At 37.2% G+C, this 288358-nt stretch overlaps 1 protein-coding gene and 1 long non-coding RNA gene across 14 annotated transcripts; one reads left to right on the top strand and one right to left on the bottom strand.

Moving 5' to 3' along the window:
• Positions 1-89721: 89721 nt before the first annotated feature.
• On the top strand, positions 89722-268068 carry ARHGAP28 (Rho GTPase activating protein 28). Of its 13 annotated transcripts, XM_074340328.2 has the most exons (21): positions 145467-145680; positions 154197-154288; positions 163248-163389; positions 193960-194162; positions 196794-197011; positions 202500-202592; positions 207899-207991; positions 214517-214606; positions 225061-225145; positions 225900-226042; positions 228608-228773; positions 228880-228971; positions 231291-231368; positions 240736-240898; positions 246702-246784; positions 249233-249430; positions 249785-249898; positions 255642-255698; positions 257351-257475; positions 261940-262004; positions 264456-268068. In XM_074340328.2, the coding sequence occupies exons 3-21, from the start codon at positions 163289-163291 to the stop codon at positions 264548-264550; spliced, it is 2262 nt and encodes a 753-aa protein (XP_074196429.2). In that variant the 5' UTR covers positions 145467-145680; positions 154197-154288; positions 163248-163288; the 3' UTR covers positions 264551-268068. The 13 variants fall into 13 exon arrangements, with proteins under 13 accessions (XP_088654032.1, XP_019611351.2, XP_088654034.1 ...); XM_074340334.2 differs by lacking the exons at positions 145467-145680; positions 163248-163389 and adding an exon at positions 89876-90008; XM_074340333.2 differs by lacking the exon at positions 163248-163389.
• Positions 115719-127383, bottom strand: LOC141573072 (uncharacterized). The gene is made up of 3 exons (XR_012498641.2): positions 126477-127383; positions 121924-122112; positions 115719-116359 (listed from the first exon to the last, which is right to left on the bottom strand). It is a non-coding gene; the product is annotated as an uncharacterized LOC141573072 (long non-coding RNA).
• Positions 268069-288358: the final 20290 nt, after the last annotated feature.

Here is a 288358-nt window from a genome sequence, read left to right as displayed (position 1 = left end):
TTTCAACAGATGGGCATATGATCCAAGCTGCTCTTCTGTGCCACTGGGCAAGGAATAGGTCAGGGGAAATGGCTTTTGTAGACCTGCTACAAACAGAAGTTCCTTGTTATAAGGAAAAGCCTGGAGCTGCCAATGGCCACCAACAGGAAAGTTCTATTGAAAGTGAAGTTAACACAGAAGAAAGCAAAGCCAAAAGACAGAGAAAACAATGTCACTGGATGCTGGTTGATTGCCTGGATCTAATCATGCCTGAGACTGAGCCTGCCCTTGACTTTTTTATTACACAAATCTAGGGTTATCTTTCTTTCTTCTCTGTTTTTCTTTAACTTCAAGGAGTTTGAATGGTCACCGAGAATTATCTCCTTTTTGTGATTACTTTTTTTAAAGAAAAAAAGATTATTTAACTTACAGTCAACTAGTAGATGTGTATCACTAAATATGTACAGTTAATAACACTGATTCCAGTCAGCGTCTCTGAAATGTTTTTACTGAAGCCGTCTACCAGAAGACAGTCAGTGCTTCTGTGTTTTGCAACACCCCTAAATGTTATAAGTTTTGTAGCCTTGTGTTCTATTACATAAAGTGGGAATTTTGCATTCCGTTTGAAAATATAACCAGTGTTTCTTATTATAAAACATTTTAAGTTATAAGTTGTATTGCTTTAACTTCTTCTCCACCCTCTCTCATTTCTGAGGAAAATTGATGCTGTTTATCCTCTGGATTGCTTCATATCCCAGAGATACATGTAACTAAATTTGAAAAAGCACACACTAAAAGAAAGCAAAGCAGGACAATAGGCAGTGATCTCAGCCCTGGGCATGTCAGCCATTACAGAATTCTGTCCTGCTGCAATGTAGCAGTCTATTTAAATTGTGTCAATTTACTTTAAAAGGGACCCATTTAAAGGGACAACCTATAGACTCAGCATGTGCCATGACATCAGTAGAGAGATGCAGGTCCTGCAGTCAGCATCCTGTTGTGTGACAGTGATGGCAGAGGGAGCGAGTAGAGCCCATACTCCATGAGAAAACACTGGGGAATATCACCAGAAGTACAGAATTGCACAAGAAAATACTTCATGTCATCTCTCTGTCTTAACTTCTTCAGTGCTAAAAACGAACACTGAGCAATATAGAAATGAGGACAAGGAATGATTAATTCTAAAACTTAGAGTTCCTCCTTTTTCTAACACTTATCTCATATCCTGGATAGTTGCCTATTTGGCCTCTATCCCTCTCTTTTTGTTTTTCAGTCTTCCTCCCTAATCTGCCCCTTCTCTGTGCGGAGTTCATGCTGTGACAAGCCAAACACATGGAAAAGGAGTTGGAGCTGGAGATGGTTACATCCTTCTAGAAAGATCCATGAATTTAACCTCCTTTTGCATTTTAAAAACTGCAAGTGGACTTGCAAACCTTTTCAAGGTTGTGAAGTTTCCTACCGGCAATCATATTTGATACTCATGTGGTAAACACACACCAGTAGCAAATGTTAACCGAATGGATTTCTACTGACTGTGGTATTTCAAAAAAATGAATTAAAAACTGAGGGAAGGTAAAGTTAGGAAAAGTCCTTTGAGGTCAATCAGTACATGATAAGCTTAATACAAGGCTTGCTTCCATTTAGGAGTCATTCAAGAGAGAGCTATATTTTTGGCCAGAAGATATAAAGATAGGAAAAAATATATAAACTAGAAATCCTTTACTTAAAATGGAATAAACTGTACTTGACATTTGGAAACTGCTGCTCTGGTAAAAAGAAAGGTACTAAGGTTTCCAAATGTAAGGTTGAGATAAAATGGGGAGGCTTCTTGAGATTTTGAAGCATAATTTAGAAACTTGGAGCAAAAATTCAGTTTCTTGGAAGATGCTTGGTAAAGAAAACATTTCTCTTGGCATGATATACTTCATTTTTTCTTAGGGAAAAATTAGAAAAAAATTAAAGGTTGAGAGGGGTCAGTTTGCATAAATGAGGCAGAGGCTGAAATAAAAAATAATAAACAGTCCAAACTCACTCCTTTTTCTCTTCAACAAAGTAGGAGGGAGCAAGCAAAGAAAAATAAAAAAATAATTTGATCAGAAATTATTTTTTTAAAGCAAAAGCTCTATGAATTCTAATCAAAGGGATTGTGGGAAGGCTTCATATTGTAGAGTAAGTGATACTGAACACTGTAATGATATCTAAATGCTAATCTGCCAAAACCTTGAACTGAGGAACATATCTGAATCAGCAAAAGGGCTCTGAGAGGCACATCAGCCTAAATTCCTTAATTCCTGGTTTATAGAATAATCTTCTCCACAGTTTCTCCGAAGGGTCTTGGGAGGTGGGAATCCTATATGAGTCACGTGTCTACCAGCCTATGTGCAAATACGAATATCCCAGTATTCCTAAATAAAAACAAAGAAACCACAAAGTATATATAAAATCATGGCTGGCTGTTTCCTCTTCAGATTTTCCATTTACACAGAAGCCAGAACCTGTTTGTCAGGTTTGGGCCATAGCATGTTTCTAGAATAAAACTGTAAACCTAACAAATGGAAGTTAATAACAGAAGCTCAGTCAGAGTTTGGAACCGACAGTTCTGGTAAAGCTCACAGATAGTTTCAGGATATAGTCTTGTTTTTAACATTTTTTTAACTGACTTGACACTGAATGTCCATCCATTCCTTATTAAATTGAAACATAAAATGATACCAAAAGCAGGATTACAGATATCATAGGGTACTAAATTTTCTCAGACACATCTCTCTCTTCAGCTTTAACTTGCATCCCAACATGCTTATTACTTTAATTTGGGGAGTCTCCAAAGTCTAGTGATTTTCTTAGTTCCACTTATACTACCACACCCTTCTGAAGAGCTGGGAACAGCGATGTCTGACCACAACATCCATCTAGTCCGTAGCATGTTTCAAAACATGTTTTTGATGTTCCTAAACACACAGCTATCAAATAAAACAGCATGCAGTAGTGAACATAATGTCTGCCTTTCCAGACAGATATGTAAAACTTTAATTATCTAGAGTCTAAGTAACAAGAAACTGCAGTAACTGAACATTTTTGTATACAGAGTGAAAAGACAAGGGCAAGGAAACACAAGAATTTGAGATTTTAGTCAAGAGACCATTTCTAGTTCATGTTTCGGACTTGGCAAACATCCGGGTCATCTTCCAGGTTTTCCATTTAGATACAGGTTTTAATCCTTGCTCACCTCTTTTTACTCACAGAGGTCAGGCCCTGCATTGCGCATTTTCACAAATGTTGTCTCAGTTATTGCTCTCTAACAACTCTGCAAACTAGGTACCATCATCGTGGGGTCCAAACTCCGGTTTGATTTGCAGGTCAGGGCTGCTACCTACTTCTCAGGTAACTTGCTCTGTAAGCCACCATTAAAATGAGGATATGGAGTACATCAACGTTTCTCTTTTTTTTTTTTTAAACTTTTTTTTTGACAAATATAACAAATTTTTTTGACAAATATAACAACACTGTCTTCAGTGTATCTCCCATCTATCAAGAAAATTTTTGAGTTGCATTTTCTGAAATTTATATGAAAATAATATTAAATTACAACATCAAATTTGCATTCAATAATTAAAAAGAAAAAATATTCAACATAAAGCAAATTCAATATTATAATTTTATATCCCAAAATGATAAGCATTGTGACCATGCTCTAAAACTCAGTAAAACAAAAGAAATAAGCAGTCTTCACCAACCAACAAAAGAAGCAAATAAATAAAACAGAAAAGAAAGGGAAAAGAAATTTGCTCTAAAGTAGAATGATTTTACAGAGCTCCTCTTGCCAAAACATTCAAGTACAGCAGGTCCTCAAATAATGTCATATTGTTCAAAGGTTCTTTCTTTATAAAGTTGATGAGATGTGTAGGAACTTAACTTTTTTTATATCAATTACATTTAGCTTATGGTAGAATTGGTTTTGTTATATATCATTTCATTTAAAATTGGAGAACCCATTGATGATGTTAAGTGGGGACTTATTGTATTCATGTCTTCAGGAATACATTATCTGTTAATCCCCCCAGTTCCCGTAGAGCTCATTGTGGAGTATTTGGGTAAATCAAATGTTGACATGAGAATTTAAAAGCACACTGCCCTGTCTAAGATTTTCTGCCCTGACTCATTGATTGGAGGTTTGAGAATCTCATAATAATAGACACAATGTCAGTGGATAGTCCACCTGGCCTCAGCATATCCCTTCCAGAAGCTTCTAAGTGCCAGAAGATATGCATGCAGAGATGTCTAAAGAAATCAGATGTTTTTAATGTGATAGTTAACATGGATAAAAATAGACGGAAAGGTGTCAGGGTAAGTCATTTGAAACCTTGTTAGAGTTTCTCTGTGACTAGGGGCTTTTCACAGCATTGGTTCTGAACCCCATCTGCCACAGTTCAGCAGTTTGAAATGAAACATCGCTCAGCTTTGAACATTCCATCAAAATGCCGTGATGAGGTGGGTCCCTTTGGAGGTTTAGGCTACATCCTATGGTTCTCTCAGTTGTTAGGATGCCCTGGTTTTATCCTTGTGTACCATTGTATTAAAGATCATGCAAAGAAAATCCTTTCTTTAAAACATTATACATATATATTTTATATATATATATATATATATATATATATATATATATATATATATGTGTGTGTGTGTGTATATATATATATATATATATATATATATTTTTTTTTTTTTTTTTTTTAATTAGCATTGAGAACTGACCTTGAGAGCAGTTTTTCCTCCCTGGCATGTTGGAAAGAATACACAAGTGTTGTCATTCTGGCAGGCTTTGGATGTTCTGTGCTAGCCAGCACGTTGTGGCATGCTGTGGAGAGCCATGGGACGTGCTATTTATTTGACCTGTTGTAGAATGTAAAATAGGGGTTAAGGGGTCTCAGTGTGAGAGCAAGCTTTTAACTATGGTAATTCAAATAAGCCAACTTTTAAAAATTATTTTTGTCTTAAGGTCAAATTCAATTTGCTATATTGTTGTTCCTTTCAAAAATGCTTGAAAAATCTGACCTGAAGTAGACTGTGCTGTGCTGTAAGTTGTCTTAGTTTTTGGAATTCCTGACAAATAAGCTACTAAGAACACTGTTCATATATCAAATTTTCTCAAAATACTTCAATAGATTTAACCGACTTAATATTTACTTTAGCAGGATGACCCTGTAACCAAAATCACTCTAGTTATACGAAGCCATGAGGAAGATTTGATTCCTTTTTGTCTTTAGTGCCACTAAATTCCCTCTTAAGCTGCTTCCATTTTCTCTGTTTTGGGGCAGTTTTGATACTGCTCCAAAGAAGAAGGTCTCATAACAGAGTTCATGAGTCCCTGTAAAAAGAGTATCTTTTCTATCAGCAACTCTGAACACTGTCAATCAAAGTATTCATCTAGTGTGACCTAATTCCCAATTTTGTTTTGCACGACCTTCAGTTTTTCCCTATAAAATGTCTTCATCAAAAGGTAGAAAAACATTTGAGTGCCTTCTCTGCACCAAATATTTTATTTTCATTATCTCTGTAAACTTCCCACAAAACCTATAAGTTATCATTACTGTAAATTTACACATTCTGAAAATGAGAAAAGGTTATAATGCCAGCTTTTTGTAATCCAGTTTTCTGGCATATTATCCTTTTTAAGTAATAAAATATGGTATTTGGGGGACACCATTATTATTGTGAATCAATCTGGGTTTACAATCATTTATATTTTAAGATAAAATTGATTTAATTTTATATATAAAAAAGAATGTGTGGTCTGCAAGTTCAGACAGGACAGAGCCTGTGTGAGTCCCATTTAGCCTGGCATCGTGGTGTAGCAAATCTTCTATCACAAGTTCACTCTAGTTCAAAAACTTCCAAAGAATTGACTCACTATGTGACAGTGTTGAAAATGCTACAGGTAATGCTGCATTGGAAATTCTTTTTCTAAAAAAATTGAGATATATTGACATGTAACATTATATTAGTTTCAGGCATACAACACAATGATTAGATATTTATATACATTGTGAAATAATCACCACTATAAGTCTACTTAACATCTGTCATATTACAGACTTCCTTTTTTTTTTTCTTGTGTGGTAACTTTTAAGATTTACTCTCTTAACAACTTTATAATGTGCAACACAGAATTATTAATTGTTGCCACCATGATGTACATTGTATCCCCATGACTTATTTATTTTATAACTGGAAGTTTATACCTTTTAAACTCCTTCACCCATTCCTCTTCCCACCCCAACCACCAACCCCTGCCTTTGACAATCACCTATCTGTTCTCTGTATCCATGAGCCTTTCCTTCTTTCCTTTCCTTTCCTTTCCTTTCCTTTCCTTTCCTTTCCTTTCCTTTCCTTTCCTTTCCTTTCCTTTCCTTTCCTTTCCTTTCCTTTCCTTTCCTTTCCTTTCCTTTTTCCTTTCCTTTCCTTTCCTTTCCTTTCCTTTCCTTTCCTTTCCTTTCCTTTCCTTTCCTTTCCTTTCCTTTCCTTTCCTTTCCTTTCCTTTCCTTTCCTTTCCTTTCCTTTCCTTTCCTTCTCTGTGTGTATGTAGGTGTGCATTTTAGATTTCACATGTAAATGAAATCATATGGTATTTTTCTTTCTATGTCTGACTTATTTCTCTTAGTATAATGCCCTTGAGGTTCATCCAGGTTGTTGCAAATGGCCAGATTTTGTTCTTGTTTGATGGCATGATAATGTTTATATATATATATATATATATATATATATATATATATATATATATATATATGTGTGTGTGTGTATGTATATCACAATTTCTTTATCCGTTCATCCATTGATGGACGTTTAGCTTGTTTCTATATATCTTGGCTACTAAAAATAATGCTTCACTGAACATGGGGCTGTATATATCTTTCTGAGTTAGTGTTATTTTTTTTTTCTGACAAATACCTAGAGGTGGGGTGCTAGATCATATGGTAGTTTTATTTTTAATTTTGGGGGCAACCTTCTTACTGTTTTCTATAGTGGTTACACCAATTTATTTTTCCACCAAAAGTGCACAAGCATTCTCTTTTCTTTAAAATAGTTCGCCCTTATTTTATCAATAAGACAAGTAATAATAAGTGTTAGAGAGGTTTTGGAGAAAAAGGAAACCTCATACACTGCTGGTGGGAATGTAAATTGGTACAGCCACTATGGAAAACAGTAAGAAGTTTCTTCAAAAAATTAAGAATAGAATTACCATATGACCCAGCAATCCTTCTGGGTATCTGCCCAAAAAAATCTGAAAATTTATTCATAAAGATATATGTATCCCTATGTTCATTGCAGTGTTGTTCATGGTGGCCAAGGCATGAAAACAACTGAAGTGTCTTTCAATAGAAGATTGAATAAAGATGTGGTACATATAAACAATGGACTATTACTCAGCCATACGAAAAGATGAAATACTGCCATTTGTGACAACAGGGATGAATCTTGAGATTATCATGCAAGCTAAATAAGTCAGACAGAAAAAGTTGGCAACCATATGACTTCACTCATATATGTGGGATATAAAATTGAAAGCAACAAATGAACAAGACAAACAAACAAAAACTCATAGACATAGAGAATAGTGTAGTGGTTACCAGAGGGTAAGTGGGGAGAAGGGTGGTAGAAGATGGTAAAAGGGGACAAATATATGGTGATGGAAGGAGAACTGACTCTGGGTGGTGAACACAATGCAATATATCGGTGATATATTACAGAATTGTACACTTGCAACCTATATAATTTTATTATCCAATGTCACCCAATAAATTTAATAAAAATAAATATTAAAAACAAATAAAATAAAATAATGGACATTGGTTTTCAATTAAAATAAACAAATAAACAAAACAGTTTACCCTTAATATTACTACCAAGGAGTGACCCATCTGAGGTCTTAACTAAATGTTTTGAGTGATCAGTGAGTACTCTCCACTCTCGCTATTCAGATCGAGAACTGCTATTCAACTTGTGTGAGATCTGGAATTGTTCAGTTTGCCTATTTTGTTTTGTTTTGTTTTGTTTTTTGCCCACTTTTGTAGAGCATCACTCTATGCTGGCATGGCCCAGTACTCAGCAAGGAATCTGGAGCATGCCTATGCAGATTTCTGAAACTGTTTCTGTGTAGCTCTGACCTTTAACCTCTAGATGTCTCAACCTTTTTAACTCTGATTTCCATCTCATCATCTCACTGGTGCACTGGACCCTCTTTGGAGTTCCCCTACGTATGCTTGTGTTTGGAAATTGATTCTAGGCAGAAATACGGGCAATCGTAGGGCTTACTATGTTTATTTCCCCACTCTCAGGAATCATAGTCCTGAGCTGGCTGTTCACCAATGTCTGAAAACAATTGTTTCAAATATCTTGTGTAGTTTTTCCATTGTTCACAAAGGGAAGTTAAGTTTGGTCCTTGTCTTGTTTGGCTGTGGAAGTTTAAGCTATTTTTATAATGTTGAGATTTCAATTTGTAATGAGAATTAGATTTTCCCCACTTTGAAGGTTGAATCTGAAAAAAAAACAAAAACCCACAAATAAACCAGATCAGTACTATTTACAGTGTCATATTAAAAAGTTATATAAACTTTATTCACTATAGAATTACAATACGGTTACATCCAACAGTCACATAGAATGAAATGTAAATGTAATGACATGCAACTTAAACTTTGGAGGTCAGAGGAGAATCTTCTAAGCACCTCATAGTAATTCCATTTGAGTTTCTTTCTAGAGTTTCTATATAAGTATGTTCCATATTGTTCTCTTTCTTGGATTCTTTCTTTATCCTTCTATAATACTGTTGGGGGACAATTTTCCATGGCATTTGTACATGTCTTATGACAGCCTTTGACCAAGACTTTTTTTTTTTCAAGGACATTTGTAGAGCAAGATATGTGTCTTCCTCTGGGGCAAAGGGCAGATTTGTTTCCGAACTAGGATAATAAAGATGATATCTTCCTCCAAGGGAACGTTGGTTAGATTTACTATCAGCCCCTTACATGATTAGAGGTTTCCTAAGATCAGGGTCCCCTGACTGTGATGCAAACTCACTGTGTACACGGCACTTACCTGGGCTGCTCCACATCACTCCCATGGAACTCGGGGGACAAAGAGTATCAGTTTAAACAGGAAGCTCATGCTGCCTGCTGTACCATGAATAAAGTCATTTGTCTCTCACTTGGGAATTTTGTATCTTTTGTCAGCATCTATGAAACTGGAGGTTAACTTATTAGGTCACAAGCAGAGTAAAATCCCACACCCTTCCCAGTTCTTGATGTTTCTTTTCATGTGGGTCATAGTGATGATAAGATTCATGCCTGAACATATATTGTTTTGTCTTTACATTTTATTGTTATTTTGGTTGGGTAAAGAACTCTAGAATCAAAATATTTCTTCTTCAGAACTTTGAACGAATTGTTTCATTTATGTCTAACATATAGTGTTTCCAATTGAAAAAGACTGATGCTAGTTTGTTCTCATTTCTTTTTAGACACTTGACTTTCTCTCTAGAGTTCTCAATGCTTTTAGTTGTTATTTTCATTAGCTTTGCTTGGTATGTACTGATTTCAACCTGAAGATTCCTGTCCCTTTTTTTTTTTTTTAATCTCCAAGAATTTCCCTTCTGTTACTTCTTTATTTCTTCACCTCAGTTTTTGCTATTCTTCCTAGCTGGACGGATACATTTTGGATCCCCTGCATCTATTCCTCATGGCTTTCAACTTTAATTTCTAATCTTTGTTTTCCGGTCAATATTATAGGATATTACCTTTGCTTTTCAGATTAAAATTTTAATTTTCAGTTTTGTCCAATTTTTAAATTCAGCACACCCATAGATGTATTTTAGGCAATCATATTTTTATTTCCAAACACACTTTATTCAAACCTCTACCTAATCAGAATCCAATTATTTCTAATCAACTTTACTTGTAATGTCCAGCACTAAGCCTCCATCATCCCTCAACTAGACTGTTAAAATAAACTTCTAACTTGAATCCCTTGTCTTCCCTCTCTCCAGATTCTGTTCTCCATTGAGGCCTGAGTGATTTCTTTAAAATGTAATCACATCATTTCATGCTTCTGCTTAAAATATTCCAATGGCTTTCCATCTCATTCAGAATAAAATACAGACTCTTTACCATAATCTGCAAAGCCTTATTTGATCTGGACTTCTATTACTTCTTTAATCACCTCCTTTGTGTTGCCCTTTTCCTCTTTCAACTCTAACCACACTGTCACCCCAGGGCATTTGCACATGTTCTTTCTTATGCCTGGGAAACTCTTCCCCCAGATGTCTGTGTGACTTGCTCCCTGAATTCATTCAGATCTCAGCAAAGTTTTTCTGGTCCCTCAGCTATGGATTAAATGTTTGTGCTTCCTCCCAAATTTATATGTTGAAACCCAATTCCCAATTGGACGGTATTTGAAGCTGAGACATTTGGGAGGTGATCAGGTAATGCGGGTGGAGCCCTCATGAATGGAATTAGTGCCCAAATATAAGAGGGTCTAGAGAACTCCTTTCTCCTTCTACCATGGGAGATAGCCACCTGTGAATCAAGAAGCAGGTCTCATCAGACACCTGATCTTCCAGCATCTTGATCTTGGACTTCTCAGCCTCCAGAACTATGAGAAATAAATATTTGTTGTTGACAAGCCACACAGTCTAAAGTATTTTGTTATAGCAGCCTGAACAAACTAAGACACTTTCTATTTAAGATTCCAACCCTAATGTTCACTCACTCCATTCTCTGCTTTATTTTTCTCCATATTATTTCATTTACTTATGTTATCTGATTGATTGATTGCCTGTGTGTCCTTGTGTAAGTTCAAATAGGGCAGGGGATTTCGTCTGGTGTGGATACTGCTCTATCCCCAGCACCTAGAATAGTGCCTGGCATGTGGTAGGCACAAATATATATTTGTCAAATTGGTGAATTAATGAATAAGTGAATAATTTCTTCTCAAATTTTTACCCTGATAGATCTAGATTAAAACTTCTCTGAGACTCTGGTGACAATTTTTAAGGTTTTATTGCGTTTATTAAGCCAACACAATTTTCTCTTACATCAGTTATTAGGATTGGTCATCTTAGTGTATTACTTGTTATGAGTTTTCCTCAAACATCTGATTCTTCTTGGTAGTGTGTTATATCTTCATCTATGTTTTCCTTCTCCATTGATTTTATTCCATTCATTTATATCTTCCATATATTCCTCAATATTTCTGGGCTGTGTAGTTTAAAAACTACCCATTTAGTAATTTCAGAAGAACGTTGAGTAGGCACAAATGTAAACACTCTGTCTGCCAACTTGAATGGGAAGCCTCTGTTGTCATCCTCAAGTCTGATCAATTTCTTCTTAATGCTTCTGCTTTGTCTACTTGGCTCTTTATTCAAGGATAGCTTAATGTAATAAATGCTGTTGAGGGATTGTTGGTAGACTCTGTTTCCCATCATAAATATTCTTCTCTTCTTTCCTGAGATTTCAAGCTGAACCAGAACCAAAAAAACCAAACAACAAAGGAAAACTTGTTAACTGAACATCTGCCTTTGTGTCTTGAGGCACGTGTTTTTAAACTGTCACATCAGCATTCTATGAATGCATCTTCCACTTTTAAACATCATTAAAACCTTTTAATTTTAACTACTTGAGTGTGTTTTCTGCATTTGGCTTATCGTTTTATCTTAAAATATGAGAAAAATACCAACTGACATGTGAAGAAAACCATGACCATATAGGAGGAAAGTATGGCATCATTTTATGTTCACTTATTTTCTATTTCTTTGTGTTTATCTTATTTTTATGTTCTTTGAAGCTGGATTAATGGTATCCTCTGAACTCTGGGATTTCTACCAGATGAGCTATTTAATTAACCCACAATCCTTCATAGAACATTTTGAATGAATAAATCATCCCAGAAGTTAAACTGGCAAATTAAAAGAGATTTTTGGTATCAAGAATTTTTGGCCAAAATTATTTTCAGTTGATAAATAACATTCCAAAATAGTTAAACCTGCAGTTGGTTTATCTTAGCCTTTATCGTCTCCCAAAGTAGCAAATGCGATCCAAAAAGGAAGGCAGAAACTGGAGAAATGACTCAAGCTTGATAAACAATATTTGGAATAACTCTGTACTCTTTTAAGTGATTCAAAGGCAATGTTGAACTCACTCTCCAAATTTATTTGAACATTTGTTTAAAGAATACATTTTATTTCCAATACTCATGTTTTTGAGATCTCTATAGATCTAAATGTACATTGTGAATTAGAATGAACAATTTTGGATTACCATAAAATACAGAGGGTGCCAAAAAAATGTATATACATTTTAAGAATGGAAAACTGTATTAATATTGTAATACCCAGTATATACCAATAACAAAAGATGAATACAAGTCACGTTTGACTTCTGCAATTACAGGAGGTGCTCAAAGTGGTTACCATCAGTGTCCAGATCCTTCTGATTACGGTGAACTACTGCTTGAGCAGCGTTGACCAAAGTGTCCACTTGTATAAATATTATTGGCACTCCCAATATGTGGAGACACCAAAACTTCATAACTCTAAGTGATGGCATAGGGCAGAATTCCACTACAGAGCTATCATACTTAAGGAATCATTTTTGTTTCTCTCTCTTTTTTTTTTTTCATCTTTGTGAATTCTTTTTTTCTGCATGAACAGATTATTCCCTAATGAGGACATTACCATTTTTCTCTTTCCTTACCTAAAGGCTGTTAAAATCAACTGATTACATAATTATTTAGATAAGAGAAAGCACCCTAATTGGAAAGCATCCTCTTTCTGCAGCCAATTTTAAAATTTATAGTTTCATAGCTGCGGCTTAGGAGAACTTTAGCAAAAGAACCTCAAGGTGCTAATTATAAGGCTATATAATTTACATACGCATTTCAATTTCTTGAAAGTTGATCTAGTGTAAACTAATGAGGGTAATTACGAGGGTATTTTAGGATGTTCCCCCTTGTGATTAACCCAAGCATATCATTTATTTTAAAAATGTGTATAAGTTTGATCTAATGAAATGTACCTTAAATAGACATAAATATTATTATTTAGCATTCATGAGACTACATGGAATATCCTTTAATGGTGAGAATTGTAGTCCAGTGGTTCTACATTCATGTGGGCAGAGAATCACCTAGAGGAATCTTTAGAGAACACGGAGGCCTGAGCCTATGCTCCAAGACTGAGGTTTCGTTATTCTCAAGGGGGGCCTAGGCCTTTGTGTTCTTTCAAAGCCTGCTGGGTCAGTCTACGGGTCAGGCAGAGTCAACAATAGGGCACTGATGTGACACATATCACAATATTTTAAAATCCACTGCAACTACAAAATAGTAATTGAGCTATTATAAAGAAATTTCAGCAAGGGAAATATTATAAGCATTTTTAAAATTAATGAGTCCCTTGGAAAATCCTTATTATAACTAGCGTGAAATCCAAATCGCCACCATTTTCTTCCTTCCTTCCTTCCTTCCTTCCTTCCTTCCTTCCTTCCTTCCTTCCTTCCTTCCTTCCTTCCTGTCATTCTTTGATAGCATTCAAAATGATATGGTCTTCCTAACTATCCTAAGTGATTAGGAAGAAATGTCCACAGTTTTTAATACTGTTTTTATGTCTGATACGTCTTTATGGAAAATCTAAGTGAATCCCTCTACATTCCCACTAAGTGGGTACAATGTTATTTCTATACACAAAGAATAAAGTGTATAATCCTTGATATAGAGCTAAGGAAACCCTGGAACACTAAGGGCTTCCTAACTCTGTATCTTTTAAGATTTTTCTCATTAAATTGACTATTTCTGATTAGAGTGGTGTGAGATCTATAGTAATGTCTGGTATTAGTCACAACCACATAGCCCATTTTTTCAACAGTAATGTTTCTAATCATTAATCAATAAACTCTATCAAATACCAGTTTATACCTGGCTCAGTCCCAGGATAGCTGGCAGTTCTCAGTGCCACCAGGGCACTGTTGCCTGTAACTCCGGAGAGCAAATTTTGGCCATTTTTATTTTGGTTATATAAATATAGATATATCCAAATCTAATAAAGAAAAAAGTACTAAGAAGTTTTTACATTTGAGCTTATATTAAATATTCATATTCAGGTGATTGCAGCATAGTTCCCATATTGACCTGACGTGTATGTATGTTCCAAAGCCACTGGTATGAGTCAACTGATAATTCTAATAAACTGATCTTCCTGTTAAAGACACACACACAAAAGAAATCATGAAATTAGATTTAAGTTCCTCTTGACAAGACTAAATATCTAGCCCGTTCAGGTAAATAAGGAGAACTATATTCTTCTGATTGAGAAAACCAAAATTATAGAACAAACACATACAGTGAATGTGTTATTTGTACTTTTGTAAGTTTTTAAAATGTTTTAAGTAAAAACAAGTTTCTGCCGGTCATTAAGAAATTGTTCTAGAATAATAACTTTCTGAGAGAGTTTAGATGTTTCTAATTTTTCCCTTAAAATTATGCCTAAAAAAAATTGCCTCCACAAATGACATCAAGGAAGAAACATAGTGAAATAATTCTAGCCTCCACTTATAAGCAAGCAGTTAGTCCACTGTGTCTATTAAATGCCAGGTGGCTAATTGTACCCAGAGTAGTTTATTTTGCCAGCCTCAGACTGTTTTTCTACATGGGCATTTTGGTACCAAATCTTGCATCTGCAAATGGACAGATTATGAATATAAATTGGAAATTTATACTGTTTAAAATTAAGACTAAGTGTAGAAACTAATTTTTTTATTTGGATGTGCATCTATATCTTACTCTCGTACATATAAAATTATTGAATTAAGACAAAATGTGTACATAAAGGTTATGTCAGCATGTCATCATTTCATACGTGTCACACCAATACACCAGTGGCCTTTGAAGAGTGCATCTGTAACAATTAAATCAACTTTTCAGTTAATGTAACATTTCCTGAAGTATGTTCCATGGAATTTTCCCATCCTTTGTTTTTTTTTTTTTGTTTGTTTGTTTTTAATTGGGGAACATCAGCTTTTCTGGGACCCATCAGCTCCAAGCCAAGTCGTTGTTTTTCAGTCTAGTTGTGGAGGGCACAGCTCAGCTCCAAGTCAAGTCGTTGTCTTCAGTGTAGTTGTGGAGGGCGCAGCTCACTGGCCCATGTGGGAAACAAACCGGCGACATTGGTGTTATGAGCTCTGTGCTCTAACCAACTGAGCCGCTCACTCAGGTGCCCACCTGTTCCATGGAATTTTAAAACTTCCTGTGTGGGAAACAAAGGTAAGGGAGAAAAGGAGGGTCTTTCCATGTAACATTGGGAAATAGTGCCTCAGAGTCTTACAATACAGTGCTTTTTAACTCCTTTAATGGGCAAATATTATTTGTGAATTTCCAAGAGGGCATCAGAATAGGTAGCATTTCCCAAATGTATTTGACCATGTAGGACCTACAAAAATGCTGATTAATGAATAAACTACACATTTGTTTAGATGATTTTCATTCTCATCTCCACGTTATCATAATTATGGTTTTTAACTTATAACACAAGCTTACCTGTATTCCAATAGTGATATAGATTTTACTTATCTCCTAAGTATATATGCAAAGACTGACTCAGTGATTTAAAGCAGACAGCTAATTTCTCCAGAGATTTTTCTGAAAGCTGGTACAACCCCAATTGGGTACATTGCCCAGGAGTGAGCAGGTTATACAAGGTGGGTCTCATTAAGTCCAGAGAGCCATCATGGCTACAGAGTTGAGCTCATTTATGTACCTTGCTTCAAGCAGTCACTTCTATGCCCAACATTTTATAATCTTGCTATTAATAACTCTTAGTAGATACGGTTTAAGGAAGCAGTTATAACCATGCACATAGGTCTTTGGATAGGGCTTACTCTGAAATTATTTTTCAGGCAAATATAATTTTCCATTGTGTCAAAGGATTTTTCTTTTTTTTCCTGGATTTTTCTGTCCCATTAACCACTCTCAAATACACACGTACCAAATTCAGGTTTTACCTCTACTGCTTCCAGCTTCTGTTGAAGACGCGCTTCTCCTCCCCCTTAGCAGTCCAGGACCCGTGGCCTGACAGGGTTTGGGTGGCCCCAGGGGTGGATGCAGGGAGGCTTCCTCATGCCAGGCTACCTGGAGATAAACGTGGAACTGTTCCAAGCCACATCCTGATGAGCTTTTTACAATCAATTTTATTGAGATACAGTTTAAATACAATAAATGCACCCATGATCACCACCACAATTAAGATCTAGAACATTTCTATCATCAGTCTCCTCAACCCTGGTCCATTCATTGTAACAATTGAACTGTTTTCTCTCCCTATATTTTTGCCTTTTTCAGACTATCCTTTAAGTAGAATAACACAGTATATACTCCTTTGTATCTGGTTTCTTTTTCTTAGCACATTAAAAAATTTTTGAGGCTCACCGATGCTGTTGCATATCTCAGCCGCTCATTCCTGTTTAATGCTGGGTAGTATTCCATCGCATGGATAGGCTACAGTTTGGTTATCCACTTACGTGTTCATGGACGTTGGAGTTGCTTCCAGTATAGAGCTATTAACAATGCTACTACTATGAATATTAGTGTTCAAACCTTTGTGTGGCCATATGTTTTCAGTTCTTGGGAGTAAATGCATAGGAGTAGAATTGCAAGGTTGTATGGTTAAGAGTGGGCTTAACCTTTTAAAAATCACCATTTTACCAAAATTACTGTACCCCTTTACATTTCTTTTAGCAATGTATATGACCCCACTGGAGCAAGTATTAATAAATAATCATTATTAATACTTACTATTGTCAATAGTTTTCATTTTAGCTTGCATTTCCTGATGACCAGTTTGGCATTTTTCATTGCCTTAAGTAATATTATTCTTATTTCAGATTAATTGAAATTCACTTTTAAATGTTCAGAGCAAAACAAATTGCATGGGGATAAAACCATCTCATAAGCGCAAATGTATTTTAGTTTTAAAAAATATATGATCCCTTTAAATATATAGAACTATGAAGAAGGTCTGTTGCCATCTTTTGTCAAATATTTTAGCCCTGTCACTAGATAGAATGTCTGATCTCCTGCTACAAAGCACAGGGCTCTTCCCCAATCAGGAGGAGGAAAAAAAATGTTGTTTTGAGGAGAAATAACATTTTATTTCACCAAAGCCAGGCTGTCTCCAGTGGGCGAGTGTGGGAGATTGACAGGTGCCTGCCCACTCACTATTCAGGCTCTTCTTGCTTTATAGGAGTACTCAGCTTTTATTCAGGCTGGGGATGTGTCCAGTAAAAAGACTATGTTTCCCAGACCTCCTTGTAGCAAGATGCAGCCTTGTGGTAATAATAAGAAATAAGAAGACATATTGGATGGGGCATCTAGGAGGCTGCTGAGAGGAAGCTGTTCTTTTTGCCTTCCTTGCTTCTGCCTTCTCATCGCTTGGATGGCAGATGTGTTGGCTGAAGCTTCAGAAGCCTTGTGATGCTGTTGGAGATAAAATTGATAAGCTAAAGATGCAGACAAACAGAAAGAAAAAACCTCTGTCTCTAAGGAATTTGTGGAGCTGCCTTCCTGGCCCCATTTGCCTAACTCAGCTTCCATGATGTGAGAACAGTGTTATGATAGAATGATGCTTACATGCTGCTATTGGGGTTTTCTCTCTTATTGAGTCTGAACTAAATCTAAACGCTTCTGCCAGCAGTGTAGAAGCATGAGCACTGCTGCCAGCTGCAATGTCCCTATACCTCCCCATGAATTACAGCCAACAGTAAAGGGGGAGGGACGAAAGCCATCTAGGATGCTGGAAGCAGCAAGTAGCGATAGGCACTTAGATCATAGTGAGTAGGTTCTGGTCTATTGGCTGATCTAGTGTATTCTAGGAGACAGCTCTGTTTCAGACAGAATATGTTCATGAGTACTCTGGCCATCTGGAAAATAATTAAATCATAGACTTATTTCATAAAAAGCATTCTAGGCAATCAGCATGATGTAGAGTAGGGAATCAAAAAATCAAGAAATTGGGGTTCTAGTGCTATTTCCACATCTAACTAACTTTGGGAAAATTGTTTATGTTTTCTGAGTGTGAAGTGAATAATTCCACTGCTAGCAGGAATTATACATGTTAAACTTTAATTGGATCCTTCTTTTCTCATCAATGATAGTCCATCTGTCACTCTAGGTGAAGGTGACTGGAAAGATAGTGGTAAATGAAAGTCGTAGGAAGATGGCAAAACAAGTTAAAATATTATTTTTATATAATATTCTATACTTACTATATGTAACTTTATATAATATTATTTGTTAAAAAGACTTGAGGTTAGTGGGAAAAACACACAAATAAGCTTATTTTGGAATTTATTCTGTTCCCATAGAACAGTGATAAGAAGTAGCCATAATGCCAAGATTTCTGTCTTCTTTTCCACCTTTGATATTTTTACTTTTGTTTTATACAGGCACAGCATAGTATCTGCATTAGACTGTACAAAATGGGCACAACCCCCCCCCCCTTTATATAATGCCCTGGATATCCTGCTGTTGCCTCTATTGTCCCCAGCCAGCCCCTAGAAGTTAGTTGCCTATCTTGCAGCTGACCTCACACATATAAGTGAGCCCAGTCAAGACCAGAAGAACCATCCAAATGAGCCCAAATTTCTGGCTCACAGAATCATGAGCTACATAATTGGCAATTGTTTTAAGTCACTGATTTCTGGGGTTGTTAGTTATTCGGCAAAGCTAACACTTATTCCTGTGACTATTTGGAATCAAATTCCCTATGTGTCTTTTCTCCTTCTGCAAATCTAAAAGAAAAAGAAAAAAAAGAAATAAGGAAGCTTTGCAGTACAAAGTTTCTTCCCAGTAAAGCATATGTCTGGGACCACAAAACAATAGGAAGAAAGAAGGGTCTCTTCTGTCTTCACCTTAAGGCCATCAGACTAAATGCATTTTTATTTTGTTGTGCTGAAGCAAATGTGTGAACATCCCTGTATTTCTCCTTTTTTTATAAATGAGGTTTTATTATTTTTTAATGCCCTGGTAGGCTTTACCATGAGCACACTAATCCAAAGTGCTTTAGGCACCTGAGTTATGAGGCCTCAGAGTAAATCATTCATTACTTCCCATCACCACCCTGTGAAAACTGATTATCTCCAGCTGCCCATTCAACAGCCGTGGGCTCAGATGTGGGCTCACCCCCAATGCAGGAAAATAGCAGACTGCTTTTATTTTCAAGCTTCAAAGTTTATTTTTGAACTAGGTTTTTCTTCCCATGAAATTCTTGAGGTTTTTGTGGGTAAATGCAGGTATAGGCGAATTAGTTTGTTTTTGATGTCTCACCTCGTCATGTAGAGAATTGACAGTGGCTGTGGAGGGCTTATTACAAGTAGACAGATTAGGAGGCCTCTACGGGAGGTAAACTTAATGGTGCCACGAAAACTCCTCTCTTAAGTAGCTGTCTCGTGCTTGTCACCATGCCTGGATTCACTCCATTAGCTCATTATTTCTTCTGATCTTAAAGGTTTTTTAATGTTTAAGAGTTCCTCATTAGAGTTTAATCTCCCTCTATTATAATTTAGCGCATCAGCAGGAATTAGCTGATAGCTAGTTAGGAGGAAGACCCTTTAAGAGTAGGATGTAGGATGGGTCCTGAGAGAGGGAGATGATGCCATTTTATGTATTTCACTATGTGTTTTGGGTACTCCCATTTCAAACTTTAGAACTATTCTTTGGAAGTTTCTGCCATCTACTAACTACTGCCTCAAAGTCTCTTTCACATTCAGCAGATGACAGTTTGCATTTGTTCCCTCATTATTACTTTGTAAGCAGCTTTATTTCACTGTTGAGTTTATGTTCAAACCGTAGAATTCATAATTCTTAGAAGTTATGTCTTTTGATCCTCCCCCATCCTGATTTTATAAACCAGGAAGTGAGGATCAAAGAGTAGAATTGACATTGCCGAGCTCTGAACCTCCCCAACTGCCTTACTCCTCTCCTTACACACACACACACACACACACACACACACACACACACACACTCCTAAGAATCCTGGGATTTGGAGGAGTCTAGTTTGGGATTTAGGGGAAAAGAAAAAGAAAGAGCAGAGAGACAAAAACAGAGGGAGGGAAGGAAAGAAGAAATGAAAAAACAGAAAATGGAAGGAAGGAAAGAAAGAAAGAAAGAAAGAAAGAAGGAAGGAAGGAAGGAAGGAAGGAAGGAAGGAAGGAAGGAAGGAAGGAAGGAAGAAAATTCAATGCAGGGAAAGGCCTTAGGAATACAGATATTTGCCAACTCTTTGGATCCTCAAATCTGATGGAGGCCACTACTCTGGGTAATCACAACAGCGTGCCAAGAGGTCAGTGTTGTGCGGGGCGGCCTGCGGGGTCTCAGCTCCCGCTCCCCACATAAGAACGCAGGATACGGCTAGGCCAAAAAGGAACACCCACGGAGCCATAGGTAGGGGAGTCATACCACTATAGTCTCACTGGAGGCTGGATTCACACTACGTGTGACCTGCTGTCTGCTTTTCTGCCAACCGACTGACTCCCCTCACTAGCTGCAATCCGCCGTGCTAACTGCAATCTGCTCTTGCTAGCTCAGCCACCATCTTCTTGCTAGCCCCCCATTTTCTGCTAGCGTAGCCACAGCAGTTATATTAGTGGCCAATGGCTCACTGGTTACAGCTGATGGCCATCCAATCACAGTTGATGGCCATTTACTACCCGAGTGAGCACCTTTCCACGTGAGGCCGAGAGCCTGGAAACTGCTCTCCTGGCTCTGTCTCCACAGTCAGGATGGGGTGGGGTTTGTATTCTAGCTACAGACTTGTCAGGTTATGACAAATGGAGTAACATTATTCATTTCCTTTCCCTTATTTTAGAGATAAAAGGGTCAGGGCAGAAATTTATGGAAGCACATCAGTGATTCTCCCCACTGATACCTGTAAACCACCAAAAGTTTTTCCTTCCTTTGTTTAAAGACAACATCATTTTCTTTTTTTAAGTCAGTAACACCTTAGACTCTTGTCATTGGCTATTGTGGTAGTCTGAGAAGCTGTGGCCGGTAACGAAGAAACTCTAAAAGGAGGAGACTGAATGGGATATGAAGAAATTGTCTTAGATTGGGTCTCCTAAAAGCATGGCCTGAGATAAGAGTTGGAGGCAGGTGGGTTATGGAGAGGTGATCGGCAAGGAGGAGAGTAAGGGAGCTGGAGAGCATGTCAGTGCAGCCAGGCTCAGTCTCTCTAGGACTCCAGAAGCACTCCAAAAGCACGTCAGAATTCCTCACCTGAAGGCCCTGAAGCAGGGCACTAATACAGCCGTTCCTGCCACCCCTCTCTATACACACACACACTGCTAGGCCACACCTCAGGCTGAAGGAGCAGTCTTGGGAAAAAGCCTAGAGGCCAAAACGTCATGAGGCAGAGAGGCAGTTTTACAGTGAGCAGCTGAGGTGGAAACTTCCATCTGCCACAGAGTATGAGAGTTCAGCCACATGGAGGGGCTCCAGGTGTGGACTGAGGCCTGGAAGCTGATTGAGTTTCTGCCACCAGGATGAGCGCAGACACTTCCCTGTAACTAGGCCACTGGGTCACAGACAACGCCTTAACTCTCTGATCCCTTCCTTCTATGCGGAAGGTATAAATAAGCTTTACTTTGGTATGGTACAAGAAAGATAGCAATTAGGACCTTGACTACTTACAAAAATCAAGTTAGCAAGTGATTGTTCCCAGAAAAGTTCTTTGGGTTTCACTGTGTTCACAGATGCTGAATCTAGACTCTAGAGTCTAAGCCCAGCCTGGAATGCCCCTCTGGCCCCGCATGCGCACTAGTACCCATCATCCTTCATGGTGCCTGGGCCTCCAGACTCTGTGTGTGGCCTCTGCCTATGTGCCTGCAGAGTTCCCACTCATTGAATAAGCCTCACCTCACAGGTCTCTACTGTCTCACTCTATGAGCCTCGTATCAAATTCAGTTGTTCCTTAAGAGACATAATAGTGAAGTTGTTAAACATTCAGGCTTGACTGCCAACTTCAGATCCCACCTCTGCTGCCTATGAGACCTGCTAACTGGTAACTCAAGCTCTGTTTTGGTTTCAGTGTCCATAGTAATACAAAAGAACCTACCTCCTGTGGTCGTTGGGAGGTTCAATGCATACATGTGTATATATAGTTCCCAGCACTTACAAAAAATCTACTAAGTAGAAGTTGTGATGATTCCCTTATTTTTCAGGTAGACTTAGACTTGTCTCCCCAGTTCCCCAATATTCCCACTTCTGTCTTAGCATTTAACATCGTGTTGGGATTGTTTGCCATCCTTTCTCCCTGCTAGACTGTGTGCCCTTTGAGAGGACACTGTCCTTTTTCTTTTAATCTTCAGAAGCTAGCACAATACTCAGCACATAGTAGGTCCTCTAAAACACTGTTTGAATGAATGATTCAATGATGTCATAATGCTTAGAGTAAAGCCCAAATTTCTTAACATGTTTTCAGACTCCTTCAGAATACAACTGTAATGTCACTTTTTAATCCCCTCTGCCACCTTCCCACTTCCACGTCTTATATTCCATCCATAAAATTGCCATGTACTATTTGCTGCCATAATTTGCACATGCTGTTCCCACTTTCATATAAAATGTCTTTCCCTTCTTGCTCTGCTGGGTGAATTTCTTTACTTCCTAAGCCCTTCCGTGAATATCACCACTTCTGTGAGTTCTTCCAGATGACTTCAAGTCCCCAGTCAGAATATATTGCTTTTTTTGATGTGTTCTCCTACTTCTTTGTTCTTTAGCACACTGCTTGTAAAAATAAATTGTGGTGGGTCACATGTGTGTCTCTTTTTCTCCCTCTTTTAGTTTGTCAGCTCCTCCTGGAATGAGAGCATCTAGGCTGCCAGCTATTCAATAAATATTTGTTGAAGGTTAATGCCTATGACTTTGCTGCTTTGGGTGATGTTTAGATTTCTGTCTGCCACATCCACTCGGGGTCCAGAAGGTTATTTCTCTGGCCAAGCTAATCAAAGGCATTCAATGGTACTAACTAGGTGGTCTGTGCCTGGTGGAATCATAGATCATTAAACTTTACCCTAGTATGCAGTGAGCTGTTTAACAGGCCAGGCCTTGTCAGGGAGTTTCTTTGTTGTTCTTCTCCATACTGTCCCCTTCAAACTGGAGCCAATGGATCTGAAATATACTTATGGGGTTGATATATGCTGGAAACCAACATGTTTAACATCCTTATTGAAGTTTTCCTTAACTTAATCCAACTAATTTTTATTTAGTTATTTGGGGGTGGGAAAAATTATAACTTTATTTTCACTGACCTCAAATTAAAATTTATAATTTTATTCAAATTTGAATGCAGATGACAAACCACTGTAATAGTAGAAGGTTAGGAGGTCCTGTGATATTACCAAAATAAACACAGATATTTTCATGTTACATTACACATCTGGCAGATGTATGCTTATCACTACCCCAAAATTATAGGTGATAGTTAACTGGCCCAATTTATTTGCATATGTTGGAGTTTTTCCTTATTTTCTTCATAAAAGAGGAGATTTTGACATTTGTTAAAAAACTGTAGGTTCTTGTAGATACTTCCTTTCTGATTTCTGGATGGATCCTAACACTGCCTTGTAAAAATAAATAGTTTAGTAGTCTTAGGTTGACATTAATCTGAGAGTTTTTGTCTTTGTGTGTACATGGGCACTGGTATTTAGAGTCAGGTTTGGGGGTAGAGACAGAGGAGGGACAATGAGTAAATATTCCCTCTTACAGGGCACTGGAACACCAAATATGACCATTGAACTCTTAGCCATCTATTCTACTCAGTCATCAAGGGTCAGAGACCAGAATACTGACAGGTCCCAACAACAATTTAATACTATTTCTTAAAGAAAGAAAAAAAAAATCTAGAGATGGACTTAAATGGGTAAATTCAAGATATATATATTGCCAAGATGTATTACTAAACCCTTCTGTCCTCATGCTTGGACTATTACCATAATGTCCTAATTGATTCCTATGTCTCCATCACCTAATTGTTGGTCTTTTTTGTATTCTGCCTTCAGGTACATCTTCACAAAGCATGATGCTCTTCTCTTCAAAAACCCATGGTTTAAAATTCATAGTTCAGATCTCTATCCCTTTGAGTAACTAGAATATGTTGTTTATAATACTCATGTGATACTTAGCTTATACCTTATGATTTAGCAATATGTACACAATTTATATTTATTTACATAATATAAGAACTTTAAAGGTTGAGCCTTTATATGTGTAGCCAAAGTAAACACTTCATAAATAATCATCAAATCTGAAATTTTCCACTAGGCAGCAGAAAATGCAGATTTTTTGTTCTGTGGCTTGCTCTTCAAATGGCCTCTGCTCAGCCATGCTGTGCATTCCTGAATACCTCATAACCTGTCATCATCTCATCTTGGTTATTTACCCAGATCTCCCTCTCTCTCTCATTTCAACCCCCTATTCCTGGGGCTCTTCTTCCACAACCCTTGGCTCTGTAATCCAGCCACTAAATCCTACCTCTGGCCTTGCTAGATTTGATGCCATACTTGACCTCCAATTATGATTCTCCAGCTCAGATTCCTGGCAGCCTGTCTTGGAGACAGTCACGATCAACTGTCTCGTAACTTGTGCTAATAATTGTATGTATTCCTTCCATCACAGTCTAGCCCGTGGAACTAAAACCACCTGAGCTAGCCCACCCAACTCCCTGCCAGGAACACGGATCAAACATATTGTCCAAAACACACAAAGTACTTAGAATTCATTATCCACTGATTAGTGGGTAGGTTAATAGAAAGGAAAGCACTGGGCTTCTTTGACAGCAAAGTGTGGACTGATTAGAATGCCTGAGAAAGCCATGCCTCCTTGAGCTGAAAAGGGATGCAAGAAAAACTGGATGTGAAATTTAATAGAAAAATCCTTAGCTTTGCATTCCAGATGCAGAGATTCCATTTCTAGTATTGTCGGTTCCAGATAAGACTATCTAACATGAAAGCTGTGGAAAGGGTCAAATGAAATGATAAGTGTGAAAGTTCTTTGCCAACTGTAAATACTATAAGCTATAACTAAAAGACCTAGGCCCTTCTCTGTAACTGTTTCTTGAGTGGAAAATGAGGATGTTAGACCAGAGCATCATTGATCTTCCAGCACTACAAGAGATAAGCTTATCTCTCTCCAAGTCTGAGGGACATTCCAACCCTGTTTCTTCCCACATGGACAGTCTTGAGGTTATTCCTTTTCCTCTTCTGAGGATTCACAGATGCCATAATTGAGGTACAAAGGTGTTATCTGACCTGCCCAAAGTCACATAGCCAGAAGAGAGGGATCGGAAATACCTATTTCCTCTGCTCCTGTGTCAGACCATACTTATGCCCCTCCTCAGATCTGCTCAGTCCCACTGTCCTCGCCCGCCTCCAGGGGAAGGATTATATAGCTTCCGCAGCAGCTTGTGTTGTTCCCACAGTCTAAAGCACTGGGTGCCACCCCCTCATTGCCTCATCTTCTGACACTAGTGATGCTTCTAGGCACTCTTGGGACACTCAGGCCAGGCTGTGGCACCTCTGTCATGGGAGCCACCCCAGCTCCAGCACCCCATCTGCCTTGCTTGGACCCCTGGAATTGTTGGTCTCCAGCAGCTCCTGGAGAGGATGAGCCCCCAAACCCAGCAGTACAGGGGACATAAGCCCTCACTGGGGCAGTCGAGAGTTGGGGAAAAGCCTGGCAATAAAATGTTACGCCTTCTCATCCCCAGTGGACACAAATGCTTCAAAGAGCATCTTGTCTGTGTCCTATGCAACAGAGCGAGCAGCTGTGCTTCCTTGAGAATGATTAGACATGTGTCAGATATTGTTTGATATAACCAAACTTACCACAATAAGTTTAGTTCACATCCATCACCACACAGAGCTACATTTTTTTCCCCCTTGTGATGAAAACTTTCAAGAGCTAGTCTCTTAGCGACTGTGAAGCATGCAATAGAGTATTGTTAGCCATGATCACCATGTTGTCCATTACATCTCAGGACTTATTTACCTCATACATGAAAGTTTGTACCTTTGGACCACATTCACCCATTTACTCAGAAAATGTTAAGACCAAAGAGTTTTACAGTAGAATCCCACCTGAAGGAAGAGCATCTATCCTTGGATAAAACACAGCTCCTGCTAATATTTTGCTGAGAGTAATTTGTTGGCTATAAATGCAATTAAGGTTGAGATCTGTGTAATCGCTTGTAGAGTCTTAGATAGCTAAAAGTATATGAATAAGCAATGAAGTGCCTGTATTTCAAATCTGAACACTGAAAAATTGCAGCATGAGAGAGACAAAGAATCCCCAGCGTCATTCTATGGGCCCAAGGCCTGTGCTTATCAGCAGGGAGAAGGAACCGGGCAGGGCAAAGTCATGAACACAGAGGAAATTCTGGCTAAAACTTGGAGGCCCAATTTCCTTTGGCACACTTAATACGGGTCTTTAGCTAAGAGACAATACCAGACCCACAGCATAAAACATTTGTAGTTTTTGTTTGGAAGTGTGTATTTGAACTGTATCTGCTTTATCCTACAAGGTTATTTTAGTCATTTTCATTTCTTAATTAACCCTTCCGGTCAGTTTTATAGAATTCCTAGACAAAGATCTTCTTTTTGGAGTACTCTGAATGATGGTCATCTGAAATTGGAGGACATAGCTAGCAATTACATTCTTCCTGCTCTGAGCTGAGGAGGAGGGCAGGCCTGAGTGGAGGCCAAGAGTTGTCTTTGGCCTAGATGGGCTTTGGCGGAAAGGGGCGAAGAGTTGTTGGCATAAGCATGCTGTTTTCCTAGCCAAAGACACCAAGCAGGAGAGTAGTCAGAAAAATGTTGTTTGTAGATGAAGAAAAAGGGAGAAACATTCAGTACACAAAGAGGTCAGATGACCAAAAGTGGATAGATGGTGAGCAAATTGTCCAAGTGGGAAAACTGCCAGAAGGAGCCAGTCAGGATCAAGCCATTGAGCACCTTTATTTTGTAGACATATAATCCAGAAGATGCTGTGTAGCAGAAAGCCCAGACTCATTCGATGAGGATGGTAGAGGTTTGCAAGGGGGGAAGGTGTCCAACTGTACATTATCTGACAAGGTACTTTTGTGACATCTCACATTTTCCCATCTTTATCGATCTATCTTCATCCTTTAAAGAACAACTGATGTGGAATCTGGCACCCAGTTTTCAATTAGTGTCTCTTACTGAATGGCACTTCAGTAAGAGTATATAAGGCTGCGTAGATTTGAAGTGCCTCTAATTACATGTATCTAATCAGGTTCCTTATTTATCTGTTAACAAATCCACATATCCTTCAAACTTTACATCCTGAGACTTGGAATGGTAAAACGAACTTCTGTTCTTTAAGTTAGGTGGTGCTGTTGCTCGGGAAGCTAGCTTTCCAGGGTATGGCCTCTCTGAAGGGCTCATTCAGCAGCAGTTTCTGAACTGACTGCCTGTGAGAGACTTCTGATGGGGTTTCCTATGTGATGGGTTTCCCCCCAGCTAGGGGGAGAAAAGAGCTAAAATTCAGGGATAGGATTATAGCTGGGAAAGGAAGAAATTCCTGGTCATCTACCCTGGAACTCAGGCTGCACTGGGCCATGAGAGAGGGTGAGAGCATGAGGTCTGGGTGAGGACAGACTGGAGTGGGGACTTCTTCAGAGCTTGTGCCCAGAGGTCAATGACATGACATCCTGGCCACCCTCTGCCCCACAAGACAAATCCCAAAGTCATCAATGGTTTATCTCTACAATATGTTTGCTTGCAAAAGTGGTAACAATCTCAAACAATAAAAACACTAGTCTATTAAAAATAAAGGGAAAGTGGCAATTGCAAATTGCAGACAGAAACACATTATGCCCTCTTCACTCTCTTGGAGGTGTTCATTTTTAGACCAAAAATTGGAAACGTTTGACATATGAGGTCTGACAATTATTTTCACAAACTCATCCAAGAAAAAGTGCTACATGACTCATTGCTGAATATCACTACGGTGACCTTCCAAGTACTCCCCTTGGTAAGTTATGCACTGATGCCAGTGCCTAGTCCACCCTTCAAAGCAATTTTGGAACTCTTTTTCTGTAATGGCCATGAGAGCTGTCGTAATAGTACCCTTGATGTCCTGAATGTCATCAAAATGTCTTCCTTTCAATATTTCCTTTATCTTCGGGTAAAGAAAGAAGTCACTAGGGGACAGATCAGGTGAGGAGGGAAGGTGTTCCAATACAGTTATTTGTTTACTGGCTAAAAACTCCCTCACAGACAGTGCTGTGTGAGCTGGTGCATTGTCATCATGCAAGAGCCATGAACTGTTGGTGAAAAGTTCAGGTCGTTTTCGTCTAGGTTTTTCATGCAGCCTTTTCAGCACTTCCAAATAGTAAACCTGGTTAACTGTTTGTCCAGTCAGTACAAATTCATAATGCATACTCCCTCTAATATCAAAAAAGGTTAGCAACATCGTTTTGACTCTTGATTTGGACTGACAGAACTTTTTTGGTCATGGAGAATTTGCTGACTTCCGTTGTGCATTTTGACGCTTTGTTTCAGGGTCATATTGGTACATCCATGTTTCATCACCAGTGATAACACGGCCCAAAACATGGTCTTGCCTCTTCAAAAGGTCTTGGCAAACTTCGACTCTCCTTTGCTTTTGTTCATCAGTGAGCAGCTTTGGGACCATTTTTTGTACACACTCATGCCAAGATTTTCAGTTAAGATTTTCCTGTTTCTCTATCAATGTTGACTTGGTCTGCTATGCTTCTCACAGTCAGCTGATGAGATGATTTGGACACATAAGTCGATGAATTTTTGCACTGTTTTCATCAGTTCTGCTCGTTATTGGCCACCTTGACCTCTTTTCATTAGTGACGTGTTCTCTCCCATCAGGAAAATATTTAATCTATTTGTACACTGCCGTTTTCTTCATAGCATTATCCCCATAAACTTGGACTAACATATCCCTGATTTCATTTCCACTCTTGCCAAGTTTAACAGGAAATTGAATGTTTGTTTGTTGCTGTAATTCAAGCTCAGACATTCTTGTGACAACACACAAAACAGCAACAACATTAATGAACGCTACTCAGCAAGACATCACCACATGTTGACAAGAACACAGCTGTGAGACACTGATATACCAAGGTTATGAAACCTTATCGAGCTGTTTGTACAGTGCTGCCATTGTAAGCGCACGGTGGCAAGTTCGCAAACTTGTCAGATCTCATATATATGAATCTTGAATATATCTTATGAGTGGCTTAGTAGCAGCTGTTAATAAGGTTTTTGCATCACTCTCCATGATGCGAAATGCAGTGCTTCTCCTTTGTCATGTTTGTTTCCATCGGAAGTCGGCAAGGGTCTGGTGGTCCACACACGCACCAATTACCTTCCTAATGGATGATCTCGGGAAGCATTTCTGTCTGCCCTCTTTAGCTGTACTTTGTGAGAATCTATATTGCTTTTTCCATCTCCGCCCCCCCCCCCCACACACACACACACAATAATGAGGTTCCACAGATCTAGTCATTCAAATTAATAAGCACCTCAGCTCTTTCTGGACAAGTCCTTCCCCAAACCATGCATTTTCATGATGAGAAGGATTAAGAATAAGAGGGTAAAGAATCAGATTTCTTAATGTGAATTTATTTTGCCTAGTTTGGGTGAAATACCAAAAATACCTGGTACCAACAGTGTAGATTATTTGCTTTATCTGATTTTGATAAACCTAATTTTAGAAGTGTGCATTTCTCCTATAACAATATGCATAATTCTTTGAAAGCAGATGAGAAATTTAAGAATATAAAAGGAAATGTTTTAATCAATTCTATTCCTAAAGAGTGAGAGACCAAAAGGAAAACTGAAACACAGTATCAAAGAATCATAATCCTGGAAAAGAATGTAAATTTAGTGATCTGTCTGAATTGGAAATTCACTAGGATATATACAAATCACCTGCTATCAAGATGGAATCTATACTGGAACAGCATTCTTAGGAGGTGATCTACCGACAGGCAGGTGATTTTCACATCTTTACTTTCTGAGCAGCAGGTATGCATATTTACCTGTCTGTTGGACAACACCATCTGGCAGTAACATGTGCAGGCAGAACTCAGCACGCCTTACATGTACAGCCTCGACTCTGCCTTCTCATTTGTTCCATGCGTGGCATTTAGTCACCAAGTTCTAAGCCTGGAGCAGTTTATTTCTTTACAAGCACATTTCCAGCCTCAAAATGATGAAAAACTATTTAATAAGGGAGGTATTACAAGGAGTGGATTACATCCTCTGAATTTGGTCTTGACCTGCCCTTCAGTTTGTTGGAAGCTAGTCTCATCTTTCATCTGTCCATCTCCAGCCCTCCCCAGTTCATCAGCTCTGCAAGGAAACATTTGCCCTGTCTTTGGGCTCTCTGTCGTATCGCATGATGTTGGGACTGCATCTTTCCCCACAGAGAGCCGCCACAGACTGGCACACTGGCAATCAAATGCTCTTTGCTTTGAGCCACAGCATCAGCCCCCACTGTGCCCTTGTAAGCGCACATTTCTCCCTCAGCTATGCTTAGGCTTGTGCCTAGGGACCTGGGCCTATAGAACTAGCTCATAAATCATTGCTTTTTCCTTCCTTCTCACTCACAAGGTACTTCCAGTTCACTGGGTCACACAGCATATTCTCAGCATAGCCTTTGATGAACAAAAAAAATGAATGATCAAGTATCTTAATGAAAGATAAGCCAGGGAGAAAAAAATTTACAGGTAACAATACATTCTGCAATTCATACTGGTTAATTCAGCTAATTGACTACAACCTGAGATAACCAGAAAGCATGGTTTCACAGAAAATGAAAACCTTACTTAAAAAATGTGAAGCTATGTTTGCAGGAGACATAGAAAAGTTGTAGGCTCTCAGCTGCTCATTCACATATCTACAGACTAACAGGAAAGGCTTTTAAATTGTTCCACATGTAGTACAGTCAAATCGTAGCTTGAAGATTTATTTTATAAACAAAGGTCTTAGAAGCTTCAGCTCATTCCAGTCTCCTTCTAAGGCCAAGGAGAATTGTAATTCTTAGGACACCCAGAATCCTGGCCTCAGTGCCTACCCCAACATAAGCCCACCTGCTGTTTGAAACCAGGGGAACAGAATTCACTGGTGTTTTCCTACCTTGCTTTGCTTCTGACCCTTCCTGATTCTTCTTCCTTTCTTCCCTCTTAACTTTTTCATATTCAGAACTATGAATGCTACTCTGAGCCAATTACGTGTAGGCATCTATGTTAAACTACATTTATTTTCTTACAGCTTAAGACTATTTTGGCAGGGAGACAGTATAATATAGGTCTTCAAAGCATGGGCTCAGGAGTCAGACTGGGTTGAAATTGTAAGGCAGCTACTCTCTGACTGACCTTGGGCTTGTTATTTAACATCTCAATACCTCAGTTTCCTCATCTGCTCCTTTGCTGTTATAACCTTTGGACAAGATCCTTTCTAAGTCCCAGAATTCTCATTGATTTAAAGATGCTAATAATATTGAACTCATAGGGTTGTTAACAGCATTCTGTGAAATGCTATGTGAAAAATACTTGGAACCTGGCTCATAGTAAGAGCTCAACAAACGGTAGCATTTTTATTGTTTTCTATGCCTCAGAATATGGGAAATAGCTGCTCAGTCTCCAAGAAATCTATATATGCTTTGAACCTTTGAACTAAAAAGTTGCAACACCTCTTCCTTCACCATGTCCAGGGACCTGTGTGCTCCTTGACATATGCTTTACACAGATGAAGAAGGCATGGATACCTGTAATGTCACACACCACAGAGCTGCCTGAATCCAGTGGGATTTTGCCAGATAAGTTAAGTGGTAAATGCTTTGAAATACAGACTTGAAATATCAGTGAGTCTCTGTTTATTTCTCTTTAGACAGTGTCTAAACAATGAATAGACTTCACAAACACTTGGAATTACATGAGTATCCTTGGAAACTTTAAAAATGTATTTATCATGTTCTAGTAAGCAGCTCTTTAAATGTTTAACTCTGCTTCAGATAACATTAAAAAAAAAAGCAGGGGATATAATTTCAAAATGTATTTTAGTGAGTTTCTCTTAGGAAAAGTCTTAGATGGTGGAAGCACCAGAATATTTCCTTCCCAAATTCCTTCATTCAGATGCAGTTATGTTACATTTCTTGACAAATTCTGTCTTTTTTAAAAAATGTATTTAAGATTGTCATGTTACCCAATAATGCCCACGTGAAGTTCCAGATTCACATTTTTCTTTTAGAATTTGAGGACAGTGAAGACTCAGTCTCCATTGATCGGGAGCACGATTTTATAGCATGCCATGTCTTCTTTGTTTTTACTGCCAGACGCTCAGAGCCAAATTTGATTCAACTATAGAAACCATTATGAAGCAATTACACTAACTGGATGCAAAACCTCTTCCTTTGGCCTTGATTATATAACTTTCTTATATATGTCTTTGTTTAGATCTTCCTCATTGTATTCAAAGAGGCAGAGTACACATATTAAAATAAATTCCCCAAAGGACTTCCGTCAAACACATTGAGGTCTATACTCCTCCATGACTTGTGCCATGGGTTGGAATTAGACACTGAGTTTTTGTCACCCTGTAATGCATTCTGCCTTTAAGATCAAAACTAACCATGCTTATAAGGCTCAATTCCGTACCATGTCAAGTCTCATTTTGTGAGCTGGAACCACTTAGGAAACAACTTTCTCATTTGGTGCAAGTCCCCAGGAAATAAAATCATTAACATTAAAATGTTCTATATTAAATTGCTATATTACAAACCACCCACAACAAGCAGAGCAAAAAAATTTAAAAAGTTCAAAGTAACAAGCTAGTTAGTATGCCATCTCTTCCCTTATTCCTAATTATCTCAACAAATTGCTGAATCCTTAGAAACCCTCGCTGTAGTTGTCTCCACATGAACAGGAGAGAGAAAATTTGTTGTTAGAACAATGTATCTCTAGTTTAAGACTCATGTGGACCAGAAGTTTAAAACTCTTATCATTTCAACAGTACTAAACTAATAAAGAGTTCTAACTTGGAGCTGTGTATCCCTCTAGGAGGCCGTGGATTTCAGATGCTGTTCTAAAGCTGAATTAGATCTCATCATGATAGTCTCTCTACTCCTCTTTTCAGATATGTGTTACCTAGCAGCCTAGAGGCACATTAATGCTCCCCAAACAGATGGGCTTTCCTTTTATGTGTTCCTTGCCTCTTGGGCAGGAAAACCACAAATGCATTGAGCAAATTTGTGTAAAAGAGTTTTTAAATACATCCACAGCTTTTCATCTGCTCTTCAGCAGGAAGCTGGAACCTGGAAGAAATGGGCTTCTAGCACATTAAGGACTAAACGTTCTTTTCAGATCCTTATCCCTTCTGTGGTGCAGACATGCTTATTAGCAATCATTGCTGTATTCAGGAACATTTCACTCCATGCATTTCCAGTTGGCTTTCAGAAGCCTTCTGCATTAACCAGGAGTAGGCCAACTATTGTAACAAACTTCCCCTCAAAATCTCAGCATCTCAATGGAATACAAATATTTATTTCCCACTCAAATCACAGGTCAATGCAGAGGGATTTGCGGGATGGAATGGGCCTGGGTGTGTTTCCCATACTCCTTCCATCTTCCACCCATTTCTAGGTCCTTTGTGTCTTCTCCTTTAGGTTGGAGTTTGGAGACTAAGACAGAGCATGGAAACTTGCGTGAGAAGTTTTCAGGTCAGGCCTGTAGGTGTCACCCATTATTCTGCCCAGGTTCTCAGTCATGTGGACACATCCATGGGTCCATGGGCAGGTAAGGCTGAGATAGGCAGTCTGGTTGAGTGCCCTGAAGGGAAAGGAACTGGGAATTGAGGAGCACACAGCAGTCCCCTCCTCTCATTTTGTTGCCCACAATTTTCTATCTTCATTACATTAGCCATTTGTGGCAAATAGGCTATTTGCTAGGAATTTACCCCAGTAAGGAACAATATGTTCAGTTTGTTCTTTGATTCTATTTTACCCATGTTTCCAAAGTTTCTACCTTCACCATCAATACCTACCATGACCTGTGATTCACATAAGTTTTGTTTGTTGTTCCTCTCAAATCAGTTTCTCTCAACCAGGTTCAAAGTGTCTCCCTTGGAGGAAAAACTGACATGCCTGTATGGGGCAAGGAAAGAGAATGCAGTGGGATAAATGTTAAGAAAAAGTAAATTGCTGAGGCTGCGAAAAACGGAGAGTGCGCTGCAGTGCAGTTCCTGTCGTTGTTCCCAGGAAGGGACATGGTCCAAGCTTGTAAGAGCTTTTACTTGTTTAAGAGACCTGATAGTCTGCACTGATAAGTAAAATGTCTTCATTTGCAAATGTTGGCCACTAATTAAACTATCTTTAAACCTCCAAGCAAGCCAGTCAAAACATACCTGAGGGCTGGACTTAGCTGGTAGGCTACCATTTTGCAACCTCTCTTTTAACTTTTTTGCCCTGGTGAATAAAGACAAGTGTTCAGGATATCAGCGCACCGAACCCCAGCCCTTTCCAGTGGAGATGAAGGATGCCTTCTACTTTCTCACAGGCCTGGTATTAGGAATTTAAGGACTTTCATCTCCACAAGGGTAACTAAGACTCAGAACTCTATATGTTGAACACCCTTGCTATTTCTTTGCAAGTGTTAAAAATACAAGATGTATGTGAAAAAGTCAAAGTCCTTTTTCAATTAAAAAAGGAAAGGGTTGGTGGATCAAACTTTGATGCTACGTAGTGGAAAACTGATATTTGGGTACGTGTACATAAGTGTAGTCTGGTGTGTGTGTGTTGTGTGTGTGTGGTATGGTGTGTGTGCATATGTGATATGGTGTGCATGTTAATAGTGTGTTTGGTGTATGGTACGTGTGGTGTGGGTGTGCGCATGCTGTGTGCTCACATAGTCAGTGGAGGTTGTCTATACTTAAAGTGGCATATACTTTTAGCCAAATTAGTAAGAGTGCCTGATAGATATACATAATTTTATAATGTTTTGTTTTCAAAATCATGTTAAGGAGTGGTAAAAATTGGAAGGGAAGAAGAGAGGAGAAAGAAAGGAGCATGGTCCTTTGAAAAACGTTGCCTTAAAAACCACTTAGTAGCCACAAAAAGACTAATACCAATAGAAACGAAAATGGGAGAGGTGGACAGACATCCTGAGGACTATCCAGCAGTGATTCGGGTAGGCCAGCAGGGAGTCAGTTCCTATTTCGCTAAGCAACAAAGCAATCCCAACATCCTTCTTTAGGGATAAAACGTGCCAGGAATCCCTCACTGAGTACAAAGTTGACATTAGATGACTTTAACGGTCCCTTGCAACACTGAGATTCTGAGACCACCAGGATCGCATTTGCAAAGAGAGAAAAATTACAACGTAAAACAAGTACCAAATTAAAAGGACATAGAAAAATACTCAAACAAATACATAAGCCCTTATAGGAAAGGATATGAATTAAGAGAGGGATAACAGATAGTAATTAACAGAAATTTGAGGTTAAAGGACACCAAATACTATAAAATCATAAAAGGAAATAAAAAAAAGTGTGTGTGTGTGTGTGTGTGTGTGTGTGTGTGTGTGTGTGTGTAGGATTGCTTCTAGAAACCTGTGCTATATACAACAAGACTTCGTTGGAGGTCTGACCTTTGTGCGCTTTCCAGCCATATCCTTTCTTGCTTAGGAGCCACATCTGTTCTCCCTACATATTGTCCAAGAGCTCAGGTTTCCAGCCTAAGACACACTGTCTACATTCAGTAACAGATGCAGTACAATTTCAATGAATTTGCTTAAAGTTATTTTGTTTTTATTCATTCACTAACATTTCCTTTTAAACATCATTTCTCATAAACAGAAATATTGCACATATCTTATGTACCATGGGCAGGTTTCATTCTATAAATCTCTTCCCCACAATATAGCTCAAATTTTAGAACTCATTCCTTTTCTAAGAGACTGGTCTGCTGTTACCAATAGAACAACAAAACTTTGCATTTTGTAACTAGTCACTTTCTAGAGAAAGCCTTTGAGATAGTGTTTATAATTTCTTGAACTTTATTGTTCATTATATACTTAATTTTTTAATGTATGTTGTGAAACTTGGCAAAGTCCTGGCCCATAGTGATACGAACCCTCAATAATTAAATGTAAATTATTCGTTGTTGTTTACTTAATTAATGTAAGTTTAACCAAGTTTTCTATAAATAAAGAGCTAAATATTTTAAATCTGTATATATTTGTGGAGACTTTGGAAATTGCTTAACTTTCATTAGTTAATGATACAGATTTCTGGAATATAAGTATATAAGAACCTTATAATGACATAGATATTTACTCTAAAACCCTCTGATAGTAAAAGATAGTAACTTACATGAACCCCAAAAATTTGAGACTCAATCCCACTGACCTTTTCGCTTTTATTTGAGAAAAAATAAGTTCTATTACCTTCATTTTTTTCAAACCACCCCAAAAAATCAGAGAAACTGAAATTTAAGGTAAATCTTACATTCCTTTAGTTATATACAAAATTTTGTTAAGACAAGTGAATTCAAGGATTACATCATAAAAATAGTAGCGTGAGGTGAGCCTCTTGAAATTTCCCCTGGAATTTACAACAAATTGAATAACTATAATTCCACAAAGGACTCCCTGTGCAGAAGGCAAGACTAAGAGACATGCAACTGAAATCCTCTAAAGGTGGGCAAATTGGGCAAGTGGCACAGGAGAGAAGTGGGAAGGGGGGGATGTGGGCCGACCAGGCGCAGGACGCAGACCGAGCTCGGTTCTCCGAGCTCCCTGCATTCTGGAGCTACTGCAGCTGTGGGAGAGGGAAGAACTCAGACTGCTAGGGCTCCATTTATGGCCCACAATCCCACCTGAGGGATCAGCATATAATACAGCTGAACTCAACGCTCACAGCAGAGACCTCAGAGAAAAGACTGAGGGAAGAAGGATGAAAAAAGAGGTTTAAGCCTACACTGCCAAGCAGAGGACAGAAGGCTTAGGCACTGAACCTAGCCACCCCCTCCCACCCTTCCAGACTTACCCCAACCCACCTTCCTAGTGCAAGAAGCAGAACGATAGCAGTGTCAGATCAAAAGAACAGAATATTTGAAGTTCTAAGAATGGCAGCCAGCAGCCACGGACTCACAGCCTAACTAGTTTCAACGAAGGGGAAGGAGCCTTGAGTGCAGGACAGGCTATGCTGTTGGTCTCCACCATTCCTCTGGGCTACCTCTCACAACCCACGCTGCCCCTATCCCCACTTATCTGGGTGGAACCCTGCAGGGGTAAACAAGACGCTGAGACACACAGGTTCCAAAACTGGTGCAGGAAGAACTTTGGAACTTCAGAAGCTCTCCACATTCCCCCACGGAAAGGGTGCCCTGTGACCCAGGCGAACTGTTCACAGAGGAGAAGGATGCCTTCTAGGGAATCCACCCATTGTGTGAGAAGCCAGACGAGAGCAGAGAAAATATAACACTACAGTGTGAGGGAGAATAAAAGGCTGCAGTTGGAAAGAAACTAAAGCATTCTACCAACACCTACTGGAAAGCAAAGAAAAGACCTCTTCTCACCAACCTGTTGCAGAACCCACTCCTGTAGATGCCTAGGAAGAAAAATAATAATTCACTAATTGCCAGGGTAACAAGACAGCTAAGAAAGAAAATGAAAAATCTCCAAAAAATGAACTTAAAGACATGGAAATATGTGACTTAAATGACAGGGAATTCAAGATTGCAGTTCTGAAAAAAACTCAACAAAATGCAAGAAAACACAGACAGGCAGTTTAATGAACTCAGAAACACAATCAAAGAACAAAATGAACATTTTATCAAAGAGATTGAAATTTTAAAACAGAACCAAATGGAATTTCTGGAGATTAAGAACTCAACAAAAGAAATGAAGAATGAAATAGCCAGCTTAGGTAGTAGAGTTGACCAGATGGAGGAAAGAATCAGTGACATCGAAGATAGAAATATGGAAATGACACAAATGGAAGAAGAGAGAGACTTGAGACTTAAAAGACATGAAAGAACTCTACAAGAACTTTCTGACTCCATCTGAAACAGCAATGTAAAAATAATAAGCATACCAGAAGGAGAAGAAAGGGAGAAGAGAACAGAGAGTTCAAACAAAGAGTTGATAAGAATATCTCAAACTTGTGGACAGAACTGGATCCTCGAATCCAAGAAGCAAATAGAACACCTAATTACCTCAGTCCAAACAAGCCTTCTCCAAGGCACATTTTATTGAAGTGTCAAGAATTAACGACAAAGAAAGAATCCTCAAGGCAGCCAGGGCAAAGAACAGGGTAACCTACAAAGGAAAACCCATTAGGTTATCATCAGATTTTTCAGCAGAAACTCTACAAACCAGGAGGGAGTGGAATCAAATATTCAAACTACTGAAAGAAACAAATTATGAGCCAAGAGTAATATGTCCAGCAAAGCTATCCTTTTTAGATATGAAGGAGGAATAAAGACATTTCCAGACATACAGAGCTAAGGGAATTTTCTAACACATGACCAGCACTACAAGAAATACTGAAGGTTATTCAACCTGAAACAAACAAACAAACAAAAAGCAAAAGAATTCAAAATCATGAGCAGTATTACAAACAGACAGAAGCAGGAAATCACAACCTCTTAAAAAAAAACTTGAAAAAGAAAGAAGACAACTTGCTATTGCAGCATAGGAACCAACTCACAATAGGGATAATGTGTGACAACAAAAACATAAAAGGGGAGAGAGTAAAGGTCTGAACCGGCACAAGGGAATGGAAAAAGTAAGCATACTAAAGAAAATGGAATACTCTAAATATGAAATTTCTTTTACATAAACTTAACAGTAACCACGCAAACAAAATCCAGAACTGAAATATGTAACATAATAAAAGAAGAAACAGAGGGAAAAATCATAGAATACCACCACACTGAAATAATAGACAGCAACAAAAAGGCAAAAAAAAAAAAAAAAAAAAAAAAAAAAACAATTCAGACACAGTCGTACCAGAACACCAAAGATACAAGGGTAGGAAATTCTCCTATATCAATAATCACCCTAAATGTAAATGGACTGAACTCACCGATAAAAAGGCACAGAGGAGCAGATTGGATCAAAAAACTAAACCCAACAATATGCTGCCTCTAAGAGACACATCTCAGCTACAAGAACAAATACAGACTCAAAGTGAAAGGGTGGAAATAGACACTCCAAGCAAATTGTATCCAGGGAAAAGCAGGTGTATCCATACTGGTATCAGATGAAACAGACTTCAGGATAAAAAAGGAACAAGAGACAAAGATGGACATTTCATAATGATACAGGGGACTATACAACAAGAAGATGTAACAGTCATCAATATTTATGCCCCCAATCAAGAAACACCAAAAAATACCAAGCAACTACTAACAGAACTAAAGGGAGAAATTGACCAAAATACAATAATAGTAGAGGACTTAAATACATCGTTGACAGCTATGGATAGATCATCCCAACAGAAAATAAATAAAGAAATGTCAGCCCTAAATGACACATTAGGTGAAATGGACATAATTGACATTTACAGAGCACTTTATCCTAGACCATCTTTATCCTATACATTTTTTTTCTAGTGTATGTGGAACATTCTCAAGGATAGACCATATATTGGGACATAAAACTAGCCTAAGGAAATTTAAGAAGATTGAAATCACCCCAAGCATATTCTCTGAACACAAGGCTTTGAAATTAAATATCAACTGCAAAAAGAAAGCAGGAAAAACCACAAATATGTGGAGATTAAAAAACATACTTTTAAAGAATAACTGGGCCAAAGAAGAAATAAGAGGAGAGATCAAAAGATACATAGAAACAAATGACAATGAAAATACTTCCTACCAAAATTTTTGGGATGCAGCAAAAGTAGTTTTAAGAGGGAAATTTATATCATTACAGGACTATCCCAAGAAAGAAAAATCACAGATAAATAGCCTCACGTTACACGTCAAAGAACTAGAAAAAGAAGAACAAATGAAACCCAAGGTCAGCAGAAAGAAGGAAATAATAAAAATTAGAGCAGAACTCAATGAAATAGAGAACAAAAAACAATAGAAAAAATTAATGTGACAAAGAGTTGGTTCTTTGAAAAGATCAATAAAATTGACAAACCCTTGGCTAGATTCACTAAGATAAAAAGAGAAAAGACACAAATAAAAAAAAATCAGAAATGAAAGAGGGGAAGTTACCACGGTTAACACAGAAAAACAAGGATAATCCAAGAATACTATGAAGGATTACGTACCACCAAATTCAATAACCTAGAAGAAATGGACAAGTTCTTAGAAACATATAGCCTTCCTAGGCTGAATCACAAAGAATTAGAAAATCTAAATAGACTGATCGACAGTAAGGAAATTGAATCAGTCATCCAAAACGTTCCCCAAAGCAAAAGTCTGGGACGAGATGGCTTCACTAGTGAGTTCTACCAAACCTTCAAAAGGATCTAATACCTGTCCTACTCAAACTTTACCAAAAAATTGAAGAAGAGACAATACTCCCTAACTCATTTTATGAGGCCAACATTACCCTGATACCCAAACCTGGTAAGGATAACACAAAAACAGAAAATTACAGACCAATATCACTGATGAATACAGATGCGAAAATCCTAAACAAAATTCTAGCAAATCGATGCAACAATGCATGAAAAAGATTATATATCACGACCAAGTGGGGTTCATCCCAGGGGCACAAGGATGGTCCAACATACACAAATCTATCAATGTATACACCACATAAACAAAAGAAAGAACAAAAATCATATGATTATATCAATAGATACAGCAAAAGCGTTTTACAAGATAAAACATCCATTTATGATTAAAACACTTAATAAAAAGGGTATAGAAGAAAAATACCTTAACATAATAAAGGCCATATATGACAAACCTTCAGCTGTTATCATAATTAATGGTGAAAAACTGAAGCCCTTTGCTCTATGTTTAGGAGCACTACAGGGCTGCCCCCTATCACCTCTGCTTTTCAAGCTTTTCAACATAGTATTGCAAGTCCTAGCTAAAGCAATCAGGCAAGAGAAAGAAACAAAAGGCATCAAAATTGGGAATGAAGAAGTTAAACTGCCACTTTTTTCAGATGACATGATGCTATATATAGAAAACCCTAGAGACTATTAGAAACAATAAATGAATACAGTAAAGTTGCCAGCTACAAAATCAACATACAAAAGTCCATTGCATTCCTATATACTAACAATGAAATCTCAGAAAATGAAATAAAAAAAATAATTTTGCAATTGCAACAAAAAGAATAAAATACCCAGGAATAAACTTAACCAAGGATGTGAAAGACCTATATACTGAAAACTATAGGATATATTTAAAAAGAAATTGAAGAAGACACAAAGAAATGGACAGATATTCCCTGTTCATGGATTGGAAGAATCAACATAGTTAAAATGGCCATATTACCCAATGCAATGTACAGATTTAATGCAATTCCCATCAAAATCCCAATGGCACTTTTTAAAGAAATAGAACAAAAAAATCATCAGATTTGTATGGAACCACAAAAGACCCTGACTAGCCAAAGCAATCCTAAGAAAAAATAACAATGCTGGAGGTAACACACTCCCTGACTTTAGCTTGTAGTACAGGACAACAGTAATCAAAACAGCATGGTATTAGTAGAAAAATAGACACACAGACCAATGGAATAGAACTGAGAACTCAGAAATGAACCCACAAATATATGGACAGATAATTTTCGACAAAAAAGTCAAAGATATACAATAGAAAAAAGACAGCCTCTTCAATAAATGGTGCTGGCAGAATTGGAAAGCCACGTGCAAAAGAATGAAACTAGATCGCTGTCACTGTGTACCAAAATTAACTCAAAATGGATCAAAGACCTAAACATAAACCTGAAACAATAAAATGCATAGAAGAAAACATAGTTACTAAACTTATGGACCTTGGGTTCAAAGAGTGTCTTATGAATTTGACCCCAAAGTCAAGAGAAGTAAAAGCTAAAATAAATTAATAGGAATATATGAAACTAAAAATCTTCTGCACAGCGAAAGAAGCCATCAACAAAATAAAGAGGCAATCAACCGAATAGGAGATTTTCGCAAACTACACCTCCGATAAGGGGCTAATATCCAAAATATATAAGGAACTCATACAACTCAACAACCACAGAAAAACAAACAATCCAATTAAAAAATGGGCAGAGGACCTGAACGGACATTTCTCCAAAGAAGACATACAAATGGCCAATAGACATGAAAAAGTGTTCAACATCGCTAATCATCAAAGAAATGCAAATATAACCCACAATGAGATATCACCTTACACCAGCTAGAATGGCCATCATCAACAAGAAAAATCAGAAGAAGTGTTGGAGAATCTGTGGAGAAAAAAGAACACTCATACACTGTTGGTGGGAATGAAGATTGGTGCACCCACTATGGAAGGCAGTGTGGACTTTCCTCAAAAAATTACGAATAGAATTACCATATGACCCAGCAATCCCTCTCCTCGGTATCTGCCCCAAAAATCTGAAAACATTTTTCCATAAAGATATTTCTAATGTTCATTGCAGTTATATTTACGGTGGCCAAGTCATGGAAACAACCAAAGTGTCCTTCGATAGATGATTGGATAAAGAAATTGTGGTATATATACACAATGGAATAGTATTCTGCCATAAAAAAGATGAAATAGTAGCATTTGCGACAACATGGATGGGTCTTGAGATTATTATGCTAAGCAAAATAAGTCAGACAGAAAAAGTAGAGAACCATATGATTTCACTGATATGTGGTATATAAAACTGAAAACAACAAAAGAACAAGACAAACAAATGAAGAAACAAAAGCTCATAGACACAGACAATAGTTTAGCGGTTACCAGAGGGTAAGGATGGATGGGAGGTGGTAAATGAGGGTAGAGGGGATCAAATATATGGTGATGGAAAGAGAACTGACTCTGGGTGGTGAACACACAATGTGATACATAGATGATGTATTGCAAAATTGCACACCTGAAATCTATGCAACTTTACCAACCATTGTCACCCCAATGAACTTCAATTACAAGAAAAAAAGAAAAGAAAAAAAGGAAAAGATATTTTGAAAAAAAAAAAAAGGCAAGTGAACTCTTCTGAAAGGAATGGACAATTATAAAATGCCAAAGAATTGAATTGAAACAGAGTATTGACAATTTTTTTGTTGCCCCGTTAACACTACAATATGCTTAGTGCCTAAGGAGGATATATCCACCTATGGTTCTGAATGTTCCACTTGGTCAATGAAAACAATCTGGAGAAGAACTCTCCTAAAACACCCATGCTACCCACACAAATTTGGATTCCTTTTTAGTTGCCATTTAGGATTAAGAATCCAAAGGAGAAAGCCAGGAACTGCATATTCCCCCAAAACAAACCAGCACCACCAGCCACAACCAAAGAACCGTAGAACCATACCAAAAAGAGGGGAAACAAGGGGAACTAGAGACAAGGAGGAGTTGGCAAAACCCCAGTTGAGAACAACCAGGTTGGCTAGACGCCCCATGTTCTCTCCAGGTGCTGCTTCTGCTCACCTCTGTATCAGGCCTTATTTCCAGCTTACAAGGGAAACACAAGCACAGATAGAATGACAAAAAAATCATATCTATTGATTATAGAATGAAACAAGTTTTGTGAATTCCCTTTGGAACAGGAGAAACATACAGCAGGGTAATTCCCACTTTATCGAAAATCCTTCCTATATAAGAATTCTTCATAAAAACTAATCCTAGAAAAGAAAATGTAGAAGAACTTGCCAGGAAGGTGAAGACCTGAGGTTTTATCATTTTTCTTCACTATTTGCATGGAATGCCTGAACTGTAACTGGTGTTGGTTTCTAGCTAATGTTTTATCTTTGGGTGCATTAAGCAAAAATGTCTGCTAGTCATGGTTCGCTCAGTAAAACCTGGCAGCTTAGAAATGTAATACTATTTTGGAGTTATGAAGTCCAAAAGAATGTGTGTGAATTTAAGCAATTATCACAATAACTATTTTCACCATTATTGCAATTAATGTTTAGTAACATAATATAATAGTGATGGCCTTGCACGATGCTTACATTAACTTAATTTAGCAAAATTTTTATGTATCCGTAGTATTAATTTAATGTAAATTCTTGAGATTGTTTGAAAACCTTTGGAACATTTACTAATTTAGAATTCAAGGCTAAATAGTACTTCTTGGTATTACAGATATTTTTTAAGCTCTTGCAAATGGACCTTGAGCAGGACAGCCAGGGTACTCATCCACTTTTAACCAAGGTACAAATTTTTCAGTCTAGGAAGGTTCTGCTCTTCAGCTGAGTATGCTGCTGTGAGGGGAAGAGGTACAACTGCCTGACAGGTCAGCCTCATCCAGGGTTGCGGGTGTCACAGCCAGTTCATCCTCAGTATGTGAAGAGGAAAATATATGGCTAAGACACTTAGAAAACTGATGCAAATTGGTTTCAAAGAAAATTTTCCTGCTATTTTATTCATTCATTCACTTAAGCATTCTTTTATTCCTTAAGTCATGAAATATCTATTGATGTCCATCCTCTGCTCAGAGCTGCAGACATAATTCTGAAGAGTAAGGAGAAGCAAAAGAAAGGAAGAGGAGAATAATAAGAATGAGGCTAAAATGACAGCAGACATAATTACTGAGCATTTGTTATGTGTCAAATACTACGCTGAGTGCATTATCTACTGTATACTAGATGCAGTATCTCATTGACTCCTCTCACCTCCTTCAACTAAATACTGTTATTTGTGTCCACTTTTCAGATGAGAAAACTGAGGTTCACTCAGGGTAAGTAATTATCCAGGTCAAATGGCTAGTAAGTGCCTGACTTTGTTTTAGAACCCAAGACTGATTTAAGAAGCAATACCTTATTATGCTAAAGACTGTGGTTTCTGGAAACAACAACCAGGGTTCAAATTCTGCATCAGCCTCTTACTGGCTGTGTAACATTGGGAAAGACAACTAGCCTCTGACCCAGTTACTTCCGGAGTTGTTATGAAGATTAGATGAGTTAGTATATGTAAAACACTCAGTATTCTGGCACATAGTATGCACTACAAAGTATTTTTTATTATTCCAAAGCCCATACTCGTAACTATCACTCTCCTGTCCTCATGGAGCATAGAGTCTCGCCGAGGATCAAGATCCATGGATAAACCATTACAATGCAGTGTGTTAAGGGCTCGGAGAGGACAAGTGTAGGGCACTAATGGAATGTGCTGGCAGTCTGGAATCCAGACTTGGAGCTTCAGGGAATGCTTCCTAGAGCAAGTGACGTCTAAGTAAAAGAACTGAAGAAGTAGGAGATGAGAGCTAACTGAGGGTTCGGGGACTTGGGACCTCTGTTCAGGGAAGGCTAATTGTTTCTGCGAAACATAAGATTTAAAAATTAATTCAGGGAATTATTGCAAGTCTTTACTAGTGTTGTCCTGACTACTGAAGCAGAAAATAACACGCTTGACAAATATAGTATAAATAATAACCTAACTATTGCATCCGGAATTAGCATTTCAAACATCGAGAATTTTAAAAGTACTGTTGATAACTATTGATTGATATTAAACACCATTATTATTGACACTGTGTATTTACAATACACAAAAATATCAACTTTCTCATTGTTTTCCTCTTGCCTACTAGTCCTTTTTTGTCCTTCCTTGCCTCTGTCCCCTCTGCTACCCACTGACATTCCCCAGTGACAGTATTCATATTAGGTTTAAGTGCCTGCTATAAAACTCAGGGGATGTGAAGTACAGCATAGGGAATAGAGTCAATGAATTGTAAAAGCTATATACGATGTCAGAGGGGTAGCAGACTGCGGGTGGAGTATTGTCGCTTTGTGAGGGGTGTGGATGTCTGACTATTGCGTTGTTTTGTGCACCTGAAACTAACAAAAAAACCGCTTTGTCATTTCGGTGTGTCTAATGGCCTCAGTCATGCCCCAGTGGGGAAAAATGACAGCTTAAGTAATGGAAAGCAATAGGGAAGAAGATACTCATAAAAACATACCACTGTCTAGTTTTTCTCTGGCACATTGTGAAGCATGTAAGACTTAGCATTCCTGTCTGCTCTGTACTCATCATTTTCTTCCTTTCTATAAAAACATCTCAATATTTAAAATGTAGTATTTTCATCCAAAACAAAATTAATAACATAATATGATTCCAATCAAGGCTATTATGAGCTCTAGCCTGATCCTAGATGTAGAAACCCAGGTATGTGAAGCCCATATTTCCTTACCTCTTCGCAAGAGAAAGCATTGTACCTCATCGCTCAATCCAGGATGAGGCAATCTACACAAAAGCAAAGGGAGAAAGATATTGCTTTTGTTAGCACTGAGTATCAATTTCCAACTGCTATAAAAAGAAAAATGGAGCGTCCCTCTCCCCTGCAACAGAAGAAAAGCAAATGCTAAACATTTCCATTACAAAATTTCAATTACACAAAATAAATTTTTAAGTGAAATTTCACTTTTTTTCTGTGGGAAAAAAAAAAAAAAAAGACTTGTGCTTTTTAAAAATTCCTCAAGGAGAGAGTACTCCTTGTGAATACTGCCTGATTTTCTGTAAATTGTATTTTACGTGTTCCTGCTTTGTTGTTTGTGGCAAGGCGGCAAGGCCAGAGGTACACAACGTCCTATTTGAGGGGACACACCTGCTCTCTGTGAGGAACTTAAAGTGTGATGGTGGTTATGACAGTTTATCTCTCCTTTCTGTGTTTGCAACGAAAGGCTTGTGTGCAAAGTCCAGAGAGTCCTCTTTCTTTTTCATGATCTTTCTATTTTCTATCCTTTTGCTCATTAGAACACAAACTCATTCAAATCTCTTTTCTTCTAACGGAATCTAATGGTACACTTGCAAAATCACAGTGTAAGTTTGTTGAGTTATATTTAAAAGCTGATTACCTCCTACTTGACCAGTATTTTTTCCATGAGAAAACCTAGGAATGTCTCACAATATAAATATGAAAATACTCCAGGCCAATGTGTACCACAGTTTTAGCCATATTTTCACTTATAAAGCACTGTGCACTGAAATTGTGTTTTTGATATTTCCATCCTATTAATTTATAAAAATACATGCGATGAGGATACAACCAGGATAACTGAGGAGGGCAGATACTTGCATGATCCCTCCCTGCTCTGAACACGTTGGCTGTGGTATTTCAGTCAATCCATGTAAGCACTGAGAGCCATAGGTGGCCCAGCCCACCTATGGAACATGTGTATTTGGGGAGTGAATAATCACTATCATTAAAATATCCATTATTGTGCTTTGCAATCCACACTGCTGCTCTTAAAGAGTGCGCTGATCCTACATGAAATGACCCAGACTTCAATTTTCTGATCACGATGCCTGATGTACAGCTTTACTATTTCCTCTTGGGCTATTTTAATGTCAACAGTCACTACTTTGTACTATTTCCAGTTTGATTATTAAGAGTCTTTCTGAGTTTGAGGTTCTTAATCTATTGGAGACTTCTAAGAGAAGGGCTGATGGCTGAAGATTTGTGACTTCTATTTTGATGCTCAGAAGCCTTTTTCTGTTTTGTTCCTGATTCTCAGCGGTGATCTGGATAGTTGGGGTTTTCAGATAAATGAGGGATTTGCTGTAAGAGGCTGTAGTGTTTGAAATGGGAACTTTGTGCCTGAGAGTAAGCAATTCTGAATATGAAAGTATGTTTCCTATTAAAATAATCTGGCTGTCTGTATCTTAGACATACCAAGGTTAAAATTAATTCTAATTCTACTTTGACATGAATTTGACCAAAATCAAATGTTTTTATTATGAAAACATATCCCCAAAATAGCTTTCTTTTCACTTGATGCCAAATGATTATTATTACCTTATTTCTAAAATCTTTTACAGATCTCATGTTACTAGAATATGGCTATGGAAATATACAACTCTTTATTTATTTTTCAACACATATGAACTTGATTTTAACTAAAAAAAAAAGCACATATTTGAAGCAAATGAGCAAAACATTGAAGCATATGAACAAAAGAACACTTGAATTATCGTGGTTATTCAATCAGTTTATGATTATGGCAAACATTTCCAGTAAAAAACATTTGTTGAACACATGCTTGGCAGTCATCCAAAATAGTTTCATAGAAAAATCAAGAGGATAAAAACTCAAAGTGCCTTTCACATAAGTTTCTGTTAAGCCTACAATGTAGAAATAATATAGTTGTAGAAATATCAAGTAATAATTAGTTATTTCATCTTTTTATATTTAATACAAATTTTTAAATTATTGGTAGAAACATCCAAATCAAAATCTACTGTAAAATATTCCTGGGCAAACTAAAGTACAGAAACATCTCTGACACATTGTACATAGTCCACACTGAAGGTGATTTTTTTACTAAATCTCTCACTTTCTAGGCAATTTGGTATCATTGAACAAAATGAAGAACTAAATCAATTAGCCAGATAATTCTGGTCTGAAATAAAGGTAAATTACTTCTTTTCCTGATTTCAATTATAATATAGACTCATGGAGAAAATTCAAGTAATATAGGTGATCTTCTATGGATTAAAATTTTGATGAAATCCATGTCATAAAACAGTCAGCTGATTATAAACTTGAGGAAGTTTAAAAGAGTGTGAAGAAAGTAAACATTACTCCTAATCGCTCCACTCAGAGTTAGGCCTCCTGACATTTAGAACATCTTTCTAATCATCTCGCTACACACGTACATGCATGGATAGAATCGCCCAAACAATTTCAAATAAATGGAATTATAAGTATTATTACATAATCTTCTTTTAAATCAAGGTGTCATATAGCCCTTTCCCTGGTTATAAATATAGATGTATGTCTTCTCTTAGAGTTACATAGTATTCTAATACATGGCTTGGCCATAGTTTATTTAACCAATTCTGTATTAATGGATTTTTAGGTAGCTTCCAGGACTGATTATTTTAAAAAATAAATACTGTGGTGAACATCCTTGTACCTCTTGCAAATCTGACTACTTATCTTATGGGAAATGCTCAGAAAATTTCTTTTATGTGTTGGAAACCCATGGACATACCCAAGCAATGATTTTTCGTTTCTCATGGAAAGTGGAATTGACATTGCCCATTGCCTATGATCTTATGCAACTAGTGCAAGGATCTGTGCAGCCCTTTCCAGAGCAGAAAAAATATTTTTACTACAAGAAACAGAGCATTTAATGTTTCAAATGTCCCTCTGAAAAGCCTGTTTTTAGTCTTCATAGATATAGTTTTGCTTTTGTGTATGGTAGTATACTGATCTTGGAGAGAAGAAAAAAGATGAATTTCACCCAACATAGATCAGCTAAATAATGATGGCTTTGATTGCACTTGTCTCTTTAGAAAGGACAGTCTTATATTTTAAGGAATTATGTTTGAAGCAGTAATGTTATTTTCAGATAAACCTTTACCTCTCAGGAAAAGGTTTTTGTTTGTTTGTTTTTTTCTGGGTCTTCTTGTTAATAAAAATAAATCAAATATTTGGATTGTTTGCCTTTACTTGCTTTAAAAATAAAGAGTCAAGAAAAATGTGAAGAAAACATTTCTAAGATCACTGAGTGGTTTTAAAGAATAGAATGAAGGCTTTATGCTAAAGCAGTAAGTAGACACAATTATGCTGATTTGTTTTAAGAAGCTCCAAAGGGGAAAGAAAGACATTACTCTGAGACTGATGTAAAGAAGCCAAGAATCATTTAGAGCTTCCAGAAAACTGGGATAAAATCAATAGGAAAAAGGGGTCTTTGTTTACAATGGAATTTGAAATTCAGATGTAAAGGTTAGTAAGTCTCTGGAGCTCCCTGAAGAATTGCTGAGTGAGTGAGTGAGTGAATGAGTGAGTGAGTGAGTGAGATTTGGGGAGGCAGAGGAGAACAGAGGGAGGAAGGAGGTGTAATAAATCTCAGACAGTTTCAATGAAAGAGGAAGCCATGGGTAAATCCTTCAAGCAACTAGAATTTATCATGAGAGATATTCATGAATATTATATAAGGATTTTTCAAGTTTTTTTCTCTTCCTTCAGGTCAGCTGAGTTTTTCTTAGTGGAAATCCTTGGTCTTTGATTTACTGTAGCTTTGTTATTACAGTAGCGATCTATACAGAGGTATATTCATATTGACCTCTTCTTTTGATCTCGTTACTGAATGGTAAGATTAAGAGGGATCTCTAAAATTCACCCAGACCTTCCATTCCTGGAATGGCCAGCTAAATTATTTAGATCAACCCTCTTGCTAGAAACAATGAAAATGGGGCTAGTAGTTTTTTCCAGGGGAAAATAAAAGGGTTTTATGTTGGGATGGTACATATGGAGCCTTCTGGGGTTCTGGCAATGTTCTCTTTCTTGATCTGAGGTTTCCCAGGTAATAATTACATCTCTTGATTGATCTGGGTGGTGGTTACTTGTTTTTGCATTGTTCTGTATGTAATTTATATGTCACAAAAATTTTTTTAGTTACCTAATTCGGCCCTCAACCTTCAGGCAGGTAGGTTTTGCCCACTCAAGTTATACTTTCATTGTCCATGAATAAAAGTATTGTCTTCCTTTAGGATCCAAACAGCACTCTCAAATCCCACTGCCTAGCAGCTTTAGTAACCTTATCTATCAAATTGAAAACTACAGAACTCAAGCTGAAATATTGAAAATATTTCCATGAAAATTTTTATCTAGTGCATTAAAGTTTATGAGGTGGCCAATTAGAATCATTTGTGATATGTGTAGGCTCCATTGTTTCTACTACCACAATATTATTTTAGCAAAAATTCCTATTCCTCTCATACAATTGTTTTAAATCCTCATACAACTGCACGAGGAAGTTTTAATTTCTGAAAATTTTCCACAAATCAAAAAGTAATGACATGGGTTTTCTCTTGTTGTTGCTGCCGTTGTTTTTGTTTGGTTTTGGGTTTTTGTTGTTGTTTTTTGGTTATTTGTTTGTTTTAGAATTGTAATCAAAAGTTTGAGTCTCTGCATTTAACCAAAAGATATTTGGAGTAGAAACTCTGAACCTATTATGGAAAATCATTATATCATTATCATCATAAGAATAGTTTCATCAACCACAGCTGAACTTTGTTGAACACTTGCTATGTACAGGTATTATGCTATTTACAGTATTTACAGTTATCTGTAACTGTATTTACAGTTATCTCACTTAATATACAAATCCTGTGAGGCATGTAATACAATTAGTCAGCACCATTTTTTTAGACTAGAAAACTGGAAGCCATAAAATTTAAGTATCTTGCTCAATATCAGACCTCTACTAAATAGTAGGGTTGGGATTTCAATTCAGGTCTATCTAACCCCAAAGTCATAGTTCATAATCATTGTTCTGTGTCCTAGACAAATCATAAGCAAATTGATATTGGATCATTAGAGATCACATTAGAGATCCCAAAACATAAAATTGAAAGTAAGATAAGAAAAATTGAAATCTGATGGGCCATTTTCTCTTTGTATTTCTTATATCCCTGCATTCTCTGAGTCCATATTTTCTTGAAGAATTGGTTACTCCTACTATTTTCCTTTTTGTATTTATAATATTATCTGGTTAGTCAGCTGCTCCTAGAATGTAAATTAAAGTTTCATCTCCAAGTGAAATTGGAAATAACCACCCTGAAGAAATGAGAAATTTATTTTTTTAAGGTGAAGGCAGAGCAGATTGCAGTAAAATTGCCTGATAACTCTATTTTCCTAGTTGATATGGCGATATGATATCAAATTTGATTCCAGTGAGACAAAGTTCCTCAATTTCTGTCTAGTCTTAAACTCAATGGTACATCAACCAGAATTTAGTTAACAATAATTTATGTAGAGAATATATGGTAGTGATATTTGGCCTATAAAAAAGGAGGTAAAGTCAACATTACATAAACTGAAGTGATAAGGTTATTTACAAAGTTGCTTTATTCTGTTAACAGGATTCATTTGAATTGCTCAAAGTGATGAAATGGAGAAGTGATCGGCTACTCCTATATACTTAAAGTCTTTAAGCGTGGCACTAATCCCTGCTTTTTCTGTGAAGTGTGATACTGTTTTGGCCAGTGTGTGTGCGTGTGTGTGTGTGTGTGTGTGTGTGTGTGTGTGTGTGTGTGTGTGTGATGGTGGTAGATGGGGAGCAGAGATTGTTCCAGAGGCATCTACTTTTCCTTGCTCACTATGATAGCTTTTAGTCCACAAGCTAAGGAGCTAATGTGAGTTTCTTGTCATCTATCAAATATGTCCATTCCAATTAAACAACTGGAAACTGGGGAAATTGTCCCTGGTTATGTCTGTGGACTAACCTACTGTGAGCTAGACCTTGACCAAGAATCCATTTGTTACCCAGCTCTCTTATACTCCACTCTAACAGAGAGACTATGAGGAGTCTTCATATGTCAATGGCGTCTCAAACTCTGTGTCCAACAACCCTTGAAATATTTAGCATTCCCCTTTTAACACATATACGACTAGTTACTTAAGTACCTATAGAATGGTACTATTTATATTTATATTTCTGTTAAAAATGCACAAATCAAATAATTGTGTTCTCCACTGTATGCACAAAAAAGAAATCAGAAAAAAAATACAGTTTTTAAAAAGTTGTTAACTCTGGACAGTGAAAATATGGGTAGTTAATTTAATTGTATTTTTTATTATACTTTTCAGTAATTTCCAAATTGTCTATAACAAGGATGTCTTTTTAAAGTATTTTTTTCTGATTACAAAAGCAATACATGAACATTGTAAAGAAATTGGAAAATGCAAATAAGTGTACAGAAGAAGTAAAAGATCATATTACCACCCCATCACCTAGAGAAAACAAGAATTAACATTTTGGTATATTTCACTTCCATTTTTTCTGTGCACACATTTTTACATGTGTTACAATTGAGTTGATACTGATTGTTTAGTCATGTATTCTGCTTTTATTGTTGTTTGTTTTTTCACTTAACATTATATGGTGACCTTTTTAACTTACCCTTAATTTTTAAAACACCGTGTTTAATGAAGACAGGATATTATAGCACATTTCTCTCCTGCTAGACATTACGATTATCTCCAGTTTTTTTAATATTAAATAATGATGTGATGAATAAACTTGTATGTAACAATACGAGATCAATTAAGTTTGCAAACTCATCCTAGAAAAGGTACTACATACCTCACTGCTGAATATCACTATGATCACCTTCAAAGTACTCCCTTTAGGAAGCTATGCATTGACACCAGCACCAAGTCCACCCTTCAAAGCTATTTTGGAACTCTTTTTGTAGAATGGCCATCAGAGCTGTCATCATATTACCCTTGATGTCCTGAATGTCATCAAAGTGTCTTCCTTTCAATATTTTCTTTATTTTCAGGTAAAGAAAGAAGACATCGGGGGCCAGATCAGGTGAGTAGGGAGGGTGTTCCAGTATAATTATTTGTGTACTGGCTAAAAACTCCCTCACAGACAGTACCGTGTGAGCGGGTGCATTGTCATGATGCAAGAACCATGAATTGTTGGTGAAAAGTTCAGGTCGTTTACATCTAACTTTTTCACACAGCCTTTTCAGCACTTCCAAATAGTAAACTTGGTTAGCTGTTTGTCCAGTTGGTACAAACTTATAATGAATAATCCTTCTGATATCAAAAAAGTTTCACAATATCATTGCAACAAGTTCGCGAACTTAATTGTCAGACCTCATATAACCACATATAGAGTCTTTTCCTGGGATAGATTACTGGAAGTGGTCTATGTATTATTTTCAAAATCAGAAAAAAATAAGTTACATTAAAAAGTATCAATTCATGATAGGGCAAAAAAATACCTGAAAAATATTGGGTATCGCAAAAAGGTTTTTGGGAGTAAGCCATCTTCCCATTTTACCAGACATCACAGGCCAGGCACAAGTGGGCCTGTTTAAGGAAAGAAGCCAATGTCTCTGGCACATGGCTCTCTAAGCTGTTTTCCTTTTCCTAGGACCAGGAAGGCGATAAGCTGAGAAAATCTTTCTCGGTAGCACAGGAAAGAAACACGTGCAATGGTTATTTCTAACATGGGGAGATTTCCAGGGGAATGTCTAGGGAGAGGTATTCCCCTCTCCCCAGAGGGATAGAATGGCACAGTAGATAAGGCATCCTTGAGAAGAGAAGCTGTTTCATAATAGGTGTAACCTCAAAACAAAGCATCAGCGAGTAGGGTGAGTGCGGCTGAGCTGCTGGAATCGCCTGGCTGAGCCTAGAGGGAATGATCCCAGGTACCCCACACCGAGGGACCTTATCACGCGCCCACATACACACCTGCCACCCCCCTTATCCAGCACAGGGGATACACGGGATACATGAATGGCAAGAAGAATTTCTTTGACTCTGATAAGATGCTGTGCTTCACATCATTCACACCAGTTTGCCAAAATATGCAGAGAAAATAATTGGCTCAGACACTGAGAGAGCACATTGCAGTGGGTAATGATGAGCCAAGGCAGCAAAACGTCCAAATTTCTCTCCGGATATTCATCTCAAATTCATTTCATCCTTTGTATAATGATATGTTTCACGTTTGAGAAAACAGTTCAGACCACATATAAATAAAAGCAGAGACAGAAATAGTGAAATTTTCATATTTTAAACTTTAGAAAAATATCTGAACAATTCTAAGGAATGATTTACAATATTTGAGATTAGCTTCAAACTTTCTCTCTGCAGTATGATAGAAAGCAACTACTATAATATAAGACTGGGTCTACATAATATAATACAATACAATATAATATAATACCGGGTCATATATTAATATTTGCTCCAAAAGATGCTTTAGAGCTGATGGTCCGGCTAGGTCTTATTTTCGGGAAAACAGGGTATATAAAAATATTTTCACAAAAAGTTGGAAATCACGATCATTTTTTAAAACCCCTGAAATAAAACACTAATTAATCTTTAAGGAGTACTATATTCTATAAATGTATGTATGTGTGTGTGTGTGTGGATAATTTTCCTTTAATAAGCAGTTACAAAAATATATGAAATAAGTGCGTTCTAGTTTAGAGAAACTTTGCTCCCTGCAGAAACAGCAACAGTAAACTTTAGCGTTAGACCATGATATCAATTATAATAGACATGATAGGTCTGATTTAAAAAATGGCTTTTCTTTGAGGATAATGACAGATATGCCAAATCACTGCAGTTTCTCTCTGCACAGGTAAATTAAGAGACTCTGTTATCAATCATATTGAATTTGTTCAAATTCTTTTTATATCAGGTTCGTACAGCACTAGCCTATTATAGTTACTGTCAGGATCCTCATTTTTTTTTTTTTTTAATCAGATGTTCTCAGCAAGTAGGACTTAACGTGAAAAGAATGCGTTTATCAGGCGACTTGTGACAAATGAACCACATTTAAAGATATAAAATTTGGTAGGTGGTGAAGCTTAAAATATCTCCAGGAAGAGGAAAACGAGATACAAATAATGAGCACCAAAAGGGAAGGAAAATTATTCACTTTAATATCCCAGGGAAGAATATTATTCAGCCTTAAAAAGGAAGACAATTCTGACACAGGCTACAATATGGTTGAAACTTGAGAACATTATACTAAGTGAAATAAGCCAGTCATGAAAAGACAAATACTGTATGATTCTACTTATATGAGGAATCTAGAGTAGTCAAATTCATAGAGACAGTGAGTAGAATTGTGGTTGCCAGGAACTGAGTTGAGATGAGGATAAGCAGTTGTTATTTAATGGGTACGAAATTTCAGTTTTGCAAAATATTCTGAAGATTGGTTGTGCAACAGTGTGAATGTACTTAACACTGCAGAACTGTACATTTAGAAATAACTGAGATGGTAAATTTTATGTCATGTGTATTTTACCACAATTAAAAATTTTAAAATATCCTACTAATTACTAACATTGTATTTTTAGAGGAAATCATAAACTGTTCATCCATGTATATTTGATTTTCAAAATAATTCTGTGAGTTAGGAATTTTTTACCTGTGTTCTTCAGCTGAAAACCAAAGAGAAGAAAGGGTTAATTGATTTGTTTAAAGTCACAGAGCTAGTTAGTGTCAGAATTGGGACTGGACTCCCACAACACCAGCTTCCAAATCTGTAGCTCTGGTTGCATAAATGTATATATGTTCTACTTATATATGTGTATGTCATGCACATCTATCAATTATTACCACAGTGAATCATTCCGTTTAATTCAAAGAATATTTATTGATCTCTTAATAAAATTTAGAATTATACTTCTGTTCCTATCTCTCTTAAACTCACCCCCACGCCACCAAAATGTTTGTAAATCATTATCTATATTCTTGACAAAATGAACTAAGCAAGTATTCAAAATTCTATTACCTTCATTTATTGGTTGAGGATGTAGACAGATTCAATGACATGCCTAAAAGCAAATGAGCTAAAAAATGGCAGGGAGCTGAGAAGAGTTTAGTTCTCCTGATTCTGTCATAAGTTCTGTCAGTATGCCCCTGGAAATCGGAGTGGTTAAGGCTGCGAAAATAATGTAAAGCCAAAATTCTTTTTCTCACAGAGTACAAATAACCTATGACAATTTGTAACTTGGACTTGTGTTTGAGTCTGTGTTTGAGTGAATCCTCCAATAGTGTCTCATGCTCACGTCTTTGTGATCTCGTCATTTCTGTTTCCATTACAATGACAGTCTGTCTGTGTTCCTTTTTTGTGTGGCCCATCATGGGTCTGAGATGAGCATAGTTCAATATCTGTAGATGGGCTAAGTATAGAACTTCACTCTTGGTGGCCTTGTCCAGCCACTCTGTGCCAAATACCTCTTGAGCATGTAATGTGTGCCAGGCACTGCTAAATGCTTTGTATGCATTTCCTCATTTAATTCTTTATGATACTATCATTATAATCCTTAATAAATAAGTTGAAATTCACATGCCCAACTTGTAAAGTTGGGATGTAACAAGGCTAGGATCCCATCCCAGGCAGTTTGACTCCTGAGTCCTGATACTTAACCATCATGCTGCTTGCATTAAATTTCTACCTGGAAGACATGATTGTCACATTTTGTCAATCACTAAATAATGAGAATGCTGCTTTCTCTTCTTGTGCACACCTCTCTCACTTTTCTGATTCCCTCTCAATTCAGTTGTCTCCTTCTACTGATAGTCAATCATTACTGGATAACATTTAACCTAAGAAGCAGAACCCAGTGACCGTTTTCATTTTCTAAGAAACCTCATGGACTTGCTACACTATTTCCCTTGTGTAAACTGGTGTTTAATTTCAGACTTCTCAAGGCTCACTGTCAGCCCCCAATGCTGTGCTGACGGCAAAGCAGTGAGTGATAAATTGCCTGCTTTTTTGGCTCCTATGCTTTAAAAATAGAGTCATCCGTCTACATCCCACAATTTTTGTGTCATTGGCAATGATGTCTGATAACATTTGTAATCTGGTAAGGTGAAAGAGTCTCCCAGGTGTGAAAATATGTATGTGACATAGCTTTCTAAGTCCCTTATTATGTTCTCCAACACAACAGCGTAGAAAAAGTTAAACAGGACTCAATATGACACAATCTCTGACTTCACTCAATTCTTGATGGGCATTGAGTATTGGTAAACTTTTAAGAGTCGTGTTTTCAGTCTGAATGTTATTATTTGAAATAGCTAATGCTTTGTTTAATGTAAGATACTCAGTATTGATTGTACCACAAGTGGCCATGAAAATTTGGTACACGAAAATTTGAATTTCTACCAGGGTGCCTGCTTCTAAATCTGTAGCTCTGGTATACATACGTATAGCACTCTGGGTAGGCAGGAACTAAATACATATATATATATATATATATATATATATATATATATATATATATATATATATATATATATCAAATAGCCCTGTTTACACAAAAGCCATTAGACTTAACAACAGAAGGATTAGAACTATAATTTGTTGGTTTGCTAATTGTTCTGAGTTTATTTAATACAGTTTGCTAAGGTCACCCTACATTGGCATCAAAAGTTATGTAAAAAATGATAATGGTTAGACAATCAAGACTGAACAATGGAAAGCCAAATGATAGATTTCTTTTGTAATTGGAAGGTCCAGACATATATAGAAAATATCTACTAGAGAGTGTCAAGGGTGGAGACAGAGAGGCTGATATGGCAGAGTTGCTTGGAGTTTGTGAGATACAGCACATTTGCTCTGAGAGTTATTGAAAGTTTCCACTGTCTTTTTTCAATTCTCTCTCTCTTTCTTTTTTAAGGAAGGCACAGCTCACAGTGGCTCATGCAGGAATCGAACCGGCAATCTTGATGCTACCAGCACCACGTTCTAACCAACTGAGCTAACTGGCCACCCCTCTACTGCCTTTTAAACTCAAGTTCTTGGAGCCTATTACTCAGACTAGCTCCTTTTAACTTAAATGTCTTTCCTTGACCTGTGATCAAGTCCTCTCTGTCATGATCTTCTGGGTTCAAGTCCCTTTCCCTGAAATGGAGGGGTTTTCACCACTCCTCTAGTTTGGGCTTAGGGATGGAGAGGTATATAAATCTTGAGCTGGGTCTTTTAATTCCCAACTATGTGTAGGTTGTAGGGACTTTTCACCGCTGCCTCTTTCTTGGGTGTCCCCTGTTCCAACCATGGTGGTCCAAGGACTGAGGAATCTCTAAGTACATAGAGAAATCTTTCGTGTTGGACCACACACTGCTTTGACTTCTCAGACAGGAGAGAGGGTTGCTCACTCAGATGCTGACGGACAGTGGGCTGCAGGTGGCCCCAGGCAGTTCCCAGAACTTGCTTAGCAGAGGCTGAAGGAAGTGTTCATATTGGTTTGGCTCCTCTGCACTGGGTCCTCCCTCCTTACAATCCTTCTTAGGTGGGGTAGTCTGACTCTATTCCCTTTATAGCTATTGTTTATATACACATGCTATGTTCTGCTCCTTAGAGTATGTTTTTAATTTATAAAACACATTTCCACCATCTAAAACAGAAGCAAATAAAAATATACTCCCAGTTCCTACCCTGTTTCCTTGAAAATAACACCTAGCCAGACAATCAGCTCTAATGCATCTTCTGGAACAAAAATTAATATAAGATCCAGTCTTATATTGTATTATATTACATAAGACCCAGTCTTATAATAAAATAAGTAGTAATCAAATCTTAGCGCTAAACAGAACCCAGCTTGCTGACCCCGCCCTGTTTTGGGGCCGCCCTGCCCTCTCTTGAAGAGGCCCCTCCCCTACTCAAGGCAGTTGCACATGCAGTCACACTTGGGGTGGCTATTGGGGGAAGACCCTGCACTGCCTCTACTGCGCAGACTCAGAGGCTGCTTTTAACTGCCTCTTCAGTCAGGCTGACACTATGCTTCCTGCACCTCTGCGCGGAGTCCGCGACTGACCATGTCAACATAGATGACATGGCTTTGAAGAGCTTTAGTGCGTGTTTTCCCCACTTGTCTGTTTGAGGAGAAATAATAGACTGAGAGAACCACGAAACTGGTGAACCCAGTGGAGCCGAATATTCTTTCCCGAGTCCACGAAAGCCTACCGGACCGCTCCCCCAAAGAATTAGCTGACTTGTGTGACTCCTGAGACCCAGTATCCAAGTGAGAAGGCAGACCAGTTAGATGGGCCTGGATCTGGCCGCAGGAGGGCCTGACGCACCACTGGGCTGGAGGTGAGTCCTTAAAGTCAGCTGGGCCAGACGTCTGCCATAGTTGCCCTTCCCTACCCCCATTTATTTCTACCATTTCCCCCAAGGGTCAACTGATACCCACGTGCTCCCATAAGGGTGACTGGGAATCATGTCCAGAGATCCAGGCAGGGCTCAAAATGTACTGTCTATATGATATCTCCATTTTTACGTCTTGGGGACAGCTCAAATTTAATAGCTGAAATTGAAGTCCCTACTTTCCCCCAGTGTAGGCCTCTTCCTTCTTGTTTTCCCATCTTAGAAATTGGCATTATAGTCTTCTAAGTTGCTCAAATGATAAATCTGGAAGTTATTTTTGAGATTTACTTATTTGGACCCCGTATATCCCAATCTGTTACCTAGTCCCGCTGATTTTACTTCCAAATTATATTTCTAATACACTAGCTGTTTCACTGCTACTACCCTAGTCCAAGGTTACCATCATTTTTTGCCTGGACTACCCAACAGCATCCTTCTTATCTATTTTTCTTACATCCACATATGCCATGTCCCTGCTCCAGCATGTTTTCAAATAATATTTTAAAGTAACAAGTTTGAATGTATCACTCCCCTGCCTACACTTTTTCCATGGCTTCTTAATATTAAGTTAAAGCTCAGGCAGCTTTATCTTAACAAGGGCTCTAAAATACCATGTGATCTGTCCCTGTCTATTTCTGCCTCTTCTCACACCCCTCTTTCCATTATTCTTTATGCTCCACCCATAGTGCGTTTCATTCATTCAGTGGTCAGCATTTATGTTTAAGCACCCACCTTGTGTCAGATACTCTTCAGGCACTGAGGATACCGTGGTGAACAATCTCAGGGATCTTACTCTCACAGAAATTATATTCTAGAGTAGGGAATTAGACTATAAGCAACCATACCAGTAAACGGCAAAGGTAATTTCAGATAGTAAAAGTACTACAAAGAAAATAAAACATAATGTGATAGAAAGAATGTAGTGACAAGCTAGTTTGAACTGGGCAGTCAGGGAAGACCTCTCTATGAGGTTGAGCTCAGAATGATAAGACGGAGCCAGGTAAGCCATGGTAATATGTGGGAACAGAGCATTCCAGGTAGTGATGACAACAAAGATAAAAGCTTTGAGGCAGAAATAAGTTGTTCATGAAATAGATTAGTGTGTCTGGTCCATAGTGCATTAGCATATAAGTTTTCTATTATTGCTGAAACAAATTACCATATATTCATACTTAGTGGCTTGAAAAACACAAATTTACTATCTTATAGTTCTGGAAGTTAGAAGTCTGAAATGGGTCTGGGCTAAAATCAAGGTGTTGGCAGAACTGTATTCCTGTCTTTAAGGTAGAATACATTTCCTTGCCTTTTCCAGCTTCTAAAGGCTGCCTGTGCTCCTTGGGTCATGGCCATCATCCTCCATCTTCAAAGCAACATGTGTTGTTTTTCTCACATTGCCTCATGTTAATGACCATGCTTCTATCGCCACATTCCAGTCTCTGACTCTGATTCTTCTGCCTTCTTATTCTACTTGAAGAACACTTCTGATTACACTGGGCCACCCAGATAATCCAGAATGATCTGCCCATTTTAAGGTTAGTTGATTAGTAACCTTAATGTTATCTGCAACCTCAATTCCACTTCGCCACATGAGGTAACATATTCACAGGTTCCAGGGATTAGGATGTGGATATCTTGAGGAGAAAGGCATGATTTTGTCTGCTACAGGTGGAATAGTGTGGAAGGAGATGAGGTCAAAGAGGTGGGCTTAGGAGCAGCCAGATGGCTCAGTTAGTTAGAGAGCGAGCTCTGAGCATCAAGGTTGCCTGTTTGATTCCCACATGGGCCAGTAGGCTGCACCCTCCACAACTAGATTGAAGACAACAAGCTGCCACTGAGCTTCCAGAGGGGTGGCCAGATGGCTCAGTTGGTTAGAGCACGAGCTCTCAACAACAAAGTTGCCAGTTTAATTCCCGCATGGGATGGCGGGCTGTGCCCCCTGCAACTAAAGATTGAAAATGGCGACTGGACTTGGAGCTGAGCAGCACCCTCCACAACTACATTGAAGGACAACAACTTGGAGCTGATGAGCCCTGAAGAACACTGTTCCCCAATATTCCCCAACTGAAAAAATATATATAGAGAGAGGTGGGCTTATGCCAGATTATGAAAGGTTTGTAGGCTAGGTTAAGGAATTTGGATTTTATTCCAAGTAAAAAGGAAAGGCCCTAGAGGTGTACAAGCAGGGCATTGAAATTATCTGAATTGTATTTTAAAAGGAATGTTCTGTTTGCCATGTGGAATTGGATTTAAAGAGGGAAAGAGTGACAGCAGGGAGACTAGTTAGGGAATTCGTGAATTTGTCTGGGCTTGGTTAGTTGAATTACGGTGATAGTAATAAAGATGGAGAGAAGTGAATCATTATGGGATGTATTTCAGAGACAGAAACATGCTAATATATTTATATGAAGGTAAAGGACAGAGAAGAATGAAAAATGAGTCACTGTTTACTAAGATGGAGAAGGCTAGAGGATGAGCATGTTTGAAGGGATGGAAATTCATTTTTCTCCATATTAACTTTGAGAGGCCCATTTGGTATTCAAGTGGAGATGTCAAGAAGGCAATTATGCGTATATATGAGTCTTAATCTCAATAAAAAAAGTCAGGTCTAGAGGAACATATTTAAGAGTCACAACATAAGTGGAATTTAAATCCCATGGGACTGGATGACATCTCTTAAAGATGTAGATACAGGAAAGTAAAGGGCCTAAGATCAAATCCAAGTACTCCAATATTAAGAAGTCAAGCAAAAGAAGAAAAGCCAGCAAGGAAGACTGAGCAGGTGAGCCAAGAGATTGTTTCCAGTTTTTTGAAGAGGAAGGGGAGACAATTAGCGATTTGAATGCTAGTGAGAAATTTAATGACACAACAGCATAGTGCCTTTTGAATTTATAATATGGTAGTTATTGCTGACTTGAACAATTTGAGTGAAGTGGTGGAAATGGAAACCTAACTGAAGAATGTTCAAGAGAGAAACAGAGGTGAGAAAACGTAGAGGTGGTTAACATATAGACAATTTTTCCATGTTCTAAGATGTGCTATGCACCATCCCAATTTGAGGCCATTGCATACTCCATTTCTTCTGCCTGGGATCTCTTTCCTCTCTACTGTGCCCTCCCCCACCACACCATTGGTCCTTGTTAACTGATCCACATACTTTGTATCTCAGCTCTTACATCACTTCCTCAGAAAGGCCTTTCCTGATTATCCCTCTCTATCTGTTTTGAAGAAGTCTTCCTGGCACAATTTTCTTTCATAGTACACTTCACATTTTATAATTATATAGTTATGGGAGCCCCCTCCCCCCATACACATACACACACTACACACATGCTAGACAGTAAGCTCCATGAATATGGGATAATTTAACTTTGGCTCATTATTGTATCTGTAGTAAGTAGCTCAATGTCTAGCACATAGTAGTTGCTCAACATTCAACTCATTTATTTAACTCATTTGTTGAATAAATGAATAAATTAATATTACCTTTTAATACCCTGGATGAATGATATGGCCTTATGGTGTTTTATTTTTTCTGTGGCTCATTGTTTACATGGGATTTGTCAGCCATTCAGGAAATAATATAAACCTCTATCAGGAACACTTTGATTAACAGCTAATAAACATTTGTGTCTGAAAAACAATTCAACATCTTTTGCAAAAAATTATTGGTGAAAAGCTTCATAAGTCAGTTCAGTTTTGACATTGAGGAGCTATATGCTGTTCCCAAAGGCTAGCATTCGCAAAGACTAACAAACAATTATTCTGAAGGCCTGGGATACATTCTTTGTGTTTCTTATTATTTATTAGTTGGGTCACATTGGAAAACCACTTAAACTCTGTGGGCCTCAGTATCTTTATCTATAAAATGGAGGTCATTGCCCTTATTTTGCCCACCAAACAGACTTGTTTAGTCAGATGAAATAAAATATGTGAGAACATTTTGAAAATTCTAAAGCACTTTGAAAATCTGAAGTATTATTCCACTTATGATCCCTTTTCAATACAACTCCTGTTACCAAAATGGAAAGATGAAAATACCCTCCCTGGCTTTCCTACCTTTTAAACTTGGTATCCTCTTAAAGGTACTTACTGTAAGAGTAGATGGCAATAAGCCTTTTATCACTTGTTCAGGAGCCAAGCTCGCTAATATTTTTATTTGGATCCTGTTTGTACTGTAATGTATTATCTGTTCCCTTTGTTCATTTACCTTTCATGGGAAGAAAACAAATCATTTGTGGACTTGGAATCTGTAGGCATAAAATGTGACCTTCTAGTCTAGTCAGAAATAGAGAATCTAAAAACATGAAACATGAGGTATTTCTTCAAGGTGCTGTGGGATTTGAAGTGAAGAATTTGAGAAAGACCAGTATTTCACCTAACAAAAATCTATAAATATGAAAATCCCTTTGTGTTACAAATCTTTTCTAGCTTATCTACATAATATGTATAATAAATATAAAGTGATTTTCACAAACTATACAGAAGAATCTATTTCATAACTTTACAGCTATCCATTTCTAAATGTGTGTGTGTGTGTGTATATATATATATGTATATATATATATATATACCGCACACAAGCTGTATATATATACATGAATACCATATTTATATATACATGTATATATAAATGAATACCAAACTTAGGGCAGTGATTAGAGTACAGAGTATAGAGATACAAAGATCTTGGTGCAAGTTTCAACTTTGCTGTATAGATGTGTGGTTATGTGCAAGTTATTAACCTCTCTAAATCTCAGTTTCCTCACTTTTAAATGGGAAGCTCTTCATAGGATTTTGTGAGGAATAAATGAAATAGATGGAAAATATAATTTAGCTCATAGTAGTGATCAGTGTAGATTCTTGTTACCGTGTTTCCCCAAAAATAAGACCTGATCTTATATTAATTTTTGCTCCATTAGGGTTTTTTTTCAGGGGATGTCTTATTTTGTCATGTACAACAATCTACATTTATTCAATTACAGTCATGTCATCTTCTTCTGGAACATCATCATAACGTCTAAATGTGTCCGTCTGGCTGATGATCTTAACTGGGGCTTATTTTCAGGGCAGGTCTTATTTTTGGGGCAACACGGTATATCTATGTTACATATTTAATTATAACATATGTATATATTTAGTATTAACATATTAGTTATATATAATTGTATCAATGTATATCAATGCATTATATTTTAGTGTTTATTAGTAATGTAATTAATATAATATTCAATTATTACTATATATTTTTAGTATCTTCCTGTTATGGATTAAATTGTGTCCCCACTACCCAGTTCATATGTTTAAGTCCTAACACTCAATACCTCAGAATGTGACTTTATTTGGATATATGTTCTTTACAAAGGTAATAAATTAAAATGAGGCCATTTACCTTAGGCCCCAATCCAGTACGACTGGTATCTTTATAAAAAGGGGAAATTTGAAGAATGACATGCACACGGGGAAAATTATGTGCAAATGTAGGAAGAGATGAGGGTGATTTTCCTACAAGCCAAGGAATGACAAGATTGCGAGCTAGTCACCAGAAGCTAGGCAAGAGGCATGAATGGATTCTCTCTCATAGCCCCCAGAAGGAACCAACTCTGCTAGGAACCTTGATCTAGGAATTCTGGCCTCCAGAACCATGAGATAATACATTTCTATCGTTTAAGCCACTCAGTTTGTGGTACTTTGTTATGGCAGTCCTAGCAAACTAATGCACTTCCCCACTGGAAAATGAGTGAGAGTAATCAAATAGATTTTAGGGGACAACAACGTAGGCATGGACACCAAAAGCGATCTCCTGTACTCTCTTCTATTGTATGCTAATGAAATCCTACGTATCCTTCCAGGTCTAGTCCAAAAGCAATTTCAACGACAAAGACTTTCCCAGTCTTCTGGTTAGAAACAGTTGCTTCCCCTTTTGTGCTCACAAAGGAGAGAGGCAAGCATATTTCCCTATTTTATGCTTTCCTTCTATGATTCGTTCTGCCAATGAAGCTAGAGTATCTCACTTAAAAGTTGCCCTTATCCTAGTTGATTTTTCACTCCTGTCCTCTACCCATTCAATTCTAAACTTTTGAGTGCAAGGGATGTCTTGTTCATTTGGTGCATGTCAGTTCCATTCCCTACAAGCTAGTGCAGAGTACATTGCTTGCATAGAACATATAGTATATGCTTAGTAAATATTTGAAAAATTGAACTGACTTTCCATTTACTATTTCTTCATCTTAACTGCACTGTGAGAGAAACTTTCAGAGAGGGAACTAAAGTTAGTCGGGTGACCAAAGGTAAGTACCTAAAATATATTTTTTGTTGAGGTTTGTAGAAAGGGAACTTGTGGCCTAAAAACATCCAGGGAACATTAGGGAGTTCAGGGCACAGAGCCAAGCAAACAAATTTTGTCTAGTTGATGCAGGGGAGAGGGAGGGGATAATTTTTAGCCTTGAGAGCAGTTCAGAGCTGCAAGTCTGAAGGTTGGTCACGTTAGGAATCCTGGCTTTCACAGCAAGAAGGAAGGTAAAATTATGGTTATGATGCCGAAACAGATGAGGGCTAGGGGGTTGTTTGGGTGTGTGGGAGAGTAGGAGGGAAATGATAGGGGAACCAGAGGTCGCCTTTGCCAGCCACTGGTCAGGAGGGAGGAACGGGGACTAAAATAGGAGTGAACCTGAGGCCTGGGTACAAGCATGTTTGATGACAACATTTTCCAAACCAAAAATCAGAACACATGAATGTATTGGAACACTAATTCAGAATATTTGAAACTGTAATGATTCAAGAAAATGTACCATATATGGTTGCTATTGTTATAGAAATGATAATTGGAGTAGGCCTAAAGTGATGTTCTTTTCTTTCTACTAGTTTGTCATCTTTTCCCCTCGTCTAGCTTGAATATTGAACAGAAATATATTTTTATTATGTTTTTGTCTTAAGAACAGGTGAGTTGATTTTCTATTTCTCTTTCTTAAAAGGTTCATTAAATTATTGATTGTCTATTAGCCCTGAATGGATTTCCCCCCACTGCTTAAAATCTCCCCCCTTGTTCTAAAATCTCCTTATATAACAATTTAAATTTTCTCCTATTTATTTCCCAAGATCAAGGGAATTTCTACTTTGCTTGGAGGTACCCTGCATCTGTCTCAGTGGCTTAAGGAATTTGGGTCACCTCTTCCATTGTTATAATATCTCAATGAACAGGACTTGCAAAGACATTTTTTCATTGGCTACTTTCATCTAGCCCAAGAATACCCATATGACTAATCCCTGAGTTTAAATGAACTTCAATATATATGTATTTTAGGCAGTGCTAGTTGTCAGAGATAGGGAACAGAGTTGATAGGAGTGTGAGTCGGCCACAAAAAAGTATACAATGGCAGGGTACTGTCCCTGTCATTGGGCCACTTTCTCAAACTAATGTAAAAATGGTTAACGATAAGCATGAACTATATAGTAATGTAACTTTGTCTCTAACATACCTGTCTTCAAATGTGTGTACAGTCATGTTACATTTTACAAAATTTCTGCTGTGGCATATTCACTAGCTTTCACATGTCTCCTATGGGCAGATACTGAAAATGGGCTTATGGTTCCACCCATGTACTTGCAAACTTCTGTGAGCAGTACTCCTTTAATCTTCCAGGAAGCAGCTTGTGTGCTGTATCGAAGATACACGAGGTTTTGGCAAATAAAATGATACACAATCACCTTAGTGAAAGAAAAGCCAATAAACCTACAACCTTTGGGGAAAAAAAAAGACTAGTGAGTTTTTGCCATTATAATATGTAGCAGATTGGGAAAAATTTCTCCTCCCCGCAACCTTTTTATGTAAATGAACACTTAGGGACCAATCTGGAAGGGGTTACATTACGTACTTAATTCAGTGTATTTATATAATCCTTGTTCCTTCCTCTGAAGACTGTCTGCTTTTACATGGATTTTAAGAACCTGTTCAAAGATATTTTAAAAACTGTCATATGCTTAAGTTGATTAATATGTTTAAAGTATGGTATTTGTCTGTAGAAAAAGGGAGGCTGTGTTGTGAGCTGTGGTATAGCTGAAGTTTTAGAGGAATGCAATAGAGTCATGGTGGCATAAATAAACCAAGCCTGGGTTCAAATCCCAAATCTGCCACTTACTAGTTGTGTGATCTTGGACAAATTATTTAATCTCTCTGTGCCTCAGTTTCTTCTTTAATGAAATTGTGGTAATAGCAGCCACCTTAATAGGTTTATGAGTTTAAGTTAGTTAATATTTATAAAGTGATGAAAATATTGCCTAACATATAGGTGTAAAATAAGTGTTAAGTAAAATTATTCCTATAATTAGCAATAAAAAATATACTTGATAGAATTTCAACTGTGCATTTGTTTGGATCAATATAAATAACTACATTATCTTGTGGGGCCTTGTTTTGAGCCCTGGTCAGTTGGAAATTATGGAAATAACTAAACTCATTTGGTCTGAAAAGCTCTTTACATTCCCAAAGGCTGAGAAGTTTCTGAGTATTATTAGGAAAACTCTAAATGAGGGGCAGTGGTAGGAGAACCTTTCATTTCTGCTTTTGTGACTCAACATGAATCAAGGCATTGAGCCGTACTTCCCCTGAAGTCATGTGCCGTTTGTTGGTATGTGTGTATAGATGGCAGGGAGGTGGATACAAAAAAAACAACTATTTCTGAAAAATAGCAGGCACATGCCATTTGCACTTTTCTCCACTCTGCTATTTTCAATTAAGAATGTGTCATGGAGCTCTCTCCATAGTAATATACAGAGGTGTTCTTCCTTCTTTTTGTAGCTGCTTAGTTCTCCATTGTGGTCTCAGTCAGTCTGCTATTGATGAACACTTTGGTTGTTCCTGTCTTTTGCTATTGTAAATCGTGGTATAACTAATAGCCTTCTCTATATACCATTCCATACTTTTGCCAGTGTATCTTTGGTTAGATTGTTAGACATCAAATTGCTGAGTGAGAAGATAAGTGCACATGTGGTTTTGCCACAAATTGCCATATTCTCCTCCATAAGTGTCGTACCATTTTGAATTTCCACCAGCAGTATATGAATGCCTGTTTCCCCCAAGGTCTCATCGTCATAGTTCAGGTTTTCTTCTTATTGTTAATATATTAGGCAAGAAATATCTGACTGTAGTTTAATTTAATTTGCATTTGTTTTATTATGAGGGAGGTCAGGCATCTTCTTGTATAGTTAAGAACTATTTACATTTCTGAGTCTTATCTGTTAATATCTTTAGCTCGTTTTTCAAAAGGGTGTTGGCTTATTTCTTCTCTGTTTAGAAAGTCTGTATATTCAGAATATTATCCTTTTTTTATAGAAATTACAGATATTTTTCTGTCAGTTTATCATTTTTCCTTTTATTTTATTCATGATAACTTTCCTATGTACAATTTTTTATTTTTAAGGTTTGATGTACTAAAATGTATCAATGTTTTCTGTTATTTCTTCTGAATTTTGAGTTATAGTTTGGAAATTTTTTTACTACCAAATTACAAAGGAATTCATCTATTTTTTTTTCAATTCAAGTACTTGTGTGGTTTAATTTTTTGCATTTAATTTGTGATGCCTTTGGAATTGATCTTACTCTGTAGGCCAGACACTGTGCTTTGGGCCAGATGGAGAGTGACAAGGGTGGATTGGGGTAGGGACTTGGGGGCAAAGTTATAGAAGATAGCATCTCTGTAGCAATGTGCTATTACTAGAAGAAGAATCAAAACAGCTCTTAAGAAGAATCAAATAAATAGATATCATGAGTCTGTAGGTAAGATAATACAGTTTTTAAAAAAATCTCCAAATGAATTTATTGATTTACTTGAGGACACAAAATTATTCTTAAAAGGGAATGAGATAAATACTGACAAATGCACTTATAGAATAAGATGATACAAAAGAGTTTTATTTCATGGGATAGTAAAGAAGAGAGTCTTTAGTGAAATGACACTAGGGCTAGGTTTTAAAGGATGAGTAGGAACTCAAAGTGAAGATAAAGAAAGAGGGTATTTCTAGCAAAGGGAGCATTTGCATGGCATGAAAATATTTGCTGTGTTCTTGAAAAAGTGGAAGAGTTCCTTGACTTGGTCACTCACCACATGTGTTGTGAGGAGAAAGGGATGAAAGAGAGGACTTAAAGATCCTACTAGACCAAAGGTCAGGAAATGTTTTCTTAAAGGCCCAGATTGTAATATGTTAGGTTTGAAGACTGTATTATCTCTGTCACAATAATTTAATTCTCTTGTTGTAGCATGAAAGCAACCATAGACAGTCTGTAAACAAATGAGGGTGGTTGTGTTCCAATAGGATTTTATTTACATACACAGGTGACAGTCTGGATTTAGCCCATATGTCATGGTTTGCCCTGACCTGGATTAAAAGACTGGGATTGGAGAGCAAGTGGTCATGTGAGGTGTTGGAAACACAGCAAAGTCTAGAAAAAAAGTCAAAGCAATATTATTGTCTCTTTAGCATCCTCAAAGAGCTAAGACTTCTAGTGTGGCTGCTTCCACTACGTACTTTTATAAAAATAGTATGTAAATTTTAGATGGAAATAAATCTTCTATATTGAAAAACGTAAGTTGTGGGAATCAGAAACGAACCATCTCATTTTGCCTTGCCCAAATGGGAGCTGTAAAAGCTAAGTCTTCCAGAAACTTGGGTAATCTTAATCCAGTTACAAGGAAGTACTACCCTGTGCCAGAACTTTCTCAAAGTGGGAAATTTTGACCCTGGAAATCAGCCACTTAGTGTAATCATTAGCCAAGGGTGTCATTTTGATGGTAAAACTTACAGAAAGCTTAAAGGCTATTCAAGCATTATATAAAAGTTTAGTGAATTAAATCTGAGAGCAAAAGGGAAAACCTCTTGTTGAATTGAATGTGATGCCTAAATTGGATCTGAAAGTGGATTAGATGAATTCTAAATACTCTTCAGACTTTCTGATTCTATAAACATAGGCAGCTCAAAAACAGCCTATTGGAATGTTTTCTTTGACCAGCTGTCAAATAACGGTGAAATTCAACTGTGTAAATGCATCTTTATTTTGGTAAGAGTACGAATAATTATTAATTATGTATTTCAAATAATCCATCAGTCTGAGTACAAATTTTATTAAGTCACAAGGGTGGCCACTATTCAAAAGTTCTTAAAATCTTGCAGATTAAAAAAATGATTCTACATTTCTGAAGGAAAAATAAAAAATCCAAGAATTATTAAAATTAAATGCAACTTTCATCAAGGAGCCAATGATGTTTCCATAATTATTGGTTTATATAAGTGTTTAAGTCAGTCACTATATGCTTACTTTTTAATTTTTAGAATTCACTAGAGAGAGAGAAGTTAGTTATTGAGCAGGATAGTTATGAGAATGTTAGCCAGAATTAAATTACCTTCCAACAAGATGAAAGTCTCATGTTAATACTAATGAAATTCTCTAGTGTACCTCCATACGTTATGACATATGCTTTTTGAAATATAGATAATCAGTTGGCCATTCACATGATTTGTTTTTTATTGTTTGTTTAATTTGTCAGGAAAGAGGCAGGCATGAAATGTGGTTTCCATTTTTTTTCCAATTATTGATCACTTTGCATCCTGGGCTCTTCTGTCTTGTTCCCTCTTCACTATTCTTAAAAATTAGGTTTTTTCCATAAAATAGCATATATTTAAGCTCCTTTGTAATCAGTGGTCTGCGACCTGATCTCGTGCTTCAACCATACATTATTTTTGAAAGTTTGGATTTCACCTCCTGGGCTTCCACCTAAAGACATGGTGATCGTGAGGTGGGGTTAGTGGAGGTAAGATGCAAGCAAAGGGCTAGAAAGTGATTATAAATTATACTGTGTCCCAGGAACTTTGTTAAACTCTTTTCATATGTGATTTCATTTAAGGACGTCGAGGTTACAGTCCTGAGGAAATCAGAGAAATCATATTAAGATGTATCTGATAAAACCATATAGATTGTTTTCCCCTCTTGTTTAAACATATTGACCAAGATGTCCAGTAAGATATTGAACCTGTGTTTTACATTTCATTCAAAAAATTGCTATTAAGTATATAAATATAATAAGTGATCATTTCATACCATTGCCTCTCCAGGTCTTCCTCTCCATTCTCTTCCACGTCCCACACTTCCACCACAACCCAATACCCATCAGAATGTGCTGCATACTTAAGCATATCTACGTCACTTCAAAAGATAGCGTGTAAAAGTAGATGAGATGAGGCTGGACAAGTAAGCAGTGTTCAACCCATGGGGTTGATGGATGTGCCGTGCCAGTGAACTTGGTAACAGAGACCAGGGGAAGAGCCTTTCTCAGGAGAGTGGCATGATCTGACTTATGTCTTAGATATATGTTATTCTGACAGCAATGTAGAGGATGAATTTTGGGGAGCTAAGACTGGTGGCCAGGTAGAGTGGTGTGAAGACTCTTGTAATGTCCACCTGAGTGGAAAGGACTGCACTGATAGAAGGCAGGGAGACAGAGGGATAGATTTGAGAATGATTCAACCATTATTGTGTGTGGGGTAGAGGAAGAGGGAAGAGTCAGTAATACCTCTTACATCTCTGGCTTGGCTAATAAGGTGGATGATAACGCCCTTAAATGAGGCAAAGAACATTACCTGATTTATTAAAAAAAGCAATATTTTCAGCCTTCAGAATTGGACATGAAGATTAATTGTGTATAAAGTAGCACTGTCCAATATAAACATAGTGCAAGCCACAAATATGAGCCACATATGTCATTTTAAGTTTTTTAGAAGCCACATCAAATAAGAAGAAATAGGTGAAATAATTTTAATAATGTATTTTTATTTAACCCAGTATATTCAAACTACTATAATTTAAACTTATAACAATATAAAATTATTAATGAGCATTTTACATTTCATTTTTATATGAAGTCTTCAAAATCTGGTGTGTGTTTTACATACAGCGCCTCTCAGTTTGCCCCAGTCGCACATCAAATGCTCAATAGCCACATGTGGCTAGTGGCCACCATATCGTGCAGTGGACCGGGAGAGCATTCTGATACACTTCAATTCCTTGTCATGAAAGAACTATATAGATCCTGGAAATTGACCAATTCACTAGTTAAGATACATATTCAGTACAGCTCAGAAAGAAGCCATTTGGTTTAATAAGATAACAGATTATCAGGAGATGTGACATCTACTTTCTGTTTTAATACCAAAAAGTTGTGTGATCTTTGGTAAGTCAATTTTTCTGCACCAGCATGAATCCAAGGTCAGGACACATTTTACCATTTACTTTTAATATCTGTAAGTCAATGAATTGACTTCTTTATGCAGTAGTAGTAGTGATAATGTTAACAGCAAACCTATTGTGTGCTGAGGATTGTTTTAAATACTTTACACATATTACCTAGTAATCTAATTATCACAACAACCTATCCAGTCAATTCCGTTACCAAGATCATTTTACAGATCAGTAGGACAGAGGGGTTATCTAAAGAGATAACAGAGCTGGTAGGTTGCAGATTTGGGTTTAAAATACAGGTACCCTGGTTTTCAGGCCCAAGTCCTTTTGTTTTTTTTAATTTTATTGGGGAGCAGTGCATTTTTCCAGGACCCATCAACTCCAAGTCAAGTTGTTGTTTTCAATCTAGTTGTGGAGGGCACAGCTCACTGGCCCATGTGGGAATCAAACCGGTGACCTGGGTGTTATGAGCACTGCGCTCTAACCAACTGAACCAACCGTCTGCCCCCTCAGGCCCATGTCTTTAACCATTACACATACTGTTTCTTTAAAAAAAAATAAAAGTAATAAGCTCTTATTTTCTTTCAACCTTCGCAACTTAAATCTTTTTCAAACTCATAAAAATAATTTCTAAGCCATAGCTAATACATTTGGGTCAGCTTGGTTAGTACAGATAATGCAGTGTGTACACATTCATTCTTAAAAGCCACTTTTAATTGTAAGGAAAGCAGAAAGGTAATTACTGCCTTCTCTTTTCTTGTAGTAGTCCTTAAGCCAAACTCCTTCCCACACTAGAAAACATCAAAGGGCCAGTAGGCAGAGATCTGAAATTGGATATCTCTCAATAAAAAGATATAACTGTTCTCTCTAAAAGTAAACCCAAAACTAACAAACAAAAACAGAACTAATCTTCATCTTTCCCTATACGAGAGAGAACCACAAGCAGTGGTTTGCTGATAAACGTTTAGCGACTGTCTCTGGAAAAAAATGTATGTGTTCTATATATATATATTTATGTTTACTATATATTTTATATGTAGGATGTATACCATGCAATTTATAAATAACAATACATATACCAGACCCTTTGTTGTAAACTACACATAGCCAGTTGATCCGCATAAAATGCTTTTGTTGATTTTTTTTGCTGAACTTTGGTATCTGTTGGTAACCTACAGTAGCAACTGATGAAGTCGTGTAGTTTGGACATGAGTTGGTTGATATTTGCATTTGTGTTTATGTTACCCAAGAAGACAACAGTGAAACAATCAAGACCTATGTCAGAACGTCACTCTTTTGTAGACAAAGTGAGTCTCTGCTTTGCTGAATCAGAAATCAGTTATTTTTACAATGTAATGGCTACACATACAGCATACTTTTAGGTTTTCTCTGTATCATGAACATTTTCTCTTTCACTTTTTAAATTCTAGAAATCAACAAAATAGTCAAGGTCTTATTTGTAGCAGTTTGCCGATTTCCCTGGTGTTAATATCCCCAGCATGGGAAATTTCAAGCTACTGGCATGCAGAGTTGGGAAGAGATTGACAGTAACACACCATTATGTTGTATTTCCACTGTGCAGGAACAATAGATGTAAATAGCCTCAAAGACATAAAAATAGGAAAAGGTAATAAAATAAAGAGTATATTGTACCTTTGCTTAAATATAATCTATTTAATTGTAAGTTTATGTGATTCAATTTTAATAACAGCTGTGTCTAACAACTGGCTGACAAAATTCCTAAAAATTTAATAACCAGCTTTTATGAGCCAGTACAAATCAGCTCTAGCACACCACTAGCACAAGAATGGGGACCCTATAGGCTGATGTATAAAGGAGTGTGTGAAGGAAATCACATCACCCAGCCTAGATACACAGAGATTCAAAGCCAGCATGAGATTGTACAGCTTGGATACATGATAAGAGACAGGAGCTATTGAAGCATAAATAAGTATAGCCCATTTAGCATACTCATCAAAAAAAAAAAAAAAAAGTCCTTGCCACTCTTTACCAGAATCTTGTTTTTAATAACTAGTCGGTGTCCATGCAGAGGGGGATATTTAACTTAGATTTTTATGGAAACATCAAAAGCATTTGTTGAGAAAGACTAAACCCATACTTTGTAATAAGATCTCTGTACAATTTAGAACATGTGAAAGAAAGCAGAGTGTATTTTTATACAGGTGTCTAGTTCTCCCTTGCTAAGGAATTGATGACAGCACTGTCTCTATTGTGATCAAATGACCTTGATGGCCCCAGCCACCTCTTCTGCTACATGCCCCAAATTGCTGCCATAACCCCTAATCTGCTCTGTCCTGAGATATCTGCTTCTTGCTTCGAAGCCCTGGGTGCAAAGTCATTTTTTCTGCATTTGCCCAAATCCCACGTTGTGTTGTGAGACTTGTCTTCCCTAAAAGTGACTGTGCAAGGCTGCAGCCCTTTGAGCCATTCCCAGGGTGCTCCATGTGGACAGTGTCTCAGTACCTGGGATTTCACTGGGGAATGAGCCCTCTTCTACATCAATTCTGGGTTTTCACAGTGTGGTTTTCAAGTATTTTGGAGGAAAAATCCCTTCTTGACTGAGGTCTGTTCTGAATAGAGATCCTCCATTGCTGGGCTACACTGATAAACGTATTATATGAACCTTGCCCACCTCCCTAGCATATAAAATACAAATGCTGGGGATTGTGTCAATTCTGGTATCAAGTGGGGTTTATTGGGTCAAAAAAAAATGCCACAGTGACTTAGATCTTGGAGCTATCAAATTAATTTTAATTTTAAATTTTTTGGAGTGGGATTGAGGAATGGCTTATGATGATTTCAATAGATTAAAAAAAAAAAAAAAAACTGATAAACTTCAGTTTGTTCCTTATCAGCATTTGCATTTTTTGGCTGGTTTAACATCTTAATATTTCTTTTCATAAAGCATGTTCCTCAACTTGGTGATTATTTAGACTGTCCTTTACTGGGTTTTCCTTCAGCTCTGTTATGTTTTTCTCAATTGGCATCGTGTTTCTGCAGTGGAACATTAGCTCTTCTGGCGCTAGGCTTCATGTAGCCTCACTTTCGCCTCCATACGTCTAGTTTATAAATATAACATGTTTTCATTCATAAAATGTTAAGATCAATCATATGCAAAATTAGAAGGCAGAAAAGTCCTGGCTTCAATGCCTCATGACACACCCCTAGATTATAAGCTTTTTTAAGATAGAAAGTTTATCTCATTCCTCTTCCTGAAGCTGTTTTATATTTTGAATACATTCACAAGTCAGAGGTACAAAAAGTGTACCTTTACTTATCTATCCTTGAACTCATCTTAGCTCAATTCTACCACTTCAAGGACACTCAGTGTCTTCTGATTTAAAGAAATCTTTTTAAGGAAATCACTGTATTCAGGATTTAAGCTCAATGAATCAAAGTTCCAACTTGCCATCATGGTTCTCCTCTGTGGTGGGTTCTTGTCTTCTGCTTGGTATCCTGAGATTGTGTCTGGGCACAGAAGACATTATGTAACATTGTGGGGCTGATGCTGTCCTCCGGTTTGCTCAGCTGCTTTATACTTTATTCTTTAGTGGTAATGGAGGGTGGCTGTCCGCATTGTCACTCTGCTGGCACAGGCACTGCTCTTCGGGAACAATGACATTTCCCCCTTCTCATCAGCACCCCCATCTCGGAACTCACTGGCTCTGGGGGTCTCTTGTCACCTATTTAGTTCTACTCTTTGACTCCCCAGCTTGGGTTATCAACCCTGAGGCCCTCTGCCACAAGGTCATTTCATCTCAGCTATGGTGATTCCTCTGAGAACGTGCCAGTCAGTGTTCCATGCCCTCCGTGACGGTTTCTGGGAGATGTGGGCCACCTGAGGTTCTCTGCAGGATTGCCTCATCCAGAGTTTCAGGTAGGGGATGGCACATAAGCTGCTCCATCCTCAGATATTCCAGCCTAGCACTCATATGGCTCAGCCTCCCAGAGATTTAACCCAGGAAGAGCCAGATTGGATAGCCCCTATTGAGTATAATTCTTTGCCATCTCTCCCAAGCTCTGAGAGCTTTCAAGTCCCCTTTGTGGGGAAGCAATTCTGCCCTTCTCTTTACATCGTTGTCTGCAGCCTTACTCGACATGGTTAAAAAATCTCCACATTCAGTCTTTCAAACTTTGGTTTTGATATTAATGGGCAATTTTTTAAATTTAGGAAACTCAAGTGCCAAGCTCTAGTCACAGAAAGCCTCGTTTCCTTGACTGATATTATCTGGAATGTCCTTCAACAGCCAATCTCAAAAGTGAAGACCTGAACTTTAAAGCTTTAGCCATTTCTCTATTCTCACTATAATAACCTCTATTAGTTTCTATGTCTGTAAATGTAAAGTGTAACTACAGGATTGTTATCTTACTTTACTGTGACTTCCTCTAAAAAGTGTGAGGATTCAAAAATCATAGGAGAGCAGTGCCAAAAATAGACAACAGGATGCTGTGTAAATTATGCCCCTGGAGTTGTGCAATGCAGCCCTGTTACAATGGCTTTGCAGACAGGAAAGTAAAGCTAAATTAAACAGTAGTTGTTGTAGTAAAATGTAAAATGTGTGCTGGAGGAAGGGGACAATTCTGATCTCTGCTCTGTCTCCTGCGAGCTGTGACCATGCTGCACTTCTTTCGTCTATTCATGCTTCCCCTACGGTGAATCTGCACTAAAGCAGCTGTAACCTCTGGCTGAATAGGAAGAGTACCATATCAAGATACAAAAAAAGGAAACATAGGAATTGATTCCATAATGTAATTTCACAACATTTTGTATCCTCAGAACCCAGCATGGTGTCTGACATAAACAAGCTCTGACAATTAATTTTGTGAACTTGTTGCAATGATGTTGCTAACCTTTTTTTGATATCAGAGGAATTATTCTTTGTGAATTTATATCAAATGGACAAACAGCTAACCAAGTTTACTATTTGGAAGTGCTGAAAGGCTGCATGAAAAAGTTAGACAACCTGAACTTTCGCCAACAATTCATGGCTCTTGCATCATGACAAAGCACCAGCTCACATGGCACTGTCTGTGAGGGAGTTTTTAGCCAACAAACAAACACCCTCCCTCCTCACCTCATCTGGCCCCCAATGACTTCTTTCTTTACCCAAAGATAAAGGAAATATTGACAGGAAGACATTTTGATGACATTCAGGACATCAAGGGTAATACGGCGACAGCTCTGATGGCTGTTCCAGAAACAGAGTTCTAAAATTGCTTTGAAGGGTGGACTAGGCACTGGTGTCAGTGCACAGCTTCCCAAGGAGAGTAGTTCGAAGGTGACCATAGTGATATTCAGCAACGAGGTATGTAGCATTTTTTCTAGGATAAATTCACAAACTTAATTGTCAGACTGCGTATGCTCTCAAGAAATGTATAAATGTATAAACTAATGTTTAATAAGTGAATCAAGGAAAAAATAAATATTTAAGTGAATAGAAGAACCAGAACTGTAGAATCTAACCTACCCACAATACTGTAGTTTTATAGTTAGGGTGATAACTGGGGTGGGTTTTCCCTTCAGTAACTACATCCAAGTGACTCCACCCAGGAATGCTTCAGCACTGAGTGCATTGCTCTTCACCGGGGCACCTGGAGGAGCAGACCTGATTGGAATAGGGAAGTGGCTGGTTTGTGCTATGTCTGCAGAGAATAGCTCCAAATAAAAATGGGGTAACTGCAGAGGGAAAAAATCATAAAAGAAGCAGACTGCAAATGACTGCAATTATCTGAAGGTAAATTGCTACTGATTAAATTACCTTTAGAATTACATTTCAGTTGCATCAGATTTGTGACCTGTAGATAACAAGAATTCATCTAGTTTAGGAAATATACCCCTTTTCCACCATTCACAATTGAAATGAATTCAGAACAAAGGGATTCTAAATTCTTTGAAGCACTGTAGCTAAGGATATAATAATTCTTTCTCAAGTATCTCATCATCTTCAGCTTCTTTTCATTCATTTTGAGAGGATATTTTAAAAAACAGCCAAGCCTCAAGTGACCATTTATTCCTACATGTGATGGCGACAGGGACAGACACAATCAAGTTCATTCTTTGTGGAAAGGAACAAAACTGCTGCTTGTTTTTAAGGAACAGAGTATCATGATTCTCAGAATCCAACTTTCAGCCCAACCCCTCAAAGCTGTTTGTAAACATAAACTCATTTATTCCCACCCACCAAGCACTATTCAGAATGAAAGAAATGGAATGAACTAATGAAATAATTACAAATACTACAATCACTACTGTTTACTGAGAGCCTACTCTGATAAAGTAGAGGCTCAGAGACGTTGCGTTACTTGCCCAGATTCACAATCTAGGTCTGGGTGACTAAGAGCAGCGTGGTGTAGTTGCTAAATTCCTGGACACTGATGCCAGATTACCTGGGTTGAATCCCACTTATACCTCTTTCGGAGTATTTGACCTTTGATGAGTTAACCTCTCTGGGTTCCCATTTCTCCTCCGCAAAGTGGAGAGGATGATAATAATGGTACCTACCTCATGGCGTTGTTGTAAGGATTAAGTGAGCAAAGTACTTAGAACAACACCTGGCACCTAGTAAATGACATGTGAGTGCTGGCTATTGCTACTGTGGTTGCAAGTAATAAGAACCCAACTCATATCAGCTTAAGCAGCAAAAGGAGTAGTAGTATTTGCTTCAGACATATCTTAGAAAAGAGGTTCAAATGATGTTGTTAGGAAGCTCCCCAGCATCTCAGCTTGTTTCTCCTTGGCTTCAAGATATATCTGACAAGCTTTGGGTAGCACGATGGCTGTTTGCAGTGCAGGGCTGCACTATCTTTACAGAGAAAGAAAACATTCTTGTTACGAAGATCTGGCAGAGGTGCTGTAGAAGTGGCCCAGATTTGGTTAAATACCTATTCTTGCACCCAGTCTTGAGTCATGTGACAAGCACTTTGGCAGGAGGGCTGGGTATACTCAGTCCAAACCACATGGCCTAAGGAGGGTTCCTGTGTAAAATCACACAGGGTGATGCCCCAAAAGACGGGATCAGGAAGAAATATATGTCTGTGTGTATATATAGTCTCATGGCTAGCAAGTGAAAGAGCAGAAAGCAGAATTGTTCTCTCTTTCCAATGCAAGTTTTACAACTGTTTAATTTAGCCTTGCAGCCCTGTCTTCAAAGCCACTCTAATGGGGCTGCATTGCACAACTCCAGGGACATAAGCTACACAGCATCCTATTCTCTAGTTTTGAGGCCTGTTGGCACTGCTCTCTTATGATTTTCCAGCCCTCTCACTTTTTTGAGAAAGGCACAGTAAAGTAGCAGCCTTGTGGTTTCATTTTACATTGCAGATGTAAAAACAGGATTGAGTGGAAGAGGGCTCCTTATTTATTAAATAGTTGTTTAAGCCTACTCTGCCCCTGGTGCTACACTAAGTGGGCTGGCAGTCTTCTGAGAAACCAACCAGAAATGACTGATCTGGAATGCCGGTACTGTGAGTCAAGACTTCCTGTTCAGGGACATGCCGGTGTTCTGGCCTAGTGACGCCAAGGCATTCGGGCTCTCTGTGACTTTTTTGAGCTGGATAATAATCAGTAATAACTAAGTACATCATTGAATAATGTTTCAACTGACAAGCAAACATCAATTTCCTGTTATCTACCTATGCCTGCTCAGCTTCAAAGCATGGCTCTGTTGGCACAATCATAACCCTTTCTGTAGAAATACAGTCTTCAGAGTATATTGAAATCTCTTTCTTAGCTGACTAATAATGGTACCTAGAGTTTCTTGAATTCCCTTGGAACATCAAACAGGTATCACTAACAAAATAGAAGGTAAAATAACAATTTCTTGTAAGCATAGCATAATAAAAGGAACATATGTTTATTGAAAATTATATACACAATGATTTTACAAGTTATCCTTTTTAAATCCTGGCCAACAACTCTGATTGGTAGATATTATAATTTCATTTTACAGATGAGAAAAGTCAGATCCCAGATAGATTATGTAAACGCTCATAGTCCTATGGTGCAAAACAGATAAAATGGAGTTTACTTGTATGCCTGACCTGCTTCAAACCCTGCCTTCCTTCCACCATATCATTTTAACCACCTACTGCATATACTTACTTTAAAATTATACTTTCAATTACACCTCTCGAGACCCAGGAGACTCAGTACAAGTCATGTAAGTCTTACCTGAATGATGTAGTCTTAGCCATATTTGAGGATTGATTAGCCAATATGGATGTGAACCTTCCTATTTTCATAACAATTTTACAGGTCCATTTAATTTGTAAATTTCAGGAAATAAGACCCTCCTTATTCAGGGCCACATATTGGCAAAATTGCAAAATGGGAAGTCTATTCTTCCTCTGGGCATCACTTTTTTATCTCACTCTCTGTCAGACCCCTTCCCTTCTCAGCTCTTGGATATCTTTACCATCCATGATCCCAGTGTGTCTCTTGCCCAGTGCTTTCAGGTCAACTCTGCCTCTTCGAGGCTTCCTCCAACCTTGCTCTAGTGACACTGATCATTTGTTGGTGTCTTGGCATTCACTCCTGCTACCTAAAAGCACCCAGATGTCAATTTGGGAGGTCCTCTGACCCATGTTGTGTGATCTTGGGGCCTGCCCTACCATTACAGAAGGCAAGGGGGCCACATCAGCCAAACCATTTCTTTTAATACCCAGGGACAACCAACTGGTAGATAAGCATGCAGCCTGAGCACAGCCAATCTAATGCAGTATTTGGGTACTCTGTATCCTGAGAAGAATGAAGCAAGGATGGGAGAAAGTTAAAATTGGTTAATTTTATAAGAACCACCCTGTTAAGATAATACAATGTGTGATCAAAAAGTACAATGAATGTTTAAATAAAAAATTTATTACACTAAAAGACACATTGCCATTAATCCCCCTCAAAATATTCCCCCTTGCTTCAAACACACTTATTCCATCATCCATGCCACTTTCACATGAAGCAGTTCTAGAAGTCCTCTTTCGTGAGTGTCTTTAATTGTGCTGTCATGGCTGCCTCGATATCCTGAATCAATTCAAAACGTTTACCTTTCATGGTCATTTTGACTTTGGGGAAGAGCCAGAAGTCACACAGTGCAAGATACAGTGAATCAGGTGGATGAGGACACACCGTAATGTTTTTATTTGACAGAAATTGCTGTACCAGAAGTGATGTGTGACATGGAGCATTGTCATGATGGAGAATAAAACCATTTACTCACTTCACGTTAATGCGTTTTTCGTTATCCATGATTTGCAGCACCCTTTAAAACACACCTTTTCTCAACTGTAGCTCACACCTGACTGACTGCATTGAACAAGTTGAAACTTGTCACACAGTGTTACTAAGATTCGATGTGCCACTTCCCATATTGAAGATCCCTGCCTTTCGGTTGGCTGGTATTCGGCAACAGCATTCATCATATGTTTTGATCACACCTCATATTTTAGTAAGATTGTGTTCTAATTCCTACTCCAAGACTTAATCTTCAGCTTTGATCTTCAATCCTGTGATATGCCCACAGTCTTTCTAAAACATTCTTCCTTGTTTCAGAATCAGAGATGTTTTTATAGTTTACAACCAAAGAACTCTCATAATAAATCTTCCGTCCTCACTGGTAGCCCTGCATGCCACATTTCTCTCCAAGCATTTTATTGTCATGTTCTTTCCTCATCTACTCCATTCTTTCCTCATCTATTCCTCCACTTTCCATGTCAAGTGGTCTGTACTGCCAGGGATGACTGTTAACAAAGAAGTTAACTGGTCTGTAACAATGAGCTAGTGGCAGAGAGGGGATTGATAGGGTTCTTTACTCAGCTTCCCCTCTGATGCACTTACGTAATTCACTAAGCTAAACGTCTTCTCAACAGCTATTTAAAATCCATCTTAAACATTGTCTTAGGGTTCTATTTGGGACTTAGCATCGGGCCATTTGAAATTGGCTTTCTTCTTTCCCAGGCTCCAGAGTACACTTTTCTCCAAAGGAGGTTGAGAAGATTAGGAGATATAAGTCAGAAGAGTTGAGCGAAGACCAGGTTACGCAAAATTCAGGGAGGACCATCTAAAAGCACAAGTAGCTCCTGGTACTATCCTGTTTGAAACATGCAGTGGATTTCCTATCTGTACTCAAGGATAAAGTTTAAATTCCTCACAGGGCATTCAGATCCCCACAGTTCCTGGCCTCTGTCTCTAGCTTCACCTCCAGCATTCTCTCCTTTACACCTTATTCCTCAGCAAAGCTAAACTAAAGGTGCATCCCTGTGCATGCCACTTGTTTCTTTTCTCTGGGCCTTTTCTTCAGCCTATTTTTCTCCGGAATGCCTTTCTCATGACCCACCAACTGCCCACAACTACTCCTGAGCTGGCTGGTTGTTATTCATCGTTTAAGATCCATCTCTAGCATTACCTCCTCTGGGGAGTGTTTGATGACCTCCTACTCCAACTGTCTACCCCTACAGCGCCTGTGCTTTCAGGTTCTTATTCATTTTTATATTCCTGTTGCTTAGCAATGTAGGTATAAATGGCGACGAGACAGATGAATGGGTAGATGAATAAATAAAGCCATCGTGTAATTGCAAAACATAGCACTGCAGAAAGTATTCCATAATGGAAGTCTATAGATCAAAGCTTCATGTCTATGATTGGTCTATTCCCTTCTCCCACTCTACTGCATTATTGGTAGTGATTCATTTCCAATCAATACTGATTCAATTTACCTGTAGAAGTCACTTATGTCAGTTAAGTCACTTAAGTGACTCAGTTATGCACATCACATAAATAACAAAAATCTTGACCTGGCTGACAGGCTCTCATGATGACATAGTCTGCTTAACCTGATTACCAAATTGATCATAGAGCACAGAACAATTACTGAAGAAAAATAGACCCTGATAGCTCTTTAAAAGTTGATGCTAAGAAAGCAATAGAAAAACCAGAGTAGTGTAAAAATTGTGTCACAATCAGAGCATTCAGAAAATAAATTTGTATAATTTAATTAGTGCCAATAGGTTTTGAAAAATATTTCAGGGTAGCAATTCAAGATTTATACATTACCTTTTAAAAAATTTAAAAAATTTTTGTCTCCTTAGAGTATTTCCTGTTTATATTAGATGCAATTTTGCATTCATTCCCCCCTCATTTTACCCAAGCTAGAGGATTTTAGGGAAGTGGTGAATGTATATAAGGTGGAGTTTTGACAGAATTAGCATGTTTCCCTACATAGGTAAGAATTGTACCTTCATTTCCTGCATGATAGGGCCAGTGACTATGTAACTTCAAAGCTTCTTGCTGAGAGTGGCAGTCAGCGGCTGCAAAGACTCATGCAGCTGCAGCTGCTCTGTTCTGGTATTAAACGATTATCCTAGCAGCTATTTTGCCAGATAAGCAGCCAAGGCTGCAAGAGGAACTTTTCTTTTGTCCGTGTTAAGGTTTTGCATAAATGCTCTGTATTCTTGCCTTCCCTGATGGGGTTAAATTTGTTCAAATAGCTCCAAATTTCGTAGTACTTACTGCCATGGAACAAACTTGGGGGTCAGAGTTTGTGAGGCTTTCCTAGGTAAGTTTAATTATGTGTATTGAGTCTGACTCATCTCTCAGTAAAGGTTATGAAATGCCTTTGGAATTCTTAAGGTTGTTTACTCTTGAGGGTTGAACTCAAATGATGCTTCTAGAAAGCCTGGGGTAGAAGACAGGTGACAGGGGATAGTGAAACCAGAGAAGGGAACCAATATCTATTGAGTATGTATGGTGTGCTTAGTTAGCACTGTGACTCGTGTTTTTAAGATGCTGCTTCATTTTGCCTTTCTAACAGCTATTTGAAGAGATTCCCCACTTTTCAAATTAGGACACTGAAACAGAGGGAAGTGAAGGTAACGCACACAGTAGGTAGCAAATTTGAAATTCAAACTCAGGCTCAACTCTGTCTGACCCTCTTTGCCTACCACTCTGTCTCCTCTGTCTGTGTGGAAAGTGCAGTCTGCGCACCTGTAGTTCGCATGTCACTGCTCTCTAATGACTTATTTATGTGTATTCACTGGCAAATTTACAAGGCAGAATGAAATACTAGTGAATTAATCTTTAACACATTCTATGAGTGGTTGATGAACTGCTCTTAGCAGTTAATGAAATACAGATAAATTTTAAATTTAGTATTGTACATTGAAAATATATGTAATTCCTTCATTTATTACTATTTTCATCATCATTATTATATGCTAGTGATATCTCGCCTTCAATATGCTAAATAGGTTTGTGGAAAGCTGCCACCAAGAAACACAAATTTACCCATTTGATTACATTATAAAAGAGGAATTTATTTTGAATCTCAGCAAACCTTTTATGAAAGAGAAATATAATACTTAAGAGCCTGGATTCAGGGAGGCCAGACTGGGTGTGAATCCCAGCTTTGCCATGTCCTAGCTTGGAGGAACTTGGGCAAGTTACTACAGCCAGTTTCTTCGGTTATAAAATAAAGATACTAACAGTAACATTTATCTTAGAAGACTGCTGTGACCATTTCATGAATTGGGGTTCTGATGCTTAGAACAGAACCAGATACAGCTCAGTACTCAATAAATGGGGGCTATTTCATTTCCTTAACATGTGAAGAAACTGGTCCCATGTTCTGTTTGTGGCAGAGTTGGTGCTGACGCTCAGGTCTCCCATTCTCAGTCCAGTGCTGGGCATTGTCATGACATCCAGAGCAGCACAGGGCAGGAAACTAGAATTTTCCCTCTGCTGTTTCCCCTACTCCAAATAAAGCCAAAATGCTACTTCTGTGCCTGAATGTCCACTGTCCACCATACGGGCAATTTATCAGCCCAGTTTCCAGATGGAGAATCTTTCCCAGGGTCCCCAGTTGCTCTGCCACTGAGCCAACTGTCACAGCCTTGTGCTGACATCTCCTAGCCCTGTGGTTCCCAGCATGCCAGAAATGTTGATAGACTTCCAGGTCCACAATCCCATATCTATAATTCTGAAATCCAAAAAGCTCTTAAATCTGAAAGCTTTTTCATAACTCACTTGACTGTAAAACTTGTTCAGATCTGGACTTTTTTGGCAACATAATACCTGAACTGACATGAGTTTATCTAGCATTTGTATTTATCTGTCACAGTGTGTATATTCATACAGGTCACTGCAGAGATACTAAGGTTTTTACTCGTGAGGTCCTGCCCCAGATCTCGTGGGATATGTACCAGTCAGGGTCTTGGCAGGGAGAGATGGGACACTCAGTAAAGGGTTGTCTGTAAAGGTGTGGATGGGGTGAGGGACCAGTAAGAGATGTTGCAGGAGGGCAGAAGGAGGGATTACTTGATGAACCAAGAACTGTTACCACCCCTAGGTCTGAAGCGCCAGGTAGAGGTAGCATTACCTGAGTCCAGAGAACGGCATGGGAGAGGGCTGCAGCCAGGAACTATGGCCTTAGGTAAAAGGAACCAGCCAACAGCACAGTAGGAAAAAAGGAGCCTGGGAAATAAATGTCCAAGCTGGTTTTCCCCTTCCCTCTAGACCTTCTGTTGGCACCTCTCTTTGGTCGCACCCTTCCTGAAGCTAGAGGAAGGGAGCTCATAAATGCGGACGATAAGGTGGGCTACCAGGCTTAAGGAATGAAGGTGGCAAGTGGGTCTGGAGAGCAGAAGATCTTGCACAGCATATTCTATAACATATAATGTATGCACTCTACCGTCTTTATGAAACCTGAAAACTCAAGAATGCTTACAGAGTTGTATTTATTCAGTCAGCAGCATATACCCACATTCAAAAAATATTAATACATACGTGTGGAACACTTTTTTTTTAGTTTGCAGTGCCATATAGACTTATGAACTATGTATAATAATTCCTTGGCTAAGCTGAAAGACGGGAATTATTTCACTAAAGAGTGCTATTTCATTCATTGACTGATTCATCAATTCACATATTCATTCATTCAACAAATATACCTTATTGATTGCCTACTCTGCAAAACATTATGGGCTCTGGGATATAATGACAAAAACATGACACCAGCCTGTCCAATAGCTTACAATTTAGGGAAAGACCTAATCTGTTGGAAAATAGTGATACAATCCTGGGTTAGCAGATAGTCTCATCACAAAGCTGCTGCATATTTGGGCTCAGTGGGAAAAACCACTCTGATCTAATAGCTACGTGTGACGTGGGCACAGAAGTGGAGCATGTACACAGCACACAGTTCTGGCTGACTATGCTTTAACTACATGGCGGAATGAGATTATTCCTACAACGGAAGTAATTTTCACAGGAGGGCAGAAGGATGGGTTACTTTGGATTAGGAATAATTGAGAATGCTTCCTGGGGGTAGGTAGAGGGTTTTTAAGGCTTTCCAGACTGGACAGACAGGAGCAGAGGCAAAGTAAGAGTGCAGAACAAGCTGGAATAAGTGGGCCACTGGGTCTTGGAAGTGAAAAAGTATTAGGTGACCAAAACAGATCAATGAGAAGCTGTTGTAGTCAGTGCCTTACACCTGAAGGCGTTTGAGAAGGGGAGGGCCCATGTTTTAGGAAAATCACTCTACCGGTACTTTTAAGAAGGGGAGGATTTAAGAGAAAGTTGATTGAAAACAATCTCTCTCAAGGAAGGATTACCACAAGGGAGCAAGAGATGGTGATGGAAGAACAAAGACAGTAGCCTTGGGAACAGATGGAAAGGTTGGCAGACATTTTGAGAGAGAAATGACAGATTTGATAATCCATTGGAGGGAGGAGTCAGAGTAACTCCCGGGTGTCTAAAAAGTGGATGTACTTGCACAAGAGAAAGAGGAAGGCTGCTGAAGTTGGCATGAGGGAGCCCTTCTGCAGTGTTGGACATCTTGAGGCAGAGCTATGGTCAAAATATTTTCAAGGAACTACCTTGCAGGTATTTAAAATTGTGAGTCTGTAATTCAGAAAAAAAAAAAAAAAAGAAAAAAAAGGAAAAGCCAAGGAGCAATTCCATGCCCAGAAAAAGTTTCACCACTGTAATTCCTTCTGGTAATTCCAAAATTCAAAAGCTGTAGAAAGTACACATTTTTGAAAAAGCTGGGTGTCAAAACTTACTTGGTGATAAACCTGACCTGAATCAATATGAGGCTAATAATAGACTTTATTTATCCCACTTAGGGTCAATTCTTTTTGCTAAATAAATAGTCTGTTTGAATACAGGGTACTGTCCCAAATTGTACTGGATGGAGGGTATTCTGTGTTAAATGGTAGGTGCCTGCACCAATTAACTTTTAAAATTAAAAAAAATATTTGAAATTCTGAAATGTATCTGGTCCCAAGGTATTAGATGAGGCATTTTGAACATGTATCAATACTTATCCTAGTTCTTTATTTCACATTTTAAGAAAGTGTTAGTTTTTATGTATTTGGCATTAAACACAGTAGGTAGGTAAACAGATGCCTCTTTGTATCAAAAAGTTTTGGAAAATGAAGCATTCTTTGTAGTGCCTTTTCCATACACTGATGCTTGGTAAGTTTTTTTTATTCGTGAAATTGAGATACCACCTATCCCACAGAGTTGTTTAAAGAGCTAATGTACAAGATCCAACACATAATGAGTATTTTGATAAACGTTAGTCATTATTATCCCACCCTTTAATCAACACATGTTTTCCAAAAAGCATTTTGGATGAAAAATTTTCTTCTTTCCCAATCTCTGAAAGGGCTGTGAAAACAAATGTCTCCCTTGATGAATGTGAAGTAGAGAGAGAACCACATTTCTGGAGAACCTAGCATGTAATTGGTGCTTTTAACCTTATGAGAAGAATATTATAATATTTTCCCCATTTCACAGATGGAAAAACAGATTCTGAGATGCTAAGTAGCATGACTTGGGTCACCCCTCAATAAGGGGTAAACTAACTTTTCTTCCCACTCCACCTAGCGCCCAGGGGAGTGTAAAAGGCCGCAGGTAAAATACCTTGTCAGAGTGTGAAAGACCTAGCCAGTGTAGGCCTCTTTCTGACCAGCCCCTCCAAAAAATAAACAACAAAAAACAAATAAAGACCTTTGGAAATAACATTCATTCAGCCCATAATCATCCAATCTAATTATCAGACCAGCTGAAAGCCATGCCTGTTAATTTGATCAGGACTGGGAGGAGGAAAGGCATGTGGGAGTGAGGTCAGAGTCTGGTGGTTGTGGCATTGCGGGTGAGGGAAGGACTTGCTCTACTCACTGTGATAGGGAATTACTGCCTGAAAGGAAATCAAGTTTATTGTAACCTAAGTACACAGCAACGTAATCCAGTTCTTCAATTTTTGATGTAGATTCTTTAAATGAGTGTCGCATTTTCTTCCTTTCTTCCCCAGACAACACGCTTTAGACCTGGCCCCTCTCCTTCTCAGCCAGGGCTCCCAAGGCACGGTTTCCTTCTCTCCTTGCAGCCAGGCAAGAAATGTTCCTAGCTATCGGATAAGCCTAAGGTTTGAAGTGAGGGGAAGTTGGGGCGGGGGGGGGGGGGGGGGGGAGAGTGAGAAAAGGGAAAGAAGCAAAGCAAGAAAAACTTTATTAGAGCAGCTAGTCAGAGCCCTGATGGGATCCCGGCCGGTTTCCAGTTTCCTCGAAACAGGGATCCCACCCTACCGCCTGTTCTTATCGCCCGACCCCCCCCCCCCCCCCCAACTCCCTTCCTCGGAGCTCCTGGGCGTGTTTTTCAATCTATGCTAATAGGGCTGCCCCGCGGGCGGGGCTGCCCTCCCCTGACAGCAGGGAGAGAGCCCCTAGAAGCAGGACGGGCCCTGCTTCCCCGCTGGTGACAGGGTCCCGGTGCGCTGGTCCATGCTGGTCCCCGCCTTTGTTCTCGGGCCGAAGCCGAGACATGGGCGGCTGACGATGGAAGTGGAGGACTCAGGCGGCGTGGTGCTGACCGCCTACCACTCGTACGCTCGCTCCCAGCCGCCCAGCTCCGAGCCGCGCTGCGCTCCCCGGGCCACCGCCAGCCACCCGGGCAGCAGGTACCGAGAGCCGCTCTGAAGGGAGCAGGGGTTTCCTGGGCTTGAGGGTTTCATCTTGCAGCTGGGTTTTCTGCCAGGGAATATGACCACCATCACTCGATTGTTGTTTCAAGTTTTGGTGGACTGCATGAGTGAGCCTACTGTTCTTTGTATTGTCTTTGATTGGAAGTGGGAAGTGCAGGAAGTCTCATCCCCGAGGCTTTGGCTAGCAGAGGTTAGCAGCGGAGTTGTGTTCTTGATACAATTTGGTGATAAGGGTCATATGCCTCACTTCTGCCATATTCACTCTTTGAAGTATTGGAGAATTTTTAAAAAAATCATTTAAGATGAAACTAGCAGAAAGTGAAAAAAATTCAATACATTATCCTACATCCACAGTACTATCAAGAGCTTCTTTAGTAACTCCATGCCACCTGAGCTAAAGAGTGAATCTTCAGAAAGTAAATTTCAGTAGACTTTTAAAAACAATTTTATCTCTAGATTAAAAAAAAAATCCTTTCAATTGTATAAATACATTGGTATCATTTTGTTATTACTAATGTTGACTCTATTCTGTAAATGGAATTATAACTCATTTCCTTTGGGTCAAGGAAAGGAAATCTCACCAAGTGCCTTTTAGATTAATAAATCAGGGATCTATGTATCTATGTTAAATTATTCTATCAGTGTCAAGGCCAATGAGATTTCCATAGCTAGCTAAACCAACTTCTTAGGAAGTTTTCATCGGTAGACAAAAACATTGCACAAATACATGAGATGGTTTGATATTTGACACAAATTTAGCCGAAGTTTTATTTGTTTAAATGTAGCTATTTGGCTGCTATGGATCCATTGATGAGTGGTTTTCTTTCCAAGTGAGTAGTTTGAGTGGTGTGCTTTTTTGCATGTTTATTTTCAGTCATTTATTTTTTTTCTCATACTTTTATCTTTAGTATATGACAATGATTACTTGTTTCCTAATTTAATTGACTTGTGAGGCTTTCAACAGATTGTGACTTTTATTTCAAGGAATATCCTTTTGGCTACTATCCATGAGAAGAACAAAGTGTATTGGCATGAGATCTGTTCTGGGCTTGGCTAACAGAGAAAATATTGTTTATATTGTTTCTTCCAAAAAGAGCAGATTGAGTGAAATCTAATTTTCATATAAATACCATGATAAAATAATATTTTTCTTCCAGCTTTAGGGGCTGTACACATTATTTTAAAGGCTACTTGAAGATACAAACTTGCATTGGTTTTTAGGGTGTTTTCTAAGCATAATCACTGACTAGCATTACTCAGATCATGAGTAACTAAATAGATATAATTGACTTGATGAGAAGCAGGGGCCAGGGCTGTGAATTTTTAGATGGTCCTCATATTGCTGTCCAGTTTGTAACTCCCAGCAGCTGTCTAGGAGCAGTCGCCAAATTCTGCCATTCAGGCTATTTGAAACTGCATCCGTTTCCAAAGCTAACTAGAGAAGAAGTTCCATTAACTCAGCATGTGGTCTTGTGGAATGAAAATACTACAGAGCAGAAGAGTTGTCTGTCATACCTAGTGTTTTACCATACGGTTGCCAATTAGATTTATGTTGTTCCAAGTTTGCATTTTTGGTAACTGCCCTCTGTAGGGACCTTTGTGCCACTCACCCCTCGGATGCAAGAGGTAGATGACACCCTAACCCCCCTTGTCTCCTGCAATTAAATCATGAGAGAATAGCTTAATTCCTTGGTTCCCAGTAACAGCAATCAAAAAGAGGTTCCTGTGTTTAGTGGAGCCAGAGGACACCATCAATCATGAGTCTGATAACAGAAATAATCAGGCCCGAGTTATTAACCTTTGACTCACTAACTACTGATCAATATTTCCTTTCAGGCTAAGGAGCAAGATCGTATTGTTCTACTTATGAAGAAAGCACTCTCTCTTTCAAGAATACCCTTTCTTTCAAATTGCTTACATGTGTGTAACATATTTGAGGAGTAGTGACCAGTGTGGCACTAGGAAGCATGGACTATTGTATCTGACTGTCTAAGTTTCATTCTTTAGCTCTGGGTAGCATGGGTTCAGTTCAAAGCAAATCATCTTAATTTCCAATTTCCAAACCTCCACTCTATTTTAACTTTATGTGCTGCTGAGCTTTTTTTGTTTTGTTTTGTTTTTCTGCCTGTTTCTCCCACTAAAATATTATCTCACTCTCTATTCCCCTCCCCTGCTCACCCATCCCCTCCTGCTATTCTCTTCTCTTCACTATTGTATCCCAAGTGCCTAGAGCAGTGTCCAGCACATTGTAGTGGTTAGCTAAATATTTGTTGAATAAATTGACGAATTCCTATCAAGACTATAAAACGGCCAAGATAAAACATCAGGACTTTTAAAAGCAGAAGGACACCTTTTTGGACCTTCTATATGCCAGCTCACATTAGGCATTAGGGAAAAAAAGGTGAATGAGACCAAGTCCCTGCCATGAGAATATGTCTATTTACCTTTCAGACCAATAGGACTTTTAGAGAAAGATTGAAATAAGCGGCAACATTTTAAAATCAAGAGGCTTCAGATATAAATCTGAACTGCTAGTTTACCATTAAAAAAAAAGGAAGGAAGGAAGGAAATTAAAGGATGCAGCAACTGAGGCCCCTGCTGCTGCCTGCCTACACTGGCTGAAGCTGAGTAGTGGCTGCTCTATTCCACGCTTTTCCCTGTTACTCTTCAACACTGAAGCTGGGTACTCATTGCAATTTATTTTGAGACCTGCCCATTTTATTTTATTAAAGTAAGTAGGAGTAGAAAGTGTACTTTCCAGTTACTCAGGTCTGGGGTCAGATTGCCAGACTCCACACATCACCTACACCCTTTACTGCCATGTGGCCTTGGGCAACTTGTTTCAGCTGCTTAGAATAGTGCCTGACACCAGGGAACAATCGGATAGTTGCTAGCTGTGTTATTACTGTTAGCACTTTTAATCATGGTTGTTGTTGATGCAAAGAGGAGAGTAAAACATTTTTGGTACCTATTCCCAAAGCTTATTCATGCAGCAGAGACTCAAGAGTCCTAAGTGTTTGTTGGGAGGAGGAAAAGTAATTCCTTTTTTTCATAAAAATTGTATCCTTTGCATTTTATTCTGCAAAGAAAAAACAGTGAAGGATTATAAATTCTCAGTTCTGTTAAAACAATCGGTTGGTACTGTTTAGAATCATGTGATTTTTATAGAGGCTAACTTTGTAGACCCTTATTCAGAATCCAGAATGAAAATGTTGACACACAAAGTAACATCACTTACAAAGTGAAAGGTAGCTGAAGCTAAAGCTGGATATTTTGTTTTTCAAAGATTTTCTAAGTGATATACAAATAATATGTACAACATTTTTTGGTGAATGTATCGTATTAAATGGCCATGAGTATTTCTGATCTTTATCTCATTATGCCGTAAACTTCCTGAGAGAGGACAAAAATAGAAGAGGAAAAGAACCAACTCTTCCTCAAAAACAAATACAGAAGTTAACCAAGGTTACCCTAGGAATTCTAATTGTACAACAATATTGAAACTTTTGTAAAGCGGATATTGTTTCCTAATATCATAACTATTCATTATAATGAGAATGATGCGATTAAAATGGAATTAATGATGATTAGAGAGTAAACATTTTATTTTGTGGAAATGAGTAAATTTAGCAATTGTTAATGACATATTCATTGGTACTTTCCTGGATTGAAATTAATTAAAAAGACATTTATTTCAAGGTGCCAACTCTTTTTTAATTAAGCATTTATGTAGGTTTATGTGAGTTTATGGATGTCCACCAAATTTGGGGGCACAGGAGTTACACTTTTTCTAGAGGATTCAGAAATAATAATGGAAATAGGATTCTTAAGAGAGATTAAGATATTTATAGGTCATTCCTTATGTTGTGGTTGAAATCAGAGTTAGTGTCTCTGGTTTCTTTTTACAGTGGGGTCCCTGCTGAGTGTAGGTGCCTCCATATGTAGAGCTGTTGGAAAACATCTGGTATATTTCCTTTGATCATGTCATTTTTTGGCTAAACATTTGGCCAGTTGCTTTGTCCATTTTTAACGTGCTCAGCTCTCCCTGATCATTAATCCTCAATGTCCCACAGAAATTCAGAGAATTTACGGTGTTATAGAATGACTTTCATGTGGATAAAGATGGATAATTTTTTCTTAACTTTTATTTTGATGTAATATTAGACTTAGGGAAAACTTGCAAAAGTAGTACAAAGAGTTGTGTGTAACCTTCACTTACCTTCCCCTAATGTTAACATTTTGTATAACTACAGTTCCATTATCAAAACTGCAAAATTAATACTGGTACAATACTATTACTAAACTATAGACTTTATCCTGGTTTTACCAGTTTTTCCACTAAGCATTGGCATTTTTCTGTTGTAGAATTGAATCTGGGATCCCACACTGAATTTAGTCATGCCTCCCAGACCTCCTCCCACCTCTGACAGTCTGTCCCTGTCTTTTATGAACTTGGCACTTTTGGAGTGCTTATTGGTTGTTTTGTAGGAAGTCCCTCAATTTGGATTGGTCTGATATCTTCTCATGATTAAATTGAAGTTATGCATTTTGGGTGAAAATTCTGCAGAATGATATCGGGTCCTCCTCAGTACATCATATTGGGGTACATGATCTCGGTATGTCTCAATAATATTAATGTGAATTAGCTTTGACCACCTGGTGAAGGCGGTTTCTGCCAGGTTTCCCTGCTGCAAAACTACTATTTTCCCGTCTAATTAATATTATTGTGGGGGAGGTACTTGGTAACCATGAAATATCCTGGTTTTCCTCAAACTTTCATCCAATTTTAGCATCCATTTATGGGTCTTGCCAATAAAATTTATTACCATGGTGTTCAAATGGCGATTCTATTTTCTCAAGCCTTCTGAATTGACTTATCTTACATACTATAAAATCCACATTCTGTATTCTTTTTGATTTTATCTTTTTTACCTCCTTCAACTTTAAAAAGTCAACCAACTATAAAAGGGCATCAAATAGTCATTTAACCTACTGTTCTTTCCACAGTTTTGGCACAAAGTACAATAAAATAGTTTCAATTTACCTGGTCTGAGTTCATGAAACCTATAAAAATAAATTCCCTAATTTTCAATGTTTCATGATTTTTTTGGAAGCAAAATTTTATTACAGGATTAAGAGAAAAATAGAAAGCTGCTAAGTTAAATTCTGTGTTAAGAGAGGGTAGTTGTTAAATCTCACCTTGCTGAAGACTATTACTGAGGCTTTTTATTTTCTTAGAACTAACCATGTTTCTACCTGATGGAAAACATTTTTCCCTTAGCAGTGTTCCTAAGATGTTACTTGAACATTTGCAAATGTGTCCTGACTAAAGCAACATTCTATTTGCATACAATCAAAATTTCTTCTCATTCTATCCTTAAACCAAACTATTTCATTTCTGAAGTAATTTCCATTTCCTGTTTTCTCAATGTTTGGTCTCTAGATATCACTTGCAGCAAAGAATAAAAGTAAAATGTTGTATAGCAAAGCAGAAGAAGGGAATAAAATGTTTCTTGGAAGAAAATTTTGGAAATGAAGTTTATCCAGTGAAGCAATAGACTTTGTTTTTTAGCCGCTTTGGATTAAAATATAAAGTCAAACATGTCCTTAAATAGTATAGAAATGAACCTTGCTTTAATGACTCTGATTATTAAGACAATATAATTTATAGTGCTTCAGGAAAGGCACCTATTGAGATGTGTAAGTTTGTTTGCCTTAATAGTAAATAGTTTATATTGGTGTATTGTTTTGTTTCTTACATAATTTAAATATTTATTGTTGTTATTTTCCTCCTTATTTTCCAGCAGCCTTGAAAGCCTTTGGCAATATTGTCTGTTCTTTCTAATATTGTTATTTTCAACATGCTTTATAATTTGCTCTTGATTAATCAAGCTTGTTAGATCTGTGTAAAGAAAATGCTGTTCAAAAGACTAAAATGTATAATTTAACAAAAGATTTTGATAGTGTTTATTTCGGTTTCTTTGAGTTTTTTGGTGTGCTTGCTTGCTTTCAGTTTCTTGCTGTGTTCTGGTTACTTGAATTAATGATTTTTATATACTGTATCATTCTTCATCACGTGAAGTTTCATGTGTCCATTTCTTTGTGATTATTAGAGGATGTGCATAAAAACAGAATAATGAAATTGCTTAATTCTTTGAACTGGGAACTAAAGAAAGCAGTAAATTGTTTTACTCTATTCATCTCCTTAAATATCTGGGGTTTATGACACATTCTTTGAGTATCAGATGTGTTAAATCACTCTTCAATAAATGAATATTGTTGATAAAAACTATCCATTTGACAGGCATTAAGTGCCAAGTAATTCCAAGGCTGGGAGAACATATTCTAAGTATTATTTAGAGAACCAGCTGAGGTGTCTCATGTTACTCTTAAAAACTAATTAAACCTATGCATTCCGTTTCTGATCCCTTAGATGAACAGATGATGACAGCATACAAACACACAACACAAAGGACAGGAAGCAGAAACTGGAAACCAAAGACAGAGTAGTATGTAGTAGTTTTTAAATTGTCAAACACCTGAGATTAATTTGTACTATTTTAGTAATTCTAAGTTGTGGTGCTGATTATCTTTTATGAATAACACATAAATCTTTGTCTTTATTTGTACATCTATAATGTATAGGGAAGATAATTCCTTTGAAATTTCCTGTTCAATATTCATTTATGAAAATCAACTTAGAAAACACTGGCCAGTGCATTTGCCTTTCTACTAAGGTCCATCAATGGATTTGTATTTTTAGTTCTGTAGAGAAACCTGACAGGTATTTAGAAAAAATGTTAAAGGTACTGAAAAGAATTCTAACTAGTAATAGGTTATTTGATGTCTTTCCTGCCCACATTTCCCAACTTCATTACCACACTGAAAAAATCACACAGTAGCCAAAGTTAACATGTCAATGGTTGGAACTATACCCATATTTAAGTGGCAGGAGATGAAAAGTAAAACCAAAGAGAATAAACATAGTGGAAGAAGGACTAAACTTTTCTGAAAATTTTCTTGACAATAGTAACCAGAAGAGTTTTCACCTGCCATAACAATGATCATTTGGTAATTAATCATGCACTGTCTGTGGTGTCAACTCTTAAAAAAAAAAAAGCCTAGCTTTATTGATGACTTACTGAGCTTGACATACATTATCTCATTTAATCCTTACAACAGTCCTATGACATAGGAAGAAACTGAGGCACAGAGAAGTAGCCTGAGATCACACAGTGAGGTAGTGATAGAGCCAGGAGTCCCACCCAGGCCTTCCAAAACTTTTGCTTTTTAAACCCGTTATTTAAATCTTGAAACATTTGTAATATATTTTGGATCTAGTGTTCTTCTTCCTGAATTTGATTGTTTACTGAGAACAGGGACAGTATGATTGTATCCCACTTAGCAACGAGCAATAGCAACTTTCATGCAGTAGATGTTATAAAAGCTCCGTTTTGATTTAGTCTTTCCTTTTGTAATCATTTCTATTTTGTTTTACTAGAATAAGCATGGAGTGGGTTAAATATGAATAGATTTCAATAGCTTATTTGAGAAATTTTGTTATCACTCGATGGGATTTTTTAAAACTTTGAAAGCTGCATTCTTACCCTTCATGCAATCTTATTTAGGCAACAATATTTTAACATAGGCAAAAAGTTCTAGAGCAATCATTCCTCTAGACCAAGAAAGTGAGATCTAAGCAGTCTGTAACTTCCTGAGGAGGGAATCTTCTGAAATCTTCCTGAGGAGGGAGTCTGAAATCTTCCTGTGGCTTTTTTTGTTTTGTTTTTGAAGAATTGGTGGGAGGGCAGTTTTTAATTCTTTAATCCTTATAATCCTTAGGTTCATGTTCTTAGTAACTAGCTCTTAGAAGTTTTCATTTTAGTTTTATTAATTGCTTTCTTTAGCTACTAAGATAGATTTCTGTGGTTAAAAATACATTTTTCACTTTGTTCCTTGCAATATAATTTATAACGTAAGCATTTTTAATACAAGTTGAGAAAACAGTCCATAAGAATTAATGAAGCCTTCCTGTTTTGTTTCCCAATATTCAGTCAAGTTTTCACCATATCTTGATTTGAAGCCAGCTGAGAGACCAAGCCAGGTCCTAGGCCATGCGCTTGTGAAGATCAATTGTATTCTAAATCTTGCTCAAAAATTTAGGGAACGATAAGAGAGGTTGTGGCAATCCAGACCCATGAGCCACCCCTAGTCTCCCATAAACCCGAGCACAGTCCTTATCCATCAGTGATCTCAGAGCCATGAATAATGCTGAACCTAGGGCTTCAAGGGTTATCTTTTTAGAAAACAAATCCAGGGCCCATCATAGTCTGGACTTGAATCTTTAGGAGAGGTCAAAATCAGAATGGCCTCCAGGCTCTGGGCACTTGTGTTTATTTTTTAAGGTAGTCATTTTGATAAACTTTGGTTCTTAGGACATCAAAGCTACAGAGATTGGACAGTCAGTTAAGTTATATATAAACAGTATGGTCTGGACTGCTCTGCTAACTGCAATGTATTTAGAAGTCTTCTCTAACTATTCTTAACCAGCCAAGTTGTTCAGAGTGTGTTACTAATAGGAACTAAGCATCATGAAAGATCAGTCATGAGTGAGGAACAATCTCTGTGGTGCAACTGGGAAGCAAAGTATGGGAAAGTTTCTCGCTGAGAGGCTCAGAAGGAATAGCCAGCTTGTTGAGCCAGGCTCTCAATTCCTTCTGCTGACCCTTGGTCACCAGCTCCCATTACCAGGGGACTGAGGTCCACAGCATGGTCCAGTGTGTTCTGGGAGCAGTGAGACCCAACAGCGAGGAAATCATGCAGGAGGGGAAAACTGGCTTCTTAACTGGGAAACATTAAGAATGTAGAACTAGAGAAAAGATGGTGATGATTATGAGAATGGCATTTCCTTAGCTTCCTTTCAAACACTGTTACAGCTACCCGTGCACGTTATCTCGCTAACTGTAACGTGGAAAGTCTCAAAAAACACTTGCTGCAACTTTTCATTGGCATCTTAAAGAAAAACATTTGCTAACCTCAATAGAGAAAGCAATTAAATGGGGAAAAAACGCTGACTGTAAGTTTCTGCAGATTCTGTTTTGAAAAACAGAGGGTGCCTGGCCCCTGTGATTTTTAACATACCAAAGCTTAACTTCTCTCCCTCCTCATTTATAAAGCTCAGTCATTACAAGGTTGATTTGGCAACTGTGTTTGTAAAATCTGAGTTGTGCTTAGTTGCAGAAAGCTCCACTCTAGAGAACTCCCACTTCTTCCAGTTGCTGGAAGTATGTAATTGGAAAAAGCAAGCCAGGCTCTGCCTGTTTAAAGCTGTGTCATCCTTTGTGGGGCAATGAGTCAACACCAGCTAAAACAACATGAGCCATTGCTTAGAAGAAACCCAAATGAAGCTGATTTTGATTATATCAATCCTAAACAAACATGATAGTCCTTTTATCCAGACTGTAAAAAAGTTCTTGTTGTGGAAGTTAAAGAAATTAGTACCAATTCATTTTAGAGTTCATGGAAGTACTTTACTACTCTAAAGACTTTTTTTTTTTTTTTTTTTTAAAGATTTTATTGGGGAAGGGGAACAGGACTTTATTGGGGAACAGTGTGTTCTTTCAGGATTTTTTTCCAAGTCAAATTGTGTCCTTTCAATCGTAGTTGTGGAGGGCACAGTTCAGCTCCAGGTCCAGTTGCCTGTTGTTAGTTGCAGGGGGCGCAGCCCACCGTCCCTTGCAGGAGTCGAACCAGCAACTTTGTGTTTGTGGGAGTCAAACTGGCAACCTTGTGGTTGAGAGCCCACTGGCCCATGTGGGAATTCAACCGGCAGCCTTTGGCGTTATGAGCACGGAGCTCCAACCGCCTGAGCCACCAGGCTGGCCCTGAAGACTTTTTTATGTGTCTTAAGAAGGAACTCACTTCAGTCAACCATACTTTACCCTAGTTTATTCTCTCTTCTACTCCCCACCCCCATCCTGATCATACTGGATTCAAATAGTTATTATTTTAATCTGGTTTCAGCAATATTGGGTTAAAATCCATAAAATAAAAATTGTGATTTTATAACTGTTAGCTCATTCTGTCCCAGGATCCCCCAGTCTCTTTATTTCTCTACAGTATAAAAGATGGTTTTAAGGAGGATCGTGACTGGGGGGAGAGAAATAATTTAGAAGGCTAATGCCATTGTTCAAGTAAAGGTGGTAGGGCCTACACTAAGGTCGTGGGGATATGGATGAAAGGAAGTACTGGATTCTGTGGGGAAATCAAACAATGAAGTTGGTTTGATTTCTTGATTAAGTGCATACTGGGGACCAGGAAAAAATAATTTGGATTTCTGTTTTGGAGTGATATTAATTGAAATTGAGAATTCTGCTAGAAGAGCAGATTGTGGATGGGGAGATAAGTTTAGCGTGTGAAATTCTGAGCTAAGTGGTATATGCCCACAGGATAGTTGGCTACACAAGTTTGAAACTTGGGGGAGAGGGCAAGGCTGAGAGTTCCTAACTATTTATTCAAGGGGACTTGAGCATTTGGAAGATAGTTAAACCTGGGACTGAGTGAGATCTGGCAGGAGAACATGGAATGTCTGTAGAGACAGTGGTAGAACAAAGATAGAAACCTGGAGCAGGAGCAGTGCCACGCAGGCAATGGCAGAGCATTGAGAGCCTCTGACAGAGGCCAAAAGGATACGAGCGTTCCGGAGGCCAAGGCATTGGATTCAGAATGAGTGGACAACCACATTAAGAGTAGCTAAATGACCAATAAGGTGAAGACCACTGGATTGTAGTGTGGCTACCAAGAAAGAGCTTTGCTAGAGTGTGTCTAATGGAGTTGTAGAGGTGGAAGCCAGTTTGCTGCAGATTGAAGAATGAATGTGAGGTAAGGAAACAGAGGCAGCAAGTAGACTTCTTGAGAAAACTTAGCTTTTGGGGAGATGAAGAATGAAAAGGCAGACTGAAGGGGGGAGCTTTTAAAATTTACCAGTAAGAGCTATAAATCTGGTAAAAGTCAAAGAAACGTAGCATTTATAAAATGCAAGACTTAAGCACATTTAGTGTCCTACTTAAAAATCTACTGATAATAACATTCTTGTATATAAGATGAAACTTCATCCCTAGCCCCACAATAGTATGTGAGCACTGTTAGGACAAGAACATTGTTTGTTTTCTTCATTGCTGAATCCTTAACTACCTTCTCCCTCCCCCATCAAAGGGCATGGCACTTAGTAGAGGCTTAACAAATGGTTGCTGAATGAACACAGTGGAGGCTGAAATGTAGAATGAGACCTCTCATTGGGTTGGGAAGCTCTCAGGGACGTCTTCCAAAATCTGAGCATTGCTTTTTTTGGGAAGTCTTCCCTGACCCTCCCACCTCAACCCAGGTTGGTCACTTCCATCTTTGTGCCTTCTCTACCTCATACATTCCTCTAGTATTGCACTTATTTCACTACTTATTAGCAGCACTGTACTTGTATAATTGACTTCTCCAAAGACCAGGAGTTTGTTGAGGCCCAAGACCGTGTTTTATTCATCTCAGTATCCCTAACGTAATCCAATACCAGGTACATATATTCTTATTGAGTAAGTGAACAGTTAATTCATTAAATAGTAGTGAAGATAATAATCCAATTAAATATATGATATTTTTATAATTTGCTATGATTTTGACCCTAGAAGTATTAGAAATCTTGGATTGGTATTCTGTTAGGGGATATATTGTTCTGACCTTACATACTACCTGCTTTCCCAGAATCCACTAAATTAGCCTCTATTTATAGGATTTATTTATTTATAGGATTATATACACTCTTGGTAATATGCTATGAAGTGAAGAATAATTAATAAAAATTAAAACTGGCAACAATTATAAATGAGCATGCCTTGACATGTAAAACTAAGAGCAGCATGGTAACTAATAGAAGGCAAATATATCCTTAATTGTTCTAAAGATTAAATTTTGCTCATTAAAGCAAGAAGAATTTAAACTTCAACTCTCACGATAAAAGTGAATTTGAACAAATATCTGTTGAGCGGCTGTATGCCATTCACGGTATCAGGTTCCGGGGCACAAAGATGGTTAATAATCAGTCCATTGACGAGAATAGATGGACTCATTAACAGGCGATTTCAGCTTCATCTGAAGTTTGGCTCCTTGAGGGCAGAAACAATCTCTCTCTTTCTGTATCCCTAGCATTAGCCCAGAGTGCACACTCAGTATTGGAATGGTTGGAAAAAATGATTCAGGAAAAATGCACGAGTTGCTCTGGGAGAGCAGAGAAGGTATTATATAACTAACATTCAGGGCTCAGGTTGGTGAGTGAGAGGGGGTTAAGAAAAACTCCGGGAGTCAATAACTAAGTTAAGTCTTACATTGCTAGTAGAGGGAGTGAGAGTGGGAGGAGAGTTTCTGGTAGGAGAACCAGTCTGAATCAAAGGGACAGCAGCATGCAGCCACAGGTGCTGGTATGGCTGAGGCCAGGTCACGTGAGACTATAAGGGAGTGTAAAGACCACTTACTGTGCACTTGGGTAAAATGATTGGAGTCAGACTGAACTCAGATTAGCCCAGTTTCTTCATTTGGATAATGAAGGGGTTCCATTAGTAGTCTCTTCTAACACTTAAATTCTACTTTTATCTTTATTAAGTTGGAAATGAAGATAATTGGATAATCCTAGATTTTAACCAAAACATGGTTTCAGACCTGTACTAATTTTATAAAAACACCTTTCCTCTTCTCACTTAACTTAGCTTATTTAATTGATCTCTTGGGTCCGTATGCTGTCTGTGCAGTAAGCATAAATTGTTGTCTAGTTTTAGTGTCTTCAATTACTCTAAGTACAGTTTGGTTTACTTCAATCAAGTTACCCGAGTCAGGATAATATATCGGTATAATGGTTGTTCTTTCAGCTTTTCTGTGGAAAATATATACCTGTCCAATAAGCAGAAATGATTTTTATTTTTTATATGATTGTAAATTTGTATCCCAATAATACGAATATTGGGTACTGTTTAAAAATTCCACAACATTTTATTTTTTGTTACAATTTAAAGAGAGCATTCATTGATAATTTATTTTTTGAAAGATAAATTTTATATCATATATGCTAGATTTAATACTTCTATTAGTAATGGTACAAAACTAGAATAAATTTAAATAAAGTAGAGAAACGTGTGAATATGTGTTGAATATTTTCTCTGTATTTTTTAATAACCCAAACACACACAGATACAATTTAAGGAAAATAATCTGCTTCACTTGTTTCCTCATTTTCTGCTTTTGAGTTTTACCTGAAAGACTAGGTCCCAAAACTGAGATATCTGAAGACATATTGCAAGCAAGTGCCTCTGAAGGAAATGGGCGCCAGGCTTAATAGGAAATACCCCTCTTTCTCCAATCTTCTCCTCTTGCTTTCACCTCACCCCCGTATCCATAATGGATCAAAAATTATATAATGACAGTGATCCTAAAGATCAAGATTTCTGAAGGTATATCCCCAAACAAAGGGAAAAAATCTTTTATTTAGTGATAATAATGACTAAATAAATTTAAAAATTGAGGTATACTTAATATACAGTAAAATGCACAGTTAAGTGTTTAGTTAGCTTGCTTTTACCCATGTAACTACCATCCGAAACAAGATATAGAATACTTTCATCACCCCAGAAATTGTCTTTTTCTTCAATTAGCCCCTTCATGCTAGTTTCTGACTTCTGTCACCAGAGATTAGTATTACCTATTCTTAGAAGTCATGTAAACACAGTAATACAGTAGATGTTATTTTGTGTCAGCCTTCCTTTATTCAGAGTAATGGTGTTTGAAATTCAAACATACCATTTCATCAGGGACCAAGAGTGGTAAAATGTATGTAGACCCTTGGGGTGGTTTTACTTTATTAATGTACCTGTTTGCCATCTACTGTCCAATAGGTATTGGCTGTTGCACATATGAGGGGCTAGGCAAGGGAGCAGGTCTAGATAAAATCCATTAAACTGTTAGAATCTAAAGGCTCATCTCCCAGTGGTGGATGTAAAAAGGATGTAAAAAGATTTATTTTTGGTGTCTGCTCAATTTGTTTTGACTGCTGGAGCCCTTGCATTTTCCCTGTAGCGTACCAGGTAGTGATTGTTTGATTCTTGCCAAGGGGACGATCTCCTTAATACTTAAGGTGTTTTGCCTTTCCAAAGCATTGCATAATTTTTAAATCTCTAATGGTGATATTCCAGAGAACAGAGAATTCTTTAGGCAGGAAGTCACACGTCTCAATGAATATGATTTAGACCAGGGACTGGCAAAATTTTTCTGCAAAAGGCCAGTGGTTTGGGCTCTGCTGGCCATATAGTCTCTGTTGTAACCCTGCTATTGTTAGCATGAAAGCAACAATAGATAAACCTATAGACATAACTGTGTTATATAATAAAACTTTATTTACAAAAACAGGTGATGGGCTGGATGTGGTCTTTGGGCCCTAGAACTCAGTCCCCTGATGTAGACAGCTTGCTATTCTTCCTACTCACAAGGCTTGCATAGTAAGCTTATCGTAGCAAAATACAGAGAATTCGTTCTCTAGAATACATAAAGCTGAAAGGAACTGAAGGTTACACCTGTTACCACCTCTCATTTTTCATTCAGGACTCTACATCTCAGAGCAGTAATTTTTAAGGTCACAAAGAGTCAGTGGACGAGCCCAGGCTATTCAGAACTCTCAAGTCTTTAACTAGGGTTTTTGCCCTATTCAGATTGTGACGGATATGAGTCAGAGTACCTCAAATATACTATCAGATTGATATTTGGGAAAAGTATCTTAGCTCATATATTTTAAAGGAATGAGAGAGAGAGAGAGAAGAGAGATTGAGAGAGAGAAACATAAACAAGGAATTCAGGTGGTAGCATTCTAGAAACTGGACCAAGAGTTGGCCAAGAAAGAATGGGAGTTAGACATTTAGCAAACAGATTAATTAATGAAAATAAACAGTATATTGAACACTTTATCCAAATAATTGTACTGTTTAGCATTATAAGTATGTGAGAGAAATAAATAAAAATTTTAACTGTGAAAATAGAGACCTTTAGATTCATCTGTCAGTCAGTTCCTTCATCCATTTATTCTTTTAAAATTTTTCTTTTTAGCAAACATTCATTGAGTGTCTTCTCTTGAGGGCACTGTGAAGGATTGAAGCTAAACAAGGTGGAGTTCGTGTGCCTAAGAACTTACACAGGAACCCATGATAGTTTGGAATCATGTCTTGTTTAGCTTTGTAGTCTCTGGAGAGAACACAGGGTTTGCTTCACAGAAGAAATGATATTTGAGTTGGGCATGTGTGATGTGGGTGTATTGGTGTATGGATAGAGTGTGGGGCAAAGAGAGGGTGGAAGAACGGGCCAACAATTCAGCGTGAATGTATTGAGGATTGGTAAGGGAAGTAGTAAGAGATCCTATACACATATTTGCAAGATTTTATTTGTGAGGTAGGGTTGACTCAACAAACAAGTTGTCAAAGAGATATCAATTATTCCAGCCAAAGCAATGAAATTAGATTAATAAAAATATCTCACTTTGGGTCTTCGACTCTTTATGGATACCATATGGTGTCTTGAAGTGTAAAGCATTAATTTTTAAAGAATCAGACTCAAGCAAAAACTTAATTTTTCTGGAACTCTGAAAGAGTTTATGATCTCCGTACCCCCCAAAAAAATCATGTAACTGATACAAACTAGCTTACACGTTGGGAGTAGCTGGCTTAATAGTAATCATAAGCATATATTGGAATCCTAGTGGGTCAGCCTAAGTCCCAGTCTTCAGACTTCACATTTAGCAGAGACATACCAGTACATAGCTCTAACCCTCAGTTAACACAGCCTGCTGTTTCATGATACAGCTGCGTATGGTGGATGACAGAATTTTCCTAGTGCGTGCACCAAAGCAATAGAAGGCAGGCAGAGGGAGAAGAGTTTAGCTCGACATTAATGAAACCTTGACCCCTTAGGCATTTTGGTAATTCCATGAAGGCAAGAATGTTACTAATAACAGATTTTGGAGGTCATCTTAAACTTGGTCAGCTGCAGCTAAGCCGATGGCTGCTGGTGTTATGGAATGCACACATATTTGTTTTGGGAAAGTGGTGAAAGAGATTCAGTTACAGGTTTTTCCGCCTTCCTTCCTGGAATGGCGCCACCCCTAGAATAGAATTCTCCACATACCCAAGCGTGATTGGATCTCAAATTCAGCAAGTATTCAATTAAATGATTCATTTACTGCATCGGTTCTTATTTTGGAATTGTTTTACATTTAGGATATCTTTTTAAATTTTTTTTCTGGCATTAGGATGAAAGTATTTAAAGCCAAATTACAAATTATATTGTCAAAATTGTTTGATGAGCTATTGAAGCAAGGTAACTTTTCACGAACCGAATGTGTATGGCAGATACTGTATATTAATTTGGAATTTACATTCATTACTCAGAGATATGCAAATGGAAGCAAAAAGTGATGTATTTTATGTTTTCTTGTTAACTCCTAGCTTGGGGACCTGAGTTGTATTTTTATACACTGAAATACATAGGGTTTTTTTTTGTTTTTGTTTTTTTATCATATAGTTCTTAGCTTTTTCAAATCATAGAACTCTTTGAGAATCTACTACAAGCTTTAGGTTCCTATGAAAAGTATACATACATAGAGGGTGCAAAAAAATGTATACACCCTTTAAGAAAGGAAAAAACTGTATTAATTATAATACTCAATATATACCGATAACAAAAGATGAATACAAGTCACGTTTGACTTCTGCAATTACAAGAGGTGCTCAAAGTGGTTACCATCAGCGTCCAGACACTTCTGATTATGGTGAACTACTGCTTGAGTAACGTTGACCAAAGTGACTACTTGTATACATTTTTTTGACATCCCCCCCCCCCCCCAGTATATGTTATACAAATTTGCATGCATTTTCAGGTGATTCATGGACTACAGGTTAAGAGGATTTTGTCAAATTCGTATTTAAAATTTCTTTTTCTTCCTTTATTTTTTTCCATTCAGCGTATCTTTACATTTATAGCTATCCTGACCATATTATGTACCTGGAGAAAACTCTTAGAGTATTGACTGTTTCCCTAGTACCTAGAGATTAGCTTTGAACAATTGTGGGACAAATTCAGTATAAAAATACCACATGGCTAACTTAGGGACAGGCTGTTAGAATGCCTGCTGTATGAGAGGCTGCCATTCTGTGTTTTGTCCCTGTAGTCAGGACACTTCGACGTGGCTTTGCCATAATGGGCTACATCTGTGGCTTGGGCATTTCTGGCTGATGTGAGAAAGCTGACAGGGCAGAGTCTGGCAAAGCCCTGAGCTCACAAGATAATATCTGTATGAATAGGACATTTCTGTTCTCAGAAGTGAAAAATGTTGGCAAGCAACATTGAACAAGATTAAGGTGCAAGAAGGTACTGAGTTTTAGCCACTTCTCAAGGAAGGTGTAGAGGAAGCAGAAGCATTCCAGTATTTCACAGATGAGGGGTGGGAATTGTATAATTGTTGTCTAATAGGAAGATAAGGGAAATTAATCCCCCCGCCCCCCTTTTTTTCTTTTCCCCTGACACCCATAGTCCATGGCCCATTTCCTTACTGGGATTCTGCATGGTGTTTCTAGTACTTTCCTTAGATCCCCATGCAGGTGTGTGATATGCACATGACACCACTAGTCTCTAGTATTGTGTGCTAGGGCAAAGAGAAAAATGTTTGTTGATGCAAATGAGGCATTTCTGAGATTAAGGTTAAAGCTTCTAGCACATCTCTGATCAATATTATCATAACAATATGAGGCAAAAATGTGTACACTAAAAGTCAGTCTGAGCAAACTGACCCGATCCATTTGTACATTATCCACTCACTAGGCTACAGTGCACTGAAAACAGAGATTTAAGAAAGGTTAGCTAAAGTCACGGGTAACAAATTAGTGGCATATCTTTATAGGAAAGTTAGAAATAAAAGCCAAACAAGTATTATTGGACTGTCTCCTGCAAACATTCCTGGTAGCATTGTCTGACAAGTTTTCTAGACTAGACAGCTATTTCTCCTTCCCCAGGGATTTGTATCCTGCCTTGATCCCATACAGCCTGTTTATCAATCAGTTCATAGGATATTCAAGGTCCCTTGGGTCCCTAGAAAACATCTAGCCTTATTTTTTCATTATCTTATTCTTCACTTTAGACATTAAGCAACTCAAGCTTCTAATGTTCTAACATTTCTATATTATTAAGATTTTATTGGGGAAGGGGAACAGGACTTTATTGGGGAAAAGTGTGTACTTCCGGTACTTTTTCCAAGTCAAGTTGTCCTTTTAATCTTAGTTGTGGAGGGCGCAGCTCAGCTCCAGGTCCAGTTGCTGTTGTTAGCTGCAGAGGGGGCAACCCACCATCCCTTGTGGGAGTCGAACTGGCAACCTTGTGGTTGAAAACCTGCGCACCAACCAACTGAGCCATCTGGCCACCCGGGAGCTGAGCGGCAGCTTATTGACTTTGTTCTAGTTGCAGAGTTGCAGCTTACTGGCCCATGTGGGAATCGAACCAGCAGCCCTGTTGCCCAGAGATCGCGCTCAAACCAACTGAGCCACCTGTCCGCCCCTATATTATTTTTTTAATGGGAAAGACTTATTATATCTTCTCATATCGTTGTCTTGTCATTGTAACATGTGGCAACATAACATAACATTTCTCTATCCACAGACTGTCAAATGGTGTTATGTAACCAAACATGGGTTTCCTGGGGATGTTTGGCATCCGTAGAGTTCAGACTGCACTCCTTCTCAGGCCTTGAAGTAGAAGGCATATTTAGAGCAGTATGATCAGTCTGCCCTCTGAAAAGGAGTGTTTTAACTTTAGACGACATAATTATTTTGCATTGACATGTTATTCTCAAGTAGTATATTCTCAAGAAAGATATATTCTCAAGGATATACGCTTCGTACATTCAAAGTTCAGTGAGGACCTCAGGAAGGTAAAAGTGATATCTTCAAAATGCTATCTCTCTCTCTCTCTCTCTCTCTCTCTCTCTCTCTCTCTTTCTCTCTCTGTCTCTATCTCTGTCTATCTCCCTCCCTCCCTCCTTACGTACCTACCTATCGTTCTATCTTTTCCAGTTTTTTGAGATATAATTGACCTATACTATATAACTTTAAGGTATACAGCAAAATGATTTGACTTAGATATAATGTGAAATAATTGCTGAAATAAGTTTAGTTAACATCCATCATCTTATTCAGTTCTCTTTTTCTGTGTTCCTTCTTATGTCTCCTCGACTTTTCCTTTTGGAGAAGGGAACTTAAACTCACCATGCCCTTGAAGATACCCTGCCCTCACTCATCTCTGGGTCTGTATACACAATAATAAACGCTGACATTTATTTAGTGCTTCCTCTAAAGCCAGCAGGAGTCCAAGTGCATTGTGAATGTTAAAGCCCCCAGGGTTTTACTCCTAGGAGGTAGGTACTGCTTCTCACTTTACATTTTTGGAAACACAGAGGGTAAGTAATTTGCCCAAGTGCAATACAATAGCCTCGCTTCAAAACCCATACTGCTGCTTCCTTTAATAAAAAAATATGGTAAAATATACGTAACATACAGAGCCTATCCTTCTTAACCACCACATTCTGCCCCCTTTCTACACATCCTACTTCCCTTGCCTGAAGAGCCAGTCTCCACCTTATTTATTTATTTTTTTTCATCTCCCACCCCCCACCCCCCGCCCCCCTTAAGTCTTCACCTTATTAAGTCCTGTTGTCCTTGGGGATTGGATCACAGCTTACATTGCCTAGAAAGCCTTCCCTAATACCTTTTCCTCTTTTCCAGTCTGGCTCAAGTTTATCTCCTTTGAGATCCCAATGAACCCTGGGCCAATGATAACTATGATGTTATTCTGTAGCTGCCTCCTGCCCCTACACTGGACTACAGCTCCCTAAGAGCAGAAGCCATGATTTATCTTTATGATCTCAGTGCCCAGTAACATGCTCAATAAATGTTTATGGCATGAAAAGGAGGGAAGAATGCATGAATTCTCTTTTCCAAAATTGAAAAACAAATTTTCTTTTCTAAATCTGATTCTGTTTAAAATGTATCACAAAAGACAGTTTCTTACAATAAGAAATAGAAAAAGAAACACTAAAGAAACACAGGGAAATGCTAATCAGGGTCAGGTTCCACACGGTCAGTTGCTTATATTTCACTTTGTCAGATTTTATCTCTTGTAAAGAAAAAAAAAAAAAAATCACTGGGAGGTGAAAGAGAAAGGAAATGCTTTTGTTTTTCAAACTGTATAACTAGAGTTTCCATGACCTCATTGTGAGGCAATCCCTCTTCTTGGAGATAATATGTCTCCTGTTAAAGTGTAGCATCTAATTTAGGGTTCAAACTCAGGATGATTCATAGGCTATCAGAGACTGTAATTTTAAAGACTGGAAAATGATGGCCATGAGGAATATACATAGAAATTGAGATTGTTGGGGCTAGAGCATAGAAAAGCCAAGTGAGCTATGCCAACTGATTCAACAAGAAGAAATATCATCCAACTTGTGGGCACACACATACTCTGTGGGGTGTCTGGCGTATCTACTGGGTGTTCCATCCCCAGATGCCACTGCCAGATCCAGTAAGAGCAGCGGCAGCAGCATTATAGATTACAAAATGCTATAGTACTACCTTTCTGTAACTCTGTAAACCATGTTTGCTATTTAATTTTCCTTCCTGATTTTAGTTTGATTTCCTGTCCTTGAAATTCTCTAGGGTCGTGAAGTTAATTGGCAATTGCTAAGACAAGAAGGCAATTTTCCTATTATAAGAAGCAAAGTCCCTTCTATTTTGAAGACATGCCTACAAAACTTTAAAAAAATTCCAGGCATCTGGGAAATTGAACTTCATAAGATGGTGCTTAATTAGAAAGGAAGCAGAGCTACATTTGTAAAACAGACCAATTTGATTATATTTTAACTATTAAATAGATTAATTTTCAGGGTGGTCATTCTTTACTATATGCATTTAATTGACATTAAATTATATTAAGAATTTAATTTTAGCTCCCTTTACAGATTGGCCAATGCCTGTTCACCCTTGGTAGACTAATAAGATTTCTATTCAGCCATGCTTTTTATTAATCCTCATTACTATTCTTGGAAGGAAAACATGAGTGGGGCCAAATGGAGTTCTTTCTCCTAGTGAGTTAAACAACCACAGTTTCTGGAATTGTTTTAAAAGAATGTGAGCATTATCGTAAATTATTGGGTCTTCAGACCCAAATTCAAACAGTGAAGTAGAACAGACCCTCCTACCTATTCTGATTGCATCACCAGTGTCACAAGTCAATCAAGGACTAATGTTTAATTTTAAAATTTCCTTATGCGCTTTCTCTGCATCCTCTCTTATTAACTCGGTCTCTTGGTCTCTCACAAACTTGTCTTCATTTGAGGATATTTGTGTCTTTAGTTAACACAGACCTCATACAGTATAACAAAGGTTCCAGGCTCAGCAAAACCAATTGCTCAATCCACTTCAGCCACTGCACAAAGAGGACCATGTCTAAACAGAAAGGACTTCCAAGAAATGGGCTCTGGAAGCTTCTCATTGAGTGCAGGGTTGTTAATTCTTAGCCTGGGATTGCTGTGTGATGTACAACAGGTTTTGCCTCCTCTCAGCTAAGGAGCATAGACAGGTAACAATGAGATCCCTTGTTCCTTTCAGCACTTCTTTATCATCTCTTGGTGACAATTCAAGAATGCGGAGGTTAGGCTCCTAAGCAATGCTCAGTGTCATCGAACCAAGATATTTTTTTTTCCTTGTATGCTCGTAATCATTCTATTTGCTTTTGTCTTTGACCCACTGATTGATGATGATTTTTCTGTTGTTGCTGTAAACAATATACATAGGAGTAACAGATGAGGTGAAAATAGAGCTTCAAGCCATTTCCTAATAAATCAGTAGCTTTTGTGTCTTATAGAAGTGTCATTTAGTCAAGTGATTCTAAGACTAGGCTGTAATTTGGGAGGGACAGAGAAATAAGGGATTTATAATATCTAGGTACACTGTTTGAAATGGTTTTGAGTCTTTGAAAGAGACTATTAAATATTTCTCCTTGCTTTCAGTATTGCAATATTGAAATTTCAAAATAGCAATATTGCAATTTTAAAAGCTTAAAGTAAAAATAATAATTTGACATAAGAGCCACTGTTCCTCATAATTTGTGTTTGAAGGCTAATAAATTCCTTCAAATTAGCCTTTAAAAAATTTAGATATTTCTATTTTATTTAATGCAAAATGAGAATAAGAACAAGTATTATATTTTCAGTGAGACCAAACTGAGATCAACTATAATTTTTTCTTCTCTCTCCCCTATCTGTATTTGTGATTCATAGGGTTAATGCAATCTTATGATTTACTCTATATCATATAGTAAAATTTCAGCTTATTCTATAGCTGCAGACCATAGTTGGAAGGACATAACATATAAAATCTCATGAAGTTTGGTTTGCTATTGACTTCTAAAAATTATTGTTTTCTAAATTAAATGAAAGGATGATATTTGGAGAAATGGGATTGAATGAGTTAAGGCATCTTATTTTGTTTCTGTTTTTAAGTTTAACTTCTGATGGTCTTCCCGGAGTCATGGCTATTGCATATTTCTAAATCACTAGTAGTTTCATCTTGAAACATTTCGCCCTAAGCATACCGATTTTTGTCTTATTAAGTATGATCTCTGCCCATAAAAATCAAAGAGGTTGGTGAAATTCTTATAGGAGTCTTAATTGTAAAGCTGACACACAGAACCATATTCACTTTTCGTGATTAAGATTTGGTCAAATTCTTGTCCACATTAAGTGAATATGTGCTTTTCTTAAGTATCACATCAATAGCTCTAAAATATATGATACAATTAATTCTTTGTTTGCAGTAATTACATCCTTTTTCCTGATTTCTTCTTATCTTAAGTAAGACCATTTTCATGATGGAACAAGGTAACAGGTAATTAGGAAGAAATGACTGTTTAAAACATTATTATAGAATAGAATACCCTGTTTCCCCGAAAATAAGACCTAGCCAGACAATCAGCTCTAATGCGTCTTTTGAAGCAAAAATTAATATAAGACCCGGGACCGGGTATAATATAATATAATATAATATAATATAATATAATATAATATATACTGGGTCTTATATTAATTTTTGCTCCAAAAGATGCATTAGAGCTGATTGTCCAGTTAGGTCTTATTTTCGGGGAAACATGGTATATAATTTATTTTTGGTCATGTGACTCTGAAGCTATACTTTTCTTACTTCTTTAGTGAAATATCCACTTCTTTTCATTAAGTGTGATCTTCAGAACTTATTGCGGTTTCTCTCAAAAGGTACCACACATCCAAGCTACTTTTACAGGGAACCCTTTAATGATATGTCATTATCACAGTGAGGTTAAACTTGTCTTTGGATAACTGAGACCATTTAAGTGGTGCTAAATCATGGTAGGAGAAAGGAAATTTCAGGGAAATTAAAGATGAACACAATTCTGTACTGGGCATCATAATCATGATAGTTTAAACACTAAGATCTTAAAAACCCACGCTGGCTTAGAAAGAGAGAACATTGTCAAAACTTTCAAATCACTAAGCAGGACACAGTGGGCAGTTTCTTCTTCATACTGATTTACCACTAGCATGGAGCAGCTAGAACTAGTGATTGACTGTACCCTCTAACAGCTATACCTAAGTGGACTGAGCGAAGGGTAAAGTAATGAACCCGATGCTTCAGGGCATACATGAGCTGCTCCTCCACAGAGGGAGGACACACATGTCCTCCCTCCTTTGGCAGGTCAGTTTCCCAATGATCTTCATAAGCAATATGGTGAATGAAGCCCAGGGGCTGGGCAGGTTAATTTGCCAGCCAAGTTTCCCAAGCAGACTATCCACCTGATAGGTGATATTTGATAGATGAATTTGCCCCAAGGGCAAGGAGGGCAGGGAGTTTGTGTAAGGGAACCAAAAGTAATTTTTCAGACGAATTATAAAGTGATAGAGAGAAAGTATAGGTCTAGGAAGGCAATTGCTGAGCTGCAGGCTGTATGGGAAGCATCATGTAAGAGAATGAAATTGAATAGTGGCTTGTTTCCAAAAAGCGATAATGGAATCCTTAAAGATAGACATGTCACTAGGTTGGTTATTATAGATTAGAAAGTATTGGAGGAGGAGAGGCAGTGATTTGACAAAAGGACTAGAGTGAAATGAAATGTTTGAAGGTAGAAAGAGGCAGAAAAAAGAGAAATGGGAAAAGGCACTACTGAGCTTGTGATGGTAAAAACAACTGATTTTAGGATGAGGAAAAGAAAAATGATAATTATTAAAACCAAATGCAGCCCTTGTCAGCCTTTATGCACATATTTATTGTAAGAAGATGAATAAAAGATCATTTAAAATTCACATGGTGATGTATCAAATCCTCCTGTAAAACATTTGAAAAGAAAAAAATCAATAGAACTCTCCTATTTATGATCATATAAGATTATAAACTAGCATTTATAGAGATAATTTTATGTAGGTTTAGGTGCACGGAAATTTTTTTTTAATTTATTGGGGTGACAATTAAGAAATTTTATTATCACATATTTTTTGAGGTAGAAAGGAGGAGAGTATTTGCTTTATATTGATTTTTTTGGTCTTTTACAAGTTTTAGAGTTAATCAGGAATCTTAATAAATTTTATGGGCAGAAAAAACTAAGTGAAAGATTTTTGTTAAATAGGAAGCTTGGGGATGGAACCACACAACACAAAAAAAATACACATAAAGGTAACAGAATAAATGCCAGACAAAGAAAGCCATTGGCAGTTGTTGGCATAGTGCAGTGGCTTCTGGAGCTGCTATAAAGAATGTTATTAATACGAAAGCTAATATATTAAAGAGATCAGATCCGAATTTAATGTCACTTGACTTCTGCCAGTTACACTCATTGTGTGTAAGTAAAATGACTATTTTATTGTAAGTTGGGACACTTTCGAAAGTGAAAGTAGGTGCTAGTAACCATCATGTCTGGACAGCTGGTATAAACTGGGATTTGTTTTAAAATCAAACTAGAAATGGTCACTCTATGCCTGAATCCAAATACCATAAAATGTATTTCATGTTTTCTAAAATGACTATCATTCCTGGACAACATTTGAGCGGTTTCTTTGTATTATCAGCAAACGTCAAAAATATCAATTAAATTAGTATATATCTCAACTATTATGGTTAATATGTAAATCACAAAAGAATTGAAGCATTTGGTCATAAGTCACTGCTAGTTCTATATTCAGCTTCACCAATATTGAAATAATCAAGTCTTAATTTTGGAAGAAGCAAATCTATGTTGAGGGCAAGATTTCTGGAATCAGAGTGCTGGAAATGGAATCCTGGCTCTTCTATTAACTGTGGGACCTTGGGCAAGTTATTTAGTCTCTAAGTGGCTCAGCTTCCTCACAGGAAATAATAGTAGTATCTATCTCGTAGACTTATTGTGAGAATTAAAAACATCAGTGTAAGTAAAGACTTTAGAACAACTGCCACATAGTGAGATCAATTCACCAGTGTAAGAATTGACTATAGTAATCCCTCTTATCCACGGTTGATACATTCCAAGACCTCCAGGGGATGCTTGAAACCTCAGATAGTACTGAACCCTACATATACTATGTTTTTTCCTATACATATGACTAGGTATGATTAAAAAAAATATACAGTGAATATTTAAATTAAAAAATTTATTACAGTAAAAGATACATTGCTGTTAATCCCCCTCAAAATACTCCCCCTTGCTTCAAACGTGCTTATCTCATCATTCTTGCCACTTTCTGAAGCAGTTCTGGAAGTCCTATTTTGTGAGTCTCTTTAGTGGCGCTGTTGTGGCTGCCTCCATGTCCTGAATCATTTTGACTTTGGGCAAGAGCCAGAAGTCGCACAATGCAAGATCTGGTGAATAAGGTGGATGACGACATACTATAATGTTTTTACTTGACAGAAATTGCTGTAAACCAGAAGTGATGTGTGACACGAAGTGTTGTCATGTTGGAGAATGAAACCATTTGCCCATTTCATGTTAGTGCATTGTTTGTGATCCATAATTTATGGCACACTTTAAAATACACCTTCTCTCAACTGTAGCTCACACCCAACTGACTGCACTGAACAAGTTGAAACTTGTCACACACTGTTACTGAGTTTTGATGTACTGCTTCCCATATTGAAGATCCCTGCCGTACCATTGGATGACACTCAGCAGCAGCAGCATTCACTGTATGTTTGATCACACCTTGTACATGCCTATGAGAAAGTTGAATTTATAAATTAGGATGATGAGAGGTTTCATCACGCTGCTCAGAGTAACATGAAACTTGTGTAAAAATTATTTGTTTCTGGAATTTTCCATTTAGTATTTTTGGACCATGGTTGACTGGGTAACTGAAACTGCAGAAAGTGACATTGTAAATAAAGGGGGACTTCTGTATTTTTCTTCTTATATTTTTATGAAACACCATTCCTTTTTTGCATAGTCGTTTGAATTGGCGTTTCCTGCCCTCCTTTCTATCCCGCTCCTTCTGCTTCAACACCACCTTAAAGTGGTGAAACCTAAGATAAGTAATGAAAACAACTCTCATAGAAATACCTAGCATAACATATGCTTTTTGGCCCTTTGCAGAAAATATGGCCTGTTTAATAGTTAACACAAATGGGAAATGGTAGTATATTTGGAAACATGGAAATTGACTAGTGGAATAAGCCATTTTTTAACATGGTGAAGTTTGGGAAACAGGTGAAAGCCCTGTTAAATATCCTGTAGAGATATATAGGGGAGAATTGGAGTGAGGCAGAGCAAGATTGAAAGACAGGAAGGGAAACAAGTGGAGTAAAACCTAGGGAAGTGAAATGTCTCTACAGAGAGGGGTCAGAGGCAGAGAAAAATGACAATAGAAACTTGGCTAGCATTACATACTTGGAAGAGTATATTAGGAATTATAAGGATACATGATTAATACAAAGCTTGGATTTATAATTATTATGATGTTACCACCCCAGAAAAATAAAATTTATACAGGTTTGGTAAAGGAATATTTAAGTGGTGGACAATTTTCCACCTACCTATCCTATTGAATTAAGAATTAAGCAATGACAAGGGTATGTGGAATTTTCCAAAAGTTTGTGATCTACGTCCTTCTCTCCATCATTCCGGAGATAATGGGACCTATGATATCAGAGACACAGGCACAGACTGAATATCCAATGTTTTTAGCACCTCTGGTAAATTCTTTCAAAATTGGTGTCAGGGGTCTTTCCAGAGTTCAGCAGAACAGAGCATTGAACACAGAGTTGTTGACCCCACACAAGCAGGACTAGACCTCAAGCTCCCACACTATACCACGTCCAGAAGAATTATGAGCTCTGCCCCTTGGATTACCTGTCAAGTCAAGAGGCTTAGAGGGTGGTTTCCCCAAGATTAGCCTCTGCAGTTCAATGTGGAGCTATAAATTTTTGACTTTGAGGGCCATTTTCCAAGTGCCTGAGAATCCTTTCTTTGTGCTGTGTTAAAGAGCTGTTTCCCAAGTTTATTGGAAAAAAAATCTGAAGCTTAAGAACTCTTCTTTGTATATGTCACTGCATGGAATTGTAGGTTTGCTAGAAATATTATTTAGAAGATTCAAAGTAAGGAATTCCTGTGACAAACATACTATAATTACATCAGATATAAAGGGGTGGGAGCTTAAAATCCATAAGTGTAAATAAGATTGCTCTTTCTTTTCTTTGGTTTATGGCATAGATTCTGCTCTAGAGTCTGTTGCTCACTTGCCTTTGCATACTGCAACAGAAAGGAAGGAAAATGCAAATTGTCCAATTTTCCTTCTAGTTAGTTGGTCTAGTTAAAGATTTGTAAGTAGCCAGACCTGATAATGAGGTTTTATGGTACTTGTGAATTTTTTTACTCTATATCTGTCCACTTATTACCTTAGATAAATTAGAGGTAGTTTTTAATCACAGAAGATCAAAGACAAAATAGGAAATGATTTCTTCATAGTCAGTAAGAGTCAGGAAAGGACATAGGACTGCTTTAGATTTGTTCTAAAATAATATGGAACTTGTTTTTATTAATGAGGTTTTCTTAATCGTGCTAATTTGCACATGTGACTCTGTATGATGTATTTGAATAAAATACTTGTTAAAATCAATTAAAAATTAATTTTTAGCAAGCATGGAGTAAGCTTTTCCTTTTAAATGGTTACTCTGTTTTCTTCTAATCTTCATTTCACCATTGATGTCTTATATAGAATTTGAAAGCAGGCAAATTCAGATATCCTCGTAGATGAGGATTTAGTTCTTACTCTAATCCTTTTAGACACAATTACTGAAGTTTCAGAAAGTTTTATTAAAGAGTTGGTAGACTAATTTGGAACAAATCAGATTTTTCAAAAAGTAAAGTTTAGAAACCAATAAGAAAATCCTAGTTCTCATTTAGAACATCTTATCAGTGATTATTAAAAGCCTCAGTTTGGGTATGGTCTTTATTATTTTATAACTTTTCTGTACTATATATGAAGTTGCAATAACTCTCTTCCTTTCTGTGATTCTCTCATTTATTATTAAAAGATTACTAATTTTTACCCAATTATCCTGCATAAAGCATGGTTAATTAAAATATATATATATATATATTTCTAGCTTGAGCTCTGTAACTAACATGTGTAAGAATTTTAAATAAGCCAGAGATGCTTAGGAAACATCAGTCTTAAATGAGTGAAGGAATTGAAATCTACAAGTCACGTATGACAGGAAATAAATATGGAAATTGTAAGAGTAGGAAAGAAAAGTAATAAGTAGCTAAAATTTGAGCAGTCTCACAGAATCCTATCTTACCTGGAAAAATATTAACGATATAATAGAGAAAGTAGGCTCCCACACCCAGCTGCAGAGTTCCCTGCTAAAAAATAATCTGACTTTAAATTTCACCCAGGAGTTTCTGCTTCCTACAGTGTTTAAAGGCTGTGTCCAGCGTTTGAATAGTGTCCTGCAGTCAAATTTTTGGTCACAGGTGGTTGATTCTTTTCTTAAAGGGGGGTTCCTTAAGATTGTAATTAGAACCTTGTTTGGTTCAACAAGAGGGCTATGCTAATTGTTGGCTCTTTTCTAGAAGAGGGACATCAAAATATAATCAAAATGTATCCTAATGATGCATATCTAAGTAAGTTCAAACCAACCAACCAACCAACCAACCAACCAACCAACCAACCAACCAACCAACCAAACTACCTGTTTTGGAAAACTGCAGTGAATAGATAAGTTTTTTTCCCCTTTACAAACAATGGGCAGCTTTAAAAATTTGATGGCTATAAGTTTGCAAATATGATTGTTTTATATTCCAAGTTAAAAAAAATTTCATACTGTGATTGAAAGCAAAAGTAGTATAATTCATTGGAGAACTATCAGGGCCAAGATCCTCTTATAAAAATAAGACTATAATCCCCACCCCACCAAGAAATTCTTAAGTCCAGGTGAGAAACAAACTCAGAATACAGCAAATACAATATACAATTATATACTATAATAAACATACAGTAAAATATTAAAGTTAAATATACAACTTCTATGAAATTGTTTCATAAAAGACTTTTAAAACTAGTAAAAAGCTTATTTTCTACTGATGTTTCTATTGATTTTACAACACATTCAAACCATTTTCTGAAGTCACTTGCAGTTCGTTAGTAATATAAAAGCTTCATAACTAAAAAAGGGATTAATTTGATAAAGCAGTAATTAGAGTTGATTTGAAATTTATCGTCTAAAGCTTATCTCAGTTTACTTTAAGCTACTGTAATAGTACTTTCCCTTTAAGACCTCTCTCACCATTACTATTACTTTACATTCTAATCTTTAATTCATATGAAGGGATTTGTTACAGTAGTCTGGGACTCAATCTCTTCAAAAGGATACAACATTGAAATGGGCCTTGTCCTTCCCTGGATTCATTTTACATTACTGATTTTAGCTGGGTGTAATTCAGAATACAAAATGTGTAGGTACTATTTATTCATATCAGTGGTCTTTAGAATACAGGAAAATGAATTCGTGAGATTATACTTATGTCTCTATGTCTAAAACAAACTATTTACCACAAGTTAAATTTCAGACTTTAAAATGCGTGTAGACATACACAAAAGAGTGCATACACTGTACAGTTTCATTCATATACCATACAAAAATAGGCAAAACTAATCTACGGTATCAGAGCTGAAGATAGTGGTGCCTCTAGGGTGGGAGTGGGGCAGTTACATTGTGGAAGGAATATGGGGCCATGGCCAAGTTATATAATATTATCTCATGAAGGCTCAGCTTCTTCATCTGTATAAAGATGTGTGATAATATGTATAGAGTTCTTGGCACAGTGAGTGGTATATAGTAAGGATTTAATAAGCAGTAGGTACTGTCAATAACCAGTGGTCTACTTCTACTGTCAGTCCCATAGGTTTCTCAAATTCAAGAGGTCCATTTTGACTTTCTCTTCCTTCACTATTATCAACCTATTTGCTGATAACATGGAACTCATTCTCCTCTTCCCTCCTGCTCAGCCCCACCCCCCCACCCCACCGCCCCCATCAATCACCAAGTCCATTGACTAGCTTTTCAGAGTACATCAGTTTCTTTTAACCCCATGGCATGATTCAAGACATCAGCTTTTCTCATTTCTCTTAACTTCAAATGCCACCCAGGTGCTCACTCTGCTTAAAAATAAAAGCAAAAACAAAAAAACCCAAACAACTTCTGAGGGAAAGTAATTTTTCTGAAATGAAGTTCAATCATGTCCCATGTATGCCCTGCTTAAAATGCAATAATGGTTTGTTATTTCCCTTAGGATAAACTCTAATTGCTTAATATTTAAACTCTCTAATAAGGCCTTAAAAGGCCTGAATTGCCTCTAGGTTCAACTCTTGTTATTTTTTATCTACAATCTATACTGCAAAAGGGTTTAATTTCATTTAGTTACTCTTTATCACACTGCACCATCCTTTTTCAATTCACACATGTTATGCCTTCTGTTAGAAATAGACCTCTTTTCGGTGCCCCTCTCTCCCTTCCCCACTGTTATGGACTTAATTGTGTTCCCTAAAAATTCATATGTTGAAGTCCTAACACCCAGTACCTCAGAATGTGACTCTATTTGGAGATAGGGCCCTTAAAGAGGTAACTGATTTAAAATGGGGTCCTGAGGGTGGGCCCTAATCCAGTCTGATTGATCTTATAAGAAGAGGAAGTTGGGTCATGTACTAGCGCAGAAGTAAGACCATGTGAACACAAGAGTGAGAAGACAGCGATCTTTAAGCCAAGGAGAGAGGCCTCAAAAGGAAACCAACTCTGTTGACACCTTGATCTCGGACTTCTAACATCCAGAACTGTGAGGAAATCAATTTCTGTGTATAAGCCACTCAGCCTGTGGTACATTGCTGAGGCAGCCCTAGCAATTAATCTATCCATGATGAATTAATTCATCCTGTTCTTCAGGACTAAGCTTAGAAGTCACCTCGTTTAGGATACTCTGTTGGCTAGACCAGGTACTTTTTTGTATGGCACAACCACATCAAAGATACATTGACTTCACTATGGGTCAGGCACCATTCACAGTGTTTTGCCTGTATCATCCATTTAATTCTCAAAATAACTTTATGAGGGGGAGGTAGTTTTATCCTCCTGCATTTACTGAACAGAAAACTAGGGCAAAAGGAGGTTGCCAACCAATGTGACTGTGTACAAATGACCCAGTCTTTTTCCTCAGGTCTTATTTGTCAAGGTAGAATGTTCTTACGTAAGTATTAGACTTTTGACTCCAAAGTAACTTTACTTACCTTATTGTAGCATTCATCCAATGTTATTGCAAATACTTGTTTTATTTTCTTCTCCAAGAGCACAAAGTCTGGATTTTTTCTGCCTGTCCAGCAGCCAGTGTCCAGCACAGTGTGTGGCCCGTAAGTATTTGTTGATGCTCCTGGCTCTGATGCTGAGGCGCATGAACTGCCATAAGCATCCTGCCTGGCCTGCAGATGGGGAAGAACAGCAGCAGTGCTCTTGAAGTAGAGATGATGAAAGAGCAGAAGTGCGACTGACAGGGCTCAAGTGAGCATGGTATCTCTTAGCCTCTCCCTCTTTTACTTGGGGTCAGAGAAGGAACTTATTAAAGCAGACAAGTAATTGTTAAGAAATATTATATAACCAATATATATCCCTACATATGCTTGGCCCTTCCTTGGCTATGTTGCTTCATCTAAACTTACAATAAAGACAGTTTTTTCTTCAGAAATTTAAGAAATGGATGATAAAATCTAACTCTACACAATTTAATTTGTACATGGAACGAGTCCTCATAGAATGAAAGAGTAAGCCTGAATAATTTCATTGAAATAAAGGGCAAATAGCTCAATTATTGAATTGTTTGACGTTGGAAGACAAAAATGCAAGTTGGCACATTTTCTAGAATTTCACAGGTACTTCCTACAACCCAGGGTTCATTAACACTGGCACACTGGCCCATGTCCGGATTCCAGGACCGCAGTGAGAGCTGGGCCAGGTTAGTTCAGAATTGTAATTTAAACTTAGAGAAGCCTTTAATTTGTTTAATTTTTTGGTGAATATTGATTAAGTACTTAGTGTGTGCCAGATATCGGGGATGTGAAAATAACAAGACAGTGTCTGCCCTCAAAGAGTTTTCTGTCTAGTGGAAGAGATAAACAGGAAAGCAAATCATGCGATGAAGGAGACAGGGGCTCGGATGGAAAAATGTTCAAGACCAAAGACACAAAGGAGACAGTAACCATTCCTACCTGAGAGACAGGAGAGGTTTGTAGGTTTTGCAGTGGTCATTTGGCTGGGTTCTGAGAGACAAACCCTTGAACAAATGTAGCTCCACTTAGAAATAAAATCATTATTTCCGACAATTATTTTGGCACATATCATAAAACTTTTGTAAGTATAGGATTGTGGGGACAGAGCCAGGAGTACAGTTTCCAGGCTCTCGGCCTCACGTGGAAAGGTGCTCACTCGGATAGTAAATGGCCATTAACTGTGATTGGATGGCCATCAGCTGTGGCTACTTGGCCGTCAGCTGTAACCAGTGAGCCATTGGCCACTAATATAACTGCTATGGCTATGCTAGCAAAAATGTGGGCTAACAAGAAGATGGTGGCTGAGCCTGCAAACGGAGCAGTGAGGGTTGCAAACAGTGTGGCTCCTGCTTCCTGTGTCTCCAACCCAGCCGCCAGCGAGAATATAGTGGTATATTCTCCTACCTATGTCCCCTACCTATGGCTCCGTGGGTGTTCCTTTCCGGCCTCACCATGTCCTGTGTTCTTATGAGGGGAGCGGGAGCTGAGACCCCACCTGTCACCCTGCGTGACAAGGATCGTCATAAAAAATGACTGTCAAAAAAGGGACACAGCCATAGTCCAAGTACACCTGTTTTCTAACTCTAGAGTTCATTTTCATTTTATACTTGGTATGATTTTAACTATGTTTATTTTGAATCTACATGACATAATTCAATTCAACGTTTATTGAACACTTACTTGTACCAGGCACTGTGCTAGGCTCTGGCGCAGAGTTGAATTTCTTGCTCTCCAGCTCACCATCTCATAGGGAGACCAATATGTAAATAAGTCTTCTAGAATACAGGTGTTAACTGCACCCAATAGTAAGTATTTAACTCTGAGTAGTGAAGGAACCTGGTAAGGTTTCTCGGAGTTAATAACATTTGGATAGGGTTTTGAAAACTAAGTAGGATTTGGAATTTTTAAAAGAAAGCGAAATAATAAAAACTGAGCATTATCTTTAAAATCCAGTGATTAGGGAGGACTTTCTATACATATATAATATCAGATGCAAGTAATCAGTGCATGGACTAACCTACTGTATTTATATATGCTGCAACATGTGACAGAGGACATGCATATTTAGGTCTATTTTATATTTATAAAGAAGCTACAAAAAAGCATAGTTTATTAATATTATCTATATCATCTTAATCTTTTTATATCTAGATTAATCAAATAACAATCTAGGAAAGAGAAATAAGATCTTTTTAATTTCCTGAGGATATGGGAGGGGGTCACATCTTGTTTGTTGCTACATTGAATTTTGGTAGGACTTGGTCTGGGCACAGAAAATGTTGTATTCTTCTCATTAGGAATTTAGGATTAGGAAACCACAGCAAAGAGTATCATAGTTTTTCTGTTTTAAAAAAAAAAAAAAAGACTTGGTGAAATGCAGAGTCAGCCTAAGTTTCAGGCAAAGAGAAAGCTTAACAGTATCTACTTACCATGTGTATTTGTGAAAGAAAGGCTAATATCTTCATTTCCCATAAAACAGAGATAACTTCTACTTTCCATGAATATCGATGCAATACAGGAATTGAAATTCCAATTTAACTTACGTGCCAAGTTAGTAGCTTTCTAGAGAAAATATTTATATTTTACTAATACCTCATGCCTATTATCTGTACATCAGTTCTTTTACTATTTTCCTAGCACGTATACCATGTATATATTTCTATATGCAGACTCACACAAAATTGAAATAGTGACCTTTAATAAGTTAATGGCTTAGATTCATCCACCACTTAACAAATATTTATTGAACCTACTAAGTATCAGGTCTTCCTGGTGCTGAGGAAACAGTGGTGTACAAAACAAAACAGTAATTTCTGCCCTCAGGAAGCTTACATTTTGAGGGTAGAATATAAGTGAGATATATAAATTAAACTTTTAGTTAGTATATAGTGTATTGTGATAAATGCTGTGGGGAAAAATAAAACCGACACGGGTATAAGGGGTACCAGAGAACTGGATGAAGGGTGGTTGCAATTTAAAATGGGTAGGAGGGAGGATTCACCAAGAAAAGAACATTTGAGCTTAGATCTAATCTACTGGAGAGAACAGCAGGTACAAAGGCCCAGGGGTGTCTGTTGTCTCGAGGGATAGCAGGAAGGCCCGTGTTACTTGAGTGAAGAAAATAAGAGAATAAGAGGGTAGTAGATGATGTGGGAGAGGTAATGGAAGGTCAGATAACATTGGGCCTAGTAAACCATTTTAAGAACTTTTATTTACAATCCTTTAGTCTACATAGTCATCTGTTTATTAAAATGTATTGAACATCTGTTTTGTATCAGGGATTATATGAAGCGACAGGGAAATAATAGGCTTATAATACTTGCCTTCAGGTGTAATACTTGTTTTCAAGTAGTTTGTTACAGCAGAGTTTCCTTAATAATAATATAAATAAGAACACGTATCGTACACTTATATGCCAGGCATTACCCTAAGGGCTTATATACATTATCTCCTTTTATATTCACAGCGTTACTGTGATATAGGTACTATCAATCATTCCTAGGGAAACTGAGGCCGCAGCAAGGTCAAGTAACTTGCCCAAGTTTATGGGGTTAGTCATCAGCAGCACGAGGCTTCAAACCTAAGGAGTCTTAGCCCAGAGCTCAGCCCTTGACCACGATACATATGTACACTCTGGCCTCTCAGGAAGTCGACCAACTCTTACAAAGATTCCTCTCTGAGGTGGGAGAGTCATGCAGGACTGTGTGGGTGTGGTGTGATCTTGGGAGTCGGACAGATCTTAGGTGGGACTCTGACCTCCCCTGGTATTTACTCAGGCGTAACTAACCTCTTTTACCCTCAGTTTTTCTAATCCTTAGAAACGGGGGGAATAACACTGTAATAGGTATGTTGTCAAGATTTAATAATAATTGACCCTTGAATAACATGGCTTTGAACTTGGTGGGTCCACTTGTACACGGATGTTTTTCAATAAATAACAGTAAATGTATTTTCCTTATGATTTTCTCATTAACCTTTTCTCTGGCTTACGTTATTGTAAGAATACAGTATATTGTATGTATAACATACAAAATATGTGTTAATCGATTGTTTATGTTATTGGTAAGGCTTTGGTCAACAGTAGGCTATTAGTAGTTAAGTTAAAGTTACGCACGGATTTTCAACTGCTTGGGGGGTTGATGCCTCTTACCCCTGCGTTGTTCAAGGGTCAACTGTAGATGAAATGGGAACAACATACCACAGTGTTTGATCCAACCTGGGTACTCAGTAAATATTTTGTTTTTCCCCCTTTTCTTTCCACGAGTCGTGGAAACACCCTGTGATTACATTTACCTTGCAGGTTTTTTGATTCAGAGAGAATACTTGAGCAAGTATGATTTTTTTTTTTTTTTTGTCTTACAGAAGAGGTTTATAGGATAATGTTCTGTAAATAGATGTATCATCCTTTTCTTATTCCAACATGTGGGGTTAGTTAAGTTCTGTGTTTAGAGCTGAATTGATTTCTGTTTCCTGTGGGTCAGTGGAAGCCAGGCATTTCTGCCCTGCACAGCTCTACTCACCTTTCAGTATAACACCTTCTCACGTGCTGTTACTCTGCTGTTTGCAAATGCACTTGTAGCCTGGGGAGTGTGCTACTGTGTTGTTGAAAAGGCTTTCATCCTGGAAAGTTGACCTGCTGCTGAAAAGCTCACTGAAGAACCGTAGTATCATTTCCTCGTACTGTATTTTTCCTGATTCAGCTGATTATACCCACAGAGACCCAAAATAAAAGAAAAGAGAAAAAAAGTCATTTTCTGAAGAAGACTTGTGAAAATGTAAATTCTTGCACTGTGAAAGTACAGGTAGTAACTGGTTCACTGGGGAATTATTCTTCAGTTTGTACAGTATCAGAACCTAGCTGTGTAATCCTGGGCAAGTTACTTAACCTCTGTGCCTCCATTTCTTTATCTATAAAATGATGGTAGTAATAGTGCAGTCTCATAGAGTGGTTAGTATATGTAACATTAGTTAGTATATGTAAACTAAAGCACATAGAACACTAAGCAAAAATTATTGCGGTTTTTGCAATTATTTTTAACCTTTTAAACCGCAATTACTTTTGCACCAACCTAATAGTAAATGCCTAAAGTGTTTATTATTATCATTATTTTAAGCCTGCATAGCATCTTGATTATTCATGTTTCCCTATTAAAGTCTAGACTGTGGTTTGGCTTCCTAATGTAAGAAATACTTGAGAAAAGTAAAAATCATTTTATTTATTGCTAATTAATGATCAAAATAAAAGACATAACCTACTATGTAAAGCAAATAGCTTGTTAACTTATCAATGGAGAATCACACTTGATTTTATTATTTGTTCTTCATTGTTGAGTATATGATTAAATAATAAAGGCTTCACTTAGTTTGCTTCCTGTAGAAGAATTACCAAAGACTGTTGTTTATAACGAAGGCCCAAGAGCTGTTGAAAACGGGCAATAAAATCAAGCTTTAGGAGAAGTACAGCATAAAAGCAAGAGTCAACCTGTGACTTAATGCCCTCGTTATGCAGTTGAGTTAATAATCATTGGCACATAATCACTAATAGTCAAAGCTGGCTTTTCACAGCTTATTGTAACAAGAACTATTTGCTATCCTGGATTCAGAGCATGTTTCCTCCTGACAATCATTTTGCGTCTTTTGTTCCCAGTAATCATTTTGAGACCATTTATGTTGTCAAGGAAGCTATAGTTTCATTTCCAGACTTTTTTATTCCAGGGAAGAGATGGGTTGAGATCTTGACATGTTTTAAAACTTTCTTGTAATTAAGGGTAGTAGCTAATAATAATTTTCCCTAATTATGCAAGTACTGTAACTTCAATAACATGTTTACCCTACATTTCTTCCTCCTGCTGTATCTGTTACTACGTAGTATCTTTTGGGTTTTTAACCATTACGGGCATAAAGACTTTTGAGAATGAAAATCTGTCAACATTTTCCGCCAAAAGAAGCTAGTTTTAACACTAGTAAGGCTGGTTTTCTTTTGTCTATTGAAAAATTACTGCTATATGGAACGTACAATAAAATCAACAGTCAGTATTCAAAATTTTGTTGTTAAAAGAACAACAAAAAGACAGAAAATACAGAAGCAGTAAGTTTTGAGCAACGACGAATATTTCCCTTCAACTCTTTGTCTCAGATATTGAACTTGAAGTGTATTTATAAATTACACTAGAATAGTTCTTTTACTTCAGCAGAAACTGTCAAAGTTTGATTAACCATCAAAATTATACAAATTTCATCTTCTAACAGTCCTTAAAAACTTTGTTTAATATGGTAACTAGGTACCTCCTCTCTTGCTCACTTCCTCCATCTGATCCACTTTAACCCTACTCATCTTTTCTCATTTTCATGACACTTATTATCTTCTTAAACACTACATAATTTACTTATTTATTGTCTTTATTATCTCTGTCACTAGATTAAACTTCATGAGGGTAAAGTTCTTCATGTTTTTCTCTGATGCATATCAAATGCCAAGAATTGTGTCTGGCATATAGTGAAGTATTCAATATATATTTGATGAATGAAAATTGGGACTAAGTTTTCTCTTCACATTGAGTCAAGTTATTTTTACTGCACATTAAAAGGGATTGTGTTATACATATACCATATTGGAAGAGTCTGTGGGAATTATTTTTATTAAGATTTCCATGTTTTCTCTTAGTATATTAAACTTTGAGGAGGCAGTAATAAAATTCTGATTAAAATGATCTTTAATGGCTTTCCATTGTTTAAGGATGAGGACTGAAATTCTTCATGTAGCTGCAAGGCCACATCCACCTCTCCAGTGCTGTCTGTGCTTCTGCCCTTTTTTCAAGCTGCCCAAATGCCCCCCACACCTTCTTGCCCTCATTGTCCTGCCTGTAACATTCTTCTCGCCACTGACCTCACCACCCTCTGCACCTAACTGAATCCTACTCATCTGTCCAATCCCAGCTCAAGCAACTTTTCCTCAGGGAAACCTTCACTCAGGGCATTTATCTCCATTTTGTAATTGTAGTTATATGATTTGTCTCCGCTTCAGACAGAAATCTTGATAAGGGCCTTTTGAGAATATGTGTGTCTTTGCTTCTCATTGTACCTCTTGTCTCCAACATAGGGCCTGGTACCTGGCAGGTTCTCAAAACCTTTTGTTGAATGAAATGTTTGCTGTGTGTTAGCACTAGCCTAAAACAGAAAGAAGCCTGCCATAGGCTGGTAGAGAGTCTACTATGCTCTCCTTCTAGTTTCTTCCTCAGCCTGTCTCTGCTCTCCTGCCATCTCCACCCCCACCATGTAAAGTTTACTGAAAAAATGCCTTTGTTATCAGTTATGCAGCTATGAATGCCATTTAATAGAAATAGGGAGAGCAAGAATATATGGAAATCAAGTAGTTTGGTATTTCTTAAGAAAGTCACTTTATAAATAAAATACGTGCTGTTTTGCATTTACCAGTATGGTCTTAGCCTCATAGGACAGGGCAAGTATAGTAACCTGATGTTGAGATAAGACATCCTGCTGATGTCTAAAAATAGTTGGAATGGTGACTGGCTTTACCTTGAAATTCAACAGGATCAGTAACATTAGTCTCTTTTACCATTTTTATTTTTAAAATACCCATTGTATAGAAAGCTAAATTGGCCTTTATGGATATAACCTATTTTGGCTTTACTGTTTGTTGAGTGTTCTATGAAATGAGGTATGTTTTCATTTTGCAGAGACTCTCCCATGTACACTGTGTGGCATGTATGCTGAGGAATGGATAATGGGGAGTGACTTAGCTAAGGGTGACTAACTTTGGGGCAGGATCTGAATGTCAGCATGGCTTTATATTTTTCTCTGTGTTTTGAGTATGCAGAAACCTTTATGCCTGAGAGTGCAGAGGATAAAGGTAAAGAAGAAGTAAAAGTTGTTCTTAGACAGAAAATATTTTAGATAAAGAACTAGAGACTTGGGGGTGGCTGGTTAGCTCAGTTGGTTAGAGTGTGGTTCTGGTAGCACCAAGGTTGCTGGTTCGATCCCCGCATGGGCCACTGTGAGCTGCGCTCTCCTTAAAAAAAAATGAAAGAACTAGAGAGTCAAATTCTGTGTTCATTTATATATACATGATACAAACAAGCCCACTATGAAATGTTTTTTAATTGAACAAAGTGAGGCTTAATAATTTTAATAGCTTTTTCATTAAGCAAAAAAGAAAAAATGAGTGAAACTTGAAAAAGCAATTAATTTATGATATGAGGATGAGAAGTATAAGTTGTAAGACAGTTATCAGCTTGGAAAAACATTTTTATATTGGTCAATTTGGGTATTCAGGTAGCTCTCCGGAATATATACAAAGAAGAGTTTACTATATAATCTACTAAATAATCACCCATTGCCTTATCTACTGATAAGGAAAACAAGTAAAGCTAATACTGATTATCATTAGTCACAAAGTGAATTTGACTCACTTCAATAGCAATGTGTAAACTTTTCTAAGGGTAAAATTGAAAATAATAACAAGACTTTATACGAGGTGTGACAGTGAAGTTTGTGAACTTACCACTGTGCACTTACATGGCAGCACTGTACAAACAGCTTGGTAAGGTTTCATAATCTTGGTACAGCAGTGTCTCACTGCTGTGTTCCTGTTGATGTGTGGCGCTGGTGTCTTGCTGAGTGGTGTTCATTATTGTTATTGCATGTTTTTGTATGCCATCACGAGAATATCTGAGCTTGAATTAGAACAACGAATAAGCATTAAATTTCTTGTTAAACTTAGCAGGAGTGGAAGTGAAATTAGGGACATGTTCATCCAAGTTTATGGGGATAACGCCATGAAGAAAACGGCCGTGTACAAATGGATTAAATGTTTTTCTGAGGGGAGAGAACACGTCACTGATGAAGAGAGGTCAGGGCAACCAGTAACGAGCAGAACTGATTAAAACATTGCAAAAATTAGTCGAATTGTGTGTCAAAATCATCGGCTGACTGTGAGAAGCATAGCAGACCAAGTCAACGTTGATAGAGAAACAGTTAGGAAAATCTTTACTGAAAATCTTGGCATGAGAAAGGTGTGTGCAAAAGTGGTCTCAAAGGAGCTCACCAATGAACAAAAGAAAAGGAGAGTTGAAGTTTGCCAAGACCTTTTAGACAGGTAAAGCGATGTTTTGGGCTGTGTTATCACAGTGATGAAACATGGGTGTACCAATACGACCCTGAAACTAAGCATCAAAGAGCACAATCAAAGTCAGCCAATTCTCCACAACCAAAAATGTTCCGTCAGTCCAAATCAAGAGTTAGAACAATGTTGCTAACCTTTTTTGATATCAGAGGGATTATTCAGTATGAATTTGTACCAACTGGACAAACAGTTAACCAAGTTTACTATTTGGAAGTGCTGAACGGCTGCGTGAAAAAGTTAGATAAAACGACCTGAGCTTTTCGCCAACAATTCATGGCATTATCACAATGCACCAGTTTACAAGGCACTGGCTATGAAGGAGTTTTTAGCTAGTAAACAAATAACTGTATTGGAACACCCTCCCTACTCACCTGATCTGGCCCCCAATGACTTCTTTCTTTACCTGAAAATAAAGGAAATATTCAAAGGAAGACATGTTGATGATATTCAGGACATCAAGGGTAATACGAAGACAGCTCTGATAGCCACTCCAGAAAAAGAGTTCCAAAATTGCTTTGAAGGGTGAACTAGGCACTGGCGTCAGTGCATAGCTTCCCAAGGGGAGTACTTTGAAGGTGACTGTAGTGATATTCAGCAATAAGGTATGTAGCACTTTTTCTAGGATGAATTCCTGAACTTAATTGACAGACCTCATATACAAATATGATAAGAAAGTGGTAATGTTTGTCATCTAACTGTTCCTAATCACCACAAGAATAGCTCAAAGCAATAAACTGTCTTAAGAGAGTCCTAAAGTGCTGTGAGAGTTCAGAGGAAGATGTCTTGTCTCCTTGCTACAATCAAAGAAGGCCTCAGCCGAGGCCTAAGCTGGCCTTGACATTATTGCAGTACAAGCCCATCTTCAGGAGCTTAAAAGCTCCACCTTCTGTAGCTGCAATCTGTTCTATAATTGGATATGAACTGTATGCTATCCCAGCGAACAAGCTAAGACCCTTAGATTCTGTTTCTAAGCCTTCCTTGGGATTCAAATCAACCGTAACTTCTTGTAAGGTCATTCTGCATCCTGTCTCATCAGTTTTTCTGTATTAACAGGTCTAATTAAAGAATTCACTTTAATAGAATCTCTGTGCCTAATCAATTCAAGGCTGCAAGCAATTATTTGACTGACAAAATGTTGTACTCCTACTTAGGTGCTGAAAAAAACTGGTAACATTAGAAATTGAAGGCAGTTGCTGTGTACCAGTCATTTTATTACATCGCCTTTGATAGTGTAACAATGTGCTTAACCAGGAAGGCCTGTACTATTGAATGTAAATCAAATGACCAATGCAAATTAAGCCTTGATCTCCAATGGAGGACTTATAGTGACGTAAGAAAAAATATGACTCAGCAGTAATTATTGCCATAGACTTTAGCAGTCAGATAGAAGATGTCATCAGCTAGTACTGGATTTTATTTATTAATGTTTTGTTGAGGTTTTCTGTGTTCATGTTCATGAAAAATATTGTACAAAAATATCTGTACGTTTTTGTTCTTTTCAGGGTTTTCATGGGGTGATTCTGATTTCTTACAATGAATTGGAAGGAGTTCCTCTACCTTCATTTTCTGTGTAGGTTTGATATTTTTTCATTCTTAAATGTTTGACAGCATATTAGGGAGGCCATCTAGGACTGGAATTTTCTTTGTGGCTAGATTTTAAATGATGAATTCAATTTATTTAATAAATATGCGAAGATTTATTTATTTTGCTGTCAGTTTTAGTGGTTTATATCTTTCAAGAAATTTATCCATTTCATAGGAGCTTTCGTTGAATTTCTTGGCACATGGTTGTTTATAATATTTGATTATTGTCCATTTGCTATCTTGTAATTTTTATCTTCCCTTTTTGATCAGACAGTTACAAATTTAAGAGTTTTATTCATCTTTTTCAAAACCCAGGTTTTAAAAAACATATTTATTTTTCACTTGCTTACTCTTTCTTTTGTTGATTTTTATTCTTAATTATTTATTTGATTTATTCTGGGCTTAATTTGTTCTTTTACTAGCTTCCTAAGATGAAAGCTTAGACATTAATTATTGACCTCTCTTCTGTTTTACTATAAGCATTTAATGCTATAAAATTATCTCTTAAGGATTGCTTTATCAGCATCCTACACATATTCATGTGTTGTCGTTTTATTATTATTCAATTAAAGATATTTTCTAATTTCTCTTAGGCTTTCTTCTTTGATCTCTGGCTTATTTAGAAGTGTGTTAGAATCTTGAGTGACTCAGTAGGACCAAGGTTGAAGAGAGGTAGGAAGAATAAGAGTAAACAAGCAAAGAAAACTTTGAAGGCGCAGCCACTGATGTAGATGGAAATTCAGGAAAGGATGATGCCATGAAAGCTGTGAGAAAAGACTTTTTCAAGATGGGGAGATACTTCAAAATCTCCTGATACTTCAAATCATGTTATATAGGAATAACCAGTTATGCCTTGTGATCAAAATCCAGAACAGTCAAATATGAATCATAGTGAAGATGAAAGAAGAGAAAATTAAACAAACAACAACAAAAAATGGAGACAACCAAGATGGTGCAGTAGGTAAATGCTGTGTTTACCTTCTCTCACAACCACATCAAAATTACAACTAAGCTACAAAACAACCATTATTGAGAATCTCCTAAAATCAAGCTGAACTGAACCCTTTCAACCAAGGACGTGCAGAAGGAGCCACCTCCAGAATGGTAGGAAGGTCAGAGACCCGGCATGGGCTGGTCCCACACCTGCATGTGACCATGTTGGGGACAGAGTCCAGGAGAGCAGTATCCAGGCTCTTGGCCTTGCATGGTGGGGTGCTGGCTTAGGTGGTGGCTGGCCGTTGGGTGTAGCCGGTTGGCCAATTGGCTGCTGATGTAACTGCAGTGGCTGCGTTGGTTGGTTGGCTGGTTGGCAGGCAGTAAAAGCAGATGGCGGGTTGTGGATTGTGTGGCTACTGCTTCCTGGGTCTCTAACCCAGCCGCCAGCGAGAATATAGTGGTATGACTCCCCTATCTATGGCTCCATGGGTGTTCCTTTTTGGCTTCACCATATCCTGCATCCTTATGTGGGGAGCGGGAGCTGAGACCCCGCGTTAGTCCGTGCATGACAGACCATTAAAGTTTGGCATGGCTATTTCGGCTGTGGGGGTCCCCCCCATCCCCTAAGGAGCGAGAGATACAAGCCCCACCCCAGCCCAGGGTTCTAGTTCCTGGGAGAGAAGTCCCCATAATTTCTGGTTGTGAAAAACAGCAGAGATTGTGACTAAGTGAGTGTGGCTGCACTCCCAGGCGCCTCTCTTAAAGGGACTACATGCAGATTTATCACCAGTGGAATCACTCGCTCTGAGCTCCAGCACTGGGGCACCAGCTAGAAAGGCAGCAGGAACAAATGGTGGGGAATTTAGTTGTCTGGCTTGAGACCTGGGATGGAGAGGTGGCTTTTTCCTGGACAGAGAAGCTGACAGAAGCCATTGTTTCTTTGTTGAGCTCTACCTCTTCCTGGTGTGCAAACACAGGCAGCCACCATTTCTGAGTCTCCACCATTTGTTTGCCCTGCCCTTGAAATTTGAGACCTGGCCCCCAACTTTCAGGCACACCCAGGCTACTTTCAGTGGCTTTTTCATGCAGACCACTTGCCTTGGCTCAAGCTGTGTTTTCCCAGGGTCTCTCAAAGGCTTGTGGAACCCAGACAAGCAGCGTGTCCTGTGCCTCTGACTGAGCAGCCCTAAGCCGGCACAAGTGGCAGCCAGCCTAGGTTCGCAGCTTGGCCTCTCAAGGTGTTTCCAAGCACAGCATGGGCGGCAGACATCTGAGGATTTCTTTCTGGCTCCTGCTAGGTGGCCCTGGGTGGGGCACAGGCTGTGGCTGAAGTAGACCTACAGCGGATCCCATCCAAGGTGGTCCTGGGCCTGGCGCCCCCAGTAGCTAGCTTCAAAACGAGCTGGAGCATCACCTAGCTGTCTCCAAGTACAACATACCCAAGGGGTGGATGAGGCAGGCACCAGAGTCCTGCTGAGGCAGATCCTGCTCTATAGGATCAGCCCCTGCACAACAACTCTTCCACTGTAGTCAAGGCAAGACCTTATAATCAGTGAGCCCAAGGGTCAGTCCCTCACATTGATGTGCTGTCATCAACCAAGGCTCAATTACAAGAGGAGGGCACACACAACCCACACAAGGGATACACCTGGAGTACATGGCTCAAGTGATCAGAAAGACTGTGCCACTGAACCCCACAGCACACCTACTACATAAGGTCACTCTACTAAGACCGGAAAACATAGCAGGCCTACCTAATACATAGAAACAAACACAGGCAGGCAACCAAAATGGGGAGACAAAGAAACATGTCCCAAATGAAAGAACAGAACACAGTTCCAGAAAAAGAACTAAGTGAAATGGAGATAAGCAATCTATCAGATGCAGAGTTCCAAACACTGGTTATTAGAATGCTCAATGATATCATAAAAATGGAGATGGAAACGATAACAAAGAATCAGTCAGAAATAAAGAATATAATAACGGAAACAAAGAATATATTATAGGGAATCAACAGTAGATTAGATGAAGCAGAAGATCTAACCAGCAGCGTAGAAGATAAGGTAACAGAAAACACCCAACCAGAACAGCAAAAAGAAAAAAGGATCCAAAAAATTGAGTTTAAAGGGCTTCCAGGACAATATCAAGCATACCAACATTTGCATTATAGGAATACCAGAAGGAGAAGAGAGAGAGCAAGGAATTGAAAACCTATTTGAAGAAACAATGACAGAAAACTTCCCTAACCTGGTGAAGGAAATAGACATAAAAGCCCAGGAAGCACAGAGAGTCCTAAACAAGATAAACCCAAAGAGGCCAACACCAAGACACATCATAATTAAAATGCCAAAGACAAAGAGAGAATCTTAGAAGCAGCAAGAGAAAAGCAGTTAGTTACCTACAAGAGAGTTCCCATAAGACTGTCAGCTGATTTCTCAACAGAAACTTTGCAGGCAAGAAGGGAGTGGTAGGAAATATTCCAAGTGATGAAAAGCAACGACATACAACCAAGATTGCTCTACCCAGCAAAGCTATCATTTAGAATTGAAGGACAGATAAGGAGCTTCCTTATCTATCCAAGAAAAAGCTAAAGGAGTTCATCACCACCGAAACAGTATTACAAGGACTCTTAGAGGGACTTCTTTAAGATGGGGGGGGGGGGGACGGGTTAAGGACGGATGAAAGGGGAAGGGATTAAGAAAAACAAATTGGGTGTTACACAGTAGTCATGGGGATGTAGGTTATAGCACAAGGAATACAGTTAACAATATTGTAATAACTAGGTATGGTGCCAGATAGGTATTAGATCTATCAGGGTGAGAGATGGGAATGGGGTTGGGGGCACGGTGAAAAAGGTGAAGGCATTAAGAAATATAAATTGATAGTTAATACAGTATGGGGAATATAATCAACAATGTTGTAAGATCATGTGGGGTACCAGATGGGCACTGGACTTATCAGGGGGATCACTTGATAGACTGTGCAGATGCCTGACCCAATGCACTATACACCTGAAGAGCTGAAGTAGAATAATATTGAATGTCAACTATAACTAAATATATAGGTATATATAGTCACAGGATGTGCAATACAACATAGGAAGATAGTTGATAGTTGTAACAGCTATATAAGATGTCAGAGGTGTAGTAGTTTGGGGAGTGGGTTATCACTTTATGAGGGGTTTAAATGTCTATTACATTGCTTTGTACACCTGAAACTAATTTTAAAAAATGGAAAGAAGGAGAGGGAGAAAAAGAAGAAGAAAAGGGAAAGGATGTATAAAAGAAACTGGAAGAGGAACAAGAGAAGGAGAAGGAAAAAGAAGAAAAAATGGAAACCCCTCATGGACACTCTCTGGACAACATTTAAGTTAAACAAATGTACCACAAAAGGACATATTCTATCACTTGCATTTGAATTTAACATGACAGAAAACCCGATAAATCAAAGTTTTTTTTAGAAAGAGGAAGAAATTAAATAAATAAATGTATATTTCATGGAAATATATAAAAAGAGCCTCATATGATTGAAGGGAATTAAGAAAAAACATCAATACTTTTAATAGCACTAGGCTGTATGTAGAAATGTTATATATTATTTATGAATATATATGAATATTTATGTACTACCTCGTTTGATCATCACTCCAAACCAAAAATGAGTAAACTGAATTTATGCGAAATAATGTGATTTCATCAACAAGTACCAGTTCCTAAATGTCTAAGCCTGAATGGGTACTTTTCATCTCTCAACTATACATGCTATGCATTTTCAATTATAACCTGGTAAATATTTTAGTTTGCATCAATTTGTGTTTCATATTTAATGTTTAGATACTCCCAATTTTCTCTATTAAAATTCCAATGTGAAAATATTTAAAAAATAAATAAAAGGGTGTTAATTTCCAATATTTGCGGGGGTTAGATATCTTTCTTTTATTGATTTCTAAATGAATTTTGTTGTGGTCAAAGAACATACTTTGCATGAGTGGAATCCTTTAAAATGTATTAAGATATGTTTTATGGCCATGCATATGATTTATCTTGGTTATGTTTCCTGTGAACTTAAAAAGAATTTGTATTCAGCTTTTTTGGGTGGGAGTATTCTATAAATATCCACTAAATTAATTTGGTTGATGCTGGTGTTTAAGTTTCTGTGTTTTTCCTGATTCTCTGTCTGCTTGTTCTATTTATTAATGAGAGAGGAGTGTAGACATCTCTAACTGTCACTGGGATTTGTCTCTTTCTCCTTTCAGTTCTGAGAGATTTTACTTCAAATATTGTAAAGCCCTGTGTTTCAGTGGATATACGTGTAAAGTTGTTAGGTCCTCTTTATGAAATTAGTTTTTTATCATTAAGAAATATCACTCTTTGTCTTTGGTCATATCCTTTATTCTAAAGTTGTGGCAGCCATAGAGTTGTGCTATTCAGACCTCATTTCCAAAAAGTAGTATACTTAGCCCATACTTTCAGCTGCCACACTTTTAGGATCTACCATATAATCGCACTGTGGCTATGCTCTCAGCAGAATACCGCCAGCCCACAACTGAGCACAAGGTGAAACTAGAGCTGGGCCATTTCTGCCCAATGGGCAATGTCTGCTGGGGACTTCCCATTAGCCTGGCTGAAACTCTCTTGGACCTGCACTGTAGTAGTCTGAGGCTCTTCCAACTCAAATCTTTCTTTTCCTCTCTTTCACAATCTGCATTCATGTCTGAAGCCCATTCCTTGCCCAATCATGCTCCCTCTCACCTTTATCTTTCATTAGAGTTTCCTCCAATGAATCTCCTGAATTTCTGATTTAGTTCTTGACATCTGCTTCCCCCAGGACTCAAACTGACACAGAAGTGTGCTTTGTCTGAATATGATCATGCAAGCTTTCTTATGATTAATGTTTACATGGTACACTTAGTGCATCCTTTTACTTTTTACTCTGTGTCTTTACAATTAAAGTGTGTTTCTTGTAGGAAACACATAGGGCTGGGTTTAGTCTACAATCTTGTTATATGTTTTCAATTTATCCCATCTGTTCTCCTCCCCTTTTCTTTCTCTTTCTTGGCCTTCTTTTGGGTTAGTTAAGGTTTTGTTTTTTTGTTTTTGTTTTTTTAGTATTCCATTTTATCTCCACTCTTGTCTTATAATATATATAATATAGCTTTTATTGATTATTTTTAGTGGTCATTCCAGAGTTTACAATATGCCACTTTATGTTATCACATCCTTCCTTCAAGTAATATATTACTGTATGTATAATGTAAGAACCTTTTGACTTTATGCTTTCATTTTCTCCTTACTGTCCTTTGTGGTATTGTTGTCATACATTTTATTTATTACATATGTCAAAAACTTTACAATACATTGTTATTTTTGTTTTAAACAGTCAATTTTATTTTAAAGAAATAAAAAAATAAAGAAATACTTTCTTTTCTATGTGCCCACATATTTACAAATTCCCACACTTTTATTCTTTTGTGCAGGTCCAAGTTTCCATTTGATATTATTTTCTTTCTTCTTGACAAACTTACTCTAACATTTCTTGTAGTGCAGATCTGCTGGCCATGAATTCTCTGTGCTTTTGTTTGTCAAAGATAGTATTTATTTAGAGTTTGTTTTTGAAGGATATTTTCACTGGATATAGAATTCTACGTTGACCTTTTTCTTTCAGTACTTGAAAGATGTCATTCTACTGCTTTTTGCCTGTGTTGTTTCTTTGAGAAGTTTGCAGTCGTTCTTATCATGACTCTTCTGTACATAATATGTCTGTTTTTTTTCCACTCTGCTGTTTTTGGTATTTTCTCTTTATCTCTGTGTTTCAGCAATTGCATCATGATATGTCTGGCTGTGGTTTTCTTTGTGTTATCTTTGTTGGGGTTCATTGAGTTTCTTGGATCTCTGGCTTACAGTTTTCATCAAATTTGGACACATTTCAGTCATTATTTTTTAATATTATTTTTCTCCCCCAGTCCCCATTTCAGGACTCCAATAACACATATGTTAGATTACTTGATGTTGTCCCACAGGTCACTGAGACTCTGTTCATTTTTTTCATCCTTTTTTTCTCTGTGTGTTTCAGTTTGGGCATTTCCTTTTCATTATTGAGATATAACTGACATATAATTTTTTTAAATGAGATATAATGGACATGTAAGGTATTTTCTATATTGTTTTATCTTTGAATTTATTGGTCTCTTCTTCTGCAGTTAATTAATGTCCTGATAATGCCAGCTAGTATGTTTTTCATTTCAAATATTTCTTTATCTCTATAAAGTCTCATTCTTTTTTAATCTTCCATTTACTTCCTCATAACTTTCTTTTAAATCCTTAAGTATGTTGAGCTTATAATTGTCTTTTTGTGCTAATTTTTCAGCTGTGTCATTTCTGCGTCTGTGTCTGTCTCATTTTCTTGCTTTTTTGCATGTGTCATAATTTTTTATTGTGATAGACTTGTGATTTTTTTGTTTCTTAGAGTTCAGTGTCTTTCTGTTAAAAGGTTTGCTAAGGCAGGTCTAGAATTGCCTTTGCTCTCAGCCGATTTAGCCATACTACTATTGTGATGAACTTGTGATTTTTTGTTTGTTTTTTTGAGTTCAGTGTCTTTCTGTCAAATGGTTTGCTAAGGCAGGTCTAGAATTGCCTTTATTCTAGGGCCGATTTAGCCATACTACTAAAGTGACACTTTAAAGTGTCATTGTACTAAATAATTTTCTGGTGTTGTGACCTAAAGCCCGAGGTACTCAACAAAGACTTGCTCTTTGGCAGATCTGGGAATTATTTAACTTACATATAGATCTTCTTTTGGTTTTTGCCCATCATTCTGAAGTTCATCCTGTGCATGTGTGACTTAATATTTAGCAGCAAACTCAAGGAAGCCCCTATATCCATTTCTCGAGTTCTTTGTCTGCATAGATCCTTCCTGTATGGTACTTCTAGCAAATTCCATGTGCCTTAGCTTCCATGAGCTCTGTTATGTGTCCTTTTAACACGGGGAGACCCATGTTCTTGGGTTCCTTTCACTGCACTTCCGGTCCAGAACGTGCATCCAGGTTGAAAGCTGGTTAACTGCAGAACTCACTGCAGATGTTTCCCCTCTCTTAGGGATCACATTTTGTGCGTCCTTTAGTCTAATATCTAAACAGTTTTTCATATATTTTATCCAGTTTTCAGGTTCTTTATGGTGGTAAGTCTAATCCAGAATTTGAACCTATGGCCAGAAAGTTTTCGTTTTTATGAATGTTCTGTTTTTTTTCTCCTTGATACTAAGGTGGTCTTTGAGACTGTCTTTTGTGTTGAGAGAGAAGGAATTTTGTGGGAGGGAGAGAAGAGACTTCAAGGCCATTTGCTGTGCTCTGGATTGGAACGGGCTGAGATTAGACATAGGACCTTGGTTGGGCATCCCCAAAAGGAAGGGGGTTATGGCAACTGGGAGATTAGGTTGTGGCTGTGGCCCCTCTCCTTTCCCGGTACTCTTTCCTCAATCACCTTTCACACTTAAGGGATATAAATCAAGGATAGTCTCTACATTCACACTACTCCAAGAGAGCAGTTTCCAGGTGTGGGGACAGAGCCAGGAGTGCAGTTTCCAGGCTCTCGGCCTCACGTGGAAAGGTGCTGACTCAGGTAGTAAATGGCCATAAACTGTGATTGGATGGCCATCAGCTGTGGCTAGTTGGCCGTCAGCTGTAATCAGTGAGCCACTGGCCACTAATATAACTGTGGTGGCTACACTAGCAATAAAATGGGGGCTAGCAAGAAGATGGTGGCTGAGCTAGCAAGCGCGGATTGCAGCTAGCAAGTGGGGTTGGTTGGTAGAAAAGCAGACGGCAGGTTGCAGATCGTGTGGCACCTGCTTCCTGTGTCTCCAACCCAGCTGCCAGCGAGACTATAGTGGTATGACTCCCCTATCTATGGCTCCGTGGGTGTTCCTTTTTGGCCTCACCATGTGTCGTGTGGGGAGGCCTGCGGGGTCTCTGCTCCCACTCCCCATACAAGAACGCAGGATATGGTGAGGCCAAAAAGGAACACCCACAGAGCCATAGGTAGGGGAGTCGTACCACTATATTCTCTCTGGCGGCACTATACTCTCACTGGAGGCTCTATCCACACTGTCCGCAAACCGCTATCCGCGCTTGCCAGCCCAGCCGCCATCTTCTTGCTAGCCCCATCCTTCTCTCTTCTCTTTCTGCTAGCATAGCCGCAGCAGTTATATTAGCGGCTAATTGGCTAACTGGCTACAGCTGACGGCCAATCAGCCACAGCTGACGGCCATCTACTACCCGAGCCAGCACTCCTCCACGTGAGGCCGAGAGCCTGGAAACTACTTTCTGGGGCTCTGTCCCCACACCATGTCCTGCGTTCTTATGTGGGGAGCAGGAGCTGAGACCCCGCCTAACACCCCGCGTGACACCTGGTTAGAAAATTCTGTGTCTCTTATTTTATTTATGGATTTTTTTTTCTCCTTTGAATGTCTGTGGCAATTTAAGTATTTCTTTTAATATTTTTCTTCTGCATCAATGCTATTTATAGAGGACTTCCAAAAGCCAGGCACTCGATTAAGTATTTGCATTCATAAATTTATTTAATTTTCACCATGCCCCAATGAGGCGGGTACTAGTACTATGTTCTACCTTTTAGCCATGAGGAAAGCAAGGCTTAGAGGGATTAAGAAGTTTTTCCAAGATCACATAGTGTGGACGTGGCAAACGCAGAACCTATACCCTTCCCACTTCGTGCCCCGCACTCTTGATATTAGGCTATACTTCCCCCTTTACTACACATTACCTTTGTACTGGTTATTGCTATACCTGTCTGACCAGTTCATGAATTGATTGAGAATAGGAATCCCGTACTTCACAAGATGCCCACAGCAAGTTGAAAGGGAGAAAAGGAAGGAGAAAAATTACCTCCTTTATTTCTCATTTTGGAAAAGAAATAGCCCTAAACACTTAGAATTAACTTTCTATCCCAATACATCCTCATCAATAAGATTAATCTTTCATTGTAATTTTGTTTTACTTATTTCATTCCTAAGTAATTATATTTACTAGAGTTAGCTGACAGCTGTCCATCTATAAAAAAACAGGTGGCAAAAAGGAGAAATTCATTATTGTTCTGTTATGCAGTGTACATACCTAGTAATGGCAGGTTTTGGGATAATATATTCTATGATATTAGCTCCTTTTAGTCATGCCTGTAAATTGTCTTCTCTTACAAGATTGATTTTTATGTTTTCTGTAGTATTAGCTAAACGTCTATTAAAATCAGATATATGATCTGAAATAATGATTGAAATAGCACAAAAAGACCCTGTAATCAGTAACTTGGAGTTGTCTTTTTATTTGTTAACCAAGTACACAGTGATATCTTGATTAAGTCTGTCAGTAACCAGGGCAGTAAAGCTATTAATCCAGGAAATAGTTGGCAGGTGCGTCAGAATCCCCAGGAGAGGATGTCAGAGCTTCTGGGTGTGTGCTTAGAAGAATTCTTACATTAGATGAAGAAGAAACTTGACTATTGGATGACAGTGTCCACAGTTCGTCCCCTCTCTCAGGGTCAAATGTGCATGTCCCAGGAGGCATTTAAGCCACATCTGATAAATCGCATAGCTGAACTCACAAACTCCATGTAAACTGGTATTTATTAGGCCAGAGGTTACATGTAAGATAAGAAAGTCTTGCTGCTGAAAACTGTCAAAAGTCTCTTTTCAAAACTTCTTTAGAACCTTTAATTACTCAGTTAAAAATGCCTCTAGTATTGGGGAAACTGCGTGAGAGGAGAAGGAGGAGGAGGGATGTGGCAACAAAACATCTTCACGGTGTCTGAAACTTTGAGCTCAGAAAAATAGAGAGAACAGATACTTGCTAAAGGCAGTAAGTTCTGTTTTATTTGATCACTACTCTCTGTTCTTCAAAGATTTTTTTCCATTGGCCAAAAGCTATAGAATTTTCAGCTTTGTGATTATGAAATGCTTCCTCATATTTTGGAACTAAAACAACTTCATTCAGAGTGAGCACCTTTAAATCTTTTTTTCCCATTTTTAATGCTGGCGTAAAGACCTGTAGTAGGAGAGCTCTTATTCTTTCTATAAAGTGGGAGCCAAGACAGTGGGAAGAGAGGAAAGGAAGAGAAGTGTGGAAGTTTCTGTTTCTCAAGCAAAGCAAGAGAAATCCTTAGAAGTAAGAGGGAATTACGTTTCGCATGATATATTAAGATCCAAGATCTTTGTTGGTAATTTTGTGAAGTAGACAAATATCCACTAAAGTCTATTTCTTCTATATACATAATAGTTTAATGAGTAGCCATCAATAAATTGATTTTAGTCTTTAGTGGCCTGAACTTGCCTGACAACAGCAATGTGAAGGCTGAAAACAAAATCTGTTGTTTCAGCTCCCTGACACTGTCCTGTCTCTTGGCACATTCTGTTATATTAAACATTAGTAGTTGGATCATAAGAACCACAAGGGACCACACATCTTTATCCTTGTCTGGGTAATGCTCTTAAAAAATCAATGAGTCCTTATCAAATCCCACTGCCACTAAGCTAGGATTTAAAGGACACCAGAAGAGAGTTTCCATTTTTAACAGAAACAGGCCTGAGGAAGGATTTTAGTTACATTCTAAACTAAGTTAATTTTTTTTCAGTGAATTATGCATGTTGAATATTGTACCTAATATCCATGCTGTAAGATGTTTGTACATTAACCGCCTTAATAATATATTTGAACAGGGTGATCTGACAAAACATAGTCATATTTATCTGAAATGTTTTCAAGAGCTGCAACTTGTCTTGAAGTTCTCTTACGCTGAATATTCCTGGGATGTTTTTCTGTAGAAAAAAGTTATGGTGCATTCACTCATTCAGTAAGTATGTGTTGCAGGCTTACTATGTATAGAGCATTGTGCTTGATTTTGTCGGAAATTATGAATTCATCTATTCATTTATTTAACAAAGCTTATTGCGTATTGCATGTTAATATATGCTAGAGCTGTTCTTGGTACTGGTGATATGTTAAATCAGCATTACCAGTGAGGTCTCTGGCCCTCATATAGCCCTCATGCCAATGGGGAAGTCAGACAACACACAAACAAACGAATGCATGTATATAATTTTGGAAAGGAGAATGGAGATGTATTTGCTCTTTTTATCTAGCTATTAATGCCTGATGTTATGTAACAGCAGCTGGGAATTTGGATACCACGATGTAATGACGACATGGTCTGACTTTTATATAAGGCGAAGTATCAGGTCTTTATAGTCGTCTTATGTAGTTCTCAGAATACACGTGTAAAGTACATGTTACTAGTCCCAATTATTCAGACAAAGAAGCTGTGGCCCAGAGAGATGAGGTGAATTTCTTAAGTGAGGCCCTGAGAGATTGGGTGAATTTCTTTAATTGAAGCTAGTAAATGGCAAAGGTTTTTCGAATCAAACCCTTGCATAAAGTCTCATGTTTCTTCTTTCTGCATTATTATTTAATATGTATTGGATTAATCACCCGCAAGTATTTTTCTTTCTACATTTCAGGTTAAAAATCTTTCAGGAGTAGAAAAGCTTTTACCAAACCGCAACAGATTCTGCTTTTGGCTTTGAAAGTACTTTCAAAGCCTCATATCTGCTTGCGGAGAAAAGAAGGAAAGGGAAAAACTATTACTAAAAATTGATCTTGCATACTGTTTTCATAAATCCCAGCCTTCTCAAGGCTTATTACACTTCATAGTCTTCCTTAGGAAATGGATGAAAATTTGAGCTAGAACACAAACAGGAAGGGTTAGAGGCCGCGTTTGTCCTGCAGGCACCACCTCTGTAAATAGCTCCCGTGCAGTGGGAATTAGTTCTCCACTTAGATAAGAAACTCGATTGCCTGCGTTTCTCTGGCCCTGCTGGGCTGGAGGCAGCCAGTACTGTCCTCCTGGAGGTGGAGGCAGCACTCAGTCTGTGGGGTGGTGAATGTGGGCCGGAGGATGGCATCCCCATCTCTGGGTCATGAGGACACATGGTCACAGACATGTTTTGTGCTTCTTCCTTAAGAATTTCATCCCTGAAGACTTTTCACCTACTAGTAAGAGGTAAGGTTCAGAGCACTTCCTAAATCAATAACTTCGGCTACAGACTTCTTTCTGCCATCTAGTTTTCTCTTTTATTTCAAGGAGGAAAGATGATAACAAATAGTTGCTACAGCTTTTTAAATAAATCAATTTTTAAGTGAATACATAGGTGGGGCTTTTAATATTATTATTAGATAATAGGTACATAATGTTAAGTGATAGGAAATTGCAATTTTTTAACCTTTCAAAGAAGATTTTTGTTATAGTGTAAATGTAAATCTCTAAGTCAAAAACAGAAAGTATGTAAGCCCTGTTACTAATTTGGGAAGACTAGTTAAAATGGGATCTTAATAGATATATAAAAGAAGTATTTTGATTCCAATTCCTATTTTTGAGCTGGAGTCTTAAAACTACCAAATCTATTCTTTCCATGTAATTATCTAATTTTAGAAACATCTGTTGAACTAGACTCCGTTACCTAAGCAAGCTCTTCCACTCTTGAACGGAATTAATGTATTTTTCTGGTCAGGCTACCAAGCTCTTCCTCTTGTTTTCTGTGCTGGGACAAAGGGCACCAACTAGACCGAAGTGGCTGTTTGTTGCTCTGGTCCTAGAGAAAACAGGTGAGTGGGGAGGCAATTCTCCTTATGTGCCTGCCCTACAGAAAAGAATTCTGCCTGGGGATTTGTCTTACCTTCATGTGTCCACTTCTGTTCTTTTCCTGGCTTCTGTCTACTCTTCCCTTATGTGCCTCTTCGAGAAACTGGCACCTATGTTAGAGCATTCTCTTGAAGTCATGATTCATCTGATTAATAGCAAGTAGGTCTAGTTCAAGAAACACAAATGGCTTGCTCTTCTCAGAAAGGTTTCCATAATATTGATTAACCGTTCGTGTTTAATTTTTAGAATACTGTTATCCTTACAGCCGCTTTGTCAATAACTCCTTATTTGTCTTTATTTTCTTTGAATTCTTGCTTTTGTCCTTTGTATTCTCTTTCCGAGGGAAGGGGGCGTGTTAGGAAGGGTAGTTTTGTTGCATATTTGAATTTCATTTCCTTTAAATTAGATTAGAATCATTTGCCTTAGAGCATTCTAGGTTTTTTTTTAATTAAGTAGCATCATCTTTACATTTTACAACTGTGTTTATAGTTTCTTTATTGTTTTCAAAATGTTTTACTAGTGTATTTTATAATCAAAGGTCATGGCTACTTTGGCCATTGACCCTTCTTTTGAAATTAAAGCAGGATAAAAAAGCCTACTTAGATGAAATATTGCTTTTTTGTATAGTGTGTTTGGGGTGGGGGGTAAGAGATGTCTTTTTTTTCTTTTAGTTTAATCTCAGATTTCAGAAGGTGGTAAGCAAAACCAAGGTCCATGATAGGGTATAAATTTCCAGTATAATATCTAGGATGTTGCAATATCTTTGATGTGCTCATTTGTTTGTGAAAATTAATTTAACACTTATGTACTTTGATGATTATTACCAAATAGGGTGAGTTTCTTTAACTTTAAATCTTGTAAGTCATAAGAAATTTGCATTATATTTAGAAATCTTTTCTCAGTTTCGCATTCTACAGTTTCATTTTGAAGGCCACTATAGTTCTGTGTGTAATCACTGCCCTGCCTCCTTTGTATATGTCCTGACTTTTACAAATTTTGTAAGGCTTTTGTTAAACTCTAACCAAGGGATTGATTAAATAGCAACTGTGCTAATCAAAGGCAGATTTAACAAGATAAGAGTTGTGTTTATATTTGAAAATATAAACAAAAGACTTTATGATCCTAAAAGTGAAGAAAAAAATCAGATGAAAAACAGAACAACACTTAGCTTACTTAAGCAAGCAGAATCTTTAGAGATTAAGAATTCTGAAGATAGCAAGTATAATAATGCAAAGCTCTCTTAGCCACGGTTCAGGCAAAAATTTTAGGAAAAAATAAGAAAATAGCTTATGAGATGATCTAAAAGGAAATCAGAGCCCCTCTGCAATAAGTAGAATGACAAAGCGAAGTAGCAGATTTACTGGAAGGCCTCCTCCTGACCCCAGCTGAGCTGAGCACAGGAATGTGTTTCAAAGCCTGTTTTAAACCCCAGAGGTGGTGTTATGAATCAGTCTTGCTGACGTAAACAGACCCTGCCTGGAAACTTTCCAAAAGCAGTGGAAGAAAGCAGCTCAGTCAAGATGTGCGGTATTATTACAGTAAACGTGCAGGGAAGCAGTTCACCACTGTCTTGGGAGACAGAGTAAACCAGCACGCTCTGAAGGTGTCCTGTGACCTGGCGATAAGACCATTCACAGAGAGAAGATTGCACCTGGAACAACCACCCAAGTGCTGATATGAACAGAAGGAAAGAGGGATTGAGAAAAGGGAATTCTTTCTTAGTGATAGAGAAGCCTGTGGATTATTTAAGGAGAAAACAAAGAAAGAAAACTATTGAGAGGAGTGTTTGGACAACGTAAGTGCTGATTAGATGAACATTCATTGCTAGGTGACTTTAGTGATGAATAAATGATAGGTTTACAAAGCTCAGATACCAAACAAACGCAGGGTTTGTAAGTGAGCAGAGTAAACAACTCTTGTCTCTGAGAGCTATGAAGATTGAGGTAAGTAATTCTCCATTTGTTAGATGTATTTAACTAAATGAACATGAAGATTTAAACTTTTTTTCTTTCTGTTATGAATACACATAGTAAAATTGGAGTCAAACTTGTAAAAGATATTTTCTGCTTAGCTGTAGGTCACCCTAGTTTAGAGTTTCCAAGAAATTAACCTAGCGCTTCACAAAATCACTATTGAGGTTAAGAAAGGTGTATTATTTTTTGCTTAAAAAGACAGAAGTCACAATATTTTAGTTACTTGTGTATTGAAGTGGTATTTAACTACCTGAAACTTCCGGACTCAGCAGATGATAATAGAGGTATTTCACCCTGTTTTTGTTCTTGTTCCATGACTTTCAGAGCTTGTTCCAAATAGTGCTTCCATAAACTTCAAAAGGATTGCTGGAGAAATGGAGGCAGTAACCAAAGGGCAGTCCTGCGTGCAGAAGGCAGAGTTTACAGGAAAGCCTGAACTGGTTACTGAGGCACCTTCAGCACTGGTATGGGACATCCACAAGAGCAGCATGAATATTCAGGGCAGGGTGTTTGTAGGAAGATGAATAAAGTGGAGGCCAAACGTTCACTTCAAAGGATTCTTTTTAAATAATAGCGTACTAAACTTTTGTTGTCCTTCACTTTATTCTTTGCCAGCCTCAGATTATTTAGTGTATATGAATCTTCTAGTACATTTTAGTTAAAATACTACAGGATTTATCTCTTAATCTATCCCTGGAAGTGGCAGCTCCTCCTCTTCCTCCTCCTCCCCCTCCCCCTTCTTCAGTTACAAAACAAAATACCCTAAAGCATAATCTCTTTTTGCAAAAGGGTAAATCTATGGAAATCCATTACCATAAGAGGTTGCAACCCCTTCAAAACTACTTTTTAATACTATGAAATTGAACAAATCAATTAGACAAACCCATCTTGAACTTTTTCATGAACTGGTATAATTTCCAAAGTACAGAAGTGTCTGAGCTGTGAAAACACCTACCGCTAGAAATCTGTGGGTTTTAGTGGTAATGGTAGAAGTGGAATTAGAGAATATGTGCAGGCATTTTAGGAATACTGTGTCATTAATCTCTGCAAAAACTCCATGCAGAAGTGGCTATCCGCAGTTTACAGATAAGGAAATTGAGGCACAATGTGGTTATGTGTCTTGACCAAGTTTATACAGCCGATAATTGGCAGGGCAAGAATGTGAAAGTTTGTTTGACTCCCAGGCCTGGGCATTCTCTCCCACACAATGCTGAGTGAATGAGAAAATTTCTTATCTCTCTGTTTTTCATTCTGAAGGTAGTAGGAAAACTCTTTGAGGTTTTGGTGGAAGTAGCTGCAGGACTTTGAACGATTCAGGGAGGTTGTCTTCTCCTCTTGAATGAGGCTCCCGTTTTCTATTCTCAGTCCATTTTTACTTCCTTTTCCGACCTACTCTCTCTTGAAGATAGCATCTCTTCCTCTTACCTAGTAATATATAAATCTTGTCACTTCTGCTTTTGTGTGTGTGTGTGTGTGGCCGGGGGGCGGGGGGAGCAGTTACTGTTGGGAGAAATGAAGGAAAAGGAATCACATTGCCTTTCAGGAACTGTTAAAAGTTTGAGAAGCGGTGTATTATAGAGAATTACTGTATGTTTTAAACCCTAAGTGGATTCACCGAGCGTTGTCAATAATCTGTTTGCAGTTCTGTCTACTGAAGAGTTGGCTTTGTGGTGGTTACTTGACTAATTTATGTTTATAAACTGATTCATCTGTCGAAGTCAAGCTCAGATTCCACACCCCGCCATCTCCTTAAACCATTGTCTCACCATTTCTCTCGTATAGACTTTTCCAAAATTGTAAAGCCTAGGTTATAAGTACCTTTCCTTTAATATTTATGTACTCCCATACTCAACAAGATGAGTATTCTTTTTAAAAGCATTATCTCTTTGACTAACATGTAGACCCTTTTGGCTACTGATTGCTTCATTTACCTCAGTAACATTCCTCCTCTCCCCACACCCACAGCTAATAAAGAGCTGGCTGTTAGTATTAGATTCATTGGTTCTGTCTGTTATCCTCCCATTGGTTCCATTTTTGTTTCGTGAGTCTACACAAATCATTCTTCCCAAGACAGTTCTTGAAATATTTGAAGACAGTGATCATGCTTCCTCCGAGCCTTCTACATTTCTCCAGTGCTTTCAACTTTTCACCTGTGGCATGGCTTCGTGACAGTCTGTCCATCCATCCTGCTCTGAATTCAGTCCTTGCTGTCAACAACCTTCCTTAATGTGATGCCCAGAGCTGAAATCAGCTCTGCTGCATGTAGGAGAATCATCTCCCCTTTCTGTATAATATACTTTTATGCCACTTAAGATCCAGTTAGTTTTCTTAGCATCCATGTAATGCTGTTGGCTTGTACTGACCTTGCACTTGGCCAAAATCTCTTCATTTTTACACGAACTGTACTCATGTCAGGAAGCAATGATCCTAAACCTGTGCAGCTGAAGTTTCTGAACTTCGTCCTCATTCCTAGTGTTTTATCCTGTTAGGTTCAGTCCATTAGTCCTCCCAATGGAGAATTTCTTGATTTGGGTGTTCTTATTCAAAATAGTCTATTAGACTAGTAGTGGTCCTGCTTGTTCCCTCTCTGCCAATCAGAATCCTACACATCCTTCTCCTTGAGGTCTTTCCTGAACTTTAATAGGGAGTACTTTCTCCTTCCTTCGAGTTCCCAAAGCGTGGTCTAAAACTCTTAGCTCTTACTGAATTCTACTTTATGTGAGCAGTGGGCAAGGTGGTTGAGAGCAGAGGCTATGGGAATGGACCGCCTGGATTTGCACCCAGGGATACAGCAAACCCAGGCTGTACCCCTTAGTAATGGTATAACCATGTGCGTGTGAATTTTTCTCCCGAAATTTCAGTTGTCATATCTATAAAATGGAGGAAGTAGTACCTACCTCACAGAGTTATTGTGAGGATTGAACCAGTTAAAAAGTGTAAAGTGCTTAGAATGGTGCCTGGCACATAGTAATTGCTAACAATTGTTAGCTATATCTGTATCCTCAATAAATGTGAATTTTACGGAAGAAGCTCAGAATAACTTATGAACATGATTTTTTTGAATCCCCAAAACATGACTATCAGAGGAAACTATAAATTTATGGAGACAAAACATTGGAGAGGAACATTTGCCCAAGGAGACATGGTGATATGGTTTCCAACTAGAGGGCAGACTCACGGACTTGTTCACTTGTAGTCAAATATTGCCTACATTTTTATAAGCCTTGTGCATATTTGTTATGAACCATGTTTATCAACATTGTAATTAAAATACTTAATTGCTCAAAGCCTAATTTAAACTTGTGTGCCATGGGCTCATGCTAATTTGCATTTTGCTTTGTACAGCGTGATAAAAGAAACTGGAAAATATTTTTTTTTTCCTTCTATAAAGTATAATCTTTTTCCCTTGAAAAAAGTATTATGGTCCAGCAACATCAGAAACTCATGCATTTAACTTTTGGCATCAATTTATCATGCGGATTAGTAATCTTTAGCTTGATAGCTCACTCTAACTTCAATACTTATTGAAGGTCTACCAAGAATCTTGTGTTGGGCTAGGTAGTGTTGAGATGTTAAGAAGTGTAAGATAAAAATCTCTGTACTCAGGTTTATTTGGAGGTACAATACATAGTAAATAAAATAATAATATAAGGCATATCATATGGAAGTTCTGTACTCAGTGAATTACTAAGTCAGTGGTGTAGAAAAGTGGGTATTATACGAGCCTCAACACTATAGTTCTTCATTGCTACAAACCTATTTCAATTTTCTTTCCAAACTATCACTTCAAGAACCTCTGGAGAACAAATAATACAAGCCTTAAGGACATCATCAATTAACTAACAATAATATGTTTGTACCAAGTGTTTCTTCTATGAAAGTTTGCTCTACATTAATAGTAGTTTTAGATATACCTGATGATGAGGAGTATAATAGCTAAGACATTCCCTTAATCAGTTCTGATGATAACCTAACATTATCCCATTTTTGAGACATGGGGAAATTGGTCTCAGAGTGGATCATAGGTTATTACATCAGTAAGACGTAAATCTGTGATTCAATTCACATCAGTGCAACTGAAAAGCCCTCTTTCTAAACTGCTATAATGTCTTGTCCTATTCTTAATCAGCAGCCTACTTTAAGGGATCCATGATTAGATCTTTATGGATGAACTTTAGTGTATATGATTAGAGTGGGGGATAGAGATGAGTTGAAAAAAGTAAGCTAAGGCAGTTGTAAAGAAACTTTTATATAAGCTAATAGTTCAGAACATCCTGCCACCAATTAGGAAAGCCATATCAACTGATTATTAACAGTGAACGACATTATATCATTTTTGTTTTAGCAACATAACTCTTTCAAGCATATGTAAAGTATGTTAAAATGGGAGGAGACAAGATATTGGGAGACAAGTTAGGTGGTGCAATGGCCTACATACATAATATCTTGTTCGTGTATACAACAAAATGGAAAAAGATGGATTTGAAAGATGTATCTGAGGTAGACTTGCCCTGATTTATGGAACTGTCCAATATGGAGGGCAAAGAAGGGGGAGGAGTAAAAATGGCAGGGTGTGTAGTGATGCCATTTCTGAGTCTGGGAAAAAGGAGTGATTGCAATTAGGAGGGGTCTGAGCTTTGGGCACGATGAGTTTCAGATGAAGGAGAACATGCTGAAGTCAATTTGACATCCTGAGGAAACAGAGCTCAAGAGCAGTCAGGCCAAGCTTTGTGAATCTTCAGCCTGCAAGTGTAACCACGGCAGTGGATAAAATCATGGGGAGGGGCTAGGGTGCTGTAAGTAGAGCGATATTGAAAGAGGATAAAGGACAAACCCAGGAAAGCCACCAATATTGAGGGTATGACCCTCTTTAGCAGTGTTCCAGTCGGATGGGTACACTAAGGACTCTTGGATTGGACATAGGTGTTTCTCAAGCCTCTGTCAACATGATTACAAGCTGTCCTTTAGCTTCCTTAGATAGTAGCTAAGGCATTAGCTGTTGATTTTTGCTAGTATCACTCTCGGAGGATTGACTCCAAACTCGGGAAATAGTTTGCTCTCTGTAAATTGGTATAGTCTGGAGATATATATAATTCACTCATAAATTGGTTGTTAGATGACCCAGCTTTTCTTTAAGATTTTTTTTCTTAAAGTTTGCATGTTACATTTCTAGTTTTGAAATAAATTAGCGCAATGATGGAATCCACATTAAATGACTGACCAATACTTAATGAGCTCCAGGTTTCTTGTGAAATGCCTTGGAAACTTCACTGGCAGCTTCCTAGGTCCTAAAAGGTATGAATGCTTTGGTTCCACTGTGGTATGCTCTTTCAGTAATGACCAGAAGCTTTTCTAAAAATTCGCTGTGTTGTCCATTCATAGGCAGCTACTTAGCAGTGACCACTGCATGAGAAGTAACAATACTGCAAGTGGCCTGTGTACAGGCTACAGGGTACAGAGCAGAGCTCTCACCTGAGGTCCTACTGCCTGAGGTCCTCTTACCAGCTGTGGGTTCTCAGGCCAGTGATGAACTTTCTCTTTAAAGCCTTTGTTACTTTACCTGTAAAATTAAATTCTGATAGTACAGGTAGTATTTCTCATAGAATTGTTAAGGATGTCCAATGTTGGGCATTAGGGAATAGTGCATACAATTACAGAGTACTAATACACATGGACTAGAGTCAATTTCTCTTATAGTTTTAAATACCTTTGTGAGTGCTATACTATCTGGAAATGTTTTCATCTGAATTTCCTGAATGTGACACAGTTTCTAGATCTAGTTCCTTTTTTGATACTGTGAATAATAGAATAATACTAGGGGATATCATCTCTGGCAAGAACAGGTCACTCTAATGGATTTGGAAGACTATGTTTGTTCAGGGTGTCCCTCCCTTCCTCTTACAGAGTCACCACTTCACATCTGTAAGCAAAGAGCTGGCCTGACTCTGCAGCTTAAGTAGGTGTCAGAACACCTGAAGCAATCTGCTGATACTCTGGTATGTTCATTCCTTTGTTCTCCAGACCAGATCTCAAAGAACAGGTACCTGAGTGTTAGTTTTTCCCTTAATGTGCATGACAGAATCATGCAGACATAAGAGACCAGGCCTTTTCATAGGCCATTATAAAAATCAAATTTATCATGGGCCTGAGTATTATTGAAGGGTACACTGTCTCTCGCATATAAAAATAATCCTTCATCATGTTATCAAGTAAATTCCCCCCAATTGCAGTATTAAAGTAGATACTGAAGCTCTGCAAAGTTAAGCAGAGGTGTCCTTTTAGGCTGCTGTCATGCAGGGTGTCATGCGGGGTCTCTGGTCTTGCTCCCCACAGAAGAACGCATGATATGGTGAGGCCAAAAAGGAACACCCACGGAGCCATTGATAAGGGGAGTCTGTGTGGGGACAGAGCCAGAAGTGCAGTTTCCAGGCTCTCGACCTCACATGGAAAGGTGCTGGCTCAGGTAGTAAATGGCCATCAACTGTGATTGGATGGCCGTCAGCTGTGGCTAGTTGGCCATCAGCTGTAACCAGTGAGCCATTGGCCACTAATATAACTGCTGTGGCTACGCTAGCAGCAAATGGGGGCTAGCAAGAAGATGGTGGCTGAGCCTGCAAGTGGAGCAGTGAGGGTTGCGAACAGTGTGGCTCCTGCTTCCTGTGTCTCCAACCCAGCCTCCAGCGAGAATATAGTGGCATGACTCCCCTACCTATGGCTCCATGGGTGTTCCTTTTTGGCCTCACCGTATCCTGCATTCTTATGTGGGGAGCGGGAGCTGAGACCCCGCAGGCTGCCCCGTGTGACAGAGTCATACCACTATAGTCTCGCTGGCGGCTGGGTTGGAGACACAGGAAGCAGGAGCCACACTATCCTGCCGTCCACTTCTTTCTGAGAACCAACCTCACTTGCTATCTGCAATCTGCTCTTGCTAGCTCAGCCACCATTTTCTTGCTAGCCCCCATTTTTCTGCTAGCATAGCCACAGCAATTATATTAGTGGCCAATGGCTCACTGGTTACAGCTGACGGCCAATTAGCCACAGCTGATGGCCATCCAGTCACAGTTTATGGCCATTTACTACCTGAGCCAGCACCTTTCCATGTGAGGCTGAGAGCCTGGAAACTGCTCTCCTGGCTCTGTCCCCACAGCTGCTGATCAGGGTTGTGTAATTCACATGATTGAAAATGAATAATTTTTCTGGCAATACAGTCATTTTCAGGGATTGCATACATTTATCACGTTTCCTTGGGTAGAGCAAGATTGTAAGAGGCTTTACCATTATTCCTGCTTGGTTTTCATAAACTGAATATGAACACTGTGTTTATATAATTGGTCTCCATGTGGTTTTCATCTGAATTCTATAATTAAAGTGTTAGTACATAACTCCCAGGGTGCAAGTATCCTGTGATTGCCTAAACAGCCATTTTATGAACATCTGCCCTTATTCCAGGGCAAAGGTCTCATTCAATGGCTCACCAATCCTGATGGCGAACAGAGACATCTGCCTAATCCTGTATAGCATTTTAAACATCATCCTCATTATCAGGAAAGATGTTAGTTAAGATGAAAATCTGTTTGTCAAGACGTGCACAGGCCTCTAACAACTCTTTATTACTTCAAAATGACTCTGATCAATGTGTGTCTTTCTAACAAACCTCTGGCAAATGTTGACTATAAAAGTAAATTGACGGGAACCCAAAACTTCACCGACATGGAACCTAAGAGTCCCTAGCTTATGTAAGAGAGAGCCTTATAAACTGAAATAGTTTGGGAAACTCAGGAGAACTATGAAGATGCAACGAGACATTGGAAAGGAGAGGTCAGCAGAAGGGTCAGGTCAGGCTCTGCTTGTGAGCAGTGAAGTTACACGTGGCAGCCATCTTGTCACATGTGTGAGCAGACTTCAATCACCTCTTAAGGAGGAACAAGGTAGGAACAAGGACCTGGAGAGGCCCAGGAGCTTCCGGGTAGGGTGCCACTCTTTGAGAATGGGCTGGACCTATGAGGCTACCCCAACTCTAAATCAGACCTCAGGTAAGATCAAGGTCAAGGCCAGATGACTAACCAGAATCCACTTCTCCATCGTTCACAGAAGTCGGACCATGGGGCTGCTGCTTCTGGATAGAATTTGAGCTGAACTGAATATTCACATGTAACATTTAAGCAATGGAGACTGAGAAAAATCAATCAGTCTTGTAATGCACATGAATTTCACAGTCACAGAATACAGTTTGTTTTTTTTCTGGCAACAAATTTATATTCTAACTCTAATCCCCAATTTCTGACAGACAACAGAAAAACTTAACCTAGTCACAGCCACAGCCAGTCAGTTTCATCCAATTTAGTGCTTTTTAAATTGCTTCTGGTTAAAATTCAGGAATATTCAGGATCTTTCCCCTTCATTCCTCTCCTTCTACTCCATGTTGTTGCTTTAAGCTAATGCCTCTATAGAGGCAGTCAGGGGACCCGTGTTCTGGATTCCCCTGACTTCTCTGAGCCCTGCGTTGACTCCCTGACTCCAGTGGAATTAGATGCAGGGCTCCTGGGATGCAAACATAGATCTGTGGGCATGGACATGGCTCCCACCTGACTCCCTGTTATGAACTACCCACTCAGCATCCCTTGCCCACAGGACCCTTATCTCCAGCCAGGAGTGTTTGTCAGATTAAGAATCAATCAATCTGTCTCCTTTTCTTTATTTCATTAGGCTAAAACCAGCACCCCTTAGACAACTCAGGGAACTCCTGACCCCACCTGCCTTAGCTAACCAAGCTCATTTCTATCCATTTTTTCTGTCCTTGTGACATGGGTTGTTTCTGCAGCAGCCTTCCATAGTAATTAAAGAAGACAAGCAGAAAGCAAGCTTCCTTTTAGATCCTTCCTAACTTCTTGGGGAAACCTGTGATGACCCCAACTCCCACCCCAATACATCATGACCTTATTCTGTGGGTGGGACACTGAGTGCATGGCCTCTAATTTCTTATAATGCTCTTTTTTTTCTCTCCAGATTTTTCCCTTCTTCCTAGTTTGGAGTGGGGTGGTAAAAAATAAAAACAAACAACAAAACAAAACAAAAACTTGTTCTGTCAGTTTATATCTCTTTTCAAAACTATTTTTGTGTCTGTCTCTCATTTGAACTGGAGCCAAGAATTTGGAATCTTTGTTTGCTGGGTTTTTTGTTTGTTTGTTTTTGCTGTTGACAGTTCCCCCTGGGGCAAGTGGTGAACTGGTCACTCATATCTATCTTTTGGAATATGGGCTTAGGGAAGAGGATGGGGGTGGTGTGGAGGGGGCACATAAGTTAACATTACATCAAAACGTCCTGGCAGAGGGCACCCAACTATGACTCATTAGTCACTGTCCAGATTGGGTTCTCACTTCCTTGAGATTTCAGACATTTTGGCTGCCCTCCACACCTGGGAAGGACTGCTGTGCTTAGCACTGTCCCACTGTTAGGAGGAGCATGACACATTCCTCAAGGATGGGAGATGACACTTTTTAGGGTGAAATATACGGGTTTTTAACACATTGAAAATCCAAATATGAGGACATTGCTCTTTCCATTTTTTAATGTTTTGCTGAGAACCTTGATTAGAGCTCTAATAAGGAACGAACACACACACACACACACACACACACACACAATTACACAATTCAAGTCATATTTCTCTAACTTCTGGTTGGATTTTTTTAGGAGCTGACTATTTAGTCATGGTGCTCACTGTTTCTCATTTTCCTTGGGCCTGCTCTCTTCCCTAAATCTTGGAAATCCACCAGTGATATTGCATCTACCATATTTTGCCACGTATAATGAGTAGTTTTTTGCCCAAATTTGTGAGGGAAATATAAGGATGCACATTATACATGAGTAGTACTAATTCTGTATCTATATAAATGTTTTTAATTCTTGTATTTATGCTTATGAGTAAAAAGTGTAACTCTAGAAATCAATAACGATATCCATATGCAAAATAATACCCTGGAATACCATAATCGGTTTTGTTGAATTTAGGATAAATTTGCAATGACAAAGAGTTCTTGGCCTTCTATTATGCATAAACATTATAAGTTTATTAAGGTACATAAAATTTCTTGTACCTTGTATCTGTTCTTGTGTTTTATAATTATTTGTTACATAAAACGTCTTATAATGTTAACAAATAAATGCTAACATTCCTTTATAATACAAAAAGAGTACCTAAATGTGAACAAATAAAAATTTGAATTAAAAAATTAAAATGAAAGATTTTTTCCCCTGAAAGTTTGGGCCAAAAATGTGGGTGCACATCATACACGGGGGCACATTATACACGGCAAAATACGGTAAATTCTTCTGAGTGAAGGCTGGTCTTCTAACCTGCCAGTCCTTTCTCTCCACAAGAATCTATAGGGGCCACTCTGTCCTTAACTTCCTGAGCTGGTCTTTTAAGGGCTTCCCAGCACTTCCTTTATGCCTTTGCCTCAGGCATTAGGCTTGTTTTTCTTTTATCCTTAAAGCTGTCCCTCCTTATCACGCCCCTTGAGGTTCTTTTCTTCCTAAAGATTGCCTTGTTGCACAAACAACACAGACTCATTGCAGTCTTTTTCGTGTAGCCCTTTTACACAAGTCCAGGTCTTTCTGTTTTAAGGGTATTTACTTTTAACCACAGGAAATAGTAAATTGTCAAATTGGTCAAAAGTTCCTGTTTTGGATAGCTCCCTGTGTCATCCAATCCACTCTCCATTCCTCACCCTTCCACCATTCCGTGCCCTGAGTGGCTCTCTGGGGCTCACCAACAAGCCCCTTTGCTCTTTAGGTCCCAGTTGGGGTCTGGTCAGTGAGAGGCACAGGAGGGGATCAGAGGTAGGAAGGGAGACAGGTTATTTATTCTTCCTCCCCTGCCTAGGAAGTGCCTGTATTCCTTTCTCCCACATACTCAAGAACAGGGCTCTCTTCTTGGGTGTGACCCCATCCTGTTCCAGCTTTAAAGTTCTTCTGTTCTGGTAATCTCTCCCTTCTTTTGTCCCTTTTGGTCTGGGGCTGCTGAGAGCTCATCCTCCCAGTTGCTAGCCATAAGGTCCTTCATTGTATTCTTGCTGGCACCCTCTAATGCTGCTCATATCACTCTGAAGTCTCCTCAATTACCTTATTTGAGTTTGCTGTCTACTTTTTCCCAGGATACCAGTCAAACCCACACAGTTACAGATTCTCAGAGCACAGGCCCCAGGGCTGCCTTGCTGCCAGAGCTGTGTCTAAACTGTGGATCAGCAGTATTTGTAACCCCTGGGAGCTTTGTTAGAAATGCAGACTCTTAGGTTCTGCCCCAGAGTTACTGAATCAGAAACTGCATTTTAAACAAGATTTCCAGGTGATTTAAATGGACTTTAAAGATTGGGAAGCCCTGCTCTAGAGGTAAGTTTCCTTTTCAGGGAGTTCAGTGTCCAGGAATCCCATTTGATTGAAGCTTCCTACTCTGAATGTAATCTCTTTCATTTCTGGGGAAAGCCTACAACTCTCCTTGATTCTCCTGCCCTGATTCCAACCTCCCGTACCCTCCACCCTAGAGCAAAGCTCACATCCCCCTTCCGTCTTCCGTTATTTGTGTATGTAATGGGTTACTAAACCCATCCTAAACTCCAGGTACTGTCCTAGGTGTTAGGGATACAAAGAAGAAGAAAGCAACACATCCCTGTCCTCAACTGGATTTAGTGAAGTAATGAAGACATGTTCATGTCACTGGGATCCCCAATTTTATTTTTTTAAATGAGTCTGCCTGCCTCTGTACACTGGCCCAAAGAAATGCATGAGCACCAGTTTGCAGCATAGAAAAAAATATTGAACTGGCCAATATGGAGACGGGAGCTAAAAACCCGACCGCCCACCCCCACCCCACTCCACCCCTGTGGCATATAGGTACAGATTATGTAGGGCAAAATCACAAGACACCATGTGTTAAGGGTTTGGGGTCATGCTGGAAGCTGATTGGTCGGAGATGAACTAAGGGTAATAATCATTTCTTTAGGAGAGTTCTAAGGTCTGCTCCTGCATTCCTCCTTCTGGTGTCAAGGGAAAGTAGCCAGGAGGTTGTTCTACCTCAGGGCTCAGGAGCTGAAACTTAATTTAGGTCAAGATGTTATCTTTAGCCTGCCAGAGGTCCAGACCATGTGCCCGTTAGTCAGGTCCGGGCTACTGTCTTCCGCTGCCTCAGGGTTTGCCAATTATCTAGGGGGAAGGCTAGGTCTTTGGGGGTTGGGGGGAGCAGAGAGGGAGATGATTTCTAGAGCTAGGATTTAAAACTAAATTTAATGAAAGTCATAGGGACCCTCGGTTTTGCATAGTCAATGTCAAGACAGCAGGAGGTACATGCTGTAACAGAGATAGGAACAGAATGAGGTGGAAACAAAGGCAAAAGTTATCAAAATTAAAGTTACTTTGCTTGATGAATGTGAGGAAGTCCCTCTAAAATCTGGTGAATGGCATTGTGTTTTCTCATTTTAGTCACATTTGGAAATCTTGAATAAAGATACCTGATTGTAATCCCGTCCTCAAACTTCATTCCAATGTCACATTTGACAAATAGCAGTATCTCTCCCAGGAACAGCTAGCAATCTGTAGAGTCAGAGTTGTTTGTGTTGAGGCAGCTGCTGAGCAGCAAATGCAGGCAGCCAGAGCCCTAAAGAAATTAAGGAGCTGAATTTTTTCCGAAAGGAAATTCATGGAGAAAAACCAACTGATTACCTCATAAGCTGTCTTTGGAATTAATTTCAGGGCTTGTTAAAGAATCTAATTTTCCCTTTATAAGGGTTCTCATAGGAGTTTAATTAGGTCACCATCTTTTGTCACCTGTAACATTTCTATTCAAGTCTCTGCATAATTCATGTAAATGAAACAACATGGATTCCAAATTACCCAAGCAAAATGAGGGGACCGTTTGTCATACCATTATGAATTTTTTTAAAAACAAATACTGGCTTAGGCTGTGAATATTGATTTGATCATTCAGTCATTCATTCGTTATTCAAGAGAATCAGGTGTATTACTCAAAATGTATTTTTTATCCACAGTTTTGCTACCTCTTCCTGGCATTAGAATTGAGGGATAGAGAAAAAGGTATCTTCGGCATTCTGGCGTCTTGAGCTTCACCTCTTTCTTCTTTGGCCCAGATGACACCTTCGAGTAGCCATGTTGCTCCCTCCTCTCTGCTCCCTCTGCTTGCAAGCAGCTAGAACTTGGATTAATTTCTCTGAATTTTTACAGCAGCTGATGCCCTGATTGAGACGGTCATTCTTACACCCTTGCTATGTCATCGTCTTTCTTATATGGAAAATGATTAAACCAACCACCATTCCCAGGTCCTGGGAATTCCAAAGAAGTGGACAGAGTTGAGAAACTGAGAAGGGGGTATTACTGTGCCTGTGATCTATAAATGAGCTCCCGTGTAGATGTGAACACTAGCCTGAGATGGAAATCTGCAGGCTTTGCTTAGTTTTCCTACTAATACTACCCATTAGTAGGTTATTAGCATTTGAAAAAATGGAATAGAAGAGGAAATATTTCACAGTACATCACACAGGATGAGACTCATGAAATTTGTATTTGTTGCATATATGATAATCTGTATGTATTGGAAAGAGATATAAATTACATTTGTGGATATGAATTGAGGTTAAACAATTTTTGAAAATATTCCCCTAGGAGATACACAATGTTTGAAATAAGGGTAAGTTTTATTGGAGGTGAGGGTGGAATTGGCAGTAGGCACTTATCTTTAAATAGAGCAGAAAAAGTCAGTTAAAACAGCATTTTGAGATCAAGTGACAAAGATAATGATTTCCAGAGTTGTTAATTTATACCAGGTAAATTGCAGTATTAGCCACTGTTGGTCACAAGTGTATGTATTATAAATTTTCCATTTTTTTTACCATTTCATTTCCCTCCTCTTTCTCTTTCTTTAGTTTTTAGTAAAGAATTTTTTGAAAAAGTATCCTGTCACATATATGTAAAGAAAAATTCAAGAGCATTTTCCTAGCTATGCTAGAGTCTAAATGGGATAAGTGTATACCCAAGTCAGGAGGGACAATGAGGGTAAAGATGTGAGGACCCAAAGGAGGAAAGCAGCCCTCAAGAAGGGAGGGTTGGAACCCAATGTTCCCACTGTTATCCCATTGTGACCTTTTCACCACACATGCCTGCCAGGATGCCTTCTTATGGTGACTGACCACGTAGTTCTCTTCATTGTTTGAAACCATTATTGCTATTGATAGGTGAATCTCTGAAAAATGATGTAAAATTGTACTATTTAAAATTTGATTAAAAAGATTAAAACTAATTCTTCCCACTGTAAGAACTGCCATTCAAAGCTATTAAAATTTTGCTATGGAAAAAAAATCCCTAAAGCAGCAAATTTTCATTTTATACCTCAGTTTCTTATCATACATTTTTTTTATTCTCCAAACTTTTTCCTTTGTCCTAAAAATATCGAAATGTCTCCAATATGATCATTTATTCAGATTTAAATTTTGTGTTGAAAGTGTATTTTGAAAAATAGGGAAAAAATCAACTAAAATAAAAATCGGCATCGCTGGAGTAAAGAAAGTTCTTTAAACTACACTGTTATTTACCTTTCTTTGATGTTAGAAATATATCATTTGCTCTCACTTTTTAGGAATGAGATTAACAATGAAAATAATCATAAAGGTATGAAGTGTGATAAAAAAATGGTGAATGTTTAAAGAAAAAAAATAAATTACATTAAAGGACCATTGCCGTTAACCGCTCTCAAAATACTCCCCCTTGCTTCAAACACACTTATCCCATCATTCTTGCCACTTTCTGAAGCAGTTCTGGAAGTCCTCTTTTGTGTTTTTACTTCAATCTTCTATCATGACAACCCTCCATGTCACACATCGCTTCTGGTACGGCAATTTCTGTCAAATAAAAACATTACGGTGTGTCCTCATCCATCTTATTCACCAGATCTGGCACCAAGCAACTTCTGGCTCTTCCCCGAAGTAAAAATGATTCAGGACATCGAGGCAGCCATGATAGAACAACTAAAGACATTCATGAAAGAGGACTTAAACAACTGCTTCAGGAAGTGGCAAGAACAATGGGATAAGTATGTTCAAAATAAGGGGGGGGTATTTTGAGGGGGATTAATGGCAATGTGTCTTTTCTACTGTAATAATTTTTTTTAATTTATGCATTCACCATATTATTTGATCACACCTCATACACATTTTCTTCAAGTGACATGGTCTACAATTAGGGAATACTGTTTCCATGTAGAATAGTGGTTCTCAACAATAGGAGCTTTCAAAAAATGCCGATATTTGGGCTCCATGCCCTAGGATTCTGATTCAGTTGATCTAGAATGTGGCCCAGGCATTAAGATTTTAAAAATTTGGGATGTATAGTCAAAGTGATAGTACCTTCAATATGAACCTGATGTCTCAGCTTTCCATAGGTGTTTCCATGGGCATTTTGTTTTAATTCTCAAAAACACAGTTTTAACAAAAGTTATGATTTTTTATTAAAAGTGTTAGTTAATGACAACTCTCAAAGTGTGTACATATGCATTTTGAATACATGGGCACAAGATTTGTTTTTTAAGGTAAAAGTTTAATTCATCTTTTCTAACAGTCTCCAACAGTTATCAATCACCATTTAATCCAACTGTCATCTCTTTAATTTAGTAGTCCTCCTTCTTTCAACACATTCTGGTTCCTTCTGCCTTTTGTGTAGTCAGAACCTACAGCTTGGTTTCAGATTCTCCCCCATAAATGGGTACTTGAGGTGATTGCCGATTTTCTTTTGTATGTTGCTTTTAGCTGCATACATTAATTTGGTCATTCCTCAGATACTTTCTGAGTGTTTGTTTTGTGCCAGATTTTGTGTCAGGGCTTGGGGTACAAAGAGGACTAAGACACAGTGTTTTCCCAGGAAGAAGAATTTCTGTGGCTATTTCTCTCTTCACAACAATGTTTAGGAGGTGAGTGTAAGTGGCTCCTAACTCTGTCAGCAAATACTTCAGAGAGGTAATGGCATTTGAATTCTGTCTTAAGGATAAAAATATTACTTAACCTGGCAGCAAAGGGGAAAAAGGACATTCCTGTCAAAGAAAACAGCCTTGCTTAAAATGCCACAGTTCATGGCTTCATGCAAAGGTGGGAAGGTCTCCTTGTTGGTGAGGAATTGTAGGGGATGAGGCTGAAAAAATAGACTTAGGAGAGAAGCTGTCCGACTTGGGTAAGACATGCTTACGTGTTTGCCCCTTGACCTTTGCATGATAGGGAGACTGTAGAAAGGGAGCTCCATGAAAGAGACCTACACTTTGAAAAATTCGTCTAACAGCATCAGGGAGGGACTGAAGGGAAAAGATACAGGAAGCAAGGAAAGTGCATTAGGATACTGAACTATTGTACACCCACTATTGACAGTTGAAAAGAACTTAAAGTAATTATTCATAGGAAAAACATGAGCACTGTGGAAAATCTGGAAGATAACAAAAAATATTAAGAGGAAAATGCAAATCATTTATAATTCTTTCACCAGAGATAACCACCATTACTGATTCATTCCAGTCATTTTTCCTTGCATACTTCATATGGTTAAGATAGTTGTAGATCCTGATTTTTTGTTTAGCACTATGAAAAGCATTTCTTATTATAATAAAGATACTCCATTAGCACATTTTAATGGCTACCAAAGAACTTTTGTATGGATGCACAATAAGAATACCAAACTGTTCCCTTAGTTGTTTGTTTCCAAGTTTTCATAAAAAGCCTTAAATTTAACATCTTTGTGCCTAAAGTTGTCTAAAATTATTATTTTCGTAGTTTATATAACTTAAGTAAAATTAATGAGTTAAACCACACTTACATAACATTGAGACTTTAATACTGCTGTATTGTATTTCAGAAAAAGTGTAAATACTTGTGCTTTAGATTTTGGAAATATTCAAGATATAGTTTAGTTTGGTTGAATTTGGTGAACAATTGCTTTGGGAAAATGAGAAATGATGAATTAGTCTAAAGTGACTCCAGTTTTCTAATTTGGCAGAGTTGGTAAACTATATCATCACTAACCAAAAAAGAAAAAGACAAAAAGAAAAAACAAATATGGTGGAACAGACTTTGCAAGGAAGATAATGAGTTCTTTTTTGGACTTGCTTCATGTGAGATGCTTCTCCGGTAGAAAATCCAAGTACTCCACAGTTGGCAAATGAAAATGCAGTTTGAAATTCAGTAAAAGATATGGGAAACTCAAGGTCTAGATTAGAGAACAATTTGGCAAACAAGTGTTCATCAAAGTCATAGAAGTAAGTGGAAGAAATAAATCATTAAAAATAGAAGGGTGGGGATGAAACTCTGGGAAACACAGCTGCTTTTAAGAGATGGGTACAAGAAAAGCCAGTGAAATAGACTAAGAAGGAGTGTTCAGGAAAACCAGAAGATAGCAATGTCACTGAAGCCAGGAGTGAGAGGTTTTTCAGAAAAAGAAAGAATGGTCTACAGTCCTGGCTCTCAACCCTGTCAGACACTGTCTCCTTTACCCTCCCAAAATGAAATTTATAGATAATATAGCCTACCTATGTACACAATTTTAAAAAAAAATCAATATAATGCCCCAATTTTAATATAAAGGAAAAAAGAAAGGTATATTTTATAGAATAAGCATTTCAATCTGTAAACATGAGGACATAACTAAATGAGATGACAGGATGAAGGAGTCACGTGATTGCTCTGATATGCAGAATTACCATGAATGGGGTGTTGCAAATGGAGACTGTTCCACATGAGCTGTATTGCAGTGTTGCTGCACATGACCAGAATTTTCAGAATGCTAAATATTCGAAGAAAACAAAGTATAGTTTTCCCTGAACTTACACTATAATTGTGTTGCTAGAAAATTCTGTGTATAAAAAATACTTAGTATTAAGTCTAAAATGGAATCAAGCTCTAGGTTCCGACAGTTATAAACAGGTCTTTCACCTGTGGTGAATGTCCACAAGGGTATTTGAAAGTCCTGTGTGACACGACAATTCTTTCTTGGTGCAGGACTGTCCACTGCATTTGTAGGACTCTTAGCATTCCCGGACCTGCCAATTACATACCAACAAGGCCCCAGTTCCAATAATCAAAAAGCTCTCCCACAGCATACCAGTGCACTCCCTGTAGAGTGACACAGTCCAAGAGAAAAGCATGGCTTACCAGTGTCAAATGCCCCTCCTTAGTCTTTAGGGTTCTTTAGTCTTTAGAGCTCAGGCTAAGCAGGACGCTTAGGGGGGATAACATAGTGGTGTAATAATTGTGACCTCTGTAGAACTCTGTGGTTCTCCCCCTCCCCCCCAATCAGATGAGAGAGTTTTCCCACTGTTTCTACATAAATTGCTGCAATCCCTTCCTTCCTCTCTCAGCTCTACATTCCTAGGTGAATTCATTAGACACACAAATGTTGTGGGTTGCACCTAGCAGTGGCTCTAATCTAGCCAGTTTCCAGCCCACTTACAAACCAAATCTGTTCCTTAAAAGCTGCTTCCAGGCTGATGCTTATAATTACCTGGTTCAAACATGTATTTTAAGCATTAAATAGAACATAATGAGAATCTTGAAGGAAACCAGTTATTTTGGGTGATTTGTGTGGCATTTATACTGATCATTTGGATGCAAAGCTTTCCACATTTCTTCCCAAAAGACCACTCTATTTTAAATCATGTGACCTTGGGCAAGTCACTTAACATCTGGAGCTTCCATTTCTTCCTAATTAAAATAGTTATGAGGCATGATAAATGCAAAACCCTAAAATGCTATAAAGTTCCATAGTCCTTATGGACCATGATTGAACATAGAAGACCTTAACATAGAGTAGGAAAGGTCTTCTTATATTCAAAATAATGACAAATGCGGAAAGTTACTTCTCAATATTTCTTCAAACTGTTATTTTAGGTATTCAAATCATGGATGCCCTTCTTACACACCTCTATTTCATTTCTTGTTTATTTTTTCCTTTCTATCTTCCCATACCCAAAGGAAATGGGCATATTTTTGGTGGATAGAAACACTATGGAAGAAAATTAAATTTAGAGCTCTGGAGGTTATGTTCTGAGTGAAAGAATAAATAATTGCAGCCGATTTTCAGGGAACTGTTTAAATGTTTTTCTCTACTCTACTTCCTTCCCCCACCTCAGTTCTATGTGAAGCCATACTGTGAATTGTAAACTCAGTATGTGTTTCTTGGCAGTGATATTTAAAAAATGGTAGATTACTCTTTGTTTGTTTTCATCAGTAAAGGATGTATATTGGCTTCCAAATGTGCTGAGGATTTGATTTAGACTTGTCATATGTTCAGGGAGACACATGAAGGTTAAGGGTAATCAAAAAAGACATCAGAAAATATAATTCACAATATGAATGGAAAATTTGACACCCAAACTCATTCATCAATGTGAGAGTATCTTGAATTACTTGCTCAAGGCTCTATTAAATCATTCATGCAATGGATATGAAGGTGAAAGAGAGGTTATACTTTGTAAATTTTGTACAATGATAAAATTAATATTCTTTATTAATTTTCAGTTAGGAAAAACAAAAATATTAGATAATAAACACTGTTAAGCTGATTTTCCACTTAGAGTTCAACATTATTTCTCTTTGAGGGAATGTGTATGAAGTGCAATTTTAGATTTATGTTGTTATAAAATAGTTACACAGAAAATTGTGCTTAAAATAGTTGCCAAGTTTGTTCTGTGTTTTCTACAGCATATCTCACTACATGATGAACACTCTTCTCCCAACCCCGTCTGATACCCCCCACCACAAACTCAGTTTCGTAATGGACTAGCAACTTTTGTTCGAATCCTTTTTTTCCTTCGTAATGCAGTAAGTAAATCGCAGTGGCTTTTGATTAATGGTTTATCCTGTCTACCAAAACACTAGATAAATTGTCACTATTTAAAATGGGCTCATTGACCTTTGGCATGTAATAGGAAAATGAGGCAACAGTCCTGTGAAAAGAGGGGTCTGGGAACTGACCAATCCCAGCAGGAGGAACGGTGCCCCCTTCCCTGGCCAGTGACATCGTGTTGCTGTTCTGTCCCTCACAGGACACAGCTGTGCTGCAGTAATTCTCTTTTAGAGTGAATTGTCTTTCTTAACTTGTGATATTAAAAATTCATGGTGGTTTTCAGTTTTTCATGTACACTGTTTAGATTCACTGCAGGGTCTAAAGTCTTTATTACAGATCCTGCTTTTTGTTCATTCGACAGATCTTGAACATTGGAATTTTAAAATCACATGACCAGTTTAACTTTACTAGATGAATGAAACAAGATTAAATATGTTTAAACTTTCTGGAGAAATCAACTGACACATTGAATTTTATTTTCACAGATTGCCAGTCGAGTATTTTCCTGTATATTTGTTTTATTAAAGGCTACTTTTCTAAATCCAGGGGTGGAACTCAGAGCATTGCTCTCTCTAGATAAGTGGGCCTTTACACAAATAGTATGAAAATAACACAAGCAAGTTTTGATAGAGCCTCCCACCCTTCCAGCAAGGAGAGTCAAGTCTTAGAACTTCTAAGTGCTCCAGGAAGGCACAGCCTGTGGTCCTGGTGGAGAAATGGGAGGAAGTTCTAACAGCCATGGCTCCTTAGGAAACAGTCTGTTCCCTTAATCTGGAGAAGGGAGAGGATTTCTCTAGATGTAACCTAGGCAGGCACACAGCAGCAGCGTGTACCTGCACACGTTCTTTCCTCTGTGGGCCAGGAGTCAGCAGACTTCTTGTGAAAGACTATATACAAATACTTTTGGCTTAGTGGTCCATGAGATCTCTGTCACAACTATTCAACTCTGCCAATGCAGTATGAATGCACCCATAGACTGTACTTAAACAAGTGGGAGTGGCACTATGTCAGTAAAGCTGTCTTCAAAATTCCAGCAGCAGACGGGATTTGTCCACATGTAGTAAGTCGTTCACTGACCCTGGCTCTTGGTCACATCCCACCTTCTTACTTGGTTAGTTGGGTATAGCCTGGACCTTAAGCTGAGAGGAGACATTTAGGGGTCTAGTTTACATTCCATAAAGGGTGGCCAGATATTTAGAGGTTGGGCCTCCCCAAGCACTTGTGGTATCCAGGCCACTGCCTGGGACATCCCAAGGAAAGTTTTAAAACACATAGCAAAGTAACAGTCATACCCTTACACTTCATGTATAACATTGGAGTCCGAACTCAAACTACAGCAGGTAGTAAAGCCAGATTGTCATAGCTAAGGCCTACAGGCTTTTCTTGTGTTTGGGGATAGTCTGGTAAATGGATGGATAGAAATACTTTAACAAAATGTATGACAGCAAGCAAGAGTGATACTACAAATATTGAATAACTCTTAGAAAGGCCTAGGTACCTACCAAGAGCGACAGGCCTTAGTAATAGCCAGCCAGCAAGGCTCTACTGGCGAGCCTTCACTCGAGTTCTCAGAAGATGGTAGTGCGTGTGCACTACCTGTGTCTCTGTAAATATATACATACGTGCTCGTACATAACATTTTTTCAGAGAATATCAAAACCTCATGGGACTTGCCTTTCTTCATTACAAATCTTCATCTTCACTCTTTATTCCTGATTGAGAAAAACAGGACTTCTGCTAAGCTTCAACCCATGCCGTCCTGCCCCCTTGGCTGCCCTACTTGGTACCCTCTCCCCCCAAATCAGTCTCTCCTTTTCACAAAAAAAGCTTCCTGCCCTTTGCCTTCAAAGATATTAAATCAATAACCTCTTGTTTTAATACAACATTTTCCATTTGACATGTTAGTCATTTCTTCAGAAAAGGTAGATTAGTTATTTCTTCATGCAGGCTAAGAAATTCAGCGATCACCAATCACTGCACTCTTTTTAAAGTTAATCTCTCTCTTTTTCCCCTCTGAATTCTGTTAAGTCCAGCTTTGTTGTCACTTTCCAAAAACACCTCATTACAAAATCCTATAAGTCTTAATAAATAATGAGATTGGCAAGTTAACTTATTTTACGAAGTCCTTTCAGACCTTTGGTGAATGAAAGGAGCATAGTCCCCTGTCAGTCTAAAACTACCTATATGTGTTTCTTTCTCCTTTTCAGAGTAAGTATATATATACACACACACACACACTTCTGTGATTTTATATTTCATTCAAAATTAATTAAAAATTTTAACAAATAACAAATGGAAAATGAGAAACAAACATTAGCCAGGGTGGCTGGTTGGTGGATAATTCTGGAAACTGATGATAGCAATAACATCAGGTTTATCTAGGCAAACTTAAGAGCTTACCAGACGGAAAAAAATTTTATGTGTACATCCAATAAATTTTTATTGAAAGTAAATAGGCTTCGGGGGCCTAATTGGTTCCTGCCTGTTTGTTACCATTTGGGTGTTCTAGAAGGTTAACTTTTTGTGGCAAGGTGTGTCCACTTTCAAAATCTGTCCCACTTTGTGGAAAATAGCCTTTTTTCATCCCCTTGGCATCAGTGTACCCCACTAAAGCAAGACTTTAGAAATGGGAAACAACCTAGATCACTTTGATGCTTTTTGGAGTTTGTCCTATGTTGTTTTGAGACTGGAAAAGAAAAGATGGCTGTCAACTCACAAATAGATCCCTGTCTTTTGGATGCTCTCCTATCTTTTGCTTCAGTGTCCGGGCACTTCTCTGAGACAATGGATACAACTTACGGACTCTGGATTTTCATAAAAGTTTATGTGGTATTTCTTCCTGCTCCTTTCTAGTTTTCTGTTTCCTTTTCTTTTCCAAAATAGCATACCTTTGTTATCTTTTTGGAGCTGACAGTGCCTGGAACTGATTTCTACAATTTGGAGGCCTGTGAGAGAAAGGAAATTAGAGAACAGTGATTAACTCCAGGTTTTAAAAAACAAGTTGTGTTTTGTTTTGTTTTTCTGGTGAAACCTTGAGTTTAAAAGAAAAGCTTTAAATTTGGAAGGAGGAAGAAGATAGGTATTTATTTTATTTGTTAAAATTCAGAATTTTTTGGTATACATAAAAAAGAAATTATAAAATTATTAAACTTATAAAATATTTTTCTGAAACATGTTTCTTCAATACAACATTCACTTAAGAAAGGATTTCTACATATACCTACAATTCATCCATCCTAATGCATTTAATTTACTCATATGAAACAGACGTCATGCCAGGACCTATGATAGGCTGAGAGATGTCAAAATAAATCTGCTGTAATTTCTAATTTAAAGTAGTTTAAAATCTAATAGTTGAGGTGAATCATACTATATCTTCAAGTCAATGTGATACAAGATGGTAAGTGGCATAGGTTGGCGGATAAATTTCATGTAAGATCAGGGACAATATCTTAGAGAAAGTGGTACTTACTTTAATTCTTGGTTTATACATCATCTCATTTTTCTCTCAACAATGTGTACAATTTTCTTCTTTGGTAAAATGTTCAAATCTTTAGTAACATTTTTCGTAAAATGTTCACATTTTTAAAAGTCAGTTGTTTTATTATATTGAATTTTGAAAGTTCTTTAAATATTCTGGATACAGTGCATTATCAGATATATGATTTGCAAATATTTTCTTGCAGTATGTGATTTATCTTTTATTCTTTTAACATTGTCTTTGATGAGCAGATTTTAAATACATTTTATAAATGTTTTATTTTATGGATCATGCTTTTTGTGTCCTATCTTTGAAATCTTCACCTAACACGAGGTCACAAAGATTTCCTCCTATGCTTTCTTCTACAAGTTTTCAAAGGTTTTAGGTTTTACATTTAGGTCTGTGATCCATTTTGAGTTAATTTTTGTGTATGGTATGAGATATGGATGGAAGGGTTTTGTTTGTTTGTTTGTTTGTTTTGGGGGGCTTTTTTTTTGCATATGGAACATCAGTTGTTCCTACACTATTTATTGAAAAGATTATTCTTTTCTCACTGAATTGCCTTTGCACCTTTGTTGCAAACCAGTTTACAACATATATGTGGATATATTTTGGGGCTCTATTCTGTTGCATTGATCTGTGTGTCTATTTGGTGGCAATACTATATTTCTACTGTAGCTTTATAAAGTCTTGAATTAAGTAATATAAGTGTTCTGATTTTCTTTTTCTTTCGCTCGTGTTTTGGCTGTTCTATGTTCTTTGTATTTCCATATGAACTTTAGAAAACTTGGTAGAAATTTGATTAGGACTACATTAAATCGATAGATTAATATGGGGAAATTGACATTTTAAAGTATTGACTCTTCCAATCTAGGAACATGTTATATCTCTCCATTTATTTAGGTCTTTAATTTCTCTCAACATGTTTGTAGTTTTCAGTATATAAGTCTTGACCATCTTTTCTCAGATTTATTCTCCTAAATAGGTCACATTTTTAATGCTATTGTGAATGATATTGTTTTTAAAAGTTGATTTCTAATTGCCTACTATTAGTATATAGAAATATAATATAGAAATATAACTTTTTTGTATATTGATATTTTATATATTGATCTTTGTCTTGTAACCTTGTCTTATTTATTAGTTTTAGTAGCTTTTTTTTCCTATATAATATAGAATTTTCTACATAGATGATCATAGTATCTGCATGTAAAGATAGTTTACTTCTTTCTTTTCAATCTGGATGCCTTTTCTGTCTTTTTCTTGTCTGATTGCACTGGTTAGAATCTCCAGGACAATCTTAAAAAAAAGTGGTGAGAGCAGTTATCGAAGTCTTATTCTTGATCTTAGGGGGAAAGCATTCAGCCTTTCACCATTAAATATGATATCAGCTGTTTTTCCTAGATGCCCTTTACAAGTTGAGGTAGTTTTCTTCTATTCCTTCTATTCCTTCTATTCCAAAACTCTATTTGCTAAGAGTTTTGTGATTTTTTTTGTTGTTGTTGTTTTTTTTCAGGAATGGATGCTGGGTTTTGTCAAATAGTTTTTCTACATCTGTTGTGATGATCATGCAGTTTTTATTTCTCACTGTTAATATAATGACTTAAATGATGATGACTAAATATGATGAATTAAATGAATTAATAATTTTTAAATGTTAGATTATCCTTGATGTTCCACGATGAACCCACTTGGTCATGATGTATTCTTTTTATATATTCTTGGATTTAATTTGCTAAAATTTGTTACAAATTTCGGCATTTACGTATGTGGGGAACATTGGTCTATGATTTTATTTTCTTATGGTACCTATCTCATTCTGGTATTTCAATAATTCCGGTCTCATAGAATAAATTAGTAAATGTTTCCACCCCTTTAATTTTATGGAAAAGTTTGTGTAGAATGGTATTTTTTCTTCTTTAAATGTTTGGTGGAATTCTGTGGTGAAGCCATCTGGGTTGGGAATATTCTTTGTGGGAAGGTGTTTAACTACAAATTCAATATCTTTCGTAGATGTAGGACTACTCAGGTTATCTATTTCTTATTCAGAGAGCTTTGGTAAGTTGTATCTTACAAGAAATTTGTCCTTTAGATCTAAGTTGTTGAAGTTATTGGCTTAAAGTTGCATATATTCATATATTTTAATATCTATAAAATGTGTAGTAATGTAACCTCTTTCATTCCTGATACTGTTAAATTGTGTCTTTTCTCTTTTTTCCCCTAATCTGTCTGGATAGAGGTTTATTAATTGTATGGAACAAGAATTTGGTTTCATTGATTCGCTCTATTATTTTTCTGTTTTCTATTTTATTGTATTTAGTTTTGATATTTGTTATTTTCTATTTTATTCTTACTCTGGGTTTAACTTGTTCCTTGATTTGTTTATTAATTCTATCATCTGTGTCATTGCTAGTTCTGTTTATATTGATTGAGTTTTCTCCTCATTACAGGTCATTTCTCCTGCTTCTCTGCTTGCCTGTAATTTTTTATTTGAATTAATGTTGTGAATTTAATCTTCTTGGAGCTGGATATTTTTATATTTCTACACATATTTCTGTTATTTTTTTCCCCTGGGACTTGAAAACTATTTCATTTTGTTGTGTCTTGTTTTTAAGATTTGTTGAGTGGGATGAGAGTAGCAGTTAATCTAAAGAAGATTTTCCCTATTCTAAGGTAAAACGCTGCTGAGTACTCTTTTTAGATTCCTGTAAATCATGAGCTTTTTCACTTTGGTTGGTGGGAACTATTTCTGGCTTTCTGTGATTACTGGGTATACTTTTCTCTAATCCTTCTGGTGATTTTCCCCTGGCCAAATAAATGGTATTTCCATTAATGAGTTTGCTGATCGATACTAAGCTGAAGACTTGAGGAGGATCCTCTGGGGATCTCCACAATTTTCTCTCTTTGGAGATCTCTCATCTCAATTACTTTTCTCTGTGAGCTCCATTGCATCCTTGAGTTCCAATGCTATCTGCTAAACTCAGAGAGAACAGCAGGCTCAGCTGGGTTCCCTGTCCCTGCACCACAGCCTGGAAGTTCTCTCTAGTTGGAGCTATTGTGGGACTCAGTTTGTTTGCTTTCTGTCTCTCAAGGGTCACTGTTTTTAATTTCTTGATAATTATTTAATATATTACATATGTTTTGTTTTGTTTTTTCTTTTTTGTTTCAAGGCAGGAAGTAAGGCTGATTCCTGTTACTTCATCTTGGCTGAAAGTTGACATATTTATTAGGCCACCTGACATCCTCCTATTGGTTCAGAGAGGCTCTCTTTATTATTATTTTTCACTCTCTTTTCTCAGCTTCGGATTGTGCTGTTTCTACTGATGTGTCTACTGATTTACTGATAATTTTTCTCCAGTATCTAATCTGTTGTTAATTTCACCTAGTGAACGTTTTATTTTAGATATTGTATTTTTATGTATAGAAAGTTTATTTTTTATATCTTATATTTCTTTCTTTTTTATGTTCATGTTTTATTTTAAGCCCTTAATGTATTTTCAATATTTTTTTATTATAGCTGTTTTAACGTTATTTTTCTGCTAATTTCATCATCTCTGTGACATTCTAATAATTGACTTTCCTTTCGTTATGAGTCATTTTTTTTCTCTTCATAAATCTATTAATTTTCACTGGATACTTGAACTTGTGAGTTTTAGATTGTGGATTGGTATATTTTGTTGTATTTATTGTATTTTTTTAAAGCGTGTACAGATTTGTTTTGGCAAACAGTTATTTGTGGATTTTTATGGGGGTGAGTGTATTCTAAGTAGCCTCTAGCTAGGGTAAATTCAGCCTTACTAGTAAGGTCTGAGACTTCTAAGTTTTCTACTGCATGCTCTGTGTATTCAACTACTCTTCAGCTGGTGCGAAGTCTATTATTCTGTCATGGTTAAAAGCAGAAGTTCACCTGATATGTTTTCACTATACACACTACTATGCATATAAACATTCCTGGCCCTTTGTGAACTCTGGGTAATTTTTGGATTATAGCTCTTTGGTTCTAGTCCCAGGATTTAATTTTTACCTGTTCTCGTGAAGGTTCAACTTATATAGTCTTGATAGCTGTTCAACCAAAGGGACTGCATGCCAATTCTTGGAGTAGTTCTACTTCATAGATCCTGCCTTTCTGGCACTCTGATCAGCAAATTCTAGCTGACTCTGCCTTCCTGAACTTTCAACGGCTCCCTCACCTCAGTGAGATGGCTGGGTTCTGTTCAGGATTCTGGGTTCTTTTCCTATTTTACTGTATTCTGGAAATTGCCGCCAAGTAGGTCAAAGACTCATCTCATTTGTTTCCTTTCTTTGTGGTATCACAGTCATGCACTGACTATTGTTAAATTTAAAAACAGTTGTTTCCTCTATTTGTCTAGTTTTCTAGTTGTTTGCAGTAGGAGGGTGATTCTGAACCCTATTGCTCTCATGGTTGGAAACAGAAGCTCACTTGATGAATTTTTAGTTACACATCTTCGTGCATGAATATATACAGTATTTGTTTTAGTTCCTTTTGCTCTTATTAGAATGAAAGCTTAATGAGGGCTGGGCCCTTTGTTTATTATTGTATCTATATTCTCTTGAATAGTGTCTGCTACCTTGAACCTCATACCCAGGATTAGTGGATACTCAGTAAATATTTGTTAAATTATTTATCATTATCATCACCATATTGTAGTCAGTAAGTTTCTTTAGAAATACATTTTTATTCTTTGCACATGTTTCTTAATCTACCTTCACCTCTAAATCACCTTCAGATTAAATTCTTAGTTGTAGATGCTTTGCAGAAATCTAGTTTTCTCTTTTCTGCTATGAAGCCAAAATTTTGGCTGATTGTTGAGAAAGTTGGAGCTGCATAGAGGAAGTATTTGAGTTAAATGGCCTATGTCTTCATGTGAATTCTAAGGCATTTACATACAAGTTATTTTATATCTTTCATGGAGATGCTAATAAGTGTATTGATAGAAGCATGCTAAAAAATTCCATCAGCCCACATTGAGAGGAATGCAGAATAGGTTTGAGGAGTTCTTTTCTTCAGGAGAGGCCACCTAGAATGGATCTTAAGTTAAGTAAGGCGTGGGAGGGAAAATTCCAAGCATAGAGAAAGCATGAGCAAAGGCACCCTGTCCTTCATCTGTAGGATGTGTGGTTGAGGAACTATGTGCCGTAGTCTTGAAATCTCATTGCAACATCCAGATAGAGATGTCTAGCTGGCTATTGCATGAGTCTGAGTGAAGGAGTTGTTAAGAAGGGAGTTAACGACCAGCACGTAGGTTGAAGCTAAACTCTGACAGAGGCAGAGCTTTTGGGGGGAGTCTATATAAGAATGTAGAGTATGAAGACCTGTGTGCTAAAGGTAGAGTCTTGAGAGAGATCAATGTATAAAGATTGGTGAGTAAAGAGGATTGAGAACATAGACAAATAAGGACTGGACAGGTAGGTTTAATGAGAATCAGGAGAGAGTAATCTCTCGCTAGGAGACAGAATTGTGTTTCTCAAAGTCAGATTCACAAAAGTGGTACCAGAATTAGTTAGGGTAGGCCTGGGAGTGGTGCTCATAAGATTTGGCCTCTCCCCAAATCTTCTGAATTGAAATGTCTCTGAGTAGGACCCAAATATATGCATTTTATTAAAGTTCTCTAAGAAATTTTCAGCAAAATAAAATTACTGGAGAAGGAAAATGCATCAACTCAGTCAAATATAAAAGAAAGTACTAGTCCAATTGGACTGTAAAAGTATCCGCAGTGTCTGCCCATTCAAAGGATATCCCTGGATCCTGAATCTTCTTGCTGTTGCAACTAGAGTCACCTTTTGCCAATTTTCCCGCAAATTTATTTATATGGTTACATAATAAATACTGAATGGATGCGTACATCCTCTTAAAATAAAAGATTCTGAATATTACTAATGACTAATTAGGTACATGAGAGAGCAAACAAGCTTGGGGGAGGGAGAGAGAGGAGCAAGAACTATTTCTGAACCAGCATTGAATTTGCTGATTACCATACATTCACTCCTCAAAGGTAGAAATGGACGTAGCCTCCATTGCTTTGGAAAGTCGATTTAGTTCATTTAGTAAACATTTTCTAAGGGTTTGCTGTGTAGCGGTGCCTTAATTTGTGCCTATTAATATTCTTCCTACAGCGTTTACCTAAACTCTTCCAACAGAGTTTACCTATCTGTGTTTATTATGTTCAGGAGTACAGAGGTGTATAGGAGAGGCTCAGGAAGCTTACGCTTACTATTCTGGAGTTTTTAATACTACAGATAATATGTTTTTCTATTACAATGAATTTATTTGTATGCCTTCTTTTGAGAAATACATAGTGCTTCTTTTTTCTTTCTTTCTTTTTTTTTTTGGATAGTAAAACCAGCAAATCTTTTGTGAAAGAGCATATTCCTCACAAGGTTATTCAAATAGCCATAACTAATATTCACAACCTTTCCCATAATTATTAATGTTTCATTAATGAATTGGTATAAATCCACATTTACTGAACATTTTTTGTTAAATATATGATTTTAAAAGTTGGGCTGGAGACAGATTTTCCTAGAATAATTTTATAATGGAAATAGGAAACTGACTCATTTAGGAGAATTCAGAGTCAGTGTATGTAGCTGTGTAGGTTGTTTATTCAGTAAGAATGCCAAGAGGGTAAGTGGAGATTCAAACTTGCTCCTTTAACCAAATCCCATTTTCCCAGAGAGGATAGCCTTTATCGAATTCATACAAAAGTGCTATGTTGGCTAGCAGGAACCCTAGTAGAATTTCATTTTACAACTCTACTTGAAATGCAAATATTCTGTTAAACGGAATCTGGGTAATTTTTGCTTTAAAGAAGGAGCTTTTGCATGGGAAATGAAAGCAAAAATGGAAACTCTCTTGCCCATTCATCAAAAATTTAAAAGCCAAAGTATTAAGTGGCAGCTTTTTTCAATAAATAAAAATAAATACAATGAAATGCGAGATTTAACTTCTTTGCATTGTTTGTATTTTTTAAAAAATGGTTGAATGCTCAACAGATTTGCTCACAACAGAGCCTGTTCAAGAAATTACTGGTTATCATAATTAATCCCAGCCAGTGATAAATAAAGAAGATAATATCACTGGCAAATGAATGGACAGGAAGCCATAGAAGAAGGAAAATTTCCTACTTGGGTTACTCCTCTTAGAAAGAAAAGGCTTCACCTGACTAAGATGATAGAAAAGAAGTCACTTTCCATTCCCCATGGCATAAACTATTGGTCAGGATTTATAGTTGCCTACTTGCCGTCAGAGATTAGATTCTGAGCTACTAAAGCCATTTATCTCAACTCTGGTGGGGCTTCAGAGATATTGACAAGAGCCCCCACCACGTGAAGTGTCAGCCAGTATGAAATTAGTTATTTGATTCTCTTTTGATGGAACGTATACCTCTTGTCTGGAAGTTCACATTTAACATGGGCATTCACATTATTGCTCTGCACCTTTCTTCATCATCCATTGAGAGGGATGTTGAGGACCCTAATTCCTACAGTTGTTCTTACGGCATTTTTGGAGTGTGAAATGCTCTGAGTGCTGGCTCTTACGTCCTGCACAAGAAATGTATCTGATCATGAGCAGTGTTCTGAGTTGATTGTAGAGGGTGAGCATTAATTTAAAATGCCTTCAATTGGATTATTGTTGTTATTATCAATAGCAAACAACAACAAAAATATGAATTTAGTATTTATTATTTTATTTTAAACTGGCTGTGATACTTGGAAAATGTCTCTGTATGCCACAAGGAAAGCTGAGTAAAATGGAAGTCTTAGCTTCTACTTCCTCGAGTGGTTTTAAAATAGAAGACATGAATTATTGATACTATTTCAAGAAACTAACACATATTAATATGCCAACCAATAGATAAATAAAAAATATGCTAATGTAGTCCTCTTAGATCAGATATATAGCAGTTGGTTTTAAATGTGTGATATCTGTGTATATTTTATATACTAGTATTTATATAGCCAGTGTATTAAGTCTTCTACACTTGCCAATTTTATTAGTTTGCGTTCAGATTTTTAGAAAGCTTTGTATTTTTAAAAAATCTATGGGATATTTTTGCATATAGCTATCTTTGTTATTTAATAAAAACTCAGTCTAATGACATAATTTGCAACATATTTTATAATAAAAATATAATCCACTTGATAATATAATTTAGCATATCCTTTTCAGAAGTACATTAAGAAAAAAAGGATAATCTCTAATGTAAAATTATGAAACTTTATGTATCTATTTATTTGGTGAGTGACTAAAGATATAAAGTATATATGGATCAGGAGACTGGTGATCGGGGGAAAAGAGCGTGGGATTGGGCATCAGGAGACCAAGTTTGTAGTTCTCAATAATTAGCTGTATGATCTTGAATGAGTTACTTGACCTCTCTGAGCTTCATTTTTCTTATCTGTAAAATGCAGCAATTTATTTAGGCATTTCTCAAATTCCCTTTCAGCTCTCTAATTCTAGGATCCTCTGTTTCATTGGAAACCCTAGTAATGGCTTTCCAATTTAAAGTTGCTTGTATGGAAATTAGGAAGCAGCCATCTTAAACTTAGCCAATGAAAACATAAAGCACAAGGTGGTCAGAGGGGTAGTAGACTGGTAGTAGACTGGTAGTATCACTTTGTGAGGGGTGTAAATGTCTAATCATTATATTGTTTTGTAAACCTGAAATTAATAATAAAAAAAGCAAACTAATAATAAAAAATTGCTTAAGTGGACACTATAGAATTAAAACCATCATGAAGTGAGTCTGAGTATGGAAAAATTACATTGTAAAAGAAGAAAAATTAAAGGATGTTAATAATTATTCATTCAAATATCCAACTCATTCTTACCAGAATTTAATAAATTGGATTTGTACTTTACTTTAGATTTTATACTGAAAAATTTACAGCTAACTGATGCCAGTGCTCCATGAGGAAGAAGGCCAGCTCCACTCAAGGACTGGATAGACCACAGAGCTCTTTAAGGTTCACCTATGTGAGTAGGACCATGTAGGACGCCAGGCAGAGAGAGACTGCCTGATAGTCTCTTTGATCTTGTTTGGAATTTGGCCAGCTACCAGGGGTGCCAAAAAAAAGTATACACATTTTAGGCGATGTTATCTATGTATTACTTTTAGAAGTTGAATTGAATTACGGTAGCCAATGTGTAGTATGAAATTTGCTCAAAAGATGGCGTTAATCAAATGAAGGCTAGCATCACCAGGCGACAGGCAGGACAGTCAAAGAAAATGGCGGAATTACGGTTGTTGTTAGAGTAGCGCAAGACCATTTTGAAGTGGCATTTGAAATTCAAGAATGTTGTGGAAGTACAATGACAATGGAGGCGTGAGTATGCAACAGAACCTCCAATACGCCTAACAACTGCACACATTAGTGATAAATTTGAGACGCATGGTGCTGTGTGTGACGTGCGCAAGGGAAGATCTGGGAGGCCTTGCACAGCAACAAGTCCTGCTTCTTCTGCTGTGATGTTGGAATGGTTTGCACGCTCATCACAGAACTCTACCAAACAATGTTCGCCATAATCAAAGTGTCTGGACGCTGATAGTAACGACTCTGAGCACCTCCTGTAATTACAGAAGTCAAACATGATTTGTATTCATCTTTTGTTATAGGTATATATTGAGTATTACAATTTTAATACAGTTTTTCCCCTCTTAAAATGTGTATACACTTTTTTTGGCATCCTCTGTATTACTGAGTGTTTTGGAGCTGAAGAGGAACAACAGACAAAAGAAATTAAAAAACGGTGCAAGGATGCAATAGAATAGAGTTTTCACAGTTTGTGGCTGTACATTAGTGACTGGGTAATAATGACAGTATATGGAGAACAAAGAAGTGGAGGAAACAAACAGGGTACATGGTTGCATTCCAACAAATCATCACAGCCCCAGAGAGGCAGGTAGAGAGCTGGAAAACCAAGGCAGAACCTCAGATGACACCAGAATGGAAGACTCATCTGCTTAATTACTTTGAAAGTCATGAGTAATGGTACCAGCCACAGCAGGCCCCTCAAAACCACATAATAAAAATATGCACTGCAATTCGGTACTAAAATAGAGAATATGTAATTTTTGAAATAAAAAGACAATCTTTTAAAAATTCAGAGTAGTTTCAGAAGCACAAAATATAGATCACCGAGACTCTTATAGTAACATATGTCTCTAAATAGATAAAGGATAGAATTCTATTAAAGAGTAAGAGTAAACTGCTTTTTGCTCACATTTCGTTTTACAGATTCTTTCCTGGGCATCTCCTAATTGAATGAAAAATAATAAGCCTCCGAGAAATGATTAGGTGTCACCAAACTAGTTTTCCAATTGTAATTTTAATTGTGTCTTTGAGGATAATGCAGTGAGTCACTTGTAGGACTGACTGAGCTTCACCCAAATCTGGATATACATCAAGCTTATAAACTACATATTAGTTTAAAAACAGACAGAACATAAAATGCTCACACTTGCTTATTTCCTTTGCCTGCAAAGCAGATATTTTAACCTATCATTTGTTTAGATGATTATTAGTTTAATATTAGTTAAGACGATATTTCTCACCTGTAATTATCCTTTGCTCAAAGAAGCCAGTAGCCATTCATGGAAGAATCTTTCAATCTTGCTAAACCCGTGGCTCTTTTTGAAAATTTGATTCTTTTTTTGCTTTCTCCTAAGTTACTTGAAATCCCAAAGCACTTTTTAAAACTAGACTTTATTTTTTAGAAAAGTTTTAGGTTCACAGTAGAATTGAAAGGAATGTCTGGATATTTCCCATGTACCCTGTGCCCCACATTTGCACAGCCTCCCCCATTGTCAACATCCCCACAGAGCAGTACGTTTGTTACAATTGATAAACCTACTCTGATACATCATTATCATCCGATGTCCATAGTTTATACTACAGTTCACTCTTGGTGTTGTACATTCTATGGATTTGGACAAATACATAATGACATATATCAAACAGAAGAGTTTCACTGCCCTAAAATTTCTCTGTGCTCTTCCTGTTAAATCCTTCCTCTCCTCTCCCACCACTCTTTCCAATCCCTCATTTTTCACTGTCTCTATAGTTTTGCCTTTTCCAGAATGTCATATAGTTGGAATCGTATAGTATGTAATCTTTTCAGGTTGGCTTCTTTCACTTAGTAATATGCATTTAAGTTTCCTCCATGCCGTTTCATGGCCTGATAGCTCATTTCTTTTTAGTGCTGAATAATATTCCATTGTCTGTATGTACCACAGTTTATTTATCCATTCACCGAAGGACATCTTGGTTGCTTCCAAGTTTTGGCAGTTATGACTAAAGCTGCTTTAAACATTGTGTGCAGGTGTTTGCATGAACCTAAGTATTCACCTGCTTTGGATAAATACCAAGGAGAGTGATTGCTGAATTGTATGGTAAGGGTATGTTTAGTTTTGTGAGAAACTGCCCAACTGTCTTCCACAGTGGCTGTACCGCTCTGCATTCCCACCAGCACTGAATGAGAGTTCCTGTTGCTCCACATCCTCACCACTGTTTGGTGTTGTCAGTGTCAAAGCACTTTTAATTATCAAAATCTTTAAAAAAAAAAAAAAAGTAATTATTTTCTGATACTATAGTTTGATTCATGTATAATTCACATAACATAAAATCAACCCTTTTTTTAAAAAAAAAGATTTTTTATTGGGAAGGGGTATAGGACTTTATTGGGGAACAGTGTGTACTTCCAGGACTTTTTTCCAAGTCAAGTTGTTGTCCTTTCAGTCTTAGTTGTGGAGGGTGCCGTTCAGCTTCAAGTTGTTGTCCTTTCAGTCTTAGTTGTGGAGGGCGCAGCTCAGCTCCAGGTCCAGTTGCCGTTGCTAGTTGCAGGGGGCACAGCCCACCATCCCTTGTGGGAGTCGAACCGGCAACCTTGTGGTTGAGAGGATGCACTCCAACCAACTGAGCCATCCGGGAGCTCAGCGGCAGCTCAGCTCAAGGTGCTGTGTTCAATCTAGTTGTAGGGGGTGCTGCCCACCATCCCTTGTGGGAGTCGAGGAATTGAACTGGCAACCTTGTGGTTGAGAGCCCGTGCTCCAACCAACTGAGCCATCTGGATGCAGCTCAGCTCAAGGTGCCATGTTCAATCTTAGTTGCGGGGGCGGAGCCCACCATCCCTTGCGGGACTCAAGGAATTGAACTGGCAACCTTGTGGTTGAGAGCCCGCTGGCCCATGTGGGAATCGAACCGGCAGCCTTCGGAGTTAGGAGCATGGAGCTCTAACCGCCTGAGCCACCGGGCCAGCCCCCAAATCAACCCTTTTAAAGTGTACAATGCAGTGGTTATTAGTATCTTCACAAAGTTGTGATACCATCACCATCAATTCCAGAACATGTTCGTCTCCAAAAAGAAAGTCCAAAACCATTAGCCGTCACTCTCCATTTCCCCCCTCCCATCATATAACTGATGTATTTTGATTATGTGATAACTATACAAACATTGATTATGTTTAATGGCCTTTACTTTGGTAGATCAGCAGGCAGAACATAGCATAGATGCTTTGAGTGAAGCATGTGAAGTTGCTTTGCTTTTGTAGCTAGAAGTACAGAAAAACATGTCCTCCCCTGACTCCCAGGAAAAGATTCTGTCATTCTCTTTTATGAAAGATCTCTTTGCCTCATTTGAGCCTCCTTTGTACATCACTGGGGTTGGGTGTATAATCGTTTGAAGTTGTTCTTTCCTCCACTGTCACTTTCCCCATTCCTAGCACAATGCTTTTACTCAGAGATGATACATAGATGCATAAGAATTTAATTGCTGATGTGAACTTCAATTGGTTAGAAAAAATTTCAGCTTTCAAAACCATTTAGAATATTCCTTGTTGAGTAACTGAAATTTGTTTACTGTTTTAAGTGTTCCCCTAATCTACAAATACATTTTTCTGTATCCTTTATGCCAACAGAGAGGTTCAGGCACACCTGTTTACCTTTTGATGGAATAGCTTCATCAGCTTTCTCCTTGTTCCCTGAGAGGGGTGAGGCAGGCCAGTAAAGGAACAGAAAAGTGGAACTGCAGGTTGAGACTGAGAGGATGGCAGAATGGTATTGAAAGACAGAGTCGGGGAGCCTGAGAAAGAAGGTGGGACCCTCCTCTCTGTTCTGGCTCCTATTGCTCTGAGACTATAGCTTCCTTTTATCACCATTGCCTTTCAAGTGCTTTTTACAAGATATCCAAGTTGAGCTTGTTTATATACATGTTACAATCCAAAGATTATTGAGAAGCCAGAGCACAAAAACAAGAGATTTGTCCTCTTACTTTATCTGAATGGCCTCCTGAGGGAGCTAAGAGGGCAAACAGCTGCATTACTGGGACTGTGCCCAGGGTCTGTTCCAGAGAGCGTGCGATTTGTCTTGCAAGAGCCCTGCTGTAAACCCATTGTGGTCCAGTACTCAGGACCTTTGGTGCTGTGCTGGCACCAATGACAGTGAGGAATTAAGTCCTTCTCTCCTTTCAGAAACAGAAGGGGAAATCTTTGATTTTAGACATATTCATCGTGAAACTCTTCAAATATGTTTGATTTGACAACCATGTTAATATGTTCCCTGTATATTTAGGCAGAGATGTTGTCATGCAGGGTGGCATGCGGGGTCTCAGCTCCTGCTCCCCACATAAGAACGCAGGATATGGTGAGGCCAAAAAGGAACACCCACGGAGCCATACCGTGGGGAGTCATACCACTATAGTCTCACTGGCGGCTGGGTTGGAGACACAGGAAGCAGGAGCCACACTATCCACAACTACTTCTTTCTGCCAACCAACCTCACTTGCTAACTGCAATCTGCCATGCTAACTGCAATCCGCTCTTGCCAGCCCAGCCGCCATCTTCTTGCTAGCCCCCATTCTTCTCTCCTCTCTTTTCCTCCCCTCCTAGCGTAGCCACAGCAGTTATATTAGTGGCCAGTGGCTCACTGGTTACAGCTGACGGCCAACTAACCACAACTGACGGCCATCCAATCACAGTTGATGGCCATTTACTACCTGAGCCATCACCTTTCCACCTGAGGCCGAGAGCCTGGAAACTGCACTCCTGGCTCTGTCCCCACAGATGTCTTCAGCAGGAATGAAGTTTAACTCCATAGTATAGTGATCAGGACCAGAATAAGACATGGAGTTGGGCTAATAATTTGGGAGCCTTTAAAATTGAAAATCATTACGTTAGACCCAGCTTTCCTTTTTGGAGGCAGGTTATTGACTGTATATTCTTCCTTGAGTATTCCTCTTAGTGGGGGTGGAGAGGGTGTCTTATTTCACCCCACCCCAAATTACCTATTAAAATATTTCTTCTAATTATTTCAGTTAGGAATGATTTTGGGTGCAAGTAACAACAACAGCAAAGATTAGAGTAGTTTTGAAAAATAGAAGTTTATTTTTCTCACATTTCTGGAAGTCCAGAGATAAGCAGCATTTGAATTTATTTCTGAGACTCAAGGCTGATAACTGCCAATTTTGTTAGCTTTTCTCTCATGGTTGCAAGATGGCTGCTGAAGCACCAGGCATCATGTCCACATTTCAGTAAAGAAGAAGGAGGATGAGAAAGGAATAGCACCTATATGAGGAAGAAAAAAGATTTCACTGAAACCATGGAGAGCAATTTTTCTTACATGGCTTTGACCAGAATTGTATCAGATGGCCACTTTTTGACTAAGAGACTAAGGGTAATGAACCTTGAGAATGAGGTCGCGTTAGAGAGTCACTAGAAATGTAATGAGATAAACAAAACTGATAGATCCAGTTTTGTTTATCTCATTACATTTCTAATGATATTTTAGTGCCTCTGTGATATTCTAGCATCCATTATAGCCTGATTCTAAATCTAGCTATGAGCATACTAACAAATTAGTTAAATTATAGTAATAATTTAACACATGGGCTTACTATATGCCATGCATTTTATGTATATTAACTCACTTAATCCTTATAATAACCCCACAAAGCATATATGATTAATATTACTATTTTATAGATTTGGAAATGGAAACACAGAGGTTCAATAGCTTGCTCAAGGTCATAGATCTAGGAAGTGGCAGAACCCACGTTTAAACCTAGGCTAGCTGGCTTCGGAGTTTTCCCCCTAAATCAGTATATTGTATTCTTTCTCTGATTTAAAAATATGTATAGCTATAAGCAGATATACAAATACCTGAGGGGACTTTTAAAATTATGAAAGATTACTATAGGGAGGGCATTTGGACAGGATTGAAAAGGTTTGAATTCATATCCTGATTCCCCTGACACTAGCATTCATTCAACAAATATTTCTGAGTTCCTATTGTTTGCCAGATACTGTGTAAATAAGACAGACATGGTTCCTCTATATTTGAGTGGGGAAAGTAGTTACAAAAACATCGAAGTAATTGAATAAATGAATTGTATATTGTTGATGAATGAGATGAAGGACATGCAGAAAGCTGAGATGGTAGATAACTGGAGGAATGTTATGTTAGGGTGGCCAGGAAAAGAATTCCCGGAGGAGGTGACATTTAAGTTGGAAGCTGAATGACGAGAAGCATCTTGCCATGGAAATAGGAGAATGTTCCAGGCAGAAAAATACAGTAAGAAAAAATTTCTTAAGCAAAGGAAGAGCTTGGCATTTTGGAAATAGAGAAAAGATTAGCATGCCTACTTCTAATGCCAGGGAGAGTAATATAAGGTAAGACTGGAGAAGTTCCAAGATAGAACATACTGGGCCGTGAAGTCATAGTAAAGACTTTGCATTTTATTGTAGTTGCAATGGGAAGTTATGTGTCTCCACTTTAGTGTGGATGACTGTTTGCCTCATTGTATAATGAGATGTATAATACTTGCTTTGCCTGCTTCATGTGGTTAATGTAAGTATCAAATTATGTAATGTGTATGATAGTAACTTGTAATATGTGAAATTCTCTATAAAATAAGAGATAGTAAAGATGCATAGAGTAAGTATTTCTTAGCAAGAAGTATGTCTTTTAAAAATGTTCTTTGGAAAATACTCAGAACAATTGAATTTCTGGTTAGACAGATCAAGTGGTGCATAAGCAAATTCAATGTTAAAAAAAATTCATGTGTTGACAGTGTTCTGTGGGAGTTCCACTTCCAGTTAAGACATAGACTAGGATGTGGTAGACTAGCTTTTTAACAACTAGAGAAAAAAGGGTAAATGTTAAAATCATGTATTAAAAAACAAACAAACAAACAAACAAACTTTATTGGAAAGCTGTGGACACAAAGAAGTCTAAAGGAGCTAAATTCCAAGGATGGGAGAGCTCTTCTTAGGTGAGCAGAGTTGAGTGGTCATTTCCCTCCATGGGAATGTATTTGTCCCTGAGTCTGTGCACTGCTGGGCAGAAGGTCCCACCTGCATAGGCAGAGGGATTCTACTGGAGTGAGGAGGCACCAGTGGAGCAGTTAATGACTGCCTGCACTGACTCAACAGATTGCAATTTGTAGAAGTGCCAAATGCACAGCTAGTTCTCCACACCAGAAAGTTCTCCCCTTTGGGATTTTTGCTGAGAGCCCAGCAACACAAGAGCCTGGGGACAGAGCTCTAAAGCAGAGAGAGATTTCTGTAGTCCTGTGGTGTTTATCCCAAAGCCCTACTAGAGGGAGGGGCCCATGATACACACAAGACAGATCTCCTTGAAGCATTTGAAACTGGAGGTGACCTAAAACTTTTTAAAGTTGCAGCCCAGCCCAGACACAGCTCACCTCCTGACTGGATTGAAGTAATCTGTGCCTCACTTCAACTACCAGACAGAGGAAAAGGCTTGCCCTTCTGGGGAAATTATTATGTACTCCAGTTTTCTAGAGTTCTTTTAAAAACAATGCCATACATCAAAAAGTTATGAGATTTGTAAAGGAAAAGGAAATTGTGACCAATGAACAATTGACTGTTTTTCTATCAATATTAGCAGACACACTGATGGCACAGATGTTGGCATTAAGAGATAAGAACTTTCAAATAACAATCATAAATATGTTAAAGAAATTAGAGGAAAAAATGGATAAAAAGATGAATAATGTCAACATAGAACTAGAATCTCTGAAAAGAATTAATTTGACATTCTTGATTATGAAAAAACACAATATGGGAAATGAAGCATTCATTGGATAAACTTAACAGCAGACTGGACACAGATATGAAAGGAAAAGTGAACCAGAAGACAGAGCAATAGAAAATCTCTAAACTGAAGCACAGAAAAAGAGGGGCGAAAAAAGCAAAGCAGATTATGAAGGACATTTGGGGCAATATAAAATGGCCCAACAGTCATGTTACTGGAGCTCCAGAGGAAGAAGAGAGAGAGAATGGGATGAAGAAATATTTCAAGAGAAAATGGATAAGAATATATCAAAATTGATTAAAGATTCTAGAAGCTTAGTAAACATCAAGCAGAATAAGTACAAAGAAAACCACAATCAAGGCATATCATAATTAAACTGCTAAAAACAAAAGTTAAAGAGAAAATAAAAGCAGCTAGAGAAAAAAGCCATATTTAGAAGAACATGAATAGAAATTGTAATTGACTTCTCATCCGAATCTACAGTACAGAAGACAATAGAATGACATCTGTAAAAGGGTTTTAAAAACAACAAAGCTGTCAGCCTAAATTTCTATGACCACTGAACATATTCATTAAAAATGAAAATGAATTAAAGACATATTTAGAAAGAAACCTGCGGGAATTTCTTGCCAGCAGATCCACAGTACAAGAAATGATAAGGAGAGAAGAAATGCTGTCAGAATGTCTCAAAGCTGAAGGAAAATGATCTGTTACGAATACACAGATTTGCAGGAAGGAATAAAGAGCATGAGAAAAGATAAATATAAAAGACTGCTTATTTAATTTTAAAAAAGATTATCAACTTTTTAAAAGCAACAACAATAATAACTTGTGGGATGTAAACATGTGAAGAAGCAACTTTATGACAGTGATATAGAGAGTAGAGGGAGAATTATATAATTGTAAGGTATTTACATTGTTGTGAAGTTGTAAAATACTAATTCTAGGTAGACAGTAATAAGTTATAGATAGTAATCAACATATAATACAAGTTATTCGTTAGAAAATAATAGAGATGTAATGGAATAATACAATCTTTCTTTTAAAATGCTGATTTGAATTTATGGTAATCACCATGCACTTAAAACCTAATTTTAAACGTAATGATGTTTTCCCAACAAAAGTTGCTATGTAATACAATTACATCCTGTTTTTCATGTAATGTTTTCCTGGGAGTGTTTGAAATAAAAATATACAAGCAGCTAACGAAGCTTAAACTCTATTTATCCTAATATGGTGAGGTATGCAGCTACAGATTAAGGCTCATCAAAGTGCTAGATGAGCCTGAGGGTCACAATTATATATGTAATGCTTCAAGAATGGAAGATTATAGTCCCTAGCCACCCTGGGATGAAGGGGGAAATATTTGGATCCCTAACTAAAAAGGTGAGAACTCTTCCAAAAGTGCTTATCCTAAAAATGCTGCCTGCCAAAAATGCCTACTTTGCCAAAAAGAATAGTTGATCATTGAAATTAAAAGATTATTTAAGTGGATTGTATTAGATGAAACCAGGGTGTTACTCATATGCTCATGATCTATATGTTATTAGGTTGGTGCAAAAGTAATTGCTGTTTTTGCAATTATTTTTAACCTTTTAAACCATAGTTACTTTTGCACCAACCTAATGTACCTGATCCCCCACCCCCAGCAGTTTTATGATGATCTCTACTCTGAGATTCAGCAATACATACTTTGCATGAGTAAGAAACTGTGGACTCTAACTAAAATTATCATTATTAGCCTTAAATGTATCTGTTCATCTTCTAAGATTCACTTATTATTTCCCAGATTTATCACTTCAGACATTTTCAGTGCTTGGGTAATCTGCATTTTGCCTTATTTCTAAGATAAATTATGCTATTCTATGTAGCCATTGAGATGATATCTTTGTGTTGGCATGGAAAAGATATCTATGACATGTTTCTGTGTAAGGAAAACAAAGCAGCTAATAGTGTAATATTGATGTGATATAGATTCAATTTCTGCTTTATATAATTGTATATTATTTAAACTTTTAGCTTATTAATACACTGTATTATAAATAAAACTTGGTCCATGTCTGCTGTTAAGACTTTATTTTTTTCAAGTCAAGCATGTTCATTTTTTTAAAGAAGTAAACCTGAAAATTCCAGAAGCAGAGCAAGTTTGGGCATCTATAAACTTTTTCTGAATATGGTACATGGAGGACAGTAGGTTATGTGAGCAGTGGTAATTGATTAAACTTTTATAAGAAATAGATATTTATATACGCGTACTCTATGAATTTGTTAGTGGTTTTCAGTATTGGTCTTGTTGCAAAAGGGAAAAGGCTTTAAAAGGCTAAAACAATAAAGGAAGCAATAACTGTCTTGATACCTGTGTCAATTTCATCTGCATTTCACTCACAAGAATGTGTCTTGTCAAACTGTAAAGAATTCAGTTTGATGTAGTCCCATTCATTTATTTTTTCTTTCACTTCCCTTGCCTTTGAGGTCAAATTCATAAAATCCTCTCTAATACCAAGGTTAATAAGTTTAGTACCTATATTTTCTTCAATATAATTTATTGTTTCAGGTCTTTTATTTAGGTCTTTGATCCATTTTGAGTTAATTTTGGTACATGGTGACAGATAGCCTAATTTCTTTCTTTTGCACGTGGCTTTCCCATTTTCCCAGCACCATTTATTGAGAGGCTTTCTTTTCACTATTGTATGTTTTTGGATGTGAAAAAACTCTTATTGCCCAACTATCAAACAAAGCTGCCTAAGATTATTTTTATTACACAGTACAACATACAGAAATAAAAGTGGATATTTCTTTTTTTTTCCTGAAATGCTTTGATTTAAAAAAATAAATTGGCTAACTTTCTCCAGTTAATGTTTAAAACTAGAATGACTTTCAGTCTGGTATCATGAAATGATCAATGATAAAACTGCAGAAATTTCTACTAGAGGTGATTTAGAAATCTAGGATTCATAGAGGTATAGACAATATGAGCAAATGGATTTTTTTCTTATTATCTCCATTTTTGTACTATCAGGAATATCAGTGTGTTTTACATATGCTTTAGGACTTGGCTAAATTTGATAGCAATCCACTGCTGCTCTGCATGTCCATATTTAATTGTCCTATGCAAGTCCTAATGCCCACAGTTGGACGTTTTCTGTGCCATTGCTCTGGTTACCTCTTTTCGTCTGGGAGTTCTTTTTTTGAGTGAAGCAGCTCAACCCTGGTTAAGAGGTAGTCTCAGCCTTGTAGTTCAGTTCTACCTAAACCCAAGGAGAAGAACCCAAGCTTTGAAAGGAGTTGCATACCCATACCAAATTGGAAAATTAAAAAGAAATCATGTAAGAACAGTAACAGAAGATTTTACTGCATAAAGTACTTCAGATATTTTTCATGATCAAGGACTAAAGTATTCCAGTTAATCAACCATCCTTCTCCTAAGAAATGTAATCTTGTCAATCATATCATGGAAGTCAAATATTTTTTAAAAAATTTTTCCTAGCTTTATTGAGATATAGTTGACATATAACATTGCGTAAGTTTAAGGTGTACAACATGATGATTTGATACACCTATATATTGTGAAATGATTACCACGGTAAGGTTAGTTTATACATCCATTAAGGTAAGGTACACAAAAATATTTTGTTTTATTTTGTTTCTTTCCTTTTGAAAGCTTAACATTTTATTGTATGTATTATGTACCACATTTTGTTTATCCAATTTTTGTTTTATTGTTATAAATCACCAAAATCTCTCGGAATTCCAGCATATTGGCGTATCTCCCCTACTATGTCTCTTGTTTATTAAACTAACATTTGTTGAACGTTTTTATTCCAAATGCTTTCCATGTGCTGATTCACTTAGTCCTTGCAGCAGCCGCATGAGGACTGTCTCATGAAGCTGCTCCATGCTCAGCCGTTTGTTCCTAGATTGGTGGTGGTCCTATTGGATAGTGGTAACTGGAGCCTATACTTCCCTTCTCAGTGGTTGGACCCTAGCCTTGGTGGTAATCTCGTTCTTCCTGAACTGACCATTGGTCTCTGTTTGCCTGGTTCATGCCTCACTTGCCCATCTTAATATAGGGTTTTCCATTGAATGTTATAGATTATTTCCTCTTACTACTAACTCATCTCAAAATTTAACTTAAAAAGATTTTCTTTCAATTTGAAAAAATTCTGGTAAAATACACAAGATAAAATTTATCATCTTATCCCTTTTTAATCATATAGCTTTGTGGGTATTAAGTTCATTCACATTGTTGTGCAACCATCTCCACCATCCAGCTCCAGAACTCATTTCATCTTGTGAAACCGAAACTCTGTACCCAGTAAATAACAACTACCCAGTTCCTTTCCCCCAGCCCCTAGCAATCACCGTCCACTTTCTGTCTTCATGAATTTGACTGCTCTAGGTACCGCATGTAAGTGGAACTATGCAGTCAGTATCTGTCTTACTGTACCTGGCCTACTTCACTTAGCATAATGTCTTCAAGTTTCATCCATATTGTAGCATATATCAGAATTTCTTTCCTTTTTAAAGCTGAATAACATTTTATTGTATGTATTATATACCGTATTTTGTTTATCCATTCATTTGTTAACGATATTTGGGTTGTTTCCACTTTGTGGCTTTTGTGAATATGCTGCTATGAACATGCATGTACGAAAATCTCCCTGAGATTCTGCTTTCAATTCTTTTGGGTATATACCTAGAAGAGGGATTGCTGGATCATACAGTAATTCTATGTTCAGTTTTTTAGGAACCCCTATACTGTTTTCCACAGCAGCTACACCATTTTACATTCCCGCCAACAGTGTACAAGGGTTCCAGTTTCTCCTCATCCTCAACACTTGTTTTCTGTTTTTTGTTTGTTTGTTTGCTTTTGGTGGCCACCCTAGTGGGTGTGAGCAACGGACTTTTTACACGCTTCTCTGTCATCATCTTAGATACTTTACAGAGACAAACTTTTATTATGTATGTTTTTACTAATACAAATAGCTTCCTAGCAACAAGTATGTGGAAATTATAAATTGTATTTTTGTAGTAATTCCTATATGGCCACAGAGTCATTATGAATTAAAGAGCATAAAAAAGAAAGGCAACCACTGAATTGAGATTATTCCCTCAAACCCTTCTCTACCACACAAACTATTTCTCCATTGATTTTAAACTTAAATTAAGTTTTGTGATTTATGACATAAAAGACACTGAGTCTCATTCACAGAAGTTATTCTTTCCACAGAAAATCCATTCCTCGCTGCCGAAGAATTAACAGGATGATCTCCAATGAATCCTTCCATTCTCCTGCATGCAACCGCTCCAACTCACAATCCTCCGTAGACAGCGCCTCCATGGAAGATTTCTGGCGGGAAATAGAAAGTATTAAAGAGAACAGCATGGGAAGGCAGGAAGAGCAGATGCCAGCCGAGGTCAAGCCTGTGGATGGTAAGGTGTTAGATTCGTTTTCCCATGTGCTGACTGTCTTTGTATGCTCTCTCATTGTGTCAGCAGGTAGAAATCATCCTATTAGTAGTTTCACAAATGAATTAGTAGAATTTGGCATATCAGTACCTGTTCCCATTAATTTATATCTACAGCATTGACTCAGGGTGTTTTCTGTCCAAGGTGACATAACCTGAAGGAGGGCTGTCAACAAAATCCAAATTGATCCTTTACATATCACTACTTAAGGATGCTGTGCCTCTTTATTAATTTGATTTATTATCATCTAGCCGACTGAGTATTCTAACTTTGATGGCCTTTACATCTGTATATTTGACTATTAATTACCAAAGCAGGTAGAGTGGGGGGAAAATGTCAGTATAATTTTGGAGGAAACAAAGAGCAAAATTACTCACCTGGGGTTAAAAGCATAGGTCATCTCCTCCAGGTCCTACCTATCAACAAGTAAGACATCCAAGAAACACTGAAGGTAGTTTAGTAAATATGCACATAACAATGTTCTCATTTGTGTGTGTGTGTGTAGGTGTGTGTATACACACACATGTATATACACACACCTACACACACACACCTCATACACATGTGTGTATGTACTTATATGTGTGTATGTATATGTATCACACATACGTATATACATTTATATCTATATTTTATACAGACATTGAAATATATGAGTTCATACTTATATCTTCACTTTCAATCTAATAAAACCTAGATTCATTGTATTTTTCTCGCTTTAACATATTGTGACTTCCTTCTTAGTGAGAAAACTGGCTTCCATTATCTTAAATATATAAACTTATTTGATCAAACCCCCCTGTACATTACTAAATTCCCTCTGCCTCTCATTTCTCTTTGCCCTTCCCATCTCACTTGGGCTCCAACATCCCAGTCTAGACTACTTCTCTGCATAGATGGCTGCGTTGCTCTGCTTCATCTAATGGCTTTAGGCTTTAGGACTAATTTGGGGGAGAAAAAGTAGCCATCTGTATTTAACATTTATACTTTTTTATATATCCAGTATCCATCTGATGTCTTTTCCCTTTACTCTCAAGAGCTTTCTTCAGTATACCTTACAGAGCAAGTTTACATTGATAAATTCTCTTGATTTGTATTCACCTGAGAATGATTTTTTCCACCTTCTTTCTTAAAGGATATTTTTGCTGAATATATAATTATGGGTTGACAGGGGATTTTCTTCTTTCAGGATTTTAAAGATGTTATCCTATTGTCTTTTGACCTCCATTGTTTCTGATAAGGAGTCAATGTATTCATATTGTTGTTCCCCTATGTGTACTGTGTTGGTCTTTCTCTGACTACAGTCATATTTTCTTACCATCTTTGGTTTTCAACAGTTTAACTTTAAGATGTGTAAGTGCAGTTTCTTTTGTATTTATTTACTGGATTTTAGCTGAATTGGTTGATTTTTCAGCAAACTTTAAAAACTTTTGGACATTGTTTCTTCAAATATTCTTTTCTGGACCACTCTCTTTCTTCTCTGAAACTTCAACTACACGTATCTTGCATGACTTAACATTTTCCAAAGGTCACTGGACTGTTTTAAATATTTAAAAATATTTTTCTATCTTTCATACTGGATAATTTCTGTGATTATTTTAAGTTTACTAACCCTTTCTTTAAAGTCTCTAATCGTTGTCCATAATTCAGCAAACAGGAGTAACACTGATCTCTTCTATAGACATTGCTTTACTATGGAAAACATATATTCTACATGTTCTGCATTCTGAGTCCAAGGATTTAGACCATCTCCTCACCCCTAGTGTACGGCAACTATAACCTTACCAATTACTCCTCACTTGCAATTTTTCATTACTACTTACAGAGATAGAGACGAAATCCAATTTTTAAAACTAATATTAAGCTATGAAAGTCTTATCTAAGGATTAAGTAAAGGAAGACTTTCAAGTCATAACTCACTAATTTAAGCAGTTTATTTTAGAGTAGGGCTGCTAAATGTACGTACGTTCACCTTTGCATCTTCTGTTAAAGGGACAGTTTACAAAGAAAATCAACAATTAGAACAATAAAGGAAATAAAAGATTTGCCTAGCTAAGAAACTGGACCTGTAAAGCACATTAGAAGGCTTTGTTTATATACCAATGATGCAACAATGTAATAATCTAAGATTCCTAAACTGATGTTTAGACAGGTTATTTACAAATCAATCTAATCTGCTCTTTAGACAAACCTCATTCAGTAGTGCCTGTTCAACATAGTTCCCAGAAATGTATGTGCAGTGGATTTTCTGTTACAAGATGTTGTTATTCTGAATTCTTTATTATTTCTGTACATCTGATTTACAATAGCAATTGATTCTCATTATGACGAATTTTACATTTTTAAATTGCCTTCTTAAAAAAGAAAAGATTACTTAGTGTTCAGAATAAGGAGAAAAGTAAGAGAACAAAAATCTATTTAACATATACTCTGTTCCAGGTTCTTTGCCATCTGTCACAACTTGACTTATTTAAAAAATACAGTGCAGACTTTTCATTCAATCTTATAGGCCTGCGCACTGCTATGCACAGATATACACACCATCCAGTCAGACAGAGAATGTTCTAACTTTCTCTTGGTCATATTATTTTACAGAAGGAGAACTTGAAGCAGAGTGGTTGCAAGATGTGGGTTTATCAACCCTGATCTCAGGTGATGAAGAAGAGGATGGCAAAGCCTTGCTCTCCACGTTGACTAGAACCCAAGCAGCTGCAGTGAAAAAGAGATACAACACTTATACTCAAACCATGAGAAAAAAGAACAAGCAATCTGTCCGGGACGTCAGAGACGTCTTTGGAGTCAGCGAATCTCCTGTAAGTGATGAACGTGGCTCAAAATGTTTGGTGGGATGGCGGGGTGGGGTGCGGTGGGAGGAGAACATGGAAAAAGTATCAGAAAAGTCCAGTCACTCTCTAGATTTTAGAGAAAATTAAAGCATATGGCACAGTCCAAAATCTTACACATTTGAAACTTACGTGGTCATTCCTTATCTCTTGTACAGCAATCTCCCTCAACACTGAATTTATTCCCTTCTTTGTTGAAGTTGCAGAATAACTTTTTGGCCATGGAGCAAGTCTTTGTGGATAGGATACACAGAGCCTCTACTTAAATCTAAGTGCTGAATGGAAACTCTGTCGACAGGCACAGGAATCCCAGGAAAGTGGCCCTGGTATTATAAGCACGTTCGAGTGGTTTGTTTTAAATAGGGATGGGGGTGGGAGAGTGGGTAGGATAGCTTTTATGTTCAAATAAATTAAAATGGAAAAAAGTGAAAGACAAGCAGTAATTAAGTGGGACAGAGAATGATTTACGAAAAAGCATAAGGGAAGCATCACATGTTTTATGAGGAATGGCTGGTTGAAATTCCAGCTTACCCTTAGCAGTTTCGTGACCACAGTTTTACTTCTAAGGCTGTTAGTCATGTTCTCCTATTTCTGTGTTTGTTTTACTGCTAGCTCTGCCTTACAAGTCACTCATTCACTCGTTGCATCATTGTAATGTTGCATTGCATAACTGTATCACTGATGCAAGAAATATGTATTGGGTACATTATCTGTGCAAGGTCCCTATATATTAGATTCTATGCAGATAGGATTCTTGGAAACTTGGGGGCAATTAATGTATAGAAAAAAAAGGAAAATTAATATTCTGCTGCAGTTACAAATAAAGTTGCCTGGGGCAAATTAATCACTCTGATTTAGGTTTGTCATCTGTTTGTGGTATCAATAATGACATAAATTAAAACTTCAAGGATATTGGGTAACAAGCATGATTAAAGACAGTCCTCAACTTGAGTTACTTTAGGTTGTCTGTAAGTCATGTCTTCTCTTAGGTATATTAATCACACTGGGTAGTTGCCAGGGCAGCTCACATATACCTAGTTAACATTTGCATTTGTGCTAGTCATGTCCTTGAATAGCACTATCTTTTAGAACTTGCGATAGTGCTGGTAATCATCTATTTCTGTGCTGTCCAGTACAGTGGCGCCTAGTTACACATGGCACTCGCACTTGAAATATGGCTAGTGTGAATAAGGAACTGAATTTTTAATTTTATTTAATCTTAATTGATTTAAATCTAGTTACGTGTCCCGTAGCTAATGCATTGAACAGCATAGTTCTAGAATCTTCTGCTGTATATAATGATATACATGGAGGTAAGTGCACTGTGAGTTCTGGCTGTTTGAACTTTCAAACTACTTGAAACCTATGTCTTTCTGGGCGGTGAGATTTTCTACATCTGTAATTGAATAAAGGTGATGCCCACAAATTGAGAAAAGTTTCCTGGCCAAGATACCTATTAAGGAAAAGGTTTACCCTGCTGCTTTAAATTCCCCGGGTCATTTTTCAGTTATCTCCCAGATCATCTTGAAAAAACCGTAAGAATTTGGCCTCTATGCTTCCTTTCCCACTTCTGTTTCCAGCTACTTTATACAAAGGGTGTTTGTGGGGACAGAGCCAGGAGTGCAGTTTCCAGGCTCTCGCCCTCACCTGGAAAGGTGCTCACTCAGGTAGTAAATGGCCATCAACTGTGATTGGATGGCCATCAGCTGTGGCTAGTTGGCCGTCAGTTGTAACCAGTGAGCCATTGGCCACTAATATAACTGCCGTGGCTACGTTAGCAGAAAAGGGGGAGTAGCAAGGGCGGAGTGAGTGTGGATTGCGGATCGTGTGGCTCCTGCTTCCTGTGTCTCCAACCCAGCTGCCAGCAAAAATATAGTGGCATGACTCCCTTATCTGTGGCTCCATGGGTGTTCCTTTTTGGCCTCACCATGTCCTGCGTTCTTATGTGGGGAGTGGGACCAGAGACCCCGCATGACACCCTGCATGACTGTGTTGCTCTTTGCTAGCAAAGTGCAAAATAGGAAAGGGTCCATAGGCTTCTCTCAAATCCTTCCCTTACTCAAGAAGATACATAACTAGTCTCTTTAGGTTTTCTAAAACTTTGGACATCTAGTAACATAGAAACAGGAGAGAAAGAACTCTTTTTGTGTTACTCCTTCTTTCACTTAGACACTGAAAGGAAACGTAAAGTGGGCACTTACTCACTGAGGCTTTAAGTATAAAAAGAAATGAAGAGGGAGGAAGATGGTGGCCGCTTTAGTAGCTGCCAGAGGAGCGGGGGTTTTCTTTTGCTCCAAGTATCTGTCCTGGTCTCTCTCTTTATGTGTGTGCTTCTCTCTCTCTCTCTCTCTCTCTCTCTCTCCCCCCCCCTCTGTTTCTTTCTTTCTGTTTCTCTCTCTTTGTTTCTCGGCCTCCCTCCCATATCCCCTCTGACTCTTTATTTCTTTCTTTGGCATCATGTACCTACATTAATAGAATAATTACCTAAAATTTTCTATTTCACTTTATTAATGAAGATTTAACACCATAAGTTTCATAAAATAATCTTACATTAATCTTAGATGTATAAATTTAACCCAGTATACTTACCTAGTGGAGGTATAAATTCAAATTTGAAAGACAGATATGAATATGTAGCTTATACTAGTTCTTAATTTTTTGCACATAGAAGCCTATGCTCAAAATCATTTTCCTTCATAATTTTGAAGATTTTTATCGATTATCTTCTCTTATCCACTATTGCAGCAATGTCTATATCAATCTCATTTCTTTATATTTTTATCATTGGAACATTGAAATTTTACCTGCTTTACTTTTGTAAAAACTTCATCCTGGTCACTACTTGCAATCTGAGAGCTTATTCATTCTTTAGGTTGTGCATATTTTCTTCTAACATTTAAAACAAGTATTTATTTCTTTCATTTTTTTGGTTATCTTCTTCTGTAACTCCCGTTAGATGATTGTTGCATTGTCTGGATTGAACCTCTGTTAGTCTTATGTAAATATCCCAGGCTTTGCGTGTGTGTCCGTTTGGTCTCCATTCTTGGATATCCCTTCAGTTTCATTTTTTACATCAGTAATTTGGCCATGGTTGTATTAATGCTTCTGCCTTTCATTTATTGTTAAAAGTTTAGCAGTCATAGTGTTAATTTATTATAGCCTCTCCTTCTCCCTAATTCCCCTCTCCCCCCCCCCACATCCCCCACATCCCTGCTTTTAGCCATCTGTTCTTGTTTCTCAGCTGCAGTAGCCTCTCAGCACTCTGAAGGCACTAACTAAATCGAACCTTAAATTCCAAGGTTCTCTTATTTTCCTTAAATTACCTGTTTACTTAAGAGTTAAGTGTTTATGTTTGCATCATTGTTTTTCTTTTCCAATGCTATTGTTCAATTGATTTTGATCCTTGGGTGTTGATTCATATTGATTAACAGAGGACAAGATTGACAGATTAGCATAGGCAATGGCTCTATATTTCCTGTGCAGTTATGTAAACCTGTTTTCTCCCCAAAACTCTCCTGTGATTAGGAGTCTGGGCCTCTGCGAGTGGTGAAATGTGTTAATGTCAACGGCCATACTTTATTTTAAGAAACCTAAATATGGCATCAGTGTCAAAGTAATGAGAGTCCTACAGAATCGTAATTAAATTTCTTTTCAGCCAAACCCAACTTTCCTTTTTAGGAATATAGACTCTTGTCTGTATTCTTTTAGAAGGCCCCAATGAAGTGCAATTCAACTTTACTTTTGTTCAGGACCACCACAGGCATGCTAGGACCCCAATGCAGGTGGTCACTCCGTCACCAAGAGGATACCTGTTGGGTTTTATCCTAGCATCACCTTTAGCAGCTGCCTGCTGTTCAGTGTTAGAGGGAGGAAAGGTCTCCTGGCCTCTTTGTTCAGAAAAACAATCTTCAGTTATTTTGTTCATTGTTTTCTTAACTGGAGGATTCCTTCCTGCTCTTTATTTTCATTCCGGATGTATTTTTTCTGGATCAGCATTTAACCCCTACATATTTTCCTTTTGTACCTTTTTTCAGGCTGAGGTTTTCTTCTATTCTTATCAAACCATTCTTGCCTGGTTTTTATCTTCCAGGAACAGTCAACAATTTCTGTTCTGCTAATGGAAATGTTTAGTGGTTTCTAGAGCCACTCTTTGAAAAAGGTATTTCTTTTGACACTTTTGAGTGATTTGCAGGGGGAGGAGAAAGTGGTATATGTATTTTTTATCTTGATCCAATTTTCTTATGCTAATTCTTCAGTAGTATTTGTTCCTTGCCAAAAAAATGTGTGTTTTTTTTTCCTATTATAAAAGTAATATATAATCTTTACTGGAAACTTACAAAACATGGACAAGCAAGGTAAAAAAGAACAAATGACAATTTCTATGGGCCCAAATAAAATTTTATGATTTTATAAAATAGCCAATAAATTTAATTTTCAATGGAGTTTTTACCATAAGGAATAAAATATTTAACCCTTGTTTTAGTAGAGCCATTATACACTAAATCACACATACCAAATCAGCCTCTGGATACGTAAAACAAAGTCCACCATCCTCTTCATAATGAGCAGAATTCCAGGGCCCAAATATATTTGTTTAATATTCAGAAGATGTGAACCAAATATTCTTTTCAGTAACACACTTAATTGAGCAAAACAGTCAATCTAATTTATTTTCAATTTCATAATTGATAAACAACTAGTTAACGTTGGGGACTGACTTATAATTGACTGCATAAGTATGGTCATGCTTTCTGTTTTAAAAAATGGGATTATATCACTTATATATACACTTGACTGCATGTAACAGAAAACGCAAGAAATCATGAGTTATACAAACATAGATTTGTTTCTCTCTCTTAACAAAGAAGCTAATGGTAGGCGTTTCTTTTCCTTAGCATAGATCCAGCTTCCTTCTACCTTTCAATTTTGTCTTTCATACTGGGCCTTCATCTTTTTGCTTACAAGTTGGTTGGCCACTCCAAACAGCATATGCATGTTCCTGGCAGTTCCTGGAACTTGCACCAACTGATTCAGTCCCTCCTACCTTACTTTCCTGGAAATTTGATGTGGTAGAATTCCATTTACCACCTATTGTCTAGAACTGTTATATGATCATCTATAGCTGCAAGGAAGCCTGGGAATTTTTTTTTTTTTTTTTTTAGTTGGACACAAAAGTTCCTGAAAAATAATCAGAATTCTGTTAAGAAAGATAAGTGCCTAGGTTAGGGGTAGGCAGACAATATTTGGTCTCCACAGAGAACAGTATGTATCATCATGCCCGGCAAGTATTGGCTGACAAATAGCTAAATGCAATGACCAGTGCACAGGCAGTCATATGTATGTTTATCTCCAAAGATATACATGAATGTACACATATTATGCATAACACATAACTAAATGCACAATGACCTTTGGGAGAACATGCTGAATAAAAATGCACTTTCATTTTTCTCAATAGCCAGATGATTTTTCTTGTATTCCAACTCCTCTTTTGGATGCGACCCTGGATGAAGAAGGGATATCAGCAATTCCCTGCAGAAATGGTCAACTGGTAAGATGAAGCCAGGGGAATTGAGAGTAAGGAGGTTAGAAAAAGCAATTATTTCAAGGCAGTCAGGAACACTTGAGGGAAAAAATGCCTGCTTACCTTGTAACAATGAAGAAAATGCAGACTCTTAAACTCAGGAATGAATAATGAAATACTCAATTATTTAATTGTTATCGACAAACAACTACATGGTCTATCTGTACCTACAATAACAAAAACAACCACAGCTGCATCTACAGCCGTAGCCAGAAGTCAAAAATGTGGGGCGGTCGTCAACTAAACTTTTGTCCTTTTTGCTGAGCACATGATGGAAAAATCTTGCACTACCTTCCATTTGGCTTTCAATATTAATTTAATTCTCACCATAAGAACTATTTCAACATTTCAGTTCTTTTCTAAATGTAAAGATCCTGTGGGGAGCAGAACAATAGCATGATAGCATCCTAAATGTATACTCGTAGCAATAAGTGGGAGAAAGTGCGCTGTGTAGCACAGGAGCTAGACATTTTTCATTACATCACAGGAGGTGAGACACATTTCATTAGAGCACACCTTTTCCGTTTTAGTTAAGAGTTTCAAAGAGTGCTAATGTGAGTTCATAACTGCCAGTAAAGCTATCTCAGAAGAGGCTTTATTTTTGTGGATGAATCTCAGGCCATGATTTATACCACTTGGCATGAGGCCTGGGTCCTCTTATGAAAGTGGTGCGCCCTCTGTAGGAGATGTAGAAGGCTGTGGGTTTGCTGACGTCTGCCTCCACTTGCTTGGACTCCTGGCTGCAGCAAATTTGCAGTGGGAGACTTTCTCCTATTATACTTCAGTATGTTTCCTTCCACTTAGCTCTGCTTTTTGTCCTTCCTAGCAGAAGAGGGATTCTTTGCTATTCTAAAATAACCCTTTACCACCCTTGATCTGATGAAGATGAGGATGATGATATTTAGTTCCTCTACAATTTATTTTCATCTTGTGTACATTTTACATGTGGCGTTCTATCAGGAGCTGCTGTTGGTCCCTTCCAAAATTCTACTGAAGGGATCGGATGTGGCCAGTTTGTGTTCAGGCAGCCCTTTTGTTACTGAGGGTGTAAACCACGGTCTGGAAGTGGAGCCTGGTCAGTTGGGGGTGTGAGAAATCCTGTTTTGTAGATTCTGTCTCTATTTTTTGATTTCGTTGAATTTCTCATAAGAGTGTTAACTCTAGTCAGAGGTTTCTACATTTTCTGTTGAGTTGGAAGCATGTGTCCTCTGGTCTCAGGTTGTCTCCTCAGTGCAGGGAGTCTTATATACGTCATTTCCAAACAGGACACTTAATTGGAAGTATTTGTTCCTCTCTGCCTGCCCTGTCTTCCTTCACATCAGCCACTGTCTCTCCCCTCCGCCAGAGAAGGGGCAAGTCAGAGTAGACACTGGGTTTGTGTGAGCATTTACCCCACCTGACTCTACCTACAATTTGATTGCCTCTTCTTCACCCCATAGGTGGGGAGGAATTCCTGCCCTAGGGTTATAGGGATGGCTCAACACACGACACCCGACACTGGACAGATAAAATCAATAGCAACTTATTAGTCACATATTATCACAGCCTGGGTGGGGGAGGACAACATATACCACAAAGAGCCACATGTGGGGTGCATTTGGGAGCAGAGTAAGGCAGGCTTTGTAGTAACAAGAGGGTGAGGTGCCCCCTGGTTCCCCTGGGGAGGATATGATTGGCTTATTTGAATAATTTCAAAGGCTGGCAAGGAATGGAAACCCACCACACAGAGATAATCAGGAACTGTGTCTGCTCCCCTGGATAAGGAGCATTCTCTGGCTGGGGTACCTTATCCGGGGGAGCAGAATGGGAGGAGGACTTGCAGGTAGGCCACTCATAGCTTTCTTGCTTTCACCAGATGTCAAGGCAGCGCGTAATAGTGGCCTTATGTTAGATCTTAAGCCACACTGACACTCCTACCCCTAGCTGTGGACTCGCATGGTTAGTGTGGATTTCCTCTTTTATCACTATCACTTTTATTTCAATTTCTTGAAGGTCTTAACCCCTTTTAAAGGTTAATCAAGGGGCAAGTATGATGCCAAAAACCTGAAGAAACTTCTCACTGAAATGGAAGAAAATTTAAGTTTTATTCCAGCCTCACCCCTGAACTGCTCACCGGTTTATAAATGAAAAAACAAGTACAGTTGACGCTTGAACAATGTGGGGGTTAGGGGTACCCACCTCCCCTGCTGTCAAAACTCCCTGTGTAACTACAGTCAGCCCTCTTCATAAGCTGATTCCCATCCGCTAAATTGACCCTTAAAGCACAGTTTTGAATTCCACAGGTCAATTGAAAAAAAAAAAAAAATCCATGTATAACAGTGGACTGGAGCAGTTTAAACTTGTGTTGTTCAAGGATCAACCGTATTATTCTTTCTCACAGGAGAATCATGAGGGCTGGTATTACAGAATGACTGTAGAGAACAGTAAAAATATTAATTTGCATACTCACATATTACAAAATTTTACGTCTTAGCTGATTGCTAAGCAAATCTGGCAAGAACTATCTCTGGATACTAAATTGTCATATCCAAAAAGCTTAGTCCTAAATTGGTGTGTATCACAATGCTGGACCCTAAATTAATTTCTTTCAGATATTTATACCTATTAATCTGTTTGCTTTTTCATATAGTGTTAATGTTGAGAAGTCCGATGCCCCTTTACAGTTTACACCTTTATTTATATCCTGCTTTCATTTTTATATTTCTGGAAGCTTTTTGGGTTTATCATTATTGTTGGAAACCTGAACTGTCATCAAGATATGAAATCGTGTTTTTTTTTCATTATGATCAGCACTCAGATTTTTGTTTCTGAAAAATGCTCCTTTCACTCTGAACATTCTCTTCTGATCATTTCTCTATTTCATTTCCTCCATTTTATTTTTCCTTTCATAGCTTACATTAAACCCACATATCTCTTAAATTTTATATTTTCCATCTTTTTTTCTGTTTGTTCTATATACTAGTAGATTTTATCTACATCATTTTGTTGATCCCTAATTCTAATTTTTGCCATGACTAGTTATAATTTAACTGCTGTTGATTTTTAAGAACTCTTCTTTTTTCACTGATTTCCTCTTTACTGTTATAGTTAGTTCCTGTTATGGATAAATAGCCTCTCAAATCTCTCTGAAATTATTAAATCATTGTAAGCTGCCTTCTCTTCCCTCAATTACTTCTTTCTCCCAGAGTGTTTATCACTATACTTCTTTTTCAGTGTGTTAATTTTCTCCATGGCTGACTTGTTCGTGTTTATTTTCTCCAATGACTGATGATCCTTGGTGATTGATTTATATTTATTAATGAATTATATTGACTAATTAATGATTTAGGTTATGTTATTGCTATATGACTTCCTACCATTATATAGATATTTTCCCTCCAAACATTTTCTTGACCAAGAGGGCAAATTTTGGGTCCTGTGTAAGTCAGTAAGGTATGAGAACAGTGCATGAATGGAAGTTATTTTAACAGCACATGTGTACGAGTGCTCACACAGACACTCCTGACACATGCATGCACACGCACACACAGCACATATCTTCGTGCCAAAGGGAGAACAGTGAATGATTTCCTTTCTTTCAATCCCAGAGAAAGCTGATGTTTTCCTTTTATTCTTTCATCTGTGTCTTTTGTGGAGGTCCAGAGTGACCTGAGATTGAGGACTTTTGGTCCCAACCCTGGACATTTTTCCAAGACAGGTCGTTCACTTCATTCAGGGAGCTTTTCTTGGCTTCATACATAACTACTTTCTGCTGTTCAGTATAAAGGCAGCGGTTGAGAGGTCTGTCTGGTCCTTGCATTGGGAGAACACTTTACAGTAAGTTATCCTGGTCATTGCCCTGGGGCCTCTACTGCACTTTGTAATTTTCACTTTGAGCTTGGTTGTTCATTTGTCTATTTGCTTTTCCTGCATCTGTTCTTTCCTTGCCAGTAAGTTTGTCGTACGCTGTTTTCAGTCTAACAATTTCTCTACAGTTACGAAATAAATTACTTTTTATTTTCCAAGAATTTCTAACAATTTCTGATTTGTTACTAGAATACTGTTGGTTTCCAGTGCCGCTTTTTCTAATTTTTAGTGACTGGGAGTGGTGCACCCTCCGTCCTCCATCCTGGCCTATTTCTTTGTAGCGCCTCCTTAGCATTGTTTCCACTTCAAAATAGATGTGGGATTTTTTTGTTTTTGTTTTTTATTAATATAGTACATACACTTTTGGGACAAGTTTGAAAATACAGAAAAGCAAGATGAAAAACAACAATTTCTAAGGTCTCATGTAAAAGTTTATGATTCCATTAATATTCATTATGTTTAATTTTGCAAAATGTTGCTTCAATCAGGAAATAGAATATTTGTGTTTTATTTTGGGAAATACCACTGTATTGCAAGTGCTACTAAAATCTTAGAGCATATACAATAGCCCATCATGATCAGAAGTCTCCAATACACTCCCTGCGTAATGAAAACCAGAGCTTTTCCAGTATTCTGTGAATGAGAATGAAATATTTGTTTCAGTCATATGTGTTTGTGAGATAATCAATTGAATGTATTTCTAATTTCATAGTTAAAAAAATGACTATTCTTGCTATTGATTTATAAATCATTGCAAAATATATTCATGATGTCTGATGTTAAAGTAGCATTGTTTTATCAGTAAACTACATGACTTAAACAATTGGAAGTTTATTCTCCTTACAACATAAGAAGTCTGAGGCTGGTATGGCTGATATCCTCAGCACGGATCTTCCAACTTCTTCATTCTTACCATTCTGCTCGCCTTAGCATACAAGCTAATATGTAATGCTTTTAGGGTGTCTGGGCATCACAAGCACACGTCTTTGTTCTGGAAGAAGCATTAGACAGCTGATTCCATCCACTTTAACAAGAAAAGATTAGCCTTTCTGGATGCTTCACCAAGTCTACTCTTATCTCATTGGACATAAACATCACATGATCACATTTAGTCTTTTTAGTTAGACACAAAGCATCTTGGAGCAAAATCATGATATTCATAAGTAAAAAAGAAAAGTGGATTTTGGCAGGCATTTAACAGTGTCTGCTCTTGAGACCAATTTCTATTATAGTGCATGACATTTATGAGGATCAATATAATTATGGATGAATTGGTGAATGGTGTGACCATTGCACAGTGGTCATTAACTCTGTATAGCTCCACATGGCTGCACATTTTTACAGGTTCTAGTGTGTGCATAATTTGAATAAACATCACGTTGGGACAGATATGTCTGGATAAAAATGACTTTCACTTCTCTCATTAGCCAGGTGATACCTGTGACAACCATCCTACTCAGTTGGATGGCACCCAGGAGGAAAAAGAGGTGCCAGGAGTTATCAAAACAAGTGGTTCCTTGGTAAGTTATAGCAGGAGAACTGGAGGTAGGGATGAAAGAAGAGTCTTTTCTTTAAGACAATCATGCAAAACTTCAAAATAATGCAACATAATTAGATGGCTATACAACCACAGCTGTCAACATACCTATGTATCTATTTTTAACTGATTTGTAGGAAGACATTCAGCAGTAAATGAATCCAAGTTTAATACGTTAAATCCACAAATAACTGCATGCTCTATAAAAACAGATACAGACCCAGAAAAACCAATGATTGGAGGCATTTCTTTTTGACAGATCTAGTTCCTTTACATTTTTTCTTTTATTTAAAAAAAATTATCATCAGACTGTTAGTTCCATTGAGTCACATATCCACCTGTTGGAGCAACAGCAAGAGTCCTTGAGTTTCCTATTGTTTTCCAGAGCATGGAGAACATCAGGCCCCTTCTGTGGACAGTACTTTTCATCGTAGGTGTCCAACCCCCCTCTTTCCTCCTTACCCCCTGCCTTTGTGCAGAGCCACTTCTACTCCCCACTTACCCAAAGGAGGGCAATGTCAGATAAGCCTCAGGGGAATGATCAAGCTTCTGTCAATTTGCAAATGTGAACAGTTGCTTTACTTATGGTTTATCCCAGAGTCTTTTCTCACATCTGTTTCTGTTTGCATTCCTATCGTGAGCTATCTTTTCTCTCCCTCAGTGGAGCTTATGTAATCTATTTTCCCTTTTATTTTTCCACCATCATGGCATGGTTCCTCTTCTAACTTCCTCCCAGAGAGAAAAAAGTAGAATGCTGAATCCCAGTAGGTCTATCTTCCCTGCTGAGAGGGTATTGGGAAGACACTTACTGAATTGAACACAGATGTGATTACTGACGTCTTCAGTCATTTTCCCTCATAATCAGGACAAGATAGTAGCTGTCTTTTTCAAAATTTTCTCCATTTGCTTTCTTCTTTGGTGCTGTTTTGATGCGGAGGGAGATGGATTTTGGAAAAGAATTCACGTTATTCCTGGAATATCTTTCTCCAACCATCACTCCTGTGAGTGCCGCTGGGATTCTTTTTTCCTAATTTTTGGTTAAGTTTTGTTGACTCTACTAGGTTTCAGGAGAGAGATAATTGGTCATTTGATATAACTCTTCCATTTCCCTATTGTAATATAATCCCTATTGTTTATAGCAAACTGCTTTTGATACTAAAAATTATCCACAGTCTGCTGGTATTTGCAATCTTGAGTTCCCTTGACTTAACCACACAAATCCTCTAATTCTGAAAACAAATCAACTTTCTCTTTCCAAAACATACACTGAGTTTTCCAGCAATAAAATTTTGTTCAGACTTTTCTCATCTTTTAAAATGGGCAAAAGATTTGAATAGACACTTCACCAAAGAAGATATATGGATGGGAAATAAGCTCGTGAAAAGGTGCTCAGTATCATTGGTGATTATGAAAATGAAAATAAAGCCACAGTGAGGTATCTGTACATACCATGTAAAACGGCTAAATTTTTTAAAAAACTGACCACACCAACTGGTGCTAGGGATGCAGAACAACTAGAACTCTCATACATCACTGGTGGGAATGTAAAATGGTCCATGTACTTTAGCAACTAATTTGGCAGCTTCTTAAAATGTTGAGCATATACCTACCATAAACCTGGCAATTTCCACCCATAGATTATATATATTCACACAATGACTATCCACAGGTATTTATAGCATAATATTCCCAAACTGAAAACAATCCAGTGTTTTCCACAGATAAATGGATGAACAAATTGTGGTAAATGTATACAATGGAGTACCAGTCAAAAAAAGCAATGAAGTCTTGATATATGCAACAGAGAAACAAAATGAACTATGGATATGCACAACAGAGTTGGATGGATTTCAAAATAATTATGCCATGTTAAAGAAGCCAAACAAGAAAAGATTCAACTTATATAAAATTATAGAAAAATGTAAACTAACCTACAGTGATAGAAGATTAGTGATTGCCTGGAGACCTGGGTGTGGACAAGGAGAGGAGGAAAGGTTAGATGACAAAAGGGGCATGAGGACATTTGGGGGAGGTGCTGGTTTTGTTGTTTTGATTGTGGTGATGGTTTCATAGGTCTATATATTTGTCAAAACCTATCAAATTGTATACTTTATACTATTTAAATTTGTGCAGTTAATTGTATGTCAGTTATACCACACTAAACCTCTTAAAAGAGTCCATATGTTTTATGATTTCATTAATACTCAACATGTTTATTTTTCAGTAAGCTACTTACAATAAAGGAATAGCCTTTTCGTGTGTTATATGTGGTTGCTTCTTGATTTTGAATCACAAATGCCACTAAATGTGGGTGTTTATAAAAGGCTTACAATCCAATCTGCAATCATTGCAACCCTACACTACGAATCATTTCGTGTAAAAACATTTTCCTTCTGTGCAGTTGACATGAACAAATTATTCAATTGAGGTGTTAGTTTTCCCAAATGGCAATCAATCCAGTTTATTTCCAATGTCTTAAGTGAAAATCAAATAATTACACTTGCTATTGATTCACTGCAAAATACAATCAGACCATCTGTTGAAAATTATCAGTTACATCTGTTTGCTTCATAGAAAAGAAAATCCAAGGAGCCTTGATTTAAACAAGTAGGAGTATGTTTTAATCACAAAACAAGAAACTAATGATAGATATACCAAGGCTGGTACAAGTGCAATACAATGCAATGCCAATTTTAGCATGACCTTCTACTTTTTTCCTATCATGCTGCCATCTTAATATGTGGGTTTAATCCTTATACTTGCGAGATGGTCAGCAAACTCTGGATATCATGTTGATGTTCCTATAAGGAACATGTGCCAACTGACTGTCCATTATTAACAGAAAACTTTTGTTCTCCTGGGAAACGTGTACAGTAGAATTTCTCTAATTTTCATTGAGCGACTGTTACACTAAATATATTATTTTTTTCTTATTTTAGTTGCCTGAATCTCATTCCTTTATAAATAAGCTTTTTAGGTTAATTTTGTTTGCCCTCTCGGCAACTGTTTTTGAATTTTGAATTTATTGCTAGAGTTCTGAAGATTCACAAGGCTCTGCCCTTTATTTCATTCATCTTAGTGAGTCCTTTCCATCTAAGAACTGTTTTCTTTCTTCAATTTCTGGGCATTGTCTTCTGTTATGTCTTTAATTATTCCCTGCCCCCTCCCCTCCACATTTTCTATGTTCCACCCCTCTAGAACACATATTAAATGATTCTTGCTTTGCTTGAAGTGGATTTCAATATCTCCTAAATTTTCTGTCATGCTAGTTTATTTGCTCTGTTTTCTAGATTTCTTCAAGTTTGTGTTCCAAATTACTATTTTTTTTCTTGGTCATTATTGTATTATTTCTTAGCTTTTCTCCCTTTGTAAATTTTAGCAAATTTATTCATAGTTCCCAAGAATTTGTTTTCTCTCTGATGTACCCCAAGATAGGTTCTTGGTTCATAGCAGCAACAACCCCATAAGTCAATGTGAAGATAAGAATTAAATTATTTTCAAGGACTCAAATCATTCTGATATGTTTTTATTGTGGTATAATTTACAAAAAAATAAATGCATACATTTTAAGTATATAATTCAATTAGTTTTAACAGATGTTTGCACCCATATAACCACATTCAGTTAAATATAGAAAATTTCCATCACCTCAGAAATTTCTCTCAGACTCTTCACAGTTGATTGTCCTCCCATTCCTGCAGAGGCAAGCCCTCTCGTGGTTTCTAATGCCTTAGGTTAGTTTCACTTTTCATGTAACTGGGATTATAAACGTAATATGCACTTCTGTATCTGGCTTCTTTTGCTCATAATAATTTTCAGATTCATCCATTTGTTGCTTGTATTAGACATTTGGTACTTTTATTACTAATATTCCATTGCATAAATACATCGGTATATCTATTCACCTGTTAATTGACATTAGGATTGTTTCCAGGTTTAAGCTATCATGAATAACGTTGCTATGAATATTCATGTAATATAAAGGATAGTATATCCTCATTTCTCTTGGGTAAAAATGCAACATAATTCCTATTGCAAACACAGCCACCCAACAGCCCCATCACCTGTAGCTCTTACACTCCGCATGGATTGATTTAATAGGTAAATAAAAACATGACTAAATCCTATCCTGTAAAAAGAAAAAAAGCATCTGCATGCAAAAATAACAACAAAAGTTTGTTTGTTTATATCCTAAGTAGAAGATGTTGTCAACTAAACCTTGGTCCTTGTTGATAAGCTCATAAAGAAAAAAACCCAAAAAACAGAATACTACGTAAATATTTTTTTCAGTATTTCAGTATCAACTAAGATACAAATACTTAGTTTTTTTCCAGTTATTTTCCAAATGTAAACATCTTGTGTGGAGAACATGTTAGATTTTGGGATGTGAAGCAGTAAGTGACGCAAACAGTGAAGTGTCTGCCTGAGTGTGTGTACCATCTGGTCAGGGAAGTACACATCTCTCCTTGGGTGGCAGCAAGTGTCCTTAGGTTTTAGGTTTCACTTCTAGTGCAGGCAGAGATGACCAAGACCATGGATCCTGGTTGTTGTTTCCTGTGCAGCTCCCCAGCCCCTCGCCCATAGCCCTGTCTGTCAGAATCCTGTCAGCAGCAGAGTAAGATGATCTGCCAAAGACTCCATCCAAGGAAACGTAGGACAGAAAGTGCTCTACAAGGCAGAAGATGTTAGCACACTTTCAGGTGCAACTACAGTTCTCCAGGCCCGTAAAGTTCTCTGCAGAGTTATTGGTGTATGATTAATTAGTGTAGGAAATTGCTGTGTGTTTCCTTTGCTATTGACTAGGTCAATTTTCCCAAAAGCCTAAAATTGTTGATTGTGTTTTTGTAAGTGAATGGGGTATACTTAATTTAAAGATGCATGGAGGGGGCAGGTAGGTTAGTAAACACTCCCCAAATGCAAAACCAATGAAGGGAATGAAAAACTAATTCATTGCTTCCAGTCAAAGCTGATTTTATTTTTCAATCTCCCCTCTATGTCTTTTGTTGTGGCTTCCTAAGTTCCCTTTCTCTTAGACCACTATGCTCACACTAGGAACCAATCCACCCTCGAGGAAGTTAGTTCATTTTACGTAGACGGTATTTTGTGGTTTTTTTTGTTTGTTTTTGTTTGTTTGTTTTTTTTAAGGGTTATATTTAGGGGCTGTCTACATATTTAAGGGGGAGAAGTCTACTTGGCTCCTCTTTTGTAAAGCTTTTTTAACTGTTGCCTGTAGCTCTTTCTTACTGTGTACAATCTATGTTATTTGTTTGTTTTTCTCTTCCCACCCTAGAAGTTTCCTTTGAAAATTTTATTTTTAAATTCTGCTTTTAGGTAGAGGTTTTTATTTTACTAAACCAACTCCGTTTGCTTTTCATCTAGAAATTTCTATCAGTTGATCTGTACAGAATTCTTTACTGGTCCCAGTGCTACTAAAAATCTGTTCCTTTAAAAAATATATTTTCTGCCATTTTTAGTGATTTGGGGTATGAGGAGATGTGATTGTTAATTCACCATATTAACTTAAATCTATTTTACTATTTTTTGTGTTTTATTTGTTTCTTAAAAACAGTTTCTTGTTCATTTTATAAAGTGATGCACACCATCTATAGAAAATTTGGAAAATACGGTCAAGCAAGATGAATAACAGTTTTTTTAAAAGACAATGTATGTTTTCATAAGTATCAACTATATTCAATTCTGTAATAAGGTTCCTTCAGTAAAGGAAAAAATATTTACATCTTAATTTCAGTAAAGCCATTGTAGACTAAGGCAAAAATCTCTGAGTTCCAGCCTTATAAATGAAAAACACCTTGGTACTCTTGATACTGAATTCTAATCACTGCAAAAGATAGTTTTAAGGTCTATTAAAAAGGTAAGATTAGATGAGCTAAGTTTGTGTTTGGCTGCATGTAATAGGAAATTAGGAGTTGTTTTGCTTCTCATTAAGAGACGTGGTCCAACCCTGACAGGGTGGCCACATGATACCCCTTAGCATGGACCCAGCCACATTCGATCTTCTGTCTGTGCCATTCTTCCTGTGGCCAACATCCTTGTTTGTACAAGATGCCTGGCAACTCCAGGCATTCATCCATGTGCTGTCATGAGTGTATATCAGCTGACCTTGTCTTTTTGGTCAGGAAAGCCTTAGCTTTTCTCGAAGCACTCTTGCAAAATTACACTTAAACTTCATTGACCACTCATGTCACATGATCATTCTTAGCTGCAAAAGAGCCTGGACATCAAATTCTTTGGTTTAACATCTAACTCCCTGGAACAAATCCAAGATATTGTTAAGAAAAATGGTGTTTGTGGCAGGCAATAGAAGTGTTTGCCACAGAGGCCAGTGTCACAGGGCATTTAGGTGGCTCACAGTAAAGATCCCTGAAGGGCTAGATGCAATTTTCTGGGTCCAGGCAGACATAACTTCATAGATTGCCACACATATCTAAATATGTACACATAGCAAGTATTTGCGTGAATAAGAATGGTACTTTATTTCTCTATTTAGCCAGATGATGCTTCTCTCAACAGTACTACCCTTTCAGATGGGTCCCAGGATGAAGAAGGGACTTTTGCAGTTCCCAGGAGTGGCTCTATGGTAAGTCATCGCATGTCAAGACAATTGCATATCAGGGCAAAGTATAGGTTCAAGGCAAGAAGAAGCAATTTCTTCAAAATAGATAAGAAAAACTTGAATTAAGATTGCAAGGAAACCACAGCTGCCAATAGACTCATCAACCTGGTAACGATTAGAAAGGAGGAGACTCAAAACTGAGGGATGAGTAGGTCTCAGTTTAAAAGAGGACTTCATAAATTAATGCCACTGCAGCCAGAAACCAAAGGATGTTCTTTATATGTATCACGCAGGGAGGAATTTGTTAACTTTGTTCCTCTTGGCTGAATTCACACACATGATCTGGCCTAACTCTCTGCCATCTTATTCCAGAAGTCCTTCTACCTGCAGGATAAATTAAAACCCCTCATCCTGATATCTAAGGATTTCTACTATTGTCTACATTTCCAGCCTTAGCTCTTGGGACTGATCCATGGAAACCCTCCACTTCATACAAAGTAACTCACTTGGCCTTGAGTAACAGAACCTATACTTTGCTTTATTAAAAACACTTGTCATTCCCTCTCTCCCCACCTCCACTGGGAATCCTCATGTGGTGTCTCTGTGCAGGTGCTCTGGCAGGGATGATATAATGGACCAGAAGAAGTGAGAGACCCTGTTAGATTAGGTAGTGGTTCTCTAATGGCAAGTTGATAGGCAGCAACAGATGGCACTTCAGACAGGCAGATGGGGGGGGGGGGCACATTCAGATGTCCCTGTGGAGTAGTGGCTTCTCCTCTGTTGTCCATTTTGAAGCACAGGATAGTAGACATTCGCGTGCGTGACACACTCCCAGGATATCCCCATTGTTCAGGGGCATAACGTAATTAGCCCCATGTAAATGAGCTTTTCTGTTGTGTTTTTAGATTTTTGTTTATGGAGATGTTTTGTTGCACAGTGATACATATAAGAAACATAAAACAATGTGAGTAACTTCGGTCAATGAGTAGTAACCTAGCAATAGTACTACAGGTGTTGGCACAGATAGGCTAAGGGTTACCCACAATGTCTGACCTATTGGCTATAAATTCAGCCCTTATTGCCCATATAAGACCATGCATTGGAATGCAAATGAGTATGTCTCAAATAATAAAATCCAATTCACCTTCCTGGTTAATGAAAATAAGTCATTCACAAACTCTGGTAAGTACTGGAAGTGAGCAGTTACCTGCTATAGACCTTACACTGTTGTGCTGTGCCCCTGTGACTGGGGATTCCTGCTCTAGGTTCTTGCTTAGGATACTTTATTTTGTCTCAGCTGATGGTACCCATGTGTCTAAGACCTAAGTGTTAGCCTCCACTCTACCTACCCTCCCGCTGTTACTGAAACCCGTGGATTTTATCATGTAAATAGAATATTTCTACTCTTTTCCTACAACTATTTCCTTAGTATTGAAACTCATCATCTTTCTATATTGCTGAAGTAGCCCCTAAGTGATCTCCCAGACTTTAGCTTATACCCCTCCAATTTATCTTTCCCACAGCTACAAGTTTTGCTTAATGCCCACAGTGGTTCCCCCACACCTTCTAGTTCAGGGGTGCCAAAACTGCGGCCCGTGGGCAAACTGCGGTCCGCAATCCATTGTTAATTGGCCCGCAGCAAATTCCAAAAATATATTTAGTTTACTTAAATAAACCAGATGAGGCAATACATACTTCACCTCGAGTGAGTGGCCCGGCTGTTTGTGTATTTTACCGCATATGGCCCTTGGTAAAGAACGTTGAAAAAAGTTTGGACACCCCTGTTCTAGTTAATGCAAAAGCTCCTGACATGTCTGACCCCTCATCTGCCTCTCTAGCTGACTTTACCAACCCCGGCATTTTGTATAAACCAGCAACAAAGGACTGAATATCGTGCCAGGCACACACCAAGCAAAAACTGAACAGGGATGTTTGCACAATTGAGTTGCTACAGCAGAGATAGTTGGATAGGCCTTGTTTTTTTTGTTTTGTTTTTTTTTTTTAATTAGTTTCAGGTGTACAAAACAAAATAATGATTAGACATTTACACACATCACAAAGTGATAACCCCAGCAAATCTATTGCCCCTCTGACATCGTACATAGCTATTACAGTACCATTTGGCTATACTCCCTATGCTGTACTTTACATCCCGTGACTATATTCATATATATGTATATACATATATGTATAATAGTAGACATTAAATATTATTCTATATTAGTTTCAGCACAGTGGTTAGGCATTTATATAATTTATGAAGTGATCTTCCCAATAAGTCTTGTATCCATCTGACATTTTACATTATTTTTTACATCATTTACCTGAGTTTTTATGTTATTGACTATATTCCCCATACTGTATTTCACATCCCCATGACTATTTTATGACTGCCCATTTATACTGCCTAATCCCTTCATCTTTCTCACCCACCCCCAATCCCCTCTCATCTAGCAACCATCAGTTTGTTCTTTGTATCTATGAGCCTATTTCTTTTTTGTTTGTTTATTCTGTTCTTTAGATTCCACATATAAGTGAGATCATATGTTATTTGTCTTTCTCAGTCTAATTTATTTCACTTACTATAATACTCTCTAGGTACATCCATGTTGTTGCAAATGGTAAGATTTCTTTTTTTTTTTTTTATGGCAGAGTAATATGGCATTGAATAAATTTACCATGATTTCTTTATCCAATCATCTATGGATGGGTATTTCATTGTTTCCATATCTTGGCTATAGTGAATAGCGCTGTGGTAAACATAGGGGTGCATATATTTTTTCGAATTAAGAGTTTTGGATTTCTTTGGATAAATACCCAGGAGTATAATTGCTGGGTCATAAGGTAGTTCTATTTTTAATTTTTTGAGGAATCTCCATACTATTTTCCATAGCGGCTGCAACAATTCGAAATCCCACTAAGTGCACGAGGGATTGTTTTTCTCTACATCCTTGCCGGCACTTGTTTGTTGATTTAGTGATGAAGGCCATTCTGACAGGAGTGAGGTGGTATCTCGTTGTTTTAATTTGCATTTCTCTGATGATTAGTGATGTTGAATATCTTTTCATGTATCTATTGACCATCTGTATGTCCTCTTGGGAGAGATGTCTGTTCAGGTCCTCTGCCCATTTTTTAATTGGATTGTTTGTTTTTCTGGTGTTTTTTAAAATAAATTTTGGATATTAACCCCTCATCAGCTGTATCATTGGCAAATATCTTCTCCCATTCAGTAGGATGTCTTTTCATTTTGTTGATGGTTTCCATTGCTATGAAAAACTTTCTCAGTTTGATGTAGTCCCATTTGTTTATTCTTTCTTTTGTTTCCCTTGCCCAAGGAAATATATCAGTAAAAGTATTAATAAGGGTAATGTCTGAGAGTTTACTTCCTATATTTTTTTAAGAGGTTTATGGTTTCAGATCTTACATTTAAGTCTTTAATCAATTTTGAGTTTATTCTTGTATATGGTATAAGAAGGTGGTCTAGTTTCTTTCTTTTACATGTATCTGTCCAGTTTTCCCAGCACCATTTATTGAACAGATTGTCTTTACCCCACTGCATATTTTTGCTTTCTTTGTCATAGATTAAATAACCATATAGACGTGGATTTATTTCTGTGTTCTCTATTCTGTTCCATTGATCAATGTGTCTATTTTTATGCCAATACCATGCTGTTTTGATTACTAAGGCCTTGTAGTATAATCTGATATCAGGTAACATGATATCTCCAACTTCGTTCTTCTTTCTCAGGATTGCCGTGGTTATTCGAGATCTTTTATGGTTCTGTAAAAACTTTAGGATTATTTGTTCTAGTTCTGTGAAAAATGCCATTGCTATTTTAATAAGGATTGCATTGAATTTATATATTGCTTTGGATAATATGGACATTTTAACTATATTAATTCTTCCTATCATGAGCATGGTATATGTTTTCAGTTATTTATATCTTCTTTAATTTCTTTCTTCAATGTCTTATAATTTTCTAAGGACAGGTCTTTTACTTCCTTCGTTAAATTTATTCCTAAGAATTTTATTTTTTTGATACAATTGTAAATGGGATTGTTTTCTTAATTTCTCTGATAGACATTATTAATGTATGAAAATGCAACTGATTTCTGAATATCAATTTTGTATCCTGCTACTTTACAAAATTCATTTATTCTAATAGTTTTTTTGGTGGAATCTTTGGGGTTCTCTAGGATAGCACTTGTTTTTGAAGCTTTTCCATAGCATTTGACTACAATTTTGCTTCTGATAAGAGTGATGCTAGTCATGTTTTTTCATTTCTTCATTCTTTGCTGTTAGCTTCTCCAAATCATTGGTTCATTGATTCATTCATCCATTCATTCATTCAACAAATACTTACTGAGCACACATTGTCTGCCAATAAGATTCCTAAAAATTTGACAGTGTAAGAGAAAGAAAATGATCTCGTGTGGCAATTATAGATAGAACTTCCTGGGGTAAGTTAATCACTCAGATTTTTGTTTTGTTTTCATTTTTTCTGAAAACTGATTGAATGCTGATAATGACATAAATAAAAATCTCAGCAAAAAATTTTTTAAAAAAATCTCATTGGCACCAGTCTCCAATATGCCTTACTTTAGTTTATTAGTCAGAATATCTTTACTTAGAAATAGTAAGCAAATTGGTTAGTTGATAGAGTAGCCCACAGACACCAACTTAACCCTTAATGGACCTGCACTGAAAATCATTCTGGGACATCTTACCACAAGGTAAACACATTTTGATTTTCCTACTTCTTGCTTATAAGAAGCCACAGGCACCCCAGTTTGACTCCCTAGTCTCTTCTTGATCGTGGTATTTCCAGTAATTCAGTGAAGTGGTGACAAGGGCTACAGTGGACCTGTACATGATGCCTGAAGAGGTAAATCTCACCTGTGAAGATAAATTCCCTGGGACATTTTACTGTCATCTTCAAGACTACAGAGACTCCCAATAACTTACCATATTAGAAATTTATGTTATGCGATGGTATAAAGTAGGCAACCTAACTTTATCTTTTCCAAAAGGATAACCTTGGCTTCACCAATACCTTTTTTCAGTCTTTCCTGTTTTCCACAAATGCATCTTTATGATAAGTGAAATCTCTCTATAATACAGGGTTTAAATTACTATGACTCTGTATCTGATTATTGAATCTGTCACTATAAATTCATGATCTGATTGTTCTGCATCAAAATGTTCTTCCCTCTTCTCAGAAATTTCCACTTTTAAATGAAATTAGAGAAGACTTATTACTACCCATTAAAAAAAGCTTGTTAGGACTCCACAAAGTATTTCATTGAATTTAAAGATTAAAGCCAGGGGAAGAATTCACATCTTAAATACTGCCTTCTCATTGAGAAACAATGATTGCGTTTTTTTCATTTATCTAATATCATTTATCCTTCAATAAAACTTCATAATTTTCTTATATTTTTTCCTTACACATCTTTTCACTGGTTAATTACTGGGAATTTAATGGTTTTTCACTGGTGTTTTAAATGTAGGGTTTTTTCATTATATCTTCCTTTCTGAGAATTCTTTTTTACTTCTAAGAGTTTTTTATTTGATTTTATACTTGGTGCAGATATCATCTGAAATACTGATTTTTAATTACCCAATCTTTAAAATAGTTATTCATCTTATTTCTTTTCCTTGTCTTATTGACTGACCATAATCACCGTAATATTGAATAATAATTATGGGGACCTTTTGATAAGTTTTTGGTTTTCTCATGAATTCTTCTAAGTTTCATCATTAAGTTGAGTATTTGTTCTAGGTTAATGAGCCTCGTACTTACTTTATCAGGAATGGAAGTTGAATTATATTAAATGATTGTTCATCATCTATTAAAATGAATATATTGTTTTTCTCCTTTAAACAATTACTTTAAGAATTACATTGATACGTTTTCCTTTCTTTTTTTAAATTAAAGTTTATTGGAATGACAATGGTTAGTAAAGTTACATAGATTTCAGGTGTACAATTCTGTAATACCTCATCTATATATCACATTATGTGTTCTCCACCTTGAGTCAGTTCTCCTTCCATCACCATATATTTAGGTTTTTCTAATATTGACTATAATTTTGTTACTTAGATAAAACTTACTTGTTGTGTTATATTATTCATTTATTACACTACAAAATATGATTTACTACTGTTTTAGCATTTTTAACCACTAATCTAATAGGTGGGGATAGTGTATGTATGTCACACACACGCACATGCGCGCGCACGCGCACACACACAGAAGGTGCCAAAAATGTATACACATTTTAAGAAAGGAAAAATCTGTTAAAATTACACTGATGGTAACCACTTTGAGCATCTCTCGTAATTGCAGAAGTCAAATGTGACTTGTAGTCATCTTTTGTTATCAGTATATATTGAGTATTATAATACAATTTTAATACAGTTTTCTTTTCTTAAAATGTGTATACACTTGTTTGGCACCCTCTGTATATACACAAATTTATTTAGGTGTATAATTTTTAGGTTTTCAGTGAAGCTAGCTATTACTCCTTTTTTGTTCCTAACGTTTATGTCTATTGTCTCGTTCAGAACTGTAAATAATTGCCTATATCAGCAATATTTTTAAGAAGTCACTACCTTTAATTAATGAAGCCTACTTTTTCTATTGTAGTAATTCATTTAATCCTTATTAATTTTTTCATTCATTCTTGGGTATACTTGGATAGTTTTTTTCTAGTTTCTTGGATTATAAACATATTTCATTTATTTATAACCTTTCTTATTTGCATTTAAGTTTAAAAATTAATCTTTCAGTAATGCTTTAACTATTCTCATGGATTTTTGGAATTTAATGGTCTCGTGGTCTTTAACATTTAGTTTATAATTTCATATGTGATTTAATTCTTAATCCAAGATGTCATTGGAATGCCTTTGTAAATTCACATTTAGATAGATTTTGTGATTGTTATTATATTTTTTATTTCAAAATTGATTGCATATTTGTCATAGAATGGCTTATCTAAGCTCATCTTTGGGGAATTTGGCACAGTGGTTGTAAGATGTGGATTTATCAGTTCTGATGCAAGTGCAGAAGAGAAGGAGCAGGAAGCTTATTATCTGTATTGACTCAAGCACAGGCAGCTTTAGTACATAGAGTTCTAACACATAGAGTCAAACCATGAGCAAAAACTAAGCAGCCAGTCAGGAAGGTCAGAAATATCTCCTGAGTCAGTGAATTTCTGACTGTTTGCTGTGGAAAATGTTTGGTATGGTGTTTCTTTAATGTGAAGGGAATATCAGATAGTCAAAGTCTAGGTTTCAAAATTTTTTATTAAATTTATTTGGGGTGACATTGGTTAGTAAAATTATATAGGTCTCAAGTGTACAATTCTATAGTACATCATCTATATATTGTATTGTGTGTTCACTACCCTGAGTCAGTTATCCTCCCATCACCATATGTTTAACCCTCTTAACCCTCTTCTACCATGGCTTCCCCCCTTACCCTCTGATAACCACTAAGCTGTTGTCTGTGTTTATGAGTTTTTGTTTCTTTGTTTGTCTTTTTTTAATGTATTGGGGTGACAATTATTAGTAAAATTACATAGATTTCAGGTGTACAATTCTGTATTACATCATCTATAAATCCCATTGTGTGTTCATCACCCAGAGTCAGTTCTCCTTCCACCACCATCTTTGTTTGTCTTGATCCTTTATTGCTTTCAATTTTATATCCCACATATCAGTGAAGTCACATGGTTCTCAACTTTTTCTGTCTCACTTATTTCACTTAGCATGATAAACTCAAGATCCATCCACATTGTCACAAATGTCAGTATTTCATCTTTTCTTATGGTCGAGTAATACTCCATTGTCTATGTCAATATGTACCACATCTTTGTTCAGTCATCTATCGAAGGACACTTTGATTGTTTCCATGGCTTGGACAATGTGAATAAAGCTGCAATGAACATTAGAGCAAATATCCTTAATGGGTAAATATTTTCAGATTTGGAATTTAAACTAATAATCTCCCATACTCGATTTTTCAATCCCAGTGCAGTATGATTTTAGCAGCAGAGCAAGTTTTGGTAGCAAGAAAATGTTGCCTTACTTTATCATTTGAAGCCCCAATGTGAAACTCTTGTGGTTGGGCACATAAGGAAATAATAGGATCTATTATGGACAAGCCATGGGAGTTTATTTTAAATGGGAGTGGTATTTATGCTTGAAATACATTAAATTCATTAGTATTTTTTAAATTATGATAATGTTAATATGTTTAATGGGTGAATAGATGTTTTAAAACTATGAATAACAAGCACCTAGCCTTTTCACTCAATCTATTTCAAAATTCAAGGTCCATTTATTGGCAGGCTGATCCTTTTCCATTTTCACCATGTCTTTCCCCAGATTTAACACATGAATGGTCTTTTGTTTATTTTGTTCTGTTTTGTTTTAACCCTTATGAGTCTAAATATCAACTCCTCTACATGACTTTAAAAGCCTTCCATAATTTGAGCAGACCCTCTTGACTATTGTATTTCTCGTATTTTATTAACATCTTGCCTCAATTGCTGGCTAACCAGCCTCTCCGTAATCCCTTGTAGCTGAAATGCTTCAGATATTTCCATATCTGAAATTTATACTACTATGTTTGGGTTGAATGCTTTTGCCCACCTCTCTCTGCCTTTATAAGTCCTTTTCCTCATTCCTTGCATTCCAGCACAAGTTCAGCCACCTCTCCAGTAAAACGTTCTGGGCTGCACCTCTTTCCTTTCCATTACTCTCCAATACACACTTATAGTTGTATTATAGAAATTCTCTCTTAACAGTGACTTGATTGTATTTTAATAATGTTCCATAAATGTTACTCTGTTCTGTCTCATTATAAATAGGCAAGAACAGGGATCACAGTTTAAACTTCTGCTTCTCGAAGAAAGTCCACGAATAATTTACAAAGAGCAGGCACTCATTTTGTACAATAGGCTAACTTCTCCACTTTACAGATTAAGAAATTAACGTTTTAATAGGTTAAAGCATCCCATCCCATCAGCTGCAAGCTCTACGTAAATGTCTCTCAATTTTAACGAGTGTTCTCTCCCATAGGTGAGGTATTTTAAAGTTTAATAAAACATTTCTTTTTCAGAAAACTTAAGGAAACCACTGAAAAGTGGTCCACATTTTTCTAAAGATTTTAGTGCATGCATAAATCTTTATTCTGTAATGTTAGGTTTTAGAGCCACCAAAAATCTGACTGACAATGAATTGTGTGGCCCTAGACCTTTTTGTGTCTTTTCTCTCTTCCACCAATTATGTATTTGGGCATCTACATTTTAACAATTGGCTATATATTCAGATGCTGTTTATGCAGTAAGTGTATCATGTCCTTTGAAATAAAATAGGGAAAAAAAACACAGGCTCAGAATTTGAGGCTCCCTTGTGTAATTTGTAGCACTATAAAGCTTCTTTCATGAAGCAGGTGTTCAGTTATCGCTAAATAAATATGAGAATAAAAGAAACAACATCAGGCTCTGGGGAAAAAAAGAATAGACTTTATCTGAAGAGCATATAAAAGATTCTTGATGAAATAGCAGATTTTCACCCTCATACATATTCACAGATGATAACTCCCACATTAAAATTTATATTGATAGAAATGGTAGAATTTGTGTATAAATTTTTTTATTAGTACATTGAACCTAGGCAGTAACTCGCTTCACAAGGCTCTACAAAGATACGTATTCAATTTCTGATAGTATTACAGGGGAGTGCAATGCTTTGGTAGGATCTCAGTGAAGAAAGTAGCAAATTTATTAAGAGGGTAAACTGAACTAGAAAACGTAATTTTTTGGTATTTATCAGTCTGTATTTTGTAATGAAGGAATTAACATGTTAACAAATTAGTAATAGCTAACCCTCGTATAGTACTACATACCAGATATTATTTCATGTGATTTATATAGGATAATTCATTTAAAATTCACAATAACTCTTTGAAATATGTTCTGTTATCATCATTTTATAGATTAGGGGCCTAAGCAATAAAGAGTTCTAGTGACTTGCTTGAAGTCACATAGTAAGTGGCAAAGCTGGGATTAAAGTTCAAGCACTCTGGCGCTGACATCCCTGTTAGTAACCACCTAGCTATGTCATGACTTAGAGTTTATGACCAAAATGTGTGACCAAGCGCTTCAAGAATAACAAATACTATAATTGTCAAACTATGTGACATCAAACGTTGTAATTTCTATATGTTAAGCGCTAAGAAGACACAGTCATTTTGACCTTGACTTAGTTCTTTGGTAAACGTGTGTGAGCTGTACAGGTCTGAACAAAATGAAGAAACAAAGGAAATCAGATGCAGGCTCTTTATGACATAAAGAATTGCTTTTTGTGAAAAGAATTCTTGTATACTGCAGAACATAAATCAGATTGAAATGCAGGGTAGATTGTATTTATGGTAAATGTTTTGTGTTCATTTTTCCTTGTTTCACAGTCTATTCTTGAGACTATTCCCGATATACCAGTTCATTCCAATGGATCAGCAAGCCCTGGACGGCCAGTTCAGAATTCAGTGAGTGGTGAGTAACACAACCTCCTATTGATATGACCAATATCAATAGGCTGTGTCTTCTTGCTTTTGTGCTGGCACCCAATACAGTTAGCAATGAATTTCTAAAAGCAGAGTAAGTGTGTTTTTCTCCCCATTTTTATTCTACCACCCCAGCATGTACTTCTCCCACCTCCAAACACCCCCGTTCTCTCACACCAGACAAAATTGATTGTGTCAAACGGGTAGCGGATTCTTTTCCTCCTTCATTACCACCGTATCATTTAGAAACTACTCACTTGGGTAGTATCTTTGATTTGGGGCCTCTTTCACAGGTAAGCTGGATCTGTTTAACAGTTGCAAGCAGGCCAAGAAGTAGGCAGCTTTCAAGAATCCCTAATTATCCTTCTCTAACAACAGCAACATTGGGTCTAGATGGACTTAATTTTAATATCATGAGAATATATAGAACTATCCCATTTTTGGACCTTCCTCTGGTAATCCTCAATGCCTTTCATGAGACATAAAAATTAAAATTGAAAACATCAGATTAAATAGAAAGTTTGTTTGGATAGCAATGATAGAAATTTGTTCATATGGAAGTCTAATGACACTGCATTACTGTTTAACTGAAATCATTCTGGGTGAATCTTATGCTTTTCCCTGGATGTGAACATTTTAATGTGTTTACGGAATAACATGTAAATATTTTGTGCTTATTTTACAGTAAATTGTATTGATTCATTAAATGGCATATTGAGTTTTTTACATCCTTTGTTTCTTAGATGATGATTATCTGGAAAAGAACATTCCACCAGACGCTGAAGAGCTATCCTTTGAAGTATCTTATTCAGAAATGGTTACAGTCGCTCCAAAAAGAAATAAATTTAAGAAGTCAGATTTTAAGAAAGAAGACTATGTTTTAACTGTAAGTAAAATCTTTCATAATTATTCCATAGCTTCCTGTGACTTCTCCATGGTGCAAACTAAGATTTTTTTTTTCAGTTTATTTGTGTGTGCCCAAGGGGATGGGGAGATGCCCCGCATCAGTGTGGTGTAACACTGGGAGCACCACTTGTTTGTACATGCATAGCCTGCCTGGCAGCCCCGGGTGCTTGAATACTGTTTTATAAATGAAATAGGATTTCCAGCTGGCTTGTGTGCTTTCATGCACTTTATATCCTTACTTTACTTATATGTTAATACAGAGTCTAACTGTATACCTACTTGTGCCTCTAGAAGCACATATCAGCATGGGGTATTGCAGAACAAGTCATAACAAGTAAGAGCTTACAGGACAGACTAAAAATTCATCAAAGATAAGTTCAAGAATTATAATATTATGGGATGGGCAAGTAGTACTACATACTTCATTATCCTGAAAGCCTCATTTTATTTATTTATGTGTGTGTGTGTGTGTATGTGTGTGTGTGTGTGGTGTGTGTATTATATATATTATATATATATTATATATGTATTATATACATATATAATATATATTATATTATATATTATATATATATATTATATTATAATATATATAATATATTATATACATATATATATATATATATATATATATATATATATATATATATATATATATTCAGGAAACTATATCCTGATAAGTCCAATACAGAAACTATGGTACATTGATTTGTTTGCTACTCAATAAATGCATTTGTGGAGTTCATGATGTGGAGCCCTGAATGTTCTGTGCTAATCAGGGCTGACAGCATGATGAGCAGGGCTCACATAGTTTCAGAGCTAAAGGAATGAGTCATCTAGAAACAGGCGTCTTTGCCAAGTGGCCTAGACCATTCCCAGATTAATACCCTATAATGGAGAGGAGGAAGAGGACGGGGTGAGAACTGTAAGACTCACTGAGTACTTTCTATAGGCCCCATGCCTCACTAGGTATTCAGTTGCAATCATACCTGTGATTGCTCCCATTTTGAAGCTAAGGCAACTGAGGCCCAAAGAAGCTAAGGAACATACCCAACACCCCACAGCTAGTAGATGGCAGAAAATGGATTTAAATCTATGTGTGTCAAACTCCGAAACCCCTCCCGGTTCCTGAACAGTCTCTATTCTGGAGGGCACAGTGGCATTCTGGGGCAAAGATGGAATCCAGCAGGCCTGGTTTTGGGGGAGCACCTCCAAATCTTTAGAGAGAGTTGTGCAAGAGAGGATGCTGACCCCCAGTTCCCTCATTCAAGTTGTCCATCTCCTTCTGAAGTTTGGTTCACTGGGGTGCAGGCCAGTTTTACATGGAGAATTTTGCATGGGGTTTAGCACATGGTAAGTGCTCAGGAAATGATTTTGGTTCTTGTTTATATTGCTGTTGTTCTGTGTTACTGCGATGTGGGTCTTAGTCTCAGAAAGAATATAAAATAGCTAAGTGTTTAATAGCACACGGTATGCCCAAACCACATTCTATATTTTGTTGTACTTATAAATATTTGGAGTGCCAAGGAACAATTGTTGAATGAATGAATGGATTGATGGATGGTTTCAAAACCCCAAGGAAGTTATAATTTAGGGAGTCCCTATGGAGAATGTATACTTAAAGCTTTGTGATTTAAATAACTATAGGCTTTTTCTACTTTTGCTTTTTTCTCAATACTGGATTTTCCGAGAGCAAAGTATTTATTATATACTTTATCTATATACTTATATATAATACACATATAATTATATATTAATTATATGTCATACTTATTGTATAAAACTTATATTTTATTTTTACTTATATATTATATAAGAACAATCTCTTGCGTTTAAAAGGTCTTACTTCTTATAGTCTTCACAATATGTCTGGATTGTTGAAGGGTTTTTGGTTGTCGTAGTGTATTTTGCTTTCTAGTGTGGAAATGGAGACAATAATAATATCATTGTCTTTAAAATAATAATAGAATTATTTGGCACTTTCTATGCATTTTTCTTTTTAAAGACTCTTTGGGGTCATCTAAATTAGATTTTTAAGGTGCTGTCTCGGCAAGCGTGTGCAATCACTTTCAATTTGGAAATTACAGTCTTTTAAAGTATGCAGAAGAGAATAAATGATGTCTGGATTAAGGACTAATGGTCCAAAATAAAAAAATATGTCAAAAGCTCTCCTGGGAGTGCCTAGATGGTGTACCTTGTATGTATGTCTCATGTGTGCCCATGGTGCGTACATTTTATGTAATGCCTGGAATGTGCATTGTTGACAATACAGGATTTCCCTTGGAAGAAAGCAGTTTTTACAGTTGTGATGGCAATGGTATAGTATACTCAGAGCACTGTTTTGCATCTAGTTTAGCCTAGTAGTGATTTTCAAACAGTCTAAAAATTGTGTTCATAATCTTTCTATGATGCAGCATGCTCCTCAGATATTTTTGCAAATAGCATGTCTTGCTATAAAGGTTTAGAATGTACAGGTGGTATTTGAATGAAGGTATAATCATTTCCCTTTGCCATAAAAAATAAATATCCTTAATATGTATTTTAGAAATTTATTGTTCAGAAAACCAGATTTGGCTTAACTGAAGCAGGAGATCTGTCTGCTGAAGACATGAAGAAAATCCGCCACCTCTCTCTGATTGAATTGACAGCCTTTTTTGATGCCTTTGGAATTCCACTGAAAAGAAACAAAACAGAGAAAGTAAAAGGACGAGGTAATTAAGAAGACTGATTGCTTCTGATTTTAACAGTTTGACACATTAGAATAAGATAATGCTTTTCTGATTCTTTCTTTTCTTTTTTGACTGTGTTACAATGAAGACAATGGGATTTTTGGAGTTTCACTTACAGTCCTACTGGACAATGACCGCAAGAAAGACCCTGGAGTGAAAGTTCCCCTTGTGTTACAAAAAGTGAGTAGAGTGTAAAGGAGTGGGGAATTAATAGAGCCTCGTACTTACAATTTGTTCTTTGTAAACCTGCTAATGAGTGTTCCTTTAGATATAAGACACTAAAGCCCTATTAGGACTCAGTCCATTGTTGGTTTTCAGTTTTCTTCCATGAATCTCCATGACATCCCACAAGCGCTTGGACCAGTAAGCCTTACTATGATCTTTTGGATCCTGTTGCGTTGTCTGACCATAAGCTTCAGGTGATGGAACAGATGCACCATCACATGGCTTCCTTTGGTTCTATTTGTTTCAAATTTTTTTTTAAAGTTACTTGTGTATATGTATGTATTTGTGTGTGTATTTGATGATTCTGTCTGGGATAAAAGAACCGTTAATTATCAACAATCTGCTTACTGATCACACAAGTATTTGCTGAGATATGTCATAGATTGGGTGTTCCAAAATATGTATGTGTGATCACTTAAGTTAATTTTCCAAACAATGGTTAATAAAGTCTAAAAGTCAGCTTGTTCCGGTGGTTTTTAGATGTGACTGAGAAGATATAATACATTAAGACAAAGAAGAATTTTGGTTTGGGAAATTTTGAAAGTGATATTATCTGAAGTATCATATGCTAATATCTCTCTGACCATCATTGGTGAATGGCTCATTTGCTTTTAACTCTGTTTTTTTATAGCAAAAAGTTTACACCAGTTTACCTAAGTATACATTTATTCAACAGTGACATCCAGTGACACATTAAAACTCCAAGCCCTAAATCTTACTGAATTTTACTGAATTTTAAATTGAGTTTTTAAATGATTATAAAAGTATTGACCTAGGAACCATATACTACGAGTATAAGTACTTACTTTATTCACAGTAATAATCCTATGACTCTATTATCTAAATTTTGCTACTAATGCCTCAAATTGAGTTCCTCTTCAAATCAGGTGACTGATTGGCTTCCAATGGGAGAATGGCAGCGGATGCCAGCAATGTGCCAGTGTGCACAGGGGCCATCTGTAGGGTGCCTCCCCTGCACGGGGCTGTGCCAGTGCCTTCCATTTCCTGTCATGTCTTGTCAGTGCCGAACAGCCCGAGGAGGTTGATGTTATCATCTCTCTTCTACTGACGAGGCAACTGAGGCAAGTAGGGTGAGATAACATACCCGAGAACACACAGCCAGCAAGACATAGATGCGAAAAAGAGCACAGTATATATATTCAAGGCCAAAGTCCATGGTGCCTCTATGATTTCCTTTCCTTCCTTGAATTAGAACCTTTGTCCTCTTGTAAAGAACAGAGTTTGAAGAAAATACATAAAATTCTAAAACTGAGAAGATTCAATACATGAATTTATATTATTATGTACGTGCAAAAACCTAGTGCAGAACTTAGCAAATGGAAGGTGCATAATACATAAATGCTAGTTAAACTAAATCCAGATTTATATCATATTAGCAACTCAATAAATTTTAGCTATTATTACTATTGATGTTAAGTATTCCTCTTTAAGACAGCTTGAGGTATTACTCTTCCATTCCTATCTTTTCTTGTGGACATATTTCTTCCCCCTAAATATCTACTTCTCTCCATACCTACAAGAAGTTCCCTAGTTCCAGGCACCATCGTGTCTTGAAGGGAAAATAGCAGAGACTCTAGATTCTGCTCTTGTGTGAACTTGGGTAAATCATGAATCCCTTCCGCGTCTCGGTCTCCTCAGCAGTAGAATGGGGATACTAATAGTACTTGCCTCATAGGATTATTGTGAAGATTTTAATGAGTTAATAGATGTAAAGTACTGAGAATGGTATCTGACATGCAAAAAGTACATGATCAATGTCAGTTTTTATTGTTATTTTGACACCATTATCATCACCATGACAGTTCATGAGAGCTATAAACCTTTACAATTTCTACCTCCGTGGTCAGATTTTTTAAAAGTTCCTATAGTTTCTTAGCCAGAGTAGTTGCAAATAATGACAGTGATTTTACAGTCTTTTCTTATAGGTCAGTCTGCAGGAAGAGATATAATAATCAGATCTTAAAATAATTAAGTGGCAGCATACTTTAGTTGTGAAGAGCACAAGCTCGAGAGAGTCAGTGCCGTTACTTTTAAGGTTGATCCTGGGAAGGTGATATAACAGCCTAAGGCTCCATTTCCTCGTTTGCAAATCGGAGGGTAATTTAGACCTCATGTGGTGTTGTGAACACTTACTTAGGAATTCAAGTACCAGACATGTACATACATGCGCTTGGTAATTTATTGTTTGTTGTCATCACTATTATTTCAGATGTTTGGAATCATTTATTTTTGTAATGTATCATTGCTTTCTAGTTTTTTGAAAAAGTTGAGGAATCGGGTCTGGAGTCTGAAGGAATTTTTCGACTTTCAGGATGTACTGCCAAAGTCAAGGTACCAAACGTTTTCTATCTTCCTCCTTAGAGATCTAAGCTAGCTAGACCTAGTTCATACAAGTATCAGGTATCTAATCCTTTGTTATTGTTTTTTGATACTGTTACTTGGCCCTCCCTAATATTCGTCAATACCTTTGATTAGATGTTGTTCCGTGGTCCTGAGTTGTATATTCTTTTAAACCAATAAAAATCCAACAACAATGAAATAACACATCATTTCACCATCAAAAACTGCTGCTTGTAGTTAGTTTGTAAAAGTTGAAAAGTTCCATCAGTTTTTTTGGGTTAAACACTTTAGTTTGCTGTGTTCCTCTCAGTCATGGAATTCAGGAAGCCAATGTTATATGAGCCCTTATTTCCAATTATCAGTTGCTTTATACTTAGAAATATTGTTTGGCTCTCCTTTGAATGAAAGTCCTTACAAGAATTTATAGGAATGGCCATAACCACTGTAATACTCACTCAGCTGTTCTAAAACCCAGTTCCATTTAAAGTGGTATTAGTTTCTACCTGACACATGAAGAATTCCTTCCTGCCCTCATATCACTCTTTGGTTGGTGGACATGGAAACATGAGCAGTTTTAAGTGTTGACTCCCTGAAAAAAAAGTCTTAAAGTGAGGGAAAAGTAAATTTGGTTCTGTTTAGAACTATTAAAAGGAAACGTATGAAAGAGGAAAAGCATATCTTCATTAATTCATTTGGTACATGTTTTGGGAAATTCTATTTGTATCAGAAGATTTTGAGTTTTTATATAAAAATCTGAGGAGATGTCTTTCTAAATGGAAACTGAGACTAAATAAGCTGTGTCTGTTGGAAACTCCAGAAAGCAGATGTTGGGATGAAGTTAGGAGCAGAAGAGGCTTCCTGGGGATAGTGCGTCTGAAAGCTAAAGAGGCGGGGGCAGGGTTGGGCAGGCTGAGCCACAGATCACAATTCAGGTCTGACAGTTAGTTCATCCTGTCCCATGAAGTGGCTACGCCCCGGTCCCCCCCCACACTTAGTCATTGCTAGGCCTTCCTATGAAGAACAGGCTGAGGCAGATCAGAAGGTGCTAAGAGCTGGGGGAGTCAGCCACCTGGACTTTTACAAATGATCAGCAAGTTCTTTTTGAAGGGAGATCTGAGCAGTGTACCACCCTTTGCCAATGGCAGAAGGGGTCAGGGCATTTGGGGGCTGTGACTTCCCTATTAGTGAGGATTACTAAATACTGGCACAAGTTCATTTGGAAGACAGGAAAATTCCTAATGGCTCCTTAAGGTTTATAATTTTTAAATTGAATCTGCTTTTGTCTCAGGTTCTCATAGGTGTGGTTGTTATATATACTGCAGAACAAATGTATCCTCAGTCTGAGGATGAAGGCTATCACTAGTTTTGGTTAATTCTTTGGTTGTGTAGAGTTGGAGAATGAAAATAAAGTCAAAGAAACAAATTTTTTTAACAGAATTACACTCCATCTGTCTAAACATCCCTCCATAATTAAGGAAGTTGTATTTGCCCATATACTTACTGGCGTGTGTGTGTGTGTGTGTGTGTGTGTGTGTGTGTGTGTGAAAAACACAGTATGACTTAAAGTTCTCGTTTTAAATAGTCAAAAAGAGAAAACATTACATCGTATTTCTTCTGTGCATGAATTTTAGCATCATAGAAGAAATTACTTTTCTTTAGCTAATCTGACTGAAAAAAATGCTTATCAAAAGCTAGTAATTCCTTCAAAGTGTTCTTAGAAACACATACATTTCTGAATCACATTTAAATAAAAGTCCCTTTCTCCCCTAATCAGTTTTATGTAGTTTCAGCCTATTTATTCCATTTCTTGTTAGTCCAAAAAATGTAATCCAGATGTTTCAACGGGTTGAGCTCCGGGAAAACCAATGTGAAAGAAATCTGGGCCAGTGAACAGAAACAGGGGACTATTGCAGTTAGAAAGGCATTGTAACTTGATATATTAAAGGGGTCTTTATTTCTATCCTTTGTTCAAATTTTTAAACTATTTTCTTTTGTAATTTCATCTGTTAGATTATTTTTTCTAGGAATATGCTTGGGGAAAGACCGTTAACAAAACTCCACTTTAGTTATCCTCAAACTGTGCCAAATGGGCGACACTAACACTAATGTGTCATTGTGAACATCCAGCCTGATTTTGTGCTTTCAAGGAACGCAGTGCTGAGGGAAAGTTGCTACTTTTAGTGACACAGGGGTCACAGCAGCGGAGCCCATTCCTATGTTTAAGGCCTCAGATCATTTGGAAGCAGTTTAATATTTTGTGTTTCCAGTAATTTTTTTCTTTCCAAAAAGGATAGAAATTTGAGCCAAACACTTGGAGATGTATTTTATGGAAGAAGGCAGACTGTTTGACATGTGAGGTTTTTTGTTTGTTTTTTTTTACTCATTTCAGTTATTCTGAGGCTGCTCTAAATGTTTTCTAATTATGTTACCTGGTCTGCTCATTTCCCTTCCTGAACTGCTTTTTGAAGCTGAAGGCAGGTCATTTGCTATAAAACTACCTCAGAAAAGGAAGCAGGCTATATGTTTGCTCAGAGGAGATTTAAGGTCATGTCTCTGACCCTTGCCTAGTGCTCTCATTATCATTGGACAGTAAACATGACTTCTTTAACCTTTAAATGCTCCCTGTCTTTGGCAAGGTAAAGTGAACACCTGATTTATATGGTTTTACAGTTAGAACCACAGAAATATCAGCTCCGCTTCTACCCTCCACAATCTGCTGTGCTGGAAACCAATAGAGGATATTCTTTCTCTCAGTTTTGTTTTATACTGGCCATCCAGACAAGATTATTGTCTACAATATCTACAATCACATATGCATGGGTTTCCCATGTTAATAACACTAAATTTCATAACAGACCAAGAAGACCGGGGACATAACGAGCAGCTGGCATTCACTGAGCGCTTACTGTGTGGCAGGCCCTGCCCCCTGAGCTTTACGTTATATCTTCTGAATTCATCTCCATGAGGTTGTTTTAATATCCCTATTACACAGTGAGAAACTTGAGGCACAGAACATACAAGCAGTCAGTTCTGGAATTGGCATAAAAACCTAGAGAATCTGGTAATAGAGCCTGCTCTTGACACTGGAGTCGTGCATGATGCCTTTTAGGTGACAGGGAACCACTGACAGGTTAGAATGATGGTCACAGTATTTCAGATAGCTTCTTGTGGCGGAGGTATATAGGATATGAATTTGAATTCTTCTTCCCTCACTGGTGCTTCCTGCCCACTTCAAACCCATTTCAACTTTGCTTTACAGCAGTGATACCAGGCAATGGATGAAAAACATGTGCTCTTCCTGTATTTCCTGTTAACAGCACCCCCACCTACCCGTCACTCATAGCAATCTGAGATGAGAATCATCTTGGACTGTTATTTCTCCCTCTGGGTCTCATATTCAGTTCATCACTGCTTCTTTGGTTTTGAAATTTTTAAGTTTACTTTTAGACCCTCTTCACCCATTTCTCCCAACCTGAAACCACCCATCTTTGTCAACCACCAATCTGTTCTCTGTCTCTATGAGCCTTTTTATTTTTTGATTCCACATAACAGTGAGGTCATACAGTAATTGACTTTCTCTGTCTAACTTATTTTACTCAGTGCCCTTGAGGTCCATCCACGTTGCCACAAATGGCAAGATTTCATTCCTTTTTATAGCTGAATAATATTCCATAATATATACACAGAGGGTGCCAAAAAAGGTCTACACATTTTAAGAAAGGAAAAGACTGTGTTAAAATTACACTGATAGTAACCACTTTGAACACTTGTTGTAATTGCAGAAGTCAAACATGACTTGTATTCATCTTTTGTGTTCAGTATATATTGAGTATTACAATATAATACAATTTTTCTTTCTTAAAATGTGTAGACTTTTTTTGACACTCTCTGTATATATATCATAAAGACAATATATAAAGAAGATAGAGATCAATGACACTAAGAGCTGTTTTTTTGTAAAGATAACAAAACTGACAAGCCTTTATCTGAACTCACCAAGAAAAAAGAGAGAGGAGGACTCAAATAAATAAAACATCAGAAATGAAAGAAGAGATATTGTAACTGATACCACTGAAAAACAAAGAATCATAAGAGACTACAATGAACAATTATATGCTAAAAGTTGTACAGCCTAGAGAAATATATCACTATTTCTTTATTCATCCATTGATGGACACTTAGATTGTTTCCATATCTCAGCTATTGTACATAATGCTGCTGTGAATATGGGGATACATATGGTTTTTTGAGTTAGTATTTTTGTTTTCTATAGACAAATACCCAGAAGTGGAATTGCTGGATCATATGATAAATTTATTTTTAAATTTTTTAATCACTTCCATACTGTTTTCCATAGTGGCTGCACCAATTTACATGCCCACCAACTGTGCACAAGCATTCCTTTTTCTCTACATCCTTGCCAACATTTGCTATTTTTTGTCTTTTTGATAATAGCCATTCTAACAGGTGTGAAGTGATATCTCATTGTGGTTTTGATTTGCATTTCCCTGATGATTAATGATGCTCAGCATCTTTTCATCTGTTAGCCATCTGTATGTCTTCTTTGGAAAAATGTCTGTTCAGATCTTCTGCCCATTATTTAATTGGATTGATTATTTTTTTGCTACTAATGTATTTTAGATATTAGCTCTTTATCAGATATATGATTTGCAAATAGTTTCTCACATGTAGGGGGTTGTCTTTTCTTTTTTTTTTTTGATGGTTTCCTTTGCTGTGCATAAGCTTTTTAATCTGATGTGGTCCCACTTATTTATTATTACTTTTGTTGCTTTTGGTGTCAGATCCAAAAGATCATTGCCAAGATCTATGTCAAGAAGCTTACTACCTATGGTTTCTTCTAGGAGTCTTATGGCTTTAGGTCTTCGACTCAAATGTTTAATACATTTTTCAGTTAATTTTTGTGTATGATATAAGATAGTGGTCGAGTTTAATTCTTTTGCATGTGGCTGTCCAGTGTTCCCAACACCATTTATTAAAGAGACTGTCTTTTTTCATTGTATATTATTGGTTCCTTTGTTGCATATTAATTGACCATATATGTGTGCGTTTATTTCTGGGCTTTCCATTCTGTTTCAACAATCTATGTGTCTGTTTTAAAGCCAATGCCATACTATTTTAACTACTATAGCTTTGTAATATAGTTTTAAATCAGGGAGCATGATGCCTCCAGTTTTGTTCTTCTTTCTCAAGAACGTATTGCCCCTTGGTGTTATTTGTGGTTACATAAAAAAAAGTTTAGAATATTTGTTTTATTTCTTTGAAAAAATGTCATTGAAATTTTTATAGGGATTACACTGACTCTATGGACATGTTAATCACTTACTATTGTAATTGTTGTCTATTTCTTACTTTAGGGGTGTTAATAGTTGCTTTATGTATTTAGGTGCTTCTATTTTGAGTGCATATTTACAAATGTTATATCCTATTGTTGGATGGTCCCCTTTATCATTATGCAATGCCCATCATTGTCTCTTACTACAGTCTTTGTTTTAAAGTCTGTTTTGTCTGATATCAGTATAGTTACTCCAGAATTCTTTTGGTTTCTATTTGCATGGAATATCTTTTTCCACATCTTCACTTTCAGTTTCTGTGTGTTCTTACACCTAAAGTGAGTCTCTCTTAGACAACATATAGATAAATCTTGTTTTTTTATCCATTCAAACTCTCTGTGTATTTTTATTGGAGAATTTTGTCCATTTATATTTAAAGTAATTGTTGATAGGTATGTACTTATTGCCATTTTGTTATTTATGGGGCATTTTGTAGTTCTTCTCTATTCCTTTCTTCTCTTGTTTTCTTCTTTTCTGGTTTGATTACTTTCGTTAGTGGTATATTTATGTTCCTTTATTTTTGTGTATTTACAACTAGGTTTTTGCTTTGTGGTTACCATGAAGCTTAGATGTTAACAACTTATATCTATAAATGTCTATTTTAATTTGACAACTTAAGTTTGATTTCATTCTAAAGCTCAATATTTTTACTCTCCCCTACTACATGTTTTATGTTTTTGATGTCACATTTTACATCTTTTTATCCTGTGTATCTCTAAACTAATTGTTTCAATCATAGTTATTTTTACTACCTTTGTCTTTTAACCTTCACACTAGCTTTATAAGTGATTAGTCTGTTATTTTTGCTATATATTTACCTTTTCAGAGAGACTTATTCTTTAACAGGTTTTATTGTTACTAATTATTACCCTTTCTTTTCAGCTTAAAGAAGTCCCTTTAATATTTATGATAAAGCCCATTTAATGGTGATGAGTTCCTTTAGCTTTTGCTTGCCTGGAAAACTCTCTTTCAATTCTGAATGATAACTTTGTTGGGTAGAGCATTCTTGATAGGAAGATTTTTTTTTCTCAGCACTTTGAATATATCATGCCACTCCCTTCTGATCTGTAAAGCTCCTGCTGAAAAATCTGTTGATGGGTTTTTTGGGTATCCCTTGTATGTAACAGGTTGTTTTTCTCTCGTTGTTTTTAATATTCTGTCCTTGTCTTTAAATTTTGACGTTTTAATTGTAATATTTCTTAGTATGGGTCTCTGGGTTTATCCTTATTGGAACTCTCTGGGCTTCCTTGATCTGGATATCTGTTTCCTTCACCATGTTAGAGAAATTTTAAGCCACTATATCTTCAAACAAGACTTTTGCCCCTTTCTCTCTCTTCTCCTGGGACTCCTGTTATGCAAATGTTAGTCTGTTTCATGTTGTCACAAATGCTCTCTAAACTATAATCACTTTTTTCTACTCTTTTCTTTTTGATACTCTGATTAGGTGAATTACACTGCCATATCTTCCAGTTGACTGAACATTTCTTCTGCTTCAGCTAATCTGCTATTGAACCCCCTCTAGTGTATTTTTCAGTTCAGTTACTATATTCTTCAGCTCTGTGACTTCTATTTGGTACTTTATTGTATTTTCCATCTCTTTGTTGAAGTTCTTACTGTGTCCATCCATTCTTCTGCCCAGTTTGGTCAGCATGTTTATGACCATTACTTTGAATTCTTTGTCCGCTATATTGCTTATCTCTGTTTTGTTAAGGTTTATTTCTGAAGTTTTATCTTATTCTTTCATTTGGAACATGTTCCTTTGTTTCTTAATTTTTCTGGTCTCTCTGTTCTGTTTCTATACAGTAGATGAAACAACTCTCCCAGTCTTTAAGGAGCGGCCTTGTGTAGGAGATGAACCATGTTGTTAAACCTTGCCCCAACTCTTTGTCATCTCTCTAACCTTTGTGCTTGTCCAAGTACTCAGGGAAGAGCTTTTAAAAGTATGCAAATATATACTGTGGGACTGCAAGCTTAAATCCTCCTGGCCAGGTGACCTGGCGATATCCCCTTGCCATCAGTTGGAATAATTGGAGCTCTAGACAAGTGTATAAGCTCTTTTCTGGGAGATACTGACAAACTGGAGCAATGCAAAGGGAAAGCATCAAGATGGCATCCGCAGCCTACCTTTCTAGAGAGCAGCTCTAAAGTCATCACTGATTCTTGAGAATTTTCCCTCAATGGTATTTCTTAAATGACCCTTTCTTTCTGTCTTACAACTGCTTTTCCAGGTTAGTCCTTGATTATCTGTCACCAGAAATGGTGCCATTGCCCAATAACTGCTTTCCTTGCTACTGGCCTGCTCTTTAACCAGTGCCAAGCACCACGCTCTTCCAAATCACTTTTGCATCTGGCTGTCAGAAAAGGTAAATGCCACCTCGTCATTCTCTTGCTTGGAAATGTCCCGTGTTGCCTCCTTGCCTACAGAATGAAGTGCAGTCACCTTAGGATTGACACTGGTCTGCTCCTCAGTCTCATCTCTCTCTTTACTCTCCTCCTTACCCATGATGCTCCAGCCACACTGAACTAATTGGTGTTTCCCAGACCCACTGAGTCTCCTTGCACTTATATCACTGCTTGAGCAGTTTCTTCTATCCAGGACACCTTTCTATTTCCTCTTCCCCTGGCAAGTTCCTCAGTAGTCCTCAAGACTTTGCCATAGCAGAGTTTGATTCTTTTTCATGACTGCTTGGCATCCAATGTGTGATTTTTCTTATAGTATTTAATATCCTAACTTAGCATTAGGAGCTCATGAAATAGTTCTGTCCACTGGATTACAACACATCTAAAGGCGAAGAGTGGATCTCATGTATTCTCTTCTTCCTAGAGCCTGCTCTCTTTTATTTCAAGAAGGTTTTATATATATATATATATATGCTTCAGTTCTTTACGAAGTGTATTTATCACCATAGGGTTGATTGATTAGCTGTATTATTCCTATCGTATTGAGAACTTCTCAAGGACAGGAAGTCCTTCTTTTGATGTCATCAGAGGGTGGCTCGAAATCATGCCTGTCTCTCTGTAAAAGACATGTCCTGCCAAGGTACTCCCATTTTGCAGGCTCTGAGAGCCATCAGCATGTTTATTTCTTGTTTGGAAATTGACTCTGGCTATGCATGTTTAAGGCTAGAAGAATTAGGCTTCTCATGAGAATAAAGCAGAGGTCTTAAAGAAACTGAGAGTTTTCAGTGTTACCTTTCTAAGTATTTTTTTTTTTTTTTGAGAAGTTAGTATCAGTTGGGGAACTGCCAATAACTGCCTGATATTAATAGGCAAACTCTGTAGTTCCAAAGAGCAGTAGGAAATGAGTTTGACTTTGAAAAAGAAACATAGAGAAAGGGTGGCACTAATAATCAAATGAATTGATAATGTAAAATGTATTACCAAGTAGAACTAAATGGAGGCTTAGTGATTTTTTAAAAAGTATTACACAGTGTTTTAAGCCTTATGAAGGATTGGACAAGCATGCAAACATGTGCAAGACATATGTATGTCTTGGAATAAAACTTTGCTGTAACTACTCCAGGAAGATGTCAGTTGGTCTGCATGTTGCAGTGAGGTTAGAGTTCCTTTATTTGGATATTTCTCATTCTGGATATGAACTAGCTGAGAAGTATACATTCATGATCTAATTTAGAAATAGATGGCGAAAGGAAAAAGGGAAATGGAGGTTTTGTGAAAATCTAACAGTGCATTATCATGTGGGGATAGGTGGTATTCTGCCAAAACCACATAAATGAGACTGTGATCTGAGTAAAGCACTTTTATGTTTGTGTAGAATTAGCAAATGATTTCAAGATTAACAGTATTCTAAAAAGATTTTAGAAAAAATTTTTAAACATTCATTTAGAAATAACTATTTCAATAATTTAATCATGTTGAAAAAAGTTAGGCTTAGTAGATATCAGCTTTTTAATCTGTTTACAAAAATAGTTTGTGTAATGACAGTTTTCAAAGTGGGTCAGGTGGTAAAAGCTCATTAAATATTGACTGTTTTCCTTAATTTGCAGCAATACCGTGAAGAACTGGATGCCAAATTTAATGCTGATAAATTTAAATGGGACAAAATGTGCCATAGAGAAGCTGCAGTGATGTTGAAAGCATTTTTCAGAGAACTACCCACTTCTCTCTTCCCTGTGGAATATATACCTGCCTTCATCACTCTAATGGAAAGTAGGTAGAAGATGTTAAGTGTGAACGGACTAAGTTATAAGCTCAATAAAGTGACATACAGTAGAAGAAAGATTGCATAATCATATGTGATCAGAAATGTATGTATTTGCTCTTTCCTGACAATGCTTGGTGAAATATTGCATGTGGTAGTAAATAGTCATCTCTTTACATATTTATATATCGAAGTCTGATAGATATGATTTAGAGGGTTTTATAATCGTTAAAAGGCAGAGGGGTTTGCAGAGAGAATAGGCCCTTGAGATTTGAATTCCTGTTCAGCCATCTGTTAGTCACGCAGTCAGCCATTCTGAGCTTCATTACTATGCCTATAAATTACAGATAATATTTATGTGTCAGGGTTGTTGTGGGCACTGAATGAAGACATCTAGAATAGTGCCTGGTGCATAATAAATAGTCCTTCAAGAAATACAAGCCTTCTCTCTTCTTTAAAACTGAGGTCCTGGGCTGATGATGTAGCACATAATAAATGTTACACAAAGGTTGTTTTGTGTCTGAAAATTATAATATCACATAGTATTTCTGAAAATTACAAAGTGACATAGATTAGGCCTTAAATGACATACTTTCATAAAAATATAGTAACTGGAAAATGTGTGTTGTATTTGGCAGTGAGGGAATAAGTTGGCATGGTTTCAGCTTTAGGATTGAATACTTTGGAGAGTGTGACAAGAGAGAAATTTAGAAAAATAGAATGGGGCTAGATAGTGGGGACTTTGACTACTAACCTAAGGAATTCAGGGGTCACAGACCTAGATATATACAATATGTCCTCCCTTACCATCACTGATAGGTTCTGCAACTTTAAGCAAAATGATGTATAAGGAAACCAATTTCATCACAGGCTAAGTGATATAAACAAGAGTTAAGCTCCTATGGCATCTCATCAACATTATAAGTTGAATAACACAACGTTGAATGAGAAAATATTATTTGAGGACCTGCTGTACAAGCATGTTAAGTAAATGGTGATTCTACATGGACAGAAAATGGCTGTAGGCAGATTGAGAGGACACACCCTATATAAAATGGTTGGCCACTGTATAGCTCCATTGTTCCCTATCTGATTACAGCCAGTATGCTTCACTGAAGGGAGAGAGTCTGGAAAATATCGTAAAAAGGTTCACAGAGGAGTCCTCCTGTCTTTGTGTGAATTTGAAAGGGAAAAATACTATATTGCAGTGAATTAAAACCAGCCAACCCTGCAGGAAGCCCAAAGTTCTGGGCTGCTACCAGCAGGGAAAATAGCCTTTTTGCCACCTAGAGTAAGCTCTAGTTGTAGTGAGATTTTCTGAAGGGAAGATTATAGACGTGCATCTGTGTGTTTAAGTTGCCCTTCCGTATACTCTGAAATCGAGTTTGGAGAATGCTCATTAACCACAAAATGGTGTAGGGCCAGGTTTCCCAAATAAAATAAAAATGGATTATTTGCCAGTTTAGGTTTTTAATCTTTTTTTTAAAATTTGTATTATAGATTTTTTTTAAAAAAGATTTTATTGGGGAAGGGGAACAGGACTTTACTGGGGAACAGTGTGTACTTCCAGGCCTTTTTTCCAAGTCAATTTGTTGTCCCTTCAATCTTAGTTGTGGAGGGTGCCGTTCAGCTTCAAGTTGTTGTCCTTTCAGTCTTAGTTGTGGAGGGCGTAGCTCAGCTCCAGGTCCAGTTGCTGTTTCTAGTTGCAGGGGGTGCAGCCCACCATCCCATGCGGGAGTTGAAACGGCAACCTTGTGGTTGAGAGGACGCACTCCAACCCACTGAGCCATAGGGGAGCTCAGCGGCAGCTCAGCTCAAGGTGCCTTGTTCAGTTTTAGTTGCAGGGGGCGGAGCCCACCATCCCCTGCGGGACTCGAGGAATTGAATTGGAAACCTTGTGGTTGAGAGCCCACTGGCCCGTGTGGGAATCGAACCGGCAGCCTTCAGAGTTAGGAGCATGGAGCTCTAACCACCTGAGCCACCGGGCCGGCCCCTAGATTTTTTTATATTAAAGGGAACTTCATAATTTCTCTGAAATTGGTAGAACTATAGAATCCATATCAGTATCTATTGTCTCCCCCCACCAGAGGGTTTCTTTGGTTGCTTTCAAAGATTATAGATAGCCCTTAGCCTGCAGTTTACTCATTAAAATAATGCTATCTCTGTCCCTAAATGCTTTGTACTGAGATGTGCTATAATAATAGTTCCTGTTATTCAGGCAAACTCATGTCAGCATGCATTAGCTGTTTTCAAAAATATCCTGACCTGTGTCATTGTTGTTTATAAATTTGACATTAATTTCTAGAAAGCCACTTGGGGATTGTGCTGAGACGATATGATATGCTCCTATAAATAGTCCTCCCAACTGTCCCTTCATTACATGCTTATTTACATTAGTCATTACTCCTAACCCAGGTGCACACAACCTCCTGTAACAAGTAGCTTGTCACAGGACAAGCTCGTCCACTACTGTAAAGCTAAGTAACATTACAGGCAGCTGACTGGCTTTCATCCATTGCGTGTAAATAGATTTTTCTTCAACTTGAGAACTCCCCAGGGATTCTAGAATGTGATGCTTCCTGCCAGAATCTCCCCTCTAAGATTCCATTTTGAGGGGAACACAGAGAGACAAAGCAAAGCCTGGATGCTGTGGTAAACTACATTTTCAGCACAGTTGGTTGTGGATTATCCAGTTGGGGATGGAATGGCTAAAACCCCTTCCCTAAAATGGCCAACCCTCTGGCGCCATCTTCTGTCATTGTTAAGGAATAAAATATCAACAATCTCCAAAGATCTAACTACAATCACCTTCCCTAAATGTCCATTTAAGAACTAGAATATGTGTCATTAATCATAACAAAAGCAAACACATATAGAGGTAACTATTTACAGGCACTAATGTAAACACTCTACACATATTAACTCATTTAATCTTTTTTTTTTTTTTCCAATGCTGGGCACTGTTTACAGAAGCTACCTTATTTAAAGCTTTAAGTTAACATCTTTGCTAATAATAGCTATGCCTTAGAGGTTGCTCATGATTGAAGCTTTTTTGGGTTCCCCAGAAACAGCACCTAAGACTGAGATTAGTTTGTGTAGAATATTTACTAGGGTGTATACTTGGGTTCCATACTCCTGAAAGGGAAGGAAAAGGACGCCAACTTGTGCAGAGGATAAGGCTGGGCAGTGATGTGGTCTCAGCCAAGACCTCATGTGACCCTTTGGAGAGCTCTGAAGCTGGGGTGGCCTTTCAGATTTCTTTCCCATTGCAGTGAGAAAGTTGAGCATTTTGACTCCGAATCAGTCAGTCACTGGAATGTAGACTGCACCTGACAAGCATGACCTTAAGAAAAAACAACTAGAGGAGCAATTTCTAGGAGGAGCTGACAGCTGAGGGACTAGGTCCTTCATTCCTGAAGGGGGCGATGCAGGCATCATGTCACAGTTTCCGCTACAGAAGGCGTGGTATGAAAACAAAAGGTTTTCTGATTTTCTGAGACACTCCAATATGAAGAAAGAAATGAGTTTTTAGAGGCAGTCAACATAAAAAAGGAAATCTTAGTTATGAAACAAAGCCCACATTTCTGAAGCTATAGGGATTACTCCATCTAAACCATTCTGCACAAAAGCAGCACCCTTTATGGATTTTGTTACTCTTGGTATTAAAAGAAGGTTTACACTCTGATTTTCTGAATCCATATTTGAATAAGAAGTACTAATTCAAGTATAACAATCTGTCCTTATGTGGAAAAAAGGATATCTCAGCTCTGTCTCATACAGAGCAGTGGATTTGCACATTCTCAAGACGTTTACTTAATGGCGCCCAAGTGAAAGTCTAGCACTTTAGTGCACTTGCTACATAATGCACCCACAAGGGCAAAGGCAAACTGGTCCAGACTTTTCAAAATATTGCTGAGAAAATTTTTCCTGAGAGACTTGACAGGTGACCACACCTTGCCATTTCTGTAACTGTCACAACCCAGGAAAAACTATAAAGTTGGGACATGAGTCACAACCCCACAAAAGGATAATTTAACCATTTACAAATGGATTTTATTTAGTTACCCAAATCACAAAGCCTTAAGTAAGTTTTAGTAATTTTTTTTTTCGAATTTGTTCTCTATCTATGAGCTTAGTTTTGGGGGGAGGGTTGGGGTTTTCTCTGGGAGGTGAGTAATTTTCAGGTTTAGATTTCACATAGAGACCATACAGTATTTGTCTTTCTCTGACTTATTTTACTTAGTATAACACCCTCAAAGTCCATCCACGTTATTACAAATGGCAAGATTTCATTTTTTATGGCTAATAACATTCCATTGTTTTATATCTATCTATCTGTCTATCTCTATATAACTATATAGTTATATATATATAGGTAGCTATATATAGGTGTATATATATATATATATATATATATAACTATATATAAAAAAACTATATATAACTATATATGTGTATATATCACACAATTTCTTTATCCATTCATCCGTTGATGGACACTTAGACTGTTTCCGTATCTTAACTACTGTAAATAATGCTGCAGTGAAAATGGAAGTGCATATGTCTTTTTGAGTTAGTGTTTTTGTTTTCTTCAGATAAATATCCAGAAGTAGAATTGCTGAATCATATGATAAATTTGCTTTTAATTTTTTGACACAGCTCCATACTGTTTACCATAGTGGCTGCACCAATTTACATTTCTACTAACAGTGCACAAGGGTTTCCTTTTCTCCATGTCCTTGCCGACACTTGCTATTTCTTGTCTTTTTTATAATAGTCATTCTAACAGGTATGAAGTGATGTCTCACTGTGGTTTTGATTTGCATTTCCTTGATGATTAGTGATGTTGAACATCTTTTCATATGTCTATTGGCCATTTGTATATCTTCTTTGGAGAAATGTCTGCTCAGATCTTCTGCCCATTTTTTAACTGGATTGTTTGGGGGTTTTTGCTATTGTGTTGTATGAGTTCTTTATATGTGTTGCCCATTAGCCCCTTATCAGATATGTGATTTGCAAGTATATCTTGCATTCAGTAGGTTACCTTTTCATTTCGTTGATGGTTTCCTTTCCTGTGCAGATGCTTTGCAGTTTGATATAGTCTTACTTGTTTATGTTTCCTTTTGTTGCTTTGCTTATGGTACCAGATTCAAAAATTCATCACCAAGACTTATGTCAAGGAGCTTACCGCCTAAGTTTTCTTCTAGGAGTTTTATGGTTTCAGGTCTTATGTACAAGTCTTTAATCCATTTTGAGTTTTAATTCACTTCATATTTGGAACAGCCCAGTGAAGTAGGTGTGATGGCTACTGCATTTTATGGATGATAAAATAGAAGTGATGCGGGATTAAATGGCCTGACCAAGATCAGTCAGTGGCTAAGTAGTAGATGCAGGATTTTAATCTGGTTCTACGATCTATGCTCCCAGTAATTATACTTTGCTCCTTCTTTATATGGAAGCAAGATTTATTTTCTCTTGAATTGAGCTTTAAGCGTTCTGTTTGTAACATAAAAGTAAAGCAAGATCTGTGAAAGTATTTTGAAAAGGGAAAAGTTATACAAATCCAGAATTATTTTGAGGATCTTGTTGGTCACCTGCCTTGACAATAGCATCATGTGATGTGAAAGAGGAGTTGATAAACTGAGACGTTTGTCCAAGCAAACCAATTTACATTGTTGGGCACAAAAATTGATTCCTTACCATCCAGACCTGTCAGAATCTTTTCTGTGCCACCCGATGTTAGCAAGAAATGCTGTCAGAATACATCCGTGGTGTTCCAAATGTGTGGTTCTTTCTGTTTTTTTTTATTAGGAGGGCCTCACATCAAAGTACAATTTCAAGCCTTACACCTCATGGTCATGGCACTGCCTGATGCCAACAGGGACACAGCCCAGGTATGTTATATGGACCTTATGGTCTGTCATTGGCTTAGCTGGAGAAATGAAAATTGAGATGACATCTTACTAAGCCAGCTGAGCGTGCTGCAAACTACTGCCTTTCCATATTACCCCTGCTGTTCTCCTGAGGAAAAGTAAATCCTGCAATCTTATTTGAGCATTTAAATTTCATTCACTTAATCTGTTAAGAGCTATTAAGTGTCTACCACACACCAGGCACTGAGCTAGGGTTAGGAGTAGGAAAATCAAAGATAAAAGACCTAAATGGAATAATGTCAGAAGTAAATGAGACCATTGTATAAGTTATAAGATATAAAATTCTGTAATTGTGGGTCTGCAATTGCCCACTTTAGTGGCAAAAGATTTGATGAGTGTCCTTGGGGAAGAAATTTGAAACCACTGATTTAAATAAAATTTTAAATGTTTATGACTTACAATTTATAAATTCAATTCAATTTAAGGAGTTCTACAATCTGAATTTTAGAGCTTACCTCATAGGATCTTGTCACTTTACAGATTAGGAAAATTAAGCTCAGAAAAATGCTTTCTTCATTAATATATAATAAAACATTTGATAGAATCCTATTCCATAGTTCTTTGCCCCAAATATCCCTCCCTTTATTTCAAATTCATTTCTTCTCTGTATATTGGTAAAACTTGAATTTTCTTTTGCTATTTTTATAATGATTCTGTATACAATAGGAAATTTGTTATATGTAAAACAGATGTTGAAAATCTTTGAAATGAGGTAAGGACGAGTTGGAAAGGGCCAATAATTTTGAGGCCAGTAAACATAATGCTGAAAACAAAGATGATTTTTAATATACCTCTCATGAAACATTTCAGTTTGGTAAGGACCTTTCCTCCTACATAGTGAAATCATCTATGTTAAATATAATGTGTTAATTATATTATATCCTCAACCTGAAGATGGGGGTTGGCTATGACATAAGAATGTCTTTTTCTAATATAATTTGGTAATTTTTCAAAAGCTGGAAATTTATTAGCTTGCTTTTAGGCTTTGTCTAAACAATGTTCTTTTATCAAAATAAATGCATCTGGTTTTGGATATCTGGGTCAAAATGCCATCTACCCTTTCATATAACTGAGGATGCAACAATTATCAAATAATTCAATACATTTGTAACAGAAGGTCATCAAACAACATTACAGGACTGGTAAAGAATCAATCTCTCTCTCTTTCTCTCTCTCTCTTTCTCTCTCTCCTCCTCTCTCACTCCCTCCCTCCTTCTATCCCTCCCTCCATCCTTCCCTCCTTCTCTCCTTCGATTCTAAATTGTGACTAGAACTGAGATTGAAGTTGGTGTAGTATAGAGATCAAGAGTTCTGGCTTAAGAATCAGGTTTCTTTGGTTCAAATCCTGGCTTTGTCACTTAATGCACTGATGCTGGGCAAAGCTATCAGTCCTTCTCCACCTTAGTTTCTTTATCTGAAAAACAGTGTTAATAATAGTACCTACCCCACAGGATTTGGACTGATGATAAAATGAGTGGATATGTGTGTGTGTGTGTGTGTGTGTGTGTGTGTGTGTGTGTGTGTATGGACACATATGTGTATATTTACTAAGAATAATGCCTGGCTCACAATAAACCCTCAAATAAATGTTAACTATTATTACTTATGTGCTATCCATTTTCTCATTACAAATACTGTAGCAGAATTCAAACTTGGAAAACTACAAAGTATCTCCATTTAGGATTTCAGTCCCCTTGGTGAATTTCAGAAGGTCTGAGAAGCATTTATACTTTGGTGGCTCAGCCAAACTTTTATTAAGCTTTCTCAAATTCTTTTTTTAATGTTGAAAACAGCTGCATGTAAGCCTTTTCTTTTGGTCGGTTGAAGATTCCAAAATTGAAAAGCAATAGAAAAAAGACACCCAATAAGTAAAATTTTTAAATTTTGAATTGTATTTACATTTGGGCTGAGGAATGAGATACTCATTTCTTAATTCCTCCCCCCCCCCCACCCCAAGGAAACAGTAAATAGTTTTTAACAGTAATTCTTTAAATTAAAGGTGTATTTTAGAATTACTTTTCTTTCTTCACAACAAAACTGCATTTCATGTTGTTTTGAGCTGCAGTGTTTTCTCTTCCCAGTTTACTATTTAATTTTAATATTTGTCAAACTTGTTTAATATAAAAGACAATAAGAAAATGCAAACTATTATGTATATAGACTCCAATTTAATAAACTATGCAAAAAGAAAGTTATTTTTATGAAGCAGAGAATTGAATAAACTGTTCACATTTCTCATTAGCACTTTTAAGCAAGTAAAAGAGAAACATGACATTTAACTATTCTAAACTTCTGACAATATTCTGACAGTTTTCCAGAGGCACACTGAATGGGTATAGAAATAAATGATAGTGATCAGTGGTGCCTTTTAATAATTTACAATAGTGTGACACAATGCTTTCTTTTTAGGCCCTCATGACATTCTTCAATAAAGTGATTGCCAACGAATCAAAAAACCGAATGAGTATATGGAACATTTCTACTGTAATGGCACCAAACCTTTTCTTCAGTAGAAGCAAACATTCTGATTATGAAGAATTACTGTTAGCAAACACTGCAGCCCATATCATCCGCCTAATGCTTAAGTACCAAAAAATCTTGTGGAAGGTGAGTAACTGTGTGATGACTGTGACGTACTCCTTGGGAGTCAACCAGCACTCAGGAAACCTAAAGGCTCCATGAGCAAGCAATGCCCTTAGTCACAGGGAGGAAATACGATGATAGAATCCCAGGTTGCAGGTGGCATCTTTATACATTCTTTAAGGGCTCCTCCTGAGCATGTTCTCTCTTTTGAACAAGAATCCTAATAGTTTTTTTCTAATCTTTACAAGGACAAATGCCACAGTTCCTGGTTCCAGGATACTGAGTGGCCAGAAGGAGTTTCCTTAACTGAACACAGAATCTACTAGGAAGGTTTAATTCAAGGGTTTTCTTTCTAGTCAAGCTCTTTTTCTTCTCCAGGTTCCATCTTTCTTAATCACTCAAGTTAGAAGAATGAATGAAGCCACGATGTTGTTAAAGAAGCAGCTCCCAAGTGTCAAAAAGTTGCTAAGGAGGAAGACCATAGAACGAGAGGTAAAAGCAAAGGAGGGTGCAAATATTGTTGCTACCCAGGTTTTTTATTTCTCAAAATGAGGTACGAAGTAGCTTGTAATTTAGAACCCAACATTTTATAGTCTCATAAAGTATCAGTCTTGTGACTATGTAAACATTGTGGAAGTGGTGTCCATCAAAGAGTAATATTTTATTGAATTATGTGCATTTTGGTTGAAGCTCTTGAAATATGTCTATCATGAAGATTATTTAATATTCTGTTCAGTTAAGTACTTAAGGCTAAAATGGTTCTCAAAAATGCTGAAAGTTGACATTTTTGTCCCTGTGAACTAAATTTAAGATTCCAGTATTCAGTATATCTAATAAGTAGAAAGATTTCTTTCTTGACTAGATACTGAAAGAATATCTTATCTTCAAGTTGTCATTGCATTCTGAAGAATTTTTGTGTTCACACAGTTGTTTGTGTGGAAATACATAATGGAAACATATTTTAGAAACATTATTTTTATTGCCTTAGTTTAATTTGAAGATGCTCATGGGTGTCAGGCATAGTATTTGACCTTGAGGAGGATGCAGAAATACATGAAATTCACTTTGCCCTTAAAGAAATTTACAACTAATGTGGGAGATAAATGTGTATAAGAGTAATGAATATGCATTAAATGCCAGATCAGTTGTGCAGGCCATGTGCCAGAACCATGCTGAGGAGAAAGAAATGTACTCCAAAATGGGAAATATGGACAACTTCATGGAAGAAGTGGCATTTGAGCTGCATCTTAAAGGAAGGATAGCATTTTGAAGGGAGAAAGGAGGGGAAAGTTCACCCAGGGAATGGACTAGTAATACCAAGGCAGTGAGATATCACAATCATGATGAATGGCTGGCTTCCCTTATTGGTTATAGGCAAAGTGACTTCAGATCAAGTAGAACCATGACATTTATTTGGAAAAAAATTTTGATTTGTTTTGAGAGTAATTCACATAATAGAAAATTCACCATTTTAACTATTTTAAAACGTACAATTCATTGGTTTTAGTATATTCAATGTCATGCAACCATTACCACTATCTAATTCCAGAATATTTTCACCATCCCCCCAAAAAGAAACCCTATACCAATAAAGCACTCACTTCTCATTATCCCCACCCCATAGCCCCTGAAAAACACTAATCTACTGTTTGTCTCTACGGATTTACCTATTCTGGACATTTAATTTAAATGAAATCATACAATAGGTAGCCTTTTGTTTCTGACATCTTTCAATTATCTTATTGTTTTCAAGGTTCTTCCTTATTGTAGCATGTATTATTACTTCATGTCTTCCCCTGTTTTCATTTGATTTCATATCCCTCTTTAAAAAAATATATTGAGATATAACCCACATATTATACAATTCATCCATTTAAAATGTACAATTTAGTGGGTTTTAGTATATTCACAGATATGTGCAGCCAGTAACACAATTCTAGAACATTTTCATCATCTCAGAAGAAAAACCCACACCCTTTGGCCATCATCCCCGTAACCCTGCCTGCTCCATTTCCACCTCCCAGCCCTAAGCAACAAGTAATCAATCTGTTTGCTAATCTAGTTACTGTCTCTACAGAGTTCCCTATTCTGGACTTTTAATGAATGAAAATCATATGATGTGGGGTTTTTATGACTGGCTTATTTTACTTCCCATTATATTTTCATGGTTCATCCAACTAGTAGTATGTATCAGTACTTCTTTTTATGGCTGAATAATATTCCATTACATGAATACATTTCATATTGTTTATCCATTCATGCGCTGATGGACATTTGGGTTTGTTATACCTTTTAGCTATTATGAACAATGCTGTTATAAACATTAATATACAAGTTTTTTGTGACTATGTTTTCAACTCTTTTGGGTGTATGCTGGGTCATATAGCAAACCCTATGTGACTCATGTGAGGAATTGTCACCGTTTTCCAAAGCAGCTGCACAATTTTACATTCCCACTAGCAGTGTATGAGGATTCAGATTTCTCCATATCTCCACCCACACTTGGTATTATCAGAATCTTTTATTCTAACCTCCGAGTGGGTACAAAGTAATTTCTCATTGTGGTTTTGATTTGTGTTTCCCTGAAGACTTACGATGCTGAGCGTCTTTTCATGTGCTTATTGGCCGTTCATATATCTTCCTTGGAGAAATGTCTGTTTAGAATCTTCCCCATTTTTGTTTGGGTTATTTGCCTTTTCATTATTAAGTTGTAAATGTTCGTCATGTATCCTAGATTCAATTCCCTTATCAGATGTATAATTTGAAAATATTTTTTCTCGTTCTAGGAGTTGTCTTTTCAATTTGTTGATTGTATCCCTTGATGCACAAAAGTTTTAAATTATGATGGAGTATAATTTATTCACTATTTCTTTTGTTCTCATGTTTTGTTGTCATGTCTAAGAATCCTTTGTCAAATCCAAGATCATGAAGATTTTAACCCTATGTTTTCATCTAAGAATTTTATAGTTTTAGTTTTTACATTTATATCTTTGTTCCATTTTGAGTTATTTTTGATATATGAGATGGATTTGAGTTACTGTATAGCATCCATTCATTTCAGCCTGACAGACTCTCTTTAGCATTTCTTGTAGAGAAAGTCTGTTAGTAATGAATCCTCTTGGCTTTGTTTATCTGCCTTAATTTCTCCATTTTTTAAAGGATTATTTTGCCAGATACAATTTTGGTTGACAAGTTTTTCTTTCAACACTTTGAATATGTCATCCCATTGTCTTCTGGCTTCCATGGTCTCAGTTGGAAAATCAGCTGTTAATCGTATTAAGGTTCTCCTGTGTGTGATGAGTTACTTTTCTCTTGCTGCTTTCAAGATTCTTTTTATCTTTTGATAGCTTGATTGTGATGTATTTTGGTGTGGACCTCTTTGAGTTCATCCTGTTTGTAGTTTGTTTTGGATAGTTAGATCAATGTCTTTTAGCAATTTGGGGGAATTTTCAGACAATATTACTTCCAATGTTCTTTCTGTCCCTTTCTCTCTTCTCCTTCTGGGGCTGTCACTATGTATATGTTGGTGCACTTGATATTGTCCCACAGTTTCTTAGGTTCTGTTTATTTTTCTTCATTCTTTTTTCTTCCTGTTCCTCAGACTGGATAATCTCAGTTGACCTATCTTCACATTTGCTGATTTTTTTTTTCTCCTGTCTCTTTAAATCTGCTGTTGATCCCCTCTAGTGGAGTTTTCATTTCAGTCAGACTTTTCAGCTCCAGAATTTCTATTTTATTTCTTTTTATTTTTTCTATATCTTTATCGATAGTCTTTGTTTGATAAGATACTGTTTTCATGGTTTCTTTAGTTTTGTAGATATGGGTCCCATTACTTCATTAAACATATTTAAGATAGTTGATTTAAAGTTTTTTTCTAGTAATATCAATGTCTAGGTTTAAAGAGTTTCTTCTGAAACTTTTTTTTCCTTTTTATGGGAGCATATTTCTTGCCATTTTTTACCTGACTCACAATTTTTTATTAAATAATGAATATTTGGAATATTATAATGTGGCAAATTTGGAAATACAATTATTTCCTCCTCCTCAGGGTTTGTTGCTGGTGCTATTATAGCTGTTGCTTATTTGTTTAGTGACTTTTCTGCTGAACTGATTTTGTAAAGTCTGTATTCTTTGTTTTGTGTGGCTGCTGAAGTCACTGTGCCGTTAGCTTTGTGGTTAGCTATTTTTTGGACAGAGATTTGCTTAAACCCCTGGAACCAAAAAACTCCAAATCTTTGCAGATGAGCTCTGTGTGTTTGTTGGGGCACATCTTCAACATTCAGCAAGGTAGCGTCTTCATTTCCTGCTTAGACCACCAGGTATGAGAGCTTAAGTTCTCTTCGGGTCTTTCCTGAACATTTGCACAGCCCCCGACATGAACGTGGCCTTCCAGATTCTCGGGACTATGTTAGATCTTTTCAAAGCTCTTATTCCTCAAAGCATCTAACCTCTAGGCTTGCCTGTAAAGCTTTTTGGTTATTCTATTGTTTTCTGCAACTCTTGTCCACTGCATCAGGCAACAATGACTAAAATATTTGCCTATAGATGTTTTCAACATTATAGCATTTTAGCATTGATAAAGTTCCAAATTAGGCAAGCTAAAGGCAAACCTTTTGAGTCACTCTTCCAGGGAGCCACCAGACAAGTCAGAACAAATAATTAGAATTCTTTGTGAATGAGGTCTTTTTTGCTCACTCCAGTACCTATATCAGGAATGCAGGCTATTATTTTCAAGGCTGTCAAAGAAATAGGAACAGAGATGGCAAAGTGTACGTTAAAATGCCACAAATCTTGTTTTTCTTACCAAGATTCAGCTGTTTTTCTTACTTAAGCACTCCCCTACTTGAACCTTTGATTTAGTATCCCAAGTCCTGAAAAAGTTGATACTGACAGTTTTTGTTAGTTTATTCATTGCTTTTATGGAGGGACAGATTTTCGGAGTCCTTACTCTTCCAATTTCACTCTGAAAAAATTTATGGCAAAAGTATGATCCGTGTGGAGCTGAAACTGAAGTCAGGTCAGGCTTTGCCAACTACTGTGTTTCCCTGAAAATAAGGCCTAGCCAGACCATCAGCTCGAATGTGTCTTTTGGAGCAAAAATTAATATAAAACCCGGTCTTAATATAATATAAGACCATGTATATAATATATAATATAGTATGATATAATATAACATAACATAACATAACATAACATAACATAACATAACATAACATAACATAACATAACATAACATAATATAATATAATACCAGGTATGATATAATATAGTATAATTTGGTCTTATATTAATTTTTGCTCCAAAAGATGCTTTATAGCTGATGGTTCGGCTAGGTCTTATTTTCGGGGAAACATGGTAGTAGTCCTATGAGCCTGGGCAAATTAAAGTATTTCTCTGAACCTCAACATTACTATAAATTGGGGATTGGGGGAGTAATATTATCTATCTCAGAGTTATCCTTAGTATCAACTCATATACTGTGTGTTTAAAGCACTTTGTAAATTGTACAGTGCTATATGAATGTTAGTTATTTCAATGTTTTAATTGTAAATAAAACCAAGGTAGAATTTAAAGTTATAATACCATGTTTTTTAATTCATAACTTTGATTGGAATAGACAGTTTATTAACAGGTTACAAATTTCAAAAGGTGGGATAAACTATAGAATAAAAATTGGCCACGTCTGACTTCCCCTCCCACAGATAAATAATGTCACCAGTGAAAGGGTATGTGTGCACAGGAACATGCAGGTATATATACTTCCAGAGAGGTGCTATGCACATACAAGCAAATATCAGTATATATTCCCCTTTTTCACACGAGTGCTAACACACATGAAGCACTGTCCCGCAACGTGCTTTACTGTCTTAGAAAATCATGGTGATTATTCCACATCAGTCCAAAAAGCTTTCTTCTCTGCTTCTTTTGCATGATATTCCATAGACACATCACAATTTATTTAAGCCATCACAATTATTGAACAGATTGTGTCCAGTCTTTTGTTATTTTGATTTATGCTTCGATGAATAAACTTGCTATACATCATTTCTCATAAATGAAGTACATTTGTAGGATAAATTTATAGATGTGGAATTGTTGGGTCAAAGTACATATACATTTTATAATTTGGTAAGTATCCCAAAATGTTTTCCATAAAGATTATACCAGTTTATACTTTATAACAACAGCTTGTTTTCCCAACATTAATCCTAAAAACTAAATGTGTTTTATTTAGGTTGCAAGCCCCAAAATATCAAAGGTACTACAAAAATCACCCTCTTCAAGAAGAATGGTAAGAAAATAAATAATTTCCTTTCCTCCCTAATTATTCTCTGGCTACGTCACCATATCTATGTATAATTTTGGTCATAATTTATCCTTCAAACTTGACATACTCAGTTTGACACCTAAAAGAATAGTACAGGAACTCAACTAACTTATGAGTCAAGATGTGTGGTCAGGCATCTGTACACAGTGTGAATACTACGGGAAGTTATAAAGAAAATTTGGTTATTATGACTCTAGGTTCAATAACGTCAGGAGTGTGGAGTTTATCATACAGAGGCTTTGTGGGGGGGTGGAAGGAGAGGGACATGAGATGACCAAGAAAGTGTTTCAGGAGTACAATCTTGGCTCCAATGAATGAGGGGCACTCTGTCCCCGACACAAGTCCAAATTCCTATATACATTCCCTGCCATGCTGTCCTGGTTCTTACTGGTATTAGGAGAATAGCACAATAAGAACTGACCCTATTTTAAAATATTTTATATTAGTTCCTAGTGCTGCCATAACAAAATACCACAAACTGAGTGGCTCAAAACAATAAAAATTTACTCTCTCACAGTTCTGGAGGTTAGTAGTCCAAAATCAAGATGTTGGTTTTGTCAGTTCCTTCTGAGTATGTGAGAGAAGGATCTGTTCTTGACATCATTCCTAGCCAGTAACCACTGATGTTTGTTAATCTGTGCCTCCATCTTTATATGGCACTTCCCTGTATACATATCTTTTCCTTTTACAAGGACAACAGTCGTATAGGATTAAGGGCCTACCCTACTCTAGTGTGACCTCACCTTAGGTAATTATATCTACAATGACCCTATTTCCAAGTTAGGTCATCTTCTCAGGTATTGGGGGTTAGGACTTCAGCATATCTTTGTGATGACAGTTCAATGCAAAATGTATTCCTTTTGGGGTATATAGTGAATCAATTCCCATAAATCTACATCAACAATACCATCCTTTGAGAATGCACAGATTTAAAGTGATTACCTGAAGAGTAGCAGATCCTTAGATACAAGTTTATTTCTCTTCATCGCTAGATAGGGAATTTTTTAAACAATCAAAATTTTGAACAAAGAAATTTTCCAGTCAATCCTGGCAAAAGAGAAATTTTGTTAATTCGACAGCAAAATTCTTTGACTATTTCATTTAGTAGAGAGCTCCAAAGTCCCTAGGCCAATCACGTCATGTGAATCAGACTCCCTTCCCCAGTAGTAGTGTATGCTCTGCTCTTCCCAGTGTTATCAGCACACCTTGGGGGATCACGTTTCAAGTGGCCATCTATTTTCTAATTGTTCCTTAAATTTTTCAGAAGATTGATTTTAAAATATATTGAAATCGGAATTCTGCTGAAAATAGGCTTATTTGGGACATTGTTCAAGGAAATGAAGGAATAGAAACATCAGATTTTTCTCACAATCCAGTTTTACTTCTCGAGATTTTAAGGCATTACAGTAAGACTTAAGTGTACAGTGACGGTAAAATCCCAGATTAAGTTTCATTGAATCTCTTTTTATGAAGCAGTGTTTCATTCTAGTTAAATGCTGATCATGTTTACATGATTTCCTAATTCAGAGTGCCACTGATTTCATATCTCTTAAGTGCAATCATTGAACAGATCATCCTAATTTGACAGAATGTACTAAACTTTTCCTCATTGTCAGTCTGATGTGCCGGAAGGAGTCATAAGGGTTCATGCTCCACTTCTCTCGAAGGTGTCCATGGCCATTCAACTCAATAGTCAAACCAAAGCCAAAGACATACTGGCAAAATTTCAATATGAGAACAGGTGAGTAAACGTGAGTAAAGGTCTCTGTACAAAGACAATGAACTTTTACCAGATGAGTTCCTTTCCAGCAATTTTCAAATTTGGCCTTTTTGAAAAATTAGAACCTGTTACTTTGGGGACTTTACCAATAGATGAAGTTAGTAGACCAGAGAATTGTTGGTAACAGAAGTTTTGTTTTTTTAAAGGAATTTCTATAAATGGAATTTTTTTTATTGAGGTATAATTGACATATAATATTATATTCATTTCTGGTGTACAACATAATTATTTGATATTTGTATGTATTGTAAAATGATAACCACAGTAAGTCTAGTTAACGTTCATTACTATGTGTAGTACAAAATTTTTTTCTTGTGATGAGAAATTTTAAGATGTGCTTTCACCGCAACTTTCAAATATGCAATATAGTATTATTAACTATAGTCATCATGCTTTATATTACACCCCATGACTTACTTATTTTATAACTGGAAGTTTGTACCTTTTGATCACCTTTACCCATTTTGCCCAACCCCACCCCCCCAACTCTGGCAGCCACTAATCTTTTCTATGTATCTGAGAGATTGGTTTTTTGTTGTTGTTTTATGGCTTTTTGGTTTCTTAGATTCCAGATATAAGTGAGATCATATGGTATTTGTCTTTCTCTGTGTGATTTCTCTTAGCATAATGCCCTCAAAGTCCATACATATTGTTGCAAATGGAAAGATATCATTTTTGATGGCTGAATAACATTCCATGATACATAGTTGCATTTCCCTGATGGTTAGTGATGTTGAGCATCTTTTCATGAACCTGCTGACTATCTGTATGTCTTCTTTGGAAAAATGCCTATTCAGATCTTTTGCCCACTTTCTAATGTTTGTTTGTTTATTTGTTTTGCTATTGAGTTATATGAGTTTTTATATATTTTGGGTATTAATACCTTATGATGTATGGTTTGCAAATATTTTCTACCATTAAATGTGTTGCCTTTTCATTTTTTTGGATGGTTTCCTTTGCTGTGCAGATCTTTTTAGTTTGATGTAGTCTACTTGTTTATTTTTGCTTTCGCTGCCTTGCATTTGGTGTCAGGTTCAAAAAACCATTGCCAAGACCAATGTCAAATAGCTTACCGCTTACCGGTATGTTTTTTTCTAGGAGTTTTATGATTTTCGGTCTTTATTAAAGTATTTTATTTTGAATTACTTTTTGTGTATGGTTTAAGATTACAAATGGGATTCCTAACAGGATATTTGTTCTGTCTTGGTGTCTTTATTTACTCAATGAATTTTACTTTTTACTAGAATAAAAATTATAGCAAGTTAGTTTTGTAAATCTCCTGATATTATTCCAGACTCCAATGAGCTTTAACATGCCTATATCAGATAAAGTTAATGTAGTTAAGTGAACATCATACCTGTTGCTTTCCTTAAAACATACTATCAATAAACCTTGGGATCAGAATATTTAAAAAAAAAAAAATCTTGGAAGTATATATGTATCTGCCATAAATTGCCTTGAAAGAGTATAAATAATACTTTTTGTCTAGGTATGCTTATTCAAGGATAAACATTTGCCCTGAGATTTTTAAAAGATGAGAAACAATCATTTAAATTTGTCCATTAGAGAGCAGGTACAGTTTGATGGTCTGTAATCAAACTCGCATGGATATTCTTAAAAAGAGGCTTTGAAATCATATTAAAAGGAGTACCCATGTTGAGCAAAAAAATTCAGCTGCAAAAGATTACATACTGCAAGACTCCATTTATATAATATTTTTTACATTACAAAATTTTAGAAATGCAGGATAGATCAGTGATTACCAGGGATTGGGGAGGGGTGATTGTGGGGGGAGGGTGAGATGAGTGTGGTTATAAAAGAGCAACACAAAGGACCTTTGTGGTGTTGGAACTGATGTCTTGACTGTGGTGGTCAATAAAAACCTCTGTAAAATTGTATTGAATTTAAAACACACACAAATTAGTACATTAAAATGGGAAATCTGAGTAGGATAGGTGTATTGTATCAATGTCAACATCCTGATTATGACATTTCACTATAGTTTTGTAAAATCTTACCTCTAGGGAGAACTGGGCAAAGAGTAATATCTCTGTTGTTTCTTACAACTACATGTGAATCTATAATTACCTCAACAAAACTTCAATTAAAAGAAAAACAGAAGTAGCCAACAAAAGTAATCTATGGTGTTAGAAGTCAGGACAGTGGTTTTCTGTGAGAGTGAAGGTTACTGACTAAGAAGTCATGACAGTGGCTTCTAAAACATTCCTTTTTAGATAAAGGGGCTGGTTACATGGTGTGTGCACTTCATAAATGTTTTATACTTATTATGCGATCAGATATGTATAGCTTTCATAGAAAAGAAAAGAATAGACAGAGGCCAACAGGAGCTCCAAACATTTACTCCTCTGATTACATTTACTGCTGCTGGCCCTGACACCTAACACTGTCAATAGTTACCACTAGGTAGTAATAGACAGACTTGAAATTCCATTCAAGGAATTTAGGCATCCAATAGATTTCTACTTACATAGGTAGACCTTTTGTAGAAAGAAAATTTTGGATCATAGGCCCCCCCCCCAAAAAAAAATGAACCTTGATCTAAACCTCGTATCTTATCTATAAAAAAAAAAACCAAATGGATCATAGAATTAAATGTAAAACGTGAAACTATAAAACTTTTGGAAAATTACATAGGACATAACCTTTGTTATATAGGGCTAGTGACGAGTTCTTAGACTTAACATCAAAAGCATGATCCATCGGAGATAAAAATTTATAAATTAGACTTCATCAAAATTGAAAATTTCTACACTGAAAGACCCTGTGAAAAGGATGAAAAGACAAGCTACAGACTTGAAGAAAATATATACAACACATATCCAACAAAGGACTAGTACCTAGAATAAATAAAGTAAAAACCCAAATAATCCAATTTGAAAATTTGCAAAAAACATGAACAGACATTTCAACAAAGAGCATATACAGGTGACAAATATGGACATAAAAAAGTGTTCAGTATCTTTAATCATTAATACCTATGAAAATGGGTAAAATGAAAAATAGTGACAACACCAAATACTGGCAAAGATACAGAGAAACTGGATCACTCATACATTGGTGATGGGTATGTAAAATGGTATAAAGTCACTCTGTAAGACGGTTTGACTTTTTTTTTTTTTTTTGGTAAAACTAAATATGCAATTATGTGGACCCAGCATTCACACTCCTGGGCATTTATCCCAAAGACATTAAGACTGTTTCACACAAAAAGCTGTACACAAATGATTATGTTAGCTTTATTTATAATAATCAAAAACTGTAAAAATAAAAACAGATATTCTTCAACAGGTAATAATGACTAAACAAACTACAGTATATCCATAGCATGGTAAGCTACTCAGCAATAAAAATGCAACTACTTGGGTGACTCTCCAGGAATTTATGCTGATTGAGAAAAGCCAATACAAGAGTTCCATTTACATAACATTTTGAAATGATAAATGTTTAGAAATGTAGAATAGAATAGAGGATAACGGCTGGGGGTGGGGATAGGAATGAGGACCGGGAGGGGGCTATAAAAGGGAATTTGTGACAATGGAAATGTTCTGTATCTTGACTGAATCATTGTCAGCATTCTGGTTGTAATGTCGCACTAGAGTCTTTCAATACTTTACTATTAGAGGAAACTGGGTAAAGGGTGCACAGGATATGTCTGTATAATTTCTTATAACTGCATGCAAATTTACAATTATCTCAAAAAGTTTAATTAAACAAAGAAGAAAGCACATATCCCTCTTCCTTACAATAGAGAGAGGACAATCTTTGAAGTAACTAAGATGAAAGTCATTCCTGAAGTGGGATGGAGATCAGCAATGACTTTTCCAGACTCTTCTACCCCAGCATTCTAGTCTGGGGTAGAAAATTATATTGGGCAATTATCTTCTCTGACTTGCTTTTATTATATCACTATAGAGCAGAGACATAATTAAATCAACATTAGACAGCAAAACTTAGGCAAGCTTAGAAATGTGACATGGGCTGAGGAGAGAATCCCATTCAATTTTTGGCAAATACACAAATGAAATCTGACTTATTTTGAACTGAGAGTAATGCGACCAGTGACAGGGCAGTATTAAACATCCAGCTGCTCGTTGGCCAGCCTTGATATGCCAGCTCTTTGAAATGGAGCTGACAGTTGTGGACAGAATGTGTTCCGGGTTGCTGGCGAGCACCACGGCATCCATCTTGGGGTCGAATAGTCCCATCCTCTCTGTGCCTCAGATGCTTGTCTGTGTTGAACAAACAAAAAAAAGTTTTTACCATAACTTCAGTCATAATAATGATTTGTGGCGTGTATTTCACTCAAGGCAGAATGAATTGTGTGTTGCCATGGTTATTTAATCTACAAATTTACCTCAGATCATGAAAGAGGGTTAAAATTACATTGCTTTCTCCTTTTTTCAGTCATGGTTCATCAGAATGCATTAAAATTCAGAACCAAAGGTTATATGAAATTGGAGGAAATATAGGTAAGAATTCTTTAACAATTTTTATTCCTAATTTCTCTGATTTCTCTAAAAGACATACAATGCTATTATTGTAAAAGTATATTTTACAAGCTTCATAGATATAAATTCAAAGTCAGTATGTTTCTGATATTTTTAATATCATGTAAGAACAGTATGACTTTCCAAAAGTATTTTCAAAATTTTAGTTGACATGGAGTAGACTTTTGAGTCTTATAAATGTGACTCAAACCTGGAAAGTCTCTTTCTGGAGATTCATGTAAAACAAAGAAAAGAACATCATAGAACTTTCAGATTCATGACAGCTTCTTTTTTAACTTTTCTGCTTTCACTCTCAGCTCAAGTTCATCTTCCTATTTCCCTGAGGGGTTAAAAAAGGAATCAAAAGAAAATTGATTGTTAGCAAGTAAAATTCCCTCTAATTGCTTCTGTGTCCATATCTTCTGCTTGCCCTCCTTCACCGTCCAGATGAAATATCTGTGCTCCTATTTAAGACCAGAACCTCCACTCATGCCTTACTTTGTGTCCCCTCCTGCCCAGTTAGGACATTGATCTGGTCATTCCCCCATTTTCTCGTATATCACAGCTTTTCCCTCCAACTGCATCATTTTTATCTGCATAAAAATTTGGGTAATTACTCTCATCTTTAAAAAATTCTCTCTTGACCCTCTTCAGGTCAACTCCCACTTTACTGTTCCACAACTGTTCCACTTTACAGCAAAAACTCCTGAATCAGTTGTCTATATTCCAATTTCTTCCTCTTGTTCTCTCTTAAAACCACTCCAGTCAAGCTTTACCCTTCAACACTTCATCAAAATTGCTCTTGTCTAAGTCACCAGAGAACTCTTATGTTGTGAAATCCAACAGTTCAGTCTGTCTTTATAACTGCCTGAGTTGATCTTTCCCTTCTTTGAAAAAACACTTTCTTCACCTGGTCTCAAGGAAAACGTAAGCTTCTGGCTTTCCTCCCACTTCACTGGCTAATCCTTATAAGTCTCTTTTTCCTGGTACTTCTCATCTTCTCAACCTCTTAAGTCTGGAGAGCTGTAAGACTGTTCTCTATCTATACTTAACTTCCTTGGTGAGCTCAGTTCACCTCACTGCTTTGACTACACCTGTATGCTGATGCCTCTCACATTTACATCCAACCTTGCATATTCAGTCACCTGGCATATTCTGCCTTGGGGCCTTCGCATTTCCTCCGATTTTTGCCCATAACGCTCTCTTTCACATTGTTCATTTCTCACTTCCTTGCTTCATTCAGGCCACTGTATCTCCTTCTCGATATGACCTTCCTGGATCATACCCTCTCTATGTTCCTTCCCTGCTTTGTTGTGCTCTAATGTTCTTATCACCATCAGACTTGCTTTGTATTATACCTGCTCATTTGCTAGTTGCCTTTGCCACTTTGAGAATGTAAGCACCTTGAAGGCAAGTATTTTGACTGTCTAATGCATTGCTATAGCCCCAGCCCCTAGAGTATTTCCTGGAACATAATAACTCTCAATAAATATTTGATAAATGAATGAATCAGGCAGGCACTCAGATCTTGGTAACATTTCAAACACTGTACATAAAGATTTTCAAATGTATTTGCCACACAGAATGACCTTATTGTTGTTATTTCCAGATCTCCTGTCTATGGGTATTATAGCCATTGTAAAGAAACTAAAGTGAACTTGCTTTTAATCTTCTCTAGTCCTGGTCAAGTTACTATCTGTATAACCATTAGAGGACATGTATTATAATATAAATTATCAGTTTATACCCTAAACAAGTTCTTGCCATATTTTTCTAATAGATGTGGTGAGTCTAGGGAAGAACCCTTTGCCTATGGTTGATATGTCTGTTTTTTCAACATGGGATTTATTTGAAGTACTTAACAATCAGAAGGAAATGAAGGAAGGAGGGGAGGAAGGCAGGAGGCCTTTGTTAAGAAATTGTAAAATGTATTTACAGTCATGCTTTTGGTCAATAATGAACTGCATATAGGACAATGTTCCCATAACATTATAATGGAGCAGAATAGTTCCTAGTGACATTGTAGCTGTCGTGATGTTATAGTGCAACACATTACTCACATGTTTGTGGTGATGACAGTGTAAACAAACCGACTGTGCTGCTTGTCCTATAAAAGTATAGCACATAGAATTATAGTACTGGCTGTACCATCTAGATTCGTGTAAGCACACTGTGATTTTCACCTAAATTTTTCTTTGTCTCATTATATATTTTAATTGTTTATTGTTCGTCAAGGTCAGTAAAGATATGGAAGTGTCTCCTAACTAAATCACTCAACTCTATAAACAATAAGGAAAGCATTTACTGTACTTATTTTTGGCTAAGAGAACTATATTGGCCTTATTCGAAACTTACAAACACATACATACATGCACCCGCACACACAGCAATGTTCACTCTTAAAAACGTTCTCTGATTTTCTCTTTCTTTTAGGACAGCATTGCTTGGATCTAGATGCTTATATATTGGATGTGTATCATGTAAATCCTCACGCAGAATGGGTGATTAAACCACAATCAAGTTTTTGAAATACCACCCCAAAATGGCAGCTATTGTGTATTATATGCCAAGAACATTCTACAGTAAGTAGGGGAGGAAAAAGACTTCTTTTGACATGTTTATTCCTATAACCCTCTTGGTGTTTCCTGGTCCAAGTGGTATCTCCCAGCATTGTTAGTGTGAACTATGGAAGAGGAGCTGCTTACCCATTTGAGCTGAAGCTTTCTCATGACGGGTCTTTGACAAGAGTGAAGGAAAGAAGTTGTGATCCTTCCTGAACAAAGGCCAATCTAGAATAGGAACTCTGATCATTTCTAGTACCTTGACTTCACAGCAGAAATGAACTTGGTCCTATATCTGGGATAAGAAACGTTGGTCCTTATGTAGCAAACGCTACCAAATAGAAGAGGTGGAAAAACAATTTTTATACTTATGATATATACATATATTGACCTTTTTGAGCAAGAATGCCAGAAATATCAACAATGTCTGCTCTGCAAAATGATTCAGATCTACTTTCGAAAGGGAATAATTTTCTAAAGTTACTCAATATTTATGCTCTGACTTGTTCCTGAATTAAAGAAGGAGGAACTTCTGTTTAAAGAACACTGTATTAGTGTGTATGTTGTACTGCATCGTGACTAGCAGCATTCTGGTATAAATGAACATTGCTTTTTCCTGGACAATTGAAAACTGATATTTTTAAAGCTTATTTCCTTATGATCACAGGTCCTCCTAGTGAAGCTTAGTATGACAAAGGGTGTTCCTTACACTTTCACAACCTATAGTCAGAAGTCACAGAGCCTCTATTTTTCTCATTGTGATTATGGTGCTTAATGAATGGCTTTCCATGTGCCAGGCACTGATTTCCTTTCCTGATCAAACATATTTTACATTTCACAACTGTAGATAGTCACTTCTCCACTTATTCCACTTGTCATCAGTTTTAAACAAATGGCTAACAGATGACAGGTAAAAATACAGAACTACCTTTATCCAACTATTCTTTACCCAAGAGTGCTGAAAAATACTGTGTTATATTCAGATTTTACATGCTGTAAAAGCAGATTTTGTTTCTATTCATCAGTCGTAGACATAGCCAAGCATTGTGGATTAGCATCAGACTTTAAAATCAGATGCATATTTCGTAAGCAAAAAACTGTCTCTCTAATCAAGATCCTGTGGAGCCATTTTCCAGTACTGCATGCAATTGGTAAGAACACACAGTCCCCCACGATTCTAACTGACATCAAATCTAAAATGTGCTGAGGGGTCAGACAGCTCTGCCTTTCATCTTGAGATGTATACCTTCCTAGAAATGGAACAGAGGTCTCATTTGTCCCACACGTGTGCTTTCTATTAGAATCTACAGATTTAGATTTTGATGAATTTATATAAGTTTTCATGAGATTTAACACTCCAATAACTCTCTTGCAGTTCAAACAATAGACAAAATTCCTTACAAATGCAGAAAACCTTTTATCTACTTACCAACTCTTGAAACTTAATGTGATAATAATTTATGCCCATATATAGAAGAAAATGTTTATATGATGCATTATGCCTTGATGTCTATAAAAACATTACTTATATTCAACATGTAGATAATTCCATTTCTGGCTATTAGGATTTTGGTATATTTTTATAGAAAACTCAAATATCTGTTCATTTTATATATTTGAGAACTTTCAGTTCCTTTTCCTACAAACACATTAGAAAATAAACATGTTCTGTAAGTTTATATTTATTCTTAATATTTCATCAATTTTTCAATATATGGCTAATTGATGGCATGTGAGTTTACATAATGAATTTCAAGAGGCAGAAAAAATGCTTTTATCATTTTTGTAATTCAAACAGGAGTAAACATTTCACTTTATGTAGTTGCTAATATGAAAGACATAAGAGGACAGTAATTTATGCCTACACACACGAAATAAATTCTTCAGATTAGCTACCTTAAACTTCTATGTATATATGAAAACCATGGCTGAATTATCTGATTGTATTTCGTATCATTTAGAATAAATTCTGTTATGTTTATATAGAAAATTCACAGATCTATTCATTTAATTTTTTGTTTGGGACTTTTCATTTCTTTTGACTGAAAACACATTAGAACCTATTCATAGGTTCTAAAGGTTTCAAAATTTATTCCACTTGTCATCAGTTTTAAACAAATGGCTAACAGATGACAGGTAAAAACAATAAGTTTCTGAATTTCTTACCCATTTTTGTGTGTTTTCGAATGTCGAAACTTAGCTGAGTCAAAAACTTGAATCACTTTAACGTATGGAAGGGCTTGTGACAACTTTCAAATAACTGTATAATATGGAAGGCCATGTCAATCCCAATATCATTATCCAATGATAACTTGTATTCTTAGTTATAGGGTAAACTAAATGACTAGAGAAGAATTTTCAGTAGACACAGACTAATTTTTAGGTGGGTAAAGAGGTATTTTTTACTAAGTTTATCCTTAAAGAATAAACAAACCCCTACACAATTAAAATTCAAAAATTCCTGTCTCCTAAGTATTGGAAAAACTATCTTTGCCTTATCAAGAATTGTTTTAAAATAGTTACAGTGATCTGTAAAAATAGTATATTTGCCAAAGGAAAAAAAAAAAAAAAAGCAGAGTCAGATACTGAGCTTCTAAATTCTATTCTTAATATAAGCTTCCCACCCCACCTTATCCCAAGTGCTCTTGGTGTACATTTAGGAAAATAATACCCAGGAAAGTATTAGAGAAAGTTAACATTTTAGGAACATTTATTTATTCATAAAACACCCTACAACTGGCTCACTTTCTCAATCATTCTGCAAAAGAGGATCCCTTTGTTAAGCAGCTCACTTGGGGATATAATAATCTTGGAGTGAATGATCTTCGGACAAACTGGAATATTAATTCCTTTACAATGTATATACAGTATAAACTACCTCACTCGCCTTTCTTGGGAAAAAGAAATCAATGGACTTTAACAATTTTTGTTGCAAACTGTCCTTGAATCTTACTATTTGTCACTTCACTTAGCATTCAATGTACATTTAATAATATACATTTAATGGTGTAAAATATTTTTAAGCAAAAGCTTTACAGCCAAAATACTCTGTAATCGGTGGTATATTCTGAGAGAATTCTGTCCCTTAGTCATTGTCCTGTGTGTTTAACCATACTGAGGTGCAGGTTTTCAAGTGTAGGAATTAATATTCCTCTCTTCTTTTTAGGCATTTTTTCAACTGCTTTCACCCTGTTTTACTTGACTGAAAAGAAAGATGAGATTAAAATTTCCCTTCTTTCTATCAAGCGTATTTCAACTGTTTTTCCACAAATGTATTACACGCCTGAAAAGAATACATATTATGGAATTGAATAGTTCCTAGTTTCTGACAGGCATTTTCAACTCTTTTCCATAAATATGCCACTTAATAAATTATATGACATGGATTAAAATGTTTCTTTCAAGCAGTTTTACACAAATGTTTCTTTCAGCAGTTTTACACACACACACACACACACACACACACACACACACACACACATACACACACCTTAATTTAAAAATAACGTATTTTCTTTCAGGCATTTTCCAACTGTTTTCTAAAACTATGTGATTTGATTGAAAAATCAGATAATGTCACAAGGATTGTCAATGTTTTATGTTGTCTCCCATCTCAAAAGTTATAATTCTTTTGTCTCATCCTCTTTCATTGTTAAGTATAATATGTATGTTGCATTTTATCCATAAAAATAAAAAGAAAAAAACTGAAATCACTGTCACGAGAATTCTTGTATTTAACTACTCCAAGTGCACTATGAATGATGCTGATGAAAGAACAGGAGCTTTAAAGTCAGGTTTATTTCTGAGCTCAGTCTCTGTCACTTACTAGACAGATGGTGGTGGTCTTGTGCACAAGCTATGTGGCACTATGGTCATGGTGGACGGTTGTGGTAGGGGATAGAGTGAATCAACAAAAACTAATTTCTAAATTTGTTTGAGTCATGCTTTGACTTGACAGGTGTTTAATACATACTTAGAATATTTTTTCAATAGATTTGGAAAAGACAGGTGACAAGATTTAATACCCATTCATGAGTTTTTCTTTTTAATTGAACATTTTACTATATATCTGTGCAAAAGTCAAGAAAAAAGAAAGAAGAAATAAAACAGTCTCTATTTGAAAATGATGACTCTTGGCATAGAAAAGCCTAAGGTATCATCAACTATTAAAACTAATAAGATAATTTAGCAAGATCATGACATAAGATTATTATAGGAAAATCAATTATATTTTTATTAGCAGCAAAAAATTGGAAAATAAAATTTTAACTTACATATACTATAGCATCAAGAAACATGAAATACTTATGAATACTTTTAACAAAATATGTGTAAAACATGTATGCCAAAAAATACAAAATATTTTTGGTAGACATTAAAGATAGTTAAATAAATGTATAGCTACACCATGTTTCTGGATGGAAAGAGATAAATGAAAGAGAATTAACAAGATGTCAGTTCTCCACAAATCTGTAGATTCAATGCAATCCCAATCATAATACCAGTAGAAATTTTAGGTAGAAATTGACAAACTAATTGTAAAATTTATATGAAAATGTAAAGGATCTAGAATATCTAAAGTAATCTTTAAAAAAAAGGAACAAAGTTGGATTTAGAATGAGTGGTTTCAAGACTTACTATAAGGCTACAGCTACCAAGGAAATACAGAATACAGATAAACACCTACATCAATGAAACAAAATAGAGCACATAACAAAATAGAGCCAGTGCATTTATATGGTCATTTGATTTTCAACACAGGTGCCAAAGTGACCCTGTGAGGAAAGAAAACTTAAGACAGATGGCACTAGAACAATCAGATGTCTATAAAGCAAAACAAAAGTTGACCCCGTCAGAGGATACACAAAAATTCATCCAAAATAGATCATAAAATTAATTATAAAACCTAAAACAATGAGGCCTTTAGAAGAAAACAAAGGAGAATAGCTTTGTAACTTGAGGATGGGCAAAGATTTCTTAGAAACAGCAACACTTATAAAAGAAAAAAACTGATAAATTAGACTTCAAAAAAATTTAAAACTGCGTATCCAAAAAGACCATGAAATCAAATAAGCAAACCATTGATAGGGAAAAATATATATATTTGTAAAGCATATACTTGACAAAAGACTGATATTCAGTATATATAAAGAACTCATGAAAAGACAACCCAATTTTTTTAAATGGACATAACATTTGAACAACACTTCATGAAAGAGGACATACAAATGGCCAATAAGCACATGAAAGCATATTTATTAACATGTGCCGTTAGGGAAATGCAAATTAAAACCACTATGAAATACCAATACATACCCACCAGAATGGTTAAAATTAAAAACACTGATTGTTCTGAGTGTGAAAGAATCAAAACTCATAATTTTCGACAGCAGCTTAAAAATGGGAAAGGCCACTTTGGAAATGGGTCTAGCAGTTTCTTATCAAACTAACCATACACCTACCCTATGACACAGCAATTCTAGGTATTTACCCCAAAGCAAACATCCATCCCCAAAAACATTTGTATAAGCATTTTCATAACAGCTTTAATAATATCCCAAAACAGGGAACATCTTGGTTACCCACAATAGGACAATAGGTAAACTGTGGTACATTCATACGATGCAACAACACTGAGCAATCAGAAGGAGTAACTGATACAAATAACAACATGAAGGAATCTCAGACACAACATGCTGAGTGAAAGAAGCCAGACAATAAGACTTCATACTGTGCAATTCCAACTACATGAAATGCTAGGACAGACAAGGCTAAACAATGATGGGGTAAAAGCCCCCGAACAATGGTTGTCTCTAAGGGGGTCGATATGGAGATTGACTAGAAGTGGCAAGAGGGGTCTTTCTGGGGAATAAAAACGTTCTATGTCTATGTTGTCCAATACACGACCACTGGCCACACAGGCTAACTGAGGACTTGAAATGTGACTAATCTGAACTGAGATGTGTTCTAACTGCAAAATACATAACAGAGTTTGAAGATTTAGTAGGAAAGAAAATAATGTAAAATATTAGTTATATTTTACTATTACATATTAAATTATATTTTAGATAATTGATATAAATAATATGTTAGCAAATTTTAGCAGTTTAAAATTTTTTAATGTGGCTACTAGAAAATTTTGAATTATGTATGTGACTTGCATTATATTTCTATGTGAAAATATTGTTTTATATTTTGATCAGGGTTTGGGTTCCACAGCTGTATGAGGTGTGACAATGAAGTTCGTGAACTTGTTGCAACGATGTTGCTAACCTTTTTTGATATCAGAGGGATTATTCATTATGAATTTGTACCAACTGGACAGTTAACCAAGTTTACTACTTGGAAGTGCTGAAAAGGCTGTGTGAAAAAGTTAGACGACCTGAACTTTACGCTAACAATTCATGACTTTTGCATCACAACAATACACCAGCTCACAAGGCTGTGAGGGAGTTTTTAGCCAGTAAACAAATAACTATATTGGAACACCCTCCCTACTCACCTGATCTGGCCCCCAGTAACTTCTTTCTTTACAAGAAGATGAAGGAAATATCGAAAGGAAGACATTTTGGTGACACTCAGGACACCAAGGATAATACAACAACAGCTCTGATGGCCATTCCAGAAAAAGAGTTGCAAAATTGCTTTAAAGAGTGGATTAAGCACTGGCATCGGTGCATAGCTTCCCAAGTGGAGTACTTCAAAGGTGACCATAGTAATATTCAGTAATGAGGTATGTAGCACTTTTACTAGGATGAGTTTGCGAACTTAATTGTCTGACCTCATGTGCATTTGTCAAAACTCTGAATTTTCTTTAAGATTTCTGCATTTCATTATACAGAGGTCTCCAAAAAATATATATACACATTTTAAGAGAGGAAAAAACTGTATTAAAATTGTAACACTCAATATATACCAACAACAAAAGATGAATACAAGTCATGTGTATACATTTTTTTTGGCACGCTGGTATATAAATGTTACCTCAAAAGAAAAATATCTGCAAATAATATATAAATATTCCTGTTAAATATAAATATTGAAATGTAAGTAATGATATACATACTGAACTATTTAGGGAGACGTGTACTGGTGTCTATTTTATTTTGAAATGTGTTTAAAAATTAGATAGCTTGATGAATGAATAGAAGGATTGATAGATACATGGATAGATATGCACCAGACCAAACATAGTAAAATATTTATGGTAGAATGATGATGGGTATACCCGTATTCAATGTAATACTCTCTCTGCTTGAAATTTTCCATAGAGTTTCAAAAAAAGAATTCTTATAGTTAATATCATGCTTAATGGTGATGTGTTAAACATTTTCTTCCTAACAGAGGTTCTCAGCTGGGGTTGGGGTGGGGGGGTGTATTTTGTCCCCCAGGTGGTATTTGGCAATGTCTGGAGACATGTTTAGTTGTCATCAGAGGATGCTATTATCATCTCATAGGTGAGAAGCCAGTGATGCTGCTAGACATGCTACAATGTACAGGACAGTCTCAACAAAGACTTACCTTGACCCAGATTTCAATAAAGTGAACGTTGAGAAACCCTGCCCTAAGATCACAGACAAGGATCTGCTTTTGCTATTTCTATTTAACACAGTAAACAGCCGATCCTAGCTAGTATAGTAAGTTAAGAAAGATAAAACACCAAAAAAAAAAAAAAAAAAATTGAAAGGAGGAAGTAATACTGTTTAGTTTGCAGACAATATAACTACATGATTATGTCAAGAAAATCCTAAGTAAGAAATCTATTGTTAAAATTACTAGAATTATTAAGAACATTTAGCAACGTCACAAGATCAAAGTCAATAAAAAAAATCAATTGTGTGCTACATATTGGCCAAAGACAACTGGGAAATAAAATGATGAAAGCAACATCACCTGTTCATGACTTTGGGATAAGCAAAGGTTTTTTAGACCATGTTGTAGGATATTTTGTCAATTCCAAAGATCTCTTCAAAATACGATTTATTTGAAAACAAAACATAACAGCAGATTAAAGAGAATCAGGAGTTTGGGCAATGCTGGGGTTCCCCGTAGATGTTTCTTTTATCTTCCCTACTGCAAACTACATTTTCTCTCAATATCTTCAGTTGGGTGGGGGTGAGGAGCAAAGGAGACGGGGAGCTTTTGAAGTTTTACCTGAGCTGTATTAACTAGCAAGCATATGTGTACTCTTACAATTTGTTCATGAATTCTATCTAACAGTAATTCATTCTGAGTGATTGCTCTGCTATTTCATTACAATTTTTCCTCACAGTGCATCTATGGGCCTGTGCTGGAGCATAGTTTGTGTCCGTACATGCCAGGGGCTTCTCTACCATTAGTGGCCTCGGTCACTACATCTCATTCCACACCACCCCAGGCTCTAAACTAATGACATAGCAACAATCTGGACACATAAGTTCCCAAATCAATAAGAACATACCTATCACTAATAATCAGTGAATTCACCAATCTAATAACCTATTGCCAAACAGGGTTGTGAAAGCTATTTTCCAGTTTCACAAATCTTTCAATGCTGCAACAACTTCTTATTTTAGAGGAGTGACTTATCAGTTAGGTATAAACAACACATTTTGGAAATAGTTACAAAATGACCGATCCAGTTCTAATGTGTAATCTACAGTTATTCCATTCTCAATTATATAATCTCGAACCGTACAACTCCTGATTCAGCAATACAATAGTTCAAGAAGTATGATATCAAGATGCAGATGGTAAGCACAAAATATATTGAACATAAAAATGTAACGTCCTCCATGTCAAATTAGGAAGTTAACATCATCCCATGCCATTTTGCCCATAGCTATAAGCATAATACACACAAAAAAATCCCAGGATATCTATGTGCTGTTGTAATGCAGCAGCCTAAACTTCTGTCCCCTCGTACCTACCCCTAAAGAAAGAAGAGTCTGTGAGTGCTTCACCTTTATGCTTACACCTTATGTCTCCCTGTTTCGCCCCAAAAGATAGCTGGACAATCAATGACGGGTAAGATTCCCCATCAGGGGGAATGACCTAGGCCAGGCACAGTCGCATAGGGACCACCAGGAGAACTCACGGGGTCGATAGAGGTGGGCACAGTCCCCTACCTTCCCCTGTCTAAGAAGAGCTTCTGCCTTTGTGGCTATATTCCTTCCCATAACCTGCTTGGGAAGTGATTCAATGATGTGATAACGTCAGTTCTCCTTCTATTCTTATCAATAAGTGTCAGTATAAAGGTTTTGTTCCTGGGGAGGCACATACCACAATTATTAAGACATCATGGGACTTTCGATACCGGCTGCCGGCAGGCAAGTGTGATTGGTTTGAATCAGTTTTCTGGTATGATGTATGAGACGCACAGACCATGGAAAAAAACACTGCTACTTCCTTGGGTGTACATCAATAAAAGCCATAAGGTGGCCCGATCTGGGGCTCTCAGTCCTTTGAGGCTATGAGACCCTTGGCCCCTCATACATAATTTTCTTGACTTCTGTTTCTTTCTTAACCCTTCGCTGCCCCTTCTCGTTCTCTCACTGCCCGTGTTGCGTTGGATGCAACCTATGTGCCATTCTTAGCTCCCTCTATTTGAAGAAGTGTAGGAATTTACAAATTTCAAGAGTTCCCTTGATAACAACACCAAATAGCAGTAACTTGTTCATGTTTTGGGCACCGTGTATAATCATTATGCAAAGATTTCAAAGAGCTCATGAAGGAGCACCCAGGAGGACCCAGGTGTTTCTCTAAGGTTGAAGTCTTCCTCAAGCAATTCATACAGAGGGATACATATGAGAAATTATAGTTGACCCCTGAACAATGCAGGTTTGAACTGCACAGGTCCACTTACACTGTTCTTGATCTGCGGTTGGGAGTCACAGATGCAGATGGTCAACTGTATGCATTGATCGACACCATTTTGTACAGGGAATTCAAGCATTCACAGATTTTGGTATCAATGGGGTCCTGAAACCAGTTCTCTGCAGATTCTGAGGGACAACTAAATTTTGGGGGAGTCAAAAGTTACATGTGATGAGACAACATGGATGAATCTAGAGGGTATTATGCTAAGTGAAATAAGTTCAGCAGAGAAAGACAAATACCACCATATGGTTTCACTTATATGTGGAATTTAAGAAGACAAAACAGACAACAAATCAAAAAAGACTCATAGAAACAGAAACCAAAGGGATGGTTACCAGAGAGAGGAAGTGGAAGGACGGGTCAAAAAAGTAAAGGAGAATACAGTCAATAATATTGTGTAAGTTTGCATGGTGACAGATGATTACTAGAATTAGTGGGGTGATAACATTGTAAGATATCACTATATTGTGCATCTGAAACCAATATAACAAATATTATATACCAACTATACTTAATTTTTTTAAAAATTAAAAAAAATAAATGGGTGAATTGTATAGTATGCAAATTATCTCTCAATAAGGCTGTTTAAAAATGTTTTCTGTGAATGTTTGACTGCATGCGGGTCCATACTCCTAATCCTCTCATATTTCAAGGGTCAACAGTACTGTTTTCAGTCCGTGGTGGGGTGAATATGCAGACGCGAAACCTGGGGATATGGAGGGCCTCCTGCATATTTATTGGAAAAAAACACACATAAGTGGTCCCCTACAGTTCAAACCCATGTTGTTCAAGGGCCCACTGTATTTTCTTAAGTCCTTCTGTGGACAATAGAACTACAACTGCATATCAGTATATTGCACTATCCATCATGTTGAACAAAAGGTTTTCTGTTTCAGAAGAAAAGGTTACAAAAATCATAGTTTAAAAGCATAAGTAGTATGCATCATCAGATCTGTCTTTTACTAAAAGCAATGCTCCCCAGCAGTATAGCTAACATATTCTCTTACCAAGGTCCCAGAGGAAAGGGGCTAGAAAGTTAACCTAAGTTCAGATTTCCACAGAGATGGAGAACAGGTTGTATTAACCCTTTGTTTACAATCTTTCACCCATGATGTGTGTTTAACCCACTAAGCAAATATACAAAGCAACATAGATGTGATCATTATGATTTGACTTTTTCCGTGGGACAGTAATCTCCCTATCATCTCTTGACCAATCCGTTTATTGTCTGTATAATTAATCTTAATAGGACTCCATAGCCTTAACCTGGAGATTATAGGCATGTTTAATCAAATACTTGTAATAGTACATGACAGCTTAACAAATCAAATCATGGTAAAGAATAATCTTTATCCAGTTTAGCAAAAGTATCCTCATTTAAACTTCCAAACTTAGCATGTCTCAAAGTGAATTTTAAAATCCTTATGCCAAAATCCATTCTACCTGTATGTTTTTTTAAATCTCAGTTAACAGCAACTTTATCTTTTTCGTTCTTCAAGTCAAAACTCTCAAGAGACCCTTGCCTCCTTTGTTCTTGTCATAGCCCACATCAACCCATTGGTGAACCATGGCAGTGATCAAGTTTGAAAACACAGTTATAAAAGAACATACAAAGTATGATTAAGAAAAATATGGTGAATATTTAAATAAAGAAAATTTATTTACAGTAAAATTTTATTACAGAAAAAGACACATTGCCATTAATCCCCCTCAAAATACTCCCCTTCACTTTGAACACACTTATCCATTGTTCTTGCCACTTTCTGAAGCAGTTCTGGAAGTTCTCTTTCATGAGTGTCTTTAGTTCTGCTGTCGTGGCTGCCTCCATGTCCTGAATTGATTCAAAACATTTACCTTCCATGGTTAGTTTGACTTTGGAGAAGAGCCAGAAGTCACATGGTGCCAGATCTGGTGAATAAGGTGGATGAGGACACTCCGTAATGTTTTTATTTGACAGAAATTGCCGTAACAGAAGCAATGTGTGACATGGAACGTTGTCAAGATGGAAGATGGAAGTAAAAACACGAAAGAGGACTTCCAGAACTGCTTCAGAAAGTGGCAAGAACGATGGGATAAGTGTGTTTCAAGCAGGTAGTAGTATTTTAAGGGGGATTAATGGCAATGTGTCTTTTACTGCAATAATTTTTTTTTTTAATTTAAACATTCACTGTAGGTAGGCCCAGGGCCTCTGGCTTGAACTTTTAAACATTTATATTCTGTCATTTTTAACTTTTAAACAGCCTATTTATTACATCATTAATTATCATAGAGAATTTTATTTGGCTCTCCTGGTTTTGTCACTAGACCACAGCACAGGATTTGGGTTCAAATCCAGTACTGGTTAAAGCATCAGAGCAACGCACAGGTGGGTGGTGGTGGTTGTAGCTGTTGATGTCATCTTGTGTTGGAACTCTCCCGCTGCATGGGGACTGGGAGGTGGAAGGCCTTTAAAGCTTTGCTGCTGTGCCTCAGGGCCATGGTGGAAGTCAGGCGCCCCTGGCCCAGCATCCACAGCATCTTGGCTGTTCTTGGGGAAATGGGGAGGGAAGCCAATGGGAGAGGCTTTTACCTGCAGCTAGGCACGTCTTGTGCTGCCATGTGTCGCTCCGCCTGCTTTTGGTTGGCCTCCCCTGGGGCGAGCAGGGGTTCCAGGCCCCCCTGTATGGACAGAAGCTCAAGGGAGGTGCTATCTCTGGACTCACTGTCTGGATTCCAGTCCTAAACATGGGGACTTGTTGAAAGTGCTGCCTCTGTCCCTTGCAGCTCAGAGGACCTCATGGTATTTATTAGCGCTTCACTCAAGGTGAGACCAGTACACTGGCTCTTTTGAGTCTTTGTGCAGCACCCTACACAAACATGATTTCATTTCAAATATTCACTTATTCCCTTGGATGTAGTAGCTCCTCAGCTTTGGCACAGAGAATGGACATAACCAAGTGCATGTGCTTTCTTTCTTGATGCACCCAGTTAATCTATTTGGAAGAGTAAGGAAAATTGTCATCCCATGGTATAGTTTCCTGCCCTGTTCCAGTGAGGCATTTTTCCTACTGCATGGCTAACGAAGCTGTTATTCTGAGATACCCAGTTAACAGCTTCAAGGATACATTCAGGTTATCTATCCCCATGGCTTTTGACTAGGGAGTGCATGCTCTCCTCTTCTGGCCATTTTGGAAGGTGCTTACCCTAAACCCAGTTGCAATCTCTTCCCCTACTTCGACTGGGAATCCTGCTGACTGTACCAAGTGACACAAGAGCATTATCTCAACTCCAAAGACCTCTGCAAAATGCAGTTGATAGTAAAGCATGCAAGCCGGTTGAAAGCAATCAGGAGTTCCAGGATGCTGAGGGCTCCCACAATCATGATTCTCTTATCTTCCCAGCAGTAAATTACACCTTTTCTGACAGTACAGATGGAAGTTGGGAGGGGTTGTGGGGAGCACTCTTGAAAGGTTCATCTACGTTTTATCAACTAATAATCACATGCATACTCTTCAGGTTGTTATTTATAAATTTTTATAACAGTTAATTCTGAGCAGTTGCTCTGCATTTGTATAACATTTTACCGTTGCACAACAGTGGACTGTGCTGTAGTCCTTAGCTCTATGCCCTTAGACGACAGACTGGGAACAGGCTTCTCTACCACATACCCTGTTTCCCCGAAAATAAGACCTAGCCAGATAATCAGCTCTAATGCGTCTTTTGGAGCAAAAATTAATATAAGACCCTGTATTATATTTATATTATATTATATTATATTATATTATATTATATTATATTATATTATATTATATTATATTATATATTTTATATTATATTTATTATTATATTATATTATATTGTATTATATTATATTATATAATACCGGGTCTTATGGCCAAATAAGACCCGGTCTTATATTAATTTTTGTTCTAAAAGAGACACTAGAGCTGATTGTCCAGCTAGGTCTTATTTTTGGAGAAACACAGTAGCTCTCATTACAACAGGACAACAAAAACAGCCGTAGAGGAACCAATTGATAAATTGTACCCATAAAATTTAAGATTTATGCTCAGCAAAGACATCATTAAAAAAACAGAAAAGGCAAGCATAGATTGGCAGGAATTGTTTATTATATCCAGAATATGTAAAGAACACTAACTTAATAAATAACAATAATAATAATAATAATAATAAATTCTTTTAATGAGCAAAAGACTTGAACTAACACTCCAGCAAAGTATAGAAATGATCATATGCATGAAAAAAACACTCATCATCAGTCATCAGAGAAATGCGAATTAAGCCACATCGTGAGTACTACTTAACCACAAGAATACCCAAAATTAAAAATAGCCAAAGTTAAAAAGAGTTACAATACCAAGCATTGGCAAAGATATGGAGCAACTGGTATTTTTATACATTGCTGGTGAGAGTGTAAAATGGGAGAACCACTTTGGAAAATTGGTAGAATAGTATGAAGTTAATCATAGCCCTATCCCCTAACCTAGCAATTCAACTCCTAGGTTGAAAATCTCCCAAGAGAAAGTAAAACACATATCCACACAAATACTTATGCAAGTATGTTCATAGAAGTTTTATTCATAATAGACTAAACCTGAAGAAATAAACAGATTAATTCATTTGAGTACTACTTAATAAAAAGGAATGAATTAAAAATACAACAATATGGATTTCAGAAACGTGTGCAAAAAGTAAAACATGGAAGACTACATGCTATATGATTTCATTTACATAAAATTCAACAGCAGGAAAAACTACTCTATGCTGATAGTCAGAAAATATATGAATTCCCCTCTTGTGGAAGGGATTGGCCAGAAACAGGCATAACGTATAATTTTGTTAGGCTCTCCATGATCAGGCCCAACCTACTTGTACTCTTTCCTCAGCCATTACTCCACAACAGGGTCACTCTGTTTCAGCACAGATCTGTCATATTGCCACACCACCCACCTTATCCCAACCTGAGTCCTGTAGCCACAGTGAAACCACTTTAAAAATTGGGCTGTTAATTTTTACAAGTGCTACCATTACAGAGTCTGCAAAGCCTAGTTACAATTACTTTCTTAAAGCTTCCCAAACTTTTTACCTTACTGTACAATTTAGCCCTTGGTTTTACAGTGTTTTAAGGTGAACACGCATATACCTCTTGATCCTAACGATTTTAATAGAGAATTTTCTCCATTTTCACCTCAACATCCAGTTCAACGGCCAAGTTAGCACTTAATTGATAAATATTCAATATATTTTCAACATTTGGTCATGTATCATTCTTAAATACCATGAATCATGTTAGAGATAGATACATAACAGATCAAATGGAAAATTAGTGCCTTATCACAGAAGATCTATTTGTTGGGCCCTATCTTCCAGGTCAAAGAAGCAGTCTTTCTTTTCAGGAATTTTGATACAAAATTAAGTTATATCTGGCCCACCAGTTGTATTTCTTGGGACCCATTCAAGGGATTGACAATAGAAGGGCCTAAGAAAATTATATTTGAATACAACTTCTTTCATTGCTCTGCTCCTTTCATTTTGAAATGTGAGTGATTGCCACCTACTAACATCTTTTCTTCTAGGATACATTTCCCTTCCAGGAGTTTATGAGAAAACAGCTAACCTGCTTTTAATCTCAGGACAAAATGAGAATATCAACTAAAGTTAAAACTACAGGGAAATTGGAAGAAAAATTGGAAAAATGAACAAAGATTTAATGAAAAGTACAACACATTGGAGAATAAAAAGGAGAGTCTATTGGGGTGCAACTGTAATTGGTCATGTTTTTCCAGTAATTGGTGAATTTAATTAACCATTATTTTATTGAAAAACTTCACATCTGGGTCCAAAGTAAAATTGGTCTATAATTGTCATAATTTCCTTACTTTGTTTTGGAGGCAAGGTTATAATATATACCAGACTTAACTGAATGGGTGGACTAGCCTTCTTACTTTTTGTTTTTAACTTTGAAACAGTGTGTTAAATGTTTGAGGTGTGGGTGGAAAAAGGGGCCACATGTTAAACCTGATAAGCTCAGGAGACTGAAAATAACCATAAAAATTCTTACCTAAGGAGGGCTGTGGTGGGAAGTCAGATCTTTGGCCTAAAGCTTCCTTGACAAAGGTCAGCCTTTACCTTAAATGAGCCTGTCTATTATCTTTTTGCATCTAAGATAATAACATCCTTGGAATGTCAGTAATCCCTTTTTCCTGACCAGAGCAGGAAACTACAGAATCCCTCATTGTTATTTTTATTCCCTGATGACTATCTCTCTGTGCTATAAAAAGCAAACTATAAACTATCCTGTACCCACCTATGTAAAAGTACCTGTCTCTCCAATTTACTTTTACCCAAACCCAGAGATTCCACCCCTCCCCCCTCATTGCTTTCTCCCACCCCCTTAATCTATCACCAGTGGATTTCATGTAACCCTCCTCTAATTCTACATATAAAATAAGCCGCAAACAGCCATTTTGTGGAGCATTTTCTCAATCCGTTGAGATTTTGCTTCCTGGCAATTGTCGTAAATTTGACTCAAACTCTTGTAAATTTTCTCTTAGGCTGGATGTCTTTTCATCAACAAAGGGTTGGAAGGGAGGGATTGCTAAGTGGCAGGAGGAAACTTTTGGGGGTGATGGATGGATATGTTCACTACCTTGAATGTGGTGATGGCACATAAGCTAAAACTCATCAAACTGTAGGCTTTAAATATGTGAAGTTTATTGTGTGTCAATTATAGCTCAATAAAACTTAGGTCTGGGCTCTGTACTTGGGCTCCAAAACGTGGTAGCAGTGCCCTGACTTCCCATGCCAACTGGACCCTGGGAGAGAACCATGCTTTGTCCACTGCCATTACCTGAGAAAAGAACACCAGAAAGTGTTACCATGGTGACTACACTAAGATCATTAGAATGTCAAGAAGGACAATGGAGACTGTCTCCTATACATTGGATCTTAATGTGCCCCTTCCCAGTATTTCACACAGTCCAACATTCCTCTTGCTAATGACTTCAAAATTGGTTTGAAAAGGAAGCATGTTACCTTTATAGTGTTGCTTCAGCATGCTTTGCCACAGTTGTTGCAATTATGGTGCCAGATTGCAATTAATACTGAATGGCAGTGACAATAAAAATTATTTTAGGAGACTTGTAGATTCCTCGGACAGTCTGTTGGGACTCACGGGGAAGGGGGAAAGAGGGCTTTACTTCAGCCTTCCCTGGGGTTCCAGGTAAATGTGCCATCATGGCTAATGTTCCTCTTATGAACTCAAGATGGATCTGAAGTCACAACTTTGACATTCTTTAAGAAGAAATTACTAAAGCCAACTTTAAATAATTTAAAGTGAGAATGAAACTTGAAGCAATAAGCAGAAAGGAGCCTTATCTGATCTGTACTGCAACTACTAGAAGTGTTAAAGGAAATAAAATTTAAATTACATTTGAGGCTAGAGAGAAAGGAGCTTTTGATTATTTTATTATAATACTATAAGTAGAATTCTTGAGATAATTTCTAGTTGGATAATGCCACTTGACAGATGTCTTACAACTATCGGGAAATAATGTTACCATTATAAAAAGTATAGCAAAAACACAATCTCCTCCCAAAGTGACTCAGCGTGCAGTGTGGCCTCCATAGAAGACTGCTCCCAACCATCAGTACAGTGGGTCAAGAAAGCAGGATCACTTAAACCGCCTAGACTGACTTCAGTCCTCAAGACCGACAGTTCTTAAAAACGTACCCCTGAGAAAAAAACAAACAAAAAAAATCAGCATTCATACTTTATAAAGGCCTAAAGTGAGGAAAAATGTCAAATGTCATCCATTTGGCAAAGGATGACATTGGTGAGACAACCACTGCAGTGATGTCTGCAGTCTGTCTCCGGAAACAAACAGGGAAACCCCAGTGCTCACCGGGATCAGAAGAGAGCCCCACAGCTGCCCACACTTGCTGGCTGAACCCCAGAGCTGGGGTGCACTGGCAGACCACACACACCCGTGTGGATCATGCTCTCTAAGCTAGACGGTTCATGGATTCCTCTCTAGAGGAGATGTGGCTCTCTGCCTTCTCTAGAAGGGGAAAATACTCGGTCCAGCTTACTTCAGTGAATAACACTTTCTCAAGATAAAATGACAAAAATAAATCAGCAAAAGATATCAGGAAGCAGAAGTGCCAGTAACATTCTCAGAAGCCTCCCCCTCATGCTATCCCTTTCTCCCCTGAGTACCCCACACAGAGATATGTACACCAGATGCAGAAGTACTGTCTTGGAGGAAATGACATGCTTGAAGAACAAAGGCTTTCTGAAAACCCACTAATGCAACCAATCAACTCTCCAGTTTCTGCCTGGAGAAATTCCATAAACTCTCACCTATAGGAATTCTTTGCAGCCTGTGTCAGCTACATCAAGCTCATCTCCAGTTCTGAATAAATTATCATTGAATGCCTACTAAGGGCAATTTTCTGAAGTCAATGAAATCCACACTCAGTGGAGAATCGAAGTCCCAAGTGAATCGAAGTCCTTCTTGGCATTGTAATTTGGACCTGACTTCAGTGCACTGAAACAAGGTTGCACCACGACCCACACACTGGCTTGTGGATGAAGTGATACAATTTGCAAAAGAGGCAGCTCCTCAGACTTTGATGCTACTTGAGAAGCTCTCCCTAGACATGAAATTGAGAAGGATCTGCTGTGACTGAGGCGGCGATATGATGATGAAATATGAGACTGAGCATAAAATGTAAGTCACCACCTCAAAAGATCAATAAGAACTTGGTGTCCATTCAGACTGCACCTACTTCTCAGGTGTACTGATACCTCCTTAAATGAAAAGTGTGTTTCTATGAACAGTCTTTCTTTAGCAGAAGGTTCACCTGAAAATTGCAAGACTAACATTATAATCTACTTCTCTAAAAACTACTGAAAGTATGAGTATTAGCATACTCAAATTGTTAGTTCTATGTATCTTCTAATTTTTTAATTGTAAAGATTACAAATATATTTTATTCAGGAACTGGAAAAAGTTTGATTGATTTTGGTAAATACATACAGGACAGCTAAATCCCAAAGAGTAAAATATCAGGAATTAACAATTTTTATAAACAAATCCACAAAAAAATGTTACCTTAGAAGGACACTTTAAGGTGTAACTAAACCTCAACCTGACACTGTTGACATTTGGGGCCAGATGATTCTTTGTCGTGGGGACTTTTCAGGGCCTGGTAGGTTAACAGCATCTCTGACCTCAATCTATTAGATACCAGTAGTGCTTCCCCTGCTCCTCAGTTGTGACAACCAAAAATATTTCCAGACAAATGTCCCCTAGGGGAACTTGTGGCATGAGCTGTGTACTTGTGCACAGGAGGACATCCTTAAAATGTGTGTCATTAAGGGTTTGTCAGCTTTAATCCAACATTGTATAATCTGTATGCATTTATGATTTGTTTATAATTTACTGTTTTTATAATCATTTTGACTTTTAATGAAGACTTTTAATATAAATATACACATACTTGGTAGGTACATGAGGCAGGTGATTGTGTATGGCAAAGTGCTACAACCATAGTGTAATTTGTGGAAAAGTGCTGACCAATGAAGTCATGAGTGAAACTGGTCCTTAGGAAACATTTACTTACCAAACAAATTTTTTTAAAAAAAGAATTCTTTGCGAGTTTTTAATTAAAAGGCTGACAGAAGCAGATGTTCAGTGTTATTATACACATAGACATTAAAGCTTTTGGGAGGCTTCACGTAGAATTGCTCGTCAGGTTGCTAAGAGTAAAAAAACATTTATAACTGAGTGATTAGCAAAAGACTGCAAAGGGAATGTTTGCTTAGAAACTTTGGGTGAAACAGGACTCAAGTACCATTTTCCAATGTGATGTGTTTAGGAACTGGCTATTAAGATATAAGACCAACTCACAGAATATATAAAGCTACCTATTTTGCATTACAACTTGACAATTACACAGATATTGCTACCAATGACAATTTTTTTTAGTATTATGTAATTTGAACATGATAGTGAAAAGAACATTTTTTTTTCAGCTTTATTACCAACAAACACAACTAGCTCTGAATTGATAAAACTATGGATTGATTACATTGTTACAAATGTGCTTTGGAATTTAAATTTTGAGTAGGAGTGCTCTGATGGTGAGAGAAAAACATTTTGGAAGGGTTACTCAGGTTGAGAGCTTGCAACTGACGATAATCAGTTTATAACTTCCTTCATGGAGAAAAGTCTTGCTATGAAATATGTCAGTGGAACTGACAAGTGTGTTTTGTGATGCAGCAAAATTTAACGTAGTAAATTTAAGGTTATTCCTTTTATAATGTAATAATATGGAATTGAATCATAATTGGTACTGCATGCTGAGTTAGGATCTGTATGGAGTGGAAAAGTTGTATCAAGAATGTCTGAACCACAAGACAAATTCTTCACATTTATACAACATAAGAAACTAGTTTGGTTCCAATTTTTCAAAGTCTAACCTGAATATTCAGTCTTCACTTTCTGTCTGTTATCTTCAATATCTTTAATGATGTTTATATTTCCATTGGCGGGAGCATGGCAGAATGTTTTGCCAAGGAATATACGACTGAGGGGCAAAAACAAAAGTTAGAAGTTCAGAAGAACAATTTTACAGATTCTTGCCATGTTCCAAAATTTAACAATGATTATCAATTAAGTAGGTGATTATCTTAATATTGCCAATCTGAAAGTTGTAAACATCTTATGAATTTCACAGAATGCTTTAAATTTTATTTTTCATTAATAGAAGATCTAGGAGAGCATGGCTGCCTTTTACTGAAAGGTAATTTTGAGAAAAGGTCATTGAAATGTAAGTATAAGTTTACAAGATAAGTTGTGGAACTAGCTATTGATGGATTGAAAATGAATATTGAAAATATAGCATCACTTGTTTTATTTGGGATCAAAGTTAACAATGAATTCCCCTGAATTTGTTGAAACTACTATAAAATCTCCTCTTACATTGCAGTCAATATAACTATATGAGACTAGTTTCTCGAACGAATTTTTAAAACAAAACATAGAAGTCATTTAGATAAACCTTACCTCTTAGGAATGTAAAATTATATTAGATAAATTAACAAATGAACACAATTAGGGAACAACAAAAAATTATAACTATAATAGGTGTTCTCCATATTAATCACCTATATACATACTTTCAATGAGTATGTATCGATTTTAAAATTCTTTTCTTTTTTCCTGTTATGTTTATTGTATAGTTAATAAAATACAGTTTCATTGTGCTGTCTTTACTTTTAAAAACCAGGTTTATATTATATATAGTTTTTTATTTCATTTTTCTAGTAGATCATTTTTATAGTATTTTACAAAAATATCAGCCCACAATGGATAGAAAATTAAAAAAAAAAAAGTCTGGTCCCACAGCATAGACAATTTGAGAATTTTAGTTGAGAGGCAAATTGTTTAAAATTACCTCTCACACAAATCTTCTCCATGGTCTTTTTATTCAGGTCAAGTTTTCATCTATGTTTGTCACTAGGCACCTTTCCTCAATCTTCTGACCACCTCAAAGGATATTTACATGATGATAGGGTTCTCTCATAGGTAAAAAGGGTATTGAAGGCTCAGGGAAATGAAGCTATAATAAAACGCCTACAGATAGAGTTGATTATTAGAATCAGCAAATCACTGTTGGACTGAGAAGAAACATAGGTCAGCATTTTGCCCCAATTCAGAGTTGGTTATATAATATACTGAGAATCAAAGAAACATTGCACTTAGGTTCTATCCTGCATCATTGAAAAAACTGGCTCTGGAGTCAATTTGCATAAATTCAAGCCTTGATTCTGCTCTGACCTACTGTAGGACCTTGAGCCACAGCAGCCATACTCTTTATTTGTAAAGGATAATAACAGTAATACCTACCACAAAAACTTGATATGAGAATTCAATGAGATTGCTTATGGAAAGCCCCTTAATAGTACTGGGAGGGGAGTCAATAATTATTAGTTCTTGTCATCACTGCTGGGTAAATCACTTTCACCTGCTGCTGTCCAATTCGATCTCTGCCACAGTTTATGACGTAGCAAGGAGAATGTTTTTATCAATATTTTAGCAATGAGGAAATACAGGCTTGGGGAATGAAATGACCAACTCAAAACCATAAGCAGAGAGACTTCTCATTTCCAAAGCCATGCTCTTTTCACTATAAAGCTCAAGCCTTCCTGGCAAATGATTGCCCGGGTCCAGGGATACGGTGTTTACCACTGCTCTGGCAACTGAATCCTTACCCTCAATCAAGTCTAAATTGGCCTCCCTGTAGCTTCCATCTGTTGGGGTCAGCCATGCCCTCTGAAGCAAGAGAAAAAAGTTACATGACATCCTGGATTCCAGAAGAGAGCCCACCTGGTCCCCAACTCCACATTACACTGATGGAGCCTCCCCAGAAGGGGCCATAGCTCAGACCCCCACCATTGTCAACTGCCCTCATCTGAAGATCACAAACCTGAGCTTCCTTTTGCTGCCCACAACCTGTCCCCTGCTTTCCTGGGTCTCAGAAGAACTCCAGTTAGAAAGAGATAATCATACTGGCCTCTATCAATTGTCCCAGGTGAGCGTGGCCCATTCTAATGTTGCCTCACTAATAGCCCCCACCCCCTTACCCTCTTGATTGGCTTATCGCCCTAAACCTACTCTAGAGAAAATAATTATTTTACTCCGCTTTCCAATTTACTAAAAGAGATCATGAAAGGATGACACCTGGCTTCACTAGACATACTCGCTGTCTCCTCAGCAATCAGTTTCTGCATCTCTGTGTGACAACCGTTATTCCCAGCTTCTCTCCCCCACCTCTCCTGCCTGCGAGAAAAGGCCTCTCTCTTTACTGTATGACCACATTGGAGCAGAGGCTCGGTTCAGCCAAGTGTGGCCGCAGACATCTGCTTTCTGCAGAGCTGGACGCAGCCTTCATATGAAAGACTCAGCCCCCTTGTCTGAGAGCACACCACCCAACCCTTCCGAACTGCCATGCCAAAGGCCACCAACTGTTACACTGATGTCACAGCTGGCCCCGCCCCCGCCGGGCCCTCTCCACTGCTTCCAGACTGTGGCTTCTGCGGCTGGTTGACCCCGCCCACGCCACCCAACCGCCACACCCATCATCAGGCGGGTCTTGCTCCCTGGAGCATCATTTAACAGGTGGGAGAAACTGGAACTCACAGGAATTAGCCTGAAGCCTGGGTAAAAATAGATGATAATATTTTCCTAACCAAAACATCAGAACTTGTAGATAAATACAAAGGAACTTATGTGGATAATGCTACTAAATATTTATAATTTAAACAATTGAAGAAAATATGATATTTATGGTAGCTATAGTATAGGAAAGGGCCTAGAAGTAGGTTAGAGGACATAGGTGTCTCTCATCAACTCCCCATTTCTGGAAATCTACAAGTTGTGTTTTCTTCTCTATAAACAAGGCTTGATAAAGAAAGAAAGAATATATTTATTAATAGCTTTTGTGTTTTATTTAAAGAAGGGGGGAATTGAATATTTTATATTTTTCTTAAAATGTCAACTAAGTTACCAGCTGAAGTTCCTCCCTCCCCTGCCCTTCTTTCTAACAAAATGTACACACCCCTGGCTGTTTCCTAAGACCAATAGTATGGGTATCCCCTTATCTAACTTAGTGGCTCATGGAGTTTTTCCTCATCTTTTCCTTCAGTCTTATAATGTCTAATTAAGTTGAATTAGTATAATATCTTATTAATAATCCCAAAGCATGCTAGCCTCTCAAAAGTTTAAAAAACTTTAAATTTTTTGTTGTATCCAGGCTTTCCCACTTATTCGATGAGGTAAAACCGTATCAGGGAGGGCAATTTGCTTTAATGAGTCTACCGATTTAAATTTTTTTTTAACAAATCAAAGT

This window comes from Rhinolophus sinicus, chromosome 4, assembly GCF_057876585.1.
Source record: "Rhinolophus sinicus isolate RSI-liver-muscle chromosome 4, RSI-T2T, whole genome shotgun sequence".
NCBI classification, from domain to species: domain Eukaryota; kingdom Metazoa; phylum Chordata; class Mammalia; order Chiroptera; family Rhinolophidae; genus Rhinolophus; species Rhinolophus sinicus.
This window is presented reverse-complemented; position numbering and strand designations above follow the sequence as displayed.

Coding starts and splice junctions, on each gene's coding strand:
- ARHGAP28 (XM_019755792.3), top strand. CDS start 89,833: ATGCTGGTCCCCGCCTTTGTTCTCGGGCCGAAGCCGAGACATGGGCGG. Junction 197,012..202,499: donor TTGGAGTCAGCGAATCTCCT/GTAAGTGATGAA, acceptor TTTTCTCAATAG/CCAGATGATTTTTCTTGTAT. Junction 228,774..228,879: donor AGAGAAAGTAAAAGGACGAG/GTAATTAAGAAG, acceptor GTTACAATGAAG/ACAATGGGATTTTTGGAGTT.